The 261,782-nt window shown below is 64.5% G+C and overlaps 23 protein-coding genes across 49 annotated transcripts in view; 13 read left to right on the forward strand and 10 right to left on the reverse strand.

The window, feature by feature from the left end:
• Positions 1–1,477: 1,477 nt before the first annotated feature.
• Positions 1,478–51,706, reverse strand: PPIP5K1 (diphosphoinositol pentakisphosphate kinase 1). 8 transcript variants are annotated; one of them, XM_072869612.1, is made up of 31 exons: positions 51,666–51,706; positions 46,690–46,859; positions 46,218–46,392; positions 45,595–45,790; positions 45,417–45,507; positions 44,323–44,408; positions 43,937–44,091; positions 42,832–42,933; positions 42,384–42,545; positions 41,207–41,328; positions 40,649–40,750; positions 39,278–39,364; positions 38,756–38,831; positions 38,121–38,230; positions 37,037–37,122; positions 36,500–36,625; positions 33,147–33,268; positions 32,183–32,365; positions 31,124–31,265; positions 30,257–30,480; positions 29,109–29,236; positions 28,499–28,613; positions 26,940–27,047; positions 25,510–25,626; positions 25,028–25,192; positions 23,818–23,908; positions 18,846–18,968; positions 14,627–14,689; positions 5,064–5,201; positions 4,515–4,628; positions 1,478–3,253 (listed from the first exon to the last, which is right to left on the reverse strand). In XM_072869612.1, the coding sequence occupies exons 3-31, from the start codon at positions 46,362–46,364 to the stop codon at positions 2,559–2,561; spliced, it is 4,176 nt and encodes a 1,391-aa protein (XP_072725713.1). In that variant the 5' UTR covers positions 46,365–46,392; positions 46,690–46,859; positions 51,666–51,706; the 3' UTR covers positions 1,478–2,558. The 8 variants fall into 8 exon arrangements, with proteins under 8 accessions (XP_072725713.1, XP_072725709.1, XP_072725712.1 ...); XM_072869608.1 differs by having other exon boundaries at positions 36,500–36,628; XM_072869611.1 differs by lacking the exon at positions 51,666–51,706 and adding an exon at positions 51,456–51,654 and having other exon boundaries at positions 36,500–36,628.
• Positions 51,200–62,811, forward strand: LOC140655306 (creatine kinase U-type, mitochondrial). Of its 3 annotated transcripts, none has more exons than XM_072869618.1 (9): positions 51,200–51,276; positions 58,709–58,907; positions 59,341–59,436; positions 59,555–59,776; positions 60,309–60,394; positions 61,463–61,586; positions 61,768–61,902; positions 62,269–62,394; positions 62,617–62,811. In XM_072869618.1, exons 2-9 carry the CDS (start codon positions 58,746–58,748, stop codon positions 62,731–62,733), a joined length of 1,068 nt encoding a protein of 355 aa, XP_072725719.1. In that variant the 5' UTR covers positions 51,200–51,276; positions 58,709–58,745; the 3' UTR covers positions 62,734–62,811. The 3 variants fall into 3 exon arrangements, with proteins under 3 accessions (XP_072725719.1, XP_072725720.1, XP_072725718.1); XM_072869619.1 differs by lacking the exon at positions 51,200–51,276 and adding an exon at positions 52,636–52,878; XM_072869617.1 differs by lacking the exon at positions 51,200–51,276 and adding an exon at positions 54,634–57,280.
• A 421-nt stretch (positions 62,812–63,232) lies between these two features.
• On the reverse strand, positions 63,233–73,858 carry STRC (stereocilin). The gene is made up of 23 exons (XM_072870199.1): positions 73,246–73,858; positions 73,099–73,123; positions 71,437–72,703; positions 71,001–71,063; positions 70,749–70,868; positions 70,215–70,303; positions 69,764–69,950; positions 69,324–69,439; positions 69,029–69,161; positions 68,596–68,778; positions 67,932–68,429; positions 67,450–67,570; positions 67,280–67,371; positions 66,470–66,669; positions 66,312–66,402; positions 65,747–65,915; positions 65,310–65,479; positions 64,805–64,960; positions 64,601–64,743; positions 64,359–64,507; positions 64,161–64,258; positions 63,801–63,948; positions 63,233–63,333 (listed from the first exon to the last, which is right to left on the reverse strand). Exons 1-23 carry the CDS (start codon positions 73,856–73,858, stop codon positions 63,260–63,262), a joined length of 4,905 nt encoding a protein of 1,634 aa, XP_072726300.1. The 3' UTR covers positions 63,233–63,259.
• Positions 73,859–83,030: 9,172 nt separating this feature from the next.
• PDIA3 (protein disulfide isomerase family A member 3) lies at positions 83,031–91,462 on the forward strand. Its single transcript, XM_072870781.1, has 13 exons — positions 83,031–83,273; positions 83,428–83,506; positions 84,370–84,487; positions 84,939–85,046; positions 85,961–86,090; positions 86,570–86,686; positions 86,829–86,954; positions 87,506–87,688; positions 88,231–88,339; positions 89,225–89,353; positions 90,092–90,171; positions 90,715–90,772; positions 91,055–91,462. Exons 1-13 carry the CDS (start codon positions 83,104–83,106, stop codon positions 91,172–91,174), a joined length of 1,527 nt encoding a protein of 508 aa, XP_072726882.1. The 5' UTR covers positions 83,031–83,103; the 3' UTR covers positions 91,175–91,462.
• Positions 91,463–98,044: 6,582 nt separating this feature from the next.
• On the forward strand, positions 98,045–100,110 carry LOC140655746 (peptidyl-prolyl cis-trans isomerase FKBP8-like). Its single transcript, XM_072870588.1, is given in 5 exon segments — positions 98,045–98,280; positions 98,381–98,619; positions 98,622–98,719; positions 98,818–99,361; positions 99,688–100,110. Coding segments are annotated over 5 exon segments (1,236 nt in total). The 5' UTR covers position 98,045; the 3' UTR covers positions 99,808–100,110.
• A 324-nt stretch (positions 100,111–100,434) lies between these two features.
• Positions 100,435–101,169, forward strand: SERF2 (small EDRK-rich factor 2). The gene is made up of 3 exons (XM_072870193.1): positions 100,435–100,516; positions 100,737–100,845; positions 100,954–101,169. Exons 1-3 carry the CDS (start codon positions 100,510–100,512, stop codon positions 101,015–101,017), a joined length of 180 nt encoding a protein of 59 aa, XP_072726294.1. The 5' UTR covers positions 100,435–100,509; the 3' UTR covers positions 101,018–101,169.
• Positions 101,170–106,660: 5,491 nt separating this feature from the next.
• Positions 106,661–113,670, reverse strand: SERINC4 (serine incorporator 4). The gene is made up of 13 exons (XM_072871062.1): positions 113,539–113,670; positions 110,926–111,009; positions 110,662–110,808; positions 110,035–110,213; positions 109,862–109,941; positions 109,671–109,764; positions 109,396–109,607; positions 109,002–109,097; positions 108,801–108,927; positions 108,415–108,487; positions 108,059–108,110; positions 107,792–107,948; positions 106,661–107,323 (listed from the first exon to the last, which is right to left on the reverse strand). The coding sequence occupies exons 2-13, from the start codon at positions 110,974–110,976 to the stop codon at positions 107,107–107,109; spliced, it is 1,485 nt and encodes a 494-aa protein (XP_072727163.1). The 5' UTR covers positions 110,977–111,009; positions 113,539–113,670; the 3' UTR covers positions 106,661–107,106.
• A 125-nt stretch (positions 113,671–113,795) lies between these two features.
• On the forward strand, positions 113,796–115,002 carry HYPK (huntingtin interacting protein K). Its single transcript, XM_072871063.1, has 4 exons — positions 113,796–114,091; positions 114,266–114,321; positions 114,576–114,627; positions 114,814–115,002. The coding sequence occupies exons 1-4, from the start codon at positions 113,906–113,908 to the stop codon at positions 114,907–114,909; spliced, it is 390 nt and encodes a 129-aa protein (XP_072727164.1). The 5' UTR covers positions 113,796–113,905; the 3' UTR covers positions 114,910–115,002.
• Positions 115,003–115,669: 667 nt separating this feature from the next.
• MFAP1 (microfibril associated protein 1) lies at positions 115,670–120,036 on the reverse strand. The gene is made up of 9 exons (XM_072870511.1): positions 119,843–120,036; positions 119,525–119,744; positions 119,083–119,212; positions 118,587–118,774; positions 117,963–118,071; positions 117,726–117,886; positions 117,303–117,462; positions 116,505–116,594; positions 115,670–116,380 (listed from the first exon to the last, which is right to left on the reverse strand). Exons 1-9 carry the CDS (start codon positions 119,919–119,921, stop codon positions 116,198–116,200), a joined length of 1,320 nt encoding a protein of 439 aa, XP_072726612.1. The 5' UTR covers positions 119,922–120,036; the 3' UTR covers positions 115,670–116,197.
• Positions 120,037–131,697: 11,661 nt separating this feature from the next.
• Positions 131,698–149,249, forward strand: FURIN (furin, paired basic amino acid cleaving enzyme). 2 transcript variants are annotated; one of them, XM_072869971.1, is made up of 16 exons: positions 131,698–132,038; positions 134,476–134,860; positions 140,324–140,422; positions 141,177–141,272; positions 141,865–141,993; positions 142,223–142,299; positions 142,643–142,731; positions 142,974–143,146; positions 144,130–144,342; positions 144,678–144,778; positions 144,913–145,016; positions 145,174–145,291; positions 146,269–146,448; positions 146,551–146,675; positions 147,110–147,226; positions 147,311–149,249. In XM_072869971.1, exons 2-16 carry the CDS (start codon positions 134,681–134,683, stop codon positions 147,877–147,879), a joined length of 2,370 nt encoding a protein of 789 aa, XP_072726072.1. In that variant the 5' UTR covers positions 131,698–132,038; positions 134,476–134,680; the 3' UTR covers positions 147,880–149,249. The 2 variants fall into 2 exon arrangements, with proteins under 2 accessions (XP_072726072.1, XP_072726073.1); XM_072869972.1 differs by lacking the exons at positions 131,698–132,038; positions 134,476–134,860 and adding an exon at positions 139,660–139,961.
• A 2,956-nt stretch (positions 149,250–152,205) lies between these two features.
• FES (FES proto-oncogene, tyrosine kinase) lies at positions 152,206–158,926 on the forward strand. 2 transcript variants are annotated; one of them, XM_072870345.1, is made up of 19 exons: positions 152,206–152,328; positions 153,211–153,375; positions 153,478–153,651; positions 153,724–153,820; positions 154,270–154,453; positions 154,771–154,908; positions 155,020–155,139; positions 155,222–155,344; positions 155,414–155,600; positions 155,698–155,775; positions 156,016–156,225; positions 156,578–156,700; positions 156,942–156,995; positions 157,099–157,217; positions 157,427–157,521; positions 157,637–157,760; positions 157,889–158,046; positions 158,260–158,382; positions 158,550–158,926. In XM_072870345.1, exons 1-19 carry the CDS (start codon positions 152,206–152,208, stop codon positions 158,690–158,692), a joined length of 2,538 nt encoding a protein of 845 aa, XP_072726446.1. In that variant the 3' UTR covers positions 158,693–158,926. The 2 variants fall into 2 exon arrangements, with proteins under 2 accessions (XP_072726446.1, XP_072726445.1); XM_072870344.1 differs by having other exon boundaries at positions 152,288–152,332; positions 153,124–153,375.
• Positions 158,927–159,292: 366 nt separating this feature from the next.
• On the forward strand, positions 159,293–168,982 carry MAN2A2 (mannosidase alpha class 2A member 2). 4 transcript variants are annotated; one of them, XM_072870735.1, is made up of 23 exons: positions 159,293–159,411; positions 160,049–160,203; positions 160,393–160,647; positions 160,799–160,943; positions 161,062–161,233; positions 161,972–162,099; positions 162,253–162,426; positions 162,776–162,962; positions 163,044–163,221; positions 163,414–163,616; positions 163,965–164,147; positions 164,330–164,444; positions 164,656–164,723; positions 164,883–165,048; positions 165,364–165,600; positions 165,708–165,830; positions 165,930–166,044; positions 166,140–166,273; positions 166,388–166,529; positions 166,783–166,916; positions 167,684–167,872; positions 167,986–168,096; positions 168,548–168,982. In XM_072870735.1, the coding sequence occupies exons 2-23, from the start codon at positions 160,072–160,074 to the stop codon at positions 168,698–168,700; spliced, it is 3,444 nt and encodes a 1,147-aa protein (XP_072726836.1). In that variant the 5' UTR covers positions 159,293–159,411; positions 160,049–160,071; the 3' UTR covers positions 168,701–168,982. The 4 variants fall into 4 exon arrangements, with proteins under 4 accessions (XP_072726836.1, XP_072726838.1, XP_072726839.1 ...); XM_072870737.1 differs by having other exon boundaries at positions 163,462–163,616; XM_072870738.1 differs by having other exon boundaries at positions 160,600–160,647.
• A 2,255-nt stretch (positions 168,983–171,237) lies between these two features.
• Positions 171,238–172,312, forward strand: LOC140655525 (protein shisa-like-1a). Its single transcript, XM_072870200.1, has 3 exons — positions 171,238–171,253; positions 171,643–171,856; positions 172,054–172,312. The coding sequence occupies exons 1-3, from the start codon at positions 171,238–171,240 to the stop codon at positions 172,310–172,312; spliced, it is 489 nt and encodes a 162-aa protein (XP_072726301.1).
• A 154-nt stretch (positions 172,313–172,466) lies between these two features.
• Positions 172,467–179,876, forward strand: UNC45A (unc-45 myosin chaperone A). Its single transcript, XM_072869159.1, has 20 exons — positions 172,467–172,609; positions 172,924–173,082; positions 173,828–173,864; positions 173,965–174,140; positions 174,249–174,341; positions 174,602–174,769; positions 175,038–175,206; positions 175,475–175,645; positions 175,776–175,947; positions 176,179–176,479; positions 176,655–176,749; positions 176,829–176,970; positions 177,153–177,293; positions 177,478–177,605; positions 177,823–177,889; positions 178,077–178,190; positions 178,701–178,816; positions 178,937–179,054; positions 179,134–179,289; positions 179,491–179,876. Exons 1-20 carry the CDS (start codon positions 172,595–172,597, stop codon positions 179,749–179,751), a joined length of 2,799 nt encoding a protein of 932 aa, XP_072725260.1. The 5' UTR covers positions 172,467–172,594; the 3' UTR covers positions 179,752–179,876.
• A 197-nt stretch (positions 179,877–180,073) lies between these two features.
• Positions 180,074–186,966, forward strand: RCCD1 (RCC1 domain containing 1). Its single transcript, XM_072869162.1, has 7 exons — positions 180,074–180,307; positions 180,959–181,313; positions 185,373–185,494; positions 185,735–185,839; positions 185,991–186,143; positions 186,269–186,298; positions 186,561–186,966. Exons 1-7 carry the CDS (start codon positions 180,151–180,153, stop codon positions 186,701–186,703), a joined length of 1,065 nt encoding a protein of 354 aa, XP_072725263.1. The 5' UTR covers positions 180,074–180,150; the 3' UTR covers positions 186,704–186,966.
• On the reverse strand, positions 186,948–203,476 carry LOC140655127 (vacuolar protein sorting-associated protein 33B-like). Of its 6 annotated transcripts, none has more exons than XM_072869154.1 (36): positions 203,258–203,476; positions 202,898–202,978; positions 202,713–202,771; positions 202,432–202,481; positions 202,016–202,083; positions 201,739–201,784; positions 201,284–201,378; positions 200,742–200,846; positions 200,163–200,259; positions 199,849–199,926; positions 199,474–199,547; positions 198,972–199,058; positions 198,796–198,886; positions 198,474–198,548; positions 198,062–198,126; positions 197,908–197,962; positions 197,776–197,822; positions 197,377–197,509; positions 196,981–197,054; positions 196,306–196,407; positions 196,062–196,137; positions 195,873–195,989; positions 194,915–194,996; positions 194,525–194,657; positions 194,067–194,189; positions 193,470–193,703; positions 193,217–193,387; positions 192,809–192,958; positions 192,387–192,534; positions 192,101–192,237; positions 191,714–191,809; positions 191,405–191,551; positions 190,888–190,998; positions 190,488–190,598; positions 189,860–190,045; positions 186,948–188,410 (listed from the first exon to the last, which is right to left on the reverse strand). In XM_072869154.1, the coding sequence occupies exons 1-36, from the start codon at positions 203,351–203,353 to the stop codon at positions 188,333–188,335; spliced, it is 3,678 nt and encodes a 1,225-aa protein (XP_072725255.1). In that variant the 5' UTR covers positions 203,354–203,476; the 3' UTR covers positions 186,948–188,332. The 6 variants fall into 6 exon arrangements, with proteins under 6 accessions (XP_072725255.1, XP_072725256.1, XP_072725257.1 ...); XM_072869155.1 differs by having other exon boundaries at positions 190,897–190,998; positions 202,713–202,774; XM_072869156.1 differs by having other exon boundaries at positions 189,937–190,045; positions 202,713–202,774.
• A 1-nt stretch (position 203,477) lies between these two features.
• Positions 203,478–205,328, reverse strand: HDDC3 (HD domain containing 3). The gene is made up of 4 exons (XM_072869163.1): positions 205,195–205,328; positions 204,659–204,714; positions 204,335–204,575; positions 203,478–203,712 (listed from the first exon to the last, which is right to left on the reverse strand). The coding sequence occupies exons 1-4, from the start codon at positions 205,304–205,306 to the stop codon at positions 203,561–203,563; spliced, it is 561 nt and encodes a 186-aa protein (XP_072725264.1). The 5' UTR covers positions 205,307–205,328; the 3' UTR covers positions 203,478–203,560.
• A 14-nt stretch (positions 205,329–205,342) lies between these two features.
• LOC140655526 (tubulin polyglutamylase TTLL13-like) lies at positions 205,343–217,054 on the reverse strand. The gene is made up of 15 exons (XM_072870201.1): positions 216,936–217,054; positions 216,260–216,390; positions 214,380–214,536; positions 213,949–214,092; positions 212,745–212,830; positions 212,378–212,603; positions 211,656–211,840; positions 210,485–210,673; positions 209,853–210,040; positions 209,327–209,520; positions 207,246–207,669; positions 206,360–206,557; positions 205,913–206,054; positions 205,738–205,836; positions 205,343–205,648 (listed from the first exon to the last, which is right to left on the reverse strand). The coding sequence occupies exons 1-15, from the start codon at positions 217,026–217,028 to the stop codon at positions 205,357–205,359; spliced, it is 2,748 nt and encodes a 915-aa protein (XP_072726302.1). The 5' UTR covers positions 217,029–217,054; the 3' UTR covers positions 205,343–205,356.
• Positions 217,055–219,217: 2,163 nt separating this feature from the next.
• GDPGP1 (GDP-D-glucose phosphorylase 1) lies at positions 219,218–220,583 on the reverse strand. Its single transcript, XM_072869160.1, has one exon. It carries the CDS (start codon positions 220,507–220,509, stop codon positions 219,406–219,408), a length of 1,104 nt encoding a protein of 367 aa, XP_072725261.1. The 5' UTR covers positions 220,510–220,583; the 3' UTR covers positions 219,218–219,405.
• Positions 220,506–223,952, forward strand: CIB1 (calcium and integrin binding 1). Its single transcript, XM_072869164.1, has 7 exons — positions 220,506–220,715; positions 220,881–220,915; positions 221,488–221,590; positions 221,997–222,150; positions 222,431–222,549; positions 222,631–222,719; positions 222,974–223,952. The coding sequence occupies exons 1-7, from the start codon at positions 220,665–220,667 to the stop codon at positions 222,993–222,995; spliced, it is 573 nt and encodes a 190-aa protein (XP_072725265.1). The 5' UTR covers positions 220,506–220,664; the 3' UTR covers positions 222,996–223,952.
• Positions 223,953–225,513: 1,561 nt separating this feature from the next.
• On the reverse strand, positions 225,514–239,381 carry SEMA4B (semaphorin 4B). Of its 3 annotated transcripts, none has more exons than XM_072871201.1 (15): positions 236,317–236,522; positions 233,624–233,812; positions 230,661–230,812; positions 230,238–230,300; positions 230,029–230,127; positions 229,772–229,883; positions 229,501–229,617; positions 229,228–229,385; positions 228,564–228,745; positions 228,239–228,389; positions 227,887–228,097; positions 227,685–227,800; positions 227,329–227,492; positions 227,149–227,243; positions 225,514–226,981 (listed from the first exon to the last, which is right to left on the reverse strand). In XM_072871201.1, the coding sequence occupies exons 1-15, from the start codon at positions 236,486–236,488 to the stop codon at positions 226,206–226,208; spliced, it is 2,757 nt and encodes a 918-aa protein (XP_072727302.1). In that variant the 5' UTR covers positions 236,489–236,522; the 3' UTR covers positions 225,514–226,205. The 3 variants fall into 3 exon arrangements, with proteins under 3 accessions (XP_072727302.1, XP_072727304.1, XP_072727303.1); XM_072871203.1 differs by lacking the exon at positions 236,317–236,522 and adding an exon at positions 239,281–239,381 and having other exon boundaries at positions 225,515–226,981; XM_072871202.1 differs by lacking the exon at positions 236,317–236,522 and adding an exon at positions 233,976–234,067 and having other exon boundaries at positions 225,515–226,981.
• Positions 239,382–242,582: 3,201 nt separating this feature from the next.
• IDH2 (isocitrate dehydrogenase (NADP(+)) 2) lies at positions 242,583–246,880 on the forward strand. Its single transcript, XM_072869140.1, has 11 exons — positions 242,583–242,744; positions 243,741–243,832; positions 244,177–244,342; positions 244,785–244,945; positions 245,035–245,178; positions 245,305–245,441; positions 245,600–245,751; positions 245,872–245,984; positions 246,076–246,173; positions 246,334–246,426; positions 246,675–246,880. Exons 1-11 carry the CDS (start codon positions 242,654–242,656, stop codon positions 246,760–246,762), a joined length of 1,335 nt encoding a protein of 444 aa, XP_072725241.1. The 5' UTR covers positions 242,583–242,653; the 3' UTR covers positions 246,763–246,880.
• Positions 246,881–247,908: 1,028 nt separating this feature from the next.
• ZNF710 (zinc finger protein 710) overlaps positions 247,909–261,782 on the reverse strand; it is a 34,370-nt gene continuing 20,496 nt past the window's right edge. The window contains exons 1-6 of one of the 6 annotated variants that reach the window (XM_072869136.1): positions 257,293–258,071; positions 255,624–255,904; positions 252,505–253,960; positions 251,191–251,382; positions 250,510–250,684; positions 247,909–249,355 (exon numbers count right to left, since the gene is read on the reverse strand). In XM_072869136.1, the coding sequence (XP_072725237.1) occupies positions 249,183–249,355; positions 250,510–250,684; positions 251,191–251,382; positions 252,505–253,960; positions 255,624–255,679 (2,052 nt within the window). In that variant the 5' untranslated portion in view covers positions 255,680–255,904; positions 257,293–258,071 and the 3' untranslated portion in view covers positions 247,909–249,182. Of the gene's footprint in view, positions 249,356–250,509; positions 250,685–251,190; positions 251,383–252,504; positions 253,961–254,934; positions 254,952–255,623; positions 258,072–261,782 lie in introns of those variants that run through there. The other 5 variants (XM_072869134.1, XM_072869133.1, XM_072869139.1 and 2 more) reach the window with 5 other exon arrangements.

Below are 261,782 nucleotides of genomic sequence, written 5' to 3' on the forward strand. Positions count from 1 at the left end.
CACGGCCCTCCCTTAATCAGCTCCTTCAGTGTTTGCAAACTGGCGAGCCAGAGGAGTGTCCAAGGCAAGAGCAGCAACATTGAGTTTGATCTTGTTTCAAGAATCAGGGCTGCCCGGACCTCGCCACACCAAAGGCCCAAAGCCTGCACATGCCGTACAACCTGACGGTTTCTCCAGCTCCAAGGACTTTGCTCGTATACGCTGCCCGACACTGCCAGTGCCCCGTCACTTTCCACAGCCTGCACAAGACATTGCCGTGCTCCAGCTACTCGCATAGACAGGGGCTGTTTCCTGCCTGTTCTGCCACATGACCCAGACCCATTTCTCTCCACTGCCTTCCCATCGCACACAGTGACAACAATTCAGGAAAAGAGTTTTGCTTAGCTGCCTCTGCCAGGAATTTGACAAGCCTGATCCAAACCATCCCAGCTACTGTAGGCAAAGTTTGTGGCTATACCCAGCCGGAAACAGGACCGTGCAGCAGCCATTTCTGCATATCGCTACTTATGCAGCCCAAAAGCATTTGAAAGCGCAGTTTATGCATCAGCATAGATTTGAAGAGCCAGAACTGGCTTTGGCAGGATTAAGCCAAAAATATTGGCTCCTGCCATTGTGTCCAGAAATTGTGCAGTTTTCCCTTTCTTTTTTCCCTCCTTTGTGACTCACGGCACTTCCTTACACCACCCTTCTCTTTGGAAAGGGCTTTGTCATTAATCACTGCTGCTGCTAAGCCAAGAAAAACATGGTAAAGATACTGCGTAAGAGCAGACGGTCAGTGCTCAGGTTTCAGGATCCAGTGCTGCTCTGCCTCCCGCGTTCCCGCCACCAGCTCTCGGGGCAGGGGCACGCTGCAGGCCCGCAGCCTCGGCCCAACAGACACCAGCCAGGGTATCTGTTCTTCCAGGTCTTTAATGCAGGGTTGCCGATGAAAGCCAGAGGGCTGCCTTACAGCACGAGGCAGGCCCTTCTCCCAGACCCCGGCACACATCCATACGAGAGCAGTGGAAGAGGAGGGCCAGGCTTCCTCCTAGCACAGTGCGGCACTCAAGGCAGCTGTACAACTGCTGCATTTCAAGTGCGAGTAAACATGACCTTTCTTAACTACCCAAATGAGCAGCCAGGGATTATCAGGCACGAGGAAGAGGACACGGTACCGGGGACGTGCTTGGAACTGACGAGAAGGTGTGGACCAAGTGAAAGGAGCCAAACACGCTGCCCCAGCGTCTTCATTCTACCACAAACTGTCCTGGGAAGCCAGGACCTCTTCCCCAGTATGACCAGTTCTTCTATGAAGGAAAAGAGGTGTCTGGCCTTCTTGAGCAAAGCCCCACGCCTGTGCACTCACTTCAGTTGTGACTTCAGCCACAGTTCCTCTTCCAGCATGGCGAACGAGCCGGGCTTGCTGTCCGGGGCACTTGCAAGCTCTGGCACACACACACTGCTGCACGAGTCAGCATCAGAGACAGAGAGACGCCGAACCCACAGCATAGATTTACTGTGAACACACATCATCACAACACAGCGCAGAGATCTTTGGGCACAGCTTCACAAAAACACAGATCCTAGCTACAGACAAATACACAGACTTGTTCATAAATACAGGAGGCGCAGGAGGCACAGCCCTGGCCTGCACTCAGGATGCGGCAGGGACACCCGTGTCAATCTTGCCCTCAGGCTTGTGCTCACAAGTCATTTACATAAATATGTATTAAATACTTTTCATTTTATATATAATAAAGATTTCTCCTTATTGGTTTCTAATAATCCTGATTTGTTCAAATAGCAGTTTCTTTTAATTTCTGTCACCAAGACTTCAGAGCTGTACCCTGCCTGACCCTTGGGGACTAGAAAAAAACCCGTGTGTGTCCTCCTTGCCCACCTCTCTCAGGCTGGACCCCAGGCTCCTGCCTGCCTGCCCCAGCCCAGCAGGAAAACATTCAAGTGCACGCCAAAGAGACGTTTTCTTGCAAGTGGCAGTCTTGAACCTGATCCCCTCACTATTCTCCTTCCCACACTCATTCAGAATGCTTTCTGCTTCTCCTAGTCTTCCTGCCATGGACTCTCTGGATCCGTTTTTGGTGGCCAGTGGTGGGAATTGAGAGAGGAAGAAGGAAGGAACAGAGAGGAGGTTGGTGGTTGTGATGGATCCAACTACTTTGGGCCCAGAATGCCTTTCTCTGAAGGCTACGGGCCAAAAAATCTCAAGGGAGCATCTGTCCCCTTTGGACTTACCACCCCAAAAGCCTTGGCTGTAACCAATCCTCTAACTCTGCTGTCCCAGCAAGCATACAGCCCTTGGGACACCACATCCCTGCTCCATGGAGGTGCCATGCCACTACCAAGACTGCATTTGTTGTTCAAGGCAGAAGGGGCATTGTCTCTTGCCGAATGGCAAAGAGCTGGCTTGTGGAGGAGCAGAGCAGACTCTTCCACACCCCAGAGTCCTGTGGCCTTGGGACATGGCTTGTGCTGTGGACAGCCAGCTGCATGAGGTGCTCTGCAGGAAGCTGGGCTGCCTCCAGTCTAGAAGCGCTCGCAGTGCGCTGTCCAGTGAGACACTAATTCTGCTGATCTCCCCGACACAGCAGTTGCAGCTCCTCCACACTTTTCTCAGGAGGCAGTGGCTGCACCTGGCATGGGTGACCAGACAGAAGCTGGCCTGACAGAGCACTGTCCCCCAGCAGCTCCTTGCCCATATTCTCTGGGTCTAACACCTCTCCCAGCAGCTCCTCTTCACAGGGCACCAAGATCTCCTTGGACAGCCCTGACTGATCCGGGCCAGTCATTCCCCCTGCATACCCCTCACCTGGCTTCACTCTTTCCCCAGCCAGCCTTGTATCAGACGCTGCACCACACTTTGGGTTCCCTGTGTTACTTGGCTCTAACATTTCCCCAGCTGATTCTTCTTCATCCAGCTCCACCATGCTCTTCTCCTCTGGGTTAGAATCCTCCTCTGCCAGCTCCTTCTTGCACAGCTCCAGGACCCTGCCTGGCTCTGGGCCCTTATTCCAGGTCAGGGTCTCTGGGCCACTTGGCTCCGCCACCAACAAGCCAGAGATCCCCACCTCCACGTCAAGCCCTCTGTCTGGAGGCTGTCTTCCTCCTTGCTCAGGGGACTGGCTAGTCAGCTGCTCCTCACTTTTTGGGGGACTGATGGAAAGTTTCTCAGTGAAGCTGAAACGAGCACAGTTGTCCACAGAGGTTGGGGAGGATGGGCCTGCACTGGAGACAGTACTGGAGGGGCCACTGCTGTCTGCAAAGAGGAAGAAAAATCTTAAACATTTCGCTGGTATTTCCCCAGCCCAAAGCCTGGGCAGACCCAACTATCACAGTCCCACAGCTCTACAACCAATGGGTGAGGGTCGTCTACATGCCATGCAACCTGGCAGGGGCTTGCAGCTGCTCTTAGGTGTGTTTCTGGCAGCTCAGCTGACGAAAACCCAAGCACAAACAACACGCTTACATCTTGTCATACAGTGCTATCTTGGCATATAGCCAAGAGTGGATTCTGTTGTCATTATAGAGCAAAATGTGAAATGTGATGCTGGGCTTTGAGCTGAAAAGCAGTTTCTTTCATTCCCTCATTATCATGGAACAGTATCAGCTTCAACTTTGCTCCTCTTGGTTCCCGACACACACAGTCCCTGGGTGTTGAGCTAGAGTCACCACTGGAAGAAGAAATACTGCTTCTCCACTAAATCTTATTCTTGCCTTATATTGTACAATGAGCAAAACTAGAGAACAGATCTAGATTATATCTAATCCACCAAAGGGGGAAAGATTAAACAACCGTTTTCAGTCAGATCAGTTCCCTGACCCTGCTGCCTACACAAACGCACACTACTCCTGGCACAAGGAGCGTACAGCCAGGAGGAGAGAAGGACTGCTCTTGCAGTGGCAACCTTGACTTGTCTTATTAAGGCACTTGCTGTGCAACTGTTGGCTAACCCTTTCCCCTTCAAGTGCCAGTCAGATCTGCAAAGGGGACTAACGAACAGTCACAGTCTTTGCAGAGCTGGTGACAAGTGAGGCCCCGGAGCTGCAGAAAAGCCTGTAAGTGAAGAACTAAATGATCGGCTGTCCTATACGGAGCTCTGGGCGAGGCATGTACGTGGCTGGTTAGGAAAGGAAGGCATTTCCACATGCCAACACTGAGTTGGCCATGTGTCATGGAGAATCACAAAACTTCAGATGAAAATGAAGTGCATTCAGGCCCTCCGTGTCCTCGTGCACAAAGCAGAGGATGTCTGGAGACACAACATCCCTCGAACAGTAGAATGATATACGTGATATACAATACTACAGAGAGTCCCTTTTTGCATCTTTCTTTGGAAGCTTTTTCACAGGGCATATCACTACTTTCCCTTTTACCTATTTCCCCTTTCTGTTATTGTTCCTTCAAGGGCAGAGCATAGAAACCCTGAGCACCGATACCTGGCTTCCGCCGTTTGGCACCCTTTACTTCCCTCCCTCACCGTCACATTCACCCCTGATCAAGAAGGGAGCACACTCACACCAAGGGGGCTTATCCGAACGCTGGCGCAATGGCAAAGAGGATGATGACAGGATTCGCTGGGACATAAAAGGGTCTCCTGGTATCTGGCTGCCAATCATTGAATCGAACAAAGCTTCAAGAAAAAAAAAATAAACAGATCAATAATATTCAGACAGACATAAAGGAATGGCTCATAGCCCAGCAGCCACAAGCAGGCACTTTGGGAAGAGCTCAAGAACAGTGCAAATTCAGAGCCATGCCTGTCCCTCAGCTCCTGGGAATCTGAGGCTGAGACTTCCCAAGCTGGAGTTTGTATCCACATCACCGTACTTATCAGCCACAGACAGACCTGACCGATTACTTGTCTCTCAAGTAAGTGGCCTAGAATGGCTCTGAGCTGGATCCCATAGCTCACTCCTGGGCTAAAACACCCTGGAACAGGTTTCAGAGACTGCGCTTATTGCCAGTCCTGTCAGGCTGATCTGTCCTGATAATGTAAAAGACCAAAAGGTCTCCTTGCCTCGACTCTGTTCTGGCTTACCCAGAGACAAGCCCACCTCACCAGTACCTGCGGTAGACTGGACATGCGATTCGCTGCAACTCCTGCACACAGCCGTCAGGAACTCGTTGACCTGTCGCAAAGAGAGGGAGTTGTGCAGGGTCTCCAGGGGATAAATGGTGGGAACCATGGAACAGCCTTCAAAACCTGGAAAGAAACCCAATCAGAAAATGAATAGAGCAAACAGCAACCTGAATCCATGCAGGACCACTCATGGCTGAAGGAGCTGGGCAGTCTGGGAATCAAACAACAGGCACGCTCAGGCCTAAGGTCACCTCTTCTAGGCCAAGAAAATCACCACTAGGCAATCACATGCAATAACCGACCTGAAAGCAAGCGTCCAGGCACACGCGGAAGGAGGGGGAAGAGGAGAAAATGTATCTAGCAGCAGCCGTGTTTGCTGCAAAGCCTGTGGCCTTTTTGCTAAAATATAAGGTTATGATGGAGAACTTGGCACAGTGCCCCACACTTTGCAGAAGCTAAACAGAATTTGAGTGAAGTCAACAGAATTTCCATGAAAGGACTCCCACCAGTAGCGACACCCGAGCCTGGGACACAGCCCACCCTCTCCCCATCAGTGAGGCAGTGCACACTGCTACGAATGCAGGGAGCGGCAGAACCTCCCTTTCTCACAGCAGACCCTCCGGTGTACGCCTGACAGGCTGTCTCCCAGGGAAGGGCTGGGGAACAGTTTGAATTATTTGTCCCCTTAACAAGACTTCACTGCCAGCAAACCCAGAATTAGTAGAAATAGGTATCTCAACGTTTAACAGAGCTAAGCTGCATCACAACCATTCACAATCAATTCCTTGCTACTCAAGCCAGCGGAGTATTGATCCCTGCAGCTAAGAAGACCTAGAGCACCTGGATTATCTGCTAAGTGTAGTCATTGTTCCAGTCACCTCCAGGACAGTCTCTGCTCCAATCTGCTCACCTAACCCCGTTCTGCAAGAGGCAAGGAGCATGAGCCAGCAGATGGCATTTAGAGTGAATCCACATGCAATATGAGGAGGCCGCAGACCAGATCATCACCAGTTTGCAGTGCTACAGAGACCTCACTGCCATAACAGCTACTGGAGATAAAACCCTCCAGACAGTCCAGAGAGGTTACCTATGCCACAAGGGGCCTACAAACATCAATTCAAGACATGAAGGATAACAAATCCTTGACTAGGACGAAGGAATGTAAGACACCGGAAGAATACCACACTCTCCTGTCCCTTGCTGGAAGTCCTCAGAGTGGAAGCGCTGAATAAGGAAGAGTATCTGTTCGTTTTCTCATAGGCATTCTGGGAGACAGAGCTAAAGGAAAAGGGTGAGGGCAAGACTTAACGAACAGCCACGTGGAGCTGGCTGTGGAGCAGCATAGTGTGAGGTTAATGTCATTTCACTACAGAATCTGGTTTAAGAGGGGCCAAAGTTGGCTCAGCTATTGGGGTCTCCAAAGAAAAAGGGAAGAACTTTCAATATAACATAGGGAAAGGCAACATGGTTACAAGATACACTGGGGGCACTGATGGGGATCTGAGTGCTTGGGCACTCCTCTAATAAAAAGAGGAAATGAAAGGGCCAGCGTTAAAGGAAACATGGAACACTGACAACACTACTGATGTGAATTGATATACCTGTATCCCCAAAGTGTCAAATGCCTGCTTGCACAGCTCTGCTCTGCACTATGTCACTTAACCGGTCCCAAGCAAGTAGAGAAAAAGGCAAAAGTTTCCCTTCACAAGGTGAAACACTACTATTTTCAAGGAATCCCTCTCATTTGTATATGGCAGCTCACTTCTCTGCACACCTGCCTTGACCCGCTTAGCTGCAGTGGGGAGGCCAACAACGGCAGTTTCATGCCAGCACCGCAGAGCCAAAGCAGGAGTTACCACTACAGACCATAATCCTTACGTGTATCGCAGCAGCGGCCAGGGTCCCCAGCAAAGACTCTGACCACTGCCGCACCACACACATTTAGCAAAGAACTGACGTCTTAGGGAAGGGGCAACAAAAATAACACATGAGTGCAAACCACAGGAACCTTTCCAGCCTGACAGTCACCCAGGGCTGACCACTCAGCTGCTGCTGCTGCTTCCTGAAGCTCTCTTCCTGGGGCCTGCGGGGCAGGGGTCTGTGATGCGGACAACAGCACAAGAAATTAGACAGAATTCCATTCATTTTGTACCAAAGTCAAACAGCAGCCCACAGAGGAACAAGTTTCATTTTTCATTTCATTCAGGTCTGACTACACTAGCTGCTTTAGGGGTGCAGAGGGCAATCTGCTTCCTCCACAGGGAGGCCTGCCCTGCAGGGAGAAGCATGCGGCAGGGGTCTGCAGACCAGAGTAGCTAAAAATGAATCACAAAGACAACTGTAATCTTCTCCAGGCAAGGACTACAGCATGGTTACATCTCCAAAATTTTTGTTCAGTAAAACAGAAAACAGAAACCGTCTGTTAAAGAAAACAAGATTTCATTATGGGAAAAACCTTAAGATACACAAGGCAGAGGAGTCTGCTGAGTATGTATTATTTTGGATATCCAAGGAGACTGCCTGTGAGGTGGGGGAGCAGCTATGGGGGAATCTCTGCTCTGAATCAATAATGCAGCAGCATCCTGACGCAGCAGCAGAGGGAATGGTACTGCCTGAAGAGCCGTTCTGCAGGTGAGAGCACCAGAGGGACAATCCAGCTAGAGGATTCCAAGTCCTGTTTTGACTCCCCCAGGCACGCTGATGCCAAAGCTGAAGGCCCACCCACGTTACAGCTGAGTTAACTACGTTCCAGTTTGAGCTCTTCTCCCTGGAGCTTCACATTCTGGGCATGTGCACACTTTAGTGCACACTGTCAGAGAGTCTACTCGGTGTAATCACGGTTTATGAAGAAGTCTTCCAGATGTTCAAGGAGGGAGTGACTCTCCCCTTAGAGTAAGACTCTTTCAGAGCTGCCTAGTACTGACACACACCACTTCATAAGAGTATTAAGAAGGTGATTTGGGTATGAGGACCCTTTTGCACACTATACCATATAGAGCAAATGGAGACCTGCACCTGTCTCACGTCTTCCATCTAAACCAGAGAATCCCAGATTTTGAGGAGACTCCAGCAGGCAGTAGGAACACACAGATACAACTCTTGTGAACAGCTACCTCTTAGCAGACGACCTCAAAGAAAGAGTCAAGAAGTGCCACCTTTCTACCTGGACTACACAATGATGAATTCTGAAATAGCCAACACCTACTTCATGATTACATGGCTTGAACGCCAAGCAAATACACTACGGATCTCTGAGTGAACCCTACATGCTGTGTTACCATACTGCTCTTTCACTGCAGATGTAACGGGTACTTTCATCCATTTAGCTGTATCTCCTTCAGTCACCCTGAGGTCTGAAAGAAAATTCAACCAAAGGTGTTAGCAGCAGAACTAAAATAAGCAGATTTTTATACTGGGAAAAGGGAAGAACAAGGGAGAAAACAAGACCTTGAATTCACTTGCATTTTCTTGATTACTGCAGGAGATGTCCCAGTCTAAACCCTCAAGAGGAAATCAATACCATTCCATTAAGAGGAAGCATCTAATTTGAATCAAGGTAACACAAAGTTTCCTAAATTCTATGTATGTCCAAAAGAGATAAGAGGAAAGCTTACTGTGTAATATGAGTTGGGAAAGCTGAGTTTATACAGATCACATGCACCCCCCAGATTGAAATCAGTGTTGGTGTGATGATGCCTCAGAGCTGGTAATTCAGCAGATCACCTGGGAGCCAGCAGACTTCCTGGCTAGAGGGCACGACAAGGAGCAGTCCTCAAGCAGCCCAAATGGCGTGTTCCTCAACTTTGCTAAGATTGAGCTGAGGTCCCAAATACAGCAAGCTTCTCTGCTAGCAGACTGGGCTCGTGAAAAGAGAGAACGTACTTGCTGCGGCAGCAGGCTGGCAAGTAGAAAGCAGCCAAACTGCTGTCAGCCAACAGGCAAAGACAGAGGCCGAGGAAGGCTCAGGTGAGAAGTCTTTCTGGTCCAAAGCAATCCCTTTTGTGTATAATGTTTTTGCCTGAGCGTTCTGAACATTACTACACACAATCCGATTAGCAGAAGTTGCCAAGTTACTACCCGGCTCTCCAGCTGTGAACTCTACACTGGAGTGGAGAGGATGCCTCTTCCTTTCTAAAGGAAATCCTGAAAGCAACAGGCAGACCAACAGCACCTGGCACATCCCCAAAAGGTCTGCATGCCAAAGGTCTGTATGCCAGCTCTTCTGGAGTGAAGATGCACTTGCCCAGTCTCAGCAGAGATTCTGAAGGGCATGGGAGAAAGCACACTCAGCAAGTTCCTCTCCAGCGTGCTTGGTCAGACCAGCCTTATTTTGTTGGTAGAACTCCAATATGCCACACGTATATTTGTACGTGTTTATACATGCATAGATGATATGTATATGAACCAGGATTTTTGCTAACCAGCCTTTCTAAATTTAAGCCTGTACAGTCAGCCTCAAGGTCTGTCCTTGTTCAGCACCAATCTGCCCACAGTGCCAGAAGCAGCTACGAATGAAGGGGTACGAGACTAGACAGCATGTCTTCCCCCAAGCAGTCCCCCAGACTCCAGTGGCCTGCAGCTCAGAACTGCTCTGAACCTGATGTGTCTCTTCCATATTCTCCAGTCTCCCCTTGAACTCAGTTAAGCTCCTAACACTCCCATGCACTGTGGTGAGGAGTTTCACTCTGCGTGGAAAAAATCCCTCCTGTCTGAAGCTGCCTCTACTCGCTCCATTAGAAACCTCCCAGCTCCTGTACTGGAACAGACACTGAACTGCGGATCCCCACCACCCCTCTCCAGGCCACTCTGACCACTATCACAAACATCTTTCCCAGACTGCAAATTTCTACCTTTTCCACATCGTCCCAAGTGGTGATGGTCAGATCAGAGCCCACCATTTTATATATGAATCTGGGGCTGTTTCCCCTTGTCATTTAAATTTATTTACACTGAACATCACCTGCTGTTTTACTGCCCACTTATTATCACAGGGTCATTCTCTGTTTCTTCACAGCTGACCTTTGGCTTCAGTAGTGCTGTAATTCATTGCCAACATGAACTTACTTCACACTCTTCTTTTTCCCAGCTATGACCACACAGATAAGCACAGGTTCCCAGACAGATTGCTTCAGGACTCCACCGTAGATCTTTCCAAGTATGGATGCCAACTGCATACTTTTAACTCCCTGATTCTATCTTTTAATTCATGTTTTCTTTGTGTGGATAGAAGTATGGTTGAAAGCCAAGAAAGAGAGGATAGGAGTATGTAGTTTTCACAAGGGGGGGAAGTTGGGCAGTCAGTTACAGAGACCGGAGAAACATCTGCTCTGAGAAGAACCCCAGTAGGAATCCCAAACATGCTAATTAACGGTGGGCTTGATGACAGACTGAGAAAACAGCAAGAAAAAACTCACTGAGTGCAGAGATCTGATTTCCACACAGGAGGGCTGCTACACTGAGGTACGTAATTCACACGTTTGGCTGCATTAGGGCAGGCTGCACAACCCAGCACCATGCTGCAATATTTGGCGTATCGCTGCCCAAAGCGCTGAGTTCATTTCCTCTCCCTACCGGAGCTCACAGGAGATGGCTGAGGTCTGCAGCAGGGGAAGCTCAGCTTTGGCTTTGGAGCAGTCTGCTGTGTTCCAGCATCTCTTCCCTTGAAGCAATTTTGCTCCTCTTTAGTATTTGTTGCTAGGAGACCAAGGATTGTCCTAATTATGTATGAAAAGTAACTGCCATCTCCGAATTGCCTACTTGACAGAAAGGGCCATATCAAGAAAAAACAGACTGTGTAAGAAAAATTCTCTTTTACAGGCTCTAAAAACGCTTGATCCTGTTGCTTCACTACATGCAAAGCTACACTGTCTCTGCCCCTTCCACCTATGGGGCTGAATGACAAAGGAGGTCCATGCATCACACCACACAGCTCAGCAAGCCACATGCACCAAGCAGGTTTTATGGTGCGAGGTAAACATTAACAGCCAGCCCCAGCTAGCTGTCCCTCTCAGAGCGGAATCTTTCTACTTGTCTTAGAAGCACTGAGACCTCAATGCATCAGACTTCCCGTCTGTGCCAGAGGCTGACAAATACCAGAGAAACAGTAGCAAGCTTTGATTTATAACATCTAGATTCAATACTGAAATCGCCTACCTCTTCCCACCAGAGACATGACACGCTGCAAAGGTCCTAACAGGCAGAACAGATGCCATGCAATGCAGCCACACAGAAGCTCAGTTTCTACCCTATCTTAACTTGGTCTCTCTAGAAACAACACAATCCCACAAGCACTCACTTCCCCAAAATTTCCACAGCAAGTTCACTCTGCACATGACCAGCTGCAGCGCCTCCTTAATCTTCTTTCTTCCCATACTCTTACTAGGTACTTTGGTTCCTCTGCTAATAACGGGACGCCTCGTGGCACCCCACGGAGACCTGCACAGGGGTATCATGTCAGCAGGGTATCACACCGGTAGGAGCTCAGCTTCGAACCTGAAGGAAGCTTAGGGGCTTACTCTGGCTAAAGGAAGGAGGCAACGAACGATTGCCAAAGATGGAAAGAGCACAGTTACAGCCACACGAAGAGCTCTGGCTCCATGTGGAAAGGCTACTACCTAAGGCTCCAAAACTGCCGGGTGCGACAGCCCACACAGCTTGCTGCTGCAGCAGCCCAGAGATTTAAGGGATGCGGTGAGGGAAACGCTTTCCTTTTTAGAAGCAAAGCATACTTTGCATTCTCAAGCAGACAGTGGTCCCTGCTCAGCTACAAGAGCACGGGACCAAGGCAGCTGCAGCGTGCAGTACCGTAAAGACACTCCAAGTCATCCTGCCCTGAGGTCAGCCAGCTCCTGAAGAGGCGCAGGTGGTAGGAGCACTGCTGGAGGTGATGGGCTAGAGTGGCATCCAGGGAGATGTTCCGGCTCGTGGCATAGTCAGAGGAAAAACGGCGCAGCAACTGGGCAACGTGGTGGTGCTCAAACGCATCTGGAGGAAAGGGGGCCACAGAGAGTGAGAGGAGAGGGGCAGGCGCAGCTGGGGACAGAGAAATTGCGGAGATGTGGGGATGGAGCTGCCAGCACCAGGGCCGCTGGGTGGGAAAGACCCACACCACACACTGAAGCCCAATCCCTCCCGCAGCAAGCAGGTCAGGAATCCCCTCAGATCCACGTACCCCCAGTCACACTGCAGCAGGCCAGCCTCCCACCCGGCCCAGCCTTTGCCAAACACAGCTGCAGCGCACGGGCAGGCCCTGAGCAGCAAGGTTTCATCTTTGTAAGTGAAAGTCTGACAAGCAAATAAATTTTAGGACACGTTCCAAGTCCAATACAGTTCAGGTTTGGCTAGATAAGGAGGTCAGGCCCACACTCGCCCTCCCCCAGCTGAGACAAGAAATCCAGACTGCCAACAGAGCGTTCGAGTCCTGCATCCAAACACAGCCAGCCACCTCAGCGCGTGGAAGAGAGCAAACGACCCGGCATCAAACGACCAGAGGCTGTGAAAGGAACGCTGGGGGACAGCAGGGTTTGACTGAGAGCATAGTGCTTAGAGTGTGGAAGAACAGAGGGGGCAGAGAAGCGCTGACCTCCCCTCTCTAGACTCTCAGAACAGCCTGTGCAATCTTCTGTGATATCCTTGCATGGCAGACAAGATACTACATGCAGGCATGTCTTCTCCTCCACATATACAGCCTCAGGACTTCTCTCATGCTCCCAAGACTCATGACACCAGGGCATAAAGCATCTGGCCTGACGCTGTGCTTGGCCACTGCTCTGGTTCACCCATCCCATTTCACCATGCAGAGGCAGCTCTTCAGAAACAAAATCCAGATTCAGAGCTGTGAATAGCTTTTGCATCCTCAGGCGAGTGGTTCATGTGGCTAAACATCCTTCCTGCTAAAACCAGTGCCAAGCCTAGAGACCAAATATGCCTAACTTCAAGCTCACACCTGCTGGACCTCTGTCTTTGTTTTCTTGATTAAGGAGCACTTTGCCATTAGAAATATTCATTGGGTTCTTGAGAAAAACCCGATGCCCAGTTTCACTTTATTGTATTTGGGGCAGGGGCAGTTGCTTTACAGTGTGGCTTAGGAAAGACTGGTGCTTGGTACAAGTTTTGCTGGCAAGATAGAACAACACATCCCGCTGACACACACCACGTGAGCTCAGATGATATCCAGACATACAAACAAATCGAGCAGGTGGCCACTCTGGGGAAAAAAAAAAAACCAAGCAAACACAGAAAATAGGTTCCCTTCAGATATTTGAAATAATAAAGCCACATTTAGCTGCCCCTTCCCCTTTCATCTTTCCCAAAACTTTGGTCTTCTAACAGTCTTCTGAACTTCTTTCATCTTCCAGATCACGCAGAGAACAATTTCTTCATATTTACTAAGCAACAAGATTGCAGAAGCGGCCTTGATCACATTAAGACAGAAATACTTAACCTGATATCTTTCAGTGATCTGCTTTGGTTCTAACTTGTCTCAACAGCAGGAGCCATGAGGTAGGAGTGGTACTGTGAAACAAACCTTTTCAAAAGTTTCTGTGCAAGACTTGGATAATAAACACTAGTTCAAGGCATCTGCTACCACAGAGCTAATGGTCTTTAACCTCAAAAGACTCACAGTTCAAGTGTTAGGTTAGTAGCAATATGAAGCAGAGACAGTAAGTCAACAGAAGCACTGACAGGCGTCCTTCTTTACCAAGCCTCTTCACAGCTACCAGCACGACAGGAGTGAAGTAGGTTACAGCACCCTGGGTGGCAGGATGCCGGCCCCCTCCTAGCTCAGGAAGGCGGCAGGCCCAAGCCAGTCCACCAACAGCAGATGAGTGAAAGTTCTGGAGAGAGACCATTCCCAGGATAACGTCTGCAGGAAAGGTGAGCCTACTCCCACCAACACCACCGTGCTCGGAGTAACCAAGGGACCGCCCTAACAGACACGTTTGCAAATAGGAAGCCATGAGGTTACCAGTACTCCTAAGATGACTGTGCTGAGGAATACCACGTGCAGAGGGAATGCTGTTAGCACCTCCTTCTCTCCCACCGTAGACTGCGCTCTTCCAGGTGACACACGGGTAGCCTCAGGCTATCCTTATTTTGGTCTTGCAAATCTGCATTGTAGAAACTGAGGACCTAAGCTGCTGATAGTCTTATAGAATATGGAGTGGATATCCACCCCCCCAAATCCAATGGTATTCTCCCCTCGACCCCCACCCCCGGAAAAGGGAGCGTGAAAGAAGGCCTTAATGTCAGCAGGGGAATTAAAGGCTGCTTTAGGAGTCCATTCACAGAGCCACTGCTCTTGCTTTTTCACCTGGGACACAAATGCCTTGGGGGACAGCAGAGGAACCACTGAGCAGTAACAGAGGATGAATGAACAAGTTAGTCACAACGAGACAATGGGAGAAGGTGAAGCATGTTTAGACATCAGCTATACAGACACAAAAAACCCACAAAGAAGGCTGAGAGGAGAATATGTGCAGAGAGAACTGAATGTGAGCATGGGGTTAGAAGTGTGAGGGAACGTCAAATCAAGGAAGCAAACGTACCATTAGTCGGATGCTTTGCAAACGACACAGAAAATCGTTTTACGGCTGGCATAGACAAGAGCTCTGAGGAAATAAAAACAGATCATCTCAGTTAACAGCCTGCTTCTAAGGATCCCCCAACCTTCATATGCTTGCAACTACCCTTTCAGGTTCACCTTCTTGACCCCCGTAACACATGCTCCCGTTGGCACTGCTGTAGCACCCTGGGCACTCTCTGCCTGCGGGTCTGACTGAACCTCGTGGCTTCCTTGCACTCTGCCAGCTCCCCACTTCCCTTGCACTGCCCTGCCAGGGTCTCCCCTGACACTACAAAGACCTCAGCCACACTCTGTCAGTCACAGACAGTATCTCATACCTTCCTACCACACTTCCAGCCATCCTGAGAGCAACCCAGGCTCAGTCCAGTGCAAGATGCAGTTAAGCCATGCTCACAGCCACAGGAGCGCATGGCCAAGCAAGCAGCAGCACCACAGGAGGACAGTTCTCAGGATTCACCTCTGCCCAAGGAAAACGACAACCGTTCTGCAGAGGAACTGAAGAGCCCTGGCATAGGTAAGTGCAGCTCAAAACATCCTCTTAATGCAAGCTAAACAGAACTATTTACGAGTTTAAAGTTAAATCAACTAGCTAACTAGGGAACGAACAGATGACACATGAAGACATGCCTCTACAGTTCTGTTGCTCAAAGCATCTCAGTACAGAAGAGGTTTAGGGATACACCTCTCAGAGTGCTCTTCAGGCTTCTCCTGGCCATGTGGCAGGCCAGGCCAAGCTCTCCCATAGAAATCACACATCAGAAAGACAGTGCAAGGACAGATTCCATGCATCTAATGGGGTGCAAACAGATGAGCTTTAAAAGACATGGATTAGTCTCCATATGCACCAAAAACCAAAAGGCTGAAAACTTCAGTTTATTCCCACTCTGGAAATTCCTCAGCTATCATGGGAAAGAATGGCCTAGATCAGACCATCTGTATGTAGGGTTTGATGTGAGACCCCAGCCAATCATACCTTTTGCTGCTATTTAGGAACTTTTAGGAAACATTAGAAAATATTTTTATTTCTCTTTCATGTTTCATGCATCCATTCTACCTAGTCAATAGGGTCTGTATGCCTATCCCTCTACACCAAGGTTAGGAGATACACTTATCAATTTATGCTCCACACCCCCATCGTGCTTCTCTAGCTACATCCACTGACTTGGCCAAATACTATATTTAAACCAACTCTCGAACTTGCTGCAATTTCCTTCACCAGCATAACAGCCTTAAAAATTGTTTTTCTTTCTTTAAACTCAACAAACAGAGCATGACAATCTTCCCTGCACATGCAATCCCTTAGAAGTGTCCAAGTCCTGGAGTGGCAGCCAGCCAGCTGGTAACCATCTCCATTCCACCCCACATCTCCCCCTAGCCTTTACAGCACATCAACTTAAATGGTACTGCAACATAGCTTACTGGATCCCTGGCTTCAGACAAGCCAACTTCAAACCACAACCATCAGTGGACCTTCCCTCAACCTGAGGTTGGGACACAACTTTCCACTGAAGTGTTCCTTAGCCCTCTTCCAGCCCCAAGCAAAAAAGACTTCAGAAATAAGGGCCATTTTAACTTCACTTGAGCAAGTCTTTGATGAAGTGCTATAAGCCATGCACCACACCTTGAAGCATCACAGCCATGAAAAAATATCAAAGAGTTCATGCAAAGATGTGCTCCAGAATCTGAAGGTTTTTAAACATTATTAGCCTGATGACTGTGAAAAAGGCCTCGATACAAGTGTACTCCAAGAGTCTGCTGTAGCTGCTGTGTCACTGTATTCAGCTCTAGTGATGTTGGTTTAAATGCCATTGTTCAGCATTTCATTGGTGCTCATTTAAGCAGGAATATGCAGATCAAGGGCTTATTTCACATTCTAAACTACCTTCCCCAGAAGCTAAACGCCCTTCTGCCTCCTACTTGTTTTTCCAAGCCCCCTGCTTCCTCCTCACAATTGCTCTTATTGCAGCAAGGTGCTGGTAGCACAGGGTGCCACAGCACACTAAGAAACGTGAAAAAAGTAGTGTAACATCAAGATGAATAATTCTGGGCTGTGTTAGTCACACGCTAGTTAAATAAGTCTGCCTTTAGGTACTCGAGGGTACAACTGCGTCTCAGCACGCAGAGACCTTGTCACTGAATTTAGGCTAATGCAGCAGGACTCTGCTCTGGACCTTGAATGCGAGTGGCCAGTTGCAGGCACACTCCTACTACACAGCCGACAGAGAAAGGCAGCACAGCACCAGGACTGAGCAGAATCTGTTCTGTTCCCAGCTGGGTACAGAGCAAGCAGCCTTTGATGTTTTTCCCTGAGAATTAGTGCTGCCTTGGATTCACGCTGCTTGCAGAGGTATGGAAGAAAAGCAGCCAGGGCCCTTGCTGGCCTTTTCAGTGGCTCTCCTGGTATTCACACCCCCGTCTTGTGCCAAACACCACGAGCTTATTCTGGGAGCTATGAGTAGCCAGCACTTGCTGCCTTGAGCAGCTCAGACTGGTACAGCAGGGTTTAAAATCCTCCCAGTTCATCCTCCCTGTCTTTCTCACTCACAGTCTTTTTGTGTGCTAGGGAGCTCCCTGAAGAGGTGAGAAGCAACACGGTTTTCTCCTACACAGTGAAAAGCAGCGCAGAAAGCCAGTATGCATAATGGTCTCAATACACCAGCGTTCATGAGGTTCCAATAGGTCTGAGAATTGGATAGCATCTTTCCACCCTGATTTGCTAGGCCATTTTCCTTGCCTCAAAACTGGACAAAAATCCAAACGAACCAACCTCCTGTTTTCCCCAAAGGCCCCACATTACTGCCTTAATCATCTCCCCACCTTGTAATCCACCAGTGGTAGTGTTCATTATGATCCCAATAAGAAAGGCACTCAGACTCTGTAAAGTATTGATTAAAATACCATTTGTTAGAACTAACACAAAAAGGAAAAAGAGAGGATAGATAATCTTACATCCACTCAGACGCTGGGAAGCCCGAGTTGTGCAACATTAGGTGGATCTCCAACTAGGGCACCGCACGCTGTGCAGATCCTATCCATGGAGCGGTTTGTTCAATGCTGCTCAACTCAGCACTCCAACAAATGGTATGTTAATCAGTACTTACACTGTCCGAGTGCCCTTCTTACTGGGATCACAACGGACACTTGCACTTGTGCATTACACCCCTCCAGCTCCTCCAGGATACCTCAAGTCTTCCCCTGTGCTCCAATTTCCTTGAAAGTCGCAACACACTCTCTGCTTCTCAATGCATAACGCACTAGTACTACCTGCAGATCAGTCCGCGGCTGGCAACACCCCTTCACCCATGTGCATCGGGCAACATTTATACTAATGACCCAAATACATTTTACCAGATTGTCTTGCTGAACTTTAAGGCAGTTTCTGCAGAACTGCACAATAACTAGATTTCCGGTCCTTTTGCAGTATTTCATCCAAGTATCCCACTTACCTCAAGCATTTCAGGCATACTACACTTGCTTTCGGACAGCTACCTCGGACCCGTCTGTGTGGCCAGCCTTACTCTAGCACCCATCTTATCCACCCCCAAGCATATCATTCTGCCTTTGGGACAGCTCCATCTTCCATAGGGTGAGGATTACTGTCTCCGCAAAAGCTTCGTTTAGCATCAGCAAGACCACCAAGGTAAGCAAGACGATGTGGTGTGCTGGATTTCCATACCAGGACAAACCTATTTAATACCTAGACCAATAAATCCTCCTCCACGACAGCAAGCAGTATTAAAACATCAGACTAAAATCAGACCCCCACAATACCATACACCAGCATAAAACTCCTCGCACAATGTCAGCTCCTGTCTTGTCCTAGCAGAGGTATGGAAGAAAAGCAGCCAGAGCCCTTGCTGGCCTTTTCAGTGGCTCTCCTGGTATTCACACCCCCGTCTTGTGCCAAACACCATGAGCTTATTCTGGGACCTATGAGTAGCCAGCACTTGCTGCCTTGAGCAGCTCAGACTGGTACAGCAGGGTTTAAAATCCTCCCAGTTCACCCTCCCTGTCTAGAAAGGATCACAATTTATTGGGATATGATAAAATGCATTACTGTAGATGCGGCGAATATACACATTCAACTGTCATTCTTCTGAGCAGTCTAAGTCTTTGCCTCAGTAGCATCCTGAGACACCAAAGTCCACATTAACCAGCTGCTGCACAGGGAACACACATACCGTCTTTGTATGTCAGGCTGCTGGCAAACTTTTTGCCATGGCTGCGTGCGTAGTCCTGGAGGTTGGGGGCACTGGAGGAGCCTCCCAGCACAGTGGTGCTAAACAGGCCGGTGCATTGTGACCCTGGAAAGGCATGGAAGGTGTTAGTATTGTATCTCCACTACATGCAACTACAGAAAAGCAGGGTTAGTCAAAGAATGAGGAATGAACTGGCCACTTCGCAGGCAATCTCAGGAAAAAAAATGATGCCAGGGAGCACAGGGAGGCAGTATTCCCCATTCTAAATTCAGCAGTGCCAAATGCACAACAAGTAGCCCAAAACTCAGCACCAGGGAAGCTCCTAACTCCGACCAGGGGTTTATTTCCATTTGGCTTTCTTGCCCTGACCTAGGAGAAACATCTTGACACCCTCCAGCCAGCAAATCTACATACTCATGTCAAAAAAGCCAGGATCCCAAATCACCAATATCCATGTCACAGGGCTTCACTTCTCGCTCTTCTGCCCTTTCTCTTTGGAAAGCTCCTTTTTCTGTAGGACACCAAGAAGAAGAAAGGACTGCCTGATCTGTTGATCAGCAAATGTGGATTAATCACTCTGTCAAGCAGTAAGGAAAGCAATGTGACCAGAGAGCTTTCTTTCACAAGCTGCTGCCCAGATGATATTTCACATCCACTTGGTCATGTCTTGCTACTCCAGAGTAGGTCCAATTGTTCCGTGAACTACCCTTGCAAAGCACCAGATGTGCACACAACATGGAACTTTGCTTACCCTATGGCGAGGAATATGGCATGCAAGACAGTCTCATGCATAGGAGGGCAACCTAATACCGGTGGCTTTGGCAACTGCTGGTGTTTGCTTCTCCAAGGCACAGTGTTCTGTAGAGTGACTTGACTTTATTTGATATTTAGGGAACATCGGGCATTTGAAACAGGATTCTTTCGACTGAGGAAAGAAATTTTGACTGAGACAAAACCTTACTTTATGGATCAGCTTGATAGGGTTTGTCCAGTCAAGTTTTGAATACCTCTGAGAAAGGAGGTTGAACAAACTCTCTGGGCCCCTGTTCCAATATCTGGCACATTCATGGTGAAAAATTTGTTCCTCCTAGCTAACTGGAATTTCCCATGCTGCAACCTGGGTCTGTTTGTTCTCATCCTATCACCACGCGCCTTGGAGGGCAGTCTGTCTCCGCCTTCTCTGTAACCTCCCATTTAGGTGGTTGAACAGCATTAAGGTCTCCTCTCCCCACAGCTTCTGATCTGAGCAAGCCCTGCTCTCTCAGCTTCTCCTCACAGGTCGTGTGCTCCAGCCCCCATCTACCTCCACTGCCCCTTAATGGGCTTACACCCGCTACATCCACACCCTTCTTGCACGAGGGAGCCCAGGACAGGACAGCAGTGCTTCAGACGCAGTCTCACAAGAGGTGAATAGAGGGGAAGAACCAAATCCCTCAGCCTGATGGCTGTACTCCTGCTAATCCACCAAAGCACGCCATTGGCCTTCTTTGGTGTAAGGACACACTGCTGCCTCACGTCCACTCCTTGCCCTTCAGGACCCCAGCTCTTTCTCTGCAAAGCTCCTTTTTATCCAGAGCTTCTTTGGAGAAGACACACAGATCCTGAGTTTTGAGTTATTCACATGTAAGCTCAGTCTAAGCTGACAATATCTGCTCCTGGGAACAGTGGGGGATGACCGAAAGAGTTCTCATATGCACTGAACTTAAGCTACTCCACCACTGTGACACTGCTGGTAGCTTTCCACAGGACAGACTAGCACATACGTGTCCTTGGACAAACAGACAAAGAACTCTTGCCTGCAAGGTGACCGATACACAAGTCTTAGAAAATTTCCTCCTAATGCCTTAAATTGAAGCTCAGTGCTGACTCAGCATGGACTGGAATCTGTCAGAATGCAAACAAAATTTTGTTAAGCAGCAGCCAGGATGATGCTCCTAATCGTCCTTCCATGGCTTAAAAACAAACAAACAAACAAACAACAACAAAAAACCCAACAGACTCATTTACTGGCAGATAAAAATGGAACAGAACATTTTTATGACCTTCTGTCTTGAGCAACCTTGCGCCACTAATCATTAAGCTAAGGATACCCCAGTGTTTCTGCTATCCTACAGCAGACAGAGGCATTTCATTAGCACCCTTAAGCCAGAAGAGAATTTACAAAGATGACTCTATGGATGACAGCAATTGTCTACAGTGAACTCTAGGAGACCACTGTAGCCAAAGTTAACACATACACACACATGCATCCTAAAGAACTTAATGGTACACTAGCCATTTGGATTTAAGATGTAGCAACATTTGCTAGAAATTACTGTATGTGCTGGATCTTTTTTGTGTATTTAATTTTCAGATGTAGATTCAATGTTTCAGATGTTTAAAAAATGGACGTCCCTTACTTCCCTACAGGAGTGTGAGTCTCAGCATAAAGCTTCATGCCCACCAGCAATACACCACCTCTATTGCTCAAACAGCAGGGAGTGATTTTACCCCATTTCGAAGTGTTCTTGCAAGCAAAGAAAGGCACTGAAACTTCCCTAGGCTTCTCAAGCTAGAAGCATGCACACTATTGCAGACAATCTACAATAATGCACTTGCTCCTGCCCAGAAAAACGTGGCATACTCCAAAGCACCACTTCGCACAGACAAAATAAGCTGCAGCCCACCCCTTTTCCAAAGAGACGTTTCAAGGCATTTTTTAAATTAGAGTAAAGACACAATTCTGGCAGGTATAGCAGCAGGGTTATTATAAGAGCTCTGTCCTGCTCCCCATTCTTGCATGCCTAAACATATGAGGTTATACCTGAGCAGACATTCTCCCAGAGAACCCGTTCTCCCAGAGATAACGATAGCCAGCCACCGACAAGGTCAGGCAACAAGGAGATAGGCTCAATTTCAGAAAAGCTCAGAAACAGCAGGTAGTATCTGAATGAACCCCCTCATAGCACAGCTGCTGAGACAAGTATTAAAGCCAAAGTTCAAGCTCCTGTGAGTTCTATATTATTCCTCCCAGAGAGAGCACATTTCATATCCTAAAGTGGGAAGAAATTAGATTTCTACAAAACAAGCAGGAAAGGAATCAGGAAGGTTCCTTGAAGAGCTTGACTTTTACAGGTAGAGAGGCATCATTCTTCTTAACAGTTCTCAGGTTAAGAGAAATTCACAGAAACACAGACATCCTAATAACCAGGGATTGTGCAAGCTAGTGTTTGCACCACAGGTCTCTCCTGCTCAACCCTTCTGTGCCTGCAGCTGCAAGACTCTATAGAGAAGAATGATGGCTGGGCTGAGTATCCAGCTAGAGGTTTACTGTCATAGATCAGGTCTATCAATTCCTACTCAAAGTTTTGTCTCTGCAGAGCTTCACAGTTGGGAGAGTCACAGCAAAGGCTTCCCAGCAAGGCAAGTCAGGCAAGAACCTGAAATTAAACCTGCTGGGATCACGTTTCAAATTTTGTTGTCAAGGAAAAGTAGTACTGTACAAGGGTCCAGTAGAGTAGCAGTCTTCTCTATTGCCAAAACAGACATTCCCAGAAACTTGGAAAAAGCTGTAGTAAATAGGCTGTAATATCTGCTTTCCACAGCACATGCCTTCTGGTACTCTCAGACATCCAAACAGTAAAGACAGTTTGCGTGTAGCATTTGATGTACTCAGTAATTCTCCAAGCAGATGCGCTTCCTTGACTGTGTGCCATCTCAGAAATTCTCCTATTGATTCACATGGATTCACAGAATAATCACAGGTTTCTTCCAGTCTAAGCAAGGTAGTCTATTACAGCTTACTTAATCCTGCAGGTGGTCTGTGAAAGGCAGAAGTAAGTAGATGCACCACATGAAATAGCACATTCAAAATCCACTATGGCCACGGCTATTGTGCCTTCATGAAAAATAATATTCATCAGCCATTCCTTCTTAGATTTTTCCAACTGGCTGGGAGCATAGCTGGCAGACTCCAGGGATACTTCCTAACCACTCTGAAGAAAACTCTTTACTTGGTAAGAATTAGCTTCCAAAGAAGCAGCTCATTCAAAAGTGACAAAGAAATAATCAGGTCTTTCAGAAATCTCTTGGCTGCAGGAAGTCCACATAACAGAGTAAAGAACTGATGAGTCACAACTGCTGCAAGTCTACGGCCATGCCATAATGCAAAAAAGAAAAAGAAAGTGGGCATAACTTGGGCATTTCCACCTCCTGGTGCTTATTAGTCATTTGCAAGATCTAGGTTTCACAGCTATCTTTGAGCCTCGTGACAGCAAAGACAGCTTTTCAGTTTCCAAATAGAACTTGCTTTAGCAAAAATATTTCAGGAAGAATTTCAACTATTAAGACATAGTTTAGGTTAGGATGACAGGGAATGGTACTCTCAAGGACAGGCAGAGAACATCAAGTGCCCCAAAATATTCTCTTCCGCTGGCTACCGTGCAAAGAATGGCTAACCAGGGATTCCAGCTCAATTAGAGAGCTGTCAAACGCCATTGCAGATGACAGATCTGTTCCATACAAGAGATCTTTATGAAGCAAAGGTAGAAATATAATAGTCTTACATGCAGAACAGCTTTGCATGTAAAGTACTGTTTTGCGGAACAGAAAACACGCTAGTTCTCACGTAAAATCATCTCTTCCTACTAAGTTCAGAAATGGTACAACAAATGACAACAACATGGAACCAGAAGGCCAACCTGCAAATACGCAGCTTGCTCTGTTGCTCCAATACTATAAAGGATGAAAAGTGCATCTTCTGTTGCTAGAAGCTGAAGGAGAAGATCATACACAAAAGGAAATACAATAAGATAGTCTCTACAGTGGTCTAAACACTAACACTAAAAGAAGACATAATACACACAGAGAGACATACAAGGAACTTAAGCCAGATGTATATGTTGAGAGACAGACAGATGCCCACAGAAATACAGAGGCACAGGTGAGCAGGCTGGTTACAGGTCAAGTACAGTACCTAAGCCACTTTGCTTCATCTCAGAAGACTGCCTGGAATAAGTGCTGAAGAGGCGATAACCTCCTGATTTGGAAGAAGATTCAGATAGCACCTGCAAAAACAGACAGCATAATCAGTGTCATGCTCTAATTTACCCACTGGTCTCAAAAGCCTCTATACATCAATTGAAGGTAAAGAAAAGTACATCTCTTCCTTAAAATCACAATTTTCAAGAAGCATAAAGGTACTCATATGCTAAGATTGTGACAGTGCACGCTCAATTTTAATTTCAAGTTTGTGTTGGGTTGTGGAACAGTGGAGATTGCAAAAGTATGAAGGGACTGGGGTACTGAGCTCCCCGTCTCCCAAGACTCTTGCCGAGGTCACTAGGACATAGACTTCCTTCTTTAGCAGCAGGAAAGTATATCCCCTTTAAGTTAGTATGTGCCTGTTACAAAGAGCTCCCGAGTGCTGCATTCAAAGATTACATCATGAGCGACACAGAGATGGAAGCCAGCTAACAAATACCTCAAGCCATAACTCTCTGCTTTCACTGGTTCAGAAAACAGATCGCAAAAATGCCTGTGAAACCCCTCCAAAAGGAGGGGCAATTTCTAGAGCACTTTGAAGGTGCCAGCTACCTGCTGACTGTGAAGCTAGCCTTATGACACGTAACGGTCCTGAAGGAGAGAAGTAAGAACAGTAACATCGATCTTTGTTACTTTAGCAGATCAGTGAATGGGACAGTTCTAAACCCTATGACAGTTTAAACACTCTGTAATAAACCCACCGGTTAGCAGGGACCTCCGATTTGCATGAGATCTTAGATGGGAAACAGGAACAAGAAACGTGGAACTGAACTGTGAGAGGCAAAGGCTGGAGTCTAAGGGAAGGCAAAGATGTCACTGTGGCTAGCTGAAGAGGTTGCATGCAATCTCATAGCTGGTTACATTGATGCCTCTACAGAGCACGTAATCCAAATAATTCTTGTGTTTCTCAAGCATTTCCTTACTTGCTCGTCTTCATCAATTCCTCTGACCTGTGTTCCCCCTGTCCTTCCTCAATGAGGAGGAGACTGGGAGGTCTGCCTTCCAAAAAATCCCTCTTTAACTTCTGCAGATCCTTTCCCAGAATCAACTCAAACTCTGGCACGTTAAAAGGAACGCCAGGAAACCAAAACCAAGCAAAAGACCTTCATTAGAACAACCGAGGGCACCCATCACATTGTTACCTCCATGGACCCCGTCTTCCGGTTCCTGATCAGTGGTGACCTTCGCTGAATGCTGACCGGCTCGGAAGGCTGCGGAGACCTTTGCTGTGTGCGATCTGGCTCATCGATGCCCTTCTCCTTGGAGAGGTCCTCCAGGCTGCCCTGGTCTGCTTTCTTGTCCTCATTCTGCAGTAAGGAAACATTGACACCTCCAGGCACGTGGCCTTCGCAAGCACTGCCCAGGCACAGGCTCCAGCCTTGGTCTCCCAGCTCCGCTGAGCTCAGGCGGATACCAGCATTCTCCTGACAAACCCTCGGAGTTAGGCAGGGAACATAACCCGCTAACAGCCCGCAGGCACAAGAGAAAGGTCAGAGAAAAATTTGCTGCTGGAGACTGGGCGGCAGCAGATCCCGGCAGACCAGCAAGGCTGCCGACGGGCCCGGGCCCGCGCTCGCCAATCTCCCCAGCGGGCGGGGCGGCCTGCGTCAGGCAGCGTGCTCACCTCCGCGGAGGCAGGCCGAAAGCCAAAGCCCGTGGGCACGTTTCTGTCTTCCTCACAGCCTTTCACACCAGGGCTGAAATGCAGCTCCACGTGGAAACGCTCTTCTGAAGATGGGTCCTGTGAACGTGAGGCACAGGGAATAAGTAAATAAATAAAAATCAGTCCCACTGCCAGCATAGGCCATGGTCTGGACCTGGGCCACCCTGCCATGCCAGTGCAGCACGCATCCCAAGCGCATCCTTTTGGAAGGAAAGCGGAAGCAACAAGAAACCATGAACGCAACGGCTCTAGGTTTGTCTCATCCAAAAGGACAGCCCTGATTAGCACAAAGCTGAGGTATTCAAACTGTTGTTATTTTGTGACAACAGCCACCAGAGGACCAAAACAGAATCGGGCTATACGTGTGTGTGTATATATATACACAAACCTAAAACATAGCCCCTTCCGATCCGCTCCTGTTGCAAAACCAGCACACCCTGGGGCAGGGAGAGGTTGGCTCCCTCCTGGACCGTTAGTCGGGTTGTTCCAAGATTTAAGTAACTGTCCCTTTTTTTTTTCTTTTTTTTTTTTTCTTAAGGGAAGCCAGAGCTTTTGCAGTATCTGGCACTAATGATGTAAAACCAAAAGTTTCACCATCTCTACTTACTAACAGATTTACACCACTCCTCACAACTCTATTCAGAGTTTTGGGGTTTTTTTGACAAACAGCACTAGGAAATATTTCACTTCTACCATCAAAACCCCACATTGGCTCTGTGAATACAAGACTCTAACTCTACAGTGTATGGAGGAACGGGACTGCTCCCCTCACCCACTACAACCTCCTGCAGTACAGGACCTGAGTCACAGGATCTGGGATGCAGTAGGTGCAGTTCAGTGCCAAACCTACTTATGGTCATCACCATCAGCTTCCACATTCTGGCTTTTTTTAAATTATTCTCTTTACTTCCTGAAGATATCAGTATATACTTCCCTAACTATATCAGTATATACTTCCCTAACTATCTCAGTATATTTTTAAAAGAAAAAAAGTTTACAAATGTGGAATTTCTGGGTATTTGCTAGAAATATTTGGAAAAAACTGCGAAATATAATTTGTTTTTATTTATTTTTTCCTACTGTTCATTTGTAATTGATATTAAGAAAGAGCAAATTATTGTGCTTTAGGAAATGCTTTAAAATAGATAGTATTGATTACTTAAGTTCAGTATTACTGCTCAGGGTGGCATTCTGCTTACATGTAACAAGCATTAATTGGGTTACTGCCTCCCACCTAAAAATAAAAACTAGCAGTTGTGTTAACGATCTGTCCATCTTTATTCACAAGCAGAGAGAGCTCAGGTTACAAACTTCCCGGCCGAACTCATCTCTCGGGGACTGTGCCTTGCATCATGGCAGGAAGGATTTTAACCTACAGCTATATCCCTCACCTTGTTGTTGTCCTCGTAGAGCATGATAACAATCTGGGTCATGTAGTTCAGCTCTGAGATAGCACTCAAATAGTCCATGGCTCTCTTCCACTGCTGGTCTTTGTTTTCCTGATACATACACATAAACAGTCGCATGGAATAAGCAACAGCAGACACCTTGCAGCATTCAGTGAAATGGGTCCGAGAGAGTTCGTCTCTCCACAAGATAACAACATTGTCAGGACAAGAAACACCTTGCTTAACTTGCACGAAGAGAGATGACCTTGCAATGAGGGCGGGGTGCTTACAGTAAGGAGCAACTGCATAGAGGGACACTACAGCTACCCATACAATCCACGTGCAGATCTGAGCACATCCAGCTGCAAGCCCCCTATGCCATGCTGACTGGAGAAAAGCACAACCCGCAGCAGGTTCCCAAACACAGTCATTCTCAAATAGTGGCCTACAGAATGGAGTATTTTAGAGAAACCTCAAAAAAAGCACAAGGGATGAACTTGTGCTAAATAAGGGACCAAGTGAAGCTGCTTTTACACAACGCTGCATGAAAAGTCTACAGAGCCACGCTGGACCCTTGGGCTCCACAAGGCAGGGCAGCCCACTCCTCCTGTTTCCCAACACTGCTAGGGCATGGCCGTACCTGAAGTGCCACTCATGCTGCTGTGGAGCATCTCGCTGCCTTGATGGACATGAAATGAACCCCACCGGTACAAACGAACCCAGATGCAGCCTACTATCCCTGTGCTGGCAACACGGCATCCTCCGACACTCAAGTCAGGCAATAAAGTAGCATCTTATTCAGTGAGCAATTCAGAGGTACTTGCATGATCGCTGCCTACAGATACACTGAGCTTCCACAGACATCAGAAATCACGCCTGCTAAGCAAGCCCAAACTCTCAAGGCATTTCAGAACACCATGCTTAAAAACAGGAGGATAAATCAGAGAGCCTCTCAAGGAGTCTAAAGCAGAGCTTTTCTCAGGGTCTGCATGCCAGTTCCTTCAGGAAGCAGGTTATGAGAGCAAGGGAAGGTTGGATTGCATGAGTTAGCCCCCTACAAATGTGTCATCTATCCCTCTGGTAGAGAGCACCCCCTATGCATTTGCAACCTGAAGTCACTTTGTCTGTAAGCAAACTGATTTTCTTGACTTAGAATTGACAGAAACTCACTAAATAACAGGGCCAAGCTCTTGAAATAAAGAGTTGAAGGAAGCAGGAAGAGAGAAATTCCCTCATCCCCATTGCCTCACGCTGCTATCCTCCTACACATCTACTCATCTGAAACCAGCAGGACAGCTCTTGGAGAAAACATGCCTCTGTACAAGCAAGGCAGGCAGTGTCAGGACTGAGGAAGAACAATCTTCCTACATGCCAGAAAGGCAGGAAGCTGCAGCATGCAAACACAGCAGAGATGGAGTTGGCCAGAGGCCACTGATGCACATCGTTACTGGGGGAGCTACAAACTAGAGGGGCAACCTCCAAACATACACTGGCCATCTTGGAAAGGGCCACTGAAAAAAAAGCAGGGAGGCTTACTCTGTGAGCATTGCTGGGACACTTACATCCAGGAGCCCCCCATAGCGGAAGATACTGAGCAGAGAGTGCACGTGGCTCTCACTGGTGAAGTACAGCCGTGTCCGAACGTGGCGACCTGGTGACAGAACTCCTCTTGAGTACCTAAACCAAAATCAGCCCAGTGTTACTCATAGCCCGCCAATGAATTGCCATCTATCATACAGCAGCATTTCTGCATGGTTAACGGAATAAGATAACCCCACACTGGGAACTGTCGAAGAGCAGCAGGAACAGAACAAAAAGTGAGAACATTGGGCACGGAAGCAAGTTTTATGGTACCCTAGTGGAGACACACGGTGGGGCAGAAGTGGCCTCATCATACTAGCACTTGCCCCTTGCAGAGACAGGGATGAAGGCACCACCATCCAACTACAATGGGTTTAAGCTTCTGTGGCACCGTGCTCCCGCTCAGCAGTCTCAATGTGCCTGTCCATTTCTCTTCTAGTTCTAGGAGCACCAACATGCCTCCCTCTTGGTGCATCCTCCAGTGTATGTTCAGTGCCTCCTTCCACACCAGTACACTCTTCTGGCGTGGTTCCCACACACTGCTCCAAAGCTGCCCTCCCCACCAGCAGCAGCATGCAGCACAGTCCTTACAAGGGATGTAGTTTGTTGACAGACTCATCTTCATGGGTTCTCTGTAGGTCCAACTGGATCTTTTTAATGAGAGGAAGACAAAAGCCAATAGCAATCTCCAGTTTCTCCTCCTTATTAATCCCATATTCCTGCAAGAACAGAAAAAATAGATACCCTTGAGCCCTGATTCTTTGCCACATCCTCACATGAAAAGAGGCTGGACTTCAACAGTCCTGTCCGCAAGCACCACTACAGTTAAGCAAGGACAGAAAGGGAAACATCACTCAGCACCTTTCTCTTTTTTTTCCCCACATATTGCAGAGGGTAACAGAGGACAGAGACTCCTCCAAGAATCCCAATCTGTCTAGACATGACTGTCAGTATTCTTCCAACAGCTGAGAGGCACAAGTACCATCAGAGAACCTCCTCTTATGACACACAAACTTATACCCTGACCTGGCATGAGCATTAGTGCAACAACTGCTGCTTGCAAAGATAAAACTTGAAGTGCTATGCTATGCTGGAAATAGCCAAACTGCATCTCATCAGGAACACCGTGAAAAAGTTTAGAAGACCACTTCTGCTCTGCATGGGCACAAGTGCAATTGGACCTTGCCGGCAGAAGCTCATCCCATAGAAACGAAGCATTTCTGCCAGGAGTGGGACAGACCAATGGTGAACACAGAGATCCGTTGCACGTGGCCCTCCTTTCCCCTCCCATGTTCGTGGGCATAAGCTTAAATGAGAAGCAAGCCAACTTTGCAAACTGAACACGTTCTAGTTTGACAAGAGTAACAAACTTGCCAGAACAAGCCTTCACTTTAGCACAGAAATCTCTCTTGCCCTGTACAATCTTGTATGTGGAGAATGGGATGTTGCTATAACACACACACAGCTCGAAGCTGGGCTATAATGGACTGCAATGAACATGGAAAAGCTGCTGTTCGTTATTCTGACGCTGTCAGAATCCTCATCCAGGAAGCCAGCCCTGCTGCATCTTAAGTCAGAAATGGTTTTGGCCTTATACAAACACTAAGAGATATATCTGAGAAATACCTGTGATATGCTGCCTTGAGAGTTAACGTGCAAGAGAATGGAGAAAAAACAGACAGGGGAAGGGTCAGAAACTGACACCACAGGCATCATCTCACAGGCAGGACAGGCTGTACCTGGGGTATGATCACGTCTGCCAGGGCTTTGGAGAGTTTGAAGAGTTCAGCTGTGCCTTCCAGTTTCAGTGCACAGTTGTGCTGTACATCATACTTGATGCAGTCATAGATATCGGGGATCTTGCTGATGTCGTAACGCCCATTCTTCATGCGGAAATCTCGCTCCAGCTTACTCCAGCGTTGCAGCATCAGTTCTAAAGTCTCACTGTGGTACAGCTGCAGGTCTGAACAGCAGAGAACACCAAACCACATTCACATCATGACTACTTCTGCATAGATTTCAAGTGACAGCTATGACTGACTTCTCCCAGCACAGAAGGGCTCTGATTATTGTGTCACCCACAGGAATCCTAGACTGGAAAAGCCACGGGACCTGTTGCACAGAGTTTTAACCTGCAGCAATAAGCTACTTCTGAAATACCTGAGAAAAGTGAAACTGCTTGCCTGTTGGCTTATATCTGCCGTAAATGGTGTGAAATGTCCCACAGATGCCTTTTTAAAACCTCTGCACTGTTATTAGGAAAGTTCTTAGAGATGAGCAAATTGTGACTGAAAAGTTTGCTCTTTATAGTCTTGAGCTCCCCTCCAAGAAATGCTGGAAAAAATCAGGCATACCTCTCCAGGCTCCACTGCTGCTGCTTACATTCGCTGTAAACCCAAGACGCACATATCATTTCCTTTACATTACAGCTCTCTTTAACAGCAGTTGAAAGTGGAATAGGAGCCTTCTACATCAATAGTACATACAGAATTTCACTTTAGAATTTCTTTGCTACAGACAAACATAAACCATAGCAGCGTTTGGGAGCTCTGAAGATGTAACAACAAATCAATCTGCTCCAGACACTCTCCAGTTCTGATGCTCACCTGCAGATTTTGGGTCTTCCAGACGTTTTTGTATCTGGGAGGTGAGATTCTCAATCAGAGTGAACACCTGGTTACAGACCTCTACTGGGTTCTGGATAAATGTCATGGAGTTGAGCAGAGAAGCACTGCCTGTAGGTGCTAGCTGAGAGAAGATACCAGCAGAGATTAGTTAGTATCTTTACAAACTGGGAACACAAAATGTCTGCCTCTTGCAGCTATACTGCTTTCTGATTAGGTACAAACGTGCTGAGCGTAATAAGCTGGCCTATTCCTAGGGGCAGTTAGGCATGTTTTAAAAACTTTCTCAGGACCAAACTCAGAGGGAGCAAACAACTGCTCCTATCAGATCTGACCTCCCTCTACCTACAATAGCCACTCTTGTCTCACTTTGCTTCTGTGCTTGAGCAGAAGGGCTTCGTAGAAGTTCTTTGAGGTGATAAATATGTTCCTTAATGGTAACGGATTTCAGTCTGGTAATCAGATCTCAGAGTCTGGGAAAAACAGTGTTTTGAGGACTTGTTGGAGAAGCAGCTATAGTGCTTTTATTGGTTGCTGTGCTGGATGTAGCCCATGCTCTCTACTCTGCAGTTATCGGACACTGACAGGACCACAAAAGGGTTTGTATCCAAAAGATCTGTTCACACATGCACAGAGCACAGACCTAGAATCTGGCAAGGCATACGCCCCGTCCACAGCAACTGGGATTGTTCTGGGCAGCATGCAGTAAACCACAAGAACTCTTCTTTTAGGACACCCATGAGAATAAAACTCTGGGACTTCTAAAGGGACTGGGACTTCTAAAGGGAGAGGAAGGTACTATGATGATTCTCGAAGGGGACAGTGGAGCAACACTGAGGATTTTCACTTGGAGAAGCGCAGGGGCTATTAAGCTGCCCTCTCCCTTCCTAAGTTCTGTCCATGTCCCGCAATTTTGACCAGGACTGATCTCAGACTAACCAAACTACTGTTCACATACCAGCAGGCTTCACGTCAAACCACTGGAGCAATGCTATTCTCCTTCCAGATACAGGAAGCAATAAAGCCACACAGGTGCTTTACCTTTTCATAATCCTCTTCACAGAACTCAGCATCCTTCTGCATGATTTCATGCAGTCGTGCCTTCACTCTGTGTTGACAGCTGCTAAGGGAATCACTGTCACTGTCCAGGAGACCGTTCATATTGGCACTTTTCACCATTTGCACCAGGATGGGGGTCAGCTCTCCCTCCAGGGCCAGCAGACCCTAAAGCAACACAGGACAAGATTTCAGCTATGTGCAACCCAAGCAACAAACATTTCTGGTGGTTTCATGGCCAGCCTTCCGTCAACTTGAGTGAAATCTCAGCTGTCCTTAAAGAGCAGTTTTACAGCACCAGCACCTACAGTCATCAGTGACTCTGGCATGCTTCTAGAGCCATCTGAGGCAAGAGGCCAGCTCTGCCTGCAGCAGCCCCGCATTTGTCTAGGCAATTGTTGAGCAGCCGACTCGGTTTGCTGGAAAAAGTTGATACAGCAGAGGCCCTGAAGAACAGCTAAGGTCACCACAGGATTCCCCTTGGCTCAAGCTTTAGCTACAGATGAACCTGTCTTCTCCCCAGCCCCCACCCCACACTGCACCAAAGACATTTCATTCCCCTTTTAAATCCAGCAGTCAAGGAATAACCCCTCTAACTGGGCAGTCATCCAAGAAGCACTCATTTTGTAGGCAGTTAATACTCAGCAACAGGTTTGATGTGCTCTAACATCAAACACCAGCAATACTCCATAAATAACTCCTTCTCCAGTCAGAGTCCTATCCTGGGCAGGATACCAAAGGTAACATACATGTGCAGCTACACTGGATTTCCAGTACCGCCCCATACACTTGCCACTTGCCACTAGCATAGTGTACCACCGTCCTCCCAACAGAGAGGGGGAAGCTCCTAGGACAGCTCCTTCCCCATCACCAGAGGTTTTCCTTTAGAACTGGCATATTTTAAGGCTAAGGTAGCAGAACTAACAGATGCCCAAAAGAGAGGAAGGACCTTTGCAAAAGCTGCTGCTGTCATCTGAACTCGTCCCTCATCTGAGGCGTAGATCTTGAGATCATGACGGTAGGTGCTGTGCAGCCTGAGCAAGCCACATCCAGGGAAACCAGCGTAATCACCTGGAACAGAGAACAAACTCAAAATTAATATTCTGACACCTGCAAAACTGTCAGCTGAATATACTGCTTTAGACAAGAAACTTTATTGTAGTAACAAAGTTATGTAGAGAATTAATCACTTTCATAGCCAGCATTTAGGCTGCTCCAAAATAGACAGTTCTAGCCATACATGATGACTAGAAATCTGATTCAGGCTTTGCTTAACTTGGGAAAGTTCATTTTGAGGAAGAAAGTGAGCATTCACCAGTCAAGTCTGATGCTGCCCAAATTCTGCAGCAACCCTCTCTGAACAGTCCATAACTGTTCTGCTAGCCTGAATACCCCTGTGCAGAATAAAGATGCACAAAAAAAACTTTGCCTCTTTCTACTTGTTCTCTGCACAAGAGCAGGTACGGCTGCCATCAGAACTGCAGGCAGAGCTATTCAGTAGGGAGGCACCTGGCTTCCAAAGCATATCCTGTAGAGCTACGATTATCTTGCAGCACAAAATGCCGGTTTATTTATGATGGCTGAGTCAACCACAGGAGTCAGATCAGTAATGGGAGAAAGCAACTCATGCAGCTCTTGAGTCTGACCCTCCAAAGACACTGCAGTGGTGACTAATTTGCTGCTGCCTGGAATCCCATGATGATTTTGCACAGTACCCAGTCACACTGCCTGAGAAGATGGGAAAACTGCTCCCAGCTCTGAGCTCACAACTCAGAGAAACACCCTGCTAGACAAGGACAGACACCAGCCAGAAGTCAGCTGTACATCTGGACAAAGCTGCCCTGTACCAGCTGCTACCCAGGAACACAGCATCTCACTGCAAAATAAGATCTCTCCCTCTCCATGAATAACCACCTGAAGCAGAAGTCTCCAAAGCTATGGTTCAGAAGGACTGAAGTCACCTTGTACATGCTCAGACCGAGTCCTGCTGTGAGCTCGAGGGCAGCCACTTGGTGCTCACCAGATATGGAACAGTCAGTTCAGAACTGGCATAGACCATACCTTAGGGCTCAGCCCAGATTGCTGGTAACAGCACTTCACTTGACCAGAGCTCGGCAGACAGGTCTCTTCTCTCAGGTTTTGCCTCATTACGCTGCAATCTACTCCCTGTACGTCCACTGGCATTGCCTCTCCTGCACACTGTCTTCTCTGGTCTTCCCAGTCTCTTGTCCAAGTCAGTGGCTGATCCTTTCAGCTCTGGGCTTCAGAGACCCACAACAGCATCAGGAAGCCCCCAGCCTTTCTAACTCACCGTTCCCATCTTCAAGAATGGCACACAGGCCTTGTCATGAAGATCCTCTGTCCACTACTGCTCCTCCTCCTTTAGTCTCTGTGCACTGACAGTCTGCTCTACTTGTTAGCGCCTTGCAATAAGCAGCACCACGTGCATCTAGTTTCCTCATCTTTGGAAAGTTTATCTTCACGTTTGCTAAAAATGTGCTCTTGAGATCACAAGCATCTGACCTCACAGCTCACCTCCCTCAACCTGCTGGCAACACTCCTCCTAATGCAGCCCAGGATACCATTCGCCTTCTTCGTGGCAAGGGCACGTTGTTGGCTCATGTTCAACTTGGTGTCCACCAGGACCACCAGGTCCTTTTCTGCAAAGCTGCTTTCCAGCTGCTTGGCCCCCAGCATATATTGGTGCAGAGGGTTGTTCCTCCCCAGAGGCAGGACTTTGCAGTTCCCCTTGTTGAACATCATGAGGTTCCTGCCAGCCCATTTCTCCAGCCTGTCAAGGTCCCTCTGGATGGCAGCGTATCAGCCTCTCTTCCCAGTTTTCTGTCATCTGCAAACTTGCTGAGGGTACACTCTGCCCCATCATCCAGACCATGAAGGAAGATGTTAAAGAGGATCAGACCCAGTTTTCACCCCTGGGCTACACCACTAGTTCCTGGCTTCCAACCAGACTCTGTGCCACTGATCACCACCCTCTGAGCCCAGCCGTTCAGCTAGCTTTCAATCCACCTCACTCCCTGCTCATCCAGCCCACACTTCATCAGCTATGAGGATGTTACCAGAGACAGTGCCTTACTGAAGTCAAAGTAGGCCATAGCCACTGTTCTCCCCTCATCTAAACAAGCCAGTCACTTCACTGTAGAAAGTCACTGGGTTGGTTAAGCATGACTTCCCTTTGTGAATCCATGCTGACTACTCCCAATCACCTTCCTATCCTTCGTGTGCCCAGAAATCGTTTCCAGGATTAGCTGCTCCATCACCTTCCCAGGGACCGTGGTGAGGCTGAGCAGCCTGCAGTTCCCTGGGTCCTCCTTCTTGTCGTTTTTGAAGCTAGGAGTGACATTTCCTCTCCTCCAGTCCTCAGGCACCTCCCCCAGTCCCCACAATCGTCAAAGATAATCTAGAGTGGCCTCGCAGTGACATCTGCCAGCACCCTCAGCACTCGTGGGTGCATCCCGTGAGGGCCCATGGACTTACGTATGTCCAGTTTGCTTAAGTATTCCCTGACCTGATCATCTTCCACCAAGGGTAACTCTTCTTTATTCCAGAAGGAAATCTTCTCCAATTCAATTTAAATTAGCTTAATTAATTTGAAATTTAATTAATTAAATTGAATTAATTAAACATACAAGTCAAAGATAAGCAGTATCCAATACTGGTCTCATCAGATCAATACAATAGCAGTGTATTACTTCTGACTCTTTACTTGGATGAAAAAGGCAATCTCAGCCTTTTTTTTTTTTTTTTTCCCCCTTTGGGGTCTTGTTGATCTATGTGTGTACTAAATGCTTTTCAGAGTCACAGAATTATGGCGGAGAAAACATGGAGAAATTACCTTCCTCTTCTTCTGTCTCCAGGCAGATTATCTGCGTTCCAAGACAGACTTCCTCTGTTCTCTACATCTGACCTAAATTCCTTGTTAATCATACCTAAAGTTTGAATCGTATTTGCTGCATCAGAATGTATCTTATTAGAATGGCTTCTCTTTTTTGAATACTGGCACATTAGTTGAAAGAATGCTACTGTGCTCCAAGACACACTAAAGTTTAACCACGGCAGCAGACATCTCTAGCCAGCTTAGGGATCTTTGGGTGCAAAACCCACTTGAATTATTTATCCTTACTGGGTCAAGTCAAAAGAACAAAACCAGCAATGACCCGAGTCACACGGGCTGCACGCAGCCCACAGATGTCTGAGCGTTCCTCACGCTGGTGCTTAGTCACCCGGGCTGGGCAGCCCGGCACAGTCACAGGACAGGAGCGGAGATACATGGACAAAGCTTACCTTGGCCACCGGGGTACATACAGCGAAAGGCTCGCCCCAGCTCTTCTGCCTGGACTCTTCCTGCTGGTGTCAGCTCTCCACCCCACTTAAGCACCAGGAGAAGGGATGGGGAAGACTCTCGGCGAGCTTCTAGGAGACAAACAGGTACTCACTACATCAGATCTCAAAGCTGAGCTTGCAGGGGGAGAGGAGGGGAGGAAGAAGAGGTTGTCATCAGCACCTTGCAGAGCGTTCTCAACATGAGCCTGACCCAAAATCCCCAGGAACCAAACCAGAAAGTACGAATTAAGAGTCGCTACTTTTTAAAGGTATAGGCTGACATTCATGAAATTGGAAGCATAAGCCCTGTGACACCATCCAGGGTATATTGGTACAGTACATTATGCATCACTCCAACCCTTCGTATGATGTGAGCAAAAATAAGATATGGGTCACTAATTTTGCTTGCACATCCAGAGGCCTATACAGGTAGGATAGCTGCACACACTCTTGAACACCAGGCTTGAAGATCATGGCAGCAACATCAGGTTTCTTTACCTTCATCTTCACTTGCAGCTTTTGGATGTCCATGAGGCAGATAGGTCAACTGAACCTTACGGTTAATGCCAGAAAAATGTCCATACCTGTCACAAGGAGAGGGGGGGGGAAAATTTAAACAAATCAACTCCACTCACCCTTTGCCCAGAGGTCCCTAGGCAGCACACAGCAAAAATACAGCACAGGCAAGAGACCTTCTGCTGCAGCACCAATTGCCACAGAACATGAACATTTTTGCCATCTACCTGTGACCTGGCATGCACCCCCCAAAAAAGCCAAACAACTCCCCCAAATGAAATTCAAAGTTCTATTTACTTGCCTGCTCTTCAGCTGACAGCACTCTGTGCTCTCATACCCCACCGGGTCTTAAATCAACCTTAGTTAATTTCTGTCGACATCTTTAACAAGTGAATTAATGAGATCACAGAACAAAAAAACCGATCTGCCAGCCGCTCTGAGGATAACCACATCTCTCACGAGCAGAAAGAACAGGGAAAGGAATCATAGCAAAAATTCATCCTCTGTGCTCCACAGACATGGCTTGAACACAGGCACTGCCTGTGTATGGTGTATGCCACAGCAAGCTACAGTTCTGAGAGAAACCCTTCTTTTGTTTCTAAGATGCCAACACTACCATATTGTCTTTTATTTTGGCTGTACAAAACCTAAGACGACACAAACATCTTTTCATGTTTTCCAAGCTCCTTTTTGTTAAACTTTTGGCACCAGGACAACCTTATTTAAAACGAGATTTGTTCCAAATTTATCAAAATGCTTCATATCAGTGTGGTCCCTACAGGACTCCAGTTCCTCTCCCACAGCAAAGGAAGCTCAGTTTTGTCTCAAGTCATTTAGCCAAAAACCAGACACGCTTGGAACAAGAATCAGCAGTGATTTTGATGCTAAGGAGAAAACGTTAAGAGCATGGCACCTTTCATGTACAGCTGCTAACAGGAGATGGAGGAGACTCTGACCTCTGGGGAGCCAGCTGGCCAGGACATCAGCAGCACAGCTTGTTTCTACATTGCACGCTGACCCGCGGCTCTGAGACAAACTCACGGTGCCCCAAGATATGAACCCTTACATCTCCAAGACGCTCTTCAGCTGTTCCAGTTTGGATTTCCTCTCCTCAATCTCACAGTCACTGTGGGTTCCCAGGTCCACCACAAGCTGCCGTGCAATGTCCAGCACTTCCTGTTAGAGAGCAGACAGTCTCAAGCACCCAGCAATTCTGCCTCAGACTCACCACTGTACTCTTGCAAGGCCTCTGGGTGGCTTCACCCAGCATCAGGTCCACACAGACACCCATCAGAGACACGTAATTTCATAAGACACAGCTCAGGCAGGACGAACTTTTACACTGCAGTTTGCTTCATCCCCACCCTGTGCTCCAGCCCCGCTCAGAACGAAGCAGGTGCCTCCAACTGCCCCACTCCCTAGCCCGGACCCATCTTTCACCAGAGGCAACCACAACAGATTCACAACCTGCATCAGGTTGTCCCCATCCTACAGTCTTCGCATCAGCCAGGAACAGTTTCTATTCCGCTGCCATACTATCACCCAGCTGAGTGTGCACAGGGTGGGGAATGAGAATGGCAGCGTTCGTGCGCCAGACTGTCGCCCTTTTGAGGGTTTCCACCCTCTCAAAGAATTGCCTTGCGCTGGGATCCATATTGCCTGCATGTCCCACACAGTAACCCCAGAGAGGACTCCCCTCACCTGTAGCTGCTCTGGTTTCTTCAGCTTCAACTTCCCTGTCTTGTAGCCATCATATTTCTCAAATAATTCAAAGAACCTGGACAGACAACAAAGAACCCTGATCCATTTTCTGCTGTTTCAGTGCTACAAGGACTGTCATCCCTACATATGCATTCATGCTCTGTTCTTCACGGAGAAGCAGCAGGCCCACTGCCTCCTTCCTGTGCTTCACAAATTCTGAAAAAAACATTTCCAGCCGCAGGTAAGAAAAGGAAGCAGCCACTAGCTTCCTATTCTAGTGGGGCACTTCCTTTTGCAGCACCTAGCAGACCTTCACTCTTTCTTCCAGTGTTCACGCGAAAGGTGCCAGGATCCTTATGGGGAAAGCGGGCTCCCTCAGCTGGGCAGAAAGCATTTGCTTGAATGGAGCCAGGAAAAACCACTGCCTCCCATGCACTCAGCCCTTCTGCTCCTCCTCTTGATTCAGAAAACGGACCCTCCTCACTCCCCAGCAGCACAGCATCTTCTTGCCTTGACTCTTACCGGGGATGCTTAACTTCCATCTTCATCTTCTGCTTTGGGGTGCGATCTCCATGCCGGATGACTGCAATAACACAACGAAGCTCCATCCTGGGGAAACACAAGATACACCTGACAAATGTGCCCCTGCACTCCAGAATTGCCACCAGAAAGCAGTTTTCCATTTTTCTTTCACTTCCATCCTTTTGACAGCTTCTTTCCTCATCAGTAGCAGAACTTATCCCAGACTAAACCAGGCACAAGTGCCAAGGCTGTAAAAGTAGTCAAAGTTCTGCAGACCCTACCAGGTCATCTGGTTTCCTATCAGGGAAAAGCACCACAGTACCGTAATACGAAAGGCAGAACCACATCTGCAGCAGAAAGGACCAGGCTGGATGTTACAGTATCTACAGAAACAGCACTTTGAATTGGGCCAAGCCTGTTTTCATGCCCAACTTGTGTAATGCTCATAGGACCACGTAGAAAGACCCAGGAAAAAACAACGTGGTTCAGAAGAATAGTTATACAGCTGGGGTCCTGTCTTCGAGCAACCAGTAAGAGCTGTATGTAGAAAGATCCCATAGCAATAAGCCACCTGCAGGAACCAGTAGTTAGGCTGGCTAATTTCAGAAGGGCTACATGAGCTTGCTTTTTCAGATACAACAATATCCAACTATTTCTTATAGGATCCCAGAGAAACGGGGATCGATTCTACCAGTCTCCTTGTCACAAGGTGTCACTGAAGCCAGCAGCCCTGTGAGCTGTGCAGTGTTTGTGCCTGCCAACTTTTTCCAAATGATCACACCGTAAAGGAAGGATGAATACATACTCTCAATCTACCTTTTCTGTAGCACCTACTTTGTTCACTTCATACAAGTATACAAATGTGCTGAGGATCACAAAGAAACTTTTGCCTTTGGTCTTTTAGCCTTATGTGGTGGAAAACTGGTAAGGCCAACAGTATCAAATAAGGGTCTGCCAAGTGTACACGTAACATGAATCCTTCAGCTAATTGTTTTCCACCCATTTCACTGGCAGCTCAACATGCATTTTCTCCGAGTACCAGCCTACTGAACAGGGAGCCAGCTACAGCGATGCCCTAATCTGTTTCCTGTGCTGATCAAGAATTTGGGCCCTCCGAAAGCCATGTGAGCAGTTTCCATAATTCCTTCAATGACTGCTCATCTGCATTCATCAAACCTACGACTAATTTACCATCTATCACCCCTTTCGTGTGCACGGCTAAGCCTTTCCACAGGCACTTCAGGTTGCAACCAACACAGCAGCTGGAGAATGCCATGCTGCTGGTTGGTGGCTGTCCTTTGGACAGGGTTTGCACTTTGTCCCTCATGTAGCCATCACCAGCATTCTTTTGAGAAGATGGCAGGTACTCACATGGTGCCTGAAGTTGTGGGGACGATAGGAATGTCTTCTGCCTCTGTTGGGATGGACCAGGGAATATGAAACTGGGGAGCCAATTCCCGCATGATTATATTTCTGGAAGAAATTAGAATACAAAACTCACAAGCAATTCCATTCCTTTAGTTCTCCACCTCCTCCTTAGTGGTCCAGCTGAAAGATTTGAAGAAAGCCCAGAATTTCTCCCCACCTTCCTTGCAGAGACACCTATCACACCATGGGCTAGTTAGGGCACCCCAAAGGGACACCAGTTTCCCTCACATCACCAATACTGCAGCTGGGCTTAGCATCCAGTGAAAAGTCCGGTAAGATACATCTGGCTGTAGACAAAGACAGCTAATGCCAATGCAGGCAGGAGCTCCAGGGTCTAAAAATAATTAACCCATTCCTCCCAGAGCCAAGCTTTCACCTGCTGAACAAATGTCCCCATATGAACCACCGGCAGACTTGTCCAACATACTGATGAGGACTCCACATTCATTTTACTTTGCTATGAGTTACCTTACCCGCTATCAAAACTTGAATTTTACATACCCGAGGATTTTGGCACAATCATCATAATACTTCATAGAGTTCTTCACAAAACTGAAGCCGTTCACATCACAAACAAAAGAGTGGCCGTTTGCCCGCAGGAGGTCGAACCCACACACTGTTTGCTGCACGAGGAAGCAGAGGACACAGGACTCAGGCACGCGGTGAGGGACTGCAGCAAGGGGACAGCAGCTGCCCAGCCAAGCGGGGCGCACGCACAGACCCGGCCAGCGTACGCTGCCCAGCTCAGCTCCGCTGGTGCTGCAGCCGTCCTCCGCTCTATGCCTACCTCATGAGCCTTGAAGAGGTGTGAAAATACAGCCACTAGCCAGCAGTAACAGGCCCTTCAGAGGAACCTTTACACCCTCACAGCTGCATCAAAGGCCCAACCCACGAGCCTCCAGATTAGCCATCAGGGCTGCCCCCCTACCTCCCAGAGCTCTAAAGGCTTAAGAGAGAGCAGCTCCTGGCTCTCCTGCTCTTGCCTCTAAATCCAACTGTTTTGACCCAGACTGACAAGTATAGACAATAAGCGGTGCAGGCAAAGACATCCATCACTATGTGGAAAAGGCTACAAGGTAGAACAAGCCCACAGCTGTATCAGCACAACTGCATGGGTTGCAGATTGCAGCAGGGGCAAGCAGGGAAGAAGTAGCCAAGTGCTTCTTCTGCTGACATTGCTGAACATGTCACGTAACCATACCTAGACTCACGCACTCACTCTACCGACCTGTAAAACAGAACACAAATGTGCACCAAAGCCAGATCAAAAACAGAACAACAACAACAAAAAGAAAAAACAGAAGAAAAGAAGACCAAGCTTTCCACACAAACACAACTAGGAAACAGTAAAGGCAGGACAAGCGCAGGTCAGATGGAGAGCAGCATGCTCAGAATCTGATATTAAATGCTCAGGTGTATGCTGGACACGAGCCACCTGCCAGCACAGAGGGCATTTGCTGCAGGCCCTCCTGCCTTCCCAGTCATCTCTGACCAGCAAACTGCCATGGCCAGCAGGACCAGCTGGACCCAGCCAGCAGAGATGGCAACTGGCATCAGGTGTGGAAAACCGCCACACCAGAGACACATCAGGGTAACAGAGCTCAAGCTTTAACACTGACTGAGATTCGAATCAGACATTCGTGGAGTATCCTGCTTGCACAGGAGAGAAAACACAGACCTTAAAGGCTACACAGACTTTCCGGGCAACTAGTTTCTCCATGGCAGTCAGCATGACTGGGTAACGGATTTCTTTCCCTTCGCTGTCCCGTTCAACCTTCCCATCCAAAGCAGGGGATTTGCGAGCCTCTGCATGGGCATAGTCCGGCCCAACAGTGTACACCTGGGAAGAGAAATAGTTACACCTGACATAACCACCTAGACTAACTGCAGCTTCCAGAAGGTATTTCTACTGCAGACACAGAGAGAAGAAGATCAGATGGTCTTGCGCATTCCTCCTGTTATGACCTACAGAACACCCGCTCCCCCCTTGGGGATCCAAGCTGCACAGTCAGCACCTCACAGCTTAAACAAACACTCCAGAAGCTAAGCAGGACTAAGTAGGACTGCCCAACCTTCAGCCATCCCAGGCCCGGAGAAGGAAGGAGCTATTCCAGCCTTTTCCTTACCTTGACATCAGTGCCATCTGTAGGCATGAATTCCTCATAAATGTACGAGCCTGTCTTCCTCACACTGCTCTCTGGGGAGTACACACTACTCCGGCTGCCAATCTGAAAGCACAGAATAAACACCTCAGGGAAGAGCGGGGGGCTCCTTTTCTTAGCTGGAAGAAAAACAAAAAGCGTAAGTTTCATCCCATATGTAGAGAATTAGCGGAATGCCTCTCAGAACCCCCAGCTATTACAGCACACTTATTTATGGAGGGCAAAAGAGGCTCCAAAATGCAGACAGCAAGTATGTCCTTTTCCAGGCTTTAAAGCAGAGAAAAGTTATTATAGACCATTAGGTTGAATCCAATCATTACAAGGATACGGAACAAAAAAACAATGGATAAAGACCTAGAAAGTACGGAGCCTAGCTAATAAGCAAATGAAAATACACGATGACAGATGATAATCAGACCTATTTAACTTCCTTCTAGGACAGTTGACTGATCTTATGGACAAAGGATGAGGTTGTTTTCATTTTTAGTAAGGCTTTGAATACAACCTCAAGTGGCATGCCTGTATGTTAGCTAAGGAAACAATCACTTTAAGATTACTAATGGCAGATGCGTAACTGATTGGAAAAAAGATACATCACAGCTATTAACTGTTCGCTGGCAAAGTGGAGGAAGTGAGTAAGGGCAGACTCCCTGTGGAATCTATGAATAAATACTGCATTCATCACATTTGCAAGCTACACTAAGCTGAGAAGGGCAACAATGATGTTAGAGGACAGGAACATAAAAAAAATCATCTTGACAAACTGAGGAAGTGATCTTGAAAAAACAGCATGCAATTCGATAAGGGATACAGTTCTCCGTGACTGCTAGACAGGACGCAGATCAAACCGAGGATGGGGAAGGTGAAGTCAGCACTACCACTAAAATATGTCCTTCTGCAGTTCCCAAGTAGATGGGGTTGAACTAAAAGTTCTAAGAAGGTCATATTTCCCCAACATAAAACCTTCCTTTCCCCTTCACCTGCCCCAACACTCCCTCCTGAAGCCACATGGGTCTCAGAGCCACAGGTCTGTTGCTTCCAACACCAAAACCGGCGTCCCCCTCCTCACCTTCCGAAAGAGCCGCTGGCTGCCCCCACCTGCTGACGTCGGGTAGTAAATATACACATTATGGTCTTCAGCACTGACTGGCTTCTCTACAAATGGCTTTGGGAAAACAGCTCCATTTACCTCCACGTGGTCCTCTCCTTCCACCAAGTTGCACTCTGAAGACAAAGCACAGCAGCAGCATGCTAGGCAAGGGTGAGACAGCCCCAGAGCCGAAGCCCTTCAGTCCTGGCCAGTCAGCCAGTTTTGCCGTTGGGGCCCTTGTCCGCAAAAACCAACAGACTTGTGAATCAGGCCTCTTCAAGCTGATTCTCAGTACCTGTTCTCTGCAGAATATCTTAAATAGTACAGTGTGTGAAAATGGCTTTCAGTAGAGCCTGGACACTGACCTTCTGGTCTATCAGGGTCTCGGTTGAGCACAGCATAGCGGGGCAAGTCTATTCCCTCTTCTTGAAGGATCCGATACACTTCACGCCTGCAGAGGACAGAAACAGTGTCAGAAGAGCCTAGAAGGTCCTCAGTACATGCCAAGGGAAAGGCTTCACTCCCACTGATGAAGAACAAAGTCAAATGAACACAAAAAAGCCTCAAGACAGAGTGCCAACACTTCTCAGCACATGCTCTCCAGATAAGACCTACAGGCTATGGGGCATGCCTCAGTCCTACTCTGGACAGAGATGTCCCAGAGTAAATCTCTACCTGGCCTAAACATGGATGCTCATTTACCTGCACATGCCCAATCCACAGCAAAACACCCAGCACACGCCACCTACCCAGATCTGCCCTCTCAAAGAGTGCCCTGTCACACCAAGCTGCCCAACGCCCCGGCCAGGCAGATGCAGCAGAGCCTCTTTCCATCCTGTGTCAGCGGGGAAACTGCAATTCTTTCACCAGTTACACCTTGGGGTGCCTGTCGGCACCCACAGGAACACCGCTCACAACCCAAAGACATGGCAGGAGGTTTGAGGTCTGGTATGAGCCCTACCCATACACAGCCAAAGCAGTCTGGCTGCATGCACCGAACTACATGACTGCCGGTGGCCTCTACCAAGAGCTGACTGAGAAGCCTCTTGAAGTGTCTGACCAACATACTCTCCTCAGAATTTGACCTGGCCTTGCTCCCAATTTCTGTCCCAGAACCCCATCCCACTACTTGGCTCTCCTACTTGGAGACTAGTCTTTTTGTCTTAGTCGTGGCAGTCTCGTTCTGTGAGACCTCTTCCACTTCGTACTTCATCTAGCCATTCCTTACAAGACATTTGCAGCAGAAAACGAAACATGCCAAGTCTCAATGGTTTCACCCCCAAATCTATTCCCCTCCATGTTTTGGAGAAACAACCCCTAAAAGCCAGTGGAAAGGTCCCCTTCCTCCCCATCTCACTCATTTGCTTGTGGCCAGGAAGCCAAAGTTTGCACAGCATGCTGAGGAGAGGAATCAGACAAAGGAAGAGGGAAGGGGCTTTAGTGGACCGCAGACACCTACCTGTCCTGGATATAATACTGCATATCAAGGTCATTAATCAGAAATGGCTTGCACAGCTTGGCATAAGCAACCGCCTTATCCAGGGGGAATCCTGAAATACAGGGCGGGGGGGGAAGAATGAGTGGAAGCTCCATTGCCCAGATCTCAAGTAGGCTAAGGCCTGCCACAGACGTTTTACCTTTGGAGTGGAACGATATTAGGCAGTCACAAGAGGGCCAGTTCTCCACCGGTTCATTCAGAATAACATCTTCCCCCATAATCACCACTGTGATATACTCAAACTTGCACAGACGCTCCAGAATCTGTGTCATGGGCTTTGACTTGGACTTTTTGGTCATGGCGCAGATTCCAACCACAATCTGCCGTTCAGGTGGCTAAGGGAAGGCAGAGATCAGTTTAGTACAGGGTCGACAACTTTACTGAATTTAAAATATAACAGTGTGGAAATGCAGCAATGCAGAACAAACAAGTGATTTTCTTCCAACCTTATGCACTCACAGCTCTTGCTAGACTCGAACCCGTACACACTTCCAGCTCCCACGAGAGTCCACTGGGGGACACCATTAAGGAGCAGCCCAAAACAACTGCTTCTTTGCCAGGCAGTATGTACCTCCAATACGACAATGCAATACGTCCTGCCAGAAATAACATTGCTCTTCCCCATGGATGTTCCACGCAGCCTGGTGCCACGTCCCCTGAAGTCCCGACTGCCTGCAGCCTCAGCAGCAACCACGCAAACCCTGGCTGAGACCCAGGAATTCTGCACATACGCTCCAACCCAGAACGCCAGGACCTCCTTACCGACTCCTCCTCTTCATCGTCTTCAAAGAAATCGGTTTCGTCTGTCTTCATGTTTGATCCCAGAAAATCTGTCTCATCATCCCTGGAACCGACAACAAACCTGGGAGTGGAGTTCTCTCCCTCACTGGAGGTCGTCAGGGACGACATTGCAGCTTCGGTGGCCGACCATCCCGCTCTGGAATCACAGCATGCAAAAAGGGACAGAGAAGGTCAGATGCAGGGCGAGCCAGGGGCCCACTGTGCTACTGGAAGCAGGTGATGGTGGGGAGGGCAGGGACTAATCTGGCACGAGCGAGCCCAGGGACGTGCTGGGCAGCACAAAGGGAGGGAGCAGGGAGAGACCCTCGGGGTGGGAGGGGATCCGGGATTCAGGATCATTTTAGATAGGCAGCTCCATTGTGCAAGTAACTCCTTTGCACCGACTGGGAAAGAGACAGCATCACCGCCAGCACTGAAATCATGTAAACCTTACAATGATGCATGCTCCAAGCCGCTGTCTAAATTATGGAAGGGGACAGTGGACACTCTTGCAGGCTCGTACACCCGAAGACATCAACTGGGACTCCAGAAGTTAGGATGAAGCTTAGGACAGCGACAGTGACTTTCCAATCGCCGATTTTCATCCTTTCAGCTCAAGAAGACCTACAGTAACAGAGAGACCAGTTTGAGAGGCACGTGACTTAGCAGGGAGGAGGGAAAAGGAAGAAGTGACAACTCTTTGGCAGGGAAAGAGGACACAGAGGAAGCATCAGCAGCGGTTTGGGTTGCGGGTCAGGGCTTCTGGGTTTGCAAGCTGGCTCTGATTTACTCTGTGACCAGGGAAGCCGATTATCGGGATACAAGCTACGCTTTATAAACGCCAGGAAAGGAGCGTGTCTTGCACTGTCACCTACAATAGCAGCACTGTCTGCCGCAGAAGGGACAGAGTGTGAATAGGCAGTACGCATGACCTGTACCCACCAAGGACACAGCTGTTCACCTCTGACCATAGCTGCACACACATAAATGTCAAGCGGTTGCCCTTACCATGTTTTTCCCAACTATAAAGTGGTGAAAAGCATTCATCCCATGTAAGTAAGTGCAACCTTGAGAAGAGGATGTTGTGAACATCTCATTTATTAGGTACTTCCTAAAAATGGACCTGAGACACTCTCTACTGCTGCCTCCCATGCTCTCACATGATTTCAAGCATTCCCCAGACTGAGTTACTGTACTTTGAGCATGCTTTCCCTTACAGCCAGTACACCGTAGGAGACTATACTGCCACATCCAGCTGTCGGTTCCCAGTCCCCTGGCAGCTCTTCTTCACAGAGCAGAGGCGGCAGATCCAAATGCCATCAGCCTGCTGCCAGCACGGTTTCATGGTAGCTGAGAATCCCCTCACCAGGAACAACGGAGGGAGATTGCCTTAATCCATTCAAAAGGGTCGGAACGGGCCAAAGAAACAAACACACAGAGCAATCCAGCTGCTTGTGAAATCCCCTTGGAAATAAGAGTGAAAAAAAAAGCATGCCTCCATGCAGAAAGGCTGTGCGCGCTCCCAGAAAGGACAGGACACGTAACAGGTAAGCGCTCAGAGAAAGCACTGGAGCAGAAGCGCATTGGACAAGGTCCCAAACCCATGCTACCAGGCACTGCTTCAACAGCAAGCCCGTCGCCTATCACGCCGGATCTACTGGGGGAGCCGACACCAACCCAACAGCAACCAGAGAGGTGACACTGCAAGCCCGGACTTTGCACCTACCGCACCAAGGCCGACCTCCTCCGCCTGATCCCAGCTCGCGCCAGCCTTCTGTGTGTGCACCAAGCCCCGTGCCGCCTGCTCCCACACAAAGCTTGAGGCACAGTGCACACCCGGCACAGAAAAGTGTCCCGATCAGCGAGAGTTAAAGCTGTAATTCACCATCAGTGCTCTCTGCTGGTGGGAGCAACAGCGCTGGCAGATCAGGCTACACAAACATTTTACTGTGTGCTCCATACAGCCCTGCTATTTCCACACGAGGACAAGAGTAGGATTCCCAACATGCTCAGGAACCATTTTCATTCCTGTGCCCTGCTGCCTCAGCACGCCAGTGCAGAACGAGACCTTAGCAAGTACACTACCAGCTTGATGGCTGATGATTTAATGGAGTAAACCATGCAAGAAGAGGAGGAGGGTTGTTTTCTCCAATCCCTTACTCTCCCCTCCCTCCTGGAAAAAACAGATCAAGCAGCAGGAAAACCTTTGCCCTAAGAACTAAGAAGGCAACGAGTTCTCTACATTCCTGCTCCTATCCCAGAAAAAAAGCCTCTGCCCTGCTCTGTAGCCATTTCTAGAGGCCATAACACGCCATACTCGAACCAGGTAAAAACCTAGAGCCCCACTGAAGCCGATGGCCACTGATGCATCGGGCATCCCCTTGGTGCCAACAGGGAAAGCCTCATGATCTCAGGCTGTTTCTGGTGTGGGGAAAGGGAGAGGGTATAACCAAAACCTTTTTCAAGCTTCTCTTTAAAGTAGATCCCCTATCTGACTAGATTTATACCAAGAAAGACCACAGACTCTTGATGAAACAGAACTTTTAGCTACAGGCATAACTAAGGCATCTAAAACTCAGACAGACTGTTGCTCTTAAAGAGAAACAGGCAAGTGGCGCTCGATTCTGGTATCAAAGGCTCATAACATGAGGTCTTGCCACCACGCCTGGACCAGCTCTAGCGCTGGGCTATCAAAGAGTTTGTATGCCAGGAGGGTGGCAACTTCCCCTACAGAAATGGTACCAGAAAGGTTCCTGTTCGGCGCTCAGCCCACACCCCCACTGCACTGTTACTTCTTTTCTTCAAACCTAGAGCTATGAGAGGTGCTGACAGTACGCGATGCCGATGGTTCTGCATCATTCTCATTGCTTCCTGAGCTAACTGCTCCTAGAGGTCATACATTCAGACCAGTTCCCACTTGCTGAGAGTGCTACAGGTCTCACCTTTCACTAATCACAGCAAGAAAATTAAGCGTTGAGTTAATGCTGCTGGCTGTATTGTCCAAGAGAGACAAAAGCATTAACACAGCTCTGGCACACACACAAAAAAGGCAAAGATGGCTCCAGCTTTGAGTACAGAATATTCAGGCTTGCTAGTACCATCACAGATACACGAGGAAGTACACACCGGCCGCCACAGCTAAAGGCATTCTTGCACTCTCTTCCAAGAAGGGTAGCTATGATCTGCTACACAATCATACCAAAGGTTACTGTAATCGCCTAACGGCAATCAGAAGCTGCCGACACACAACCTGAAACTGAGTCGTAGACCTTGCCTCTAAGTGTCCTGGGACTAATTCAGCTCCCTGGACTACCTTGTATTAGCGATAAGAAATGAAATAGTAAGTTGTTTTCTGGCTCCCCAGCAGATCGTTCTGGCGCTGTTCAGATAAGGATGTTCAATTTAAGAGAGAAGAAGGTATGATCAGGTCTCGTACTAACTTTGTACTCAGTGTGGCATTAACCACTAAAAGAGTGGGTTTGGGCGTCGTTTTTTTGTTTCATTTTGTTTTTTAAACAAAGCCTGTTATAGGTGCAGATGCACGATTGGAAAGCGCAGTCCCTGCCGTGGAGGGCTGAAGGACAAGGACTGCAGCAACCAACCAAGGCGGATCACGTCGCTGGCGGCAGCAGCCGCAGGCGGTGGAAGAGGCAGCTCTCGGAGCCGACACCAGGCCTGCGCACCCCAGGGAGCCTGGGGGAAGCACTGGGCGGGAGGTCGGAGGAGCGCAGGGTACCACCGCATGCAGACAGGCTGCAAGGGTGATTTAGCGTATAGACCCACACCTGATTTAAGCCAGGTCAAGTATCTGCCGGATTGTAACCTCTAAGAATACACATAGCTGGCATTTTAAAATACTAATGCTGGCAATGTGCTGTTGAACTACCTGAAACGGCTGTGGGCACTAAAAACAAACAACCCAAACAAAGAAGCCCAACCCTGGAAGTTTAGGCCTTGATCAGCGAGGTACCTTTGCCCAAAGCGTTACTCCCATTGTCACAAGGACTATTTGTATTAAGGTTAATTACATACAAAAGGTGAAAGCTGTACCCTTATCATAGACACTTAATTGCTTCAGAAGAAAAAGAACACCTACTCCAGAGTTAATAATTAAAAGCTATTTGGACTTGGTGTATCAGAGAAAGCTCTCCATGCTCTATTAACATAGAAGTTCAACGTGTTCACAACCAGGAAGCTGAAGTCAAGCTTCTAAACGTACAGTTCTGCCTGCCTGAGCAGCACTTTCGGTAACTCCAAATCTATCAACGCCTTCAAACCCAGCGTGCAGCAACGGTGGAAACACTTCACGTTTCCTGACCAGGAGCTCCTTCTGCTAGACAATGCCGTTTGCAAAGTCAGTGAAAACCTCTTGCCTTATCACTTGTGCATCTGAGCAAGTGATGTGTTGCTCACATGGCAACTGCAGCAGTAAGATCAATTCTCGTCTTAGGAGGTTGGTTTTAATGCGGTTTTTTAATAGGAAGCTTCACAGCATCAGAACTGCTCTGAGACTGTAACTGTTAATGAAGGTTTATTAACGAACGAACCGCTGCCGCTCCACCCCTCCCTCACGCCCAGGCCCCAACCCGGCCGCCTCGGCTGCCCTCGCGAAGGCGGGAGGCCGGGGCAGCGGCGCGGCGGGACGGCAGCCCCGGGGGAGCGGGGCGGCGGCTCCTCCTCCGGGGGCAGCTACCGGGGCCCGGCCCGGGCAGAGCGGCGCGGCCGCAAGCAGCCAAGCACCCGGCGAGCCGCCCCAGCGCCGAGGGAAGCACCGGCGCCGCTAGGCCGGGCGGCACCGACACCGACACGGACGGGCCAACCCGCGGCGGCCCGGCGGGCCGCCCGCTCCCCGCGGGACCCCGCAGCGGCCGGGAGGGGCTGCCGGGCCCGCTCAGCCCTGGCAGGGTCGAGCCACGGCCCCGCCCGCCGCCCCCGCGGCCCTCCCGGGCAGAGCCCGCCGCGGCGCCGCGCACAGCGCCCGGCCCGGCCCGCTGCGCCCTCCGCCGAGCCGCAGCTCCCGCGCCGCGCTCGGTGCCGAGGGGTAGGCCGCGCCGGGGGAGGCCGGGTGCCCCGGGCCCGACAGACCCGGGCGGGTGGCGGGGCGCGGGCGGCGCGGGCGGCCGGGGCAGCCCGCGGGGTGGGGGGGTGGGGGCGGCGGGGCGGCGAGCCCGCGCCGGGGAGGCGGGCGGCGCCTCCCCGGGGGCCGCCGCTGCCACCTACCCGGCGCTCCCCGACGGTCGCCGACGAGCCGGGCCCAGGAGCGGCGCGGCCGGCCGCCCCTCCCCCCCCTTCGCTTCCCTTCCCTGGCCCGGCGCCGCCTGCCCCCCGCCCCGGCCTCGGGCCCGGGCCCGGCGCCCCGGGGACGCCCCGGCACCCCGCCGGCGGCAGCAGGGGGCGCCACGCCGGGCGCCGCCATTTCCCTCCGCTCACCTGCGGCCTCCGAGCGCACCCTGCGCTGCCGGCGCTGCCGCCGGCCAATCACGGCCCGCTGACGGCCGCAGCCAGCCAATCGGCGGGGAGAGGGGCGGGCCGGCCGGGCCCCAGGCGGGCGCGGCGTGGCGGCCCCTGGCGGCGGCGGCGGGGAGCGCTGCGCGGCCGGGCGTGCCGCGCGCACGTGGGGCGCGAGCGCAGCGCCGGGCACCGGCAGCGCCGCCGGGTCCCGCGTTACCACGGCAACCGCGCCGCGCGCGCCGCCCCCGCCCCGCGGGACCCCGGGCAGGAGGCGCGACGGTGCCGGGCGGCCGCTCCCGGTGCGCCGGAGAAGCGGGGCAGCGCGCCCCGGGCGGCGCCCGCCGCCGCTCCCGTCCCGCGGGGTCTGCGGCGGCGGAACGCGGCGCGCTCCCTGCCCCGCCGGTGCCGCGGGCACGGGGTGCGCGGCCCGGCCGCCCTGTCCCGGCGTGCGGGGGCCGCGGGGGCAGCGCCGGGCGGCGGCAGGGAGCGCGGCGGTTGGGCCGGTGACCGCCGCCCGCGCCAGGCCGAGCCGCCGAGAACCGGCCGCCGGCCCCGCGACCCATCCCGGCCCGCATCCCACGCGCGGCTCCGGGCCGTCGGGGAGCCGCGTCCGCCGCTCCCGGGGTCCGCCCCCCGCCGCTCCCGGCTCCAGGTGCGCGGACTTTTTCCCGGCCGCACCCTCGCCGCCGCCGGTTGCGCCGTGCCGTGCCGTGCCCGCCGGGGCCCGGGGCGGGGCGCGGCCCAGCCCGGCCCGGCCCGGCCCGGCCCGGCCCGGGCGCAGCCGCCCCTCCGGCGCTGTCCGGCGCGCGGTGCTGAAGGCGGCGGCTGCGGCCCCAGTGCGGCGGGCGGGGCGGGGCGGGGCGGGGCGGGGCGGGGCGGCCGAGCAGGTGGCGGTGCCGTTGCGGCCCCCCCGTGCCCGGCCGGCTCCCCGCCCCCCGCGCACCCTCCCGCTGCCGCCGTTCCCATTCCCGTTCCCGTTCCCATTCCCATCACGTCTGCCTTCCGGCCCCGCCGCGCTCGCTCTGCCGCGCCGCCGCTCCGCGATGGCCAGCACCTTCGCCCGCGCCCTCTCCGCCCGCCGCTCCGCCGGCCTCCTGGCCATGGTGGGCGCCGGCTCCCTCGCCGCCGGCTTCCTGCTCGCCCGGGACGCGGTCAGCGCGGGCGACCGGCAGCGGCGGCGCTACCCGCCCAGGTACCGGGCGCGGGCGGCGGGGGCGCACGTGCGGGGGGCGGCGGGGCTGCCCCCGAGCTCCGGCCGGGGGCCCCGGAGCGGCTCAGGGGGGCGGCGGGGCGGACGCTGCTCGTCCGCGGGCGGGGGCGACCGGGACGCCCGGGAACCCGGCCCGCGCCGGCCCCGGGGCCCCGGGCGGCGGCGGGGTCTCGGCCGCGTGGGACCGGAGCCGCCCCGCCTCGGGCCGCCGGCCACCGGCGCCGCGGGGCCCGCCGTCCGCGCGCCCAAGGGCACCGGCGCCGCTGCGGCGGGGCCTCCGCGCCCTGCCCGGCCTCCCCGAGGGCCCGGCCGCCGCGCCCGGGCACTGGGCGCGGGCCCGCGGGGGCCGGCGGGGCGCGGGGCCCGGCTCCCCGGGGCCGGGCCGGGCCGTCCCGCGCCGGCCGGGCAGCCACGGGGCCCCGCCGCGGGCCCCGCGCTGAGCCGGGGCCGTGCGGGCTTGCGGGGGCCTCCCCGGGCGCGTCCCCGTGCCCGGCGGCCGGCTCCGGGCGCCCGCGGCCCTCCGGCAGCGGCCCGGGCCGGGAGCCCCGGGACTGCCGGCGGCCCTGGGCGGTCGCGGAGCACCAGGACCGGCCGCTGTGCCGCCAGCCCGGGGCAGGCGGGAGCGGGAGGGGAGAAGTGCTTGCCCGCGGGGCTGCGGCCCGGGGGGACTTTCTGGGGCTGACGGGGGGGGGGGACGGGGCTGGGGGCCGTCGGGAAGATGGGGCAGCATCGCCCGCACAGCCAGCGCGGGTGAGGTCGTACCCAGGCTCGGCCCAGCTGTCGGAGGAGCCAGGGAGCCTTGGCAGTGTCCTAGCGCGGACAGGACGGAGCAAAAGGGTTCGTTTTCTCCTCCTGGCAAAACACCCGGGAGCCCCCTGTGCAAAGCCGGTGCCAGAGCAGAGGCAGCAGCCCCTCGGCAGCCCCCGGGGCCGGCGGCAGCTCCTGGCCCGACCCCATCTGGCTGTACCAGCCTTCCCACGCGCCTGCCTTCGGGACGGGGACTTCGCTATTTAAAAGAAAAGGTTTCCTGGCAGGTCCTCGCCCTTCCATCTCAGGGGCAGTTTTTAAAGGGAGAACCGGAGTGGCCCGCAGGTGCTGAGCAGGCAGCCCCCAGCCTGCAGGCAAATTTTGGATGAAGACGGGTCCTGAGATGTGCAATCAGGACTCCTGGGAGGTGGGCACAGGGCCGAGCCGGGCAGGCGGGCCCGTGCACGGCCGTGGCCTGGCTTAGGGGTGCTTTTGGGGTAATGCTGGCTCTGCAAGAGCCGCTGGCCCTATTTACCCAACCTGTGCCTGATCCCTTAAGCCAGATAAGTGTCACAGCTGCGGAGCGGTGCTAAGGTTCAAGCTCCAGCACAGAAGGTCTCGTGTCACTCCTCCTTCGAGCTGCTCTTTGCCAAGGGCTGCCCCAGGGAGCGCGGCTGGGCCCCAGGAGAGCCCGGGGTGGAGGCGTTACCACTGCTCTGCTCACCGCTGCTTGCCGTAGCAATAAGGAAGCGGGGCCTCGAGGCCGGGAAAGGTAGAGGCAGGTCCTGCCTGCTGCCCACGCTGCCTGGCCCCGAGGAGCGTGGAGGGCCAAGGCACAAGAAGGGGCTGGAGGCAGGAGCTGCCTGTGCCTCACGAGGGCCGGGCGGGGTAGGGACAGGGCTGGGAGGGGAGAGGGACGTGGTGGGCACCGGCCAGTCCTTCCGCCTCGCCCTGGCACCGGCTGCTCGGCCTGGCACAGCTCAGAGGCAGGTCAGGAAAGCGAGGAGCGTGTTTTCCTCCCCATCCTGATGCCGGCAGAGACTGCGCACGGTGAAGGAGCGGAGTGGGGAAGGAGGCAGCGTGTTACCGCTCCAAACACATGCGGCTGCTGTGATCCCTGCACCAAACACCGTGCGGTTAGAGAGCGGCGCTGCGCTGCATTGCAGGCTGAGAGCCCTGCTCGTGCAGAAAGCTGTGTGCTGAGAGCCGGCGCTGGGGGCTCAGACGTTCTGGGTCGGGCCACAGAAACGAGGGGACGGAAATGGAGCAGGTTCGAAGAATGAGGAAGGCTGGATATTATTGTTTATTCACCTCCCAGGGGGGCTGTATTTTCAAGCTTTCTGAACAACTGCAGAGCCACAGACATCAGGTCCTCACCGAGTGAGGATGGTGAGGGAAACATCACCAGGACCTGTGAGACCCGCCGGCTGGCGTGAGAAAGGCAGGCACTCTGCCCGTGTCCTGCTCCTGCGGGCAAGGGCACCGGGGCCTGGGGAGAGCTGGCCTGTCCCTGCTAAGCGTGGACACACAAGTGTCCCCTTGCGCACACAAAACACCGGCTGTGTCCTCGTTGTGGCTAGGGCCAGGGGCCAAGCTGGCCGTGCTGCAAAGGCGTTGCTGTGGCAGGATCGATGGCTGGGGAAAAACAGCAGGTCAGAACGTTGATGCTGAAAACAAGGACGGGGCTTGGGGGAACAGCCGGGCACCGTCTGTGGGGAGGAGGGGGCTGAGGGGAGTCTGGAAGAGGTGAAGAAATCAAGGTAGAGGATGTGGCTGAGCAGCTCTAAAATGAGCTTCCTGGGAGGGTCTGTTCAGCTGGGAATGGCTTTGTGGTGGTGCTGACGCTTGAAAAGAGCCTGGACAGAGTCCCACGGGTGAGCCGCAGCGTCCCGCTCTGCGGGGCCGAGCCAACCGTCCTGGGGATTTTGCTCCTCTAGTCTTTAAGTTAAATAACGAGAGACATCGGCAACAGCCTCGAGGGGTCGGGGCGGCACTCCGTGGCTGCTTGTCAGAGGCGCTGCAGTGCAAATGGCCACGCTGGGGGGGGCATGGGCACCCCCCAGAGGAGACGTGGGCACAGATGTGCCCGCTGCCAGGGGGGTCCCACGCAGGGCACGGCGCCACGTTTGGATGGTCACACTGGGGCTCCCCGCCAAAGCGTCTCCGCACAAAGCCCGAGCCTCCTCCTCCTCTCTGCGTAAACAAGCCGCATGCTCCGCTGCCTGCGGCGGCCTGCCGGCACCGGCTCCTCCCGCCCGCCGCCACCGCACAGGGTCCGCGCCACTCGCCCCACACGCCCACACACCTCCCCAGAGGCCGCGCACGGCGGGGGCTGCCGTCAGCACGGGCACCCACAGAGCCAGCGTCTCCAGGAGGGGTGCTGGAGGCTGCTGGATTAGCAGTGAAGAGCCATGGGGAGATGCAGGGGGCTGCCGCTCCCAGGGAGGCTGCCCAGTCAGTAGACAGACTTAATAATACCTGCTGAGCACTTAGCGGGTCTCCTCCCGGATGCAGCACCTCCTCGCACAAGGGCAGAGAGGGCAGTTGCTGCAGGCGGCGCACCCCGAGGTCGCAGGCAGGACGGCAGCGCTGAGCTGCCTCGCGCGACAGCGCGGGTGGTAGCAAAGCACCCGCACCGAGTTGCGCTCGCGGCAGACGTCCACCTTCCGCTGAAGACACTTCCAGCCTCTGCGGCCAGGGAGCCGGGGGTGAGCCGGAGCGGGGAGCCCACCCTATCGCTCAGCCGCATGGCACTGGGAACAAAAGATGGTGCTGAAAGGGTCATAATTTAAAAACCAGTTTTGGGGACCAAAACCAAGGGGCCAGGGCAGCCCCAGTAAGGCCAAGTGCAGTGTTGCCTTCATGCTCGTGGCAGAGGACAGACACCTGGACAGCCAGGAGGGCGCGGTGGGAGAGCGGTGCCCGCTCCCCGAGCCCTCCCGCGCCAGCCCTGGGCCGCGGCCCGGGCTGCAGGAACAGGCGGTCTCCCCTGCAGCTCTGCGGGGCACCGCCCGCGAGCACAGCACTGAGCCTTCAGCACCTTCGTCCCTGCTTGCCCTGCTGATCCTGGCACCATCCAGCTTAGTTCAGGTTCTCTAGAAAGGCTGAAGAGAGATTCCCCAGAGCTGCTGGCTCTGATGCAGGGCTGTTCTTGGGGCGGGTGCGTTCGGGCCAGGAGCTAATGAGCACTGCAGCAGGCACAGACCCTGCAGGCAGGGGCCGGAGTCTCGGGGTTTTGGACTCTCTGAACACTTCAGTGAAGGCAGGGACTGCCCATAGCAGGCAGCATGCTTAAACCTACAGCAGTCTTCTGCTTACTGGAAGTGAGCTTGCTTCCTTTAGCAACCTTTGATGGCTCTCTGGACGTAGTCCGCTGACACCGGGGTGGAAAGCACAGCAGGCAGGCTGTGGTCCTGGCATGCCAGGCAGCAGTAGCAGTGCTGGGGGCGGGGGAGGAACTTGTCCAAGTGTCCCATTCTGATCAGCAAATGCTCCTTACCGGAGCGTCTCTCCCTGGGGAGACGTGGGTCAGTAGCCAGCTGACGGCAGGGGCAGGAGCAGTGGGGGAGGCTGGGGCAGCCTGCGTTCCACATATGACAAGTCAGCCTCTGAACTGGAGCATCTCAACACGGCACAGGTATGTGTGTGGGCTGGGGAGCCTGGGGGAGCCCCCTCAGCCTGCACGGCCTGGCTCGAGTTCCTGCCTGGAGCAAACGCCTCCTTGCACTGGCCCAGGCTGGAGCCAAGTGCTTCCCTGTGCAGAGCAGACAATGTAAGCCCTACCTCCCTTTCTTTCTGCAAAGCGCAGGAAGCCACGAGCAGTAGCCAAGCCGTAGGCGAAGGGCCAACGCACATTCCTTGGCCTGCAGACGCAGGGGAGGAGGCGGCAGCAACGACAGCACTCTGCATTGCAGCACGGGGGCTGGGCGCTGGCAGCCAGACCCGGCGCCCTGTGCGGACGCTCAGCCCGGGAGCAGGACCTGAGCGCCAGGAGGTTGCCAGGACTCGCTGCTGGTGATGGTGGCCGGCTGTTGCTCCCACCGACCCAGACCTGCACTAGCCCCGGCTCTTCTTCTCCCATGTGGACCCCACACACAAGGCAGCACCCCTCCTGGGAGAGGAGACAGGCGTCCCCAGGGCTGCGGGACCCCCTCCGGCCACCAGCCAGGTTGCCTGGGCTGACAGGGGCCATTCCTGTCCCACTGAGGCAAGCGGAGGCACCACTTCCCAGCAGGAGGGATCTGGCCAAGGAGAGCGCTGTCAGGGTCCTGCCCTGCCAATCCCTCCGTGAGCACAGAACAAGCACAAAGCCTGGCTAAAGTGGGAATGAGGACAGGGGACGGCCTCCCGCTAAGCTGATTAGAGGAAAGCATCCCCCTAATACAATAAACTGCGCCAGAGCAGTGCGGTTCCCACCGGCTGCAGATCGGGGTCAACCGATCTCCTGCCCCGCGGCATCTGGGGAGCGGAGGGACGGGGGCTCGTGGCGCCCGGCTGGGGCCCGGGGGCCAGACACGACAGGGCCTCCGTGGGCTGCGTGCCCTGCCTCTCCCGCCCGCTGCTTGGGCAGAAGGGGCAGCGGGAGCAGCCGCCCTCCATTTGGGCTGGCGTCAGGGCAGCCCCAGGGAGGAGGAGGGGAGCGAGACCCCCGCTCTGTGGCCCAGCCGTCCTGGCAGCTCAGTGCACGGGCTCCCTGCCAGCCGCCCGTGCCCCAGCGTGGGGCCGCAGCTGACGTGGCAGCCGCCGCTCGCCTGGCAAGCTCTCCCAACCCCGGGGCCCTGGTACGCAGCTGATAAGGAGCAGCACCCTGACAACCGGTCCAGATTTGCTTATGGACTCTTGTCCTTGTGGCAATGTCAGCCTTCAGCTCAGGCTGCTCTCTGCCCTTGCTGTGCGACGCCAGTGACTGCCTCCCCGCTCCCGGCTGGCCTTTGCTGGTGTGGACAAGCGGAGCAGCTTGACCTCCCTCCCTGGAGCTCCCCTGCCCTGAGGGTCTCTGTGCAGCAAGGGCACGAGTGCCGGGGTCCCCGGGCCCCAAAGGACTTACCGGTCTCTCCTCCCACAGCGCCGAGTACCCCGACCTGCGGAAGCACAACAACTGCATGGCCAGCAACCTGACGCCAGCCATCTATGCCAGGCTCTGTGACAAAGCAACCCCGAATGGCTGGACCTTGGACCAGTGCATCCAGACGGGTGTCGACAACCCCGGCCACCCCTTCATCAAGACTGTGGGCATGGTAGCTGGCGATGAAGAAACCTACGAGGTGAGTGGCGGCCGGAGCCCTGCCATGCTCCAGGCTCTCCAGGGTGCCTGCAGTAGCCAAAGGAGTCCCAGTACCTGCAGTACATCCAGCAGCCTGGGATGTTACTGCCCACCTCCTCCTGCCCAGCCCGGGCAGCTGGAGAGGCCCCTTGGCCAGCCCCAGCGTGTCCCTGTGGGACACAGGGCTCCTTCAGATCAGCTGTTCCGAGAGCACTGCAACCTCCTCCTCCTCGCCCCTGAGCCCCACTTGCCCGGGCAGCGTCGGCCCCGTGGATTGCCATGGCATTGCAGGATGCGCCATGGCCCCCAGCCGCCCTCTGCGGCCCCCTGCTGCCACGTCCCCCGCGCTGGCAGCGGGACTGCGCCGAGCTTGTGGCAGGGGCTTCGTGGGGTGCTGGCTCTGCGGTGCCGCACATCATCCCGCTTGCTTCCAGGTGTTTGCTGACCTGTTTGACCCCGTGATTCAGGAGCGGCACAACGGATACAACCCCCGCACCATGAAGCACATCACAGACCTGGACGCTACCAAGGTGCATGAGCCGGGCAGCGGTGCTGCGCACAGGGGACCTTCCCCGGGCCTCTGGGGACAGGGCCCCTGCCAGCACCAGCACCGCCCTGTAAGCGCCCCATGGCTCGCGTCTCTTCCAGATAAAGTTTGGCCACTTCGATGAGCGCTACGTGCTCTCATCCCGGGTCCGGACAGGGCGCAGCATCCGCGGGCTGAGCCTGCCGCCAGCCTGCACCCGCGCTGAGCGGCGAGAGGTGGAGAAGGTGGCCGTGGAGGCACTGAATGGCCTCACCGGGGACCTGGCGGGCCGGTACTACCGCCTCGGCGAGATGACGGAGAAGGAGCAACAGCAGCTCATTGATGTGAGTTGGTGCAGCTCCCAGCCAGCCACCCCGGGTGCGCACAGAGCAGGACCCCTTCTCCGGCATTGCCTCTCTGGGAGGCCGAATCCTCCTTTCCCAGCTCCGCTGCCCTGTGGGACCAGGACCCGCTTCCCCAGCGAGGCCACCCCACGGTGCAGAGGGTGCTCACGGGGCTGCTGAGCCCTCCCGAGCCAGGGGAGGATGGAGCTTGCTGAATACAGCCCCAGCAGCTCGCGGCCCCCTCCGGCTCTCGCCCCACATCCCCCTGCCTGTGCCCAGGGGAAGGTGGGCTCGTGGCACACGGCCGGTGCCCTGCCAGCCCCTGGTACAGGGTGGGCTGTGCACCAGCAGCCTTCTGCCTCCCTGGCCGGGAAGGCAGGGACTCCTGCCCACAGGTGGGGACAGCAGGCAAGCTTGCCCTGCCTGGGACAGCCACCGTGCATCGCCTGCATGGCAGGCTGGGACCGGTGAGACGGTGCCCTGGCACCAGCCGTGCAGCCCTGGTGAGCTCTCGCACTCTGCCTCCCTCCAGGACCACTTCCTCTTCGACAAGCCGGTGTCCCCGCTCCTGACGGCAGCAGGAATGGCCCGGGACTGGCCCGACGCCCGAGGGATCTGGTGAGGATCTGCCCCGGCATGGGGCAGTCAGCAGGGCAGAAAGGCGGGGGACACTGCTGCTCTCTCTGGCTGCCCCAGCCCCGCCACCCGCGTTCCCCATGCTCACCAAACCGCAGACCGCAGCACATGTGGCACCAGCACCCCTGGGTCGCGCTCACCCCAGGCTCTGTGGCCATGTGGAGCTGGGCTCTTCCTGCTCACACCTGACCTGGGAGCCCCTTGTGCACTGCAGTCAGCAGCCAGCCGCTCCATACACAAGCCACAGCGTCCTCCTAAGAAGTGGGACTTCAGAGCCAGCCCCCGCTGTCGGTCCTGCCCGCTCTCACCGTCCTGCAGCACCTTGCACTCCAGGCTGCCAAAAACCTGGGAGCCTTCTGCTCCCTAGGCAATCCCCAGCACTCCTCCTGGCTCTCTGCACACTCTACCCGCCCCCAAACTTATCCTGCCACAATTGCATCTTACTGCTCCCTCCCAGCATCTCTGCACGGCCATGCAACGTCCCACGCAGCATCCCACGTGCCCGCAGAGTGACAGCCAGCACACGCGCTCGCCCACACCGCCCTCGCTGCCACAGCGCCTTTATAGCAGCCTCACGGAAAACACCTCCACAGCACACATGGTCCCCAGCTCCAGCCACCCCCTAACCCAGCATCCCAACGTGTCCCCCACGCCTCACAGCCCCCTCCCGCTGCCTGCGCGGTGCAGGAGCCGCAGTCCTGTCCCCAGTCCAGGCAAGGTCGCCACCATGCTGGCACCGTGCTGCTCCTCCCCAGCAGTGCTTGCCTGCGCCCACGGCACCGGAGCCAGGACCCGTTGCCTGCAGCGGTGCGTGTGGATGAACGCTGGCCCGTCTCCAGGAGCACCTCCTGGCTGTCTGCTTTGCTGCCGGGCTGTGCTCTGGCAACGTGCTCCCAGCCGCGGGCATGGGCAGAGCACCGGGAGCATGGGGCAGCACTGGCACCATGGCCGCAGGGGCAGAAGGGGCACGGCTGGGGCTGGCACGGGTGGCTGGGTGGGCACGGGGGCTCTGCCAGCCACCAGCGGAGCCGAACGCTGCCTTTTCGCTAGGCACAACAATGAGAAGACCTTCCTGATCTGGATCAACGAGGAGGACCACACACGCATCATCTCCATGGAGAAGGGTGGCAACATGAAGCGCGTCTTCGAGCGGTTCTGTCGGGGCCTGAAGGAGGTGAGCACCCGCCAGCCCCTGCTGCGCCAACCCTGTGGACAGGCAAATAGGCGGACAGGGGCAAGCAGGGCCACTGAGGGGCTAGCGCCCTGCACTCGGCCAGGGCTGGGCACTGCTGATGTGCCGAGGCCTGGGCACCCCACAGCCCGGGGCTGAACGGCTGCTTGTGCTTCTAACGCAGGTGGAGCGGCTAATCCAGGAGCGAGGCTGGGAGTTCATGTGGAACGAGCGGCTGGGTTACATCCTGACCTGCCCCTCCAACTTGGGCACTGGGCTGCGAGCAGGCGTCCACATCAAGCTGCCGCTGCTCAGCAAGGTATTACCATGGCCAGTTTCGTGGGGAGCCAGGCCAGGGCTGCGGGGAGCCCCGGCTGCCGGGGCGCAGGGAGCCCAGCCACATGGGAGGTGCGGGGCTGCGTGGGACCTGGCCCTGGACCTCGCTCAGGTTCCCCCAGGAAGCGGAGCATGCGGTCCAGTCCACGCCTGCGTCCGCAGCTGGAGGGGCAGGGGACCCCGGTGTCAGCCTGGGTCTGCGCAGGGCAGGGCTCCCTGCGGGGATTACAAGCCCGCTGACGGGGTCCTGTGAGCAGCAGGAGGGCTGTCCCCGGGAGCAGGCAGCTGCAGAGCCCCGACTCCCTTGCTGATGGTCCCACTGAGCACTGACACCTTCTCTGGGCACCAGGACAGCCGCTTCCCTAAGATCCTGGAGAACCTCCGGCTACAGAAGCGTGGGACGGGCGGTGTGGACACTGCGGCTACTGGCAGCGTCTTTGACATCTCCAACCTGGACCGGCTGGGGAAGTCAGAGGTGGGTGCCGGGCAGAGCTGCTTTTGGGGAGGGAGGTTCTGGCGTGTGTGTGCATGACAGGCCCACGGCACCCAAATGGCGCCGGGGCCGTGTGCTGGGGCCAGCATGTGGGGGCTGGGGGTGACAGCGCCTGCCCTTCACGCGGTGGGGCCGGCCGAGTGCTTTTGCTGGCGCGGCTCCCAGGGCAGCCCCCGAGTCAGGACGTGTGTGCTCCTGGTGCAGGTGGAGCTGGTGCAGCTGGTGATAGACGGTGTGAACTACCTGATCGACTGTGAGCGGCGGCTGGAGAAGGGGCAGGACATCCGCATCCCCTCCCCGGTGCCGCAGTTCCGGCACTGAGCTGGACCAAGGCAGCGCCAGCCCCGCGGGACCCAGCTCCCCCCGTAGCTTACGTGATCTCTGTGCCCAGCATGTCGCTGCGTCCTGTTACCTGCAACGCGCCAGGCCAGACCCCATAAACGTGTGCTGCTGTAGCCGTGGCTCTGCCTCCTCCTTACCCCACCACCCGCCACCCCGCCGATCTCCCCAGCACCCTGTGTCCCCGCAGAGAGGCACCCACCCAGGTCTGGGTTTCCCGCACCTGCCCTGCGCAGCCCTCCCCAGGATTTCCCTGAGCCACTGCTGCCCTGGGGAACGGGCCTGGGGGGGGCCACTGGGGCTGGCCTGGCCTGGCGGCCACAAGGGACCGCACGTGGGTAGGGGGCCAGGGCTGGGGGACAGCTTGCCACCGGGTGCCAGGAGCTGCAGGGACAGTCAGGGACGGGCAGGAAAAGGTGCTCTGGGGCCGCGTGTCGCTGCAGGCAGGCAGGCAGGCAGGCAGCAGAGCTCATTGCTTGTGCCCATCACAAGTTTATTACTGGGATGCTCACAGAAAGCGGCGGGGCAGGCAGAGGAGGAGAGCAAAGCTGAAGTCAGACGGGGGCCTGGCTCCGCTCCTGCCTGCAGGAGAGAAAGCACCGTCAGAGCTGAGCGTGCCAGCCCCGCCGCTCTGTGGAGGGGCTCACAGCCCTGCTGCTGCAGGGAGCCCTCAAGGTGCTCGCACGCGTGCACGCAGGCACACGTGCGCACACGCGCACACACGCACAGCTCCAGGCAGGGACGGCACCGTCTGCTGCTGCCCCCAGAGTGGCTGTCGAGGACCTGGGCTTGGGGCCGGGGGCGGCAGCAGGGGGGTCTCGTCTGGGCAGAGGTGGGAGGGGACACGCGCGACAGGGAGCACGAGCTGGGCAGGCACCCTGGGGCACCAGCGGCCGAACCCGCACACCCTGAGCCCTCCCGGCACCCCAGGGTGCCCGTGCTGAGCCCGGAGGTGCAGGGCCGGGACAAGGGGCGAGCGGGCAGGGGAGCCGCCCGTGGCAGGCAGGCTGGGCACTGCGTGGGGACAGGAGCCACCCTGCCACTCTCACCTTGGCCATCCCGGGCCGCCTCTCCCTCGCGCTGGGCGCTGGCCAGGGCCTCGCACTGGGCACTGCCGAGCCACCGACGCTGCCTCAGGGTGACAGCCGCGGCCTGGGCACTGGAGAGGATGCGCAGCTGAGCGGGACCAAACACCACCTGCGGGGAGAGGGCAGCCAGCCACGGCGAGGCCCTGTGCCGGCTCCCCGGCGCAGCCAGGACGCAGCCCACCTCCGTCCCTCAGCGTCCAGCGCGGGGGGGTCCCACCGTGCTGGCCCAGCAGGGGATTCCCACCCCCCCCCCCGTGTGCAGGGGGACGGTGCCACGTGCGCCCCGGCTGAGCATGCCGGTGGGGGTTGCCAGGAACTCACTGCAAACTTGGGTGCCGGGACAGCAGCGATGGCCCGGGGTGTCAGCGCCCAGATCTGCTCGGGGACCAGCGCAGAGAGGACGATGTCGGGGAGCCCGGCTGGCGCACAGAGCGTAGGGTCAGGACGCCATCCCTGGGCACAGGGGCCGGCAGGGCAGGCAGCGGCGACCACAAGGCGTGGCACCATCCGAGCCCTCACCTGCCAGTGTCCCGACCTCTGCGAAGATTTCGGGTCCCCAGGCGGCGGCCGGGCCAAAGGCAGTGCTGGCGGTCAGGTGGGCGGCCAGCACCTCCGCCTGCTGCTCCGTGCAGCGCAGGCTCAGCGAGCCCAGGAAAGGGGCAGCTTTGCTGCAGGGAGCAGGCAGCGTCAGGCGGCCACGCGCCGGGGCGCAGCACCCCTGCCCTGCGCTGGGCCCGCGGTGCCCGTGGGCACGCGCCCACCTGAGCTCCCAGCTGTCCAGGCCCCGCAGCTCGGCCGCCGGCAGCCCGCAGAGCAGGTGCCCCAGTGCCACCAGCTCAGGCAGCCCCAGGTCCCGGACGCTCGCCCCACGCTGCCGCAGGAAGGCAGACGCCACGGCCCGCATCTGGGGGAAAGCCCGTCACGGGGGCCAGCCGCCCCTTACCCCCCGGTCCCCAGGGCCTCACCTGCTCGGGCGACCAGCCGTCCAGCTCCCCCAGGGCGGAGAGGGCCCCCCAGTCGGGGAGCAGCAGCTCCCGCAGCTCCAGTGCGCCCAGCTGGGTGGCCAGCCGGCCCAGGCGCAGGGTCTGGGCTGGCTCCAGCGCCCGGGCACTGCCCCACAGCTGCGGCACCAGCAGCACCACGAGCTGCCGGCAGCCCCCGGCACAGCCCCCCACGGGCAGCCCCCCAAGGCCAGCACAGCTGCCCCCAGACAGACCCCAAGGCCAGCATATCCCCCCAAGGACACCCCCCCCCCCCCCAGGGCCAGCACAGCTCTCCCACAGGCAGCCCCCAAGGCCAGCACCCCCCCGGCAGCCTCCCAAGGCCACCGCAGGCCCCCAGGACTAGCCCCCCACCCCCCCGGGCCAGCACAGCTCCCCACATCCAGCACCTCCCCCAGGGCCAGCCCAGCCCACCCAGCCCAGCAGAGCCCCACCACCCCCACCAGCACGGCCCCCCCCGCCCCCTCACCCGCCGGGCCTGGCCCAGGGCAGCCCGCAGCTGGCTGGGGCGCAGCGCCGGGTCCCGGCTGAGCAGCCCCAGGCAGTCCTCCAGCTGCCGGGGGGCCATGGCGGCCAGCTGGGCAGCGCTCCATGCCGCGGGGAAGGTGGCACGCACGTCCGCACAGCTGGGCACGGGGGCTGCAGAGCCAGCCTGAGCGGGCTGCCCCCAGCCCCAGGTCCCCTGCGGCGCCAGCTGCGGGGCGCACAAGGGGGACACACCAGCCGGGGAGGAGACCGCACGAGGACACCAGGCACAGGGCCAGCCGGGGAGGGGACGGCACGAGGGACGCTGGGCAGCAGGGGCGCGAAGTGCGTGGGCAGGGCATGGGAGGGCACCAGGGACAGGAGGTGCGCGAGCCGGGACAGGGGCCACGCAGGGCTCGGAGGGAGGGTGCACGGTCTCACCTCGGTCCCCCGGCCTGGCAGCCGCCACCAGCGGGGCCACCAGCACTTCTTGCGGGCTGGGGCCCGCACCCGGGGTGCCAGGGGGGTGGCAGAGGCGTCCCAGCTCGCTCTGCTCCCAGTCCCGCTGGCTCTGCAGCAGCTGCTCCACCGTGTCTCTGCTCAGCAAGTCCTGGGGCAGCAGCAGGCGGATGTGGAGAGAGGGGCCAGGACAGACCCCGCCGGCAGAAAGGCCCAGGGGAGCAGCAAGGATGGCATGGCCGCAGGGGCGGGAGTGCCGATGGGGTGGCACAGCCACGAGGACGGGGCACTGACCAGGAGAGCACAGCCACGAGGGTGGGGCACAGGTGGGGGTGGCACAGCCACAAGGACAAGGCACTGGCAGGGACAGTACAGCCTCGAGGACGGGACACCAGTGGGGATGGCATGGCCACGAGGATGGGGCACCGGTGGGGATGGCACAGCCATGGGGATGGGGCACCGGGAGGGCCGGCACAGCTGCAGGACCAGGCGAAGGGGCCGGGGCGCGGCCAGCCGCGGCGGCAGCGGGCCAGGACGCGGTGCTTACCCGGGGAAGGGCGCGCAGGCTCTCGAGGGGCAGCAGGAAGACCAGGCGCCCCAGCTGCTGCAGGGCGGGCAGGCGCCAGCCCGGAGGGGGCCTGCGGGAGCAGGCGTCAAGGCGGCCCCGGCAGGGCCCCGTGCCATGCCCCCCTGCCCGCCACCTACCCCAGCGCCTGCTCCGACAGCAGCAGCCGCCCCAGCTCGGCGGCCACCTCTGCGGCCAGGCAGGTGCCCTGCAGGTCCCCCAGCCGCGGCAGCAGGCTCTCGGGCCGGACGCGGGCCACGCTCTCCCGGCCCAGGAACCCCACCAGTGGGCCCAGCCGGTCCAGGTCCTCCCCAGCCAGCTCCGTCCCTGCCGGGAGCCGCTGCAGGGGGGAGAGCAGAGGCGTGAGGGGGCGACTGTGTCCCCCCGTGCCCCGTGCGGGGCTCCCTCCCCTCACCAGGGAGCGCAGGGCCCCGCGGGCCAGGGCTGCCCGGCGGGCGGCCGGCAGGGCCAGCAGGCCGCGGGGCCGGCGGGTCACGTGGTCCAGCACCAGCCGCATCACGGCGTCAGGCAGCATCTCCACCATCTTGGCCCTGCAGGAGCCAGAGCAGGGCCGGGCACCGCAGGGCCAGGGGCGGCTCCGCCCGGGGATGAACGGGGCGCCGAGCCCCATCCCGCGCAGCCCCTCTCGCTGCAGGGGTGCCCAGGCCCCGGGCAGGGGCTGGCGCCAGGGACAGCCAGGACTGGGGGCTGGGGGTGCCAGGTGGGCAGCGGTGCCTGCTGAGGGCTCCTGCCACCCGTCCCCGCTCCACACTCGCGGGCAGCAGGGCAGGGGCTTGCCGGCCCCTTGGAGACGCGAGGAGGGTGACGAGCCCAAGGAGGGGGCTGTAGGCCAGCGGGCAATGTTCTTCCCCCCGGGGAAAGGGGGCAGCGGGAGCAGAAGGGTTGGCCCATGTCGCTGCATCCCAGGGCCGGCTGCTCCCAACACCTACGGTAACTCCATGAGGAACCGAGGTCCCAGCCGTGCCAGCTCCTCCTCGGAGAGCGCAGGACGCCTGAGCACCTCCTCCTGCACGCAGCGCCTCTGGGGACACCGTGCTGTGAGCGCAGGACAGGGACAGGCTGCCCGCGAGCCATGGGGGTCGTGGAGCCTCCTCCTTACCAGGCTGGCAGGCAGGGAGCGGGGCTGGGCGTAGAGGGTCCGGAGAGTCCCCAGGAAATCCTCCTGTCCCAGCTCCCGCAGCGCGGTGCAGCTCATGCCCACCACCAGCGAGCCCAGGGCACTGCAGGATGACGGCGTTAGGCTCTGTCGGAGCTTCACCGCCCCCAGCCCCACGGAGACCCGCTCAACCCTGCCCAGGGCCCTGCCAATGCTCCCAGGGCACCCACCCACCTCCTGCCCAGGGCACGCAGCCCTCTCCCAGCTCCCTGCCCTCTGTGGGACCCCAGAGGCTGCTCCCAGATGCCCCCGTCCCAGCCCGGGCAGGCTGCTCTCACCCAGCAGTGCGGTGGCTGCGGTTAGTGCCGGCTCCCACCTCCCTCCAGAGGAGCTGGGCCTGTTGGGGGGGCGGCGGCGGGAGGCACGGGGGTGCAGCACCTTCCCCTGCAGCACCTTCCCCTGTAGCCCCGTGCCCGGCCTCTGACCTGCTGCGGCGACCACGGCAGGTTCGGGTCCCGTGGAGCCCCCCGCAGAGCCTGGGCGCCGGGACGCAGGAGCTGGAGGGGCAGCAGGGGCAGCAGGCAGCGGGGCCAGCTGTCCGGGGGCTGCAGAGCCTGCAGCAGGGATGCCGTCTGCGCTGCCGAGAGCAGGGGCAGGGCTGGCCCTAGGCACGCGCAGCCTTGGACCCGGAGAGGGGCCAGGACGGCTGCCAGCGACACGGGTCCCAGGCCTGGCAGAAGGGGACACAGCCTGGCTGCTTCCCCCGCTGTCACCTGCAGAGAAACGCGCTGCCCTCGCTCGGGCACCCTGCCGCAGCAGAGGGGCTGGGGTGGCTGGCAGCCTGGGCAGGCGTTGGGGGGTGCGAGATCTGGGGCTGCGCTCGGGCACCGGGGCACAGCACCCGCAGCCCGTCCTTCTCCTGCAGAGGCACCTCGGGCACTCACGTTGTCCCTCTGGACAGCCCGTGCGAGCAGGAAGGAGGCCTGGGGGGCAGGACGAGGCAGGGGTGGTCAGTGGGGCTCGCACAGCACTGGCAGGGGCAGGGGGCGAGGCCCGGAGGCTGCCCGGCCGCACCGCGCTGGAGTCTCTGACGGTGCCCGGGGCTCGGGGACTCCCTGCCCAGGGCACGTGCAGCCAGGCTGGACTCACCTGGGCACGCGTCAGCTGTGTCGGCCGCAGCTGGGGCAGGAGGGCGTTCAGCTGGGCAGCTGACAGGCGCTCCAGGAAGCCCACTCCCATCTCAGGGAGGACGCCCCTCCACGCTGGCAGCTCCCCGGGGCTCACCATTGCCAGGCTGGTGGAGCGCAGCAAGTCTGCCAGGGCGAGCATGACCTGCTGGCGCGGAGCAGGAGAGGCCGTGAGCCCAGGGCTGGGGAGGAGCCGGCAGGGGAAAAAATGGAGCTGACGTGCTGCCTGACCAGGAGCCGCTGCCCCGGCACTCCTACTTGTGCCGGCACGTTGTGGCCAGGCTCTCCCAGAGAGCAAGGGGATGGGAACTGAGCTCTGCAGGGTGCCCGTCCACGAGGTGCCCCTGGGGGTGGCCTGGCGCAGCCCACGCGCCCCTGCCGGGGGGCTGGCTCACCCGCCCGTGCTGCCGGAGGGTCCCTGCGGCCGCACACGCCAGCAGGCTCTGCTCCGCTGCCCCCCGGGGGTCCTGCAGCCATGCCAGGTCCTGCAGCTCCTCGAGGCTCAGGAAGCAGGCAAGGGCCCCCAGCCTGTACGGAAAAAACCTCTTAGCAGGCAAGGGCAGCCCTGCCAGCACCCATCCCGGCCCCGCTCCGCAGCAAGGCCGTGGCCCTCGCAGCAGGACCAAGGCCCCACACCAGCCCGGCTCGGGGCACGGCCGTGCCGGCACCGGCAGCCCCCGTCACGCTCACCTGTGACCCGGCCCAGGGCCAGCCGCACGGCTCCTGTTCGCCAGGCTGCCTGCTACGTGGCGGCCCTGCACCAGCCCCAGCCGCAGCGGCTGCCAGCCGTCCTCCAGCCCCCAGATCTGGGCAGGCAAAAGGGGAGGCTTGGCTCAGGCCTCCCGACCAGGCGCGGGGCTCCCAGCCAGGGCTGTGGGTTCAGCGTGCAGGGCCAAGGAGGGGCGGGGGGGGGGTCCCAGCCAGGGGGGTGCAGGATCAGGGGTGCAGGGCTGGGCAGGGTGGGATTCCCAGCTCAGGGGACGCAGGGATCCCTGCCTGCCATGGGCAGGGCCGGGGGCGCAGGGGCCCCAGCTCACCGGGTGCAGGGTTGGGATCCCCGCCGGCCGTGGGGCGAGGGCGCGCTGGCTGGGCAGAGCAGCCTGCGCGGGGGCGCGGGGCTCGCGTCCCACCTGCTGGGGCGTGAGCTGCAGGAAGCAGCGCAGCGGCAAGTGGGGCAGCAGCGGCAGGACGGCACGGAGGAAGCTGAGGGGCCACGTGGGCACAGCGCCGAGGAAGGGGGCCTGCAGCAGGCGCCTGGCAAAGGCGGCCTTCTGCCCCTGCGTCAGGCGGGCACTGTGAGTCCGCAGGACAGCGAGGCTGTGGGGACAGACCGCCGGGGCACAGCCGTGGAGAGACCTCCCAGGCCTGCGCCAAGCCTGCACCCACCTCAAAGGGCACCCCAGAGACCATCACCAAGCACGTGCCCCGCAAAGCCCGGGACCCGGGGCACCGAGAGGCCTTCTGCATGGCTATCGCACGGCCTGCCTGGGCTGGGGCTCTGCAGGCGACGGCAGGGCAGGGCACAGGCCGGAGCTGGCCACACCACGCGTGCAGGCAGCCCGGGCACCCAGCGCTGCTTACACGCTCTCGTTGGCCAGGAGGGCCGGCGGGAGCCTCGCAATGTCGGACACGGCCATGAAGGGGATGAACTGCGACAGACTGACAAACAGCTGTGGGGTGAGACGGGGCAACCTGCGAAGCAGCAGCACGGCCAGCGACTGCATCGCCTCCTCCCCGGACACGGGTGACGGCACCTGCAAAGCTGTGTGAGCCCCAGCTCTGGCAGGACACAGCCCCGAGCAACCAGCACAGGCCCAGTGCCGCCCAGCTGTGCCCCGGGAGAGCACCCCTGGCACGGGCTCTGCACCCCTGCACCCGGGCTCTGCACACACACAAGCCCTGTGCACGGGCTCTGCAACCCCTCACACGCGGGAGCTCTGAACTCCGGTGAGCGCGGACTCTGCACCTGCCCCGTGCAGGGTCTGCGCCCCTGTGTGTGGGCCGTACCCCCACATGCTGTGCACCCCCACATGCAGGCTCTTCCCCCCATCACACAGGCTCTGCAGCCACTGCACATGGGCTCTGCACACCCTGCCCCGTCCCAGCCCCTCCAACCACCTCCCCGCGCAGCCGTTGCCAGGAGCGGTGCAGCAGGGCCAGGAAGCGCTGCACAGCCTCGGGCCCCGCCGCGAGCAGCAGCCCCTGGAAGCTCTCCTCTGGCATCTGCAGATACTCCTGCGGGGAGGACATAGCTCAGCACAGCCGGCGGCAGCGACCCAGGCCGCGGGAGCAGAGTGGGCAGGCAGGCCCTGTGCTCCGCAGGATCTTGGCTGAGCCGGGAGCCAACCCGGAGGGGGCAGGCAGTACCTGCACCAGGATCTCCAAGGCGGGAGCACCCTCGCTGTCCTGGAGCAGGTCCCAGAGCACAGCCTGCAGAAGGGAGCAGAACTGCACTCCCAGCCCTGGCCCAGACCTTTCCCCAGAGCTCCTTGCCCAGTGCCCCACAGCGGGTCTGGGGCAGCGCTGCTGCAGGGAAGCTGACCCAGGGGCAAGGGGGGTGGCTTTGCCCCAAGCCGCAGACCTCACACCCCAGTCCAGGACCGGCCGTTCCCGGGGGGAACAGGACCAGCACAGTGCTCTGCTTGGCCACCAGCGGCTGGCACTGGACAGGGACACCGGGACTCGGGCCCACACGGTGGCCAGACCCCACAGCCAGTGGGAGGGATCCCCGGATCTGGCACCCCAACCGCTACCCCACGCCCGGGGAGGCCCTCGCTCGTCGCCCCAGCACTGGCCAACTCACGCTAAAGCAGCTCAGCAGCTCCCTCTTGGCCGAGGCCCTGTGCTCCCACCCCAGGTACCGGCCCACGGCTTGCAGGATGCCTGAGGATGCGTTCGCCCCGAGCAAGCCCCAGAAGGAGGTGTTGTCCAGCAGGCTGGAGAGGAGGATGGCCTCACTCAGCTGCTCCCCGGCCACCTGCCCAGCCTCCTCTCGTCCGGAGAGGGCCAGGCTGCGGTCAAGCAGGCGCAGGAGGTAGTTCACGTGGGGGGCCCAGCCTGGAGCCTCCTCCTGGCATCGCGGGAGCTGCGAGGCCAGCCCCAGCAGGTAGGCGGCTGGGTCCGGGCAGAGCTCTGCAGCGTCCAGCCTGGGGGGCAGGGGCAGGAGCGACAGGAGCTGCTGCAGCAGGCAGCATCCCCCAGGCAGGGTGCCCTGGCAGCACACCCCGACCGTGGGCTGGGGATGCCCCAGCAGCTGCAGGAGGGAGGTGTTGGTGCACACCAGCTCCTGGAAGGAGCTGGGACTTGCAGTCCTGCACAGCTCCAAGAGGCCGGCGTTCCCCCGTGCCCACAGGCTCTGGCCCCCAAAGGAGCAGGGGTCTGCGCCCCCAGGCTCTGAGGCACTGGGCATCTGTGCCTGGGGCTGGGGACCGCTGCACAGCCGGGAGAGCCAGGCCCAGAGGTCGGTGGGCAGCAACTCACGGTTCCTGCTGCCGCAGAGCCGGGCGCCCCAGAGCGTGCGGCTTCCCAGGAAGCAGCTCCAGGCATCCTCCCAGCGTGCGCCCAGCGGGCAGGCGCTGCGGCTGGGGGTCCGGGCCCCCGCCAGGCCCTGGGCTGGGTCGGCACAGAGCTGCTCCAGCAGGACCTGCTGGGGCCCAGGGGTCTCCCTCAAAGAGGTGTTGCTGCAGACGGTGCTGTTGAACTGGGCAGGGTAGCGCTCCCGGCAGGCCTGGGCCCATGCTGAGCCCCCCTCGCCCGCAGAGAGGTACCAGGCCGCGTTGGAGCAGGCAGCCCCCAGGTCCCCCGGGCGCCGGCCGGAGCCCCGGGAGCTGTTGAAGAGGTTGCAGTAGAGGTAGAGCGTGAAGTTGGAGACACCCGGCAGCCCGGGGACGCTGTCATTGCACACAGCCTCCAGAAGCGGGGGCAGGAGCGAGGGCTGGCCCCGGGGCACGGCGGCAGCTGCCGCCCGGGGGACAGGCTGGAGGCAGCCGGGGAGGGGCGGCGGGGCGGGGAGCACCCCGGCCGTGAAGCCCAGGCGCCGGGCATCCCAGCTGAGGTTGTGGTGGAAGCCCCTGGAGGGCAGAGCCCAGATCAGCGGCCGCGCTGCCCGGGGCAGCCCCAGCACCGCTCCCCAACCTACCCGCCCACCGCAGCCCCGCCTGCCCCGGAGGAACGCCTTGCCCGCGGCCCGCCTGCCCGCGCTGCCCGTCCCACCCCACCCCGCGGCCGGGGAGCCCAGCACGGCTCACGGCCCGGCCCGGCCCGGCCCGCCCCCGGGAGCGGCCGCTGCCGCCGCGCTGCCGGGCCAGCCGGGACGCGGGTCCGGAGCCGCCCCGGCACAGCAAGCCCCGCACCCTCGGGCCGTGCCCGGCGGCGAGCTCCTCCAGCCCCGGAGCCTCGGGCGGCCGCAGCGGGGCGGGGGCCGGGCTCCCCGGGAGCGGCGGGGCCGTGCGGCGGCCCGACTCACCAGAGCAGCAGCTGCGGCAGCGTCCCTGCGGGCGAGGGCGGCCGTCAGGCGGCGGCGGGGCACCGGGCACCGGGCACCGGGCACGCGGCACCGGGCACCGGCGAGCGGGGAGCGGGCACCGGCGGCGGGTCCGACGGCGGCGCTCACCTGCGCAGCGCCCGTCGCTGTCGGTGCGCGGGGCCCCCGGCGCCCGCGCCGCCGCCCGCAGCAGGGCGTCCCGCAGCCCCGGCGCGCTGCTCCGGAGGGGCCCGCACGGCCCGGGGCCCGCGCCCCGCTCCTCCGCCCCGGCCCGGCCCGCCGGCAGCTCCCAGCGCGGCCGGGGCGCGGGGCGGCCCGCCGCCGGCGCGGCCCCGCGGCCCGCGGGGGAGGCCGAGCGGCGCGGCCGGGCGCCGGCTGCCCCGCGGCGGGAGCAGCAGCCGGCCCGGGCCGGGCGGGAGGCCGGAGAGCTCGTCCGCGCCCCCCCGGGCGCCCCGCGGGGCCGAGGCAGCCCTGCTCGCCGGCGCGGCCTCCAGCGGGCTCTGCCTGGAGGCTGGCGTCCCCCCGCGCCGCCGGGCTCCGGCTCGTGGGGCGGCCGGGACGGGGCCGCTCGGTCGCGGCCCGGCCCGGGCCTGGAGGACGGGCAGGAGGCGCGGGGGCGCGGCGCCGCTCCCTCCCGAGGCGGCTCCTGCGGGGCAGGGCCCGGCTGGCCGCACGCCGCACGCCGCCGGCCCCGCGGCCGCCCCCCGGCCTGGCCGGCCGCCCCGGCAGCCCTGCGCGGCATCGCGCACCCGCGCCCGGGCCCTGCTCTTCGGGGCCCCTCTCTGCACAGCTCCGCGGCGTGTCACCACCCGAGACCACCACCCACGTTGCCAGAGCTGGCGGGACGCAAGCCCCGCGTGGCTGGACCATCGCAGGGCACCGGCCCGGCCCCCAACGCCCAGGAGCGCCGGGCAGCCCGCACCCCGGGCGTGGGCTCTCTGCCGCAGGAGCCGCGCCCCGCTCCCACGGGGGGCAGGGGCCGAGAGAGTGGGACAGACCCTCGGGCATGGCTCCATCACAGCGGGGTCCGCGGTCCGGGGGTCATGCTCACTCACCGGAGCTGGGGTCCCGCAGCACCAGCAGGAGCAGCATCCCAAAGCTGGGAAGGGAAGCGGCCATTCCTGCGTCCTGCGGCCGGCAGCAGTGAGGGAGAGGGAGAGGTGGACGAGGCCCCGCACGGCCTCGTAGGTGCCCACGCAGCCTGGCTCCAGCCCCCGCCACTTTTGCATCCTTCTGTGGCTCCCAACCCTCCTCCGGCAGAGGCGGCCCCGAAGACCGCCGGTCCCACGGGCCGCCGAGACGGAGCTGGGCCGCAGTCCCCGCTGCCTGCCCAGCCCCTGCCCCTGCCCCTGCCCCTGCCCCTGCCCAGCCCCTGCCCAGCCCCTGCCCCTGCCCAGCCCCTGCCCCTGCCCCTGCCCAGCCCCTGCCTCTGCCCAGCCCCTGCCCCTGCCCAGCCTGCCCCTGCCCCTGCCCCTGCCCCTGCCCCTGCCCAGCCCCTGCCTCTGCCCAGCCCCTGCCCCAGCCCCTGCCCAGCCCCTGCCCAGCCCCTGCCCCTGCCCCGCCCCCGCCCCTGCCCCTGCCCAGCCCCTGCCCCAGCCCCAGCCCCAGCCCCTGCCCGCTCACGCCTCTCCTGCCGCCGGGGCTGGAAGCGCCTGGCGCGGCGGGGCTGACTCCCGCAGGCCTCGGCTCGGGGCTGTAACCCGAGGCCGCCGCAGACGGTGCCGAGCTCTTGCATTATTGATGCCGGGAACCGGCGGGGGCGGCGGCAGCCGGGCCGCGGGGCACTGCCCGGGCCGCGGGCAGCTCGCCTGGCTGGGCCGGCTGCGGGAGCAGCTCCCGCGCCGGGTCTCCGCGGCGCCGAGGCGGCGGCCCTCGCGGCGCTGACCGGAGCGGGACGGCCCGGCCCGTCCCGTCCCGTCCCCCCCCCGGGCGGCGGCGGCGGCGGCGGCGGCGGTCCCGGGGCGGGCGGCGGCGCCCCCTGCCGGCCCCGGGGCGCGTCGGCGCGGAGTAGCGGGACGAGCGGCGAGCAGGGCTCTGGGCCGGCGGTGCCCGTTTAACTGAGGCGGCGGGCCGGGGTCGTACAGCTCTTCCCAGGCGATGGTCCCGGTGCCGGTCCCGAGCCGGTCCTGCAGCCGCGCCGGCGCCAGCTCTGCGGGGAGCGGCGGGGCTGTCAGGGCCGCGCAGGGCGAGCCCCGTTCGGCGGGCAGCCGCCGTTGTGGCCGGCGGCAGCTCCGGGTAGCGGAAGGGGGAGTCCCGGGGCCAGGCCGCCCGCGCCGCCTCCCGGCTCTCGGCCGGGCTCCGCAGGTCCCCGCGGAGGGGCCGCTGCCGGCACCGCCCGCCCGTCGGGCCGGCGGCGGCCGCGCAACCCGCCCCGCAAACGGGCCGCCGCTTCGCCCCGCCGCAGCCTCCCCCCCCGCTCGGGGCGCGGCGCGGGCCCGGCCCGCCCCCCCCGTTACCGAGGCCTGCCCCCGTTACCGAGGCCCGCCCCCCCTGTTACCGAGGCCTGCCCCCCCCGTTACCGAGGCCTGCCCAGGCCGCCCCCGCTCGGGGCGCGGGGCTCTGCGGCTCACGAGAACCGCCGGCCTCGGCCGGGAAGGCACCGCGGGCAGCTTCGGCGGCGGCCGGAGCTCCGAGCTCTTCCCGCAGGGAGCGGAGGCTTCTCTGCCCGGCCGCACCGCTGGGCTCTGCGACCCTCTGCGAGGGAGCCCCGCCGGGCGGCCCCGGCTGAGCTGGAGCCGTGTTCCCCCAGCACCTGGCTGCGGGACCCGGCTCTGAGCGGGGCCACATCCAGCCTAACAGATCCGCTTTGTTTCTGAGGTGAGGAAGGGGGGAGAGCGTCGTCAGGCACGGCTGGCGCAGGGCTGGGCTCCTTCCCCTGCTCGCGGGGCTGTCACACGGGGAGGAACCCTCTGGTTCCCGCTCCTGTCCGGAGCCAGCACGTCCACGCTCACCCGGCGGAGATTCCGCCTGGGCTCTCCGGCTGGTGCGGGACTGCCTGCAGGGCAAAGGCGGGGCGAGAACCTCGCTCACGCTGCAGTTCCCCCGTGCTGTGGGGAGCGTTTCTGGGGAGGAGTTTGCTGGGATCTTCCCATCTCTACCTCTCTCTAGCTTGCATTTTAAATAAATCCATGGGCTTCAGGGCTTTCCTCTGCTGCAATTTTTCAGTCAGGTTACTCCAGATGCTTTGGAAATCGCTCACTGGCAAGCAACACTGTAGAGCGGTGAGTGCTGGGAAGAGGGTCTTGACACCCTGGGGTGAAGAGGACCTGGGGATTTGTGGGCTGCCGCCAGGCTGCTCGGCCTGTGCCCCTTTGGACGGGGCTGCCCTGCAGTGCTGCGTGTGCCCCGGAGAACACGGGAGGCGGGGGTGGCTCCCCAGCTCCAAACACGGGGAGAGCAACCACAGCTGGGCACTGGCCTCCAGGCTCTCATGTGTGAGAGATCCCGCTTCAAAGCGAGCAAGAAATTGGGGCGCAGCCTCTGCTCCCCTTTCAATGCTCTTGCTTTTTGTTCAGCTCATGTCCCGCTGGAACTCGCAGTGCTCGCTGTGGCAGAGGGCAGCAGCCGCCCCCCAGCCCAGAGCCAGGTGCTGCCCCGCCAGGGAGCAGGGACAGGCCTTGCCTTGCTGGTGTTTGGGCAAAAAAGCACCCTGCGAGCTGCCTGGGGGGCTCCGCAGAAGGAGGCCGACGGCTGGCCCTGGCTCAGCGCTCACCCATGATGGCCACAATGATGTTCTTGAAGAGAAGGGACGTGATCAGCAGCCAAACGATGATGTAAGGGAAGCGGCATAGGGCCTCCCAGCAGGGAGCCAGGCCCAGGCGGCACTCTGCCCCACACCTGCCCCACGGGAAGGCGGCAGCCCTGGCCTGCAATCACAGCCCCTGGCCAGGGGACTGAGCACGAAGGGCCTGCGCCAGCAGTCCAGCAGCTGCGCGTCAGACCCAGACCTGCAGGCGTCCACTCCGCAGCCGTCCCTGCTGTCTAGCTTTGCTCCCGGGCAGCCCCGTGGACCAAGCCTTCCGTCTTCTGCACCACGGAAAGGACCTCTCACAGGGTGGTGGCTCTGAAGGGGGGTACTGGGGTGGGCTCAGAGAGGCAGAGGATGGGCAGAAGAGCCCTCAGCCGAGCCGGCGGGAGAGCACAGCGCCAGCCAGCACAGCCCTGCACGTACAGCAGGCTCATCGCTGACCGGAGCAGCCAGAGCCCGGCCGTGGGACTCGCAGGGCGGGGAGGGATCCCCACGCTGTGCCCCCGCTCTGGGGCAGGGACCTGGTGCTAGCTCCATCCCCTCGCAGCACTGCCCTGGGGCTTGTACCACAAAGGTGACAATTAAGTCAAAGACATTCCATGTGTTTTTCCAGTAGCCCCTGAAGCTGACCAGCCAGTTCAGTGCAATATCAATGACAAAAATGCGGGAGATGGCCCAGACGGCTGCCTCCATGACAGTGGTGAACACCTGGTGAACGTTGGTCCTGTTCATCAGCTCTGGGGGGCACAGGGGAAAGTTGCTGAAACTCAGCGGTCAGCAAGAGAGACCAGGTTATAGGGTGAGGGCAGGAGCGTGCTGCTCAAAGGAGAAACGAATGGTGAGACAGAAATGCCAGTACTGAATACTGTCCCCCAGCGTCCAGCTGAGCTGCCAGACTGGCTGTGATGGGAGGCAGCACTCGGAAGCTGAGATTTGAGGCCAAAGGCTAGTTGGGGACACGAGGTCCTGGGGAGGATGGGATGGGACACAGCAGGAGGGAAGGCTGCCGCTACTGTGCTGGCTGTGGCCAGGGAAGGTGGCCATCTGAAATGAACGCTTGACTTGAATTTGGTCACTAGTGCTGGCTCTCGTGGGCATGTCCTGCAAAACTACCACGCAGAGCGTCCCTTGGCAGCAGCCCTGAGCCTGCTGCCGTGGTGCGTCAAGCCCTCCTACACGGGGAGCGCTCAGCCTGGGCAGATCTGGAGCGGCAGCGGAGTCAGGCTGGCTCTGTGCAGCGGGAAGGAGAGGCTGTTCATGCTCACCGCTGTTGATCATCAGGATAAGGGTGTTCAGAATGATCAGGAAGAAGATGGTTTTTATGTACACACTGGCTGAGTTTTGTCATTGAGAAAAAATGCAGGACACTGACTCATTGCCTGTCAAACTCCACGGGCAGATGCACTCGCCAAGGGGACTCAGAGGTGTGCGGTGCACTGTGGACATGCTGCTCCATGGACCTCGGGTTCCAGGACAAGCTTGATGCTTGTCTCAGTACACTGGCAACAGAGTTCTGCCTTTGACGAGTGACACCTAAAGCTCTGGAAAAGCTGCAAAGTGGCCACCATCAAAAGCTGTTGGGGAACAGCCGCCCACCTGAGAAAGAAGTCCCAGGAGAGCTCGGGCCCCAGTGCTTCAGCCCTTCTGCACTAATTCATTCCTACAGCCCCTGCTCATCCCGCCCTGGACAAAGACTGTCCAGGCTGCCGGTACGTGGAGCCTGTGCCCTGGCAGAAAGCCAGTCTGATCCACCCCACTCCCAGAGCTCGGCCTCCCCCGTGCCTGGAGGGAGCCTGTGTCCCACGGCCGGTGCTGTGCTGCTGCTGCGTGGCAGACGCTCCCACAAGCCTGCTGTCATCAGGCTGCCTGTGGAGGATACAGTGCAGGAACCAGGGTATCGACGGGAGGGGGGAAGGCCAGCGGCCCTTGCGGACCTCCATGCAGCTGCACAGGCATTGCTCTGGGGTGACGGGATCTTGCTGCGACTGATGTTGAAACAGACCAGCTGGTGGTGATCAGTGAGCGTCCCCTTCCTCTGCTTCCAGGGATCTGTGTAGAGATCGAGCGACTCGTGAGAGACTCTGCCTTCTCCTCTGCCCAGCAGGGGTGGGAAGCCGTGCAGCTGGAGGGCACTGAGCAGGACCTGGCCAGGCAGCATGCTCCAAACAGAAGCAGATGGGTCACTGCAGCACGAAGAGGGAAAAAGCCAACTTTGCTGGACAGTTTAGGAGGCTGTGCTCCCATTCCCTTAGCAGGGTATTGATGCTGAGCTAGCACAAGCAACAACACCCAGCTAGGATCAGGCTGGGCTGTGAACGTGCCTTAAATCTAGTCCTGTATGGCCTTCAGCAGCTGCCCTAGGATGACACAGCAGAGCTGGTGGCAGGAGCTGGGAGTCCAGGTGCCCTCGTCCCATCCAAGGCACTTCTTTCCCAGCTACCTTGTTCACCCCGCTCTGTGTGCAGGCTCAGCCAAGCCTGCGACTGGCTGCTGAGCTGAGATGTGCAGGAACATCAAGAGGTTCTTTTCTGCAGTGGTACCAGCAGCAAAGGATGCAGAAGCACGGACTGGGAGAGCATTTTGGAAGCGGACATTACTGCATCCTGCATACGCTCCAGCTCCCGTTTGCCAAATTACCAGATGCAGGAGAACAGCCATGCCGCCTCCTCCTGCTGTAGATGAGACCTGAGCAGAGAATGGGCACAGCTGCAAAAAGCCTTCAGGCTGGGCTGACTTACCATCCCGAGCAGCAACCCAAGCAGAGCTGCGGGAGGGGATGGATTTCATTCTGTCCCTTTCACTCCCACCACAGAGAAGACGTAAAGCTGCTCCTGGCCAAGTGCGGGAGCTGAGCATACCTGAAGGGCCCCAAATGGCTAGATTATTGCCCAGAGCCCTGCTTCCTGAGGAGGAAATGGTGCCTGGGGTGAGGGGGGTCATCTCCGCACTCCCGCGAGCTGTTTGCTGACCACCTGCCCTTCTCCTGCTCAGCCGAGCTCTCACACAACCTCTCCCCGTGTCCTTGGGGAGTGATGCAGAGGCAGGCAGTGGGGTGGAAAGTGCTGCCCACTCACTGCCAGCCCAGTAGACAGGCAGCTGGTTACCAAGGAAATCCGTAATGCTGTGTTGGGGCATCGCTTGTCTCAGGTCCCGGAGGCGATCCCTCTGGCAGGAGGTCCAAACCTGGTTGGAGCGAATGGCCTCAGCGAGGGGAAGCAGCTTCCCTGGGGAGCATCCTCTGTCTCTGCCAGCATCCTCTCTGCTCTAAACCAGAGAGGAAAGGTAGCCGGGTGCAGCGTGCCTGTGCCGGACGTGCCTGGTGGAGCCTTACCAGAGGATCCATGGTTGGGGGCCACGCAGAGGTTCCTGGCCCAGCAACCGGATCGGGGTGACCTCACAGTCCGGAACAGAGGGAGCTGGGGGAGCCCTGCTTCTCCCACCTGATCCGGGCTGGCACGGAGGAACCCGGGCAGGCGGCACTGCTGTGGGCACAGTGCCGGCAATGCTGGCGCTCCCTGCTCCCTCTGGCACGCCCAGGCCTGGCCCAGGCACTGGGGAGCAGCGGGGCTGGGCAGGGGCTCAGCTGCGCCCGGGGACTTGATCTGTGGCACTATTCATCCGTGCGGCTGCTTCACGTGAACTGGTCAACGACGGCTGCATCCCGGTGGGCAGCCTCATCTCCCCGGGGGCTTTGCTTTCACGACAGACAGCAGCTCCCCAAAGCTCCCATGCTGTGTCCCCCACGCCCCGGTGCCTGGGTCAGGGTGCCGTGGGTCTAAGTCCCAGTATTCTTGACATTACATTGCTGACTTCAAACTCGGGAATTCCTGATTCCTCTGGCAGTAACTAGGCCATTCTCAAAACACTAACAAACAAAATCACAGAATCACAGAATCGTATAGGTTGGAAAAGACCTTTAAGATCATCGAGTCCAACCATAAACCTAACACTGCCAAGCCCACCACTACACCATGTCCCTGAGCACCTCATCCAAACGGCTTTTAAATCCCTCCAGGGATGGGGACTCCACCACTTCCCTGGGCAGCCTGTTCCAATGCTTGATAACCCTTCCAGTGAAGTAAAATTTCCTAATATCCAGTCTAAACCTCCCCTGGCGCAACTGGAGGCCATTTCCTCTCGTCCTATCGCTTGTTACCTGGGAGAAGAGACCGACCCCACCTCTCCACACCCTCCTGTCAGGGAGCTGTAGAGAGCGATGAGGTCTGGAGAGGCAGAGTCTCTTAGCCTGGGGAAAAGGAAGCTGAGGGGAGACCTCATGGCTCTCTACAGCTGCCTGAAAGGAGGGTGTAGAGAGGTGGGGTCGGTCTCTTCTCCCAGGTAACAAGCGATAGGACGAGTGTGCACAGGCTCTGTGCTGTGGTACTGACAGTGCTGCGAGCCCCGGCTTGTGCACATCTGATGGGCCGCCACCGGGCAGCTGTTCCCTTCCACGCTAGCGGCTCAGCTCCCCCGGCTCCAGCTTTGCAGCCCACTGGACACGGGGTGGGCATCTCCAATGGGAGGTGTCCCGGGGTCCGGGTGTGGGAGCACAATGATGCTCTAGCGAGGCATGAGCAGTTACAAAGGAGCAGTCTTCCCTCCACCGCCTGTGCTGGTTCGTCACCTGCGGGAGCTGCTTGTGCATCTCTTTCCATTTCTGTAACCGGCTGGGTGATGCTACCAGTCCTTTCCCACCCACCGCCGGTGCCCCATCAGCTCCAGTGTCACTGCTGTGCATCCCTGTAGTGCCGTGTACTTGGCACCACTGTCCCCTTGTTTCCTGTCCTTTGTTCCCAGCTCACCCTCTGTGTTTCTCAGGACACCATGAGCTCATCAAATATTTCCCCCTTGGTTCTTCTTGTCTTCACCTTCCTAAACTTCTGCTAGCCTGGTCTGGTTTGGGATCTTTTAGTAGCAATTTCTGCGAGGCAAAACCCCCCCCAGGTGATTACTTTGTCTCTGTAACAGGGAAGATCGGGGGTTTTGGCCCTGCAGTTTGAAGCACTATCTCTAGAGCTTTTTCCCACTCCTGGGGGTGTTTGGGGAGCTGTAATTCCTCCCGTGCTTTTGGAGAAAGGATGCAGCAGCACGGACTTGGAACCGCTGCATGCATCCCCGCAAACGAGACGGTTAACAGCGGGCAGATGCGTGCGGCTCTGCAGCTGCCTTCCTGGTGCGGGAACGGCAGAGGCCCGCGGTGCTACCAGGGCACGGCGGCAGCTGCAGGGCGTGCCCGCGGCCAGGCCGAGCCCCCCGGCAGGTATTCCCAACAGCGAGGGGGGAACTCTGGGCGTGCAGCCGAGCAGCGGCAGCTGCAAACGCAGGCCGCCACGATGAAGCGGGGGAGACCCGACCCCGGGTTGGGCCGGGAGCACGCAAGCGCCGGCAGCCAGGGCCGCGCCGGTCTCCCGCGCGGCGGAGCGGTGCCGGCGGGGGGCGGGCGGAGCTGCCGCAGGGCCGCAGCCCTGGGGGGGGGGACACGGACGGGGCTGGGCGCTGCTCTGCTGGACGCCGGCCCGTGGGGAGCTCCGGGCTGAGAGAAGGCGCTCGGCGTCACGGGCCCGTGTTGCTCACAGGCTGGCGGTGCCTTTGCCCACGCGATGGCCGCGGGCTGGGTGGGCGTCTCACCCGCGCACAGCGATTAAACGACTGAAATCCCCCGGGGACCGGCACCGCGCAGCTCCCGGGGAGGCTGCGCCTCCCGCCGTGGCAGCAGGCCCGGCAGGGGCAGGCCCCGCACCCGGCGCGACAGAGGTACCCGCTGCGGCGGGACTCGGGGCTGGAGGCTGGGACGGGGCCGGGCGGCGGGAGGGAGCCCAGGGCCACGCCGTGGCTTGGGGACGGGGCTGAGCGCGGCGCGGCGCGGCCGGGCCGGGCCGGACCGGACCGCACCGCCCGGGAGCGGTCGGCGCCCGGCTCAGGGCCCGGCGCAGCCCGAGGAGCCCGGCCCCGCCGACCCCGGTCGCTGCCGCTGCCGCTGCCCCCGCCCCGCTGCGGCCCGAGCGCCGGCGGCCGGGGAAGGGAGAGGCGGGCTCGCCGCAGCTGGCCCCGCCCAGCCTTGTCGGCAGCCCATTGGCCGGGGCTGGCGTGACGCGGGGCACGGCGCCCAACGGAGAGCTGCCACACGGCAGATCCGGCTGGGGGGGGCGGGACTTCCGGCCTGCGGCCCCCGGCGCCTCTTCAGCCGCCGCCGCCGCCGAGGAGGGAGCCCCGCGCCGCGCCGCGCCGCCCCGCCCGCCATGTCCGCGCCCCGGCCCCGGCCGCGGCCGCTGCCCGCCGCGCTGCTGCTGCTCCCGCTCTTCGCCCTCGCCGCCCGCGCCTCCGACGTGGTGGAGCTCAGCGATGCCGACTTCGAGAGCGGCCTGGCCGAGCGCCCGGGGCTGGTGCTCGTGGAGTTCTTCGCGCCCTGGTGAGGGGCCGCCTGGGGCGGGCGGGAGCGGCGGAGCGGGGCCCTGCGGGGCGCCTGGCGGGCGGGGGGGCAGGGCCGGGGCGGGGAAGGGGCAGGGGCGGGCCGGGGCGCTCCGGGCCGGCCTAACACCCCACCCCCCCCCCCATCCTCCCAGGTGCGGGCACTGCAAGCGGCTGGCGCCGGAGTACGAGTCGGCGGCGACCAGGCTGAAGGGGATCGTGCCGCTCGTGAAGGTGAGGACTTGCGGCACCGGCTCTTCCCGGGGGCGGTGCCGTCCCGGGGGTGGCTCACGGACAGACTTCGGTCCGGTAACAGCTTCGCTGTGGCAGCCCGCTCACGGCGCCCGCCGGTGCCCGCATCGGGCCTCCACGGGGCTCTGGAGAGCTCTGACGGGCTTCATCTCTTTGAAGATTTAGGCGCCAGGGAACGATCTGGAAGCTGAACCCTGCGAGGGCTGCTGCCGCTCAGGTGGTGTGCAGAGCATCAAATGGGTGTGTACGAGCGGGTACAAGAGGGCTCGCCCGAACCGGGCGGAAGGAGCCTTCTTTGAGCTGTTTAATCTAATCTGAGAACTAGCGTGGTACTGTGCTTCATGGTGTTGTCCCTTGACTTAGGAAATAAGGGTCGCTGGCCAAGAGCTTTCTTTTCCACTGGAAAACTTGTATGGTTTTCTCAAATCAGGGTCTTCCTCTTCCTTTCTGGGAAGTGGCATGGGCTCTTGACAGCGTGGCCTCCTTGTCAGTTGAGGTCAGCCTGTTTTCTTCAGGCGTTGTAGGAACTTCAGGACTGATAAGGTGCTGAGAAGAGTTGATTCCTGTTAAGCCTGTCATTGATTACAAAAATCTACCCTTTCTAGTATTCTTCTCTGTGTAGTTTGGAGAAACTTGCAACTACTTAATCTTTCCAGTATTTCCTCAAATACTTTCCTGGGCCTGTCATTACACCCATGCTACCTCCTTCCCCAGTCTTGACTCTCCAGCTTTTGGTCTTGTAGACACTTTAAAATCCTTACGCTTTTTGTGAAAGGAATCCAGCCGCTTTCTTTCGTGCATACAGGTGGCTAGGTCACTGAGTAGCAATGTTCCTCTTCCTTTAGGTTGACTGTACCGCAAACTCAAACACCTGTAATAAGTATGGAGTCAGTGGATATCCCACCTTAAAGATTTTTCGAGATGGAGAAGAGGCAGGAACCTATGATGGGCCCAGGACAGCAGGTAAGAGCTCATCGGCAAGCGTCTGGCTTGTTGAAATGGTGCTGGAAGGCAGACCCACATATGATAGACTTGTGTCAGGGATGTCACATGTGTTGAGGGATACAAAGAAGGTTCCCACCTACACACACACCCCACCCCCACCCCCCCTTGCCCTTGCCAGAACTCTTTGTGCTGGCAGAGCCCTGGAGGTTTAGTATCCCTTAAAGCTCTCTTTTAAAGGTGAAGGTTTCCACATTATCTTTAAATCCTAGTACCCTTGATGTGCAGTATCTGGAAAACACGAGAAAGTTCCTATGTGAAGTTGGTGATAGTGTTTCTTCAATTCACCTCTCCCATACAATAAATATGATGTGTATGGATCCTGCAGAAACAACACTTGTTTTAGGAAGCTTGAAAAATGTCTTGTGGAACTTTGTATTGATCCCTTTAATCGTTTCACTTTTATTTTAAGATGGGATTGTCAGTCATCTCAAGAAACAGGCGGGACCTGCTTCGGTGGCTCTCAATTCTGTGGCTGATTTTGAGAAATTCATTGGTGATAAAGATGCTTCTGTAGTGGGTGAGTAGATGCAGTGCAGCACTGAAATGAGTGGACGCTTGGCTCTGGGAGATGTCTTGGGGATATACTGTGAAAGGATAAGAGACAGTATCACAAGCTGTGGCAAGAGAAATTCCAGATGGACATGAGCAAAAAACTTTTTCATAACGAGAATGATAAAGCAGTGGAACGTGTGCCCAGAGGGATTTCGAAACATTCAGTCTGGGAGACTTTCAAAACTCAGTTGGACAAAGCTCTGAGCAACCTGATCTGACTTTTAAGCAGGAGGTTGGACTCGGTGACCTCTGGGGATTCCTTCCAACCTTTTTTTTTAATATTTTTTTTTTTTTCCCCCCTGTGATTCTTTGACTTGTCTGTCAGACCTCCTGGCACTATAGTGTATATTTTTTAAAGTTTGTTGCTCTTTTGGCTGTCTGGCAGCAGGCACCTTTGGATTGCTAGAAAGTACCTTCGGGTGCTATCTCCTGACGCTGGCCGTCTGCCAACATCGCATGATTCGATCATGGCTTACAAGTGGTAATAGCAGCTGTCCTTTGTGCGGATCAGGTGCCACGTTACAAGTGTAACTGGATGAGTATTGATCAGCATTCCCAAACTTACTTGTATTAAGTACCATTGGCAGTTATCGTCGCTAGTAGTGTCACATGGTTACACACGGATATCTTAATGCTCAGAGGACAACTGCCTTTTGGCTGAATGACTAAGTTGGGCAGGCTCTTAGTAACTTTCTGCTGGTGGAAAGGAGGGAATGTGGAAAGCTTCCAATAAAAATGGGAGAGAAGCTGTCAAAGATGAAGGCCAGAACATGCATTGGAGGACTTGATCTTTCAGTGCATTGTAGAGATCAATGATGAGGGCTGCAGAGTGACTGCTGCTGAGCCGGTTTGGTGTCACCATCTGTCTTTCTGCTGCAGGCTTCTTTGGAGATGCATCTGGTGATGCGTATTCAGAATTCATGAAAGCCGCCAATAACCTAAGAGATAACTACCGTTTTGCACATACCAGTGAGGACCAATTGGTGCAGAAGTATGAGGAAGATGGAGAGTAAGTTGTTTAACACAAGGATTTCTTGTTATTGAGACATCTGGAACAAATGCATGGATTCCAGTTGTTAACTGGATTCATGTTCTGAACATAGCTTAAGGTCTTGTTTCTTCCCCAGCTGCCAGTGGCAATTTTTAAATCTCTTTGGAATTGAGGTAGAAAGGTGCAAATGGTTGCAGGCTCTGGAGAGTTAGTGTCTGCCTCCGGATAGGAAGTATCTCAACAGAGGTGTTTTGCTTCCGTGTTGCTTGTTATGGTGGGGTTTTTTTGTTTCTCGTTGTGGCCCGTCTGAATAATGGAGAAGGGTCTGACAGGTCGATCTAATACAGCTGTGCCACCAAGAAACCAGACAGTCTTGTTGAAGCTATGAAGAGTGAATGGGGGTAGTCACTGCAGATTGGGTTCTTACCTCATCTAGCTGCCATCCTTGGAAACCCAGGGATACTTTAAACTAATTCACGATACCTGCTTCCCCTCAGGGGTATAGTCTTATTCCGTCCTCCACGCTTGATGAATAAGTTTGAGGACAGCTCTGTCAAGTACACAGAAGACAAAATCACCAGTGGAAAGATCAAGAAATTTATCCAGGAGAACATGTGAGTTACTTAGGTCTTATTGATTACTGGCATTTAACGTTCTTGGGTGGGAAACAAGAGTGTGCTGCATCAAGGCCGTTCCTGGGAGGGGAGGGGTTCTGGGCAGTGAAACTGAAGCTGCTAACATCTGTCTCGTTGATAGCTTTGGCATCTGTCCACACATGACTGAAGACAACAAAGACTTGATCCAGGGGAAGGACTTGTTGGTGGCATACTATGACGTGGACTATGAGAAGAACGCGAAGGGCTCCAACTATTGGCGCAACAGGTATGCAGCGGTGCGGGGTAATTGGCTTCTCTCGCTTGTTCCCCGCATCGGTGCTGTTCCATAGCCCAGGTGACAAAGCTTCTCCTATTGTTCGTACGTGAATTCTTCTCTCCGAGGAAGCTTCCAGCTGAGTCTCTAGTCAGAACTATTGGGGTGGCTGCTACCTGCAGAGCCCAAAGCATGCAGTGTGTATCCTTTGAAACCCCACCTGCTTGCTTTTGGATCCCTAGTCCGCAGACCTTAAGCATGAACTTCCTTACTGGTGTTGTGTGGGATTCTGTCCTTCCCCCAGTGCCTGAGACCCTGGTGGTCACGCTGATGGGTGGAGGATGAATGCACACAACACTTGCACAGGCCTCATTCGCAATAGACACAAGCTTACTCCTCTGCTTCTCAACACCGTTTCTCTAGGACTTGCCTATGCAGAACACATCACGCCATTGAATTCCTTGTCCAGTGTGCACTTCACCTTGAAGGCTGTTATGTCATGTGGAAGATAATTTTCCAAGGAATCATGCTTTGTGTTTTGTGGCTTTTGTTTTTTCCCTCAGAGTTATGATGATTGCAAAGAAGTTCTTAGATGCTGGCCACAAACTGTCTTTCGCTGTCGCTAGTCGGAAAACCTTTGGCCATGAGCTTTCAGAGTTTGGTCTAGACAGCAGCGTGGGTGAGGCTCCAGTTGTTGCCATCAGAACTGCTAAAGGAGATAAATACGTCATGCAGGAAGAATTCTCGTAAGTTTTTGAACTTGGCAGTGTTGCCTCTCACTTGATGGACTTTGGTCTGGGGGTCTTTGACCAGATCATATTTCTTAGCTTGGAGGTAACAGGAAAGCTGGATCTTCCAGCTGGAAGAAATGATTGCTGGGTCAAAATGGCTCCTACTCGTGTGTTTTCCTGCCCTCTAGAGAGCTTGCAGCCCCTCCTGTTATACAAAGGTAGATAATCTCATTCAAGATACTTAAGTGTCTGGTTAGGAACTAAGATGCATTAAAGGGCACAGGAAATAGTTGTACCTTGTTTCTTGAAAAAAGAAACTTAAGAGTGCTGGAAGGCCTAACACTTGGTACAGGGTGTGCATCCAGCCTCCTGTCAAAGCTCTTGAGGGCAACTTTTGCACTTGTTCTGGGGTCTTCTAAGGCAGCTGCAGACTGGTACCCTGGGAGAGGCAGGTGGCATCTGTTCTGTGGGTGGAAGGAGCTTAAATCAGCCTCGAAAGTTTTCCCCTCTCATTCTGTATGTCTGATGATGGCTGTAAAATGTCACTTCACTTTCAGCCGTGATGGAAAGGCTCTGGAGAGATTCCTGCAAGATTACTTCGATGGAAACTTGAAAAAGTATCTGAAATCAGAGCCTGTCCCTGAAAGCAATGATGGCCCTGTGAAGGTGAGTGCCGTATCAAGCGTAGCAGCAGCTACCAGTGGATGAAGAAACACTGTTCAGCAGCGGCTTCTAGTCATATGCCAATGTCCCATGCTACGAGTGCTGCGTTGTGGCATCTTGAGAAGCCTCTGCTGTGACAGATGGAAGAAGAATTCACTCCCTCGTTGTACTGCAGTTTCCTGAGTCAAGGGAGAAATGCAGCTTGCAGTTTTGATTCCGTTTTGTTCTTAGCGTAGTAACTGCTGCTTGAGCACACTGGTGATGTGCTCTACAAGTGCAGCGTCGTCCAAACTTACAGGGATCGTGCGAAGACCTGCTGTCTTGGCTTGTGCTCCCTCATGGCATGGCTTTCAAGTTGGTTGTGACTGCGCTATTTCTAAGGAGTTAGTGTTCATCTCGTCACTGGGGGAGGGGGGTGTCGTATAACTCCTACCTTTCATCCCTCCCAGTAGATCCTGCCCTGATGACAGCGTTCCATGGCCTGGCTTTATGCTGAGGGCCTTATAAGGGAGTGGAAGTCACTGCTTGTTTGTGTGTGGATGGGGATGGCCTCAGCCAGTCTTGCTAAACTGATTCTTCAGCCTGGAACTTTCTGGGATTAAAAATAAATGATTTTGTCCTCCTCCTGTGAGGATACCAGATGCAAACCTCACTTGCAGGTAGTGCTGGTACCTTATGACAGGTTTTTACCTGCAAGTTGAGGATGTTATAACTTGGTGAAGAGTTGTGTGTTTGGTCATTTTGCTGCTTGCTGTGTAGGTGCAGCGTGACTCTTCCTGCTTGCTGTGGGAGGGCCAGGCTTTCTTGGGCAGAGTGTGCAGAGCATGTCATGTTATAGCCTCACTCTCGAGTGAGAAAAAACTAACTTGTATGATCAAACATTACCAGGTGGTGGTTGCTGAGAACTTTGATGAAATTGTTAATGCAGAAGACAAAGATGTCCTGATAGAGTTTTATGCACCCTGGTGTGGCCACTGCAAGAATCTGGAGCCCAAATACAAAGAACTGGGGGAGAAGGTAGGTCTGGGACTCTGTTGCAAACGCAAACTAGAATTTTGCAGCACTAAACAATCCTGCAGGTTCTGTCTGTCTAGCCTTTATGGTAATGGGGAATAATTGTGCCTTCCTGAGGATTATGAGTTTTGGCATCTCCTGTGAATGCAGAAGTACATTAGGAGGAGCTGGAGCGTGGTAGCAGCCGCACTAGTAGGTTTGGCCTGTGCCCTTTGCTGTGGCACACAAATATTCTCTGATTCAATGACTGGCCTCAACTGGCAAAGTTCCTTTTTGGGTCTTTTCCCTCTGCACAATTATAGTCTCCCATCTGGTGAGGGATAACGCTGCCCTGCACACTTTCATGAGTGGAGTAAATAAGTCTGTTCTCCCAGACCTGACCAGCCTTTTGCTATTTGGCCGTCAGGCACCCCTCCTTCCTGAGCACTGCATATCCTCACAGCTCACTTTCTAGGGTTGAAGGTAAGCAGTTGCTCTGGGGTAAGCGTTCTCCAGAAGTTATACCAGACCAATTCAGCAGGTACCACTGGGAGATGTGTGCTGCATACAGCTGACTGGAGAGGGACTTTGTTCCCTGTGCCCCTGTTGAGGCAGAAGAAAATGGCTCAGAAGAAACTTGCTCACCTTTTAGCATACAATGTGCACTGTCCTCTGACATCGCTATCTTGGATGATGATGATGGGTGAGTTCCTGCTGTTAACTACTATGGATTGGTTACTAATAAGCTCTTTCTACCAACAGCTCAGTAAAGACCCCAATATCGTCATTGCCAAAATGGATGCTACAGCCAATGATGTGCCTTCTCCATATGAAGTCAGAGGGTAGGTCTTACTGTTGTTACACCACCATGTGAGTGGATGAGTTCAGGCTTCTGTCCCTGACCAGCAACCACAACAGAAGAGCTGAAAGCGTCTCCTGGGGAGGATGGGCGGGGGAGGCGATTGGCATGCGATTGCTAGGCATTTACTTAGAGTGAAGAAATCAAGAGTGAAAACAAAGGACGTTCATCTGCCTTGCTTCTCTGGGATTCTGGTGTCCTGGCTATGCCTGGAGGCCTGTCTTGCTGAACCCCTTCCTCTGCTTTTGAATCAGCTGCGATTCCGTTCTTGGCAGTGTAAAAACTGCCAGGCTTGCTTTTCTGAAAACAGTTTAGCTAGCAGACTTGGACATAGTTGCGCTCAGCCAACTCTGGGGACATGGCCAGGCTTTTGGAGGCCACACCTGCTGGCTTTAGAGCTGCTGAAGCTGTTACCACATTAAACCAGAGGAATGCGGGGTGCGAGTCCCTTCAGTGAGGGCTAGCCTGCTGGCCTGAAAGAAAACAGAGCACGCTAGGAGCTCAGATGTCTCTTCTCTCTCCCCAGCTTCCCCACCATCTATTTTGCTCCAGCTGGCAAGAAGCAGAGTCCAAAGAAGTATGAGGTGAGTCCTTTGCTGCTTTGTAAAGAAGTGAAGTAGCATCCAGGTGTCCAAATAATGCCGAGCCTCTCCGGGGTTGCGGGTGGCACTCTGTCCCATTAGTTACTCTGGGAACGCACCCGGTGGTACCTGCTGGGAACGTTCTGCCGCATGGTGCAGACCCACGGGGGAGGGCTCTGCTTGCAGTCCCTTTGGTCTCCTGCCTGGCGCTTGAACTCTGCCTCTAGCGAAGGGGAATCCCACAGGGAGCACAGGCACTGCCTTACTGTCTTGTGCTTTCTGCAGGGTGGCAGAGAAGTGAGTGACTTCATTAGCTACTTGAAGCGGGAGGCAACCAACACTCCCGTGCTGCAGGAGGAAGATAAAACCAAGAAATCCAAGAAGAAGGTGAAGGAGGATTTGTAAAGTACCCACTCGCCATCTTGTCAGGATGAGCTCTGTGTGAATTGGGGAAGCACTGGGCAGACTGGGGCCAGTTCTGGGTTGTGGAGAGCCAGTGACCGTGTGGGCGGAGGGGACCCAGCTGCTGTATCAGTTCTGTTTAATTTCCAGCCATCTCTTAGCTGCACTGTTGTGGGGCTCCCCAGACTGGTTTGTTTTGTCGTTTGGGAGGGGGTGGGGGATAGGGTTATTTTCTAATTTTTTTTGTACATTTGGAGAGGTGAAACAATAAAATGACCCCCTTAAGACCAAGTGTCCCTGTCCTATGGAGACCTGTCAAACCTAACACCAGGATCCTGCTCTCTGTAGGCAGCAACTCCCTACTGAGAGCCTAGTTTCCTTCAGCGAGCCTTTAGAAGTCTGTTTCTAGATATTAAGCTCGGCCTTTAGCCTGTTCTCCTTCCTCGGCTAATGAGAATCCTTCTAGAACATAGTAGCAGCAACTGTCCCAATGTGGTGTGCTTCAGGTACTATATTTATGCAGATTTTGGGCTTAGGGACTCCGGTCACAAATGCTTTTGCTGTCTGCATGCTGCCTGATAGGGTAGTAGTGCCGCCTCAGCGAGTTTAGAGGTATGTAGTACTTAATGTGACTGGTGGATCTAGACAAGTGCAGGCATACAGAGCAGTCTAGCATGGGGCTTGCTCAGCAGCACACAAACAGCAGCAACAAATTAGCTTTTAAGCTGGTGCAAAAGTAGTGAAGTGTAGGGGAGGAGGGCTACTAACTACATAGTCTACCCAAACATAGGTCGGGCCAGCGCTGAGGCTGTTTCTCACAGCCAGTAGGCTTGTCTGTGGCTCGTGTGTGGTTAAGACCAGTTAATTGTAAGATCATTACTTCTCTTGGTAGAAAGTAGGCTGGTAGCTGTGGCTTTCTCCTCAGGAGTGAGAGGAATAGGATCCTGTGCTGCAGTCGGATGGTGTGGGCTGTGACTGACCATCTCGGGGTACAGGCAGTCCTGCCTGCCTTTGGCCCAGAATGTGCTGACTAGGAAGGTCAGGAGTGAGATGGTGGGTGAAGAGAGGTGGGCTGTTCCGGGCGCTCTGAGTTTCTCAGGCTGCGTGTGAGTTGAAGTGAGGATCAGCAGACTCGAGGCACTGCTGTGTTGCAGCAGTTACCATGGTAAAAGCCAGTGCTTGCTTTCTCTGTGGATTCCTCCTCCACAGCTCCGACGGCTGTTACTGATCATTTAATGCTGCTGGAATTCTCCAGGTACAGTAGATCATACGACGCTTAGCACATGGTTCTCTGTCTACAGCAGCTATGCAGTACAAGAATTTCTTCCCCAGCTACATCAGTGTCTTAAGCCACATCTGCCTCCTGTGCTCTGCTGCTGGCTATCGGGTGCTCCGTCTCCCAGAACAGACGTCAAGGCACCTTGGGGGCAGGGGGAGTACGTGTGTGACACTGAGTGGTCCTTGCACCTCAAGCTGGCAGGACCCCTGCAGCTGGCTGCAGGCTTCAGACGCTAGTGCAGGGACCGGGGGAGTACAACAGGCCCTACTTCTGACTGCTGACGACTACCTTCTGTAAAACCGAACGGAGCACCGCTTCCCTAATGGACAGGGTACTGCCCTGCGTCAGGCAAGGGAGAGCCAGGGGAAGCTTTTCTGATCCTCGCTTTGCTCCTAGTCGGTGACTTCAGACCTGGTGGCAGCTGGCACTAAGCACGAGGTAAGTTCTTCAGTGGGTTTGGCCCAGAGCCCCTCTCTTGGTAAGCGTCGGTGCCGGTGCCCGGACCAGCAGGGGTGAAGTAAGCACAGGCTTGGTCGAAGCGGTGAAGCTTTCTGGCGAGAGGGACAAAGGATGTGAGAAAGGGCGTCGTGCTGGGGAGTGCTGGTGGCTGCGCAGGTTAAACCCCTTACTGGCTGCTGCAGTTAAACTGAAGCTAACGAGGCTTCAGTCGAGGAGAAACGGACATCTGAGGAAAGATGCACTGATGGCAGTGGGACATTCCTGAACCTCACCTTTCATCTAACGCACCCTCAGTGATCTGCTTCCTCCACCACTTCAGGGACAGGTCCTGCTAAGCAAGAAGAAAAGAACTGCAGCAGCGGTTTGCCTGGGAGCTCCCACTTCCTTCAAACTGTAGAATCGGGCTTTTGATGTGAGACAGCTTCTGGTGGAGGTATTCACAGTGATTCTTCTGCTGGTAGCTAGGATAAGTCTGAAGAGAAAAAAAATAAAATATATACACGTCAGCCCTGGGAGGGAACCCAGTCCCTGCTCTGCAGCCAGCCTCACCCTGAAGTGGCTGTACTCATGCAAAATTGTAGCTTCAAGTGCCTGAAACCAAAAGAAGTGGGTGAGCGGAACCGGAGCATGGCTGTATCGTGCCACCATGTCCCAGGCCTCCCACTTGCCTTGCGTTCCTCCCTTCCTTGTTTCAACATCTTCATTTTGGCTCCCAGTTGAATGAACTCCTGGCTCATGTCACCACTGCGCGCGTGCACACAGCAGCACTCGTGTAGTCTGCACTAAACGCTGCCTCGTAAGCTCTGCGCCGCTCTGCTGAGCAGAGGGTAGGGTGTTTCCTGCCGCAACCGGGAGAAGCTTGTTCTCCCTGGGCCTGTACGGCCTCTGCAGCAGAGCAGAGCCCTTGCTCTTGGTGCGGCGGGGGGCTGGCAGTGCTGCGTCGTCTTGCTGAGGCCCTTGGCACGAGGGGCGGCGAGCATGCAGGGCTGTGCCTGGGCTGTGCCTGGCTTGCAGCCCTTTCTGCTGCCGCCGAGGCAGGTAGCCCCTCTCAGCCCGCCCCATGCTGTGGGGCTGGGCCAAAGTACGCTACGCAACGGGGAGCCCCGTGGCAGCGAGTGCCAAGCTCTCTTACCACGAGTAATCCAGGATCTCTGCTAAGGAGGAGCTGCGAGCCTGGGACCTGGCATCGGGCAAGGAGCAGAAGATCATGAGGGTTAAAGCTCCTCTCCTCCACCTCAGCCAGTATCTGCCCTACCCCTGGGCTCGCTGGAAGGCCCCTTCCCCAAAGCTGAGCTTGCAGTCGCGCGGCTTGGTGGGCATAGAGCCCCTGGCCCACCGGGGAGATCCCAGGGGCCTTTCAGGGAGCCCCGGGGGACAGCGGTGCGCAGGGGGACAGCGTCTGCCCTCCTCGGCCATGCGGCTGCGGCAGCGACGGCCCCGGGCCATGAGGCCGGGCCGTTCACCCAGGCTTGCACCGTCCCCATGTTTGCCTTGGCCTCTGTGCCAGAGCCTCTCTGCTTGCCAGGAGTCCTGTTTCGGGCCACCCGCCTCCTCCCAGGGCACCCCGGGGTCCGGTGCAGCTTCTGCTGCATGAGCTGGCAGGGCCGTGCACCCCAGGGCTGCGTCCCTGGCCCCCCTCCCCAGGCAGCCCCTCACCTCTGGGGGCAGAGGGGTGCTGCTCCGGGCACTCTCCTCCCAGTCATCGCCTGCCGCCTCCTCGCTCTCCAGCTCCCGGCATGGCTGCTGGGGGGCAGAGGCCCAGCTTGCTGCTGGCCCTGTGCTCCCGGGTGCCGTGTGCTGGGCATCTGCAGGCAGCTCCAGTGCCTCTCTCACAAGCCAGGGCCAGATGCTGTGGCCCGGGACCTCTTGCTGGCCCTTGGATCTGAGAAATCCAGCGGTGCCAGGCACTTCTGAAAGACAAACTCACTCTGCTGCGGGCCCGTGCTGGACCGCTGTGCCGGGACCTGGTGCTGCGGGGTCCCCCACCAGCCCAGGGCCGCTGCATCCCTCGATTCGTCAGTGCTCAGGCGCGCCCTGCGCTTTGGGCTGTGCTGGGGGTCACAGCAGGGCCAGCCCCCCCACTGCTGCACTGTGGCCGGGACACAAGGCAGGGACAGAGTCCAGAGCCCCAGAGCAGTTGGGCTGGGGGGCCAGGGGGGCTTTGCTGGGAGGGAGGCACAGAGAGGAAGCAGCCTGATGCCTTTGGGAAGCAGCTGCACAGAACCGGGCTCTGCCCACACCCGCACACAGAGGGGCTTTCTGCTGCCAGAGCCCAGGAGCGCTTACCACCCCAGAAGGTTTCTGCCGGTGGCCTGACGGGAGCCACGCTCCGGAGGCTGCTGCAGAGGCACCAGGAAGGACAGGGCCGAGCGTCTGCAGTCCCGGCTCCTGGGGCACGAGAGACAGCGGAGACCAGAGACCAAGGCTGGGGAAAGTGTCTCCAAACACCGAGTGCCCGGGCAGCAGAGGAGTGGGTCCAGTCTTGCTCGAAGGGTGCAGAGTATACCCGGGAGCCAATGCAGCATGCCCATGGCCGGACCCCAGCAGTGATCCAGCACCCCCGACCCTGCTGCTCCCACTGCTGCTTGCCCCAGGGCCCCTGCCCTACCTGTGCTGCAGCAGGGCAGCCTGCTGCCACTCCTGGGCCACGTTCCCTGGCCAGTCCTCCTGCGCCCGGCCTGCCAGGATCCCCTTCAGGCGGTAGCAGCAGGCAGCGGGATTCAGCTCCGCAACCTGGGGGGAGCGCAGCAAGGTGGGCACGCTGCAGCACGCCCGCACCCGAGCAGGCGCCACAGCCGGCACTCTCACCTCCTCCAGCGCCGTCAGCAGCCGTGCCCTGCCAGGCCTGCCCGCTGGCATCCCCTCCAGCCGCTGCAGGAGCTCGTGCTTGCGATGGGGCCACGGGGCCGGGGGCTGAACCCAGCTTTGAACAGAAGCCCTGGGGCTGGCTGTTGTAGGGACACGGACGTGGCTGGCAGAGCCCTTCCCCAGCAGGCCGGTCATGCCGCCCTTCTCGGGAGCTGTGACGCCTTTGCCTGCAGACACGTCAGGAGAGAAGGGGGTCAGTCCCTGGGGAGAATCACACCAGGTTCTGCTTTCCTCCCCCATCAGTCCCGGCACATAGCCCCCCAAGCCCCTGTGCCCCGCCACGGCCGCCCCCCGCAGCTGACGGGACAGGGACACTGTAGAGCTCTCCCAGTGCCACTGGTGCCTCCTGCTCACTGGCGTGGCCTGAGACCCCCAGACGTGCGGAGCTGCCGCCTGGCCACGGTGACCAGCAGCTGCCCCATCCCAGGGCCAGCTCGTCCCGGAGGAGGCAGCGCTGTTGTCCCAGGGGAACAGCAGGGCCCCCACAGCCATCAACCCCAGCCTGGCAGGGAGCGGAGGCTCAGCGCCCGCTGTCACTCGGGCCAGTGCCACCTGCGGCACCCCACTAACCGTAGCCAAGCACAGCCGAATCAGGCTCAACAGCTGCTCCGCTGCAGGGCTCCTTTGCCGAGGACACACGCTCCCGCAGCGGTGGGCGGGTGCTCTCCCAGGCACAGACTGTGATTTTCTCCGGGATGCTGCCCAGGGCTGTCCAGCCAGCTCCGACCTAGCCTGGGACAAGAGAACACCTCCCGCCAGCCGAGCCCAGCCCGCTCCCCCGGCCCCATGCAACGCCCAGAGAAGGCCCTGCAAGGTGGGGCACCCCGAGGGAGGAGGGAGTCTGTCCCCAGACTGTCTCCAAAGGCCCCGTCTCCAGGGCTGCGGCTGCCCCGGCCCTCGGGGTGCCCCTACGGGCACCGGCGGCTCAGGATGCCGTGAGCTCGGGGAGGGCGTCGGGGACTTTTAGACCCCGACAGCACCGGGCTGCCCAGCCGGGGCCATGGGGACGGCGAGGAGAGCGGGCGCCAACCCGACTGGCGAGAGCCGGCGCCCCGGGGCAGCGCTCCCCCCCCCCGCCCGTGCCCGCGGCCCCGCCGGCGGGAGCAGGGCTGGGGCTGAGCCCGCGGCGGTGCCGCCGGCGCAGCCCCGAGCGCGGAGGGACCGGAGGGCCGGCGACCGGGGCCGCGGGCTCGGGCCGGCTCACCGGGGCACGGCCAGCCGGGCGCACTCGAAGCTGCCCTGCGGCCCGTCCCGGCCGCGGCGGGAGAGGGGGAAGGCGAAGAACCGCGGGGGGGTCCCGGGGCCTCCCGGCACCGCCAGGCACTGCCGGCGGGACGGACCCACAGGGCCGCGGCCGCCCCGAGCCTGCCCGTTCCCCGGCGGGTCCGCCCCGCGGCCCCGCCCGCCCCCCCTGCTCCCACCGGCGCCACCGGCCCGGCCCGCGGGGGCCCGGCCCGGCCCGGCCCTCCGACCTCCCCGGTCCCCCGACGCCGGTCCCCCGACGCCGCGGCCGCCCCGGGTTCCTCGGTCCCCACCCGCTCCCCGGCCGCCCTGAGCTGCCCGGTCCCCCTCGGCCCTCCCGCCTCCTCTGGGTTCCCCGGTGCCCCCCGGTCCCTCCCGGTCCCCCCACTCCCCGGCCGTCCTGGCTTCCCCGGTGTCCTCCCGGTTCCCCGGTCCCCCCACTCACCGCTGGCTGCCCTGGAAGGCGACCACGAGCCCCGCCGCCCCCTGCAACAGCAGCGGGCGCCGATGAGTCCCGCCCGCGCCCGCTTCCCCCGGTTCCCCCAGCCCCGGCCGGTCCCGCCTGCCGCCGCCGCCGCCCGCAGCCGCGCGTGCAGGAGGCTGAGCCGGGGCCCGGCCCGCAGCCCCGGTACCGGAGCCGCCCGCGGCCGCGGCATGGCCCGGAGTGCGGGACCGCGGCGGGCGGGGCGGGGCGGGCGGTCCCGGGCCGGTTCCGGGGAGCAGCGGCGGGGCGGGGCGGGGCGGCGCGGCGGGAGCCCCGCGGCGGGGCTCGGCCTGAGCCGGCTATTTTTGCCGCCGGCCCGGGCTAATCCCCTGAGCGGCTTCCCGGCGTTAGGTAACGGCGCGGCGGGCTGCGCTCGGCGGCGGCCCCGGCCCGGGCGGCCCCGGGCAGTCGCGGCGCGGCGGGGCCGGCGGCGACGCGTCCGGTGCGGGCTGGGCGCCGCGGGCGCCGGCCGCCGAGCCCCGGGGGGCACCGGACCGAGGCCGGCTGGTAGCGGCGGGCGGCGAGGCGGGCCGGGGGCGGGCATGCCGGGACCCTCGCCCGGCGGCTCCCCGGCGAGGGAGGCGGGGGCCGGGGGGCGGCCTCGGGGGCCCGGCCGGGGCAGGCGGGTGCGGTTCCGCCTGCCCCACACCGCCATCGCGCTGCCGTCGGTGCGCGAGGAGGAGCGGCTCTTCTACCGGCGGCTGGAGGCGCTGGCGGCCCCGGGCCCCGGCGGCTTCGCGCCGCTCTTCGCGGCCGACGGCTGGAGCGACCTGACGGGTGAGCGCCCGCGGGCGGCCCCGGGGAGAGGGGAGAGCCGGGCCGGGGTGCCGCGCCGCGGGGGTCCCGGGGCGGCTCTCAGGGCCGCCCCCGCCCGCAGAGGACCGGCTGCTGCGGAAGCGCGTGGTGCGGGACGGGCAGGGCGGGCCGCGGCCGCGGCCGGGCCAGGAGGTGTCGGTGAAGGTGCTGGGCGCCCTGGAGGACGGCGGGCTGGTGGAGCGGGACCCGCGGCTCACCTTCGTGCCGGGCCACGGCGACGTCGTGCAGGTCAAGCCCCGGCCAGGGCGCGGTGCGGGCCGAGCGCCGCCCGGTGCCGCGCCCGGCCAGCCCCGCCGTGCCCGCGTCCGCAGGCTCTGGAGCTGGGCGTCCCCACCATGCAGCCCGGGGAGGTCTCCTTCTTCCTCGCCGCCTTCCCCTACGGCTACGGCCGGCCGGGCAGGTAGGGCGGGCGGGCCGGCCGGGGCAGGGGGACCCGGGCGGCCGGGCGGGGGCCGGGCAGGGCCGGGCGGGCAGGGGCAGCCGCGCTGTGCCCCGCAGGGAGCCCGACGTGCCGCCCGAGGCGCCGCTGCTCTTCGAGGTGACGCTGCTGGAGGTGCGGGACGGCCCCGACCCGCAGCGGCTGCCGCCCGCCGCCCGCCTGCGCCTGGGCGCGCAGCGGAGGGAGCGGGGCAACTTCCACTTCGCGCGGGGCGACTTCGCGGCGGCGCTGCGCTCCTACCGCCTGGCCCTGCGCGCCCTCGACGGCCCCGCCGCCGGTGAGGCCGGGCCGCAGGAGGAAGAGGAGCTGCGGGAGCAGCGCGTCAAGTGCCTCAACAACTGCGCGGCCGCCGAGCTGAAGCTGCAGCGGGCGGGCGAGGCGCTGGCGGCCTGCGAGGCGGCCCTGCGCATCAGCCCGGACGACGGGCGGGCGCTGCTCCGGCGGGGGCAGGTGAGCCCGGCCCCGCGCCGCCCCGCGCCGCCGCCGGCCCGGCCGCCCGCTCCCGCCCGCTCCTCTCCCCCGCAGCTGCTGGCGCAGCAGGGCCGGGACGCGGAGGCCGCGCTCGTCCTGAGGAGAGCCCTGGAGCTGGACCCGGCCAGCAAGGTCCGGCCGGCCGGGGCGGCCGCGGCGCGGGGCTGCTGGGGCGCCGGAGCGGGCGGGAGCCCGCAGGAGCCGGGCACCGGGAGCGCTGGGGCGGGCGGGGGTCCGGCCGGAGCCCGGCTCGGGGGGCACCGGAACCGTCGGGGGTCCCGCCGGAGCCCGGCTCGGGGGGCACCGGGACCCGTCGGGGGTCCCGCCGGAGCCCGGCTCGGGGGGGGGGGGGGCACCGGAACCGTCGGGGGTCCGGCCGGAGCCCGGCTCGGGGGGCACCGGAACCGTCGGGGGTCCCGCCGGAGCCCGGCCCGCCGCAGCCGCTCCGCCGCCCGCAGGTGATCCACGCCGAGCTCTCGCGGCTGGTGAAGCGCCGGAGCCCCCCGGCCCGCGCCGCCTCCCAGGAGCCCCGCCACGGCCCGATGCCGCCGCCGAGCCCCGGGTGCGTAGGCGCGTAGGCGCGCCGGCGGACCGGGTCGCCCGGGGACGGGCCGTCGTGGGGAGGTGCCCGTCCCGGGCCCGTTCGTCCCCGGCGGCGCGGGCGGCGCTCACGGCGGTCCCTCCCCGCAGAGCCCCGGCACCGCCCGCGGCGGAAGGAGCGGCCTGAGCGGCGCCCCGGAGCCCTCCCGCAGGAGCCGGCCGCCGGGGATGGAGGAGAGGCTGCGGGGCCGCCGGTGGCCCGGCCCGGCCCGGGGCTGCAGCGGCTCCGCGCGTCGGGCCGAGGGGAGGGGACAGCGCCCGCCCCGCCCCCGGCACCGCCCCCGCCCCGCCCCCCGCACTGCTCCGCCCCCGCAGCGCATCGCCCCCGCGCTGCCCCCCCCCGCCCCGCCCCGCTCTCCGCACGGCTCCCGCGGCCACGGCCCCCGGCGCGTCATGACGGGGCGTGGTCCCCGCCCTGCCCCGCCCCCTGCGCGTGGGCGCGGCTCTGGCGCCTGCGCCGCAGCTTCCGGCTTTTTCGCCCCCGCCGGCAGAATGGCAGCCGTAGCCCGGGGCCAATCAGGCGGGACATAGCCGGAGCGGCGCGCCAATAGAAGGGCGGCAGGGGCGGGCTCGGCGCGGCGATTGGCCGTGCCGCGCCCTTAAAGAGCGGAGCGGGGCGGGGCGCGGGGGGGGCAGTGCGGGACGTGGCGGCGGAGCGGAGGGCGGGAGGCAGCGGCGCCATGACCCGTGAGTGCGGGCCGCGGCCGGGCCGGGGGGAGCGGTGCCGTGCCGTGCCGTGCCGTGCCGTGACCCGCCCTGCGGGCCGGGGCCGGCCTGGGGGGCGGGGGGGGGCGGCGCCGTGACCCGTGACCGCGGGGCCGGGGCGCGGGCTGGGCCGCGGGGCCGGGGCTGGGCCCCGGGGCCGGGCCCCGGGCCGGGCCGTTCTGAGGCGGCCGCGCCGTCGCAGGCGGGAACCAGCGCGAACTGGCGCGGCAGAAGAACCTGAAGAAGCAGAGCGACTCGGGCAAGGGCAAGCGGCGGGACGACGGGCTCTCGGCCGCCGCCCGCAAGCAGAGGTGAGCAGCGGGCAGGCCCCGCCGACCCCTCTCCCCCGCCCCGATCCCCGGCCCCGGCCCGGTGCTGGCGCGGTACCGCGGCCAGCCCGGCGTCGCGCTCTCCCGCAGGGACTCGGAGATCATGCAGCAGAAGCAGAAGAAGGCCGACGAGAAGAAGGAGGGCGCCAAGTAGCCCGCGGCCGGGCCGCCGCCGCCCCGGGGCCGGGCCGCCCGCCGGCAGGATGCCCAGCGCAGCCCCGGGGCCGGGCCGGGCCGCCCCGCCGGGGACCCCGGCAGCGCCCTGCGCCCGCCTCGGGTCCGTCTCCTATTAAAGTAGCTTGTGGAGCCCTGCAGGCCCCGTCTTCTCCCTCCGTGCGCCCGGGCGGGGGGGCTGGGGAGCGGGGGGGCACCGCCGCCGTGCCCCGGCAGGGAGGGAGCGTCGGTGGCCGTGAGGCGCTGGTGAGGAGGCGGGATGGACCAAGCACGGCTGTTGCGGTGCGGAGCAGCTGCATCTTCATGGTGAGGAACAAAGGTGGGGCCCGGCCTGCGAGATCTCCGTGGGCATCGCCTGGGGGGTCGGAGCAGCCAGTGGGAGCCCAGCGCGGCCGCGGGCACGCAGGGAGCCTCGGAGACGAGGCGAGGGGTACGCGCCTGGGGAGGACGGGACTGCTGGGAGCCCAGAGGAACGACGCCAGGAAAGGATTGGGCTGGCGAGGGATGGGTTGTAGTGAGGATGGGAAGGAGGGCTCGGGGCTGGTCGCAGGGAGGCGATGCGGGTCTGGGGCTGGGGAGGTGGCGGCTGGGCCTGCGCATGGACTGAGCTGCTCCTGCAGCCGGTGGGACAAGCAGGTGCAGGAGCTGAAGCGGGGTGAGCTGCCTGCTCCGCAGCAGCTCTGTGGGCACAGTTGGAGCTGGGGATTGTCCGTGGAGAGGATGCAAAGCCACAGCCAGCCTGCCTCCTGCGCTAGGTCCAGCAGCAGCGCGGAGCTGCCCTCGGAGGGATGCTGAGGTCCAGTCCAGCGCTGTGGCCTTTGCTCTGGCCCACTGTCCTCTTCACTTCCCTGCAGGGCCAGGAGCAGTGGCGTCAGCCGGTCCCACCGCCCTGGCAGGACGGAGCCCGGCGCACCCTGCGCAGCACGGAGCTGGGTGCCGCGGCAGGCAGGGCTCCTCACCGGGCCAGGTGCAGCACAGCCTCCACCACATTGGTGCCGTCCTTGGCGCTGGTCTCGCAGAACAGGGAGCTGTGGGCCTAGGGGGAGCAGTGGGTGTCGGGGGGGTCCCTGCCACCCCTGGGGGCCCTGAGGTGTGCCTGCTCACCATGGCCAGCTGCTGCCCGTGGGCTGTGTGGACCCCTGCTGCCTCTGGCAGGCCAGGCCGCAGGTCCATCTTGTTCCCCACCAGCATGAGCGGCAGCGGCCTCTCGGTGGCCTGCAGGAGGGAAGGGTGGCTCAGGGCTCCCTGGGGCCTGCAGCCTCCAGCTGCAGCAGCTGCTGTGGTCCCTATCTCATCCGGGAACCGCAGCGTTCTGCTGCACGCACCGGCTGCCTCCTGTCACGTCTGTGCCGTGCCCGGGAGTGGAGTGCAGTTCCAGACCCGACACAAACACCAGCAAAAGGGAAAAGCTGGGGGGAAATACTCCTGCTGCTGCCAGGGGCTGGCCCCACGCTTTGCTTAGCAAGCAGCCCAGCTCGCTCCTGTCTCATTCTTGCTCCCCCGGGAGCGTCTGGGGCACGGCACAGCCCAGCCCAGGCCTCCCCGAGGAAGCCCCAGGGCTCCTGCCCCTCTCCCTGGGGGCTGGGTGCCTGTCGGACCCTTCCCCTACCTTGATGTCCTCAATCCACTGGCGGACGCTGAGGAAGCTGCTCGGGGAGCTGATGTCGTAGAGGAGCAGCACGCCGTGGGCTTTGCGAAAGTAGGACTGGGCGATGCTCCGGTACCTGGGCCCGGGGCTGTCACTGCCGCGGGGTCGGGCCAGGCCTGCCGCCCCCCTGCCGGTGCGGTGACTGCCAGCCCACAGGGGCCTGACCTGGCACGGCAGCAGGAGCCCCAGCCCCTGCGCTCTCACCTCTCCTGCCCGGCCGTGTCCCAGATCTGTAACGTGGTTTGCTCTCCATCCACCAGCAGCTGCTTTATCTGGAAGTCCACCCCTGCCGGGAGGGACACTCAGGTGCTGCTGCCGTGCCTCTGCCCCGGCGTGGGTACTGGGGGTGCTCGTGGGGGGGGTACCGAGGGTGCTGGAGATGTCTCCTCTGAACTCGTTTGTGCAGAGGCGCAGCAGGAAGCTGGACTTCCCTGTGCCCCTGTCCCCTGCCAGCACCAGCCGGTACATGGGGCAGGGGGGCGCGGGTTCCTCTCTCCTCTCGCACCCCTGGTGAGACAAAGGGCAGCGTGGCTGTGCCCCGGCTTCCCCCCACCCCAGCCTGGCCCTTCGCACCGGATGGGGAGTTGCCGGTTACCTCCGGCGCGAAGGCAGGAAGCTTCCTCTTGCTGAAGTGCCTGGCAGAGCAGTGGGGTCCCTCTGCCTTGCCTGTCGGGGGGCCGGGGGCCTGCTGGGTGACAGATGCCACGGTGAGGGGCCTGAGCCTGGGAGCTGTGGGCAAGCAGACCTGTGTCCCTCTCCCCAGCCCCAGGCCGGGGGCAGATCCCTCACCTTGGTGCCCTGGCAGGGGCTGGGGGGAGCCCGTCCTCTGAGCTGCAGCTGCCCGCGCTGCTGAGCGAGAAGGCTGCACCCGTGCTGGAGGCCGAGCTCTGCTGCTGCCCGAGGCCAGCACTGCTGTGGCCCAGGTCTCTGTGTGCCCAGGAGGCTGCGGTGGGGAGGGGCGGTGTGGGTAGTTGTCCCCCCGGCTCCTGTGCCGGAGGGCAGTGCTCAGGGAGGGGGGCCTGCAGCCGGTGCTGCCCCTCCGCCCTCCATCGCTCACCTGCTGCGGGTGCCCTCTGGGCCGGCGGCGAGGGGGCTGCGTGGCCAGGCAGGGGGGGATGGCTGCGGGGGAGAAGGCCTTCAGCGTGGAGGCACCCTGGGGGGGGTGAGGGAGTACCCCGGGGCTGGGGGGCTCTGTGGCCTCCAGCTCCAGGGTCTCATGGAGTGCTGGCAGCAGCCCGTGTGCTGCGTCCCCCTGAGCCGGGGGCACAGGCAGGGTGAGTGAGGGCAGCCGAGCCAGCCTGCCCTGGGTGCCGTGGGGGTGGCCAGCACCCAGCATCCCTACCCTCCCCCGCTGGCCAGGTGGGTGCAGGTCCCGGCCCTCCCCTCCTCTCCCCTCCCCTCCCCTCCTGCACGGGTGCCAGCCCCGCGCTCTGCAGCGGCTGCAGGGCTCACCGCTCGCAGGTCCGCGCGCGAGCCGAGCAGCAGGGCTGAGCGCAGGCTGCTGTTGCTCTCGCAGAGGCTCCTGTTCATCGTCCTGGAGGGAGGGAGCAGCCTGAGGCCTGGGGGCAGCAGGGGCCGGCCCAGGGGAGGGCTGTACCCACAGCAAGGGCACCCCACAGCCGTGGCACCCCCCGGGCAGAGCACGTCCCCAGCTGCCCCTGTGGCTGGCTGCCCGGCCAGGCTCGGACATACTGCAGCATCCTGACGTAGCTGGCGAATGCCAGGTTCTCCTCTGCCATCTCCCGCAGGGCCAGCTGCTCCCTGCAAGGACACAGCATCCTCACGGCGGGGCCCCCGTGGGCACCCGCCCCCTCGGCTGGCACAGGGGCTGCGTGCGGCCTTCCAGCCCCAACCCAGCAGGCCCCCGCACCTGGGGAGGCAGAGGTGCCCGTGGAGGCGCTGGGACGGCCGGGGGGCCCCAAGGACACCCGGCGTCACAGGGCTTGCCAACGACAGGCCCGGAGGGACGTGCCAGCAGCTCTGGGCAGGCTTCCCAGCTGCCCGTGCTCATGGCTGGGCCGAGCAGGGCGGCGTTTCCCCGATGGGTGCCTGGCCCTCCCCACGGCAGCAGGGCAGGCAGGGGCGCACAGCGTCTGGCAGAGCCCCCCCCCCCCCCGGCCGGCAGCCGGGCTCAGCGGGGCACCCGCCGGCAGCGCCGCCTGCTCGGCGGCCGGAGCAGCGCACGGGGTCGGCGCCGGGCCGCGCCCAAGCGGGGTCTCCTGCAGAGCTGGGGACAGCCCCGCCATCCCCGTCCCCCGAAGTGCCACCTCTTGCGCTGCTGGGCCCGCTCCGCGAAGTCCCCCCGCAGCCGCGCCAGCTCCGCCCGCAGCTGGGAGATGCCGCGCTCGGCCTCGCGCAGGGCGCGACGCAGCCCGTCGTTCTCCTGGGCGGGTGAGACGGGTCCCTGCTGGGGCACAGCCCGGCGCACCGGGGGGCCCCGGGGGGCCCGGGGCTGCAGGCACCCCTGCCCGGCGCACCGGGGGGCCCCGGGGTGCCCGGGGCTGCAGGCACCCCTGCCCGGCCCCCTCCCAGCCCTACCTGGGCAACGTCCCCGAGCTGGCGCCGCAGCCGCCCGACGCCCGTCCCCGAGCCCCGCGTGGGTCCCTCCATCTCCTGGGGAGGGAGAGGTGCGAGCCGCAGCCCCCGGGGCAGCCCCGCACCGGGCACCGGGCTCTGCGGACCCCCGCCCCTGCCGCTCCCAGCGCAGCCGCTGCCACTCCAGGCGGGGACCCCGCGGTGGCCGCGCCACCGCACCGGCACCGGGACGGGGCCGGGCCCCGCGCCGCCCACCGCGCCCTGCGGCCTCACCTCCTGCGGGGCTGCGTCGTGCCGGCGGGCGCGGGGTCCCGGCCCGCGGGTCCCGGGCCCCTTCCAGCACCGGCCGCCGCCGCCGCCGCCGCCGCGTGGGCCCAGCCGGGCGCAGCCGGTGCCGCGGCCCCACGGTGCTGCGGGGCCCCGGGGAGCCGCCCCGCCGTGTTTGCTCTGCGGGCGGGGCGGGGGCCCGGGGCCGGCCCGCGGTCCTGCAGCAGCGCCGGTCCCGCGCCCTCCCGGGCAGCCGCGATGGCCCCCCCCCCCCCCGCGGTGCCCCGGCCCGCTCCGGTACCGGCACCAGTACCCGCACCAGTACCCACACCAGTACCCGCACCAGTACCACACCTGTACCCACACCAGCACCCACCAGTACCCGCACCAGTACCACACCTGTACCCGCACCAGTACCCGCACCAGTACCCACACCAGTACCCACCAGTACCACACCTGTACCCACACCCAACGCCTCTGGCTCTCCCAGCCTCCCTTCCCGCTGGGCCTGCTGAGGTACTGGGCGCTGGCAGGTGCTGCGGGCTCCGTCCGTCTGCCCACCTGTGTGTCTACCTGTCTGTCCATCCTCCCCAGGGCTTTTCTCAGCCGCAGAGAGCAGAGGGGGTGGAGGGAGGTCTGGGGGTGCTGTGACCACGGTCCCCAGGGAGAAGGGCAGCTGCTGTGGGGGGACGGGAGCAGCTGGAGCTGGGGCTGGGCATGATGCCCATGGGCTCCCACGGCCTGACATCGTCCCTGGCATCCTGGGGCAGGTCCTTGGCCAAGCGGCTTGGGACAGTCCCTGCTGCCCAGGCAGGTGCTCGTCTGGGGCTCGGTGCCCCGATGGCTCACGAGCACCTTTCAGGCTGGTGCACCCAGCACCGCATTGTGCTGGAGCCATCCCTGTGTCCTGAGAGGGGGCTGGTTCCTCCAGGGGCTCAGCTGGGAGTGTGCTGGGGGCACGGGCTGAACGCCCTCCTGGAGCCCTGGACCCGAGGCCAGTGCTCCCTGCTCTGCCACCCCCCCGCTTGTCCCCTCTCCAGCAGAGCCGCCCCAAAAGTGCCCTTGGCCATGACTGCTGCATGGACGGGGCCGGCGCTGGGACGCTGCGGGCACCTCCATGCCCAGCCCCACAGTATCTGCCTGCATGGGGGCGGATGGCACAAGCCCAGCTCAGAGTTTTATGTAAAAATTCGAGGAGCTATTTACAATGAGCACACCGCCAGCGGGTGAGCTGAGACGTGGAGGCGGCCGGGGCAGAGCCCCGCTCCCCCGGCAGGCCCGAGGCCAGGGCAGCCGGGCTGGCAGCTGGCGCGCGGCAGGAGCTGCCGCCCTGCCCAGAAGGAGCCGTGCAGCAGCCCGGGCTGAGAGCCCGCCGCCCGGGCTCGCTCTGGCCGGCCCCTTGGGTGGCCGCGGCTCAGCGCAGGACCGGTGTCCCTGGAAGCCCCCACCTCCTGGGTCCCCCTCAGGCTCTCAGATGCCGCTGCCTCCTGGGACAGGGGGTCAAGGGAGGCCAGCGGGACCCAGCAGGGCCAGGGCACGGGCACAGGCACAGGGCATGGCAGACACCAGCCCCGGCTGCTGCCGTGCACGGGGCTGGGCACAGTCCGTCCCAGCAGGGACTACGTGGAGATGCTGATGCGCTGCGGAGCGCGTCGTCGGCGCAGGATGCGCAGGGCCTGGCTGCTGCGCTGGTGCTGGGGGGAGCCGCGGAGGCAGAGGGGGCTCAGCAGCAACCACAGGTAGAGCAGGACGCAGGCCCAGCAGGAGGACATCTTCACCCAGAAGGTCGACCAGCTGCCATGCGTGAAGGTGGTCTCCAGCACCGCATTCTCGTAGCTGGTGGGAGAGGGCAGGCGTTGGGCGCCTGAGGGACACCGACACGGGGGATCCCAGCGCCAGCTGCAGCCACCAGGTCACCCCATGTCCCGGCAGCTGTGCGTCCCTGGGCACGTCCACCTGCCACGGAGCCCCACAGACCCCAGCCCATCTCGCTGCAGCGCGTGGCTGCCGGCTGCCGTTGGCAGGGGCTGTTGGTTGAAGCAGTGCAGGTCTGCGGGTGCAGAGCTGTGCGCTTCCCCAGCAGGCACCAGCCTGGTGACGCCAGCGCGGCCCGGAGCAGAGGGCCGGTGAGGAGCACAACGCTGCAGCCCGAGCCAGCACGGGGAGTGGGTTGGAGCTTGCAGGGCGATGATACCGGGGGGGGTGACAATGCTGGCAGGGCTGCAGTCCCGGCTGGGCGGGTGCACTAGCAAGAGGGAAGGGGAGCGAGAGCAAGGAGCGCCGGGCAGCAGCGCGGGGCCCTACCTGAACCAGTTGGTGAGGGTCATCATGACGTAGAGCGAGGCGAGGAAGAAGACGAAGTGGAAGGCTGAGTAGCTGTAGACCACCCGGTCTCGTTCGTCCTGGACGATGCACTGTCCCCTGGTGGTCTCCTCCGCTGGCTCACACGTCTGCTCGGTGCCTGGGAGAGCACAGGGCCATGGCAGCTCCTGCACCCCCTCCTCGCCGGCACCCCCGGGCTGGGACACAGGCGCCTGAGGGTGCGTGCTACTGCACCCACCCTGCACCCACCTCTCAGCTCCTCCTCCATCTTCTCGGGGCAGCAGAAGCAACAGGAAGGTTTCTGCAGAGAGAGCAGTGCACTGGCAACCGCGGCTGGGGCAGGGCAGCCCGGTCCCACGGCCACCGCTGCTGGGCTGAGCCCTGCTACAGGATCCGGCCCTGCCCGGCACTGGGGCTGCCTGGCTCTGAGGAGCCGGTGCGGGTGGGGATGGGCTGTGGGAAGCCCCCTGTGCTTGGCTGGATGAACCTGCCTTTGCCCCAGGCCCGGGGCTGGGACGGGGGCTCAGGAGGGCTTGGGGTGGCGGGTCCGGGGTGTCTGTGGCAGGACACGGGGCACAGCTGGTGGGGGCAGCATCCGTACTCACTTTAAACTCGAAGCTGTAGACTTTGATCATCCAGAGGGGCCCAAAGACTTCGGCGAGGTAGGAGGCTTCATTACTGTGCCCGGGAGAGAGGCAGAAAGCATAACACGGGCACCCACCGCCCTGTGCCAGGCCCCCAGCCCATCCCGTGTAGCTGACACGGCCGCAGGAGACCTGCCGTGCCGTGCCCGGGCTCACTGCACTGCCCCTGCCCATCCGCGGATGCCCAGCCTGCTCTGGCCCTGCCATCCCTCGGGACATCCCCCAGCTCCGCTGGCCGTGCCACAGGCTGGGGACGGGGTCCCTGTGCGGTGCCTGCCGGGCTGGCCGTGCCCGGATGGGACGGTGCCGCGGGCACCCAGCCCGCCCCCCGCCGCGGGCACACGCACCATGCGAAGAGGACACAGGCGTACATGATGGTGGCCCCCAAGACAGCGACGGTGGTGTCCTCCGTCTGCAGCTCATCCTGCCGGACGCCTGGGAAGCAGACGGTGAGGTTCTGCCCCTTGTAGAGCACTGCGGGGAGGAGGAGGTGAGATGGGCGCACGCCCCGGCGCGGGGGGCTGCCGGTGGCAGGCAGGAGCACCCACCTCTCTCTGGGGGACGGCTGGACAGCGCAGAGAAGGTGAGGTACATCACGTAGCAGCTGATGATTGAGGACTGCAGCAGCCCCGATCGCGGCTGCTCTGCAAGGATGGGGTCAGAGGCATCGCCGGAGCCCCAGGAGCACCACGAGCTGGCGGATGGGCTCCGCACGGGGCCCAGGCAGCCCCCTCCCGCCGCTCCCCTGCCCAACGCCCTGTGCCGAGGCGCAGGAGGGGCCAGCGGGAGCCCTGGGGAGCTGCGTCCTCCCCAGGTGCCCAAATGCTTGCCCTGAGCTGGGAGCCCACAGTTGCCCCCCCCAGCCCCAGGACGCAGCCAGCCCTGCAACGCGGCGGCCCCTGCCGTGCCACGCCGCGCCACGCCGTGCCGCGCAGCACTCACTGAGCCGCACGCAGGGCGTGATGGAGATGAAGGACATGATGCCGCAGAGGCTGCCGTTGACGGTGAGCAGCGCCTTGTTGAGGCGGCAGGCGGCTGGGTGGGTGTAGTACTTGTAGAGGAAGGAGAAGGCAGCGGAGGCGAGGGTGTAGAAGGTGGCCGTGGCCAGCAGCACGGCCAGGTACCAGCGCTTGTCCTGCGCGGCGCCCGTCAGCCTGCCGGGAGAGCGGGTGAGAGCTGGCAGCACGCAGGCGCCCGCCCGGCACCCCGGCACTCACCAGTTCTTGTTCCAGGTGTGCGCGAAGGCGGTGATCAGCACCAGCTGGATGAGGATGAAGGCGAAGCCCCCGCAGACGCCCGTGTAGTGCCAGGCTGGAGGGAGAGGGCAGAGGTGGGGCTACCCCAGGGGGCACGTGGGGGCCACAGCCAGGGGCCCAGGGGGCCACCTCGGGTGGGGGGAGGGACGCACCTCGGATGAAGCCGTCCTCGGGGATGAAGAAGCTGGCGACACAGAGCCCCACCAGTACCAGCAGCTTCAGGAGCCAGAACCTGCGGGGCAGTGAGCGTCTGGGAGACAGGGCCCCCGGCAGCCCCCCGGCAGCCCCCGGCAGCCCGGCCCAGCCCCACGCCCCGTCCCCATACCCGTTGTGGAGCTGAGCGCGGCAGTCGGCACTGGAGCGCACGTTGAGGAGCAGGGCGGCCTGCGCCAGGTGGAAGCAGGCGGTGCCGAAGCAGACCCGGTACACGGCCGAGGAGCCCACCAGCCGCTCGCAGTCCGTGCCCCCGGGCAGGTGTTCGCACAGCACCGCCGTGAAGGGCACCTGCAGGCACGGCAAGCAACGGGGTGGGACTGCTGGTGTGCCTAGCACCCCTCGGCACCCACGGCACCCAGCACCCTTGGCCTCCTGACCCCCCCCAGCATCCCCAATACCTTCTCCATCCCCAGTACCCCTGGGAGCCCCAGCACCCCTGGCACCCCCAGCGCGCTGGGCAAGCCCTGCAGCTTCGGTACCCCTGGCACCCCTTCCCCCTTGGCCCTCCCAGCAGCCCTGTTACTCTCAGTATCCCCAGCACCCCTGTACTCCTGGCTCCCCTGGCAATTCTGGCACCCCAGTGCTCCTGGGACCCCTAAGTGCCCCTGGCATGTCTGGTACCCCGGCATTCCCAGCACCCCCAGCACTCACGGTACCACTGGGACCCCCGGCACCCCTGGGACCCCTGGTACCCCAGCACTCCCAGCACTCCGGGTGTCCCAGCTCCCGCCGTCACCTTCTCCCTGACAGCCTGGGCCACGGTGCGGGACAGCATGAGGCAGCACACGGCAGAGGCCAGGACATGCAGGAGCGTGTAGAGGATTCGGGTGCCCGTGGACACACGGAGCCCACGGCAGGAGCTGCAGCCACAACCGCAGCACAGCTGGGGGGAGCACGGTCAGCAGGGACCCCACCGGGGCAGAGCTGCCCCTGAGCCTGGCCTGGCACCCCCGCCCCGGTCCAGCCCCCCCCCCAGCCCCGACGGGCCCCTCAGTCCCACCTGGCAGAGCAGCGAGTGCAGGAGGCGGCCGTGTGCCCGTGTGCCCGCCATGGCCCGGCTTGGCTCCGCTCGGCCCCCGCTGCCCTGATGGGATTAGGGGGATTGTCGGCTTGGCCCGCCCCGCCATCTGCTCGCTGCCACCTCCCAGCAGCCACCGTCAGGGCACTCTGCGGGGAGCCTGTCCAGGGTCCACCAGTGACCCCCGGCCACGGGACCCCGGCCCCTCACTGGGCGGGATGAGGCCCTGGCAGCCGGCTTGGGGGGGGCACGTGGGGTCCGCAGGGTGCCGTCACCTGCGTGGCGATGGCTGGTCCCAGAGCGGCGCCATGCTGCTGTGCAGCGTGGCTGGAAGGCGCGGGGGTCCCAAAGGGCTGGAGGATGCAGAAGCACCCACGGGCGCAGAGGCGCCCAAGGGTGCCCCTGGGGGGGGGCAGGGGCTGCGTGGGCAGAAGGACGGCGACAAGCACATCCAGCCGGGGAGGGGGATCTCCCCAGCGTGGGCAGGAGCTGGGGACAAGCTGGAGGGATGCAGAGGGGCCTGCTGCTGCCCCGGGGGGCCCTGCGCTGGGCCTGGCTGGGCTGGCGTCACCCTCCTTCAGCTGCTCCGGCTCTGTGCTGGAGCAGCCTTGGCAAGGCGCTGGGGCTGGGGCTGCTGCTGCGCCGGGCTCGCCCGGCGGCAAGGCTCTGCCTTCCTCCACTCTCCCCCCAGCGAGGAGGCCGGGGTGGGCAGGAGGCTGGGAGGCCAAAGGGCCGGTCCATGACACAGCGTCGTCCTCGGCAGTGAGACCGGAGGCAGAGGAGGAGGAAGGGTTTTGGCTCCCAGCGTGGCTGTTGCTTGGAGACTGGCTGGGCACGCGGCTGCTGGTGGGAGGCGATGAGCGACTGCCTTTACAGTGCTGGGGTTTGTTTTATTTTTCCTCTTTCCTTGACAGGTTACAGTGTCTGTACCTCGACTCATGAGGTTTTTTGCTTTTGCTCTTCCTATTCGCTCCCCGTCCCGCTGCGGGTGGGGAGCGAGCGGCTGTGTGGGTGCTCGGCTGCTGGCCAGGGTCAGCCCACCACAGCCCCCTGGGATCCCGTGGGACATTTTGGGCTGGCTCGTCCCCACGCACACGTCCCTGTGTTAGGAGCGGCGGGAGGCCGGGAGCTGGGGGGGAAAGGGCCCCGGAGGCTGCCACAGAGGCGGGTGCAGCACACGGTGCATCGGGCACAGGAGACGGAGGAGCTGGCACGGGACCGACAGACACAGGTCCAAGTCCGGTACAGGAGGCCGCTCTCGGGGCGGGTTCCTGTTTGACTCCCTGGCAGGTTTGCCGGGCCAGCGTGGCCCGGCCGGACGCAGCCCCAGGTGCATGGGGACAGGGCGGGAGGTGCCGCGGGGCCGGCGCGAGGCCCCGGTGCCGACCCGGAGAGCTGAAAGCGGAGTCGGTCCCCGGCGGCGTGGCCGGCCGATGGCAGAGCCCAGCGGCAATGGTGGCGCAGGGCTCCCGGCTGCCCGGCAAGGCCAACGAGTCAGACACGACCTGTGCTCGCCCGCCCCGCTCCCGGGGACGCTCCCGGGTCAGCCCGGAGGACGTGTGCTGCGGAGCCAGCGCCACGGGCAGAGCCCGGCGCTCGTCCTCCGGGCCAGCGGAGAGGGGCTGGAGCGGGGCCCTGTGCCGCCCTGGTCGGCAGCGCCGGGGTCTTGTAAAGACCCCCCTGGGCTCAGCGCGCTGCGAGGGCGAAGCAGGGCGGGGAACGAGGCCGGAGAGCCGGGGCGGCCGCTCTGCCCAGCAGGGAGACGGGCTGGCTGCAGTCCCACGGGGACGCTGCGGAGCGGGGCGGGGGTGGGGAGCGCTGCGCCTGCGGCACTTGCCCCCGGGGCCTCCCCACTGCTCCAGCCCGGGCACCCGGCCCTGCCGAGCGGGCGGAGCGGGCGCGGAGCCGCCGCCGCGGTTTGGCCCCCCGGTGCCACGGCCCACGGCAGCGTGCAGGCGGCTCCGGGGCCGGATGGCGGCCGAGGCGGCCCTGGCAGCCGCGCGGCCGTGCAGGGGGGAGCGCTCCCGGCTCCGGCAGCCCTGCGTGGCCGCGGGCGGCAGGGCCCCCCGGGCCCGTCTGAGCACCCACCGCCCACAGCCGCCCGCGGCAGGGCCGCATCCCTCTGCCGCGGGCCTGGGCCCGCCCGCGCTTTTGCCTTCAGGCGGGGAGGCCCCGGCCCCGGCCCCGGCCCCGGGAGCCGAGGCAGCGGCTCAGAGCAGCGCGGGGCGTGCGGGAGGGCTCCCTGCCCCACAGCGCGGGGCGCAGCCTGTCCCCGGCGGGACCCGGGCGGCGTGGGAGGGGAGCGGCGGCGGCGGCCCCGCTCTCCCCCGGCCCGTGCCCCACGGCAGCCAGCGCCGCCCCTGCCGGGCTCCCGGGGCCGCGCTGCAGGTACGGCCGCCGCCGGCGCGGCCGCGGGGCACGCCGGCTAACGGGCACGGCCCCGGCCCGGCCACCTCCCGCTCCCGGGCAGCGCCCGGGGAAGCCGGTCCGGCCACCGGGGCGGCGGCGGCGGCGGGCGGCGGCGCGGGGCCGGTCCCGTCCCTCCCCGGCGTGTGACCGCGGCGGGAGCCAAACCGGGATCCCTAACCCTCTTACCCGGCTTAGCGGCCGCTCGGCCGGCGGGCAGGCGGGGGGCGGCGGGCAGGTATTTGAGCCCCCCGTACGGTATTTGAGCCCCCCCGGCGCCCCCGGGGCCGGGGCAGCGCCCGCCGGGGACCCTCCCCAGCCGCTCGGGCTGCCGGGCTCCGCAGCGCCCCCCGGCGGCGGGACGGGGCCGCGGCCCGGAGAGCGGCGGGGGAGGCGCCGCCGGGGCGGGGCGGGGCGGAGGGAGGGGCCGTGCCCGGGCCGGGCCCGCCCCCGCCCCCGCCGCCGCTCTGGCCCGCCGGCGCGCGCCGCTCGCTGGTTCCGGCGGCGGCACGTGCCCGGAAGCGGAGCGGGGAGCGGCGGCGGCGGCGGCGGCGGGATGGCGGCGGAGGGGGACGTGGAGCTGGAGCTGGAGACGGAGCCCAACGGCTCCGGCGGCGGCGGCGATGGGGCGGGCGGGCGCGCGGCCGAGAAGCCGCGGAAGCACGACAGCGGCGCGGCGGACCTGGAGCGCGTCACGGACTACGCGGAGGAGAAGGAGATCCAGAGCTCCAACCTGGAGACGGTGCGGCGGGGCGGGCCGCGGCGGGCGGGGGGGGGGGCCGGGCCGGGCCGGGCCGGGCCCTGAGCGCCGCGCCCGCACGGCAGCCGCGGTGCCCGTCCCGGTGCCCGTCCCGCCGGGCCGCGGCGCTGACCCGCCCGGTGCTGCGCAGCGCGGTGACTGCGCTCGTCCTGGCAGGCCATGTCGGTGATCGGAGACCGGAGGTCCCGGGAGCAGAAAGCAAAGCAGGAGAGGTAACTGCCCGCGCCCGCGCGGGGCTCTGGGCAGCGGCCGGTCCGGCCCCGTCCCGCCCCTCGGAACCCGGGCCGGGCCCCGGCCCGCGGCTTCCCCGTCCGAGTCCCCGTCCCCGTCCCCCCGCCTTCCCCGGGAGCCGGGACGGGCGCCCGGCCTCCTCCCCGAGCACGGCCCGCCCCGCCGAGGGGGCGCCGGGGCAGTGACCGGCGGGGGGGGCTGCCGGTCACCGGGGTCGGCCTGGCTCCTGCCGCAGGGAGAAGGAACTGGCGAAGGTGACCATCAAGAAGGAGGACCTGGAGCTGATCGTGAGTAGGGGCGGGGGCGCGTCCCAAACCTCGGCTGCTGCCGGCGTCCGCTCACCGAAACCGCACCGCGGGACGGGGCTGGGGCCGGGCGGGTGCTGGGGCCGGCGGCCCCCGCTGCCGACCCCCCGCCCGGCCCGCGACACCGTTCTGCCGCCGCTGCCCGGGGCCGCGGCCGTTTCCCTGCAGATGACGGAGATGGAGATCTCGCGGGCAGCCGCGGAGCGCAGCCTGCGGGAGCACATGGGGAACGTGGTGGAGGCGCTCATCACCCTCACCAACTGAGCGCCGGGCCCGCCGGACGAGCGCTCCCTCGCCGCACGCGGGGTTGGCCGGAGACGCAGTGTGTCACCGTACCCAATAAAGGCAGCGGTGGGAGCGGGCTGTCGCTGTGGTCCGTGCGGCGCCAGGTGCCTGCCCCTGCCCGGCGGGTCCCGAAGGGCACGCGGTGCTGATGAGCGGGGCCCGGCCTGCGGGAAGACGTGCGGCATCGTGCTGGCAGCGCCCGGGCATCCTGCGACCGGAGCAGGACGAGGCGACCTGCCCGAGCACTGAGGCGTGCTGTTCTTCCCGCTTTTAACCTCACCCTCCCCCCCCGCCTTGTTCTGGACAGCAGCGGCTCCTGTCACTCCCCTGTCCCTGCTCAGGCGCTGGCCGGTGCACCCAAGGTCTGGCAGGGGAACGCTGCGCCAGCCCTTCCCGCCTGGTGGCTGTGACCACACAGGTGGCTGTGACCAGAGGCCCGGGCAGAGCCCCCCCCCCCACACCCCCGACTACTGCGAGCGCTTGGGCTCTAGAAATGCGAGGAGCTTCGTTAACGGCGGCTGCGGGGCTGTGCCGTGTCCCAGGAGCTGCAGCAGACACCTTGTGTCTCCCCTCCTCGGCCCCAGGGCGAGGGAGCAGCAGCGAGCCGGGCACGGTGACAGCTGCCCTCACACACCCTGCCCGGGCCGGTGCCCCCCGGGCTGTGCCAGCCTGTCCTGGCTCGCAGGAGGGCGCGGAACAGGACGGCCGCGTTCCACGACAACACGGCCCGAACGTGTAAGAAAACGACCGCTTTAATCAAACCGACCCCCCACCCCCCGCGCAGGTAGAAAAGCCAAGCCCTGCGGAACCAGGGTGAGGAGACGGGGTCACCGCTGTGCCACACCAAAAAAGGGCCCAGACTGGTAACGGGGAAAGTACAAGCGGCAGGGAGATGCTGTGGACCAGACAGTATAAAAGTCCGTTAATTCCTCCAAAAGTGGGTGTGCTGGAGCCGGGGGTGTTGCCGCGCTCCTGCGCGGCCCTGCCGGGCGCTGCTGAGGCTCTCAGGGCGGCTGCTGGTGGGACAGCGGCGTGGCCGCAGGCCTGGCCGGCACAGGTGGGCTGTTGTCCTCTGCAGCACCCAGGCAGGGAGCCCGCTGGGTCTCCGCAGCATGGGGAGCGAGACACCGCCTCGGCGGGGCAGGCATGGTACAGGGGCACAGAGGAAGGGCTCGTCACCGCACGTGTCCCGGCACAGCGCTGTGGCCCTTCTGTCCCTGCCCAGGCTCCCGGCAGCTGGCAGAGAAGCGCCCTCCTGCCCGCTCCCTTAAGTGGTTTTTCGCTTCTTGGCTGAGGGTCTCTCAAAGACGTCCCGTACACCCGCTGCTTTCTGCTTAAAGAACTTGGTGTTCTGCGCGCTCTCCTGGCCCCAGGCAGAGTCGAAGGAGGTGGTGTCCTGGTCCACCAAGTGCGTGTACTTCGTCCTCCCCGAGCGCCCGAAGTTCTTGACCTGGGGAGCAGAAAAGCTCGTGAGCAGCCGTCCAGGGAGGACGCAGGGACCTGCGGCTCTTCCCCCCCCAGCACACGAGCTCCTGCCCCCGCCGAGGAACCGTGACTCCAGCCAGCACGCCCACCTGCATGACTTTGGGGAGGATGGTCTTGTTGAAGTGGTCCTCGAGGGTCGGGGCGCTGAAGTCCCTCTTGTACACCTCCTCGTCCTCATCCTGCAGGCGAAGGACACATCTGCTCAGCCTGCAGGTTTCCAGCAAGCGCCAGCAGCCGGCAGAAGTGGGGGAGAGCCACTAGAAGGCCGTATCGCTGCTCTGCCGGAGGCTGCCACAGTGCTTGCAGTCCTATTAACCTACTGCTGAAGGTCGGGGACACGAGCGTTGTCCCCCAGGCCTGGCCCTGGTGGCCACCCTCACGTCCCCTCAGGCCACTTCTCCAGAGCCCAGGCCGTAGCTGGCTCGGTTCTGGCAGGGTCCCTCAGCCCAAACAGCAGCACGGGGACAGCTCTGCCGCTTCGGCTCCGTCTCAACTGGGAACCCTCAACCTAACGTGCTCTGGCAAGGCAGCGCAGGCCGGCTCCAGGAGGAACTGGGCCCGTCCCGCTCAGGCTCCAGAGGGCGGCTGCAGGCCAGCGCCTGGCAGGCTGCCGTGGTGTCACCGCTCCCCCTCTCCCGACCGCATCGGTGTCACCGCTCACCTTCTGCCACAAGAGCTGGCTGAGTTCAGATCACCTTGGTCACTTCAGTCCCCTGCTGCCCCCGAGGGCCGGCTCTTGTCCCAGGACACCCCCAGCCCAGGGCGCCGCGGGGGGAGGCTCCCCACAGGGAGAAGACGTCCCTGTGGTCTCGCACAGCCCCTCCGGTGCGCAGGCCCAGCCCCTGCTGCCAGCGCGGCCGTGCCCAGGCCCTCACAGCACCACTCACCATGAAGAAGGCGCCGCGGTGGTAGTACTTCTGCAGGAACTTGTATTTGCCCTTCACCGCCTTGTTGGTGATGACCTTGCCGTTGGCCCGAAGCTCGGCCCGGCGCTCCTCCTCCGTCAGGTTCCGCATGCGCTCGATCTCCGCCTTCTCCTTCTCCATGCTGGGCAGGAGAGAAACCCCTGAGACCCCGTGTCCCCCCAGCACCCTCCTGGACAGCTGCTGTCACCAGCTGCCGTCCCGTACATTTACTGACTCTAGGGAGCAGAGGCAGCCCGAGGGCGGGCAGAGAGGCTTTGGGCGCTTGGTCTGGCTAAGACCCTGCTGCCAAAGGGAACCCCGAGGAAGAGACGCCTCAACTGCCCACGAGCCTGCGGGGCTGGGGCTGCGAGCTCTCAGCCTCCTGTCTACACAGATGATACTTACGCTTCTCGTTCTTCACGGTCCCGTTTGATACGCTTCAGCTCACGTACTTTCCAGGCCTCGTACTCCTCCTCGTCGTTCTCATCATCTGTATCAAGTGCATCCAGTGCTGCCAGCGAGCGCTTGTTCTCCTCCAGCTCCTTCTTCGCTTCCTCTTCTACGATCTGCAGCAAGGAGCAAGCTAAGCTTGCTGCGGCGACTGCCGCCCCCCCGCGCGACACCCAGCCCGTCCCTCGGCACCTTGAGCGTGTACTTGCGCCTCTCCTCCGCCAGCCTCTTTGCCTCCTGCTCCAGCTCCTTCTGCTTCAAGGCTTCTGCTTCTCGCTCCTGAACGGTGATCCGGTCCTTCCTGCAGGCAGGGACCACAACAGCCTTCAGCCTTTCCGTGAGCCAGCGCAGCCACTCGGCTCCTCGCAGACTTCTCCCCCTCCTGCACCACAGCCGCTTTCAGCCTTCGTGGGCCCATCTCCAAGGATGGGCTGAGTCCCAGGGCTCTCCCTTTCTGGCATTGCCCATGCCGGGGCTACCACACCGTTCCCCTACAGCTGCAGGCGCGCACACGAGCGATGGGAGACCAAGCCACCAGCTGCGGGTCACGGCCTGCCGACGGCTTCTCTTTGCCACCGTACGACAGTTGCCCGAGGGCTCTGGTCAGACTCTGCTGTGACTTCGACCCACCCTGATCCTTCAGTGACCGACGCAGCTGACGAGGGGCTGCCAGTGCAGGGATCGCCCCTCGCTCCCCCCCGGGGAGGCAAACCGCCGCCCCACGGCAAGGAAGAGGAGAGCACGGCAGCCGTGTCTGCTCGGCCCCCAGCTCCCGTGTCCTCGCCCAGGGCTGACCCACGCGGCCGCGTCACCCACTTGCGGATGAAGACAGGTTTGAGACGCGGCTCCATTTCATCCTCGCTGTCCGTGTACTCCTCGTACTCAGACTCTGACTCGGACTCTTCTCCGGATCGACCCTCGTCTTCCAGCTCCATCACTTCCATCTCCTCGGTTTTCCTCTCCTGTGCTCGCTGACGCATCATCCCGCGCCGACGCTCGATCTCCTAACGGAGACAAACGCGGAGGAGTCAGAGGACCGGCCCCGCTACCGCTTCCCTCTCACTCCCCCGTCCAAAACAGGCAATGTCTGGAGTGTTGGTTACAAGACGATACACCCGTCCCTCCGGGCGCAGGGTGGCCTCTCCCGGTGTCCCATCCCGCGCAAGAGGACGGTACCCCACGAGTTAAGTCACGGCCAGCCGTGACTCTTGTCCAGCTCCCGCAGACAGCCCACACGTCCGTGCAAAAGGCAGTTCCAGCCTGTGCCATTCAGGGGCCTCCCTAGCCCCGTTAGTCAGCTCTGCAAGCGCACCTCATCATCAATCTCTTCCTCCTCCTCTTCGCTGGTGTCTTCCCGCTCCAGCCGCCAAGCTTCCCCCTCCACCTCTGAATCACTTTCTCCAACCACTTCAGGCTCCACGATTTTACGGTGTCTTGCCAGCCTGCAACAGACCCCAATTAAATGACGGCACTTCAAAGTAAAGAGCCTGCAAGCAGTTAACTGTTTGTGAATCGTTCCTAATGAGGCCGTGGTAAACGCTGGAACTGCCGAGCACGGCAGGCCCCACGCGTTCTTTCCCAGGAAGCTGTCCGTGCTCTGAGCAGGAAGCCTCCCCGTTACCGGGACCGAAAGCAGCAGCTCCGCGGCAGGAGGCGAACGGCACTCGGTTACTCCCTGCCCGGAGCATACTTCACGAGACACCGTCCCTTCCCACTGCCCTGAGCCTCAGCACGCTGCACTGATCAGCACTCACCGCTCCTCCACATCTTCGGCGATGCGGTTCTGGAGCCGCCGGAGCCGGGGGTCGTTGGCGAGCTCCTCCTCCTGCTCCTCGGGCTCCACCTCCTGCTCCTTCGCCTTCTTGATGAACTGGAACTCCTCGTCCTCCTCCTCCGAGGACTCCATGGGCGCATAGTCGGGCCGCTTCCCCGACACGTACCGCTTCACCTTCACCTTCTCCATGGAGAGCTCCCCTAGGGGCGCCCGGGCCGTCACCAGGGGCCCCGCGCCCGGGCCCGCGTCCCCCCGCCGCCACGGCTGGGCCGGCCCCGGCCGCGGCCCCCCCACTCACCCTTCTCGTTGCGGACGGGCACGGCGCCCGCCGTGGACTGGATCGGCGGCTGCTTCATGAGGGCGCTGGGGACCGACATGGTGGCGGCGGGGCCGGGGCCGGGACAGGCCGGGCCGGGGTCGAGCAGTGGCCGCTGACAACGGCTCCTCGCAGCCGCTCACCCGGAACGGGAACCGCGCCCCCACTTCCGCCGGAAGCGGAACTCGCCGCGAGTGACCGGAAGTGATGCTGGGTGTATGGGGTTACTTCCGGGGCGCCGCACGGCACTCCGGGCGGTGGCGGCTCCGGGCGGGGGCGGGGCCCGGGCCCGGTGCGGGCCGTGCCGTGCCGTGCCGTGCCGTGCCGTGCCGTGCCGTGCCGTGCCCTCGCGCCCTCGGCCGGGCTCGTCCTGCGCGGAGCCGGTGGCGGCCTCGGCCGGGCCCGCGGCGGGAGATGGGAGATGGGAGACGGGAGATGTCCCGCCCCGGCGCGGGGTGGCGGCGGGGAGCTCCCGCCCCGGCGGCGGCAGCGCTCTGCCCCGCGCAGCCCGCGGTTCGGCACCCAGCCCGGGTCACGGCTGCGGGCCCTGAAGCCGCGCCTGAGCCCCGCACTCGGGCCGGTGGCGGCCGGTCGCTCCGGGCCCCCGCCCCGGCCGGGGCAGGTTCCTTTCCCTTACGCAGCGGTGCGGTTTTTCTGCCGTCCACCGGGGCGCTGGGGCGAGGCGCCGGCGGAGCCGTCGCCGGAGGGAAAGGCCGTCGCGCGCCAGTCGCGGTTCCTACCCGGTCGGGCAGGTTCCCGCTGGCCGGCCAGAGGGGCCTGGCCCCGGCCCTGGCCTCCCGCGTGGGGCGCGGCCCGCCAGGGCCTCCCGCTGCGTCTGACCGGTGCCGTGGCGGCCGGCGGCGCTGGCTGTAGAGCCCCGGCCGTCGCCTGTTGTTGCCCTCGTGGGTATGGAGGCGTTTACCCGGGTGCTCGCTCTGCACCACGCACAGCGCGGCATGTTGGGGGGGCACCAAGCCAGCGAGGGTCGTGGTGCCTCCCCGGCTGCCAGCCGGCCCACGGGCAGGGAGGGGATCGTCCCCTGCCGCGACCCCTGTGCCCTCCTCCGGTGCCGAGGCAAGCAGCTCTGGTGCCGGCAGGACCCGCGGCAGAGCGCGCCAGCGCGGTGCGCAGGGGGGTTTCCTGAACCGGGGCAACCTCGGGGGAGCAGAGAGAGCGCCCAGGAGCCTGCAGCTCACGCGACAGCGGCTGAGGAGACCCGGGCAGGGCCAGGAGCAGCCGCAGCCGAGGCCCCCGCACATATAGAAGGAGCGCTCAGGGAGCGCTGCAACCAGGAGCGCCGCCAACGGTGCGGGCAAACGGGGCGTGGCACGTCAGCAAGGGCATGGTGCAGCCGTGGGCGTGGCAGTTTGCATGACAGTTGCGTGGAAGGGTGCACAGGAAGGGCGCTGAAGCTCTGCCAGCTCAACCAGGGAGCAACGGTATCCAGCCGGCAGAGAGCCATGGCCTCTCCGAGCTCTGCACCCCCCACGAGCGATGCAGCTCCCAGACAGAGCTCCGGTGGGAGCACGCTGCCGGCCAGGTGTCGGGGTGCAGTCGGGGTGCAGGGTGTGCCCTGCCCTTACGCCAGGACGGACGGCAGCAGCGAGCGCGCCCGTGGGAGGTGCGCCCAAGTAGAGGAACTGCTCCGCTTAGTGACTGAGCTCCGGGAGGAGGCGAGTAGGCTGAGGAGTGTCAGGGAGTGTGAGGGAGAGATGGACTGCTGGAGTCGCGCCCTGCCTTCCCTGAGACAGGCCCAAAGGCAGACGGGACACATGACACGGAGGATCCCCTGTCCTCGTTCTGCCTGGCTGAACGCAGTGACTGAAGGGATGGGGCAATGGCAACGAGTTCCTGCCCAGCGCAGCAGGCGCGTCTCCTCCGTGACCGCCCCACCGTCCCAGGTGCCCTTGCGTAATAGCTACGAGGCTCTGCAAGTGGAACCAAACAATGACGAGGACGATGGTTCATCTAGCTTGGAGGCGTCACCAAGGTTAAGTCAGTCTACGCCCTGCGTCAAAACCACTTCCATAAAGAAAAAAGATGCGTCATTGTCATAGGAGGCTCCCTTCTGAAGGGAACAGAAGGCCCAATACGCAGATGGACCCACTTAGGAAAGTCAGCTGCCTCCCTGGGGTCTGGGTTAAAGAGGTGAAGAGAAAGCTTCCCGCCCTGGGATGGCCCGCAGATTATTATCCATTATTGATTTTTCAGGGAGGCAGCAATGACATTGCAATAAGTCCGAGGGCAATCAGGAGAGACGTCAGGGCCTTGGGATGACTGGTTAAGGGGTCAGGAGCACAGGTAGTATTCTCCTCTGTCCTTCCAGTTGCAGGGAATGACGAGGGAAGAAACAGGAAGAGCTGGGAGATCAATACCTGGCTCCGAGCCTGGTGTCACCGGCAGAATTTTGGTTTTTTTGATCATGGGCTGGTCTACGCACCACCAGGCCTGCTGGCGACAGACGGGGTGCACCTGTCTCAAAGGGGAAAAGGGTCTTTGCACGGGACTTGGCAGGGCTCGTTGAAAGAGCTTTAAACTGGATTTGAGGGGGGAAAGGGATAAAACCAGGCTCGCTAGAGATAAGCCTGGGGGTGGCACGCCGATGTTTGAGGGACGGTGTGCTAGCAAGGCCCTTCGGTCTGCCGTCTCAGTGGAGGCAGGGGATGGAGATCCATGCGGCAGCAAAGACAAAAGGGTTGTGGGTGTGTTAGAAACCATGGAAGAGCCTGAGAACGGTCACGTAGGAATTGGGGCTTCTCTCCCCAAAAGGTGGCGGGATCAATAGCCCAACTGAAGTGCATCTACACCAACGCAAACAGCATGGGCAGCAAACAGGAGGAGCTGGAAGCCATTGTGCAGCAGGAAAACTGTGATATGGTTGCCATCATGGAAGCATGGTGGGATGACTGGCACAACTGGAGTGCCGCAATGGATGGCTAGAAACTCTTCAGAAGGGAGAGGCAAGGCAGGAGAGGCGGTGGGGTAGCCCTGTACATTAGGGAGTGCTTTGATTGTCCAGAGCTCAATGACGGTGACGATAGGGTTGAGTGTTGATGGGTAAGAATCGAGGGGAAGGCCAGCCAGGCAGGTATCGTGGTGGGAGTCTGTTGTAGACCACCCGACCAGGATGAAGAGGCAGATTAAATATTCTGTAAGCAGCTGGGGGAAGTCTCACGATCACTAGCCCTTGTTCTCCTGGGGGACTTCAACTTACCAGATGTCTGCTGGAGATACAATACAGCAGAGAGGAAACAGTCTAGGAGGTTCCTGGAGTGTGTGGCAGAGACGTTCCTGACACAGCCGATGGGTGAGCCAGCTAGGGACGGCGCCCGCTGGAGCTGTTTGTGAACAGAGAAGGACTTGTGGGTGATGTGACGGTTGGAGGCCGTCTTGGGCACAGCGATCACAAAAGGATAGTTTTTGATTCTTGAAGAAGTAAGGGGGGGGGTCAGCAGAACTGCCAGCTTGGACTTCTGGAGGGCAGACTTTGGCCTGTTTAGGGGTCTGGTTGACAGAGTCCCTTGGGAGGCAGTCCCAAAGGGCAAAGGGGTCCAGGAAGGCTGGACATTCTTCAAGAAGGACATCTTCAAGGCACAGGAGCAGGCTGTCCCCATGTGCCAAAAGATGAGCCGGTGAGGAAGAAGACCGGCCTGGCTGATCAGAGAGCTTTGGCTGGAACTCAGGAAAAACAGGAGAGTTTATGACCTTTGGAAGAAGGGGCGGGGAACTCAGGAGGACTACAAGGATGTCGTGAGGTTATGCAGGGAGAAAATGAGAAGGGCCAAAGCCCAGCTAGAACTTAATCTGGCTACTGCCATAAAAGACAGTAAAAAATGTTTCTATAAATACATTAGCAACAAAAGGAGGGCTAAGGAGAATCTCCATCCTTTATTGGATGTGGGGGGAAACACAGTGACAAAGGATGAGGAAAAGGCTGAGGTACTCAGTGCCTTCTTTGCCTCAGCCTTTAACAGTAAGACCAGTTGTTCTCCGGGTACCCAGCCCCCTGAGCTGGCAGCCAGGGACGGGGAGCAGAATGAAGCCCCCGTAACCCAAGGGGAGATGGTTAGTGACCTGCTACACCACTTAGGCACACACAAGTCTGTGGGTCTGGGTGTACCCACCCAAGGGCACTGAGGGAGCTGGCGGAAGTGCTCACCAAGCCACTTTCAATCCTTTATCAGCAGTCCCGGCTAACTGGGGAGGTCCCAGTTGACTGGAGGTCAGCAAATGTGACGCCCATCGACAGGAGGGGCCAGAAGGAGGATCCGGGGAACTACAGGCCTGTCAGTCTGACCCCGATGCCGGGGAAGGTTATGGAGCAGATCATCCTGAGTGCCATCACACAGCACGTACAGGATAACCAGGGGATCAAGCCCAGCCAGCACGGGTTTAGGAAGGGCAGGTCCTGCTTGACCAACCTGATCTCCTTCTATGACAAGGTGACCCGCCTAGTGGATGAGGGGAAGGCTGTGGATGTTGTCTATCTAGACTTCAGTAAAGCCTTTGACACCATTTCCCACAGCTTTCTCCTGGAGAAACTGGCTGCTCATGGCTTGGACGGGCGTACGCTCCGCTGGGTAAAGAACTGGCTGATGGCTGGGCCCAAAGAGTGGTGGTGGATGGAGTTTACTCCAGTTGGCGGCCGGTCACGAGGGCTGTCCCCCAGGGCTCTGTGCTGGGGCCAGTTCTGTTTAATGTCTTTATCAATGATCTGGACGAGGGGATCGAGTGCACCCTCAGTCAGTTTGCAGATGGCACCAAGTTGTGTGGGAGTGTTGATCTGCTGGAGGGGAGGAAGGCTCTACAGAGGGACCTGGACAGGCTGGATCCATGGGCTGAGGCCAGTTGTATGGGGTTCAACAAGGCCAAGTGCAAGGTCCTGCACTTGGGCCACAGCAACCCCACGCAATGCTGCAGGCTTGGGGAAGAGTGGCTGGAAAGTTGCCTGGTGGAAAAGAACCTGGGTGTGTTGGTTGACAGCCGCCTGAATATGAGCCAGCAGTGTGCCCAGGTGGCCAAGAAAGCCAGTGGCATCCTGGCTTGTATCAGAAATAGTGTGGCCAGCAGGAGTAGGACAGTGATCGTGCCCCTGTACTCAGCACTGGTGAGGCTGCACCTCGAATGCTGTGTTCAGTGTTGGGCCCCTCACTCCAAGAGAGACATGGAGGGGCTGGAGCGTGTCCAGAGAAGGGCAACGGAGCTGGGGAAGGGTCTGGAGCACAAGGCTGATGGGGAGCGGCTGAGGGACCTGGGCTTGTTCAGCCTGGAGAGAAGGAGGCTGAGGGGAGACCTCATCGCTCCCTACAGCTGCCTGACAGGAGGGTGTAGAGAGGTGGGGTCGGTCTCTTCTCCCAGGTAACAAGCGATAGGACGAGAGGAAACGGCCTCAAGTTGCGTCAGGGGAGGTTTAGACTGGATTAGGAAAAAGTTCTTCACTGGAAGGGTTATCAAGCACTGGCACAGGCTGCCCAGGGCAGTGGTGGAGTCCCCATCCCTGGAGGGATTTAAAAGCTGTGTAGATGTGGTGCTTAGAGACACAGTGTAGTGGTGGGCTTGGCAGTGCTGGGTTAACGGTTGGACTTGGTGATCTTAGAGGTCTTTTCCAACCTAAACAATTCTATGATTCCCCCTTCGTGTGGGGCTGGGGTGGAAGTGACAAACCGCGGAGGCTGAGCCGGCCACTGCTGGTACGGCCACCTGGACACCGAGTGCTCAGCGTCTTGGTGGTGCCATCGCCGTCACGCCCGCGGGGCCTTGCCAGGCTGTGGGACGTGTCCTGCGCTTGGCAGGGTTGCCGAATTCCTCCTGACACAGCCTGGGAAAACCACTGCTCCCTTGGTGCACAGTGGGGCCCGGTGGCAGAGCCGCCAGTGGGTCTGCGCTGCACCCACGGCCCACAGCGCTGCCCTCGGGGCAGAGCTGGAGCTGGCTGGTCGTGGCTGCCGCCTCCGCCAGCCAGAGCCGAGCCCCGGCCCTCCTGCTCTGCCCGCTGACAGCCGGCCCTACCAAGCCCCAGCGCTGCCGCCTGTCCCACCGCTGCCGTGTGTCCCACCGCAGCCGGCGGGATGGCCGGTGCCGGGAGGCAGGGCTGCTCCTGGCGCAGCAGGACCTTCCTGCCGTGCTGCGGTGCAGGGCCGGGGGAGCCCCTGGGCTTGCCGGTGGCGCTGGTGAGGTGACGGCGGTGGCATGTGTCGGGAAGGGCCGGGGCCACGGCTGCTTCGTGGCAGGCGCGAGGGGTTTTCCGTAAGCGGCCAGGTGCTGCCGGCGTCAGCACATGTCAACCTCTGAGGAGTGCGAGGTTTCACAGAGGAAAGTTGAGGGCAGAGCTGGGAGCGATTGGCTTGCGCGAGTTGCCCCCGCTCTGGCATCCAGCCACCGAAGATAAGTCATCTCTTGAAGTTGGGCAAAACTGTGTCACAAACCACCGGCAGCCACGTCTGCCATCCTGTGCTGCCTTCTCGAAAGAAAGGAAGAGGTTTTATCTTCCAGGAACTCTGCCTGGGTGAATCGGCCTGTGGCACCCTTCGGCAGGGGGATTTGGGAAGCAGAGGGGCCAGAGCCGTGCTTTAACCCTGTGCTGCCGGGTGCCTGCTCTGCCCTCACCGGAGCAGGTGCCGTCATGGCCGTGCAGTGGAGGCCGTGTGGGGCGAGGCCAGCGCTGGAGGGGGGCAGCCAGGAAACCCCAAAGCGAGTGTGCTTTTCCAGTTGGTGGGGTCAGCGCCGGAGCATGATCCCAAAGGAAGCGCAGGGAATTCTTTTCCTGTCGGTGTCCTTGGTTCTGGGATGGAAGATGTCCTCCTGGGAGGATCTAATTCAGCCAGTCTTGGGGGCAGACCCGATTCTCAGCAGCAGGACTGCCCCTGGTCTGGGTGCAGCTCCGCTGGGTTGGAGGGTCCCAGCGGTGGCTGCGGAGGTCCTGAGGCTGGCGTGAAGGCAGGCTCTCTCCTGGGGACTCTCCTCTCGCCCCGGCACCTCTGCGGGCCGGGGCCGGGCGGATGCAGTCGGGTAACGGCGATCCTGCCGGGCTGCGGGCGGGGGGTGGCTGTCCCAGGCACGGGGGGGCAGGCGGACCCAGCCCCTCGCAGCGCTGCGCCCGGGTGTCCTGGGCTCGGTTCTTGCTGGGGCGCTGGGGGAAGGCTCTCCCTGCAGCACCCTCCAGGAGCTGTCTCGGACAACCCTGTTTCCGCTGCCGAGCCCCAGGCAGAGCTGTGGGCTCTCCCCAGGGCCCCCCTGCTTCAGCGCGTCCTTGCGGCAGCTGGCACAGCCCCGCTAGAGCTGGGCAGGGAGGAGGGACGGGGTGTGCGGTGGGACCCCAGCGCCGCGGGGCGCTCTCAGTGCCCTGTAGCTTGTGGTTTGCCTTCGCAGCTGAGGCATTAGTAGCTTTATAATCCTATAGCAGCTGATGGTCCTCCCCAGCCTTGCCCAGGAATAAGCAAGAGCTCGTTCGGGTGTTTCTGGCCTTTATGCCAGGCGACAATTAGAGCTCCTTCTCTGCGTTCGGTCATCAGATGAGATATTAATCTTGAGGGTTATCACAGTGTGTTCCCACCTAATGAGTCCTGTGCCACCATGGCAAGGAGCGAGCTTCAACATATGACTCGGTGAAACAATTAGACGCACCGGTTTAAGGGAAGCTTGGGAGTTGCACACAAAGCACATAATGTCCCGCTCAGGTGAAGCAAAACTAAAGACTTCGGCAAACAGGGAAATGCTTTCACAGCCTGGCTCAGCTCTGTGACCGCAGGCGTTGGAGGCCGCGGTGAGAAGCGGTCCTCGGCCTGCAACGTGTCTTCACTGCCCCACGTCCCCTTGAGAGGCACAGCCAGGCTGGAGAAACCAAATGCTGGCGTTGCCCGAGCTGGCGGCAGGAGCCGTGGGGGGACCCAGCCCCGAGGTCTCCCCGGGCAGGGCCCCGTGGCGGTGCCCGTCGCGGCGCAGGGCGCACGGGGGTGTCGCGGCTCTGCACCTGCCCTTACCGGAGCCCCTGGGGACGTGGCGGACGGGCTGCCAGGAGCTGGTGTGGCTGAGGGCAGCCCCAGCCCCCTCTCCCAGCACGGCGGCCGCTGATGTGTCAGCCCTGCAGAGGCTTGGCAGCCGGCAGCCGGGCTGTGGCGGGGCGGGGGGCACTTCACGGGGCTAGCCCCCCCGTTCCCGGGGCGGTGCGAGGCCGTGTGAGGCTGGCAGCTGCTGGCGGGAGCGAGCCCAGAGCACGGCCAGCGCCCGGCACGGGCCGATCTGCTCTTCAGTGCTCTGCCAGCTTGCTGCTGGAGACCTGTGCCTGCCAGGCTTGGGGCTAGATTTGTGTGTCCGTGTCTGTAAGCACCCACCTCCCCAGCCCGCCGAGGCCCACGGGCAAACGGGGCTCTCGCTGAAGGGCCATGGGTGGGCTCTCCGCCTGGTGTTCCCTGCACGTGTGTACTTGTGTTCCGGTGCGTGTCACTTGTGTGGAGCCCGCCGAGTGCCGCAGGCACCTTACAGTGCTCGGGCCGGGCAAGGATGTCCCTGCACCTGCACGGCTGCAGTTGTAGGGGGACAGGCGATGGCGGGGTGCGACGCGCCGCAGCCCAGGGCAGGGGCAGTGCTGCGGCAGGCTGCGGGTCGATACCTTGGCAGTGTTATGGCTGCTGATGACAAAGTCAGAGGCAGATAAAGTTACAGAACCACCCTGAGCCGCTGCTGTTTGTGTCTGCAGCTGTACCGCAGGGCAAGGTCAGGGTGTTCGGGCTGGGCCTCGAGTCCCCTGCGTGTGACCACAGCGAGATGTTGTGTCTGGGAGCGTGGCTATGAATAGAGCCTCTCCAGCCAGCAGGACCCTGCGGGGCGCAGCTCCCGGCTGGGCCACGGCAGTCCCAGCTTCGGGGGCACCGGGACCTTCCGAGGAGCCTGGCGGTAGTGTCCAGAGGGGAGGGGAGGGGAGGGAGGGGAGGAGAGGGGCCGGAGAAACTCCAGGGAAAGGGGACTGCAGCCTGAGCTTCGGGAGAGAGCACAGGACGGGGGGCTGGGGAAACATCTGCAGCACAGCAGCGGGACTGGGGGCTTGCCCTGTGCCCGCAGGGGCATGGGGGGCAGAGCGGGTTGCTGTGCTCCAGGTAAACATTTCGTTACTGATTTGGTCCCTCTGGATGTCCTCTGCCTGCTGTTGCTGCCTCTTACTTGGTTTTCTCCGCTGTCTGTGAGGGCCCTCTGCCCTTTCTCTGCTGGTTCCCCACGCTGGTCTGCTTTCGCCCGCAGTGCGGTTGCTGCTGGGGAGCGGCGCTGCCGTGGTCCCGCTGCGTCCCCGAGCTCCCCCCAGGCTGGGGGTGCCTGCGGGCAGGGGTGCGGGCAGGGGTGCAGCCCGGTCGCTGCTCTGCCTCCCAGAAAGCTCGGGCAGATGGGCAGTTGCATCACTGTTGGCGCTTGTGCAATCTCTGCAACCCGAAAGCTGAAAATTGACCTGATTTTTCCATGAAAGTAGGTTTCCATTGATTGTTGTGTGCTGCCGGGCCACGGCACATAGCGTGCTTGGTGCGGAGGAGTGTGGGGGGGTCTCCCCACAGCCCCAGTGAGTAGTTTGGCCCCTGTGCCTACAGCGTGGGCTCCAGGGGACGCCACGGGACATGGCCTGGCAGGGCAGACTTCACGGGGAGCTGCCGGCTGGCTCACGGTAGCGCGCTGCCGGTGTGACGGCGCGCTGGAAGTTGCTGCACGGAGCAGCCCGCTCCTGGCCGTCTCCTGGAGCGCGCCGATGCCTCCAAGCAACGGCCAAGTCAGTTAAATGTCTAAGAGGAGGGTTCGTGGTCCTGGCAGAGGCGGCTGCAGTAGCTGCTTCACCCCCTCGCTGCCCCGTCGGCAGCTGACGAGGAGAGGGATGCCGAGCAGGCCTGCAATGTGTAGGGGGGACGGCAGCCGTTCAGACCCAGCCTGGCGGCCCTGCTCTCTGCTCCGTCTGCCGCCGACCCCGGCCCTGGGGAGCTGCTGGGAAAGCGGATCCCATTGACGTCCGTGGCTTTGTCCCACAGCCAGGTGCTCCCGGTTACAGGCGTTGTCTTTGGCAGGGGTGCGGGGTCAGCGTGCGGGTCTAAAGCCAATAGTTCATGTAAGAGAGAGGAGCTTCCTGCCTGCCTGCCTGCCTGCCCTGCGGCACCGAGATAAGCCGCGCTGACAAGGGCCCTTTGTCAGCTCCTCTCCCCAGCGTGACATGTCACAGGGGCCAGGTGCAACGGCTTGTCACCTGCCCCCGGCACAGCCACCAGCACCTAAACGAGGCATCTGAAGATAAGGTGTGCAGGCGGGGGCCGGGGGAGGCAGCCCGCCTACCGCCCTCTCTCCCACCCACCGGGCCAGAGTCCAGCTCAGGACCTGTCCCCAGCGCATGTATCGCCCGAATATCTCCGTGGGGCACTCCCGGCTCGGCTGCGCATCCAGGGGCTGCGGGGCCGGCCCGGGCTCGCCGGCCGCCAGGGACGACTCCTGACCAGGCCGCGGCGGCGTGGGGGTGAGCGCTGCATGACCCCGGGGTGCCGGGCCCCCCCCCGGGCTGTCCGGCGGGACCGTGGCCCCAGAGGGTGGTCCTGGGCTACCGCAGCCCCCACGGCAGGCAGCCCCCGGCGGCGGCTCTTGGGGCCGGATGCCGGGGTGAGCCCGGCCTGGAGTTGCCGCCCCTGGGTGACGCTGCAGCCAGGCGTCTGCCCTGCAAAACTAACCCAGTTTAACAGAGAAACCTGCCCTGTGCCAGGTTTTCTGGGCTGTTCTCAGCATCTCAGTTACCAAGGTGACTGTTTCCTGTGCGATTGCTAATGCTTCATGATCTTGATCATGATATCCGAGTGACTTCCTTTTCTCTGTAAGGAGCTGTAGGACCCGCTCCTACCCAGGGCTGCCCAGACCCCTTCCGAGGTGTGGAGGATTCAGGTCAGTTTGGGTTCTGCTGCTTCTGCTTTTTGCTCTTGACCCGGCTTTTGCATTGCTCTCGACACGGTCCCGTGCATGCGAGGGACAGGAGTGTATTGTTTTTTACGAATGACCGAAGCCGAGATGAGCCGCAATTCACTTCTCACCTTTTCTCCTTGGTGGAAGCCTCTCTCCTGAAACCTGAAACTGGGCTGATGGATTTTCCTTGTGTTGCTGCTTTCCAGACAGCTCCTCCGCCAGGCTGCTGCGCGCTGGCCCGGGGCTGCAGCCCCCGCGATAGGGACTTTGCGGGAAGGCCGGTGCCGCTCCCGTTGGCCTGGTTGAGGAACCCCCTGCTCCGGTGGCTGCCGGGGCTGGAACGGGCCGGTCTGGGTCGGCTCGCGTCCCGCCAGCCCCACGTCGCGGAGCAACCCCGCCGTCTGCTGCGCTGGGGGCGTGGGGACGCGAGACGAGGCGTCTTCTGGGTCCCCCACTCTGTGGGCGCCCTCGCACCCCTGGTCGGTGCCCGGGGCCCACGGGGGTCTGGGCTCTCACGGGGCAGACCCAGGCCTCCCGCCTGGGCCGGCACGGTCGGTCCCCGGGAGGCATGGGCAGCTCCCGGGGGGCACAGGCAGCTCCCGGGGGGCACGGGCAGTCCCTGGGGGGGCATGGGCAGCTCCCGTGGGCACGGGCAGCCCCGGTGGCCGTGTGCCAGGAAGGGGGGAGGCCGCGCTGAGCCCCGGGCCGTGCCCGGTGGCGGTGGCGGCGGGCGGCTCTCCCCAGGCCGCGGTGAGGGGCAGCGGCCCCGGTTCTAGCGGGGGGGTGCCCGGGACAGCTGGGCGCAGCGCGGGGCAGAGGGGCCGGGGCCGGGCGCTGCGGCGGGGTGCGGAGCGCTCGGCGGCGCCGGTGCGGCGGCGGCGGCGGCGGCGGCGGGGCGGGCGGGGCGGGCGGCGGTGACGGCATCCGGCGGCGCCCGGCGGAGCGGCGGCCGTGCCGGGCCGGGCTGCGCCGGGCCGAGCCGAGCCGAGCCGGGCCGGGCAGAGGCCGTGCCGCGCTGAGCCGAGCGGCGCCGGGCCGAGCCGTGCGGGGCCGGTCGGTCGGTGCGGGGCCGGGCGGCGCGGGGCGGGGCGGCGGGCGGCGCTGACAGCTGCTCGGCGTAAACAAGCGGCCCCGCCGGCCGCCCCGGCCGCCCCTGCCTGGGCCGGGCCCGGCTCCGGGGCGGGCGCTCCGGGCGCCCCGCGGCGTGACGCGGCGCCGCCGACAGACGGGCCCGGCCGACGGCGGGACGGAGCGGGCAGGCCGCGCGGTAAGGGCGCGGGGAGGCGGCCGGGGACGGGCTCGCCCCGCCGGCGCCGGCGGTTTGACAGCTGCGGCGGTCCCGGCCGGGCGGGACCCCGGGCGGCGGCGGCGGCGGCGGGGCCGGGCCGGGCCGGGCGGGGCGGCCGGCGGCGCCGCGGCCGTTGGGCAGCCGCGGGCTCGGGGCGCTGCCGGCGGGGACGTGCGCGGCCCGGCGGCCCCCGGGCGGGCGCTCCCCGGCGCCGCGGGCTGGGCCGCCCCGCGGGGCGAAGCCCGTCTGCCCGGCGGCACCCGGGGCTGCGGGGCTGCGGCCACCCCGGCGCCGGCGGGGGAGCGGGCCGGGCGGGGGAGGGCCGGGGCTGGCGGCGGGGCGGCCGGAGCGGCCGCTGCCGGGAGCAGAGGGCGGGCAGGGAGCCGGGCCTCGCTGCCGTCGCACCTACGGGGCCAGCCCCGGCCCGGCCGCCCTCGCAGCCGCCCTGCGGGTGCGGGGGTGGCCGGCGGCTCGGCCGCGGCCTCGGGGCCGCCGTGTCGCTGCCGTGTGGCAGCTGGGCTCGGCTCGGCTCCTGGGGAAGCGCTGTATCCAGCAGCGCCGGGAAGGATCCTGGCCGGCTGCTGCCCTGTGCGTGCCGGGAGCGATTGGCAGCGTGCCGGGAGCGGGGCTGGGTGCGGAGCAGAGAGCACGGCCCGTGAGCTGGCAGGGACTCGCATCCCCGCTCGCACCCCGCCGTGCCGCTGGCCTGCAGCAGCCGGGGCTGTCCTTGGGCCTCTCCTTCCTCCTCCTGCTCCCCGGGGCACGAGGCCGGAGGTTTGCAGGCAGGACCGGGGCGTGCAGCAGAGGTGCCGGGGTCTAGCAGGGAGGGAGCCAGCCCGTCTGGCTGTGCTGGGGCAGCAGGCGTGGAGGGCCGGGGCTGTGGAGGGCCGGGCTCTGCACGCCGTGGAGGGGGCCCGTTGCAGCGTTGTCCCCACGCGGAGTGGTCACCGCCGGGGAGCGGGGTGGCTGCTGGCTCTGGGACCAGCAAGGTGGAGGAGAGTGCCCGGCTCAGGGGCCTGCGGAGTGGGCGAGGTGCTGGCGTGGAGACTGGCCGTGGCAAACAGTGTCCCCTTGTGCTGTGCTCGCTGCTCTCTCCATTTGCGCGGTAGCTTTTTCCCTTCCCTGGGGGTTCCGGGAGCCTTTCCGACTGGAAACTGTGATTTGGGCCCTGGCACGATCTGGGACCCGGGGCTCCGGTCCAGCCTCCGGCGGGTGCTCGCAGCTCTGGGTGTCTCGGTAGGGCGGCCGAGCCCGCAGCCGGCCGAGGTCTGGTCGCTGAGGGGGAGCCGCAGCGTGCCTGAATCGCAGCACTGTCTGCGCTGCAGCCTGCAGCGGGGTCTCAGGCGGCTGCCAGGAGCTGCTCTCCTCCCCTGGCAGCGCCGCAGGCTCCCTGCTCGCTGGGGCCGCTGCTTGCCGGAGGGGGATGGGGTTCCTCTGGGCACTGCCGGCTCTCACCTTTCCCGCCGTCTCTGAAACGTGACCAGATAGTTCAGCGTCCCTGTGGAGCTCACACCGGCACTGTCGTGTCGTGGGCTCCTTTGCCCTGGGTGGGTCGCTCCCTGCTCTGCTCCCCACCTGCCTTCCCAGCTTCTTGTGTTTGCCCTCCAACATGGTGCGAGCATCCCTGTGTTCCGGTCCCTGGGTGTGTGCTGGAGGTGACGGCGTGTCCCTTTTCCTGGTCCCTGTGCCGGTTTCCTTTCTATTTTGGGGATGAGTCACACCGGTGTCACCATGTTGTGCTCCGGAGGAAGGGCAGAGCTGAGCTGCTGATGGTGACAAGCAGCACAGCGCTCGGCGCTGCTACCAGGCGCTGCCTGGTCGATCGCTGACTGTGGAGGTGCTGAGGTGCTGGGGCCTGGGGCTCTGCTCTCCCTGGCTTTCCTCCGTCTAGTCTCTCATTTAGCTGGGGTCCCTCGCACAGCGTCTGGGGGCATCTCCTTCGGTCTCCCCTTGGGACTGCAGAGGCAGGCTTCCCATCCCAGTTGCTTCCAACTCTGTGCCCAGATAGGCCCATCCCAGTTGGAGAAGGGGCTCCTGTCCGCTGCAGACCATGGCGGCAGGAGGCACGGCTTCCCTTGCCTTGTCTCTCCCCTCCTTTGGTGCCCTTCTCCCCTCCCGGTTCGTCTCCCGTGTTTGTAAGCACAGAGCGTAAGTACACATTGGGCAACAGGCAAGGTAAACAGCGGCCCTGGGCCGGGGCAGGCGTGCCGGGGCGCCCTGCGGAGCCAGGCGCCGCTGCGGCTCCTCGGGCCCACACATCCCGCGTGGCTGTCCGTGAGCTGCGGTGGACGGCGGGTGCCGTGTGCCGAGGCCCCCTTGCCGGTGCCAGAGCTGCGGCTTGCTCCAGCGGAGCCTGCCCTCCCCGGGTTTGAGGAGAGGCACCCCGGGGCCTGACCGCTCTTCCGTCTCTCTGCAGGTCGTGCTGCTGTCCCGGACGGTCTGTTCCTGCTGCCGCCCTCCGGCCCAGCTGTCGCGGGCTCGTCCCCATGCTCTCTTGGGCTGAGCAGGGGCGAGCGGGGCAGAGAGGCCGGTGTGCCTCGGGGCGCTGACACAGGGAGGCCGCTGGACCCGCCGCTCCCGGGACCCTCCTGCTCCCCACTTAGAGGAACCCCGATACTCTGATGGATCTGAGGCCCTGCTCGCTGCTCCTGCTCTGGACTCTGGTGGTTGCCCTCGCTCTCCTGGCCCAGGAGGTGCTGGCCCAGCGTATTTACACGAACACCTGGGCCGTGCTCGTCCCCGCGGGGCCCCAGGAGGCTGACAGGCTGGCCAGGAAGCATGGATTCCTCAACCTGGGCCCGGTAAGTCCCCCGCTTCCCTCTCCCCGCGGAAGTGGTGTCCTCTGACGGCTCTGCCGCAGTCTGGGCGGGTGCTGGGCTTGGCCCCGGCGCCGGCTCGGGGGCTGCTCTTTCTGGCAGCAGGGCCACTGCATTTGTGCCCATTCACTGCAGCCTTCCAGCATCCGCTGCGTTGACTCAGGGGTGGTAATTAGCTGGATGGAGCCAGGGCCTCCCCCCGCCAGCGGGACAGTCTGGTGGCATGGCGTGGCATGGCACGGCACGGCACGCTCTGCCTGCTGGAGGGGCAGGGAGGAAAAGCCCATCCCAGCATGAGAAAATTGGAGTGCTGTTTGTTGGTGGAGGAGGGGAGGGCTCCCAGTTCCCCACCGTGCTCCCCGCAGCAAGCTGCCCCAGCACGGCATGGCCCCAGCTCAGCCGGGACAGCAGCAGCACCTCCTGGGTGTCCCCAGAGCAGGCAGTCTGACAGCAGCCGCGTGTCCTCGGCCCGAAGCTGCCCTTCACGGAAGGTGTGTCAGCAGGTCCCCGTTGCTCTCGGCTTTCTCTGCCCTCAGCCAGTGGAGGGACGGGGCAGCGCGCGCGGCTGTGCTGGGCCGGCGCCTCTGTCACCCCCCCCGGCAGTGGGGCGGGGAGAACAGGGTGACGGCAAAGGATCCAGGGCCCCTTGCGTTCCCCGTGGTCCCAGCTGTTCCCAGCCTCGTCCCCAGTGCGAGGAGCTCCATGGCACTCTCCTCCCGGCAGGCTTGGCAGGGCCCAGCTCCCCTGTGCTCCAGGTCCCAGGCAGCCGGCTCCGCTTCCCCTGGCCGGCTGTGGGCCGTACGCTCGTTGGTAGCAAGGGTGCTCGCAGGTCTGGCTCCCAAGGCGTTGTGAAAGCCAGGCCTTGGCCGAGAGCCACAGGGCCGGGCCAGCCAATGGCCGGGCTCCTGCTTGCCAGCGCGGTGCTGCGGGCAGGACACGTCCCTGTTGGCAGGCTGCTTCTCGCAGGCCAGCGCTTCTCGGTGCCGCCGTTGTAGCGCAATGCCGGCTGCCCCGCGCTCTCGGCACAGGCTGATCCGTGGGGCTTTTCTCAGCCCTGTGCCGCGGGCGGGGTGCCGGCCCCTGGGCCGGTGGCACGTGGGGGCTTTGCCGATGGAGCTGGCGCCAGCACGGCTGCCGTGACCAAGGAGGGGACCAAGGGGATCGCACGGGAGTGGGTGCAGCAGGGCTGGCCCAGAGGGACACCCCCCCGGCCCCTGCGCAGGCACGGGGAGCTGGACTGGCCCTGCTCCGTCGAGGTGAGGCTGGCGCTGGCGGCGCAGGGCCTGCGTGGCTCTGCCAGCCCCCGCTGGGCTGCCCGCCTGCCCGGGGGTCTGTTGCCCCAAGAGCGGGGCACTGCCGCCGGACTGGGCTGGCTCTGCAGGAAGGAAGCGAGGGGCAAAATCCCAGAGGAAATTGCACAACTCGTGGCTGTGGTGTCAGGACCTCGCTGTGAGCAGCTGCCGGGGCAGGCGGGGAAGGTGGCTGCCGCTGGAGCCGGCGGGTGCCTTGTCCTGCTGCCTGAAAAGAGCCCTGCGCGGGGCGGTGGGTGCGCGGGGTTCTGGGGACAGGGAGCCCCACGTCCTCCGGGGCTCGTGCTGGAGGAGGGAGATCTGTGGGGGCCGGGGACAGGCCCCGCTGATGGCGTCTGCACTGTGGGGACAACGGGGCGGCCTCAAGCAGGTGCTGTCTGCGTGGGAGTGTCTTAGAGCCGACTGTCAGGGCAAAGGACGCGTCAGGCCAGGGCTGCTGCTGTGCAGAGGGGACCGGGAGAGCGGCCTAGGACGTGTCCCGCTGGGCTGGGTCTCTGCCAAGACCCCTGGGAGTGGGGGACGGGGCCGAGGTGCCATCAGCCTGCTCCCGGCTGACAGCGGTGTTTCCCGTCACGCTGCAGTGCCGGCTCCCAGGCCCAGCTGCCAGGGCCGAGGGGCACCGGGCTCTGCAGCCGGGTCTCTGCCAGCCCGGGGGTGCCCGTCAGGCCCCAGGCTGCGGTGCAGAGCCACGCAGGGCCCTGTGGCTCGGTGGGGAGCCCAGGCCTGTTTGGGGTCCCTCCCCCTGAGCCACGGAGGTTCTGTGCCAGCTCTGCCCGGCGGTGCCCACCTTCTCCCTGCACCGTTCGCTCTGCAGCCAGAGGCTGGCACGTCCCGGCTCTGCCAGCCCGCTGAGCTGCCGGCAGAGCCCCGTGGGCTGCGGCCGCTTCGGCTGTGGCCGGAGCTGCTGGTCTGGGCAACGTTTTCTCCCGTTCTGGAGCCCGTCCCGGTGTCTGTGCTGCGGGATGAGGCTTGGCTGGGCCTGGGCAGCCCGTTCCCGCAGAGGGGCCGCGTGGCCCGGTGGGAAGAGCAGGGCTGGAAGGAGCCGGGCTTTCCCTCCTGGGAGGTTTCTGGGCTGCTGTTCCTGGGGGTGTGTGCCGCTGGGACAGGATGCGGCCGCCAGCCTGGAAGTGGGGGGGGGACCGGGTGCTTCTGGCAGTGCCCCAGTGAGAGGCCCCCAGGGTCCTTATCTGAGAGGATCCTGGCCTCAGCGTGGGGTCTGGACACTGTCCTCAGAGGCGTGCTGTCCTGGCGTACTCCCTGCTCCACCGCTGCCTGCGGAGCCGGGGCGGGCAGGCAGCCCCTGGGGCCAGCGGTGCCTCCGGCAGAGAGGTGCCAGGACCCGCACCTGGTGCTGGTGGCCTTGAAGGGGACCCAAAGGACAGCGGTGGGGGGGGGGGGGGGTCAGAGGAAAGGGACGGGTGAGGCGGGAGCACGGTGGTTCACGCCGCTGGGGCTGGTGCAGAGGAGGGGGCGCAGGCGCTGCCTGCCCCAGCTGGGGATGGGGAGCACTGGGGAAGGGCCCAGCTGCTGGTGCCGGCCTTGGGCTGCGCTGGCCGGGCAATGGGGGTGAACGGCCCCAGCAGCACCAGCCCAGGGAGGAATGCGCTTACCTCCCACACCGCTGGGCTGCAGGTCCCCGCTAGCCCCTGCTGCCACCCGGCACATCGCCCTGCTCCCCGGGACACGGGCAGGAGCACGGGCAGCCTGCTGGCCCCGGGGCTGGCCAAGGTGGCCACGAGCTGTGGCAGGAGATGGGGGCAGGAGCGGGGAGCTGGCACTGCTCTCCGCGGGATCAGCCCTGCCCGCCCCAGGGATGCCCAGGGCTGGGGGGTGGCTCTGCCCTTGCTGAGGACAGGGATGGGGGGGATTAGGGTGGAAGCGTGTGGGTTGGCCGGCTCCTGGCTGCCACCGCAGTGTCTGTGCAGACCTGATCCAGCTGGGTGACCCGGCAGAGCCACGATCTGCTTGCAGGAACAATCGGAGCTCTGTCCTTACCCCCGGAGGGGGCGAGAGGGTGCTGGGGGAGGGCAGCGAGCCTGCAGCTCGCTTTCCCCTCTGCCAGCCCGGTGCAGAGGCTTTTCACCTCCGCACCTCCCCAAATGCTCTGAGCTGCCGGGCGTCCCAGGCTGTACTGGGGGGACACAGTGTGCTGCGGGGAACAGGCCCGGGTCTGTCCCCAGTGACTCTGGAGGTGCGATGCTGCCCTGACAGGGCTGCAGCTCTGCAGCTGGCTGTGCCCCACAGGGAAGGGGTGCAGAGCTGCAGGCTGAGCCCCGGCCTTTCCTCCGCCGGCCCAGGCAGGAGGAGTGCCCAGCTGCCACCCGCATCACGAGCACCGGGTCTCAGGGAGCCAGCGTGGTCTGCGGCTTCCCTGGATAACACCAGCTGGCGCGGCGTGGGGTTGATTTGCACGCTGCATTGTTCCCTGCTGTGAGCTTGCTCCCCACCGTGGTCCAAGGTCCAGGGGACGCACACAGAGAGGAGCAGGGTCCTGAGCTGGCAGCCGGGGGCTTTGCCTGCCCCTTCCCTGGGGACTGACCCGTGTTAGTGTGTGCCAGCGTGCTGCCAGCACCAGACTCCCCTGGTGATGGAGCCGTGGACACAAGCCCTGACCCCGGCGTTCGGCTCTTGCCATCCTGTGCCACTGGTGCTGGGCTGCCACGAGTCGAGTCCGTTCCCTTTTCTGCCCACGGAGCAGCTGGTGCAGGGAGGGCCGTGCCGCGGGGGGAGCCCTGTGGAGCGGAGCAATTCCCCTTCGTTCGGCAGGCAGGGGCTTGGCCTGCCGGCAGGCGGTTCCCCCGAGCAGGGGTGGTGCAGGCCCGGCTCCAGGTGCCGGGGTGTGTTTCCCTCGCCCCGCAGAGCACGGAGGGGCTTCGGGGTGAAGTGCATGACTTGGAGAGCTGCAGCCCGGATTTGCTGCCCTGGGGCTGAGGGTGCCGGTCAGCCGGGTGCCCCTTTCCTCCCCTGCTCGGCTCCGGCTGTGTGGCTGGCCAGGGTGGCAGCACATCTGCAGAGCTCTGATAAGCTCGGGGGAGTTCGTTAGCCGCAGTCGGGCTGTTTTGTGGCAGCCTGGGCGGCAGAGCACAAGATGACCTCTCCCTCGTGTTCCCGCAGCCCTTTGCAGCCCAGCCCTGCAGGTGATGGCACGGCTTGGGCCTGCCCGTGGCTGCTGCCCAGGCTTCACGGCTTCCAGCGGGGCAGGGGGGGTGCTCGGCCCCCTTCTCCCCAGGGCGGGCAGGCTGCTGGGCTGGGAGGCCCCGAGCAGCAGGGGTGGGGCCAGGCCAGCCTCTGGGACGTGCAGGAGGGGATACGGAAATGACAGCACGGGAGAGGGTTTGGGGTTTAAAAATAACTGGCTGGGCGGCTGCACGGCCTCCTGGCCCAGCTGGGCTGTGCTGGAGCCCCGTCCTGCCCCAGCCCGGGCTGGGCTGGCCCCGCACGCGCGGGAGCGGAGCCACGGCCGGCGCAGCACGGCTCCTCGGCCGGCGGCTGCCCCGCCTGGGGTCGGGCGCCTGCGTGCCCCCTCGCTTTGCTCTGCTGGAGCCGGCTGTGCCCCGAGGTGGGGACCGGCTCCGGGTGGGCGCTGCGGTGGGGCGCCGGCCTGCGCTGCGTGGGGAGAAGGGCTCTGCGAGCGGCCTGTCCAGAGGAGCGGAGGCTGGCTCGGACCCTCCCCGCCCTGGCTGGGGCCGCCTGGGGAGCCGGGTCTGGAGCACCCCCCCCGGTAGCAGGGGGTGCTGGCTGGCTCAGGGAGAGGAGCAGCAGTTTTGTCTCCTGAGGTCGGTGCCTCTTCCAGGCTGGCTCCCAAGGGCCTGTCCTTCTCTGCTGCTCCTTGCCTGGGGCCTCCCTGCCAGGGCAGCAGCTTCGTTGGACAATTACGGACTTACTGCCGTGGGGGGACCTGCGGGAGGGTGAGGTGGGCAGAGGCCACGTCGCCGTGGCCCCAGGGTCTCCCCAGCTGCCTTGTCACCGGCTGCCGCAGCCTCTTGCAGGAGGTCCTGCGCCGGGTACCGGCAGCCGCTCCGGAGTGGGTGGCCCAGCCTGCCCGGGGCAGCCCCAGGGCTTGGGGTTGCAGGTGGGGGGGACAGGGAATCGGGGAGAGCGGGCTCTCATGTCCATCCCGCTCCTTTCTCTGTCGCAGATCTTCGGTGACTATTACCACTTTCGGCACAGCGGCGTGGTGAAGCGTTCCCTCTCGCCCCACCAGCCCTGGCACAGCCGTTTGGCCAGGGAACCGCAGGTACGTGCAGCAGGGGGGCCCTGCCTGCCATCTGCGGGGGCCTGGCTTTGGTCCTGGGCACTTCACACTGGAATGGGAGCCAGGACTGGGCACAAGACGGGGCTGAGCTGCCTAGAACCGTCCCCTGGCATTGAGGCCTGTGGCAGAGCTGGGTGGGAGCCCGGCACGTGGCTGGCAAGGGCAGGGGGTCGGCGGAGCCGGCATCACCGTCCTGTGGGCTGCTGTGGTCCCAGGGCACGGGGCAGCCGCGGCTCCCTGGAGGGCTCTCCGTCCCCACACGCGGGGCAAGGTGTGCAGGGCAGTGCCGGCAGCGCCAGGTGCCAGCGCGGCAGCGTGGCGGGGCTGCCGTGATCTGTGTCCCCTGGCTCCGGCCCAGGGGCCCGGCACGCTGGCGGCGCGGCGGGGCGTGCAGCGTGCTGTGGCGGCTGGCGGGCTCTCGGCAGCCTGCTGCTCGCAGGCCCCCGCGCTCTGACCCGCCCGCTCCGCTGGAGCGGAGCCTGTCACGGGACGCCCGGCGCTGCCGCCCTGGCACGGCCGGGCAGGGAAGGCCAGGAGGGACGGTCTGGGTGCTGCGGTGGCTCTGGCGGGATCAGATGCTCTGCCGGCCCGGGGCTGGCCGCGAGCTCCCCAGGGAGAGCCCCTCTGGGCAGGCTGCCGGCTGGGGGGCAGGGGGCCCACGGGGCTGCTGGCACAGGCGCGAGCTGCCGAGGGGGCAGCGGGGCAGCGGGGAGCCCCATGCCCTCTCTGTCCCCAGGTGCAGTGGCTGGAGCAGCAGGTGGCAAAGCGCAGGACCAAGCGAGACATTTTCATGGAGCCCACGGACCCCAAGTTCCCACAGCAGTGGTACCTGGTGAGTGCCGGGGCGGGCTGCGCGCTGCCGGGCCAGGAGGGGAGCCGTGCAGTCGCGACAGCGAGTTCTGGGGACACGGACGTGGCACCCGAGGGACGGCTGTCGGGCGGCGGCGGCTGCTGCCAGCCAGGCTGGCGGTTGGAGCAAGGCCTGGGGCAGCCGCCCGGTGCTGTGGGTCCGGGGACGCCCCGGGAAAGAGGCCGTGCTCACGGAGCTGCAGCTCCCTGCCGGGGCGCTGGCGGGGCTGGGGAGAGCCCGGGGCTGGACGAGGGGCTTTGCCTGGCCCAGGAAAGGGGTCCGTGCCCGTGCCTGTCTGCGTTGTCAAGCTCAGGCACGAGCCTGACCTCTGCCAAGGGAGCTGTGTTTCTGGGGCCCAAGCACAGTCTGGGGCCGAGTCTCCTTTTGGAGTGGCCCTCCTCGGGCAGCCGGGCCTGGGTCCCCCGGGGCTTCCTCATCCCCACACCACAGCAGAGCTGGGTGAAGGCTGCCTCTTGCCCGCCCTTGCAGCCGGGCCTGGGAGGGGTCCGAGCACACCCCCGCTGCAGTGCCGGCAACTGGGCGCAGATCCTATTGCCAGGGCTTCTCTCGGCAGTACAACACGAACCAGCGGGACCTGAATGTGCGTCAGGCCTGGGAGCAGGGCTACACGGGCAAGGGCATTGTGGTTTCCATCCTGGATGATGGCATCGAGAAGAACCACCCAGACCTGGAGGGCAACTACGTAAGTGCGGGGCAATGCCGCAGGGCGGCGTGCCGCAGGAGCCTGTCCGGACTCTCCACTCTGCGTGGCACGGGGCTCGTGCCTGCCGCGGCAGGACGTGGAGGAAAGCGATGGAGGTGGGACTGGAGCCTGCCCCCCCTGCTCAGCCCAGCCTCAGGGACGTGGAGCACAGGCGGTGGGGCTCGGTGGGCAAGGTAGACGGTCTCTAACTGCCAGATCTGTCTTCCAGGACCCAGGGGCGAGCTTTGATGTCAACGACCAGGACCCAGACCCGCAGCCCCGTTACACGCAGATGAACGACAACAGGTGAGGCAGGGCCCGGGGCGGCAGGGGCTCGGCACAGCGCCAGCCCTCACGGACTGCAGGAGGCTGCAGGGCTGACGGCATGCTTCTGCCCCACGGAGAAACCCCCTGCTTCCCTTTCTGATGCGAGCAGCATCCTTTGGGGCTGCCCGGCGCCAGCGCAGGCTGTTCAGTCCCCCCTGCTCCAGAGCAGGGCAGTCGAGGAGCCCTGCGGGGCCTTTGTTGGCCACCCGCTTCGGGAGGGACGGGAGGCAGCCTGGGCGCTGGTCCCTCCAGCTGCGGCTGGTGCCCGGCCCTGTGCCTCTCACGCCCCATCTGAGCACATTTGGTCCTGTTTTGACCGCAGACACGGCACGCGCTGTGCTGGGGAAGTCGCTGCCGTGGCAAACAACGGGATCTGCGGCGTCGGCGTGGCTTACAACGCCAGGATCGGAGGTGGGTGCCACCCTGCCCTGCGCCGAGAGCAAAGCCTGCGCTGGGCTCCGCGGGCGCCTCGTGGCCGGAGGAGCAGGCTGTGCCGGGGATCTTGGCGCTGCTGGCCAGGGTAGCCCTGTGACGGCCTGTGGCACGGGGCGGCAGCAGCGGACGGAGGGCTCTCGCCAGGGGCACCGCTGCCCTGCGGCGCGCAGCCACCCTGCCCCGTCCGGTCGCCCATGACGTCTGCTCTCTGGCCCTAGGCGTGCGCATGCTGGATGGGGAGGTGACTGATGCTGTGGAGGCCCATTCCCTAGGCCTCAATCCCAACCACATCCACATCTACAGTGCCAGCTGGGGCCCCGAGGACGACGGCAAGACTGTGGACGGCCCGGCCCGGCTGGCAGAGGAGGCTTTCTTCCGAGGGGTCAGCCAGGTGAGCAGGAGGGTTTGCCGGGGGAGCGCCGGCTGAGCTCCTGCCCGTGCCCCCAGGTCTCCCTTGCTCTGCCTGCCCTGGTCGTTGTCCCAGCCCTCCCGTGATGAGCTGTCTTCCAGCCCATCTCCAGGATCAGGCTCTGTTGGTTTTTCCTGTTCTTCCTGCGCAATGGCTCTGAGTCAGGGCTCCTTCCATGCAGGGTGCTTATCTCGCCTTTCTGAGCAGCCCTGTTCTCCCTGCTCGAGGGCTCCTGCGCAGCCCCATGACGGGACGGTCTCTCCCTGCTCTCCGAAGCCCTTTGCTGAACCCTCGTTTCATGCCAGCCGCTCGCCCTTGCTTCCTCCGCCTGTCCGCCCACCGCTGTCCCCATGTGCTGTCAGTGTAGCCCGTGCCTTGGCGTGGCCGTGGTGCAGCCTGTGTGGTTCAGCCGTGCCCCGTGTTCCCCCTGGGATTCCCCGCACAGGGACACGCGTCTGCTGTGCAAGGCGTGCTGGCAAACCTGCCCTGCTGTGCCACGCGAGCTCTGTCACACGTGCTGTGAGTGGAGCTGTGGCTTCTGGGCGCCGAGCAGCCGGTCGGGACCGCTCTGCCGAGCTCCCGCAGCGCTGCCAGGCAGCTGCAAATCCCACGCAGGCAGAGTCAGCCTGGGTGATTTCCGAGTGGAAGAAGACATCGGTTCTTGGAAGCCCTGCTTCGGCAGGGCCTCCTGCCGCCCAGCGCCTTACCTGTTGGGGCAGCCTCTGCGGAGCTGCCCCGGCATCTCTGTAGGCATGGGGATGCCGGGCGCCCAGGCTGGCGGGCTGACCGGTGGCGTCCCGCTGTCCCCCCGTGTCCCACCCGCATCTGCTCAGTCTTTCCCGCTCAGGCTGCAAGAGCCCTGGGGCCAGCACCGTCCCCTCGTGCCCGGCTCCGGCCTGGGGCTTCCCACCCTGCGGCAGCGTGGGTGACACCAGTGCTGGCCCTCACTCTGCCTCTGTTGCTAGGGCCGAGGGGGGCTGGGCTCCATCTTCGTCTGGGCGTCCGGGAACGGGGGCCGCGAGCACGACAGCTGCAACTGTGACGGTTACACCAACAGCATCTACACGCTGTCCATCAGCAGCACCACGCAGTACGGTAACGTGCCCTGGTACAGCGAGGCCTGCTCCTCCACCCTCGCCACCACCTACAGCAGCGGCAACCAGAACGAGAAGCAGATAGTGAGTCGGGGCTGTCGGCGTCTGCGGGCCCGGGGCTCACAGGGGTGGGACGTGCCATGAGCTGCGGCCACCATGGGCATCATTCTGGGAGCTGAGCGGGCCGCGGTGCTGGGAGCAGGGCTGGCCCCGCTCTGTGCCACGCTGCCACCCTCGGGGTCGCTCCCAGGGCTCCGTCTCCTGAGTTAAGGGCTTCTGGAGGGAAGCTCCTGAGCTGCCCCAGGAGCGGTGGCTCTGCCTCACCTCCCGCGGCCCCTGCAGGGACGCAAGCTCCCGAGCCAGCTCATGGACTCGGCCGGTGCCCGCAGCACCTCCTACCCTGGCACTCCTCCTTGCAGGTGACGACTGACCTCAGACAGAAATGCACCGAGTCGCACACGGGGACGTCGGCCTCGGCGCCCCTGGCCGCTGGCATCATCGCCCTCGCCCTGGAAGCCAAGTAAGGGCAAGCACAGAGCGGGACTGGGCTGGGGTGGCCGTGCAAGCCCCGTGAGGCAGCGGCGCCCGGGCATGGACCCGTCTGGGGCCAGGAGGAGCCGGGCGCCGGTGCCTGAGCCCCGTGTCTCCCTGCAGCAAGAACCTGACCTGGCGGGACATGCAGCACCTGGTGGTGCAGACGTCGAAGCCGGCTCACCTCAACGCCAACGACTGGGTCACCAACGGTGTTGGCCGTAAAGGTACCGGGGTGCCGGGGATGGACCAGGGTCTCCCATTCCCGTAAGCGCCGCTAGCCCGGGGGTGCCGGGGCAGAGCACCCTGGCAGCCCTGGGGGGCAGGAGGCCCTGGTGAGCCGGGGACTCCCAGGAGCGGCACTGACCCCCTCTCTGTCCACAGTCAGCCACTCCTATGGCTACGGCCTGCTGGACGCTGGGGCCATGGTGAGCCTGGCCAAGAACTGGACCACGGTGGGACCTCAGAGGAAGTGCGTCATCGATGTCCTCACGGAGCCGAAGTAAGGGCTGGTGAGCCCAGGAGGGCATCGCCCAGCGTCCGCCCCACACCCTGGCTCCAGGGTGGGGAGTGAGGAGGATCTCTGGGGCTGAGCTGCCTCCGAGACCCCGGACCATCCTCCTGCGAGAGCTTGGGGAGAGCCGGGAAAGCCGCCTTCAGCTGTCCAGCGCCGACATCGACCGCTGAGCCTGCCCGCTCCTGCTGGGGCTGGGCCGGGTGCGGCGGGGGCGCGGGCAGGCTGGGGCGCTGCGGTTTGGGAGCAGCCAGCACGAGTCATCCCCAGACAGAGGGGCTTTTCAGGGGTCAGACAGAAGCTCCTTTTACTCCCGCTTGGCCGCTGCCACCGCAGCGCAGCATGTGCCGAGTCTCGTGTGCAGCCAGGGTGCTCCCTGGGGGCTCTCGGCAGGGGTCGGGGGGGCGTCCCTGGGCATGGAGGAAGCCAGGGCTGGGCCCTGCCCCGGTCCCCTGGGACCCAGCCCTACCCGTCCAGAGTCGGCACTCCTTGTGACCAGCGTCCTGCGCTGGCACCAGGGCCGGCGCTGCGGGCGGCTGCGGGGGGGCCAGCCGCACACGAGCAGTGGGATGGGGACGGCTGTGTCCTGTCCCTGGCCGCACCGTGCAGGGTGGAGCCAGCCCTGTGGCGGGCGAAGAAAGGGCCCATTCAGGGCTGGCAGAGAGCGGCGGCTGGGGAAGCGGCACCGGGCAGCGTGTGCTCGGCAGAGCAAACCCCTCCGCACCCGGGAACTGGGGCAGGCGCATGCGGGCAAGGCCGGGTGCTGCCCGGCCGTCTGCTGCCTGCACCCCATCCGGGGATGGAAGAGAAGCACCAGCCGCTGGGGGATTGCCTCGGGCTCCAGCCGCCCCGGGGCACAGCACCCGGTTCCCGGGGCAGCCACAAAGTCCCGCAGCAGGGACCGGGGCGCCCTGCCGCGTGCCCCCCGGGCTGGGACCGGGCTCACTCTTGCCTGTCCTCGGCAGGGACATCGGGAAGCACGTGGAGGTGCGGCGGAAGGTGGACGCCTGCCTGGGGAAGGCCAACTACATCAGCCGGCTGGAGCACGTGCAGGCCAGGCTGACGCTGTCCTACAACCGGCGAGGGGACTTGGCCATCCACCTCGTCAGTCCCATGGGCACCCGCTCCACCCTCCTGGCCGCCAGGTAGGTGCCGGGCTGCGGGGTGCCCTGGGGCAGCCCCAGGCCTGGGCTGGCACGAGTGGGTTTGTGGGCCACTGGCACCCACCTCTCGACCCCCTCGCCCAGGCCCCACGACTTCTCGGCCGACGGCTTCAACGACTGGGCCTTCATGACAACGCACTCGTGGGACGAGGACCCCTCCGGGGAATGGGTGCTGGAGATTGAGAACACCAGCGATGCCAACAACTACGGTAGGGCTGGGCCGGCCTCGCCCCCACCGCTGCCTCCCTCGGAGCCCAGGGCGGGAGCAGCGCAGGCCCCCGGCGTCCCCCAGCACCCCGGAGCAGAGGGGCCAGTGCCACCTCGGACGCTTTGCAGCGACCCGGCTGGGGAGAGGCTGGAGCTGGGTATGCGGGGAGGGGATGCAGCTGCTCCGGGCGGCGGGGGTCTGGGGCAGCGGGTGCCCCCTGCCAGCTGGCCTGGCCCCCCCGCCCTGCGGGCAGCCCTGCGGGCAGCCCTGCGCAGGGGCACGGTCCCACTCGGGCGCTCTTCCGGGTGGCGGGCACAGCCCCGCTGCCCCCTGACAGCCCACGGCGGGGACCAGCGTAAGCCCCCTCCCTGTGCCTGTTCCGAGCGCAGGCGGTGCCGCGGGCGCGTTGGTGGTCCTCACCCCGTGTCGTTGCAGGCACGCTGACCAAGTTCACGCTCGTGCTGTACGGGACGGCCACCGACTCCCCCAGCCTCTCCAACCAGCTGGAGAGCAGCGGCTGCAAGACCCTGACCCCCAGCCAGACCTGCGTGGGTGAGTGCGGGGCCAGCGGGGAGGGGACGGGTGCGCGGGGCGCAGGCGGCCCCCTGGCCCGCGCTGACCCTGCCTTTCCTGCAGTCTGCGAGGAGGGGTACTACCTGCACCAGAAGAGCTGCCTGAAGCGCTGCCCTCCCGGCTTCGCGCCTGGCATCCAGAACACGCACTACACCCTGGAGAACAGCGTGGAGCCCATCGCGCCCCACCTCTGCCTGCCCTGCCACCCCTCCTGCGCCACCTGCACGGGGCCCGGCCCCAACCAGTGCCTGACCTGCCCCGCGCACTCCCACTTCAGCAGCCTGGACTTCTCCTGCTCCCACCAGACGCAGAGCAGCCGCGCGTCCCCTGCCCTGGCGACCAGCGAGGGGCTGGCTGAGGCCCCCCCTCCAGCCAACCTGCCCATCCTCATCGCCAGCCTCAGCTGTGTCCTCATCGTCGTCATCTTCGTCACCATCTTCCTGGTGCTGCAGGCACGCTCAGGCTTCAGCCTGCGGGGCGTGAAGGTCTACGCCCTGGACAGCGGGATCATCTCCTACAAGGGGCTCCCCTCCGACATCTGGCAGGAGGAGGGCCCCTCCGAGTCGGACGGTGAGGAGTACGAGGCCCACAGCGAGAGGACTGCCTTCATCAGAGACCAAAGTGCCCTTTGATGAGCCCTCCCGCCCCTCCCTCCTCCCTGCCCAGCACCGCAGGGCCGGGGCAGGCGAGGCCGAGGGGCCCCGGACTCTGCCCCCATCCCCTCCCTCACCGCAGCAGCCCGGGGCTCCCCCCCCGCCGGCACTGGCCCTCGGACCTGGCCTGGGCGGCCGGGCCCGGCCCTGCCAGCACCGTCCCCAGCTCGGCACCGTCCAAGTCCTGCACCATCTCTCTTGGCCCCGCGTCCATCCTCTACCCCACGCCGGGGTGTCTGATGGCAGCGGGGCCCCTGGCACTCACTGGACCTGCGCTGGCAGCCGTGTCCCCCGTCCCAGGCGCGCGGCTGCTGCTGGGGCTCAGGCGAGTCCCCCAGGGTGGGCAACGTGTGGGGTCCCTGGGTTCTCATTGCTCAGGCCGGGCTGGCCGGGCCAGGGGCGGCTCTGCCCTGAGCCGAGACGCGCTCTGCCCCACCGGGGCCGAGCCCAGCCCCTGGCACGGCGTCCCCCTGCCCCTGCTGCCCTCGGCACCCGCCGGGCCTCTGCCTCTGGCCCTGGCTCGACCCCGCTGCGTCCCGGCTCCCCGCCCCCTCCGAGGGCCTGCCTGCCTCTACCCGCGCCCTTCAACAGCAATAATGGCCAGGCCTCAGCCTGCGCCGCCTGCTTGCCCGCTGCCTGCCCGTCCCACCGCGGCTGCGGCTGCCTGCAGTGCGGACAGGAGCCCCCCCGCACCAGAGAGCGTGGGGCAGGGCAGCGCCTTCCCCTGTGCCCGAGGCTCAGCCCCCCCCCCCCAGCGCGGGCAGGGACCCCTTGCACAGACCCTGCCCTGCGGGCGGCCCCGGCCCCCCCCCCCCCATGTTTTGCCCCCGGGCAGGGCCGTGCGTGCTGCCGGCCGGGGCAGTCGGGCAGCGCCGGTGCCTGCGCTGCCCTGGCTCTGCCTGCACCCTGCCAGGGCCGGGCAGAGCCCGGCGTCCCTGCAGCCCCGGCCCCCAGCGCGCCCCTGCCCCCCGACGTGCCTTGCCCCCACTTGGTGACAATCCGTTCTGCTCCCTGCCGGAGCCCCCTCCCGGCGCCGCTGCCCTCGCCGCCCCTTCCCCGCGGGCTGGGGGCCGGTGCTGCGAGCCCCTTCGCCGTCCGCCGCCGCACACCGGGGCCGTGGCACGGGCTCCCACCCGCCCCGTGCCAGCACCAGCCCCGGCCCGCCGCGGACGGAGCTGCCGGCCAGGGGCCACAGGACTATTTTTCTATAATAACTTTTTGGTGCACAGTAATTTTTTCTTGTAATTTAATCAGCCGGGAGCTGCCTCCTGAGCCTGTTTTTAATTTAATGGATGTGGATATAACGCTAGAGAGACTGAGTTATTAAATGTTCAGAACTATGCAAACCAGCTCCGCTGCCTGTGCTCTGTGTGCCGCGACCGTGGGTGGCCCCGGCCGGCACGGGCAGGCGGTCCCGGGGGGCGGGAGGGCGCGGGGCCCGCGGGGCGCCCGGATCCGCTCCGCAGCCGCAGGAGGGGGCCTGCGGCCCTGCGTGCGGCCGGGGCCGGGGCACCGTGCTGAGGTGTGCCCCCGCCGCGCAGGCAGGGAGCCCCGGCCGCTGTGCTGCCCGCCATAGTGCGGCTGCAGGAGCCTGCAGCCCCTGGGAGGTCAAGAGCCCCCCCGAGCCAGTGGCTGCCCTGCCTGGGCTGCGGGCAGGAGCCGGTGCCGGGCCGGGGCTGCTGTCTGGGGACGCGGTGGGGACTTGGCACCCGGGTAGGGACCAGCCCACTCACCTGAGCGATGGGAAGCAGCTGCTTATTGGGAGCCTGCAGAGAGGGGAGCTAATTCGGGAACCGGCTGCGGTAGGTGGAGGGCGGGGGAGGCAAATGCTTGGGGGGACTTGCACCCCTTTCCCACGGCGCGTGAGCTGAGCCCCTCCACTGCAGCCTGGGGACCAGCTGAGCTTGCACGCTGCAGCCCCTGTGTCCAGCAGCACCCTGCAGCCAGAGCACGGTGCCCACAGGGCAGCCCTGGGGCGGGGATGGCCGGGCCGGACCCGGGACCCGCTCACGCCATGGGCGAGCCCCAGGCAGAGCCTGCCCCAGCCCCACCGAGCCCCCGGGGGTCCTGGGCCCCCGGCAGGGTCTGTTGCACTTGCTTGCAGAGGCAGCTCCTTTCTGCAGAGCCCCTCGGTGCCTGTGGCCCGTGGCCACGGCGGCTTCCTGTGGTCTGCAGCAAGCTCCCCGCAGCATGCAGGCAACTGCAGGTGCTTCTCAGCCGGCTCTTCCTTTTCTCATGAGGCCGGGACGGGGACAGGTCCCCGCTGTCCCTCAGCTGACAGCTGCGTGGGTCTGAGCTGGCAGCTCGCGGGCCAGGAGCAGCCGGGCACCGTGGGCAGGCTGCGGCCATCAGGTGCTGCAGCGACGGCTCCCACCAGGGAGCAAGCAGAGGCCGCAGTCCCACCGGACTCTGCAGGCTGCGGGAGGGCGGATGGAGGATGTGAAACTGGGAGAGCTGTGGTGTGGCCCACAGCAACCTTCCTGTCGCAGGCAGCGATCGGGGCTTCCAGGGAAGGAGGGCTTCTGCACTCGCCGTCACGCCCGGAGCCTCGCAGCACAGCCCTGACCAGCCTGGCACCGCGGGGGGGGGCGGTCCCCCAGCCCCCAGGCGTGGAAGCCTCCCACCAGAGGTGCCTGGTGTCCCTGCTGCAGCCCAGTGCAGGCGGGGAGGGGGCCTGCGCTGCTTGGGAGGTGCCAGGGGATGCTGGAGGGATGCTGGGGGTGGGGAGAAGCAGCCCCTCAGCCTGGCTCGCAAAACACCTGCTAAGCTTGTGACAACGCTGCGAGTGTCTCTGGAGCCAGCGGGGCATGCGAGCGCTGCCGGTGGGACCCGCAGCTCAGGCAGAAAATAAAACTATTCCTGGGCAAGCTCCGGGGCCAGGGCAGAGGGGGCTGAGGCAGGCCGGCATCTGCGGCAGGTCGGGGCAGCTGCAGTGCTGGTGCTAGCGGAGCTGCTCTCGCCCTCAAACGTGCCGTGAAAATTACTCTTTCCAGGGGGGCTGGCACTGGTGGTGCCAGGGGAGCATCAGCAGCACCGAGTGCTCCGGGCAGCTGCCTGGGGCACAGGGAAAGCGGAGCCCCCCCCTGGCAGGCAGGACTCTGTGGGGATGGGCAGGCAGGGACCCCCAGCAGGCAGGACCCCGTGGGGACCAAGGCCAGTTACAGGGTGGGCGACTGGGGACCCTGGCAGCACGTGGCAGCTCTTGAACTGCTCAGCTGGGCAGGCGGCAAATGGGGCATTAACGGGGCTCCTCTCGCCCCGGGGGGGCCACGGTGACTCTGGGTGGGGATTTGCGTCGCTCAGCACAGAAACCTCCGGCACCTGCTGGAGTGCTGCGTGGGGCCTGTGTCCGGGGCACTGTGGCAGCCCCTGGCCACGCTGTGCCGTGCCGTGCCGTGCCGTTGTGCTGCTCCTTGGTGTGACCACCCAGGCATCGCTCAGCCGTGGGAAGGGAAGGCAAGTCAGCAAAACTCCCTGCCGTCTGACACGGTTTTTCCCCCAACTTCCTCTAGAAGTGGACTCAGCTCAGCTGTGTCCTGCAGGTGACTGGGATGGCCCTCTGGGACCAGGGCTCCCTGCCAGGCACAGGAGGGGGGCTCAGCACAAACCACCCAGGAGGCGGCCGGGCCGAGCCGAGCGGAGCCAAGCTGGGCTGTGCCAGCGACGGGGACACGGGCGGTGGTGCTGGCCGGAGGCGGTGGTGGCCGCCCCTGCGATGCGGCTGCCAGGGCTGAGCAGTCCCGCTGTGAAGCACTTCGAGGGGAGGGAGTGCCTGGGGCTGCCGCCGAGAGCGGGGTCCCGGCCGTGTGGGCGCAGGCTGGCACCAAGGGCTGGGGCGCGGCTCCATGGGTGCCCGTGCCGTGGCTGCTCTGTCCTGTGGCCTTTCGCAGTCGCAAGGGCCAGGCTTGGGGCCGGTGACGGGATGGCCCCCCTTCAGCCCTGGAGACCCCCCTTGGGTACCCCCCCCAGTCCCTGCAGCCTCTCGGGGAAGCCGGGGCACGGAGAGGGGCTGGGGGACAGGCAGGACCGGGCACGGCCAAAGGGGCTTTGCTGGGTGAAACCCCTGCGGGGCCAGGGCTGAGTTCAGGCTCCACAGGGGCGGTGGGCCACAGCCAGGGCAAGGAAGAGCCCTGGGCTCCTGCAGGGCCGGATCCTGCCGGTGCCAGGCCCTGGTGCACGGCAGGCGGGAGCGGGGCAGCGGGGCTGGGGGCTGCCCACCTACGGCGGAGCCGTGTGCCGGCAGCGGCCCCGGGTGTGGGGACTAGCAGGGAGGGGAGGAAGCGCAGGAAATCTCGCAATGGCTGTATGGTCAGCACTGGGTTTCCTGTTCCTCCCCAGGAGCCGGAGCTGCACCAGGACCAGACTGCGCCGGCCCCAGCCCCGGGAGGACGCCAGCGCCAGCCCCACGGCGGGGACCTCACGGCACACGCAGGTTGGAGGGGCCGTGCCCCAGCGGGGTGCTGGCAGGGACAGGGGACCCCTTTGTGGGGCGAGGGAGGGGTCTCGGCCCTGGCCCTCTGCGGGGCCAAGGGCTGTGCCAGGGGACGTCCTGCCCTGCGTGGAGACAAGCCCCAGCACCCTCCTGCTCCTGCTGCACCCTTGCTGTAGGGCAGGGCCCCCCAGGGCCACGGCTGGGACCAGTTCGGCTCCCAACGGCCGTGCTGGAGTCCTGGGTACTGGGATGCACCCCGGCTTGGCACCTTCCTCCGGGGCTCGGCGCCCTGTCCCCCTCCTGCTGGCTCCCCACCCGTGCCCTGGCCCCCGGGAGCTCCCCTGTCCCGGCGTGGCCGCCTGCCCCTGCTGTGGGCACAGGGGTGGCCATGTTGACGAGCAGGAGGGGGCTGCCAGACCGTGTGGGGCTGGTGCCCCGGCCAAGGCGGGGGGCACGGCTGCGCTGCCCCGGGGGAGCAGCCCCACGCGCGCAGCAGGGATGACGCTGCTGTTTTTGACCCCACGCTTCCCCCTCCCCGGCACCGTCCCTGCGGGCCCCAGCTGCCGCGGGGCCTGGGGCGTGCTCAGCCCTCCCGCCTGCTTTGAATGCGCTTTGCAAAGCAGATTGTGTGGGGCAGGAAGGACTCTGCCCCCCGCCGCCGCCCGGCCTGGGCACGACGTCTCGATGACGGGGCGATGGGGTGGGAGAGCGCGAGATGCAAAGGGCCCGGCAATGAGCGGTGCGGGGCGCGGGGCAGCAGCCGCAGCTCAGGATCTCCCACTGCTCCGCAGCCTCCTCCCGCCCGGGACGGCGGTGCCATGGGCTTCGGGCCGGAGCTGTGGTGCCCGCAGGGGCACAGCGCGCTGCTGCGGCTGCAGGACAGCGAGCTGCGCCTCCTGGAGCTGATGAAGAAGTGGATGTCGCAGCGCGCCAAGAGCGACCGGGAGTACGCGGGGATGCTCCACCACATGTTCTCCCAGCTGGAGAAGCAGGAGAGCAGCGGGCTGCTCCGCGCCGGCGACCACGGCGGCCAGATCGGGGAGGTAGGGACGCCCCGGTGTGGGAGCGCGCCCCGCAGAGCCCGGTGCGGCGCGGTGCCGGAGGACGGCCATCCCCGTGCCGTCCGTCACACCCCGTCCCTGCAGTCCTGGTGGGTGCTGGCGAACCGGACGGAGGCACTGAGCCAGATCCTGCGGCGGCACGCGGAGGAGCTGGCAGCGGGGCCGCTGGCCAAGCTGAGCCTGCTCATCCGCGACAAGCAGCAGCTCCGCAAGGCCTTCAGCGAGCAGTGGCAGCAGCTCAGCCAGGAGTACACCCGGGTACGCGGGGCCCGGTGGGGCAGGAGGGAGCCCGGCCCGGCCCTGCTCCCCTGACGGCGTCTCCCTCCCCAGACAACGCAGCAGGAGATGGAGAAGCTGAAGGCGCAGTACCGTAGCCTGGCGCGCGACAGTGCCCAGGCCAAGCGCAAGTACCAGGAGGCCAGCAAAGGTGCCTGCCAGCGCGGCCCCCGCCCCGTCCCCATCCCGCTGTGTCCCCTCCCGGCTCACCTCAGCCCCCGGCGGGTCGGGGATGGCCAGAGCACCCCACGACCCGTGGGACCCCCAGCGCAGCCCGGGCCGGGCAGGGGCTCCAGGGGCGGCGGTGTGGGGAGAGCCCAGCCTGGCCCCCGGAGAGCCGGGCGAATGTCCCGCGGGTTACGGGCCCTGGGACGCCGCGCTGCGGGTTGGGACCGACCCTGTGCACGGGCAAGTGTGGTGTGGCTGCCCCAGCCCCAGCCCCCCTGTCTGCCCCGGACGCCCCCTTCCCAGCCCCGTCGCCCCCCCCGGCCCCTGCCCTGGCCCCCCGGGTGCCCCTCACTGGCTGCCTGGGGGACGTGCCGCAGCGCCGGGGCCGGTGGCGTGGCGGCAGTGGGTGTTTTCCACGGCATTTCCCCCCAGACAAGGAGCGAGACAAGGCGAAGGAGAAGTACGTGCGCAGCCTCTGGAAGCTCTATGCCCTGCACAACCAGTACGTGCTGGCCGTGCAGGCGGCCACGCTCCACCACCAACACCACTACCAGCGGGCGCTGCCCAGCCTCCACCAGTCCCTCTACAGCCTGCAGCAGGAGATGGTCCTTGTCCTGTAAGAGCCCTGGCTGCCCCGCGTCCTGCTGCCCGTCCCTGGGCAGCCCCGTGGCCCCTGGGAGCCGGCGGTGCTCCCTCCTCCTGCCGGAGTCCCGCCGGCCACGTGCACCGTCCCTGCCCCGTCGCCTGCAGCGGTCACGGTGATGCCCCGCAGCGCCATGCGAGATGCGGGGACTGAGGGCGCGAGCCAGCGGGACGCGGGGGCTGGCCAGCCTGGGAGGCAGGGCCGGGGCAGGGGTGGTGGCACCTGGCCGCAGGGGCCCTGGGCCGGGGGGCACAGGAGCTCAGCAGCCCCCAGTGCCCGCGTCCCCACAGGAAGGCGATCCTCAGGGAGTACTACAGCATCAGCAGCCTGGTGCAGGAGGATGTGCTGGCCGTGCACCAGGAGATTGCCAGTGCCATCCAGGCCATCGACCCGGCCACCGAATACAGCAGCTTCATCCAGAGCCACAGGTACGGCCCCACGCGGCCGCAGCCCCTCTGCTGGGCACGGCCCTGCCGGTCGCAGGTGCCGGCGGCCGGCCCAGGGCAGGTGGGAGGCAGAGCCGCGCTGGGTGCCTGCAGGTACTGCTCTGAGGTGCCGCCAGCCGTGTCCTTTGACGAGAGCTTGCTGGAGGAGACGGAGAGCCTGGCGCCGGGGCAGCTGCAGCTGAACGAACTGACCGTCGAGAGCGTCCAGCACTCGTGAGTGGGGCTGGGCCGTGGGTGGGGGCTGCCGCCGCCAGCGGCGCAGCTCAGCACCGTCCGGCACCTGCGTCTCTCGCAGCCTGACGTCGGTCGAGGAGGAGCTGGCGGCCACCACGGAGGCCGTGAGCAGCAAGGAGCAGCGGGTGCGGGAGCTGCAGGCGGAGATCCAGGGCGAGGAGCAGGGCCGGAGCCCCGGGGAGCGGTGAGGTGTGGCGGGCGGGGGGCGAGGGGCCGGGGGCGGCGGAGGCTGACCGCCCTGTCCCGTCCCCAGGGTGCACTTGCTGGGCAAGCGGCAGGGGCTGCAGGAGGCGCAGCAGCAGCTCGAGGGCTGCCTCTGCGCCCGGGCCAAGCTGCAGGCGCAGCGGGACCTGCTGGCCGGGAAGCTGGCAGAGCTGGGCACCGGGGAGCCCCTGCCCGCCCTGCCTCTGCAGGAGGACCAGCAGTCGGTCTCCTCCGTGGTGAGTCCTGCCCCGCTGCGCCCCGGGAGCTGCAGGGCCGGGCCACGTCGGGCTTGGATCACCCCCCGCCCAGCACCCAGCTCACGCCTCCCCCCAGGAGCAGGAGCGGAGCGGGGCCACCGCGCTGGAGACCCTCAAGAACCACATCTCGGGCATCTTCAGCCCCAAGTACTTGGTGAGTCCCTGGGCACCCCCAGCCACCCTGCCCTCCCGCTCGGCTTGCGGAGCCTTGCTGAGCCTCCCGGCCCCTCGGCCCCCCTGCCATCTCCTCTCCAGCCCTACAGCCCCCCCCCTCCATGCTCCAGCCCCTCCAGTCTCTGCTCCCCGCCTGCCGCACCCTGCCCCGGGCACAGCTTCCAGGCGCCTCTGGCGCGGCCCTGGGGGCACGGGGGGGCTCACCCCTGTCTCCATCCAGCTGCCGCCCCCCGTGCCCCTGATCCCGGAGGTGCAGAAGCCGCTGTGCCAGCAGGTCTGGTACCACGGGGCCATCCCGCGCTCGGAGGTGCAGGAGCTGCTGAGCTGCAGCGGGGACTTCCTGGTGCGAGAGAGCCAGGGCAAGCAGGAGTACGTGCTCAGCGTGCTGTGGGACGGGCAGCCCCGGCACTTCATCATCCAGGCTGCCGACGTGAGTGACCACAGGCAGGGAGAGACAGCCGGGGTGGCCGTGCGCAGGCAGGCAGGGGTCCCTGCCGGGCCACGGCTCCTGGCTCTGCAGCCACGGGGCCCCTGGCGTGAGTGCACAGGACGCGTGTGTACGGTACGAGCTGTGCGCGCCCGTCCTTGCACAGGCCAAGCGTGGAGCGTGTGGTGTGAGCCCTGCATCGTGCGTGTGAAATCCCACTTATGCGTGCTTGCCGTGCCCAGTGTGCACGCGTGTCCTGCACCGTGCGCATGCATGCACGCTCATGCACGCCAGCCCTCATGAGCACGCCCGTACGTGCGTGCGGGCACAACCCCTCAGCCTCTCCTCCCCGCAGAACATGTACCGGCTGGAGGGGGAAGGCTTCCCCACCATCCCACTGCTCATTGAGCACCTCCTGCAGAGCCAGCAGCCCATCACCCGGAAGAGCGGGATCGTCCTGGCCCGGGCTGTGCCCAAGGTGACAGCGGGCAGTGGGGAGGGGGACGAGTCCTGCCAGGCCCCTTCTCCTGCCCACGGCTGGGCTGGGAGCCCCAAGCCCGCTTCTCTGGCCAGATGTGGTGACGCAGCCCTGGGGGGGGGCTGGGGGCTGGGGACCCCCCTCCGGGGCTGCGTGAGAGGGAGCTGCAGGGGCAGGGGGGGATGTGGGCCTGGGGTGGGCTGGGGGACGGCTCACTGCCTTCAGTGTCCGCTTGCTGCAGGACAAATGGGTGCTCAACCACGAAGATGTGCTGCTGGGAGACCGCATCGGCCGGGTGAGTCGGGGTGCTCTGGTCCCTGCCTGCGTGGGGTCTGCGGGAGGGCAGGGGTTGCCTTGGGCCACGCCGCGGCAAGCTGGGCACCCATGTCTCTTGGCAGGGTAACTTTGGGGAGGTGTTCAGCGGCCGCCTGCGCGCTGACAACACCCCCGTGGCCGTGAAATCCTGCCGAGAAACCCTCCCGCCCGAGCTCAAGGCCAAGTTTCTGCAGGAAGCCAGGTCTGTGCAGCCATCACCCTTGTCCCGGCCCGTCTCTCCGTCCCTGGGACTTGGGGCTGTTCAAACCCCACTGGGACTGCAGCATCCTCGTGCTGAGGGCTGTGCTCCTGGGCTGGCCAGGCAGAGTGTCCTGGGGACAGCACGGAGGTGGCCTGTGCCCGGGGCAGCCGGGCCCCCTGTGCTCACAGTGCCTGTCCTTGTCCCCACAGGATCCTCAAGCAGTACAACCACCCAAACATCGTCCGGCTCATTGGTGTCTGCACCCAGAAGCAGCCCATTTACATCGTCATGGAGCTTGTGCAGGGTGAGCGGCCCCGTCCTGCAGCTCCCGCGCTGCCGGGGCAGCCGGTGCACGCGTGTGCAAGCTTGCCATGGCGTGCCAGGGCAGCCGCCCGCCAGCTCTGCAATCCTGGGTGCAGGGGGGGACTTCCTGAGCTTCCTGCGCAGCGAGGGGCCCCACCTGCGGGTGAAGGAGCTGATCAAGATGACGGAGAATGCTGCTGCCGGCATGGAGTACCTGGAGAGCAAGCACTGCATCCATAGGTGGGCTCCGGCAGCACGGGTGGGTGCCGGGCAGGGGGAACCCCGGAGCCTCACTGCCCCCGTCCCGTGCTGGGCGGAGGTCCCTGGGGACAGCCGGGCGTGCGGCTGACGGCTCTGGGCCATCCCAGGGACCTGGCCGCTCGCAACTGCCTGGTGACAGAGAAGAACATCCTGAAGATCAGTGACTTCGGGATGTCGCGGGAGGAGGAGGATGGTGTCTACGCCTCCACGGGGGGGATGAAGCAGATCCCCGTCAAGTGGACCGCCCCCGAAGCACTCAATTATGGTACGGGATGGAGCTGGGCACGGCCTGGCAGCCCCGCGGCACAGCTGGGAGCTAGGAGTCCGGGGCACGCCGTCCTGCGCCCGCGCGCCTGGTCCCGGGGAGGGAGGCAGAGGGAGCTGGGACACCCCAGCCCTCATGAGTGTGGGCACAGCCAGGGCAGCGGTGCCATGGGTGTCCCCAGCCACCAGCATCTGTCCCACCCCATGTCCCCAGGCCGATACACCTCCGAGAGTGATGTCTGGAGCTTCGGGATCCTGCTGTGGGAAGCCTTCAGCCTGGGCGCCATCCCCTACACCAACCTCAGCAACCAGCAGACGCGAGAGGCGGTGGAGCAGGGTAAGGGACCTGGCCGGGGTCCGGCTCTCGAGGGCCACTGCGGGGTCGTGGGCCCAGCACCGCGGGTGTGCCGCGGAGCCGTGCCCACGGAACAGGCAGGACGGGGCTGTGGGGGGCGAGGGGCCAGTGGCCCGGGCTGCCATGTCCCCATCCCTGCCGCCCCCCAGGCGTGCGGCTGGACCCCCCTGAGCAGTGCCCCGAGGAGGTGTACCGGCTGATGCAGCGGTGCTGGGAGTACGACCCCCGCAAGCGGCCCAGCTTCGGCACCATCCACCAGGACCTCATCGCCATCCGCAAGAGGCACCGGTGACGGGGAGCGCCGGGCCGAGGGCAGGGCCCCGCCGGCCCCACTCAGGACAGCACCGTGTGCCCCGGATCCATCCTGCCGGCAGCACCCATCCCTCGGGCAGGGCCTGCCTGCGAAGCGGGTGCTGCAGGGCGGCCGGACGCGGCTGTGCCCCCTCCCCAGCCCGGGGCAGGGGGCTCCCGCACGCCCCGGGGACGCGGCACCCACAGCTCCTGCCAGGCTTGATCCGGTGTAATAAAGAACCGAGCTCTGCAGCACCGCGTCTGTGGGGGCTGCGGGGGGTGCAGACCCGTGGGAGCCAGCGGGGCCACGCGCACCGGGACGGACCCCGGCCCCCCGGCCCCCCGGCCCCCCGGCCCCCCGGCCCGGGGCTATGGGGTGTGTCCGGGTGCGTCCCCGCGGCGAGGGGGGGATGGCCAAGCCTGTCCCGGGACTATGGGGGTCGCGGCCGGGCCTGGCCCCGGGGCTGATGCGGGATGCCGGGGCCTGGCCCCGGGGCTCCGGGGGTCCCGGCCGGGGCGGTCCCGCCCCAGCGGCCGCCCCGCTGCGCTGGCCGGCAGAGCCACCTCCCGGCGGGGCGGGCGGGCGGGCGGGCGGCGGGGCCGGGGCCGGGCCCGGGCGGGCGGGGCGGCGGGCGGGGCCTGGCCCATCCCGGCCGCGGCAGCCGGCGGGCCCGGGGCGGGCGATGTGAGGAGCCGGGCCGGGCCGCGGAGCCGCCCAGGGTAAGAGCGGAGCGGCCGCGCCCCCGGAGCCGTCCCGCGGTGGGCGGCCCCGGCCCTCCCCGGCCCTGGCCCGGCCCGCTCCCCTCCCCGCGCCGGGCCGCGGCGCAGAGGCCCCGGGCTGCCCGGCTCGGCGGGGCCGCCGCGGCCTGCTCCGGCCGCGGTTGGCCCTGACTGCTGACTGCCCCCGGCCCCCGGCCCAGCCCCGCGGCGGCCGGGCCTGAGGCGCCCCTGGGCCCGAGCCGCCCGCCGGCACCGCTCCAGCCCGGGCTATAAATACCCGGCGCCGGATTAAGCGAATTAGGACGCGGGGGGGCCCAGGAAGAGGAGGAGGAGGAGGAGGAGGGGGGGCGGCGGCCGCGGTGAGGGGCGGCGGTGGGCAGGTAGGCACAGGGTGGGCAGGGCACGGGAGCACCGGGCTGGGCTGCCCGACCCCGGGTCCCCCGGCAGGGCTCAGCCCAGGGCGAGGGCAGGAGGCACCGTCCCCTCCCGTCCCCCGTCCCCCCCCGTCCCCTCTCTCCTGGCGCCCCGTCCGGCCCCTGCGCCCGTCCCGTCCCGTTCTCGGGCCCCGGCCCCGGCCCCGGCCCCGGCCCCGCGGCTGGGCTGGCAGGGACAGCGGTGCCGCTCTGCCCCGGTGCAGGTCTGTCCCCGCCGCCCTCCGGGATGAAGCTGAAGAAGCAGGTGACAGTGTGTGGAGCTGCCATCTTCTGCGTGGCTGTCTTCTCCCTCTACTTGATGCTGGACCGGGTGCAGCACGACCCCACGCGCCACCAGAGCGGGGGCAACTTCCCCAGGGTGAGCGGCAGGGCTGCGGGACGGGAGAGCGGGCAAGTGGGCCGGGGCTCGAGGGCCGGCCAGCACAGCCTGAGGCCGTTCGGTTGCCTGGCCCGGGGCTTGTGCCCCGCTGGTGTCAGTGCACGTGGGGGACGGGACCCGCCTGGCAAAGGGCACCGGAGGCTCTCACCGTGGCATCTGCGTCCCCAGAGTCAGATCTCGGTGCTGCAGAACCGCATTGAGCAGCTGGAGCAGCTGCTGGAGGAGAACCACGAGATCATCAGCCACATCAAGGACTCGGTGCTGGAGCTGACGGCCCACGCGGAGGGGCAGCCGGCGCTGCCCCACCACACGCCCAATGGCTCCTGGGTGCTGCCCCCCGAGAGTCGCCCGAGCTTCCTCTCCGTCTCCCCACAGGACTGCCAGTTCGCCCTGGGGGGCAAGGGCCAGAGCCCAGACCTGCAGGTGAGGGGCCGGCGTCTCAGCCCAGCAGCTCAGGGCCCATCTCTGCTAGTGCAAGGGGGTCCGTACCGGGGCGTCCGTGGGGTCCTGGCCCTACCCTGCCGGGGGTCTCTCAATCCGCTGTCTGCCCTGAGCCCTGTCTCCCACCTGGCAGATGCTGGCCGTGTACTCCCTGCTGCCCTTTGACAACCAGGACGGCGGCGTGTGGAAGCAGGGCTTCGATATCACCTATGAGCCCAACGAGTGGGACACTGAGCCCCTGCAGGTGTTTGTGGTGCCGCACTCCCACAACGACCCGGGTGAGCAGCGGGCGAAGGCGGGCAGGGGAGGGGAAGGGCTAGCCCAGCCGCTGCTGCCCCGCACTGCTGGCGGGGAAGGGCTGGGCCACATGCAGTGACCCCCCACGTGTGCTGGCAGGCTGGATCAAGACCTTCGACAAGTACTACTATGACCAGACGCAGCACATCCTCAACAGCATGGTGCTGAAGATGCAGGAGGACCCGCGCCGGCGCTTCATCTGGTCCGAGATCTCCTTCTTTTCCAAGTGGTGGGACAACATCAGCGCCCAGAAGCGGGCTGCGGTGCGGAGGTAGGGCCACCGGCCTGGCCCCGGTGCCCGGCATGGTCCCTGCCCAGAGGCAGGGCGCTGCGGGGGGCACGCCAGCTGTGAGCACGGGGTGCACGAGGGAAGGGCCCTGGGGAGGTGAAGGCTGCCCTGGCTGCAGTGCAGCATCCGTGGGCTCCGCGCTGCTCACCGTGGGGTGCCCTGGCACTGCCAGCAACCTCTCAGTGCCACGAGATGTCAAAGCTGCGGCAACGTGCGGTGAGAGCCGGGGCGCTGCCAGCACCGGGGCCTCCGTGGCGGGGGCCTGAGGAGCCGGGGGAGGCAGGTCTCACCCTGCGCAGCTCCCTGCGCTCACGGAGCTGGCAAACTCCCTCTCGTCACCGTAACCCCGAGCACTGCCGCAGAGCCCTTGCAAGGCCCAGGGCACCCTTAGGGGGTGGGAGACCTGAAGAGCAGGACTGTGTGGTGGGAGAAGGCCCCCTTGTCAGCCCCCCTGCCCCGGGAGGGCTGGGGGTGGAGGACAGAGGGAGCGTGGGCTGCAGGGCACAGTGGAAGGTGTTGGCCTGTGTGGGGACGGGCTCTGGTTGGGGCCTCGGCCAGCGTGGTGCCACGGAGGGATGTCTGTCTGGGGCTGCGCGTGGTTGCGGAGGCTGCGGGTTGGACCCGGGTGGCTCCAAGATGGGGCGAGGCTCTGCCACGGACACACGGCTCGCCACAGGGCTCTGCCCCGAGCTGATCACGTCTTGTGTGTCCCCCTCGCAGGCTGGTTGGCAACGGGCAGCTGGAGATGGTGACGGGTGGCTGGGTGATGCCCGACGAGGCCAATTCCCACTACTTTGCCATGATCGACCAGCTGATTGAGGGGCACCAGTGGCTGGAGAAGAACATCGGTGGGAACTGGGTGGGACGCGGGGCAGGAGGGGCAGGGTGCTGGCTGGGGGCCTGCTTGGTGCGCCAGCGGGCACCCCCACCCCTGGCAGGAGCCTGCTCGCGGGAGGTGCTGCCGGGCCCAGCGCGGGGCTGACGGGTCTCTGCACCCCTAGGCGTGACGCCCCGGTCGGGCTGGGCCGTCGACCCCTTTGGGCACAGCTCCACCATGCCCTACCTGCTGAAGCGCTCCAACCTGACGGGCATGCTCATCCAGCGCGTGCACTACGCCATCAAGAAGCACTTTGCTGCCACCCAGAACCTGGAGTTCATGTGGAGACAGACGTGGGGTGAGGGGCTGCTAGGGAGGCGACCGCAGAGGGGGCCCTGCCGGGGCGGGTGGCAGCAGGGAACAGCTACCGACCGCTTTCCCGTGCAGACGGCGAGCCGAACGCTGGGAGGCGATGGCTCTGCCCTGCAGCGGTTTTGCCCTGCGGGACAGCCCCAGGGTGACTCCCCTCTGTGCCCGGCGCTCCGGGGGAGGCTGCTGTGCTCTCTGGGCTCCAAGCGGGTGAGCCTGTGTGCCAGGTCTGCTCTGCCCCAGCAGCCGTCCCCACGCCCACGTGCCCGTGGGCGCCCCTGCTTGGGGATAGGCAAGGGAGAGCCGTTGCTGGTGCTTATGTGTCCTTGGTCCCGCAGACCCGGACGCCAGCACCGACATCTTCTGCCACATGATGCCCTTCTACAGCTACGACGTGCCCCACACCTGCGGGCCAGACCCCAAGATCTGCTGCCAGTTCGACTTCAAGCGCCTGCCGGGTGGACGGATCAACTGCCCGTGGAAGGTGCCTCCCCGAGCCATCACCGATGCCAATGTGGCGGAGCGGTGAGTGCTGCAGGGGCAAGCGGCTCTGAGCCCCACGGCCCTGTCCGGGAGCCAGCCTCACGCCCTGGCCCCCCACGGCAGAGCCCAGCTGCTGCTGGACCAGTACCGCAAGAAGTCCAAGCTGTACCGCAGCAAGGTGCTGCTGGTGCCCCTGGGAGACGATTTCCGGTACGACAAGCCACAGGAATGGGACGCCCAGTTCCTCAACTACCAGCGCATCTTCGACTTCCTCAACTCCCGGCCCAACCTCCACGTCCAGGTACGCGCAGGGAGGTCCGGGGCAGCGCGGGGGGCCGGGGGGAGCAGGGTCCCTCACACAGAGGTTGTGGGGAGGCCACGCGCAGAGCCCAGTCGGAGGGTGGGCAGTGCTGGGAGGGGTGGTGGGAGCCCCCGGCCGCGGGAGCCGCCGCGGCTCCCCGTGGCGCTCAGGGCTGCGCGTGCCGTCCTGCAGGCGCAGTTTGGGACGCTCTCCGACTACTTTGACGCTCTGTACAAGAAGGTGGGCATCGTGCCGGGGATGAAGCCGCCTGGGTTCCCGGTGCTGAGTGGGGATTTCTTCTCCTACGCGGACCGGGAGGATCACTACTGGACAGGCTACTACACCTCCCGGCCTTTCTACAAGAGCCTGGACCGGGTGCTGGAGGCCCACCTCCGGTGAGGGGAATCGGGCTGGGCCTGGGGCAGGGCTTGCATGCAGGGGGCACGGGCAAGGGTTGGCCGGGCAGCACCCGGGAGCCCTGGCAGTCCCCCGGTCTGCGCCCGGCCACTGATGTGCTGGGGGGGCCCAGGCTCGGCCCAGGCAGAGCCAAGCCGCAGCATGTGCCCCCCGCCTGCCCTCCCCGAGGCCGGGCCCCTGCGCATGGAGAGCGCACGGGCCGGGCACCGTTGGCGCGAGGGCAGGCTGGGCTGGCTGCTCCCCCTCTGCCCTCCGTCCTGGCACTGCTCGGCCCGGAGCGTTGGGGTGCCAGGGCAGGGACCCTCGGTGACCCTGTCCCTGCGCAGGGGGGCAGAGATCCTGTACAGCCTGGCGCTCGCCCACGCCCGCCGCGCTGGCGCCGACGGCAGGTACCCGCTCTCCGACTACGCCCTGCTGAGCAACGCCCGCCGCAACCTGGGCCTCTTCCAGCACCACGATGCCATCACCGGCACCGCCAAGGAGGCCGTGGCGGTTGACTATGGAGTCCGGTGCGTGCAGGGGGCCAGGGCGCAGCCCTGAGGGGCCCGTGTCAGACGGGGGCTGGTGGGCACGGGGTTGGGAGCACGGCTGCGTGTGGGGGTCCTGTGGGGCCCCTCTCCCGGGGGGAGGTGGAAAGCGTTGGGGGGACGCTGGGACAGCGTCCGGGTGGCTCACTCTGCCTGTGCCTCAGGCTGCTCCACTCTCTCACGAACCTCAAGCACGTCATCATCAATGCTGCGCATTACCTCGTGCTGGGGGACAAGGACGCCTACCGCCACGACCCCGCTGCACCCTTCCTCAGCACGGTGAGCAGCACCCCGCCCCACGGCTCCCCGCGCCCTGGCACGCTGGGCCGTGCTGGGGCAGCTGTCCCCGTGCCCCCAGGGAGCCCAGCACCGCCTGCCCGCTCGGGGCCGGGGGAGGCCTGGGGAAGGGGTCCCAGCCTGTGCCTGTGTCCCTGGGCCCGGCTGGCGGGGGTGGTGGGCGCACCCCGGCTCTGACTGCCCCTCTCCTCAGGATGACACTCGCCCCAGCCAGGACTCCCTTCCGGAGAGAACGGTTGTCAAACTGGACGCCTCACCCCGGTAGGGGCTGCCTGCCTCGCTCTCGGGGCTTGTGGGGCCGTGGGGGGGGTACCTGGGACTCGGCGGGTGGGTGCACGGGACCCGTGGGTGGTGCGGGGCACGGGGCACCCGGGACGCCGTGGGGCTGGGGTGGCCATCCCTGCGTGACCCCGCCTGCAGGTTCCTGGTGGTGTTCAACCCGCTGGAGCAGGAGCGCCTGAGCGTCTTGCCGGTGCTGGTGGACTCCCCGCACGTGCGTGTGCTCTCCGAGGAGGGGCAGCCCCTGCCTGCCCAGCTCAGCGCGCACTGGGGCTCCGCCACTGACACGGTGCCCGACGTCTACCAGGTATGGGGTGCCCTGGTGCCACTGCCTGCCCCCATCCTCAGCCTGCACAGCCCCTGCGGGCCAGCCTCCCGTCCTCGCACGCTGCCGCCGTGGCAGGGACACCCTGTGAGCCCTCCTCTGTGGCAACAAGCGTCCCCGCGTCCCAACACAAGCTCCCACCGCTCGCGAACCCCCGGGCCCCCACGCACGTCCCCCCTCAGCAGAGGCCCTGGAAGCACCGAGCCGGGGGCTTTGCCCTGCCAGCAGCCAGCAGGTCCCCGCGTGCCGGCTGCCCTCCTGCGGAGGGGCTGGCTCAGGTCTCCGTGCTGCCCGCAGGTGTCGGTCCTGGCCCGCCTGCCTGCGCTGGGGCTGCGCGTGCTGCAGCTGCACAAGTCCTTCAACGGCCACGCCACGCTGAAGTCCTCTGTGCGCCTGTACCTGCATAGCCGGGACTTGCCCGTGCGCAAGCAGGAGGCCGTACCTGTGCACATCTTCCCGGCCACCGCCGCCGACTTCTGCCTGGAGAACCAGCACCTGCAGGCCTGCTTCTCAGGACGCTCAGGCCTGCTGCAGGCGAGTGCAGGGGTCTGACGGGTGGCGTGGGGGCGGAGGAGGGGAGGGGGACACAGCACCGCCTCGTGCGAGGTGTGCTCACCGCTGTGCTGGCCCACGCCCCGCAGAGCATCCGCCGAGCTGGGGAGGAGCGGGAGCAGAGGGTGAGCAGTGAGTTCCTCGTCTACGGCACCAGGACCTCCAAGGACAAAAGCGGAGCCTACCTCTTTCTGCCTGACGGCGAGGCCAAGGTACGGGGACTGCCTCCGAGAGCCGGCTGGCAGCCGTGCCCGCGGCCACGTGGCAGTCCTGCAGGCAGCAGCCGCAGCGCAGCCCTCCTTCCCCCACAGCCCTATGCCCCCAAGGACCCCCCAGTGGTGCGGGTGACAGAGGGACCCCTCTTCTCAGAGGTCGCCAGCTACTACCAGCATGTCCAGACCGTGGTGCGGCTTTACAACGTGCCAGGTGAGACAACGTGAGGCTGTGCCGGGGAGGTCGCCGGCCCAGGGGCGCTGGGCGATGCTGCCCGTGGGGCCCAGCCCCTCACTACCTGCCCGCAGGGGTGGAGGGCCTGTCCCTGGACGTGTCTTGCCTGGTGGACATCCGTGACCACATCAACAAGGAGCTGGCCCTGCGCTTCAGCACCGACATCGAGAGCGATGACACCTTCTTCACGGACCTCAATGGTTTCCAGGTATCCGGCAGCCTGGGAAGGGACAGCAGCTGCCCACGAGGGGACAGTGCCCTGCCACCAGGCACCGGGCACTGCGGGAGCCACCTCCAGCCGCTCACCTCTGTCCCTCGGCAGATCCAGCCCCGCAGGTACCAGCGGAAGCTGCCGCTGCAGGCCAACTTCTACCCCATGCCCACCATGGCCTACATCCAGGACACGCAGAGCCGCCTGACGCTGCACACAGCCCAGGCCCTGGGGGTCTCCAGCCTCGGCAGTGGTGAGCCCGCCCCGCCGGGGCCGTGGGGCCGTGCCTGGGGGGGCCTGCCGCAGAGCCGGGGCTGCCCTCGGTGGGGGACACGGGGGAGGAGGGGGCTGCGGGCTGGGCGCGGGGTGCCCTGGTCCCGCTGTCGCTGGGGGCTCCCTGGCTGCCCCCGGTCCTGTGGGAGCGTTTCCCTGCACGGCAGCAGAGGGGCCACGCGGGGCGGCTGGCTCGTGTTAAAGCCCGGGGCGCTGGGACCCGCTCTCTGCAGGCCAGCTGGAGGTGATCCTGGACCGACGCCTCATGCAGGATGACAACCGGGGCCTGGGCCAAGGGCTGAAGGACAACAAGCGGACCTGCAACCGGTTCCGCCTCCTCCTGGAGCGCCGCGCCGCTGCCAACAAGGTGCGTGGGCTGTGAGGCCACGGGACTGGGGTCGGGCACGGTGCCGCTCGCCCAGAGAGCCCGGCCCTGCCCTGGACGGAGCAGGGCGGAGGCGTCCGCAGAGAGCCACGCGTGCGCCCGTGTGCAGGGTCTTCTCCCCTGCTGTCCCGTGGCTCCCCCGGCCATCGCGCCGGCTCTGCACAGGGCCGTGCCGTGCCGTGCCGTGCCTGGAGCAGCGGGGCGTGGGGAGGGTGGGACCACGGACTGGCGTCTGTCCCACAGATGGGGCGCAGAGCCACGCTGCCCTCGTAATCACAGTGTTCTTGTCCCGTCCCCTCACTGCTCTCTGTGCGTGCGCCATGTCACCCATTCAGAGCTCCAGCTTCTTTTCCAAACTGGCCTCCATGTTTAAAGCCTTGGGCTTCCCCGGCGCCGGGAGTGGCAGCCCAGAGGTAACGGCCGGCCTGGCCCCGCTGTCTCTGTCTCGTGCACTAGCTGCTAGCGACTAGCCTAGCCAGGCCCTGTAGCAGGCCCGTAGTCTGACCGTCAGCTAGCCGGGGTCCATGCAGGCTGCCTGGCTGGCAGCCGCCCTCCCTGTTTGGGTGCTGGGGAGGGGTCGTGCCTGGGTGGGCGCAGCTCTGGGTGCCCTGTGCTGGCGGGTGCCTGTTCTCCGGGCGCCGCTGGAGAGGCTGCAAGGAGCGGGAGGCCCCACGGGCCCTGTCCGGGCTCTGCCTGGCCCTGCCGCTCCCCTGGCCTGCGCTGACCCGCGTGCTCTTTGGCCCGTGCAGGATGGCCGCCCGATCAGCTTCCCCTCCCTGCTGAGCCACATCACCTCCATGCACCTGAATGCCGAGGCCCTGGTCATGCCCGTGGCCCAGGAGAAGCCGGCCCCGCCAGCCCTGCGCTCATTCATGCCCCTTTCCACCACGCTCCCCTGCGACTTTCACATCCTTAACCTGCGGATGCTGCAGGCAGAGGTGAGCTGCGCCCCGTGAGCGGGGCGGGCACGGCCCGGGGGCAGCAGGACGCTCGGGGGGGTCTCGCGCCTGCTGTCCCCAGCACTGCTCCTCACACGCTGGCTCCCCGGCAGGATGACTCGCTACCCTCGGCCGAGGCAGCCCTGATCCTGCACCGCAAAGGCTTCGACTGCAGCCTGGAGGCCAAGAACCTGGGGTTTAACTGCACCACCAGCCAGGGCAAGGTAAGACCGGGCTGCCGCTTCCACCCACCGCTGGGTCAGAGCCGGGCCGGGGCCCCCAGCACATCTGACGCCACGCCTGACTCCCGTGCTCGTGCCGAGCCAGGATGGGGGCTGGAGGGGGCCCCCAGGTCCCCCGGCACCAGCGTCCCGGAACCGGTGGCTGGTCAAGAGTGGCGCGCGGCCCCGCTCTGCCCCTTGCCCAGGCAAAGCTGGAGGATGTCGGTTTCTCACGAAGTGGGTCTGGAGCCTTCCGTGAGCCCCGCATCGCCCAGCGAGGAAGGACGGAGCCTGGGCTGGGCTGGGCCAGCGTGGTGCCCTGGGTGCTGTGGGGGGCCTGCGAAGCGGCTGCTGGCACAGCGCGTGCGGGGCTGCCCCGCGCACCGTGCTGCACTGCCAGGCACCGCGTCCCGCTCACCTGGGCCACCCGCCCTTCTCCCTCCTCTCTCCCTAGCTGGCCCTGAGCAGCCTGTTCCAGGGGCTGGAGCTGGGCTCCCTGCAGCCCACCTCGCTGACCTTGATGTACCCACTGGGCACAGCCTCCAACAGCACCAACGTCCGCCTGGACCCCATGGAAATTGCCACTTTCCGCATCCGCCTGGGGTAGTGTCTCCTGGCGCGGGAGAGGAGCAGACTGGCTGGGCAGTGTGGGAGCAGCTGCTGAGCCCAGCAGCACCAGCACGGCCTGGAAGAGGCTGGGCCAGCGGGCCTGTGGCAGGCAGGCGGGCGCTGGGCAGGCGGTGCCGGACTTGCAAAGGCTGCTGCCTTCTAATTTATTAGTCCTGTGTTCTCAGATAGATTTCAGAAGTGAACTGCTGTGGCAGGGCTGTGCAGAGGCTGCCGGATGCCGCCTGGGCATAGAGGCCACGGGCCGGGCACTGCTCTGAGCAGAGCACGGCTGGTGGGGGCAGCGGGCCGGGCTCTGCCGCTGCCGGCAGGATGGGCACAGTTGCCCTGCTGCGTTCGCGCGGCTGCCCGGGAGGGTGCCCACCCCAGCGTCTTGGGGCAGGGGCCCGTACTGGGCTCCCCCCGACCCGCGGGGCAGCACGGGGGCTGCCAGGAGCCTGGCGCGGTTGGGGTAGCTGGCCGGGAGGTGCTGTGGACTGGAGACTGAGCTCGCCTGGAGCTTATAGGAAACATGAGGCTGTTTCAGAGGGCCTCGGTCTGCGTCTGGTTTGTGATTCGCACACTGCTTGCGTGGGGGAGTGGGAACGGCGCTCCGTGGGGAGACGGGGCAGCACGCCGGGGCAGCAGGGAGGCAGACGCGGAGCTGTGGCCAGGGCCAGTCTGGGTGTGCTGGGCGGGCTGCCGGGGCGGTGCCGCTCCCTGCCCCGTGGGGTCCCTGCCCTGCTGGTGCTCCAGGGGCTGGGCCGGGCGTGGGGCCCCGGGCACGTGTGAGAGGCCGGTGGCACGGCCAGGCCCGGCCGTGCTCCGCGTGAGCGTGGCAGCCTGGTCTCCGTTGAGCTCTGGCTGCCGGCGGCCGGGGGCAGGCGCCGACAGTCACTGGGGACCCCCTGCCACCCCAGGAAGGGGGCCCGGCCCAGCAGGGAGGGGACGGGGGGGACACGGTCTGCTGCAGCACCCGCACGTGCTCCCCTGCGCTGCTGGGGCGAGCGCCTGGCGCAGCAGCCTCCTGGCACCGGGGCTGAAACGCCTGCAGCTGCTGGGGGAGCCGGACCCTGCTCCCGTGCACAGGGCCACGGGACACTGCCAGCCGTGCCCGGCTGCCCCGAGCAGGCCGAGACGGAGCCGGTGCGAAGCCCTTGGCCGGCGGCGATGCTCTGGTGCCCGAGGAGCCTGGCCGGCCGGTCTAGGGGGTCCCCAGGGGCTGCAGGAAGCCACGTCACCAGGAGCATCCTCCCGGTTGCTGCGGGGACCGCAGGGGCTGCTGCGCTCCCCTGGCCCCTCGGGGCCAATTACTGCGACGGGTGCCAGCGGAGAGGGCCGCAGGGAGGGCCGGGCGAGGAGCGGGTGCTGCCTGAGCTTTGTCTCAGTTCCCCGCACAGCCTCCGGCACAGCCCGCAGCCCACGGGCTCGGCCGTGGCCCCGCGCACCCGCAGCCCCGAGAGCGAGAGCGGGCAGAGCGCGTGGAGCCAGCACGGCCCAGCCCCGGCAGCTCAGCCCCTCGCGCCGCCCCGGGGACGGCCCGGCACGAGGCAGCGCGGCGGGGCAGGACCCCAGGCCCGGTGCACGGCTGGGGGTGCGAGCGCGCTGCGGGGCCGCGCTGGGGAGCAGGGGACCACAGTCCTGCGCCGGCACAGCGTGCCACCGGCGGCTCTGCCGGAGCCTGGCTAATGGCATGGCTGGCGGGGGGCCAGGCTGCTGGCGCGGGGCCCGTTGCCCGCCGGGGCTGGGCCGCCGAGGGGCTGCGGCACAGCCCGCCTGCCCTCAGCCCCGGGGCCAGGCGCTCGCCCCGCGCCCCAGCCTGGCTTGCGGCCCTCGCCCGCAACGCCGGGATCCCCAGAGGGGCTGAGGTGCCCAAGCGGGGCCCACGGACCCGGCGGCCGGTGCCCCGCTGCGGGGTGGGGAAGGCACCTCCCGTCCCAGACTTGGCCCCCGAGAAGCTCATTAGCGATGCTCCCGCCTCCCGCCCCGGTCCCTGCGGAGCGGGCAGCGAGTGCAGGAGGCTCTAATGGCTCCAAGCGGCTCTTGATGGGCCGTGATGGAGGCGGGAGCAGGAGGGGCTGTGGTTTCTGCCTCCGCTGGAGCCACAGCCGCCTCTGCCCAGGGTCGGCAGGGAAGATGCTGGGTGGGCTCCTGCTCCGGCTGCTCCTCGCCACGGCTCTGTGCCCCAGCCTCCTCGGAACAGGTACGGCCCCGCTCTTCCTCCTCCTGCTCCCCGAACCCCTCCTCCCTGTCCCTGCTGGGGCCTCGTCCCTTGTGGGCTGCTCCCCGATGGCCCCTGATGGAGGCTGGGGGGTCCGTGCCGGGAGGCGGTGGTCTGCGCCGGGGATGGTGGCCCGGGCGTGGTGGTGCCGGGCCGGTCCCACTGCAGCACGTCTGTGAGATGAGAAGCGCTGTCCCTGTGGGGCGGTGGGGAACGGGGAGGGGGTTCAGCACGGGGAGATCGGGGCTGGCCCGGGGGCCTTCCCCTCCCCTCTGCCGCCATCACGCTCCTCGCCCGTGTTTGCCCTTGCCGGGGCGATGGCGAGCGCCGGAGGTCACGGCTCACGTGGGGCCAGGGCCACCAGCAGGCAGTGCCGGGTGGGGCTGCGCCCGGCCAGTGCTGCCCGTCGGGCTGGAGCCCAGACGCGACCTGAGCCCACCCTGAGGGCTGAGCCGGGGCTCCTGTGCCATGGCGGCGAGGCCCCATGGGGCCGGGGCACTCCCGGCCCAGCCCAGCCCGGCCCGGCCCATCCCTGCTGGGGCTGAGGAAGGCTCCTGGCCGGAGCTCACAGCCCGTCCCCCCGGCACCGCGCCGGCTGCCGTCGCGCCGACTCGCCTCGACGCAGGGGCGAAGCCCAGCGCGTGCCCCGTTCGCGGGCTTCGCGGCACCCTGCGGCGGGGGCTGAGCCCCGGCACTCACCGAGCGCCCGCTCCTCGCTGCAGTCTCGGTGCAGAACCTGCACCTCTGCGAGGGCTACGCGAGCCCCGACGGCCGCTACCACCCCGGCTTCTACTGCCCGCGCCTGACCGACCCGCCCGGCCACCGCTACTGCTGCCGCCCCAGCCCACGCGCCCTCAAGTCCTGCTGCTCCCAGCTGGCCCTGCAGGCCCTCACCGGGGTGAACCTCTCCAGCCTGGCCGGCCCGGGCCTCCTCCGGTGAGCGGGGCTGCGGCCTGGCCACGGCGCTCAGGGCCGGGGCTGCGGTGCCGGGGAGGCGGGGGGGGGGCGGCAGGGGCTCCGGGGGCCCGCGTGGCATCACCCCTGGGGCCCGGAGACAGCCCCGGCCGGGCCCTCCCTGGCGCAGGGGCGCGGTGGGGCCGTGGCTGCCCCCTCCTGAGGTGCCCCCCCCGCAGGGACCCGCTGGCCCTGCCCTTCGTGGGGCTCTACGGGCTCCTCGTCCTCCTGCTCATGGCCGTCGACCTCTTCCACTTCTGCCGGACCCGGCGCTGCCGCCTCGGCCGCCTCCTGCCCCGCGCCTGCCGCCCGCCCTGTGGCCCCCCGGGGGGACGCCAGCCCCGCTCCCGGCCGCCCCGCCGAGCCCGCGCCCCCGGGGGGCTCCTGCCGCCGCCCCACGGTGCCCCCGGCCCGAGGCTCCCGGGCCGGGCCTGCTGAGGCGGGGCCGCGGGGCGGGCGGGGGAGGCTGGGGGCGGCACCTGCTGGGCCGGGGGTCCCCGCGCGGGGGTGCGGGGAGGCGCGGGGGGACACGGGGGACGCGCGGGGACGCACCACGAGGCCGCACGTGGCCGGTACCGGCACCGCCGGGCCGCGGGGCGGCGCTGGAGGCTCCCGCCCGCCCCGCCCCTTCCGTCACCGCCCCGTCACGTGACACGGGCGGTGGCGTCCGGTTCCCCGGGCGATCGGCGGTGACGTCACGGGCGCGGCGAGAGGGACGCGATGGAGGAGGAGGCGGTGAGCGAGGGCTCGGCGGGACGGGGCTCCGGTACCGGGCCGGGGAGGGGAGGGGACGGGACGGGACGGGACGGGACGGGACGGGACGGGACGGGACGGCGTCTGCCGCCGCCGCCGCCGGGGGCCGGGGCTGCCGGGGCCGGGCCCAGTGCGATGGGGCCCGGTGCCCAGGGCCCGTCCCGGGGCAGCCGGGGGTGGCGGGGCCCCGTCCCAGGGGCCCTGTCCCGGGCCCGTCCCCGGGGCAGCCGCCCGTGGGGGGTGAGGGCCGTGCCCAGCCCCCCGGCGCGCGTGTCCCAGCCGGTGCCCGTCGGCAGGTGACGGCGGGGCAGCTGCGGGAGCGGGGCAACGCGCTCTTCCAGGCGGGGGACCACGCCGCGGCCCTCGCTGCCTACACGGAGGCGCTGAGCCTCTGCGACGCCGAGCCGGAGCGAGCCGTGCTGCACCGCAACCGGGCCGCCTGCTACCTGAAGCTGGTGAGAGCGGGGCGGGTGCGTCACCGCGGGCCCCGGGAACCTGCCCGGCCGGCCCGGCCTGCTGGGGCTGCGCTGCCGGCAGCTGCCCCGGCCCCTCTGCCTTCGCCAGCCGCCTATCGGTCCCCGGGCAGGCTGCTGTCGGTCCCGTCGGTCCCCGGGCAGGCTGCTGTCGGTCCCCGGGCAGGCTGCTGTCGGTCCCGTCGGTCCCCGGGCAGGCTGCTGTCGGTCCCCGGGCAGGCTGCTGTCTGGTGTTTTCTCTGCTCGCCTTTTCTCCTGGCCCTGCCCGCTGCCCCTCCTCCCGGGTGGGCTGTCAGGGCCAGGGCAGGGCACCCTCGTCCATGCCTGGGGCTGTTCTCCAGGCAGTCACAGCATTTCTGATTTCCCACCGTGAAACTGTCTCTGAGGCAAGGGGGAACACGAGGAACTTCAGGGCCTTGAGTAGACTGGGAGCACTTGAAAAGCCTTAGGGGGCCCTAGGGCTCTGCAGGGAGCCCGTGGGGGTTGTGGTCTGGGAAGGTGTCCTAGGGGTCCTGCTGGGTGTCCTGCTGGGTGTCCTGCTGGGTGTCCTACTGGGCTGGTTCGCTGTCCTCAGTGATGCTGTTCCCATCCTCAGACCCCACAGTCCTTTCCCCGCTTTTCTCTCTAAAGCGGCAGGCGCTGCCTCTGCCCACAGCAGGCTGGGCTGAGTGAGGCCTGCGTGGGCAGCATGTCAGGCGTTTCCCTCTCACCCACTCTCTCTCCGCAGGAGGACTACGCCAAGGCAGAGGCTGATGCATCTAAAGGTCAGTGGTGGCTGGCAGGGGACCGGCCTCTGTGTGCTGCCTGTCTGGGCAGACCGGAGCAGCCCAGGGGCTTTGCGATCGATCCCCCGCTCATCCGCAGCCATTGAAGCCGATGGCCGGGACATGAAGGCACTGTTCCGCCGGAGCCAGGCGCTGCAGAAGCTGGGCCGCCTGGACCAGGCTGTCAGTGACCTGCAGCGGTGCGTGAGCCTGGAGCCCAAGAACAAGGCCTTCCAGGAGGCCCTGCGCGCCCTGGGGAGCAGCATGCACGAGAAGGTGAGCGGGGAGGCAGCGTGGGGGGCGGGGGCCGCTGTGGCCGCCCCGTGGGTGTGGTGGGCTCAGGGAAGCAGTGAGGGCTGAGCTGCTCTTTCTGCTCTGTCGCAGATGAAGACCATGTCCTGCACGGACTCGAAGGTAGAGCAGATGTTCCAGATCTTGCTGGATCCTGAAGAAAAGGATGCGGACAAGAAGCAAAAGGTCTGAGCCTTGGGGAGTGGAGGGCAGCACGGCTTGGCTGGAGGGCCGGGAGGGGAGGAACGGTATTCCCAGGTCCGCATTGCTGGCTGAAGGGTGCTGACCGGGCGAGGCCGGGCTTCCCGCCAGCAGAACGTGCTCCCTGGAAATTGGGGGCGGAAGGCAGGTGCCTGCGGCTGCGCCGGCTGCCCAGCCGGCTCCCGCTGGGGAGGTTCCCTGCATTCTGGTGGGCAGGTGACCCAGACGTGACTCTCCTTTCCCAGGCTGCGCAGAACCTGATTGTGCTGGCGCGAGAGGAGGCCGGAGCAGAGAAAATCTTCCAAAGCGATGGCGTGTGGCTGTTGATGCAGCTGCTCGACACGGCCAAGGCTGACCTGATGCTGGCGGCCCTGCGCACCCTGACGGGGCTGTGCTCTGGACACCGCTCCCGGGTAGGTCCCGCCGTAGCCCAGCTCTCCTGCGTGACAGGGCCTGGCGCAGGGGAAGCGACGTCGGGGAGGCTGCGAAGTGTGTCAGGCAGGGAAGCGTTGCTGCCTGCGGCTGGCTGCAGCCCTGCTGAGCAGAGGAGCTCTGAGCCGTCAGCTGCCGGGCCTGAGTTTGTGAGAGCCTCGTTGTGACAGGGAACCGAGCTGACAAGGTGCTGGGAAGCACTAAGGTTTCCCCGAAGTCTCCAGCAGACGGTTGTGCTTGTACCTGCAGACCATGGCCATCCTGGTGGAGCTGGGGGCCCCTCGTCTCTCAGCGGTGCTGGGTGTGGAGCACGAGCAGGTTTCCCTGGCTGCCTGCAACCTTCTGCACGTGATGTTCGATTCCCTGAAGGAGGGGCTGCAGAAGGACTTCCGTGGCAAGGAGGATGCGGTGGTGCTGGGTGAGTGCCTGCTGCCCCGGCTGGCTGGCGCGGGGTGGGGTGGGGAGAGCACCCTGGGGGGGTGCTGAGCTGCAGCGGGTTCTTCTCCCGCTGCCCGCCTCGTCACCGCTCCCTGCCGCAGGGCCGGGGCTCTGCTCCAGGGTTAATACGAGGTTGAGCTGGGAGGCAGGAGCCCCTGGTCATGGCAGCATCTCCTGCCAGCCTTAGCACGGCGGGGGTGAGATCTCTGCCCAGGGCGCTGACTGCTGGGCACCGTCTCTTCTGGAAGATTCCTCCAAGGACCTGAAGCTGCTGATCAAGCACCTGCTGGAGCTGCTAGTGCTGGAAGGGGCCTCTGCGCACGGCCGTGACAACGCCCTCAACCTGCTCATCAAGGTGGTGCCCAGGAAGTCCCCAAAGGAGACCAACAACAGCATGAGCCTCTGGGTGATCGACCAGGGTGAGCAGAACAGCCTGCAGCGTCCCGCTGGGGCATCGCGCCTCTCTGCCTCGGGGTGCCGTGCGCCTCGGCTCTGCCTGTGCACCCCATTTTGCTCCTCGCTGGGGTGCCTGACCTCGCGTTCTCCTAGGCCTGAAGAAGATCCTGGAGGTGGGAAGTACGGTGTGCGGCACCCCGGGCAGCCTGCCCGTGACGGAGAACAGCCGGATGAGCGCCTCGGTTCTGCTGAGCAAACTTTATGACGACCTGAAATGCGATGCTGAGAGGGAAAACTTCCACCACTTGTGCGAGGACTACGTGAGGTGAGCCTGGGCGTCCCTGGGGGCGGAGGGGGGGGTTCAGTCTCACACAGCCAGCAGCCTTCTGGGGAAGCAGCAGCACCCCTGTCCCCAGACCTTCTTGCTCTTAGTGATAAAAGCAGATTGCAGACCCACCAGGGACCTGCTGCGTTGGGGTTCAGCAGGTGGGGCTGCGTGTGGCTGGAGGCGGTGGGTGGGATCAGCCTTATCCTTCCTGGTGGTCTTCCCCTGCAGGAGCTGGTTCGAGGGGCACGAGCTGGCCGGGAAGCTGCGGGCCATCCAGACGGTGTCGTGCCTGCTGCAGGGCCCCTCGGATGCTGGGAACAGGGTGCTGGAGCTGGAGGGGATCATGGACAGCGTGCTGTCCCTCTGCGCCTCCGTCTGCGAGGCCCACCAGCTGGTAGCGGTGGAGGCACTGATCCACGCTGCCGACAAGGCCAAGCGCGCCTCCTTCATCACCGCCAACGGCGTCAGCCTGCTCAAGGAGATCTACAAGCACAGCGAGAGGGACAGCATCCGCATCCGGGCGCTGGTGGTGAGTGTGGCGGGACGGGAGGAGCGGCGGTGCCGAGCCCTTGGGTGGTGCTGGGTGGGCTGTGGCCGCAGGGCCTGTGGGTCCGCAGCAGTGTCCCCTCCCGGCTGGGGGCTCTCACAGGCGCCTCGGGGTGACCGTGGCCATCCCTGCTCTGACGCTCTGCTCCTGGCTGCAGGGGCTCTGCAAGCTGGGATCCGCCGGAGGCACCGACTTCAGCATGAAGCAGTTTGCCGAGGGCTCCACGATGAAACTGGCCAAGCAGTGCCGCAAGTGAGTGCTGCCGGGTGTGGGGCGGGGGCGTGCCGGGCAGGGGGCCCCGCGGCCTGGGCTCACGGGGCCCGTCTCCCAGGTGGCTCTGCAACGAGACGATCGATGCGGGCACGCGGCGCTGGGCGGTGGAGGGCCTGGCCTACCTCACCTTCGATGCGGACGTCAAGGAGGAGTTTGTGGAGGACAAGGCGGCGATGCAGGCCATGTTCCACCTGGCCAAGGTGCGTGCCCAGCGCTGCGGCGGGGGCCCTGGGTGGTGGGCACCCTGGCACTGGGGAAACGTGCCGGAGGGGATGTGGGGCTCGCGCTGCGGGGCTGGGCTGCGTGCAAGGGCCCAGCGGTGCTCGAGCCCTGGCCTGTCCTCTCCACCGTGGGTGTAATGGGTGTCCCATTACTGCTGCAGTCGGAGGACAGGAGCGTGCTCTACGCGGTCGCCTCCACGCTAGTGAACTGCACCAACAGCTACGACCACGAGGAGCCGGACCCCCAGATGCTGGAGCTGGCCAAGTACGCCAAGCAGCACATTCCGGAGCAGCACCCCAAGGTGAGCGGGGCACGGCCGTTCTCAGGAGCTGCTGGGAGCGCTGGCCCTGGGGGAGAGTGCGTGGGTGGACCTGAGTGGGGACAGGGTGTCCTTGGGGCCTTCAGGGCCAGAGACCTCGCAGGGGATGGCAGCAGGCAGCAGGCTGATGCCACCGAGCCGAGTGGTGACCCTGCCTCTGGGACAGGACAAGCCGGACTTTGTGAAGCGCCGGGTGCGGAAGCTGCTGACGGCTGGTGTGGTGTCAGCTCTGGCCTGCATGGTGAAGAGCGAGAACCCAGCGCTCACCAACTCCTGCCGGGAGCTGATCTCCAGGTACGGGTGTGCAGGGGGGTGGCAGGGAGGGAGCTGGGTTCTGAGGCTGCTGGTGTCCTGCCGGCGAACGTACGTGCCTGTGGTGAACGCAAGCTTCTAGGAGCAGAAAGGGGATGTCCGGGAGTCTGGTACAGCCTGGGCCCACTGCAGGTGTCTGGGTGCTGTTGGGACCCGCTGTGGCAGGTCCCCGACTCCAGCTGCTCCCGTTTGCCCCCAGGGTGTTCCTGGCGCTGGTGGAGGAGGCAGAGGACCGGGGCAGTGTGGTTGCACAAGGAGGAGGCAAGGTGAGGGGACGAGCCTCGCTGTGCTGCTGGCCTGCGCCAAGCGGTGGGGCTCTGGGGAGGGCTGGGGCTCTGGGGGGTGGCTGTGGTTTGGCAGGGGACCACGCCGGCTCCCTCGTACACGAGGCTTGGGGAAGCGGGGGCTGCTGCGCCCTGGCTGCAGGACTGGCTGCTGTGTCTCCGTCTGCAGGCTCTCATCCCGCTGTCCCTGGAGGGCACCGAGGTGGGGCAGACCAAGGCAGCTCAGGCCCTGGCGAAGATCACTATCACCTCCAACCCAGAGATGGCCTTCCCCGGAGAGCGGGTGAGCGTCGCCGCTGCGGGGACGGGTCTGCCAAGCAGGGGCCCTGTGCGGGCGGTTGGGGCCGTGCGGGGGCTTGTGTGGGAGCAGCAGTGGGGACGGGGCTGCAGCAGGGGCTCGCCCCGCCGTGTGCCTGCTCTGGGGAGGCGTGGGGCTGAGCAGCGTGAGGAGGGGCTGCCCCCGTCCCTGTGTGCAGCGGCTGGGATCAGGTGGGCTTCCGCTCCTCCTCGCCCACCGGGAAAGGGCTCAGCAGCCCTGGAGCTGAAGGCCACAGGACTGGTGATCCGAGGCGGGATCTGCACCGCAGGAACTGCCAGCATGGCTTTGCCCTTCCCTGGGGAGCAGGAGGTGGCAAGACCCTTGGTGTTCCCCGCAAAGGCCTGGTGACCTAGGCCTGACCACGGCAGCGCTGCCTTTAGGCTGGGCTCAGAGCTCCCTGCACCCCCTGCTCCACAGGGTGCAGAGTCCCTGCCCCTCGCTCAGGGTTCGAGCCCTGCACCGCTGTCTCCGCAGATCTACGAGGTGGTCCGGCCCTTAGTAAGCCTTCTGCACCTTCAGCGCACAGGCCTGGAGAACTTCGAGGGGCTGATGGCGTTAACCAACCTGGCTGGCATCAGCGAGAGGCTGCGGTAGGGGTGGTGGGGCCAGGGCGGAGCTGGACCGGGTGGGGGGACAGAGGGGACCTGTCCCTGTCTGGCCCGGAGGCGTGCTGCCCTGGGCAGGGAGCGCTCACGCACGCCGCGCCGCAGGCAGAAGATCCTGAAGGAGAAGGCCGTGCCCATGATCGAGGGGTACATGTTTGAGGAGCACGAGCTGATCCGGCTGGCTGCAACGGAGTGCATGTGCAACATGGCCATGAGCAAGGAGGTGAGGGCCGGGCCGGGGCGCGCTGGGCGTCTGCGCTGGGCTCCCAGCCCCCCGCCCCCACTCCCCTGCTCCTCTGCAGGTGCAGGAGCTGTTCCTGGCCGAGGGCAGTGACCGGCTGAAGCTGATGGTCCTGTACAGCGGGGAGGAGGACGAGAAGCTGCGGCGGGCGGCCTCGGGGACGCTGGCCATGCTGACTGCCCTGCACCCTCCCATCTGCAAGCGGATCCCCCAGGTGGTGAGTGCCCAGCGGCAGGGCGGGGGCACCCGGGACCCCCTGGGCCAGCACCCAGCGTCCCCGTTCCCTCCCCTGGTGTCCTGGAGCTGTGTCCTAGCGCTGGCCCCAGGAGACGGAGCTCTTAGACAGGGCTGGGGGTGTCGGGGGCCGGGGGGGGCCATCGGGGCTGCGGGGCTGAGCGCGGCCCCGCTGCCCCCGCAGACGGTGCACTGGCTGGAGATCCTGCAGGCCCTGCTGCTGAGCCCCAGCACGGAGCTGCAGCACCGCGGGGCCGTGGTGGTGATGAACATGATGGCGGCCGAGCGGGAGGTGGCGGAGCAGCTCATCGCCAGCGAGACGCTGGAGATCCTCTCGGTGCTCGCCAAGGACAAGGACAAGCCGCGCGTGGCCCAGGCGGCCAAGGAGAGCCTGGCGCAGGCGGTGGCTTACGGCCTGATCAAGCCCAGCCCCGGCCAGGAGTGAGGGCTTGGCAGGGGCCGGGGCTCACACGCTGCTGGGGGCTGGGGCTCACACGCTGCTCGGGGCTGGGGCTCACATGCTGCTCGGGGCCGGCCCCGGCCCGCGGGGGCTGGCACACCGCCGGGGGGGCTGCTCAGCGGCACCTGCCCGGTGCCCCGGGGCGAGGGGGAGGATGGGGCTCGCCGCTGCCTTCACCGGGAGGCCCGGGCCAGGCCGGGGCCCTGCACGGCTGGGCCCTCTGCGGCGGCGGGCCCGCCCGGTGTCACCGCACTAAAGCTGCTCTTGGACCACGGCCGGGCCTCCGTCCCTGCGCGCGCCGCCCCGCCCCGCCCCACTCGGCGCAGTCTCCGCCCCCAGCCCCGCCCCGTCCGGCGCAGTCTCCGCCCCCAGCCCCGCCCCGCCATGGCGGCTCCGCGCCGCGCCTGGCTCGTCTTCGGCTTCAGCACCGAGGAGGCGGCGGGGGAACCGGGGCCGGGCCCGGGGCCGTGGCGGCTGGAGTCGGGCCCTGGGGGGATCCGCCGCGTGTGGCCCGCCTGGAGCTACGTGGTCGTGGAGACCGGTGAGCGCCCCGCGGAGCCGGCCCGCCCGGTGCTGCCCGCCGGGGCCGGGGCCCCGCGTCCCCCTCCCTCCCGAGGTGCCGGTGCCGCCCTGCGCCCGCCCGGGCTCCGGTTCCCCCCTCCGCTCCCCCGCGCTGCCCCGGGACGGCGGGCCCGCATCCCCCCGCGGTGCCGGTTTCCCGCGGTCTGTCCTGTCCCGCCCCATCCCCGACGCCGGGCCCCGGGGTGAACCAGCCCCCCGCCGGCGCCGGTCTCCCGGAACGTGTGTGTGTGTGTCCGTCCCCGCGGTGCCGGTCCCCCCGGGATGTCCCCGTGACCCCACGAGCGCCGGCTGCCCCCCCGGCAGTGCCGGTCCCCTGGGATGTCCCCATGAACCCCCAGCGCCGGTCCCCCGGGATGCCCCCCCCGTACCCCCCGGTAGTGCCGGTCCCCGGGATGTCCCCATGAACCCCCAGCGCCGGTCCCCCGGGATGCCCCCTCCCCTCCCGGCAGTGCCGGTCCCCCGGGATGCCCCCCCCCCCGGCAGTGCCGGTCCCCGGGATGTCCCCGCCCCGTGGGATGCCGCCCCCCCCGGCAGTGCCGCTCCCCCGGACGCCCCCCCAGCCCCGGCATGTCCCCGCGGCCGGGCGCTGAGGGCCCCGCTGCCGCGGCAGGCGCGGGGCTGGAGGTGCGGAGCGCGGGGCTGCGGCGGCGGCTGCCGGGCTGGGCCGAGGCGCTGCCCTCCGAGACGCACCTGCTGCTGCGGCGGGCGGCGGCGGCCCGGGCCTGGCCGCGGGCGGCGGCGCTGCGGGGCGCGGGGCGGGGCGCGCCCGCCTGGAGCCGGGCCCTGCCGCCGGGGCCCCGCCGCCCCCCGCCGCTGCCGCTGCTGCCCGGCGGCTTCGCCACGCCGCGGCCGCCGTTCTTCGCCGCGCTGCCCGGGGCGGTGCGGGCCCGCCGGCTGGCGCTGGGACACGAGCACGCCCTGGCGCTGGGCGCCGCCGGCGAGACCTACGCCTGGGGCGGCGGCAGGTGGGTGCGGGGGTGCGGGGACGGGGCACCCGCCCCGCGGGGAGGCTGCGGGGGACGCCGCGGGGCACGGGGGGTGCAGGAGGCGGGCGGCAGCGGGGGCGAGGGCTGCGGCCGGCGGGCGCGGGGTTGCGGGCGGGGGCGACGCGGGGCCGGGTGCCGAGGGGAGGCAGAGAGAACGGCGGGGGGTGCGGGGGGCGCGGGAGGGACTGCGGGGGATGCGGATGAGAGGATGTCGGGGTGGGGTCGCCTCAGGGTCTGAGCCCCCCCGTTGGCCTGCAGGCTTAAGGCAAAGCGGTTCAAGTCTCTGTAGCGTTGATTGATTCGTCAGCACGGTGAAATAATCCGATAAAGTGATTACGCCACCAGTAAACTAATTGACTAGCAAACAGACCGCTCATTGCTTCATGATGCTGTTATTCTCGATGGTGTTGCATGTAATTATTGAGCTACGATTAGTTACTCTTAAGTAATCTTGATTACATACAGCTGCTGCTGAGTTACAGCCCTTTCTCCCGCGCTGCCTGGTGTGAGGGCACAAGTCTGCCCCTCGCCTCGCCGCCCTGCTTGGTGCTAGGGACGGGGGTGCGGGGGCTCAGGGAAGGTACGGGGGTGCAGCAGGGACAGAGGTATTGGGGCGCAAGGCCATCCCTCCTTACCCCCCCCATCGCTCGGTGTTAGGGTGCGAGTCCATCCCTCTTGGCTCGGCTCTCCCGCACCACGGCTTCAGGCCAGCGGTGCGATGGCGAGGCCAGCGGGTCGTCCCCGATACTGTTCCCTGTTGGTCCCCGTTGTGCTACTCGTACCCAAATCTGGCATTTCTCACGCCATCGCTAAGCCATCTCAGCCCTGTACGGCATTGCTGATGTTCCTGGTGCACCCTCCCTGAAGGTGTTCCCCTCCGCGATCTGTCGCTCGCCCGAGCCAGGTCCCGCTGAGCGCCAGCACGTCCCCCCAGTGCAGGCAGCCTGGCTCACGGCTTCCCCTGGGGCCCTGCCATGCCCCCCCCCCCCAGCTGCGCTCCCGCTCCCACTGGGTCCCCCCTCGCTGGCCCCGCGGGCCCTTGAGCAGCCCAGTCTCCTCCGTGGGTGCTGGGGCCGCAGCTCCTGCAGGGCTTCTGGCTTGTGGCCCCGTCAGGGCGGCCTCTGAGGACACTCAGGGGACACGCAGACACTCTCTGCGTGACCACTGAGGTCCCTGCGGTCCCTTCGGGCTGAGTCTGCTGCAGTTTTCAGGATACCTGGGCACGTAACCCTCCCGTCTGGTCCTGCAGCGCTGCTCCTGCGGTCCCCGGTACTGTACGTGCAGGGTGGTAAAGGCCGGTTCTCCTCACAGCGCTATTGATGCAACCGCAGGGTGCGGTACCAAGTGTACACGGGCTTTGGGTTTGGGGTTTTGGGGACTGCCCCATAAACCCATCACACCAGTGATGTACAATTGGCAGTTCACCCTCGGTCCCCAGTTAAAAGGTTTTTATTCTCCAACGCACTCGCCAGGCTGTTGGCTTGCCAGCTTCTCTCTGGGTGTGGTGGCGGTGCTGGGACGTTTCACCCCGTCAGGCTGGCCGGGGCCCCGGGTGAGGTTGTTGGTCCATCAGCTCAGCACAAGCCTCTCCTTCCCGGGTCTCTGCCCTGCCTCATCCCTCACCCGGCTGCTTCAAATCAGTGCAAGGTTCAGCTCCCTCTGTTCCTGCTCCGCCGTAACATATCACAAAAACACCAGCCCGCCGTCAAAGATCCGTTTGGTTCTGAGGTGGAGGTCGGTACCCTCCGTCTGTTAACGCGTCAGTACAAGGTCTCTCTGCTACAGCCCCGTAGGAGAGCAGTAAAGCCCTTGGGAAAAGCTCCAACCCCTGACTCCCTGTTTCGCTTGCCAGCGGTTGTACTGGGGTGCAATAAACAGCCAGAGGCATCGTCGGTTTAATCGCTTAAAGGTGTTTTCTGTTAGTTTGGGGGTTGCTTTTGCACGTGCTGCCCCGGCTGCCCCACGTCCAGTAACGTTTTCCCAGAAGACGCCTGAGGGCACGGCTCCAGGCCGTCGCTCCCCTGGCTCGCCTGATTTCTACTGCCTGGCACTTGCCAAGGGATTCCCGCTTCTCCCTTTGCTCCAAGGCCGAGGTGCGGTTACGCGTTTGCCAACACGAGGTGCCGGTTCCTACCCGTGCCGCTGTCTGTGTCGCTTGTACGCAGCACTGCAGCCCCTGTAGCTGCTCCAGGTTCCTGCCCTGTCCAGCGCCATCGGTTCCGGCACAGTGGGCTAAACTCCCCGGGGCCACGGCACGTGGCGATGCCGCCTCTCGGTCCCAGAGCTGCAAAGATGCGCTGGGAGCTGTGGGCCACTAAAGCCCCGTTTGTAGGGTTCGTTTCTGGGCATAGCTGAGGCATCGCTGGGTCTTGTCGCGCTCCGACCCCCACGCTCGGTAAATCCAGCGGGTTGCAGCCGTGCATCCCCAGCGCCACGGACAGACGTGCACGGGCACTGGGTCGGGATACCGGTGCGCGATCAATGCTGACCACAGCAACTAGTAGTTGTTAATATCCGTAGGGTGGACGGGATTATGTGTTCCTCTTTCTTTGCTACTTACGGAAGACAAAAACCAGCACAGGCTGTTGGTCGTAGTCAGCGGAGCTGTGCGACCTGGCCCATCGCCCTCCCTCAGTGTTTCCCATCAGCTCGGGAGCGTTTTGTTCCCCATTTCTGTTCGTTGGTGGCTGGGGTACTTCGTGTACATCAGCAGTTGTTGCATTTGCAGGCACTACGTTATCTTGTCCTTCTTGCCCTTCAGAGGAAAGGTTTCTACACTTGTGAAGGTGTATTTTAGGAGTCAGTTGTTTTTGGAAAAACTAAATACAATGGTTACGCTTTGGTTATTTGACAAGGCCGAGAATCCTGTGACACATCTCTGTGCCACGTCCCGCAGTGTTACAGCTCTTCTGTATAACGGCTAGGCGCTGGCCCCGCTCAAGCCTTCGTAGCCCCTTTCTTACCACAGGCTGTAGTCGCCTTTGCCTGCTCGGGCAGGGAGCGCCCGGAGCCCCTTTCCCCGCTGCTGCAAACCCTTCCCTGCCCGTCGGCTCTCTGAGCCGCTGCTCGGTGCCTGCCGCCGTGCTTGGGGGCCAGCCGGGAACCAGCCCTGCTCTCAGCCCCGCTGGGTGCGTCTCTTCGCCTTGGTCTTCCTCAGATATCCCCACGAAGGAAAGCAAAAAGTCTTTCCAGCGGTGGTGCATTAGCACGGCTTCTGGCGTCCTGTTCCGATACTTTGGCGATCCCCAGGACTCAACGCTACAGTCAGCCGCTATGTGCGGCCGAGCTGTTTATTTTACCATTCCAGCCCTTCCAGCTCTTTCTGCCTTTGCAACAGCTTTGAGAATTAAAGCCACTGGTGCTTTATTTTCCACTTGCTCCCCCCAACCGCCCCCAGTCTGTAACTGGGCTGTCAGGGTCCCGGTCCTGTGCGCAGGGTGCCCTGGGCTGGGCATCCCCTCCCACCGGCACCTGGCTTTGCCCTGTTTCTGGAGTCAGCTCTTCCCCTCCGCTGTGGATATTCCTTCAGCAGCTCACGGCTCTGCCGGCCTAAACGCTGCTGGGATTTGCGTGCACCTCGTCGCCTTCTCCCGGGCCGTGGCTGGCCCTGGGCCGTTGGTGCTCGGCGCTGCTGGCAGCGCCCGTGGAGGCACAGCTCGCTCACGCAGGGAGGATTTTGCACATCTCGGTGTGTGGGTCTGGGTCCTGCCCCGCGTAGCCCGCACGGGCCTGCCCTCCCGTGCGTGCCCGGCATGTGAAACGCTCATGGTGGCTGGTGCCACCCCCCCCCCCAGGACGAGCCCAAACGTGTCCCCGCGGGGGATCCCCTGCTTTCACTGGGGGATCCCCTGCTTTGGGACGTGGCCCCGCGGGGGGTCCCGGGGGCCGGGTGGGCGGCAGCAGCACGGGCGGCGGCAGGCAGGAGGGGCTGGGTCAGGGCTGCAGGCTCATGGCGGGGCAGGGAGGTGCGAGGGCTGGAGGGCCCTGGGGTGCGGGAGGTGTCTGTCAGTCTGTCTGTCCGTGCGCGTCTCCCCGCAGGCACGGGCAGCTCGGCCACGGGAGCCTGGAGTCAGAGGTGCAGCCGCGGCTGGTGGAGGCGTTGGCTGGCGTGCCGATGCAGGCGGTGGCGGCTGGCGGGTGGCATTCGGCCAGCGTTAGCGGTGAGAGGCCATGCCGGGGCTGGGGGGGTCGGGGCGGCCAGCGGCAGTGTAAGGCCCCGGCAGGACCGGTCCCCTGCGGAGCGGTTACCCCGGTCCCTGGCCCTGGGGGATCCCCGTGCACGGCGCTGTGCCGTGCGTGGTCGGCGCTGGTGCCCCGGTCACCCGGCCGCTGCCACCGACGGGGGGTTCGGGGTGAGCTCTGCTCTGGGGCCACTCTGATGCGCCCCCCCTGCCCCACAGAGGCAGGAGACCTCTACGTGTGGGGCTGGAACGAGTCGGGCCAGCTGGCCCTGCCCTCCAAAGCGCTGGCAGAAGAGCGGGCACAGGAGGAGGACAGGGGTGCAGGTGAGGGTGCTGCTGGTCGGGTCGGGGCGGTGGGTGGTGCCGGGTCCCTGCAGAGCCGCGGGCAGCGCCGGTGGCTCGGTGCGGGGCCGGTGCGGTTTGAGCCTGGCGGGGCCCGGTCGCTCCCGGGGGCTGAGGGTCGGCGCTTCCCCAGGGGACGCTGGGCTGACGCCCCGCCAGGAGCCGCCGGCTGCCGAGGACGCCGCGTTCATTTCCATCCAGGCGTTCCCGGCGTTGCTGGATCTGCCCCAGGACCTGGAGGTCGGCGAGGTCAGCTGCGGGTCCCGGCACACGGCCGTCATCACACGTGAGTGCCCGGTTCCCGCCGGCACCCCCGCTTCGTGCTGCCCGGGCGCGGGGCAGGGGCCGGAGACCGGCCACCCCCTGCGCTGCCGTGCGGGCGCTGGCCGATGGGTGCCGTCCCGTTTGCAGGAGGCGGGGAGCTCTACACCTGGGGCTGGGGTAAGTGATGCCTTGGTACAACACCCCCGCGGCCAGCTTTTGTTTTCTACTCCCTTACCGTTGGCTGCCATTACTCGTGTAATGATTTATTTTGTCACTGTGAGGTTTCGGAGCAGAGCACTTCCAGGGGTTCCTGGCTGGAGCCGTTGGTACCGGGGTGCTCTCACATTTCCTCCCTCCCCCCCAAACGCCTGGGGAGCCCTGGCCCTGCAAGGGCAGGAGGCCCCAGGGCCACGCCGTGGCACGGCTGTTGTGTCTGCAGGCAAATACGGGCAGCTGGGACACGGGGACAACACCAGCTCTGACCGGCCACGCCGCGTCGAGTACCTGGTGGCCGAGGGGCTGCGGGCAGCGGAGGTGGTGTGCGGGCCCTGGACCACCTACGTCTGCGTGCTGGAGCCATGAGGGCCCCACCGCCCCCCCGTCACCACAGCTGCCCGCGCTGAGGAAGACCCAGGCACCTCTGCTCCCGCCCGCCTGCTGCCAGGAGCAGCCCCGTCCCCGCTCTGCCCTCGGCGGCGGGGAGGCAGCCCCCCAGGACCAGACCCGGCCGGGTTTCGCCCACGGTGAACTGAACTCACCCCCTGGAGCTGGGCTGGTGCCCGACCCTGCCCGGGCTGCAGCTGCACGAGTGCTAAAGACACCCAAGGGAAGGACTCTATGCATTTATTACATCTGCTTTTCCATAACGGCCGTGGTGGTGCTTCGTGTTACAGACAAGGGACGTTCCCAGCTTCCCCAGGCTCCTCCGGAGCCAGCCCCAGCTTAAAGCCCTGCCTGGCCCTCCTCCCTGCCCCAGCAGCAAGGCCACACCCGGGGAGCCTTCGGTCACCCCCCAGCCATCAAAGAGCAGCGGCTATATACACATATACGTATTATTCCCATGAACAGTATATACAGAGTTACAAAGGAAGGGAACAGAACCTGGAGAATAAATAACAGCAAGTGGGGGACTGTAGTGATAACAAGGTGCAAATTAGTCATGATGAGGGACAGACACATACACACAGAGCTTCGTTAACAAAGGTGCAAACAGGCCCCCCCGAGCCATACCCAGGGCCGTGTCCCCCCCGGGTCCCACCACCAAAGCGCTGGCCTCGCTGTCCTCTGCCAGAGCCAAGGGCAAGGGAGGGCAGCGCTGGACGGTGCGGAGCAGGGCCTGGGGGTAGGACAAGCTGCACCCCTTCCCCATGGCAGGGAAGGCGGCCTTGTCCGCTGTAGCTCGCTTCCTGGCTCGTAACGCATGCTCAGGCACTGCCGGCCGCAGGCTCTGCCCCTCCGCGGCCCGGGGCCGGGGGAGCAGGAGGGTACAAGCTGTACGGCCCTCGGGGGCCCAGGAGGACGCCGGGTCAGGCTTGGCTCCTGTGAAGGGCCCTGCTGCTCCCTCCCGGGGACCCCAGCCTCACGGCCGGCGTGGGAGAGGAGAGACCCTCAGCGCCCAGCCTGCGGCAGGGGCGAGCCCCGCGCCCTGGGGCCCGGCAAAGCCTGCTAAGGGAACCTCGGTTAAAGCAAGCCCCCACTAAAACAAGCCTGCTGTGATGCTGAGAAAGGAAGATGCTGATGGACAATAGCTACAGAAACAGAGGGGAAAAAAAGCCTGTGAGGACAGGCACTGAAGCCAGCTCTCGCAGATAGGTCCTGGCTGTCCCAGAGCACGCTCAGCAAGGCAGAGCCCCTGTGAACGGCACCAACGCTCGCCCCAGCCAGCCGGGCTGTGGCAGGAGCCAGCACCCGCTGCTGCACTACCCTAACGCAACCACGTACTCAAATCTTTAATCACAAACGTTTGCAAGAATTCCCCAAATAAAAGCAAGTTTTTAAAAGTGCCCCTTTCACACCCTACCCTGGCAGGCAGGGCCCCCCGCCCCGCAGAGCACCAGGCTGGCCGGAGCAACGCCTGGGACCCCGGTAAAAGTTACCCGGTAAAAGTTAACCCCAGGGCACGGGCGCTTTGGGCACGGGGGGAGCTGCGTAATGCTTGGCCAGAGCAGCGACTCACTACGGCTACGAGCGGCTGGAGCCTGGCAGGCAGCCTCAGCAGAAGGCAGTGGTGGTGGTGGAGTTCAGGACGCGGGAGGTATTGTCAGACCTGGAAGCCTTTGAAAGTTCGCGCTGTGGAAACAAGAAGCAGGAGAGGGGGATGAGGGGACAGAGCGGGCAGCTGCGCAGAGGGCAGCAGGGACAGGGGTGTTCTTCACGGCTTTGTGGGAAAGCAGGAATGGCTCCGGGCCAGGAAGGAGGGCAGGGCAAGCTGCTCCTGCTTGTTCCTTTGGGCTCCCCACCCCCTCTTGCTTCAGAAGAGGGCAGGACAGCGTTAGCATCAGGTAGCCGAGAAAGAACTCTGAGCCCGTCGGCCTCCCAGAAGCAGGAGTATCTGTTGCCCAAACAGCTCCAGGCTGGGAACCGCATCCTCCCTCCAGCAGCGGGCAGGCTGTCCGTCCTGGGCCAGCAGAAGGCAAACCGGCTGCCCCTCAGCAAAGGGAAGGGAAGCAGGACAGGGACAGCCGTGCCCAGCTGCCGGAGGAAGGGAACAGCGAGCAGGAACCTGCCTCCATCGCAAACCGGCACCCTCCCTGCCCCGCGGCCGCGCACAAGCCTGGATCAGAGCCCGGCTGCAGGGAAATCCTCGGCACAGCCCCAGGGGCACACGCGGCGCTCTGCACACAGGCTTAGCTGCCGCGAGGAAGGGATGCTCGTGGCCGTCTAGTGCCAGATGTTAAATCCTGGGCTCAGCCCGTCCTAATGGAAGGGCAGGGGCCACTGAGGGACCTCCGGCCAGCCAGAGACGGCAAAGCCCCGTCCACCAGCAGGGAGCACCTCCTTCCGCAGCTGGGGCAGCTCCCCCGCCTTTGCTCACCCAGCACACCGCAGAGAGACCAGCGGAACAGTGGGACAGATGCCGGGGTCCTGGCTCAGGGGGGGACAGCGAGCAGAGTCCCACATCAGCATGCGACAGATGAGCCCGTGCAGGCAGCAGGAAAAGGCTTCCTCTGCTGGGGGGGTCAGGAGACCCTCCCTCCCCTCTCCCACGGACAGGGTTAGGACAGCGAGAGCGCTGCTGCTGCCGGCTGCCCAGGCCACCACGCTGCAGCCCCTGCAGAGGCTGGGGAGCGTCACCACCCCCAGGACACACTGCATCAAGTGACTCGGACCTCGGGGGCGAGACTGGAAACAGCCCCACCACCTCGGGAGAGCGGCTGCGTGACTGCAGCGGGGCTGTTCAGGGGGCCGGGGCCACGCAGGGCTTTGCCCCTGTACGGGGCTGGGAGGTGCCCCCCCATCAGCGTTTCTCTTCTGTTTGTGTCTGTTCCCCACTGGGCTGCTCAGGGCCTTTGCGTGGCGTGAGCAGTGCTTGGCCTCAGGCACCGAGCCTCAATTTTAGGTTCTTTATGTAGAGCCAACAGATCTGCTGCCACGGGCACTAGCAGGAACAGCCACTCTGCGCAGGGACGCCAGGAGGGCTGCGCTGAGCTGCAGCCCCATGGGGTGCTCTGGGAGGGGAGGGAGCACGGCCCCTGTGCTGCCCAGCGAGGGGAGGTGGGTTTAGAAGAGGTGAATTACCGCAAACTCAGAATAGGTGCTGGCAACAGAATTAACGCTGTGGTTACGCTGGGCAGGGGCTGTGGGGGTGCACCCACCGCTCAGGGTGGTTCCATTCAGCTGGGACATGTTCTCCTTGTTCCGCTCCCTGTATCCAGGACGGGGGGGCTTCGCAGCCATGCGGCTGGGGGTCCGAGCCTGGCCAAACTATGGGAAGAAGTGACAGTTAGACGGGACACAAGAATCAAGTAGAGCTAGGAGAGTTGCGCTAGCTTCAGGGCCTGTCACTGAGGTACCAGAGCGGTTTCAAGCTCCAGGAGCCCTCCGTGGAGCTCAATTCTGATCCCAGAAACATACAGCACTACAGCCACATTTTGAAGGTCCCTCAAGCTGCAGGCTCGGAACACAGGTACGCTAGAAATTTGGGCTGGAGGAAGACTTCCTAAATGCTGCTGCTACCCTCCTCCTCCCTCAGGTCCCAGAAATATCCTGCCAGGATCGCAGCAGCCCAACGCAGCCGGCTGTGGACAAACAGGGGCTTTCGCACCCCAGGAGCTCGGCTGGGGAGGCAGCGACGCAGCAGCTGGAGCTCAGCCATCGGCTCCCCAGCCCACCCTGCTGCCCAGGGACTCCCTGGAAAGCTCCTTACCTTCCCTCCGGAAGGTGGCAGCCGAGATGTTGGCGAGTGGTAGATGGTTCCCCCAAAAGCTGAACGAACGGTGCTGTTGGGTGTGGCGCTGGAGATGGAAGTGCCGTTGAGCTGAGGGGAAGAGCAGAGCGCACGTCACGCGGGGAGGAAGCCGGCGGCTGCACAGAGCCTCCTGAGCACCACAGAGCAACAGGCTCGCTTGTCCCCAGGGAGAGCGGAGGTGCCCACGGCCTGGGCCCCTTCCCTGCTTCTGTGATGCTGCCGCAGCACCCGACCCCTCCCCGCATCTCTGTGTGGGACCGAAGCCAGCCCCAGACAAGGCAGGGCTCTAGCCTAGCGACAGCGCTCAGCCCCCGGCAGGGGCCCAGCACAGCTACGCTGCTTCGCACAGACAGTTTACCTTCCTTACTTTGCCAGGTGTGTGGGGGCCGAGCACTCGCCGCTTGATGGGCGTCCGTGGGGTGCTTCCGTACATCATCTCCGTCTCAATCTGGCGGCTTTTCTTCAGGTGCTGTGCGAGAGATCTGCGCTTACAAACCTGAGCAGAGGAGCAGCGCAGAGCTGGCTGCAGAGCGCCTGCTTGCCACGCGGTGCCAGGAGAAGGGCTGCCAGCGGGCAGCCAGTCTGTGGCACAGCCAAGCAGCAGGTATTCAGCAGAGATTTACAGGTTTCCAGAGCCAAGCTGCAGTTCTGGGGCCAGGAAAGGGGCTCAACGTGCACAGACACTGATAGCAATGGACACCACTCCCGCCGTCAAAGAAAGGTGACTGCACGCAGAGCCGCTTCCAGGCGGAGAGCGAGAAGACAGAGAACCCCGGGCAGTGGCTGGCGGGGCGGCTGGGGCAGCTCCCCCGACCCGTCCGATGCAGCAGAGGCTCCTCCGGGCCAGGAGGCAGCGCGCTCAGCTTCGCACTCACCCGCTCCTGTTTCTCCTTCTCCTTCTCCAGGCGGTACAGCTGCCACTGCTCCGTCACATACTCCATGAACTGCTGCCCCTTCACCAGGAAGGTCCCCTCGTGCTCCTGCTCCCAGGCCTGGACCCTGCTCTCCAGCTCCTCCTGCAGCTGATGAGGACACAAGGGCAGCGTGGAGAGGCTGCCCTCCTGAACGCAGCCATCTCCACACCCAGAGATAGCCCTTGCCGGCTCCAAGTGCTGCACTTCTCCTCGGTCAGTGCTATGCAGGCCTATCCGGGACCACAGCTTCTTCTCCAGGGCTGAACCTACCTTGGAAAGCGTCTTCTGCAGCTTTGCTCGCTGCTTCTCTTCCTTCAGCAGATTCCCCCCACGGTTGGTGAAGCGACTGGGGTCAGTTGCTTTCCTCTAGGACAGAAGGGAGATCAGGAGAGAACCAAGCCCACCCCCCAGTCTCACAGCCCAACATACACCCCACAGGATATAGACCCTGGAGGAAGCCATCCCTGCTGTGCAGTCCCCTGTCACAAACCTTACCAGTGCTCTCGATACAGCACCCCGTGCCCTCACCGACCCACTGTGGCCTCCTAATGCCTCCCTGGTCTTTCCCAACAGCACTTCGCACATGGGGGCAGAAGCGTGCGCTGCCCGGTGACCTAGCACTGAGCCAGGCAGAGCACGTTCCTGCCCGGACAATACCTCCAGCTCCAGGAACAGCTTCCAGTTCTCCTCCCATTTCTGGACAGCCTCAAACAGATCTTTGTGTGTTTCATAGTAGCTCTTCATCTTCTCCACCTCAGCATCGTGGAGCTCGAGCAGGGTCTCTGTATAGTCCTCTGGAGAGGATACAACAGCACGTTCAGGAGGCAAGTGGCTTCCCCGCGCCCCTGCGAGCTGAGGGCGGCCCTTCTCGGCAGCTGGCCTGCCAGCAGGCAGCCGACAGCTCCCACAAGACAGTCAGTGAGCAGGAAGAGCCAGCACCCACCGTCGTAATAGGGGCTGAAGCCTTCCCTCTGCTCCTGACTGTAGAAGCATTTGTCCCAGTAGTCAGCCAGCTCTGCCCGGATTGCCTGAATCACAGATTTCATGTTCTGGAGCTTCAGCTCCTCCAGACGGTCCACTTCCAACTGCAGCTGCCAACAAGATCAGAGCACAGACTCAGAGAAGGCAGCACGAGACAAAGAGGAACAGAACAGAATTTATCTTCTGCATAAGCCACTTTCTGAGATGAGGCAGTCACCAGCACCAACTCCTAGCTCCTCCACCCACGGGGGCAGGATTTGGCCTGCTCACCTCGCACCTGACTGCTGGCACCGCTCCTCCGCTCTGGCTGAGCAAAGAGGAGCGTGAAACCCAGAGCTGCCACTCCCCAGCCCTCCCCCTCCAAAGGCACAGGACGGTCCTTACAGCTTTCCTGGTTTTGGCTCTGGACCCAATCACATGCACCGCAGAAGACTCTCTCTCCTCCACAGGAACCTGCAGCCTTTCCCAAAGCGCGATGATTCTGGAGCGCAGCTCTGCGCACACAGCTTCGTTCAGGGATCGCCGGGCTTCCAGCTACGGGAGGGAGAGCACAGGGTCAGTGCCAGCACAGCCTGGCCCTGAAGCGCACGCGTAAGCCGTTTGCTCTACCGCACCTAGCGAAGCCACTCGCTCATCTTCCAAGATCTCCTTGCAAAAGCTCCCGAAAGGATGTTCTAACACACAAGCTTACTGAAAACCGAGCAGTCGCTCTTTACATCGCGATGCCAACTGCTGCCAGGACCCATCAACAGCCTCCTCAGCAAGCAACGCTGCCTCAGTGTGCCAGCATACCTGCTGCAGCAGATTCTGGAGGGCAGCAATGTTGTCCATAGACAAACAGAAGGCTTCCTCGTCCTCGCACACCACGTCCCGCTCAAAGCTCGTGTCCGGAGTGTGGTCCAGCTCCTCCATAAGGAGGATGATTTGCCTCTTGCTGCTGACAAACTCTTCTCGCCTTTGCTCCTGGAGGTGACGATCGGCATTAGAAACCAGCGAGCACCTTGCGTGCCACCCTTGGCGAGATCCTCGCCCCCTCTCCGCTTACCTTCTCGGCGGTCAGGGAGGCCAAGTGGCGCCTGTAACGATCCAGGTCCTCCAGGCTGGGCACGGCGTTGCCGTCGATGCAGAACGGGGCTGTGCAGAGGATGTCGCACAAGTCTCGATCTTGTTCTTGCAGGGTTTTCAGCTCCTGCTTCCTGTCCCTTTTCTGCTTTAACAGCACTTCCACACGGGTGCGCAAATTCTTTTCCATCTGCAGAATGGTACTTTCTTCCTCTGCCTAGAAGAGTCCAGAAATCAGAAATCTCTTCTCCGCAACTCTCGCAGAACTGACTCACGTATTTAAGGCTTCTTAAGCGAAGACCTGGGACACAAGCCCTAGTTCTGAGCAAGGCGTTCCCTGGGAAGGTGCAAACACAGCAGCAACACACAAAATGAGATGCTGCAAGGCACCCGGCCTCCTCACTACCATCTCCCAGCGCCTGACCTGCGAGAAGCCCCTAAGCCTTTGGCTCTACCAAGAGTCAGGAAAAGCTGTTTTGAACAGGCCTTGAACTCCAGCCTCACCGAGACACCCAGGCAGAGGCCAGGCAGCAGAAGATTGTTGCCAGCAGGATCCTAGGAGCGGAAACCAATACCTTACCTCAAAGGGGTCCAGCTGGAGCTCCTTGCAGAGGGTGTCAAGCTCCTTCCGACACACGGCAATGCTCTTCAAGAGACGCTCCTTCAGGTTCTCCTCCTCTGCGACCATCATGTCCAGGAGACTCTGCAGCACAGGCGTGGTTAGAGAGGCAGGCCACGGGGATGGAGAGCGAGAAGGGAACACGCAGGGAGATGGGGCAGGCCAGTGGGTCCGCAGCTAGAGAACGATCACTGGAGCCAAGCGAAGACAGGGCCAGAGGAAGGGGCAGGCAGTGCAGGACCGGGCGGTGTGGGGCAAGGGCAGCAATATCCCCGGGTGCTCCCGCTAGACCTGGCTGGGCCCGTACTCGCGGCCTGGCCCGGGGGCCCCGAGAGCGCTTCTGGGCGAGCTCACGCCGAGCTGCCCCGGCCCCGGGCCGGGGGGCCCCACAGCAGGCCCGGGGACCCCCCGCCCCTCACCTTGATGTGCTTCTTGACGACGTCGGTGCGCTCCAGGCGCTGCTCCTCGGGGATGCCGATCTCCTCCCAGATGTCCCGCAACGCCGCCATAGCTCGGTTCAGGCACGACACGGCCTCGGCCGCCAGCACCTCACTGAGGGCACCGGGCCCGACGGCCGCCATCAGCAGCAGCGGCCGCCATCAGCAGCAGCGGCCGCCATCAGCAGCAGCGGCCGCCATCAGCAGCAGCGGCCGCCATCAGCAGCAGCGGCCGCCATCAGCAGCAGCGGCCGCCGGGCGAGGACCCCCGACCCAGACCCAGACCCCGACCCCGACCCCAACCCCGTCCCCGTCCCCGTCCCCAACCCAGACCCCCAGACCCCCTGCCCGGGTCCCCCCGCCGCCCCGCACCTCTTCCTCATGGCGGCCGCTCCGCTCTGCGCCCACCGCTCGCCCCGCCGATTCAAACTCGCCTCCTGGACGCGCTCATTGGCTGCCGCGAGCGACCGCGTCACCACGAGCCCCGCCCACAACCGTCGCTCGGGCCGCGCCCTCTCCGCCAGCCTGCTCTTCCTACCCGCCGCTGTCGCGGCCGGCCCCGCCCCAAGCCGGCCGCCAGCCAATGGCAGCGAAAAGCCTTCGGGTCTTCTAACCAATCGCAAGCGAGACCGGCACCGCCGTGTCGTCACACCTAACGGCGCTCCGCCGCGCGGCGCTGGGCGCGCGCTCGGTATTTTTGACAGCAACCACGTGACCTCGCGCGGGAGCCGGCCCCACCCCACCCCGGCCGGTGCCTCAGCGCCACTGCGCATGCGCCAGGCCGGGGCGCGGGGAGCCACCCCCCCCCCCGGGCCACAGCACCCACGGGCCCACAGCACCCACGGGCCCCACCCACAGGCGCTGCCTCTGCGGGACCCCCGCCCGCCCCCCGCCCCAGGCCGAGCGGAGCCAGATGGGTGCCGCAGAGACGTTTATTGGCGCGGGGGCGCGGAGGGCGGCAGAGACCCCCAGCCCCGGCCGGGGCTCACGCCTTGGCCTCGATCATGGCCTCCATCATCCGGGCGCTGTTGGTGATGGCCGTGGTCAGGAAGATGAACTTGCACCCTGGGGGAGAGGCCCCGCCAGTGCCCCGCCAGCCCCGGCCCGGCCGTGGGGCAGAGCCGGCGCTCCCGGCCGGGTTTCCCGGCCGAGGGCAGGGGCCGTTCCCCGGCAGCGCCGACCGGGAGGGCCCGCGGATCTCAGCGCCCCCTTCCACGCGGGCTTTAGCCGCCGCTGACGCCGAGCACGGCTTTACGCCGCGACCACGGGACTGCCCCGGGCTCCCGCCCGCTCCCTGCCCCCCGGCATCGCAGCCCGCTGCGGCTCCTACCTCTCTCCTTCCCCAGGAACCGAAGAGCTGCGATCTCGGAGAAGGTGCAGCCGCCCAGGAAGACGGCGAGGACGACGCGCTGGGACTCCCAGGCGGGACAGTCCTCCGCGCCGCTGTCTAGAAGGGGCAGAGCGCTGTCGGACCCTGCGGCCCCAGGCCCACCCGCCCCCCGCCCGGCGCTGGCGCTACCTGAGACGGAAAACTCGTTGCCGTTAAGCAGCCGCACGACCTCCTCCAGGCCCAGCCAGCCCCGGCGCTCCAGCACCTGAGGGACGGGCGGGGGTCAGGCTCGGGCCCAGCTCAGCGGAGAGGGGCACCGACCAGCAGACGAACGCTGCCGGCCCCGGGTGGACGGATCCCCGCCAGACCCCCCCGAAGCAGGCCAGGGCTTGGGGGGACGAGCACGGTGGTCCCCAGCAGCAGGCGGGCTCACCTGCTCGATGATCTTGCAGCTCAGGGGGACGTAGGCTCCACTGAAAACGTAAGCCATGTCCCGAGGCATTTTCAGGTCGTACTCTCCGTCCACCCGGGGGATCTGCGGAGACGTGCGATACTCGGGGTACGGGACCAGCCTGCTCGGGGCTGCACCGACCCCCTCAGAGGAGGGACAGACACCCGGAGCAAGCCTCTGCCCCACCTCCTGCCCCGCCACACCGGGGCCAGAACCCGGGCAGGCTGTGCATCCACATGCCAGGGACGGAAATGTCACCTCTCCACCACCCCAGGACCTCTCCGCCACCCCTGGACCGAGGCCACAGAGCTGCCGCCCCAGCACCAGGCAGCTGCATGCAGCCAGTGCTGCCCCTGGAGCGGGGCCGCAGCGTTTGCAGGGGGCAAAGCGAGCCCCGGCCCCCGCACAGCCAGAGCACCGGCCCTCCACCGCGCCAGCGGGGCCCAGAGCGAGGGCAGACCGGGAAGCCCGCAGTGACCCCCTGGCCAGGGGAGAGGCCCCTCCACTGCCTGGAGCGGCAGCAGGAGCTCCGTCCCCGTGCCACGCGTGTCCCTGGGGGTGCCGAGCCTGCGGAGCCGGGCACAGCCCGACCAGAGCTCTTCTGGCAACAGCGGGTGCGTGGGCAGAGCGGCAGGCCGGAGCCCCACAAGGACGTACCAACCCCAGCTTCTTGCTTATGGCTCGAAAATTGCTCTTCCTGGCCAAAGAATTAAACGCATCTGTGATCTTTCCTGGAAAACAAGACGAGGAGGAACAGCTCAGAGCCTCTGGATTAATCACGGCCACAGGCTGGGCAGAGGGATGGGCAGAACTCCTGGCTCTACAAGAGAACCGGCAGCGGTGCCTGCCAGCCCCGCTGCCCCCGCGGGCAGAGCCCACTGCCCCGTTCGTAGCACCGTCTCAGGGGACGCGCTCTGCGCCTGCAGCGTCCGCGTTTGCCACGTGCTTCCAGCCAGCTCCGCGGCAGCAGCTCCCGACGGGGCAGGTCTGTGCCCCAGGGCTCCCCGCAGCCCAGCGCCCGGGGGACTCGTGGGGCAGAGGGCTGGCTCTCACCTGCAGCGCGGTCCGTCACCAGCTTGCTGACTTTGCTCTCCACAGCAGTCAGGGTCTCTCCAGCCGACTGCTCGGTCAGCAGCCCGATGCGTTTGAGGTTGTGGAAGGTCAGCAAGTGCTCAGGCCCGTAGCTCTGCGGAAGGGGGCAGCCGGATCAGTGCAGAGCCCCAGCTGCGGGCACGGGGAGGCGGCAGGGTGCCACGTCCATGGGGAGGCTGCTTAGAGCAAGCCCGCAGGCAGAGCTCAGAGCTCGTGCAGAGCCCGTGGAGGCAGGGGCTGTCCTGCAGAGACAGCCCGAGCATCCCTGGGGCGTGCTGCTGCCCGGCGCCTCATGGCAGGGAGGGGAAAGCCCAGACCGACGCAACGCTTGCTCTGCTGCGAGCCCCCGGACACGCTCACCTGCAGGTACTGGGTTTTCAGGGAGCGGTAGTCTTTGGGGATGAGACCTGTGGGGAGCACCAGGGTGAGCTCTGCGCCAAGGCTGGAGGGCCCCGGTGCCGCCCCCCCGCCCCGCGCAGCCAGACCCCTCACCGCTCTCCGTGATGGACAGGAGGCACATCAGGCGCAGGCTCTCGATGGGGGACACCTGGTGGGAGCGGGCCGTGAGCCACCCGCAGCCCCCGCGTCCCCGCAGCGGGACGGGGCGGCCGGAGCAGCCCATCCCTCCGGCTCGGCGTGGTCTCACCTGCCGGTCGATGTGCTCCTCTATGAAGCTGGTGCTCTCGCGGATGTCGAAGCCCTCCAGCAGAGCTACGGTGGGGGAAGAGGCAGCGTCACTGCGCCCACCCCCAGGGCTCTCACCAGCTACCCGAGCTGGAGTCTGGGCTCAGCCTCCCTCCCTGAGCCCCAGGGAACGGGGCAGGCTTGCGATGCTGGGCCTCCTACCCCACCACGCACCAGCCCTCTGAGGATGCGGCTTGACCCTATTTAGGATCTCGAGGCCCACCCCAATACAAACGGTCTGGAAGGACCGTGGTCACGCAGGGGACGCCCAGGTGTGAGGCTGCCCAGGCCTGGGGCAGCCAGGGTGGGTCAGAGCGGAGGGTGCAGGAGCGATGACTGGGACGGGGGTAGCCGCAGATGGGAGCGGCACTCACAGTGTTCAGCCTTGATCATCTCCTGGAAGTCCTGCTTGGTCTTCTTTTTCATGATGGACTCGCAGGCACCAATATCTGCATAGCCAAGAGGGACGGCCACTTCGGAGGAGTAGCAGGCTCCGCGTACAGCTTATCCCCCCCGCCCCACTATGGACACTCGCACGAACTAACAGCCTCTGCTACCCTGCCCACTGCTCAGATCATCTGCCCCTCCTGGGGACGAGCAGGGCCCTTCAACCCCCCCGCTTTCCCCGGGAGCCCAGGCACCCGCTGCAGCGGCCAAGGGCCTCTCCCTCCCCGCTGTCCCAGCCCTGGCTCCTACGCAGGCTCAGCAGGCGATGCTCTTGCTTTAGTCCCTTCAGTTCCTGGGAGACGAAGTTCTTCATCTGCTTGATGTCCATGCCGCGGCGCCGCTGCGGAAGAAAGAGCATCCGGGGAGGTGACCCGGCTGCGGAGGGACAGCACCGCGGGCGTCCCTCGCGCTGGGGTGATACTCACGTCGTACTGTGCCTGCAGGTTACGCGACTTCTGGCTCAGGAAGCCAAACACGCTGGAGAAATGCTCGTTCCGAATCTGGCTGAAGACCTGCAGAGAGCACCGCAGCAGTCGGCGCCAGGCCCCACGCTCCCCTGTGCCAGCACGGGGAACAGCCAGCCACAGCCCCCAGCACCGCAGCACCCGGAGCTGACGCTGGCCAGCAGCCTCAACAGCAGGGAGACAAGGTGGTATCCCCGCCGGGGAGGTCTGCGCCCCAACATTTCGACTGGCCAGCACGACACCCCTGCACGCAGGGACTCTGCCGACTGTAGGAGCCGAGCTGCGTCTGCAGACCGTGTTTCTCCCGTCTCTGTACCCCGACTGATCCCAACCTGCGCCCTGAGGCCCAGCTGCACCCGGCCACCCCGGGGCTCAGGCTTAGGGGAGGAAATGCCCCGCTCAGCCTCCTCCTGATGTCACCCGGGGGGACCCACTTCCCCGGAGGCACGTGAGTAGGACTCACTTTGTCCTGGGCATTGAGCAGCACCTTAATGCTCTTGTCAGAAGAAGTGACGTCTGGCCCAAAATCCACGCTCCCTGCAGAGAACGACAAAGAGCTGCTTTGCCCCAGCACTAGCGACATCCCGGCACACGTCGGCCCTGCTGCAAAAGGCAGCAGAGGAGGCGATGCCTGCCCAGCCGCTCGAGGGTCACACCAAGGGCTGTCCTCATGGACAGCCTCCAGCAGCACCCCACGGCGGGGACCGTCCCCGCGGGGAACGGCCTCGGCTGCAGCACGCGGGCCCTGGGTCTGACGATGCCAGGCACAAACCCCGGAGACTCTCCCTACGTGGGTGCGGAGCCCCGCGCCGCCCCGTCACCTCCCCCGGTGACCTACCGCACTTGATGCGGAAGGTGTCGTCCACCAGCCCCTCGTACACCACCTGGGAGCACAGCGCCGTCACGTAGTCCGTGTCTGCAACGAGAGCCGGTGCCCAGGCTGCCCTCCCGCTCCTCGTGCCTTCCCTGCCCGCCCTCCCTGCCCAGCCTCGACCGCCGCAGCCAGCCGCCCCGTGCCGCCTCCTGCTCCCTGCAGCCAGCACGGGCTCTCCCTGCCCCGTTTGCCGGGAGATCCTTCTCCGGGTGATCTGCCGGCCCAGACTGCTCCTCCTCGGCCGGGCCTCACCTGCTGCCCTCCTCGCTCCAGCCTACCTCTGTCCATGAGGAAGACGTTGCCAATCTCGGGCTTCCTGCCCTGGCCATCGCCCTCGCTCTCCTCCTCCAGGTCCCGCCACAGCTCGTAGCTCATCTGCGAGGGGCAGAGCGTGCCAGAGCCCGGGGAGCAGCCGCAGGCTCCCACCAAGGGCCGCAGCCTGGCCCAGCACCAGCCCCTCACGTGCCGCCGTGGCGTGCCGGCCAGGACACGGGCCAAGGCGGCCCACGGGGACAACCGGCTGCAGCGGGCCTGGGACTCGCCGACCGAGGCCGGGCACAAGCGCTTCCCCCTCCAGGGCACGGGGTGCTCCGCAACACCCCATGGAGCAACACCCCAACTCCCCCTGCCCAGCCTCGGCACGTGCAGCGCTGGCTGGGAGATGCAGGATGGCAGGGCCCCCCCCAAACCTGCCGAGCCCCCAGAGCCCCCTGGGACGAGGCAGCAGCGTGGTGGCACCTCTACGGCGACGCAATCCCACACGGCTGATAGGGTTTGATTCCCTGCAAGCCGTACCCCTTACGGGGACCAGAGGAGCTTCCCCGCGCGCCGGCGGAGCCCAGCAGCGTGGGCCATACCTTGGCACACCTGCCGATCCCATAGGCCTTGCCGAAAGGTCCGTACAGGGAGTTCAGTAACTGCAGGGCTCGAGCAACAGAGTTGATCCAGCGGTGATCTCCCTCCTGCAGGGATTGCAAGACATTGGGGAGCGAGTCTGGGCAGGCTGGCTGGGAAACGACTGCCACGTCGGGGGACTCGGCTGGAGACGGACTGGGGACGGAGCGGGCCCTGGGCTTGGCGCTTCCCGGGGAACATGCCCAGGAACGTGCCGGGATGCCCCGAAGCTGCTCAGGGGGGAGCAGAGGAGGGGCCAGCACGGGGGGGGCTGCGTGTGGAGGCGGGGAGGCATCACAGCCCTCACAGCCCGTCAGAGCAGCTGCCCCCGGCAAAAGCCACCCCGGGACAGCAGACAAGGGCTGTCGACGAGGGCTGAGGGGACTGAGCAGGACGTCACGCATCAGGTCTCTGAACAAAGCTTTTCTGTCCCGAGCCCGACAGACGAGCGAGGGAAAGGTTGCCACCTCGCAGGGCAGCGTCCCGGCAGCATCGTCCCACTGACCAAGAAGTAGTCGCGAAAGAACTCGGGCAGCTCCATGCTGATGATGTCCTCGTCCAGGGGAAGCAGGTAGAAGGACCATTCATCGCAGGTGACATCTGAGTTTGGGAGAGGGAAAGGTGACAGTTACCCAGCCCTCGGCAGAAACAGCCCCAAGAACCGCGACAGCCCCGCAAACGGGTGTGGGGAGCAGAGAGATGGGGCCTTTCCACAGGGATTCGCGGCAGGACCCTCTCTCCTCCCAGAAAACAGAGGAGAGGCGCCGATGCTGCGGCGAGCACATGCCTGCCTGCAGGCAGGCAGCGAGGCTCGAGGGAACCTGCGGTTCCTGCCCACACTCCCGTCCCCGCCAGCACAGGGACCCCAATACTGGGATTCAACTGGGATTCTGCGGCGTCAGAGCTACCACGAGCCAGCCCTCGGGGAGGGGAAGGGGCAGGCACCACAGCCCCGCTCACCACCAAGGACTCCCTCTTCCTCCAGCACCATCTCACAAGCATAAAACTGCAAGAGAAGGAGAAACCCTCAGGGCCCAGCCAGGCTCCGAGCGTGCAGAAAAGATCTGGCGAGGGAGGGGACCGGCTCATTCCCAGGCATCGCAACGTTCGGTTTTAATTAAACATTTCTGGGTTAGAAACAAAGAGCTTTTGGTGCCTGTAGAAGGGGTGGCAGGCACAAAGGCCGGGCAGACACAGAGCGGCAGGGTAACTGGCAGCAGAGCACGGTCAGACTGACCTTTTGGGGGCTGAAGATAATCTTGTACTTCCTGCTCCTCCCCGACATCTTGTCGGCATTGACAATATCTGCGGACGAAAAGCACGCGGACTCTGCAAAGGCCTGAGCGGGCACAACTCCTCTTATCTGACGAGGTCCAGGGTCCCCCGTCTCACAGGACCCGAAATACCGCAGGCAGAGAGAATAGCCCCGGGCACAGGGCCCGCTGCCGAGGCTGCGGACTCGCCGAAAGCCCTTCTCGAGCACACTCGGCGCCGGCGGCCCAGAGCACCGACCCTCAGCCCACGCAGCATGGGACGCTCCCCACGCCCGTGCGTGCCCAGGAGGCAGCCGCAGCCCGAGCCTCGGCACGGGGCCGAGGCGTCAGCCGTTGACAGCGGGGGACGGACAGCTGCCCCTCGGCCGCTCGCACTCACCAGCGATGTACCTCATCGTCTTGATCCGTGGCCGGACGAGGAAGCAGAACCTGCCATCACAGAGCGATGGAGGGGAATGAGAGGCCCCTCGTGCCCGGCCCCTTTCCCTCAGCAGCTCGGCCCGGGGCCCCGTCCCGTCCGGCGGAGCCGAGTCCCGAGCCGGCGGCTGGAAGAGGCGCCTGCCCCCCCCGTGCCCCCCGCCCCGTCCCCCCGCCCGGGTGCGGGGGCCGCTGCGGGGCCGGCTGCGGGCCAGCCCCGGTGCTGCGGCGGCGGGGACTCACTGGTCGCTGGCGCTGAGGGCCGGCCGGCTCTCCACCTTGTACAGCTTGTCCACCTCGTGCTGCTGCGGGGAGAGGCCGGGGCGTGGGCGGGCAGCGGGGGCAGCGGGGGCAGCGGGCAGGGGGGGCAGGGGGGGCAGCGGGCAGGGGGGGCAGCGGGCAGCCGCCCGCCTCAGCCCCCGCGGTACCTTCAGGATGGAGACGTTGGCGATGCGGTCCAGGGGGCTCATCAGGTCGGCCTCGATGAACATGTCCTTCTTCCCGGGGAGCTGAGGGCAGGCGGGGCGTGGGGCCGCGCCCCCCCGGCTGCCCCTCGGTCCGACCCCGACCGCCCCGGGGGCTGGTCCCGGGGCCGGTCCCCCTCCCCTGCCGGTACCGGGTCCCTCCCGGCCCGACCCCGATCCCGGCCCCTCCCCAACCCCCGCCCCCGGTGCGGGATCCCTCCGGGGCCCGGGCTCCCCGCCCCCCGCCCGCCGCCCTCCCGGGCCGACCCCGGCCCCCGACGCCCCGCCCGAGCGGTCCCCGCCGGAGGCCGCCCCGGCCCGGACCTGCTCCAGCAGGTAGATGAGCTGGTCCCGCGCCAGCCGCTTCAGGATCCCGAAGTCGGGCGGCTCGGGCACGTCGCGGCGGCCGGCGAAGGCCATGGCGGGGCGGCGGGGAGCGGCGCGGCGCCCGGAACGCCCGAACGCGGCCGCGGCCCCGCCGGAACCCCGCGGCGGAACTCCACGGCGGAAGTGCCCGGCGCCATGGCAACGCGGGGAGGCGGGACGCCCAGCTCTGCGCACGTTTATTGGCCGCCGCGCCGCGCCCCGCCCGCCCTTTCCCGGCCCTCCCGGCGGTCGCGGTCGCGGTCAGGGTCCCGGCCCCGGCCCGCCCGGCGCCAGGCCGCGCTCCTCGAAGAGCCGCTGCAGGGCCGCCTCCAGCGGCGGGCTCGTCCCGCGCAGGCCGGCCACCACCTGCGCCGCCCACCGGAAGTACTCCTGCACGCGCTCCGGCGACCACCCTGCGGGGAGAGGCGCGCGCCGCGTCACGTCCGGCCGCGGGGAGGAGGCGCCGCCGCCCCGAGACCCGCCCGGGCCCGCGGCCGCCGTGCGAGCAGGGCCCGGCCAAGGGCCGGCTGTGGCCGCGCCCGGACACCCCCCCCCGCCCCGGGCAGGAGGCGGGCCGTGTCCGGGCGCCTCGGCCGCGGCCCCGCCGGTGCCTCCCCCCCCCCCCCCCCCCCGGTGCCCCCGCCGGCTGGAAGCTGCACCCCGAGCCCCGGCCGGACGCTGCCGAGCGGGGCCGGGCACCCGGCGAGCGCCGGGGTCCCGCTCCCCCGCACCGCACGGGGGGAGGCCCCTCCCCGCCCACCCCGCCCGGAGCGGCCCCCTCTGACGCCGTGACACCCCCCCCGCCGCCGCCGCCCGCAGCCGGGCCAGGCCCGGAGCGACTTCATGGGGACCGGGGGCTCGTCCGTCCCTCGGCGTCGCGCAGGGAGCGGGGACCGGCCCCGCGGTCGCGGGCAGAGCAGCGGCCCCCGCCTGAGCCCCGGGCAGCCCCCGCCGCGCCCGGGGGCGGCTCCTGGGAGCGGAGGGGGCCCCCGCGGCGGTGCCGCTGCCGCTGCCGGTGCCGGGTGCGCGCTCTACCTTCCGGGGCGCGGCGGCTGAGGTCCCGCAGGTTGTGCAGCTTGTCGGCCAGCCTGACCAGCTTGGCCCGGCGGCTGCTGCCCGCGGCGCGCTCGACCTGCAGGCGCTTCCGCTCCATCTTGGGCAGCCTCTTGTCATCCGTCACCTCCTCCACGACGCCCCGCACCTCCTCCCCGAAGCGCTCCGCGATCTCGGCGAAGGTGGCGTCCGTGTCCTCCACTGTGTCGTGCAGGAGGGCGGCCTGGGCGGAGGAGGGGACGGTCGGGGGGCCGGGGCCAGGCCCCTGCCGGAGCGGGGAGCGGGGCGGGGAGGGCAGGCCGGTACCTGCAGCACGACCACGTCCGTCACGCCAGCCTCGTGGGCCAGGATCCTGGCTACGCCTGCCACGCAGAGCGGAGACGTGGGAAGGGGCGCGGGGGCGACGGGCGGGCAGCGGGCGGGGAGGGGTCCCGGGGAGGGGCGGGGGGCCCTGCGGGGTGAAAGCCGTGGGCTGGGGCAGGCGGGAGGGCCCGGGGGCCGGCACCCGCGGGGTGGGCGCTGTCCCCAGGCCGGGCGGGTGGGTGGGGGGCCGGGGGGACAGGGGCCCCTGGGCCGGGCAGGGCGGCGGCTCCCGTGGGCACCGTGCACGGCAGGGCAACAGCGCGGGGGCAGCCCCCGCAGCCGAGCCCGGGGCTGGGGCGGTGCTCCGGGGGCCGTGCCCCGAGTCGGGCGGCAGGGAGCTGCGACGGGAGAGGGGACCTGGCTCCCTCCCGGGGCCGGGGGGAGGGCTCCCGGGGGCGGGCGGCGCTCCGGGGCAGGAGGGGTCCCGGGGGTCCCCCGGGAGCGGGGACGCGGGTGCCGGGGCTCTCCCACGGCGGTACCGATGGGGTGGTTGATGAAGGGGGTGCCCTCGGGGTCCTTCCGCCGCTGCCCCTTGTGCTTCCTGGCCGCGAAGTCGGCCGCCTCCAGCACCATCGCCGCCTCGGAGCCCATGGCCGGCGCGGCGGAAGCAGCGCGGGCGGAGGCGGGTCCCTTCCAGCCGTTTATTGTGCGCCGGGCCCCGGCCCGCCCCGACCCCGCGGCAGCCGGTACGGCAGCCGGTACAGCAGCGTGCCGTCGGGAGCGCGCACCTCGCGGCCGGCGGCCGGAGCCTGTCCCGGTGCCGGTGCCGGTGCCGGTGCGGCGCTCAGCGCCCTCTCGTCCTGCCGCAGGCGGCGGCGCGGCGGGGGGCAGCCCCGGCCCCGCAGCACCCGCCGCACCACGTCGGGGCTGACGCCGAAGCCCTGGGCCAGGCGCTCCGGCGGCCACTCCTCGGGCAGCTCCTGCCGCAGGAACCTGCGGGCACGGGCACGGTCACCGGGGCACGGTCACCGGGGCACGGCCCTTCCCGGCCCCCGCCCGCCCCGCCCGGCCCCGCCGCTCACCGCATCTGCTCCATCGCCTGCCAGGTCAGGGTGCGCTCGGGGGCACCGCGCCCCCCGCCCAGCTCCCGCTGCAGCCGCCGCCGCCGCCGCCGCCGCGCCCTGCGGGGGAGAGACGTGAGCGGCCCGGCCCCGGCCCCCGGCCCCCGGCCCCGGCCCCGGCCCCGCCGCCCCGCACCTCTCGGCCTCCTCCAGCGCCGGGTCCGGCGGGTCCGGGTCCCCGGGCCACGCCGCCGCCGCCCGCCGCGGGGTCCCGGCCAGGAGCGCGGCCGCCCGCAGCCCGCGCCGCAGCAGCGCCGCCATGGCCGGGAACCGGGAACCGGGCGGGGCCGGCGGCGGGGCGGCCCCGGCGGGGGCGGCGCGGGGGGCCCGGAGGGGTCTCGGCCCGGGGGTCCCGAGGGGCCGAGCAGCCCGCGGCCCGGCAGAGGTGAGGCTGCCCGCGGCGGGGCGGCCGTGCCGAGGGGGGGGGCACCGGACCCGCGCGGGGGCCCAGACTCCAGTCAGGGGGTGCAGCAGCCGGCCCCGGGCCTGGCCGGGGCAACGCTCCCCGTCCAGCGGCCGAGGATCTTCGGCGAGCACCCCCGGGGAGGCGAGGCGAGCGTGGGCGTCCCCTCCACCGCCTTACCTGGGCTTTTCACGCTGCGGGCGTGCGAGGCGCCGGCGCGGTGCGAGGCACCCATGTGCTGCACGTGGGCGGCGGAGGCGATGGAGAGCTCCTGGACCGCGGCAGGGCTGGAGACGCCATCGCCTGTGGCCTTGCCCGCGCTGGCTGGGGACCCCGGGTGACAGCTGCTTGCGCGGAAGGACGGCCTGCCAGCTCCCCCTGGAAGAGCCCAGCCAGACGTGGGGCGCGGGCAGACGCCGGCAGCTCTGCGGGTCAGCAGCCCGCTGCTGCCCTCCGGGATGGTGCTCGGCCCTGCGGCGCCCCGGCGGACCCCGCTCTGTGCCCGCTCCTCCCTGCCCCTGCGGCCGCAAACGGGCAGAGCCGATGGTGGGGGAGCCGGGGAGGGCGGGCAGGGCTGGGTGAAGGTGTGGGTGGTGGGAGTGGGTGTAGCTCGGAGGGCAGGGCTGGCAGGAGGGGCCGTGGGCAGCAGGCAGCAGCGTGGCGGGAGCCAGGCCTGGGAAGGGGCTGGGGGCCACGCTGCGTCACCGAGCGTCTCCTCCGTACTTCGCACAGCTAAGGTGCGCCTTTGGCCGCCCCATTCGCTGCGCTTCTGACCCTACTCTCAAGTACTTCTGGGCTTCTCGTGCTCCCCCACCCCAGCACGTCAACCCTTGGTCCTGGAAAACCACCCACTTTCTTCCTTGCCCCTGCAAACAGGACGCTACCAGCCTCGGGCAGAGACTTCCAGCAGTCACCAGTTCCCAGAGTAGAGCGCAGCGTCCCCTCCACAGGGTCCCAGCACCCCAGGGACTCTGAGCTCCATCCAGCCCACCCGCTCCTTCCACCCCAGCAAGCCCAGGAACATCCACAGCTCCCAGCCGTCTGCCCACGGCTCCAGCTCACTGACCTGAGCCTCCACGATGCAGACGCTCAGAGCCAAAGGAAGGTAATCCGTACTCACGGCCTTCAGCCTTGTTTCCAGCACCAGGGAGCTGCTGGCCTCTCACCTGCAGCCCCTCGGGTTCGGTGAGGGGCTGGGGAACCACTGCCATCCCTGCTGCCTGGCCGCGCAGCCAGCCCGCGTCCTGCGCCCGGAGGCCCTGCCGCGTCTTGCGCTGCTCATGGTAAGGGATGCTCTGGCCTCGAACCAAGAGGGTGCCCGCGGTGGCAGGATCGGAGCCCGGGCCGGCTGGCAGCTCAGCATCGGCTCTGGGGTTGCGTACGAACCGCCGTCCCAAAGGCCGGACCAGACCTCCCAGGAGCGGGCGAGGGATGAGCGTCATTAAGCGGTGGGCCTCCTGGCCCCCGAGCGCGTCCCAGAGGAACTGTGGCTGGAAGGAAAGAAAGCAGCCGCAGCTTAGCTCCGGAGGCCTTGGCAGGAGACGGGAAGGAAAAGTCTTCTCTAGCCCTCTACAGGCGCTCGCTAAAGCATCGCCCTGCGCGTTCTCCCCAGGCACTGTCCCAGATTCTGATCATCTAAGGGGTCACGGCAGCTGCCTGCCTGATCTGCCTGCAGCAGTGCCGAGACTCCCGTCCTCTGCCCAGAACACTGGGCTGAGCTGGAGCAGGGTTTGTGGAAAGACATGCCAGAGCGGGCTGGGAAGCCTCCAGCGATGAAGGATCTGACCCACCCCCAGGTAATCCTTCGCTGTTGATAAAATTACCCAGATCTTAGGCGGAGTTTGTGGTTTCAGGTTCTGTTCTGCTTTGTCTGGTAGAGGACAAGGCAGCTACCATCCGTTCTTACAGATCAAATCCCATCTTAGACTTTTGTTAAATTAAATGGACTACTTCCAATTTCTTGTAAGGTACTAGAAGACTCTTTGGCCCTGAATAATTCCTGCAGCTCTGGTGCCCTGAGTTTGCCAGCATCCTTCTGAGGTGCGTCACCCTTCCAGCCAGGAGCAGGAGGCCCTTCTGGAAGCAGATGGTGCCACTGGAGGGCAATGGACCTTGCTCAGGTTTTCATTAATTGCAGGTCCAGAACTAGCCCTTCCCCGACACAGCAGGGGATAGCCACCGTCGGGGCTCCGGAACAGCCCTTGTGGCCGAACGGAGCCCACAGACGACGGACTGCAGGCTTCCTCCGCGTCTGGTTTTAGACCAGCAGCACCGGTAGCCTGGTTTGGGAATCGGCGTGGTAGCCAAGGCTCAGTCTGAGAGAGCCACGCAGATCTCCTTTAACTCTAGGTCCAAACCCGGTTCCCCTGGTGCAATCCTCCGTGAACCTCAGCTTTCTTCAGCTGCGCACCTCGGGACAGTCTGGGACGTGGCAGCAGCATCGCCGAGGGTTTACGCTGTAGCGTGCTCTTGCAGAGCGAGGATGACTCTGAAGGGGGAGCCCCAGAACGAGGGCTGAGCCCTACGGGGTTTTAGGCACATGCAGTAACGGTGTCAGAGCGCGTGTGGTGGACTCATCGCCTTCCCTGGGTGGGGAATGGTGTAACGGAAGGCAAGATGCTTAGGGAGAGGCATTGTTTGCAGTGCAGAATTCACCTAAAGACTTTTTTTGGTGTTTTTTTAGACATCCCTACGCTTCCCATCAGCCCCTCTTTGCTGTGTGCGCTCCTTTACCACGCTCCTAGCACGTTAGTGCTCCTAGCCTACCAAGGAATTAATTTTATTCAGCTAGGAGAATCACACTGCCCTGAAGCAGCAGCTCACGCTAAGCGGCGTGCTGGGGACAGCGGTGTCCAAAAGGCGATATCCTTGTGGTCTGTTCTTTGGAATACCGGGGAGAGGGATCTTCTGGGGAAGGGTGCTCAGGGGCTCTGTGCAGCCGACGGGCACAGCCCCAGCACGCCCGTTTGGAGAGGGACAAAGTCAGTAACTGTATGAAAACCACGGACCCAGACGCTACATTGGATCTCCTTTAACTGAGCCACACCAGGGATGCTCAACGCCCGTGATTCATTCCTCACGATCCTCCCGTGAGGGGCTGTCTCCTCTGCCGGCCTTGCAGGATGGATCTGGGCAATCTTCAGTTACCTGGCCCTTGGAGGTAACGGTGCAGGATCTCTGCGTGTCGGCTGCTCTGTCGGCTGTGGGGAGCAGCTGGGAGAGCTGATCTATGATGCCCAGGCCTCGGATAAGGTTCTCACGCTGCAGAAGAGCATTTACTCTCTTCTTCTCCTCATCTTCCACAATATCCTGGGGTTGCATAGAGTCGTACTGCATGCGCTGTACCTTAGGAAAGAAAGACCTGAGTTACAGCAAAGTTGAAGCTGTAGTAATGTGCAAGAGAGACAAAGCCACAGGCTGCTCCGAGCCCTAAGGAGAATTACAGACTTTGGGGCAGAGCAGGACAAAGATCCCGGTGGGAGCCACACCAGGGAAGGGACAACACTGGTGCTTGCAAGTACCTCCCAGCACAAGCTGTCAGCTCTCCGGACTTCATGAAGAGGAATCAAACCTCATAGTTCTGTTCCCTGGGAGACACCCGCGGCCCAGCACTGTTCCCAGAGCCACGTTATTGCCTTTGAGAGCCCCACGGACAACCACTGGCAAGAGCAAGGTACCTTTCTATCCCACGTCCTGGTGCTTCTATAGGTGAGGCGGGTTGTAGGAGCTGGGGCTTTATTACGGATTTGGGATTTGTCCCCAGCTGACTCTCCATGCAGGTCTTCTTTCCTCTCCGTTTTCTTCTTCCTGGTAACAGCTTCCAAGTTCTCTTTTTTCAGGCGAATTTCCTCCAGTTGCTGCCTGCCATAGAACAGTAGTGTTAGTCACTGGTTCAATAAGAGCCATACTAGCAAAAGGCTATTATGAAGCCTTCAATCTGAGGACATTTTACTGCAGTCAGAAGTTGTGTAGTGAATAGACCGTAACAGAACTGGGCCAGGAGTGCTTTTAAAAGAGCCTCTCCCCGCTGTAAGAAATGCCCTTGGATTAGGCTCTGCCTGCCACGTGCGACACGGTGCCCCCCGGAGTCCAAAAGTCAATGGAATATTGCATTTGCCCCTCCAGGGGACATGCGAAAGGAGTTGCTTTGCTGTGGTGATGTAGCACACGCAGACTCCTGCCCTTCCAGCTCGCACCAGCTTACTTACATCTGTTAAGCAGCAGAGTTGCTCCCAAGAAGGGATCAGAAGCAAGGGCTCTCTGTGCCACCCCTGTGAGGAGGGGGTTTCCGCAGGAGCAGCGTACCTGGCACACTCCTCTCGTGCTTTGGATGACACCGTTTCCTGGAAGAGGGAGCCACTCTGCTTGAAAAATGGCTCATACTTCTCTGTTCCACAGGCCGGATAAATGCGCCGGTAACCGCCCAGGTGCGAGTTCTCGTACTTCTCTGCCTGAGACAGCCAGGCAGCCTGGTTGCTCTCCAACTCCTCACGTCTGCGAACCGGGAGAAAGCAGAGGCCGGGCTCCAGAGCTGTACAGAGCTGCGGCAGGAGGCTCCAGGTGCTGTACTGGCTGAGGGACAAGGGCCTAGCTAGCACCTTCCCCCACCTTTCCCCATTTGGGAGCCTGTTTCACATGGGTGCGCTGCAGAGAACCAGCACAAGCCACAGTTCTTCACCCTCTACCTGTAGAGCGCCTGTAGAGTTTCCAGATCTCTCCCCTGCTGCCCAGGCTCACACCCTGCCCCTCAGCCTTTTCACCCAGCTAACCCAGTTACAAGTTCAGTTCAGTTAAAATGTGCCTGTTCAAGGCATATCTACCACCTGCATGCTGCTGGGAGCCTTCCTCGCTAGCGGGGAGCTCAGAGCAGCCGAGGCTGCGGGGTCAGGCAGAGTACAGAGCTAACACGCTCAGCGTCTCCAGCCCGGAGTTATCTCAGGTCTCCTAATTGAGATGGGAGCTGGAGGGAGTTCCTGCCTCGCCCTGCCTGGCAGGAAAAGCCCGGGCAGCAGGCTCACCTAACGTGGCCTCATGAAAGGACAACGCAGACAGAGAAGGGGGAAAAACCCTCAGCCCTGGGAAAGGAACCCTGCTCTGGGGAAGGGCCCCGTGTCCCCGGGTGCTCTTGGTCCCTGAAGCAGTCCTGCAGTCTGTCCTGCGAGCGTCACAGTGCGCCCAGGGATGCTGGCACTGCCCGTGGGCACTGAAGGACGTGACAAGCAGGCGCAGCTCGATGGGGATGACTCTGTACAGGGCCCAGAGCACCAGGCGTCTCAGACCTCCCAGCACCCAGAGGTGAGCCCCGGCTCTTCCTTGCAGGATGCAGGTGGCTTGGGAGATCTCTTCTCAGAGGCTATATAGTGCCACGGTCTCTGGGAGCTTTAATTTGGAGACAGCCGGCCTTGGTTCTGTCCTGCTCTGCCGCGCCCCACCTTTTCTCACTGGGGACCTGCAGCACTATGGGGAAGAGCAATACCTGGATGCGCGGGGAGTCTGATGGGCCTGGAGGAGCCGTTCCCTTGCCCGCTGCTTGTCTTCCTCCAGCACCTTCCTTTTGTCACAGGCGTGCACGTTTATCAGGTTGATGGTGTCACAGAGAAGAGCATCCTTCACCTCACGGTCTAGGGGAGAGTCCGTGGTGAAGCTGGGAGAGTGATTCACCTGCCAAAACAAGCAGCTAATCTAACCTGGCAACTCCCAGCCCCCAGAACGCGCTGCCAGCAGCCAGCTCGCTGGCCCCAGTCTGCCCCACCGCACGCTTCCATGGATGTTCTTCCCTGGAACAGCGACAGAAAGCAGGAGGCTGCACGCAGCGGCTGGTTCTGTCCTGCTGCAGCGCAACGCCCACCCGCGCCGCAGGTCATTCAGATCCCACACCCGCAGGACTACAGGTGCGGGGCAGCCATCATAAGTTCAGGATGCTGTTACAGGTCAAGGAGTCCTAAGGGTCAGGAAACTCCCTGCTGTTAGAGAGGTGTACGGGGAACAGGCTCTTAGATCCTGCTTAGCCTACAGCAGGTTGCTTGGCTACTTGTCTTCGTGGCCTGTTTAATTCTGTGAATGAGGTGGCCCTTTTTCACCAAACGAGTTCTGTTCATCCCACCGCCCCTTCTTCTGGAGCCTCCCCCAGACAAGCCAGCTCTCGGCCATCTGCTGCTTCCAGAGTTGCTTCAGCACAGCAGGAGACTCCTTCCTCACCTCTAGCAGCCACGGCTTCAACCTTCTGTCTAGCAAAATATCAAACCCCAGTATCTCAAAGCAGGCACAGCCAGTAGTGTGGTTCGGAAAGCAGCTTTGGTAATTGTGCTTCACAACAGGGTGAGCTGAAATAAGAGTCTTTATAATAATGTCTTCAATATCTTCCCAGAGTTTTGTTGTGTTGTAGCTGTTATCCGTCATCCAGGCATTCAGGGTGGACAGTTTCCTGTGTGGAAGACAGGAGATGATAAGAGCTGACCTGTGATACCATGTTTGCCCCAAGAAAGATGGAAGTAGACCAGTGTCCCAAATGCAGCTTTCCTGCAGGACGTGCACAGGGCATTGCGGTACCCGGACAAGACAATACCTCTTACTGCCCATCGCGTCATCCTGGACGAAGTTTTCATTACGTTTGTTGATAGCATAATTGGTCAAATGCATGCAGGTATCATCCTGAGAGAGGAACCGCAAGAGACTTTCACTTACTCTTAACCACAGAGCGTAAATAGAAACAGCCCCATTAGCACTAAGCTAGCCACCGACTTCGCCCACTTCTGTCTCTTTGTGGCGGTGACTTGCAGCAAGGAGTTAATCACGCTGGTGATTCCCTCTCTAGCCAGAAGTGAGAGCTAACAGAGCTCTGCCCTCTCCGCACCTCTGTCCTTATCTCTGGGGGAGAGCGCAGGAGTGGGCTCCACAACTGCCATTCCAGCCGTGGCCTCACCGATAAACAAGGGACTCCTCAGGACAGAAGCTGCAGCAAATTTCTGCAGATTCTTCCTCTTCCTTTGTTCACCCAGAGCAGGAGACCTCTCCAAGACATGCACGTATCAGAGTGGGGGAGGGCATATGCATATGCAGCGCTGGGACAAGCGGGCAGATAGCCAGAAGCCCAGGGTATCCCAGGGCAGCCCGTGACCGTAGCACAGCAATCCAACACTACAGGCCGTCTTCTGTTGGGATTTTACAGGTTACAGACCCCTGCTTGGAGGTGGGCACGGCCATACTCTGCACCTCGCTTTCCCAGTTCCCCTCCTTGTCTCTCCTAGGCTGTTCCAGTACCACCAGATAATCCTCAGGTCCCTCTTTTCCGCCTGAAGCACAGGCAGACAAGGAATGGTGCGGACTTGACGATGCTCGTAAAGGCAAGACGCAGTAGGAGTGTTACCCAGAAACCCCGTGGGGTCTCCATCCTTGCAGGTTTTCAACACCTGACTGGGTGAGACCCCAAGAAACCGGATCTGAATTTATTCTTGACCCAGTTTTGAGCAGAAGGTTGGACTCGAGACCTTCCAAGGTTCCTTCCAAGCAAAACAATTCCCTGATTATGTGATAATGCCAGTAAACAGCCCAAACATGGGGCCTGGGAGTAGATCTACTTCAGACAGTCTTCAAATACCTCCTTTGAGGAGGAGGAGGTACAGAGGGAGGGGAGAACAGGAAAGAAGAAAGCTGGGTCCCATGAAACCCACCAGTCCCTGTCTTTTCAAGGTCTGGAATGCCCCTAGGACAAATTAGGGACTAGCACCTACAGATACTATGCAAGTTTTTTGGAAACTTCCCTTTTTTACCAGGTTTCTGCTGCTGGGATCGATGTACCTCATGGTGGCAAACCGGGCCAGACCCTCCTTGTAGACAAAAATCCTCAGTGGGTCACAAGATGTGACCAGCACATAGATACGCATGTCAAATTTAAAGCCATCAATAAGGAAAGGCTGTGAGAAAAAAGGCAGGAGCAAGCATGAGATAAAGAAACATTGCTAGGCATGCTGCTGACTCCTTGAGGTTGGCTGCTCTATCTGCACTGCTTGTGCCGCTCCTCAGCAGCTCAGCGGCGAGGAGGAAGGCAAGCTTTTGCCGTGCCTCTGCTGCGCCGCAGCCACCCCGGTGCCCCTGGCAGATGCAGGAAGGCGTAGGGCAAAGGACTCAAGGAGGATGCAGGATGCTGGGAGAGCGAGGAGCTTGCAATCCTCCACCTGTATTTCAAGATCGCTCCCATTACCTTTGAGATATACTGCTGACAAATCATATGCTCTCCGTGCTTGATCTCCTCTGGATTACGTGTTATGAAGATACCTCTCCCTTGGCAGCCGCTGTCTGGCTTGCAGATGAATGTTCTGTTTTTCCTCGCGCGTCTGTAGGCCTGGAAATCTCCATAGCTGTGCAAGGAAGGGGTGACTGTTACAAGGTGCAAAAAAACAGTCTCTGAACTCTCTCATAACAGTTAGGTACTCAAACTGTGGTGCTGCGGGCCAGTACAGACCAAACTTCTGCAGCAGAGGAATAGTACACCTATTCCTGATCGACGTGGGTTACAAATTGGTCCCTGTGTGACCTGAGAAAGCTCTCCTGGTTCCACCCTCCGCTTGCACACATCTCCGCCTCTGCCGGGAGGTTCGTAGGAAGTGGTCACCACTGTGCATACAGGAGCCGGTAAGATTTTGGCTCTGCTGCCGCAGAGAGAGCAGGAGAAAATAAACAAGCCCTGGCTACAGAGGAGGAGGAGGAGGTCACAAGTCTTCACATGCCCTTTTACGCCAGCTCATCAGCAAGCAGGCAGGAGGCCACGGCCAGAGCGTTCTAAGCAGGGCACGGAGGCTCGCGAGCTGAGCGCGCCTCTCACGTTACATGGCTGATCTTCAAGAGCAGCTCCAGTCGGAGTACGCTGCTTTGAAGAGTCAAGCCCACATGCCAGTTAGGTATTTTGCTGTAGATGGAGAAGCACCGTCTCTCTAGCGGGCACCACATTTAGGGAAAGAGAGGGGCAAACAGAACAAATCCCCAAAACCAGTGCCGAGAGCAATGTGAGTCCAGGAAATGCAGCCTGGAAGGAAAGACGAGAGAACTAGGTCCGTCTTCTCCAGAAATGGGAAGACTGAGAGGACACGTGGCAATAGCCTTCCTGGACGTGACACACTATTAGCAAAACGCAGCAAACCACCGCTCTCCAAGGCCAGCGCAAACAGGAGAAGTACTAAGTGCTGATATTTCAGAAAAGACGCTTTAGGTCAGGTACTAAGAAAATCATTCTAACCATGAGGAGTGTTCAGCTACAGAACAGGTGACGGGAGCCCTACTTCGAGGTCTTCAGGAAATGGTAAGAATAAAATCTGTCTAAGAATGGCGGTCTTGTCTCCTTACAACCACCCAAACTCCAAGTGCTCTTTGGTCTCTTTCAGCTACGTTTCTGTCATCGCTTGCCTGTATGGGATCAGAGAAGCCAGGCCGCCTGCCCCAAAGCTTGAGTAATTCGGTGATGGTTTACATCTAACTGTATACGTATTAGTGTAGCAGCCTGCACTCTCCCACTATCCTCCACCACCAGCGTGCTCTCCTGCAGCAGATGGCAGAGGTGCAGGGGGCTGTGAAGACAGCCATCGCAGCCGGTGGGGTGGAACCGCCTCATGCCCTGGTCCCGTGCCCTTCCCGGGCGAGCGGTGGGCACCCACCCAGCCGGTGCGGGAAGGGAGCCTGCCACGCCGCTCTGCAGTTGCCTCTCCTGTTCACCCTGAGCTGCAGAGAGACCTTCCACTGAAACACAGATTTACACTTCCCACTCGCCCACTGCCCTTTGGCTTTCTGGGTGGGTCCCCCTCCCCAGATGTAGCCCTTCGGCACGCAGTCTGCCCAGCAGCAAGGCGCACATCGCAGAGGACGCCATTCCACGGGCTAATTCGGTCTATTATTCAGGAATTAAAGACGTGTGAAACTAGAAACGGGTCTCAACACCCCGTTCAGTTCCAGGGAAGGTCACAAAGGCCCAGACCAAGACATGAGAGCTCAGAGAGGCCCCCCCATCCCAGCCCTGGCTGTCAAGCATAGAGGCTCCCACTTCCTGATTTCACACCCCTGTTCTCAGCTGCATTAATGCGTATCACTCACTCAGCTGGCAGGCACCAAGTGCGGGGAAATATATTGTACTCCTTGGGGAAGAGCCTGAGCATGCGGTTAAGGTTGCGAGCCAACAAGTCCTTACGGCAGATCTCTATCATGCCTGGAAAATGGTTGATTTTCTGAAAGAGGTGCAGAGGAAAAACAGAGTCAGCAGAGGAACAGCGGGGATCCTCCTCGAGACCTGAGGAAAGCCCGCGTGCAGAGAAACCGGCACGCAGAACAGGAAGCTGGGCCTGCGGTCGCCTTGAACGTCTGCTGAGGGACAAGATTACACTACAACTGCTTTATCTGAACTTCAGCAGTGTGATTTATCTGCTTGTTCCATCTCAGCCCTGAAGCTCTCCCTCCCTAGCAAATCACAGCTTCAGGAAGGGAGCCGTTTGTCATCGAGAGCCATTTATTTCATGCTACATTGAAGGGGTTGGCGGCTTTCCAATTCACACTACTAACTGCCAAAGTGTTGCTGATGGCACCGTCCCAGAGACACAACAGAAGTAAAGGCTTGTGAACCTGCGCCCTCTGGAACCGATGCCGCGAAGGGGGCACGGGTGCTAGTTTGGACACTTCTGTTTCATTCTGCAACACGTTGCTCCATTAACAGCCCCCGTCTCAGCCTCGCCCCCGAGCTCTTCCTGCTGGGCAGCCTTTACATGGGGGTATTTACCTGAAACCGCTTCATTTCCATGACGCGCTCCAGAGAGACCGAGTAGTCCGTCCAATACACTGTCCACTCCTCATTTTCTCCCGCTTCTTTCATCCCGCAACACCGTGCTGCCCGCCGCACTGTACCAAAGCAAGCAGATGACAAGGGCCAGGCAGAGGATGTAAGTTCCAGGGACTGTTAAATCCCCAGAGTAACCAGGGACGGAGTGTGGGACAAACCTCTCCAGGCTGCAGTTCCACTCTCAGAGCTGCAAGGTATTGGCAGGACCCTTCAGGAGGCGTCAGAAACACACGCTTTACCCGGCTAAACTCAGCCCAGCCCCTGGCTACAGGTGTACTGGGAGCTACCAGCCCCGTAAGTCCACGTGCCTTGGGGTGCCAGGGCACCTCCAGAACTACAGCAGGCTTGAATCCGCTGTGGGTCTGACACCACACGGGCAGATACAAGTCTTCTGAAGGTATGAGTTTCCTCTTTGAAATCAAAAGCTATTTGGCAGCAGAACGCACCAGCTCTGGCGCAGAAGGTCGCTGCTGGGATGGTTCATGTTAGTGCTGGTTCTGGATGTGGCCTCTCACAGGGTTGGGGAGGCGATGAAGGTCAACGCACGCCAGGAACCGTTGCGAAACGGTTCTGGTTCCTGCGGTGCCCGGGCTGCGACACCACCTCCTGCTGCGGGTCCCCGTCCACCTCCCGTCACCAAACTGCCCGAGCGCGGCCCTAGGCAAAACACGCAGCGCCTGTCCCTCTGCGTAAAAACTGTTCTCACGCAGCTGACCAGGATGCGACCTGAGACAACGCAAATGCGGTTGCACTGCTAGAATAGTCGTTAGCAAATTGGCTAATGACATCCATCAAAAGCTGGGGGTCTGTTCTTTTACGACTTAGCTTGTGGGAGCAAAGAAGGGCAAGACAGGAGAAGGAACCAGCTCCCTGGAGCACGTCACTGGAGATGGACGGCAGCGGGAGAGGTTCTGGGTACCGACCCTGCCCGTTCCATCACCGGCTTTATGTTAAACAGTTGAGAGCGCTCACCTCATTTCCTCAAGCACAAGCACCAGTCTTGCATCGTAACTGCCCCTGCCTAGGCCCTTCTCACTGGTTTTGGCGGATGTACGGCAAATGCAGGGGGGGCGGGGGGGGGGCGAGGGCCTGCACTGCTGTGCCCATTTTGTGGTGCACATTTTGTGTCTCTCATTTTGTGTTGCACCTCTTGTGTCTCTTGCACCTCAGCTCGAAGTGTGAAAAACTCTGTACTTTTCACAGGGGCCCAAGTCGCTTGCGACCAATAAATACATAAACCAAAAGCGACTGCGCGGGGGAAATTCGGTACCAGCGCTCCTCCCTGGCTGAGCGGGCACCCCAAGAGCTTGCCGTCGGTGGGCTGATCCAAAGGGCCACCCCGAAGCATGTCGGACTTACCGCTCTCGTACTTGCAGCTGGTCAGATTGATGGAGGGAACACTGGAATTGAAAGAGACAACAGAACAGCCGCTCAGCGAGGAACCGGGGCCCCGTCCCGGGCACGGGCGGGCGGCAGGGAGACACCGCGCTCCTGCCCGCACGCCCAGGACTCGCGCTCCACGGAGCGAACGGGCAGATCTGATCTGGAGCCGACGCGGGCTCAGCAAGCCGTGAGGCAACGTGGCAGGGGGGTCCGGAGCACACGGGTCCCTCCTTGGACGCGTCACGTTGGGATTACTGGGACAACGTAGGGCAAAGAGCATTTATTTTCCGACTCAGGAAGTCCCTGGAAAGCCTCTCCGGGGCTGAGGACCCGAGGGGCCCGGCCGAGCATCGCCCCTCGGTGATGTGCGGGGCTGGGCCCTCGCTCCCGCAGCCCCGGGCTCTGCCGCCGTGCCCCGGGAACGAGCAGGAGCCAGGCGGTGTGTACGGCCGGGGGCGTTTATGGGGCAGGCGCCGCCCGCCGCTAACTACAGGCGGACGGACAGGCGGACGGACCCCCCGGCGGGACACGGGCACAACGCCCCGGGAGCGCGCGGGCACGGCCGGGCCCTGCCGGGCGGCGGCGGCCTCCTCCCGCCCCGCACTCGCCTGCGCTTCCTCCGCCTCCTCCGCGGCTCGGGGCCGGGGGGGCCGCCGGGGGCAGGGGACCGGCCCGGGGGCGCCGCGGCGGCCTCCTCCCCGCCCGGGGGGGGTCCTGGGCCCGGCGCCCCCCCCCCGCCGCCGCCCGCCTCCATCGCGCCGCTGCCGGGGGCCGCCCCGTTCCCATGGCGACGGGCCGCACCCGCCGGGCGGGGCGGGGCCACGCCCCCCCCCCCGGCCATCGAGACCCCGGCGCCGCCAGCCAGAGCGGCCCCAGGCGGTCACGTGGCCGGAGGCCTCGCACCCCTCCGGCGGGCCCGCCGCCGCGCAGCGCCCCCTGGCGGACGGCGCCGGTCGCGGCGCGGAGGCAGGCACGCCGGGCCCGGCGCGGGGGAACGGCCCGGCCCCGGCCCCGGCCCCGGTCCCGGTCAGGCCGCCAGGAGCTGCGCCAGGTCCTCGCCGAGGCGCAGCAGCTCCGGCTCCGGCAGGAGGTGCTCACGGATGGCGCGCAGGGCCTCGGCCTCGGTGATCTCCCGGAAGAGCGGCGCCGCCGGCAGCGGCAGGTACCCGGCCAGCTCGCAGAGCGCCACGTTGAAGGCCGCGCTTGCCTTGGCGCCGAACGTGGGCCTGCGCGCCCACAGCAGCACCCGCAGCCCCCGCCCGCCGCCGGCCCCGGCCCCGGCCCCCCCGGGCGGGTCGCCCCGCGTGGCGAAGACGTTGTAGGCCAGGCCGGCGTCGGCCAGGTGCTCCGCCGCCCGGCAGACGTCCCGGGCCAGCGCCTCCAGGCCGGCGGGGCCGGCGGCGTAGAAGAGGAAGGCGGGCGCCGGGACGCCCGGCAGGAAGCTGAGGCCGCCGGGCGGGCGGAGGGGCCGGGCGGGCGCCGACTCCACCAGCAGCGGGCGGCCCAGGTAGAAGGCGTGCAGGTGGAGGTGGTTGACGGAGGCGCAGCCCCCCAGGCCGTTGAAGCCCACGCGGAAGCCCGGGTGGGCGCTGAGCAGCGCCGCCTCCAGCCCGCCGCGCAGCAGCGGGGCGGTGAGCGCCTGCGGCAGCCCCCGCGCCGGCTCCGGCAGCAGCAGGACGTGGCCGCGCTCCAGCGGGCTGGCGTTGATGGCCACCAGGAGCGGGTCGGGGGGCGCGGGGCCGCCGCCGCCGCCCGCCCTGCGCAGGCGGAGCAGCACCTCGCCGGGGCGGAGCCGGGTGAAGTTGAAGGCCCGGGGGTCGAAGGGCTGCCGGAGGCTGCGGACGGCCTGCGGCGGGCGGCGCTCGGTGCCGCGCTGGACGTTGAGCTGGGCCACCAGGCGCATGGGGCCGGGCAGGACGCGGGTGGGCAGCGGCCCCAGCCGGTACCGGAACAAGCCCCGCTCCATCCTGTCGCTCCAGCCCGCCAGCAGCGCCCGGTCGAAGCGGGAGGGCGCGGAGCCCGGCTCGCCCCCCCAGCCGGCTCCCTGCAGGACGAAGTCCTCCTCCCCGTAGACGAAGTCCTCGGGGCTGGGCTCGCCCGGCCCCTCGCCCGCCGCCGCCGCCGCCGCCATCCCGCCGGGGCGCTCCCCGGCCCCGCTGCCCGCCGGGCGCGTGCCGAGGGCGGGGCGGGCTGCTGGCGCGGTGGGCGGGGCGGGCCCGCCCCGGGGCGGGGCGTTGCCATGGGAGCGGCAGAGTGACGTGCGAGGCGGAAGCGGCGCGGGCCGCCATGGGGGGCTCGGCCAGCCTGCTGCCGCGGGAAGCGCTGGGCGAGTACCAGGTGCGGGGGGACCGGGACGGGACCGGGACCGGGAGCGGGACGGGAGCGGGGGAGTCCCGCGGGTGGTGGTGGGGGGGACGGGCGGTGCCCCGAGGCCAAGGGCCCCCGCAGCTGGGGTGCCCCGGCCGCTGGGGGCCCCGGCGCCGACCTGCGCTCTCCCCGCAGGAGCTGACGTTCCTGAGCAAGCAGGAGATCCTGCTGTAAGTACCGGCGGGGAGCGGGGAGCGGGGGCACCGGGCCCTGCCGGGATGGGGGTGCCGGCCCCGGGCCCCGCGCACCTCTGGGGCCGGCCCGCTCCCCGCGAGGGGTTTGCCCCCGCCCTGGGGCCTGGAGGCCCCGGCCCCGCTGCGGGGCTTCCCTTCTGCTGGGGAGCCGCTCGACGCCGAGTAGGAGACGGGAGGTGCCGATCCAGGCCGGGCCTTCGCCAGCCGGCGGGGCTTCGGGGTGCGAAGGTCTGCGGGTGCTGCCGGTGGCAGGGGCGCGGGCCGGTGACGCCCTGCGGAGCGGGGTGCTGGCCCGGAGGCGGCTCTTTCCCCCTCTGGAGTCCCAGCCGGCCGGCGGGGCAGCAGCGGGGCCGGCTCCTCTCCCCTCGCTGCGGGACCACCCGGGCCGGCACGCTCCCGCCCCGGGCCGCAGCTGGCGGGGAGCTGTGGGAAACGGGCCGTCCGCCTCCGTGCAGCGCTGGGAAGAGCTGCCTGCGCTGCCCGTGCCCAGAGGGCCGCCTCCCGCGCCGCTCACGCCACAGAGCGTCTCTTGTTCTTGCCTCTTCAAGTGCCTACAAGAGGTTCAGCGAACTGCTGCCAAAGGAGGAGAGGGAGAACGCCTGCTCCGCGCGGGTTCCCAAGAGCCGGATCCTGACGCTGCCTGAGCTGCGGGTACGGTGCCTGGCAGGCAGCAGGGCTCGCCGCTGCTCCCTGGGTCTGGGCGTGTTTGGGCAGGGCCCTGTTTACCCGCTGCGGCCCTGACAGTGCCGGTGCTCTGCCCTCGGCGGGCTGCTCCGGCAGTCACCTGGGGAAGCTGTTCACTTACTGCGTCAGCTGCGCCAACAAACAGCTTCCTCGTCCCCGCCGTGCCACAGAGGATCCCGGAGAGCCCTGCTGCGCAGGGCTGCTGTCCCGGGGAGGCACAGGACAGGCACGGTCGCACCACGTGCGACGGACTGGCAGCAGAGCGGGGTACCCGCTCGTGTGTGGGGTTGGCACCAGCCTGCGGCCAGTGTCTGCCGCGAGGGAGCCGGCCCAGCGCAGCCCAGTGCTGCCCTGACCGGTCCTGTCTTGGCAGGCAAACCCCTTCCAGCACCGGATCTGCCGGGTGTTCTCCACCTCGGACGATGGGGACGACAGCATGTCCTTTGAAGACTTCCTCGATATGCTGAGCGTCTTCAGCGACTCCGCTACCTCAGACATCAAATCCCACTACGCCTTCCGCATCTTTGGTAAGGCTGGGGGCGGATGCCGTGTCCTGGGGTCCCCGCACCTCAGGGTGGGGCAGGGGCGAATCCGTGTCCAGGAGGGCTGGCAGTGCCCTCAGAGCACCCACGGGGATAGTGGCTTTAGGAACTCCCCGTGGGAACTGCTGGTTTGGCACGATAACGTGCACAGAGAGGTGCCGCGTGGAGCCTGCCATGTCCTCGGGCTGCTAGGCTTGCCAAGCGCGGGTGCTCGTGACTCGGGTTGCTGCAGCCCTGCCGAAACGTAACTTTCCTCTCCCCAAAGACTTTGATGACGATGGGACTCTGGACAGAAAGGACCTGGAGAAACTGGTGAACTGTCTGACGGGGCAAGGCGAGGAGTCCCGGTTGAGCAACGCGGAGATGGAGCAGCTCATCCAAAACGTGAGGACCGTCAGGCTGGGCACGGGCCGCTGCACGGTCCCAGCCACGCAGAGCTCACCGCTCGCCTTCCCTCCCCTCTAGATCCTGGAGGAGTCTGACATCGACAAGGATGGCACCATCAACCTCTCCGAGTTCCAGCACATCGTCTCCCGCTCCCCGGACTTCGCCAGGTACGGTGGTCTCCAGGGGCACAGCTTGTCCCGGGGGGCGTGTCTGGGGGGTTCGCCCACCCCGACGGCTGCGCTGGCATTGGGGCAGAGCTCTCGGTGGCAGGAAGGCAAGGCTACCCTGTACGAGGTCTCCCGTAACAGCAGAGGGAACTGCATCCCCTGCTAGCTCTGCAGAGAGCCTCTCCCGCACAGGGTAGCACTGGGTTTGCATGTGACCCAGCGAGGAGGCGCAGAACCTGTCGTGTCTCTTGCAGCTCCTTCAAGATTGTCCTGTGAGAGCCCCGTGGCTCTCCAGCAGAACTGCTCCTCCGGCTGTTGCAGCTCTTCGTGGTCTCAGACGTTTCCTCTTTTACTGAGCAGAGGGGCAGAGGCTCCCGCTCCCCAGCAGCCCGGCGGGGCCGCACGGTGCCTTAGGCAGGACGCCCTCCTGCTCTCCTTTCACGCCCTGCAGGCGAGATGGCAGGCGGCTGCAGCCTGCAGAGGTGGGGCCCTGGGAAGCTGCCTTGCCTGCAGCCGCTCTGCTCTCCCAGGATCGGATTTTAATTCCTTATGCAAACCAAGGGCAGCTCTGTGGGTGGGGGGAGGCACACAGAGGTGCTCCTGGCTGGCGGCCACACTGCACCGAGCACAGCCCCTCTCTGCCCCCAGTACCAATTCGTGCCTTCCGCTGGCAGGCAGGGAGCTGCCTCCCCCCGCCAAGCCCTGCCCGGCTCTCCCGTCTGCCCAGGGGCCTCCCTGCTGCAACGTGGATCCGTTTCTGTAAGCAATAACCCAAACGTGGATCCGTTTCTGTAAGCAATAACCCAAACGTGGATCCGTTTCTGTAAGCAATAACCCAAACGTGGATCCGTTTCTGTAAGCAATAACCCAAACGTGGATCCGTTTCTGTAAGCAATAACCCAAACGTGGATCCGTTTCTCTAAGCAATAACCCAAACGTGGATCCACTTCTCTAAGCAATAACCCAAGTGGCACTCTCGATGTGCCATCCCGGCAGCAGAGCTCTCCCGCCACGGCTGCACAGGACACAGAACTCCTTCCTCACCCGACCAGCGAGGCACAGCCGGGCTCGCCCCGTGCTGCCTCGGCACTGACCGCGCTCGGGGCCTGCTCTCCTTTTCCTTTTCTTTTCCTCTGCCCCCTCCTCTGGCTCCAGCTCAGCAGCTGCTCTGCCCGCCCTGGCCTCTTCCTCCCTCTGCTCCTGCGAGGACACAAATAAAGGGCTCTGGTTTCACCCTCCGCTCTGTGCTGCCTTTGTCTGGCCGTGGGGACGGCGGAGGGGGCTGCTCCGGCAGCGCTGCGGGACCGGTGCCATGAGGGGTGCTGGGGACGCAGCCTCCTGCCAGGCCCCTCTGCCTGCGCGCCAGCCGCAGCTCCAGGGGACGGGTCCCACGTCCTGCTCGGTGACAGCCCTTTCTGCGGGCCACCTCCCTCCTCCAAAACCGGGGATTGTTCTCAGCAGCACAAAGAGCTCGGCTCTCGAGCATGAGGCACAAAGGGAAATCCAGGGCAGGCGAGCAGCTACCTTTGCTGCGGGCAGCGCCGCAGCCCTTTGTGCCTGTTCATCCATCAGGCTTTGCCCTGGCCCGCTGCCAGCCGCAGGCATCGGCCCTGCCTGTGCTTCACAGTGAGCCCCCGGCCACCCCCGGCAGCGCTCCCACCGCGCCGGCCAGCCTCCTTGCCGGAGCCGCTCTGCAAGGCGATGTCGGGGCTGCGGTACCACGTGCCGGGCCGGCGCGGTGCCTGGGCCTGGGGTCCGGCTCGCCCCGCGGGAGCACCTGCAGCGGGGTGGAGCGGCCGACGGCTGTCTCAGGGCGCCGACGCGGCCGTTTCTCACGTACTGGCTCCTCGCTCCCGGTGGTGCTGGCCCTTCCAGCTCAGTGCCCTGCAGTGCCGATGGTATCTGCCCGCCCTGGCCTGCACCGCTGCGGCCCCGGGGGCTGCGTCTGCTGGCACAGCACCAGCCAACGCCTCCGGTGGCTTTTTTGATGTCCCAGAACAGGCTGGGCAGGAAGTTTGGTGTGCTGGTCCAGCCGGGAGCGAGGCAGCGCTGGTCCCCGGGGGGAAGCCTGCCCTGACACGCCAGCTCAACGTGGAGCTCACCGCTTCCCCCAGCCCCGTGCTCGCGCTGCCGGCGCTTCCCAGACGCGAGGGGTCCCGAGCAGCGCTGCACCGTGGGTCCCGGTCCCGGCCGTCGGCCGTCACAGAGTTGGGTCCTGCTGGCAAGGAGGCTGGGGTCTGCTGCAGCTGCGCAGGACGGGGACAAGGACCTGCCTGGTCCCTGGGCTGTCAGTGGGGTCCCACATGCAGCACACCACCGTGGTCCTGGGGAAGGGGGCTGCCACAGCCCTTCTGCCGGAGGCTGCCCCACTCCCAGCCCAGGCACCCACTTTTCTTCCTCTTGGTCATCACCATCTCTGCCTTCCTCCGCTTCTCGCAGTGCTGGGACAGCATCACCCCATCGCTCTGCAGCCCCCACTGCAGGGGCCACTCCGCTCTGCCCCCACCAGACTGCCCGCCGCAGCACGCAGCACGCACCGCCCCAAAACAGCCGAGCGCTGCCCGAGCTCGCGGCCGTGGATGCACGGCACCCTGACAGCGGGGCACGGGGACCCGCTGCGTGACCCTCCTGCCCCATCCGTCCGTCTGTCCCCACCTGGGTGAGGAGCAGCCAGACACGGGCAGGTTTTGCCCCCAGCCGCGGCGAGAGCCGGACACGGCTCCTCTCCGCAGGGCTGCCAGGACGGTCCCGGCTGCGGTCGGCCCCGGGAAGGTGTCCAGCCCTGCCACAGCAGCACACTTGCATCTAAAGGAGACACCTGGACTTTATATAAAAACCACAGACGTTTCTGCACACGCACATGGGGACGCGGGGGGGTGAGTCACTGCTCAGCCCAGCGTGGGCTCCCCGCTCCCTTCCTGGGACACGATTCACATTTTCAACGTAGTAAAAACAAACCAAGCACAGACACACAGCACATGCCGCGGGGTCGCTGCCCCGGCACCGCCCGGCCGCACACGTGGCTCCGGGTCCCGCAGTGGGACGTCACAGTGAGTCGGGGCACGAGGGGGCTGCGGCTGCCCCCTCCTGCCCTCTGCATAGAGGGGGCCGGGGCCCCACGGAGCTGGCAGAGCTGGGGCCGCACCAGCAGCCTGAGCCGGGCGCCGTGTCCATCCCTGCGGCGGGGACGCCAGGCTGGGGGAAAAGTCCTGCACGTCCCTGGAAGGCACGCGGCACCCCTCGCCTCCAGCGCCGTCCCGAGGAGCAGGGCCGGAGCAGCCGAGGCGATGCCCAGGGAGCTCCCAGGGAAGCCAAGCCCTGACGGGGCGACACGGGGCCGGCCCCGCCGGCTGGGTGGGTGCCACAGCAGGGCGCGGGCTCCGGGCATGCACACACAGACAACACGGACCCCAGCTGCGGCGCCGCGGTCCGGCGAGGCTCAGCAGAGCAGAGGCAGTCATGGGCGAGGCGAGGCTCTCGTCCCCGTCACACCACCGAGTCCTGGATCTCGGAGCCCAGGCGCACCCGGGGTCTTTGGCAGGCGGGAGACACCTCCACGAAGCTGTCCCGGACGTGGAGGGGCCTCTTCTCTGATTCGGAGAAGGCACGTGGGGGGCCCGGGGGCTCGTGCACGGGGGTGCTGACGATGTAGTTGTCCTGCAGGGCCTGGTAGCCCTTGTGCTCGGGTGCCGCGCTGGGCAGGCTGCTGCCGTTCAGGGGCAGGCTCTCCACCGGTTTGCGGGGCGGCTTCTGGTGCCGGCCAGGGTCACCGGGCTCCAGCAAGGCTTTCATGCCGTCGCGGTGCCGGTGCAGGAGGAAGAGGGCCAGCACAAGGACGGCAGCAGCGAAGAGCACGCACATCACCAGGAACTCGGTCCAGTAGGTCTTGCCGTCCAGCCGTGCCGCGGCGCTGCCCACTGCCGAGGTGCTCCGGGACGTGCTGACGGTCTCCAAGGCATCCCGGCCGGCGGCCACCTTTCTGCCAGGGTCCGGCGGCCCGCGGGCCAGCTCCTGCACGCCCACGCAGTAGCTGGCCATCAGCTTGCGGAAGCCCTCCTCCAGTGACCAGCACTCGTAGGTGCCTGCCCGTTCGGGGCTGCCCACCAGGATGAGGGACCCGTCGGGCAGCACCAGGTAGGAGGCGTTGACGGGCGCCCCGTCGTGCAGCCAGCGCCGCGAGGCCAGGTTGGAGAGCAGCTGGCACGGCAGCGGCCGCACCGCGTTGGGTGGCAGCTGGATCCGCTGGCATGGGGCACCCGAGGCTGCGGGGAGACAACCCACGGGGACGTCGGTGAGGCCGTGGGGACCCCGGCGGTGGGCGCGAGGGTGATGGGGGGTGCTGAGCAGGAGCCTGGGGCACGTGGGAGCCCCCGGGACACCCCGGGCCAGCAGCGGCCCCAGCCCAGGGGCAGAACCCGCAGGAGCTCACCTGGGGGCAGGAGGACACGGGGACGGGGCTGGGAGGCGTTGGCCAGCTGGCAGAGCCGCTCCGTGTCAGCATCCTCGATGTCCTGCGCCCAGAGCCTGGGGACAGAGCAGGGTCAAGGCAGTGGGGTGCTGCAGGGTGCCACGGGGTGCAGGGGGATGGAGAGGGGGGTGCAGCACTTACTGGGGGTGTGCGGGGGGGTGCAGGGTGGCCCTGCGGCAGGCACCCCGGCTCCAGGCGCAGAAGGGGTCCCGTGCCAGCACGCACTCGCCGCAGCTGCGGTACAGGCTGCAGTTGGCGAAGGGCACCTGAGCCACCGCCGTGTAGGTGGCTGCGTAGACCAGGCCCTGCGGGAGGGCGCACAGCGGGCTCAGCGGGCGGCCTCAGCCCCGGAGCCGTGTAGCGGGGTCGGCTCCCGCACACCCCCGCCCTCCCGGGCTCCCTGCGCCCCAGCCCACGAGCAGGACCTGCCCCACGCGGGCTGAGCCCACAGCATCCCCCCCTCATCCCCCCCCGGCGTGCCCGTGCCCGGCTCCTGCCTGGTCCTGGTCCAGCAGCAGCTGGAGAACGGGCTGGCCGGCGGGGAAGAGGCGGATCTCCTCAATGATGTGCACCCTGTGGTTCACGCGCACAGCCTTGTGCAGCCGGCCGTCGTCTGCAAACACAGGGGCCGTGCTGAGAGGGGCTGGGGCACGCGGCACGCCAGCACCCAGCCCACCGGCAGCCCACGGCTGCACCCACCTGTGCCCAGGAAGAGGACGTCGTAGGTGCCGTGGAGGCCCTGCGCGCGGTGGACGCCGATCTGCTGGTAGCGCAGGCGGCTCTGCAGCAGCAGCGGCTGGCTGCGCACGGGGCTGTCCATCAGGAAGTGGTCCTTGATGAAGTTCAGCACCCGGTCCGGCATCTGGAGGGACGAGTTGATCTTCAGGTGCCGCGTGTGGCTGGTGATGCACTGGGGAGAGAGGAGGGGGCTTGGCCGGGGCACGGGGCAGCGGGCAGGCAAGCGGCCGTGCCACAGCAGCCGCCAGGACCGGGAGAGTGCGAGGGGCCGCCCCGCGTCCTGCACCCGGGCAGGCACCGAGGAGGCACGTACCGTGCCCGGCCGGGGCTCCGGCACGGGGCTGGTATCCGTGTACCACTGCTGCGTCTCGCGGTTCACCTCCTTGTACAGCCCGCTGAAGGCTCGCTGCACGCTGCGCATGGGGAAGGCGCACACGGCCGAGCTGCCCAGGCCGCCCTTGTTCCTGGCAGGGGAGAGGCAAAGCCCGTGGCAGAATCCGGCACCCCGGCTCTGCCGAGCACCCCGCGCCACCCCAGGCACCTGCACGTGGCCGGAGCTGATCCGCACCTCCCCGATCGTCCCACGGTGCTGCGGGCAGCGCTCCCGGGTCCCCTGCCAGCCCCTGCCCGCCACTCACCACTGCGAGGTGAAGACCCCGTAGAAGAGCGTCTCTCTCCAGTGCAGCTCCCCCGGGGTGAGCACGAAGACGTCCTGCAGCACGTTGAAGGGGAAGCCGTCCTCGGGGTGCGAGCAGAGCAGCTGCGCCTTCAGGAAGGTCGTCCACCGCCGCTGCAGCACGCGCTCCCCACCCTGGTCCCCCTGTGTGGCACAGCGCGTCAGGGCACGATGCCATGGCCGCCCAGCAGCGGGGAGCCCCACGGGGCTGGGCGAGCAGAGCAGGGGTCTGTCCGTCCGTGCAGCAGTGCCAAGGCCCCAGGGGAGCAGCCCCGGTGTCGGGCAGGCACAAGCGAAGCAGCGTCTGAGGCGCCCATGGGAAGGGAAACACGACCCAGGAGGAGGATGGGGCTTGTGTCTCCTCTGGCGCCGGAGCAGAGGAGATGGGGAAGGGTCGCTGCCACCAACAGGGCCAGCGGGAGCAGCAGGCTCGAGCCGCAGCCCTGGGCTGGGTGCTACGGAGCTGTAACTGCCCCGGAGGGGTCTCCTCTGGGTGCTGGTCCCCTCCTGGCCTGTCCAGGAACCGGGGGACGGAGACGTGCAGGGTGGTCCCACATCCCCCGCCCCACCCCAGCGAAGAGTGACATCCTGGGCAGGCCCCCCCCCCCCCGCTGCCCTGCGCCCACCTTGCACACGCGCGCGATGCGGGAGACGATGGTGTTCTCGAAGTAGTCGAACTCCTTGCCGGTCTCGCTGAAGAAGAAGTAGACCTTGTCGTCGTCGCCCTCGGGGTTGCCGGTGGGCAGGCTCTCCTGCAGGTAGGCTGAGCCCACGAAGACGGGGTCTGGGGACACAGGCACCCTCAGCATCGCCCCGCCGCCAGGGCCGGCCCCATCCCCACGCCTCCCCCGTCACGGAGGATGGAGACCCTGACCCGCCGTGCTGGCCCTGGCTCTCACCCTGCAGCCAGTTGAGAGAGTTCTCCGTCTTGAGGGCGATGCGGCTCTCCTGGCTGCGGTAGATGGTCGGCTCATTGCCCTGGAAGTTGCTGACAGTCCCACCATAGACCTCGCCGTCTGCCAAAGAGACGCTCCCGCTGGGACCCAGCACGCGGCATGCGGCACAGCCCCGCTCCCCCGCCGGGGTCCGTGCTGGCCCAGCTCCGGTTCAGCCCAGCCGAGCAGCCGGGCACTGCAGAGAGGGCGAGGGTCCCGGGGCAGCGTGCCTTACCGACCATGACGGCCGTGGACCGGTACTCGGGGTCGAAGGGGCAGCGTCCCTTCCCGTCCTCCAGCAGCACCTTCCCCGACGTGTCCCGCTCCAGGCTGAAGCGCTGCACGTTCTGCAACAAGACTGGGCTGTGAGCCGGCAGCATCGTCAGCGCCCGCCCCAGTGCCCGGGACCCCCGCTGCAAGGCCCTGACAGCAGAGCGGGAGACCGCACCCGCAGCGGGACCCATGGCCCCCAGCCCCGCTCCCCGTGCTCACGATGTAGGCGCAGGCCGGGCTGAAGGCGCAGGTCCCGCAGGTGTAGAGGTGGGTGCTGTTCAGCCGCAGCAGCATCTTGATGTAGTTGTGACAGTCCCTCTGCAGGGGTGAGAGGACCCGGCTCACCCCTCCTGCCCGCATGCGCCCTGGCACCGGGCACTGCCCGCTCCTGCCACAGCCCCCAGACGCCTGCCGGCAGCGGGGCTCACCTGGGGGTCCTTGCCCTTGAACACGCACTGCCTCTTCTTCTCCTCATCCGCGCTCCACAGCAGCTGCGGAGAGGGGACAGTCACTGGGAGCTCCCGTCACCGGCTGGTCCCCACCGACCGCCCCGCTCGGGCTGGCAGAGCTCGCCCCAGCATCGCCACCCTCCCCACTCAGTTGTGCGGGCAAGGCTGGGGCTGAGCACCCCGCTGCCCGCGATGGCCGGGGCAGCTGCCTCCGCGCCGTCCCGACTGGCTCCCGGATGTGCGGCAGCTTGCACGGACCCCAAACGCTGCCGGGGAAGAGCCAGGGAGGGGACCCCCTGCCCCGGGGCTGGCTCGGTGCCCCCTCCCCTCCCCGAGGGCAGCCCAGCCCAGCCCGGGAGCCCCTCGGTCCCACGTGGGGCTCCCCCCCGTCCGCGGGCTCACCCTGCGGTGGTGTTGGAAGCGGCTGGTGTTGACAGCGATGAGCAGCTCACGCGCCCCCAGGTAGAGGGTGCCGCCATCTGGGCTCAGCAGCAGGGCTGTGTAGTTGGACACGCCAGGCACCTCGAACCGCTGCACGACCCGCTCGGCCGAGTCTGGGGAGGGAGGACAGCGGGCATCAGCCTCACGCAGCCCGCACGGGGCAGCACCCGGCCCCCCGGGGCCCCTGCGCCACGGCTCGCTCCCGGCCCCTCCGCTCGGCACCGCTGCCCCGGCCTCGCACCTCGGCCGCGCCGCCCGCGTGGAGCTGCCAGGGCCAGATCTGGCCCTCCCCGCGTGGTCAGAGGCAGGCGGCAGCGCACCGCGGTGAACCGTTCATGGACGCGAGAGCGCCTGAGGGCAGCGTCCACGCTGCTGCAAGTACCAGCCGCTGCCTTGTCCCGGCCCCGGGGACGGGCCCAGGGCACGCCGCAGCAGCCCTGCCCGGCACCGGGCACCGCAGCCAGGTCTGCGCCCGCCCAGCCGCACGCAGCCCCCGGGGCTCAGCCCTGCGGCGCGGGTGGCCCAGCCCGGCCCGTTCCCGCGGGGACCCCAAGCTTGCGGCAGGGAGAGACGGGTGCCGGGACCGGCTGCCCACCCTGGCCCACGGGGCGGCCCCGGCAGCTGCCCGTGCCGGACACGGGGGCAGAGGCTGCCGGCTGAGTCACGGAGCACCCGCACGCCCGTCCCGCGTGGGTGGCCTGGCCCCGGAAGCCCTTCCTCTCCCGCAGCCGCTCTGAATCAGACGGGCCTGGCTGTGTCAGTGGGACACGTCGAGCTGACTCACGCTGCCAACTCCCTCAACCCTGACACCCTGCGCCCTGGGGATGCCCCGACCTTCCCCAACCCCCTGCCGGGACGGCCTTGGGGGTCCCGCAAGCCTCTGCTCGGTGCAAGCCACTGCGAGGGCTCGAGGTGCTGCGGTGCTGGCAGTGCTGCGGGGCTGGACCCCGCTCCTCTCCCCCTCCCCGTCGCTCCACGAGCCCCGGCTACCACTGGACCAGGCGGCATCTCCTCCCTCCCCGGGGGCTCAGCTGGCCCCTGGCCCAGCACCTACCCCGGCCCTCCTGCGGCAGCGCAGAGGGAGGGACGCCGGCCCCCCCACGGCATCCTCCCGCGAGGGGTCCCATGCCCCAGCACCAGGGAGATGCCACCCGCGGTGAGTATGGCCCGGTGCAGGCGGCAGAGGGGCAGCGGGGGCCCCTGCTCTGTCCCGGCCTGGGGAGCTGCGGGAGCCCGTGCCGGCTGCCAGGGGACCTGTTAGGACAAGACCTGCTTCTTCCAGACAAACCTGCTGGAGGCACATCCAGCACTTCCAGGGGAGCAGCTCCCAGCTCCTCCCTCCCGCCAACCGCAAGCCCCATGCGGCCACGCTCCCCAGCTCCGCGGGAGCCGCTGTCGGGCGCACGCTGCTGCCGTCAGAGCGGCCGGCCCGCACCCCCCTGCCCAGCTCCCCCCGGCAGCGCTGGGGGTCCAGGTCGGGACTCCTGGGTGCTGCCCGTGAGCTGCAGCCCCTGCAGCCACAGCAGCCTCTGCAGGCGGGCAGAGCACGACCAGAACCGGTCTGTGCAGGCAGGGCCGGGCAGTGCGGCTCGACGCGGTGTGGCACGGCATGGCACGATGCCGAGCTGGGCCGTGCTGCTGGCTCCTGGGGCTCCCGTCCAGCTTGGCGGGTCCCAGATCTGCTGGTGCCGCCACAACCGTGGCCGGTGGTCACGGGAGCACATGGCGGGGCCACGTCCACGTCGAAGAACCGCAGCGCGCTGAGCCAGGGAGTGTCCCAGCTGCCCACACCTCACTGCCAGAGCCAGCCCGGCCCAAACCACTGCACCCTCCCAGGCTGTCCAGCCGGCAGCCAGCGCGGGATGGGCTCCGCTGGCCAGCAGCAGCTGGATTTAGCCACCTTCTCCTGGCAGCGCAGCCAGCCCAGACACACGTGGGCGGCCCCCACCATGCCACAGCCCCAGCGCCGGATGACGGAGCTGGGCCCAGCAGCTGCCGGTGCCGAGCCCGAGCTGCCCGTGGAGCGTGCCCTGCCGCTCACCCACCCCACGCCAGCTGCCGGGGGGCTCTCTGCAGGGCGAGAGGGGTCTGCAGGCCGGGCCCCCACTTGCGAGGGGCTCTGCCTGGCTGAGCAGCCTCCCGGCTGTCCTTCCCCAGCCCCTGCCCCAGCGCAGCCCCGAGCCCTGCTGGAGCCACACTGCTGATGGGGGCTGCAGTGGGGTCCCGGAGCAGCCCGGGGCCAGGCACAGCATAGCAAGGGGCTGTGCGGAGCCCCAGGGACACAGCTGAGAGGGGAGGGGGCCCGCAGGCACTCGGCTGCCCAAACGAGGATGAAACCGCACGGCAGAGCGGGCAGAGCCCCCACGGCCGGCTCACCCCATCCCCTGCTCGCACAGGACGTGGCTGCCACGGCTGCCCTGCGTGCGGGGACACGAGCACCCCTGGGTGCCCCAGGCTCGCTCACGCCCTCGGCGTGGCTCCTGATGCAGGGAGGCATGCCTCCTCGCTCCCCGACTGCCATGCGTGCGGCCCTGCAGCAGCAGCCCCGGGGCTCTGCCCCGTCCAAGCAGTGCGACCCCAGCCCCCGCTGCCGCTCCCCGCTGCCCGCGTCACCCCGCTGCCACGCGTCCCCGCGTCCCTGGGGAGCGCGGCCGCCCCAGCCCCAGCCCCAGCCCCACGGCGGGACACGAGCCCCGGCTTGCCGGGCTGGCTGGGAGGGTGTTGTGCAGGCTCAGCACCGCCGGGCTGTCACAAGGCGTTTCCACGCGGGGCCGCCCCGTTCCGTGGCGTGGGGAGCCGGGGGGGGTGGGGGGGCCCGGGGCCTCGACGGGATGCTCAGTCGCCCCGGGGGGGGGGGGGGGACCCGCCGGAGCCCGCGGGGCCCCGCGGGGCAGAGACTCACCGTAGGGCAGGCGGACACTCACCGTAGGGCAGGCTGACCCGCGGGACGGGCTCCTGCGCCGCCGAGAGCAGCACCGCCGCCAGCACCGACTGCGCCAGCACCGGCAGCGCCGGCCGCGCCGCCATCCCGGGCCGGGCAGAGCCGGGCAGAGCCGGGCAGAGCCGGGCCGGGCCTCCGCCGCCTCCCGCGAAGCCGCCCGGGCGCTGCAGACCTGCGGGGAGAGAGGGGCTCAGCGGCGCGGCTCGGCTCGGCTCGGCTCGGCCCGGCCCCGGCGCCGCCCCCGCCCGCCCCGGCCCCGGGGCTGCCCGCCCGCTCGGGCACCGGGGCGGGGCGGGGCGGGGCGGGGAGACGCGCGGAGCCCGGCCCAGCCGTACCGAGCCGAGCCGGCCGCCCGGTACCGATCCGGGCTGGGCCGAGCCGTGCCGGCGCCCCGGGCGGGGCGGGCAGCTCGGAAGAGGAGGCGGCCGGTTCCCGGCCGGGCCCGCCCCCGCCCCGCCCCGCCCCGGCGGGACCCGCTCCCGGGGCAGCGCGGCCCCGTGGGGAGCTCGGTGCTGCGAGCTTCCCCGCAGCGTCCTGCCCCGGGCACCGGCTGTGCCCTGCCCCAGCCCCAGCCCCAGCCCCTGCCCCAGCCCCTGCCCCAGCCCCTGCCCCTGCCCCTGCCCCTGCCCCTGCCCCTGCCCCTGCCCCAGCCCCTGCCCCTGCCCCTGCCCCTGCCCGCCCGGTCCCAGCGAGCGGCAGCCGGTCGCGGTGCGGAGCGGACGGTGCTTTGCCCCACGCGTGACCAGCAGCCGCGGGCCCTGGCAGCCGGGGGTCTCCCCGCACCCACACTCCTCTCCCTGCAGCAGGGAGAACCGCCTGGCCTGGGATCCCGGGGATGTCTGTCCCACGGATGTCTCACCCAGGGATGTCTGTCCCGGGGATGTCTGTCCCGGGGGACAGCTCGGCCCCAAGGCTGCTGCCAGAGCCCGTGGCCGTGCGGGGAGCGCTGCCGCTCCCCCAGCCCCGCAGCTCCAGCTCTGCTCCCCCTCTGCTCCCTGCAGAGGCTTTCCCCGGCCGCCCTGCGGGCAGCGGGCCGGGGGCTCTACTGGGGGCTGTGGCCCCTGCCCCGGCACAGCCCAGCGCTCCCTGCCCTCCCTCGGGGGACGATGGGCTCCCACGGGGCACGGCACAGCCAGGCAGCGGGACGCCCGTGCCAGGCCAACCCCGTGGGGCAAGGCCCGCCGGCACCGGCGTCCGCACAGGGCAGCACCCAGGGGCACGGGACCCGGTCCCTGCCCGCCCCGACGGCCGGTCCCCGCGGATCCGGGAGGAGCGTGGCCCCGGCAGGGCCGGAGCGTGGGCAGCGTGGCGTGGGCCATCCCGCTGCTCGGGCCCATGGTGGGCTCCGCACCCCAGCCAGGGTGCGGGGGCAGCTCGCAGCCCCCCGGCAGAACCACACGCGGACCCCAGAGAACCGCCCGCCCGTCCAGCGGTTGCCGTGGCAACGCGTTATTAATGACAGCTGCTGCTTCTGCCATGGCAACGGGGGGACAGGGTCTCCCCTCGCAGCAGCAGCTCCCCTGGGGCTGGGGCCGCCCCGCCGCGGCCCTCCCCGTGCCGGGCATAGATCACACCGCCCCGCTCGCCGGCCCCGGGCCCGGTGCCCCGGGCCACCGCCGCCCCGCTGGCGGGGCCCCCTGCGAGCCCCCCGCCCGGGAGACGCGGTGCCCACGCCGCCGCGACGGCTGCGCCCCCGCTCCGCCCGCTCGGCACTGCCGGACGGTGCCCGCTCCCCGGGCCGTACCTGGCACCCGGGGGCTGGGGCTGCCGGCGCTGTCCCTGCTCCCCTCCTCGGCTCAGCTCCCTTCCTGCTCCCGCTGCGCCCGGCGGCGGCCGACGTCCCTTCCTGGGCCGGGGACAGCCCCACCGGCCCCACCCCACCTGCTTTATCAGCACCCTTGCCCGGGAAGTGCCACAGACGGGACAGGGCTCTGCGTCACGCAGTCAGGCACGTCACCCCGCGTGGGGTGGGAGCAGACGCTCACCCCCGCAGCCGTGGCCCCACACACACGCCCCCGCCCCCCGGGTGTCCGTGGGGGGCTCTGGGGACCCGGCCATCGCCTGCTCTTGGCCGTGGGAGCACTGCGCCAGCACCCTGGTGTGACGGCATGCAGCGACGGGAACCCCCCCGTGGGGAGGCCAGCTGCTCCCAGGGCAGGCAGGGAGGGCAGGCAGGGAGGGCAGGCAGGGGGGGCAGGCTGCCCTGGCCCAGGCTGGGCAGCGAGCAGGCAGCGGAGTGAGGCCACAGCCTGCGCCTTTAAGCGCGGGCCGTGAAGCGCTCCCCACCGCTGCTGGCAGCCAGGCCTGTTTACGACAAACTCCCATTTATCTCCTCTGCCTGCCCACGCAGCCTGCCAGCGCGGGGCAGCGCCAGGGGCACCCTGCAGCACCCTGCCCTGCTTGCGCACCCGCGCAGGCGCAGCACCCGTCCAGGCCGGCATGTGCGTGCCCTGCGCAGCTCCGCAGGTACCTGCATGCACGAGCGTGGCACCCTGCCGCCGTCCCAGCCCGCCCTCCGCCTGCAACGCCGGTTGGCGAGGGGGAAACTGCTCGGGGTGCCGGGCCCGGGCAGCGCCAAAACCTGTGGCCTGGGGTCACCAGGCAGGCGGGGCGGTGGTTTCTGCACCAAATTCCCACGCCAGCGCCCTCCGCCCTGTTCCCGCGGGCAGCAGGTACCTGGGAAGACGGCTGCGGAGCCGGGCGCTGCTGCCTGCGAGGAGCGGGGCCCGGGCTGCGTGTGCCCTGCTGCTGCCGCTGCTGCCTCTGCTGCCGCTGCCTGTGTGCTCGCGCCTCGCCTCTGCAGCCTGCCCCGGCACAGGCAGCAGCGCAGGCAGCAGCGCAGCCACATCCCCTGCTCAGAGACCTGAACCCGGCTCACGCACAGCCTACGCGCCCGGGCTCTTCCTTCCGACCCACATCTCCTGGGGCTCACACGCACGCCCCCGGCTCGGCTCTCTCCTGGAGGCTGCCAGACAACACCAGGCGGTCGCCCCGAGCCCCCCTCCCACCCGCGGCCTCCTCTCGGCCGCGCACACGCGCAGAGCGCGAGCGCGCTTGCACGCACACCTGCAGCCGCGCAGGCTCCTGGGCCCTGCTGATTCACGCCCAGATGCTCCCAGACCCAGCTGCTCAGCGCCAGCAGCTCGGAGATCGCTGCGCGTCCCGCTGGAGCCCGGCCGCCTCTGACGGCAGAGCCACGGCCGGCACGGCAGCGAGGAGTGCGGCGCAGGCACACCGGCTCTGCTTCGCTGCACCCCAGCAGCCGGCGGCCCCAGGGGAGAGGCCCCGCTCGGGACGAGGGGAAGGAGCAGGGGCTGGGGCAGCCTCCAGCCCGCAGCACAGGAGGGCAAAGCACCGGAGGGCCAAAGCCCCGGGCAAAGCCCAGGGACCCCGGGGCATCCTCCCCATCCCGTGGGCACCAGCCGTGCCACCCTGCCTGAGCCGAGGGCCTCCCACGGGGCCGCAGCTCTGCTCTCTGCCCCTCCAGCAGCCACACAAAGCCTGGCTGCCCCCATGCCCCCCCGTGGCCCCCCGCCAGCTCTGACCCCACCACTGGGACCTCCCCGCTCCCTCGGCCAGGGTGCTGGTGCCTGTCCGACGGCGGCACGCAGCCAGCCCCACGCAGCCAGCCCCACGCTGCCCCACAGCATCCCCTCCACCCCGGGCAGGGCGCACTGCAGGGACCCCTGGACCCAGCCCGCCAGGCACCACACAAAATGCACCCGTCCCATCGCTCCCCTGCCCCACGCTCCTGCGCAACATCGGGCTCTGCTCCGAGGACTACGGGGTATCCCCACGGCCCAGCTCCCCCCCTCGGTGCCAGGGCCTGCCTGCACCCGCACACATGCTGCCTGCACCCGCACACTGCCTGCCCGGGAGGCTGCAGGACACGCGGGGCGCTGCCCTGCGCCCCCGTTGCTTGTCGGGCACCCCTGGCACTGGGCAAAACGGAGACAGCGAGCCCCCCTGGGAGGGCAGGGACGTGGTGGACTCTGAGCTCGGGCACCTCTGCACCCCGGGGTGCAGGAACTGGGGGTCCTGGGTCAGGGATGGGTGACCCCTTCCCAGCCATCCCCGGCCCCACAGAGCCCAAACCAGCGCCGGTCTCCTCGGCCCCGCTCACCCTCAGCACAGTGGCACCCTCGCTGCGGCGCTGCCTGGGAGGGGAGGGGGTGCCAGACCCCAAAAGCAGCCACAGCACCAGCTGCAGCAGAGACCGGGGACGAGCGGGGAGACCCCACAGCCCGCGTGGCCCCAGCCCTCCCTGCGTCCCCAAGCCCAAGGGCTGCTTTGCCACCTAACAGCATCGTCAGGCGCAGCGGCCGCACGGCTGGGACACGCAGCACGTGTGCAGCCTGCAAGTGTCCAGGGCACATCCACACACGTGGGACACGCTGCACACACGCGTGCCCCGTACCTGACAGCGGGTGTGCACGCACGCTTCCTTACGAGCAGCCCGTAACACACACCCAGAGCACCCTGCGTGCACTTCCGCACCCTCAGCCAAGCACGGTGCGTGAGGCACGCCCGGCACACATGTAAACACACGCAGGGAGGCCGACGGGCCGTACACACCCTGCACGGCAAACACACACCTGGGAGCACCCCCGCGGGGGAACAGCCCCACGCCGCGGGTGGGCTGCCCTCCACGCACCCACCCCGAGCGCGCCTGCCCCCTGCACGGGCGCACGCACACACACGCTCACACACACACACACAAGCACGCACACTCACATGCACACTCATGCACACTCACACACACACGGTCACACACATGCACGCTCATGCACACGCACACTATGCACACTCATGCATGCTCACACACACATGCTCAAACACACATGCACTCACGCAAACATGCACACTCACATGCACACTCACACACATATGCATGCTCACACACATGCACGCACACTCACACGCACACACATGCACACTCATACACGCTCACACACACGCACACTACGCACACTCATGCACGCTCACACACACACGCACACTCACATGCACACACACACACATGCACACACACACACATGCACACACACACACACACACGCACACTCACACACGCTCACACAAATGCACGCTCACACACACGCACACTAATGCACACTCACACACACATGCACTCTCATGCACACACACGCACACTCACATACATGCACGCACACACACACACATGTGCATGCTCACACACACATGCACGCACGCACACTCACACACACACACGCTCACACACCCGCACCCCCGGGCCTTCTGCCACCCCCAGCCCCGCTCTCCCCCCGCGCACACGTCCCTCGGGGAGCCCCGTGCACGTGCACACGCAGACCCTTGCACAGCCCCTGTGCATGCACACCCTGCACACCCGCACACCCTGCACACCCGCACACCCTGCACACCCTGCACACCCGCACACCCCGCACACCCGCACACCCGCACACCCTGCACACCCGCACACCCCGCACACCCGCACACCCCGCACGGCTGCACAAGACCCCTCGCAGGAACCGTGCACACGCACACGCCCCCCTCGCACGCAGCCGCCCGTGCACACCCCTTGCACACGCACACCCCACCCCCGTGCCCGGTGCCCCCCCCGCGCCCCCGCCCGGCCCGGCGCGCCCGCCCGCTGCTCACCGGCTCGGCGGCGGGTGCGGCGGGGGCCGCCGGCAGCGGGGGCGGCTCCGGGGTCCCCGCCCGTGGCGGGGCGCGGGGCGGCTCCGGGCGGCTCCGGCTGCTCCGCCCGCCGCTCGCAACAAAGGGCCGCCCCGCCCGGCCGCCGCCGCTCCGGGCTCCGCCACCGGCACCGGCACCGGCACCGCTCCGGGCCCCGCCGGGGGCCGGGGGGCAGGAGCCCGGGAGGGGCGGTTGCTCCTGGCTCGGGGGGGTCAGTCCCAGTCCTGGGGTGCGGGAGCTGGGGGGGGGGGGGGCCCTGGCTCAGCGTCAGGGGAGGGAGGGTCCCGGCGTGGGGCCGGCCGGGCCGTCGCCCCCTCGGGGCCGCCCGGGCTGATGCCGGCCCCGGGCCGGTGCCGCCCCACCCGCGGGAGGACGCCGGTCCCCCCAGGCACGGTGGCTGCCCAGCCGCCCTCGGCGCAGCGGGGGCTCAGCACCGCCGTGGGGCCGGCGGGGAGCGTGGCTTCGGGGGCAGCAGCGTGTGCCCTGCCGGGACCCCTCCCGGGTGGGAGCCCGCAGGGAGGGGGTGCTGCGGGGCAGCGGTGTCCGTGCTGCGGGGACGCCCAGGGGGTGCGCTCGGGGCTCCGGGCATCGTCGCCAGGGCCTCGTGGTGACACCCGGCTCCAGGCGTTTCGGGGCAACTCATGGCTCCAGGCATCTCGCGGTGACGCGCAGCTCCGCGTCTTTTGGGGTAGCCCACGGCTCCGGGCGTCCCCGCGGTGACACGCTCGGAGCCGGAGGCTGCCGGCCGGGTGTCAGCGGTGCGCGGCGCTGCTGGGGTCTGCAGAGAGCCCAGGCGGGCGCATCGCTCTCCTTGGGTGCGGGAAGAACTGGGCACCAGGAGCCGATGGCCTTGGCAGGGACTGGCCTGTGCTCCAGCCCGGGGTGGGCAGGGTGGGAGGCAGCCGTGCCCTGGGCACGAGAGGGGTGAGCGGGGCGGGGGGCCGTGCCACGGAGGTGTGCCGGGGGTGAGCCGGGCAGGACACGCGGCTGTGCTCCGGCACAGGGTGCAGCAGGCAGAGCTCCCCCAGCCCCGGAGCAGAGCTGCCAGCGCAGCTGTGCCAGCAGTGCCAGCCCTCCCCCGGAACCGGTGCTGTGAACGCCGACCTGCCGGCACGGGGCCAGGCGGGGGTCACAGGCAGGGGTCCCACGGCCAGCCAGCCATGGCCCCGCACCCCACTGCCCAGGGCCGTCCATCCAGCCTGGCTGTGCAGCGTCCAGTTTCCATCCTCCTTCTGCCATCTGCCCGCCTGGGCCACCGAGCCCCTCTGCAGCCCAGCTGCTCCGCCTGACGTCGCACCGTGCCCCCAGAGCAGCCATGCCGCCTCACCCCATGCAGCACAGGCCGCGCCTGGCCGTGCCGCTGGCACGTGCAGAGGCTGTGCCGCAGGCAGCTGCCTGCTCTGTGCACCCCTGGGCCCGGGGGGTGTGGGGAGGGGGCGCGGTGCGGGGTTGCTGGTAGGGGCTGTGCCCCTGCCCCACGCTCTGTGTCATCCCTGGCCCACGCCGCTGCCCTGCAGCCCTCGGGGGAGGCAGACTGCTGCCAAAGGGGGGGCGCAGCCCCCGCTCCGCAGCCTGCAGGCCGGCAGCTCAGAGCGGTGCCAGTGAGGGAGGCCCATGTTTGGGGGCAGCACCGCTCGCACAAGGAACCGCGGTGCATTGCCCCGCCGGGCACGCAGCTCCCTTCAGCCTCCTCGGTGCCCCTCTCCCACGGGCAGACACGGGGCTGCCTGCAGGCAGTGGTGCACGCGTGGACAGACCCCCCCTCCAGCTCCTTCCTTTTCCTCTGGCTGGGCTCTCGGTGCCCCCAACCCGCTGGAGTCGGGTCCCTCCCGGGACACGTCGCTCCCCAGAGCTTGGCCCCAGCCCTGCGCAGCCAGCCCTGCCAGCCCCTCCGGACCCTCCCGGGGCCAGCTGTGCTTGGGGGAAGCTGGTTTGGCAGCAGCCCGGGGCGTGTGGACTGGGCTCTGGCCAGGGATGGACTCCTTTGTTTGAAGGCAGCCCTTCCCTGGGACGGTGCCACATGGCTGCTCTCGTCAGCGCCGGTGGAGCCTGCGCTCCGCGGGGGGACGGCCGCCGCGCTGGCGTGACCTCGTCCCTGCAAGAGCCGCGGTCACTGGGCGGCTCTGACCGCGGGGACGGGGCGAGGGCAGCCAGGGGGACAGCGCTGTGGCCAGGCGCAGCTGGGCAGCCCCCCGGGGCCCTGTGCTGGGGGGGCAACACCACCCGCCGCCCCACTGTGGGGCAGCCCCAGCCGTGACACCGGCCGTGGGGCTGCAGGGCTGCGTGTGGGACGGGGTGCCGCGGGGAGAGCAGTGGGACTGGGGACGCCCGAGACCCCAGCACTGCCCCGGCAGGGTGGGTGCTAGCCCCCCCACGGCTGGCAGCCCCGCAGGCTTCTGCTCTGGTTAATGTTAAAGCCAGGCAGACGTCAGCGCGCCCGGCCCTGCCTCCCCCCCAGCCCCTCTGCCTGGGGCCGGCAGCTCCAGCAGGACTGTTATTCCTCCCGGAGCGGGATCTGCCCGTCCCCTGTGGCTAAAAAAAGCCATCGGCTTGGCCCGTGCGGAGGGACAGCAAACCTCCCCGGGGCCCAGCAGCCTCCTGGCCACCCCAGCACCCCTCCTGGCTCCCGCACACGTTCGCGGGGTTTCCCTGGGGTGCGTCGCCCCTCTCCTCCCCACGCCGGGGTCAGGCGAGGCGAAGGTCCCTCGGGGAAATGGCGGCAGCTGCCCGTCCCGCTGGGTCAAGCTGTCCCGAGTCACGCGCTGGCAACGTGCAGGATCGCTCGCTTCTATGTAGGGAAAGCCTGCGCTGGCTCCAGGTCCCGCTGTCCCCAGCCCAGACGTGGGGTCCTTTACTAGGAACGGGGGACCACCGCAAACCCTCCCGCTCTTCGCGCCCCACGCCGACCAAAGCCGTGGGGGTGGGTGGCACGCAGAGGGGGCACGCAGGACACACGCCACCTCGCCCACCCGCCCTTGCCCAAGGACCCCGGTGAAAGCTGATCCCGGGCTCGCCGGTCACCTTGGGCTTTGGCACCGGGACCCAGCAAGCGGCATCACCCCCACGGTGCGTGTGGGGGGGGGGCACCCTCCTGCCTCGCACCGCCCCGGGAGGGCATCATCCCCCGTGGGTGTTTCGCAGATGGGGTGCGCTGCGTGATGGGGGGGGTGAAGCAACGGCCCGGACCCCCGTGGGGCCCCGCGCGGGCCCCTTTGGGGCCCGCGCGGGGCCCCACGGGGGGGCCCGGGCACGCACCGCCCCGGGGCGGAGCGAACCGCGGCCCCGCTCCGCCGCCGCCGCCGCCTCCGTCGTGTCCGCCCCGTCGCGCCCCGCCATGGCCGCCCGCTACCTCCGCGCCGCCCCGGCGCTGAGCCGCCTGGCCCTCTGCCCCCTCCCCGCCGCCTCCGTGGGGCAGCGCCGCCACTGTGAGTGGGGGGGGGAACACACCGGGGCGGGGAGGGGGGGGGGGGGGAAGCCCCCCTCGTGACCTTGGGGACGGAGAGGGCGGCTGCTCCCGCCCCGAGTGGGCTTTGCACCAGTCCCCCCCCCCCGGAGGGGTTTGCACGCTGGGCCGGCCCGGATTTTTTTTTTTGGGGGGTGGTGGGGTGTGTGTGTGCTTTGCAACTGGATGCGTACCCCCGCTTACAGCCGGTTTTGCTACCGGTCGCGGACCCACGCGGGGTTTTGCACCCGGATCCGGTCGCGGAGGGGTTTGCTTCCCGGTTCTGGTTCCACGTGGGGTTTCGCAGCCCGACCGGCAGCCAGGCTCGGCACGCAGAAGGGTTCGTTCCTGGTCCCGGTCCCACGCGGGGTTTTGCACCCCGGCTTGTACCCGGTTTGACCCTGGAGGGGTTTGTTCCTGGTTCCGGTCCCACGTGGGGTTTTGCAGCCCAGCTTGCACCCAGGTCCCACCCCGAGAGGGGTTCGCACCCGGTCCCGGTCCCCCGCGGAGTTTTGCAGCCCGAGAGCAGCCAGGCCTGGTCCCAGAAGGGTTCGCCTCTGGTCCCGGTCCCGGTCCTGGTCCCACACGGGGTTTTGTGGCCCGACCCGCAGCCAGGCTTGGCACCCGGCGGGGTTTACTCCCGGTCCAGGTCCCATGCAGGGATTTGCACCCGGGTCCCGCCCCGAGAGCGGCGTGCACCCGGTCCCAGTCCCGCTCCCACGTGGGGTTTTGCACCCTGACCTGCGCCCAAGCCCAGCCCCAGGCAGGGTTGGTGCCACGAACCGGCCCAGACCCCAGTGGGGTTTGCACCCTGACCCGCGCCCGGCCCCGCGCAGGGGTGGGTGGCACCCGAACCCTGCCGGACAGGGCCTCGCGGTCCCCGCGGGACGACTCCTGGCCCCACGCCGCGGTGCAGAGCCGTGGGGCCGGTGCCAGCGGGACGGGGCGTGCGCCCCTAACACCTCCCGCCGCTCCCCAGATGCCGACAAGCGGATCAAGGTGGCCAACCCGGTGGTGGAGATGGACGGAGACGAGATGACGCGGATCATCTGGGCCTTCATCAAGGAGAAGGTAAGGGGGTCCTGCCTGGGGCGCAGGCGGGTGTCGCACAAGCGGAGCTGGCGGGTGCTGTACAGGGGAACCGGTGGCCGCCGTCCAGGGCACAGGCGGTCCCTGCGCGCTGCCCTCCCGGCCGGCCGCAGGAAGCAGGTGGTGAGATCAGCGCAGCTTCCGGCGGGACCTGGAAGCGAGGAGGTCCTGGGGAGGGGGGACCATCCCGGGCAGAGGGGGGACAGTCCCGGGCAGGCAGCTGGGGCTGGGGTGGGGGCCGGGGCTGGCCGTGCCGCGGTGCACAGTGCTGCTCCCCGGGCACCGCGCACCGTCCCCCGGCTCTGACGCTCTCTCGGGACCCCCAGCTCATCCTGCCCAACGTGGACATCCAGCTGAAGTATTTTGACCTGGGCCTGCCGCACCGGGACAAGACGGACGACCAGGTCACCATTGACTCGGCACTGGCCACCCAGAAGTACAGCGTGGCCGTGAAGTGTGCCACCATCACGCCGGACGAAGCCAGGGTGGAAGGTGGGCAGGGGGCGAGGGGCCGAGCTCCCGCCGCAGTGGGGGTGGTGCTGGCAGCCCCGCGGGGTGCTGAGCCCCCCCGTGTGTGCCCGGACCCTCTGGGTCAGCCAGCGCCTCCCCCCCGCCGGCTCAAGTTTCTGGTGGGTCAGGGGCTGCGCCGCTGCCTGGGCCGGGAGCCCTGGTCTTAGTGCTGGGGGGCTCGGGGGTGCTGCAGGGACCCCGAGGGCATGGGGCTGGGGACAGACCGGCCTCTGCCCAGTGCCAGTCACCAGCCCGCACCGGCTGTCCCTCTCCTTGGCTGGCCCGACAGCGGGGCTCTGGCAGCAGCCCATGGCACGGAGGAGCAGGGGGGGAATGGCAGGGGCCGGGCGCTGGGCTGGGGTGACCGCTGGGGCTGTGCCCGGTGGGGGGGTCCCCTCCAGGGCCTCACCTCTGCGCACCCCAGAGTTCAAGCTGAAGAAGATGTGGAAGAGCCCCAACGGCACCATCCGAAACATCCTGGGGGGGACGGTCTTCCGAGAGCCCATCATCTGCAAGAACATCCCCCGGCTGGTGCCCGGCTGGACCAAGCCCATCACCATCGGCAGGCACGCCCACGGCGACCAGGTGAGCCCCGTCTAGCAGCTGCCCGCGGTGCGGGGGCGTCCGGCAGCTCCCGCCGGACCCTGCCCGATGCTCTGCCCTGCCCCTTGCAGTACAAAGCCACCGACTTCGTGGTGGGCAAGTCTGGGACGTTCAAGATGGTCTTCACGCCGAAGGACGGCAGCGGGGCGAAGGAGTGGGAGGTGTACAACTTCCCCGGCGGCGGCGTGGGCATGGGCATGTACAACACGGACGAGGTAGTGGGGCAGGCGGGGGGGCAGCAGGAGGGGTCCCCGTGGGGCCGCATGCCCTGCCATCCATGGTGGACCCGGCCAGGCTGGCGGGACAGGGGTCCCACGGGGGTCTGCACGCTTCCCTTGCAGTCCATCTCGGGCTTCGCTCACAGCTGCTTCCAGTACGCCATCCAGAAGAAGTGGCCTCTCTACATGAGCACCAAGAACACCATCCTCAAGGCCTACGACGGGCGCTTCAAAGACATCTTCCAGGAGATCTTCGATAAGTACGCGCTTGGAGGAGCTCGGGCTGCTGGGGGGGAGAGCTGCCCGGGGGGGGGCTGGCTGCCCCTCCTGGGGCGGGGGGTGTTGCCCAGGGGTGGCGGTGGGACCCGGCCTGCGGTGGGCACGCCAGGCACGGCTGATGCCCGCCCTGGGCTCCCAGGCATTACAAGACAGAGTTCGACAAGCTGAAGATCTGGTACGAGCACCGGCTTATCGATGACATGGTCGCCCAGGTGCTGAAGTCCTCCGGCGGCTTCGTCTGGGCGTGCAAGAACTACGACGGGGACGTCCAGTCAGACATCCTGGCCCAAGGTGGGGGTGTGGGGGGTGGTGGGGGGTGGTGGTGGGGCAGTTTGGGGTGTCGTGGGGCAGTGTGGGGTGGGCTGCGTGTGGTCGCCCCCCGGGGCCACCCTGACCCCCGTCCCACCGCAGGCTTTGGCTCCCTGGGGCTGATGACCTCTGTCTTGGTGTGTCCGGATGGGAAGACCATTGAGGCTGAGGCGGCCCACGGCACCGTCACCCGCCACTACCGGGAGCACCAGAAGGTGGGTGCGCTCTGCCCGCGGCGAGCTGCCCGCAGCAGGTTGCCCGTGGTGTGCTGCCCGCGCCGGGCGGCTGAGCGCTCTCTCCACGCAGGGGCGACCCACCAGCACGAACCCCATCGCCAGCATCTTCGCCTGGACGCGTGGCCTGGAGCACCGGGGCAAGCTGGACAGTAACCCCGACCTGATCAAGTGAGCGGGGTGGGGTGGGGGCACGCCAGGGTGGGGGATGCGGCCAGCAGCCACCCCCGGCGCCAACCACCCCGGTCCCAGCCGCGGTGGGGTCTGCAGCACAGGGGTGCCGGCGGCGTGCCGGCTTCACTGGAGCCGCGCGCGACGCCGCCGTCCCCAGGTTTGCTCAGACGCTGGAGAAGGTCTGCGTCGCAACAGTGGAGAGCGGGACGATGACGAAGGACCTCGCCGGCTGCATCCACGGCCTCGCCAAGTACGTGTGGCTCACGGGGCGGAGCGGTGTGGGGCAGCCGCCTGCCACGAAGGCAGGCTGGCCCTGTGGGGTGGCCGCTGGCCTCCAGACGGTCCCTGGGGACTCAGGGCGTCTATTTACGGCCCGCAGGGTCGGGCCGTGCTCGCGGCTGGGCAGGGACCCCGTCCCGTGCCCAGGGCTGGGGGGAGGGGGGCGGGCAGGGACCCCCCGGCCGCAGGACCCCTCCAGCCCCTCTCTGTACCCCCCAGTGTGAAGCTGAACGAGCACTTTGTGAACACCACCGACTTCCTGGACGCCATCAAGAACAACCTGGACAAAGCCCTGGGCAAGCAGTAAGGGGGCCGGGGGGCCACCCAGCCCCGGCCCTGCTGTCACCCGGATGGACGGGGACCCAGCGCCGCCTCCAGCTCAGCGACACGGCTCAGGAACAGTTGAATAATTTTTATAAGCAGTTTTCTTACGAGTGTTTTTAAAGCCTTTCTAACAGGGGTGTGTAGGACTGGGGGGGGGGTCCGGGGGTGCCTGTCTGCGCTGATTCATGTACCTCCCACCCCGCGGTGCCAGCAGCCATTAAACACCTCACCGGCCCACGGTGCGTGGTGGTGGCACAGCTCTTGCGGCGTGGGCACGGGGCGGGTGCCAGCCGCAGGAGGCAGCCAGCAGCTAAAGAATACGCTTTTATTGGAATTATTGCTAAACAACTCAAACCGAGGGGATAAAAAAATAACCAAACACAGTAGGGCTTTGCACAAGGGGCGGCTGAACGCTCTGCGTACGCGAGGGGGGGACGCCAGGGAGCCACGCGGCCGCCAGCGCCCGCCGTGCCGCCGGCATGAGACCCCCGGCCTCATCCTGCGGGGCAAAGCCCGGCGCAGCGGCCGCCCTGGGGCTACCTCCCAGCAGCAGCGGAGACCCCCTGGGCTCGGCCTCGCCAGCCCCTCCTCGCCCAGCACGGGGAGACGCGCGTCGCAGCTTTTTGGTAACGGGACTGAGGTAGCGTGTGGGGGGGCTGCGCTGGCTGGGAGCACGGAGGGGCTGGGGGGGGGGGGTCTGGGCTGGCCAGCGCTGCGGCCGTCTCCATCCTACCCCAGGGCTGGAGGAAGTGGGGGGGGGAAATGGCAAGGTTGGGGGCACCCTGCCTCGCAGGGGGCGAGGAGCCTGGAGGGCCGAGTGGTGGCACCCCCCAGAGCCAGCCCGGGGCTTTCGGGGACGGGGCGGATGGCGCCCTGCCCCGGGCAGCGTAGCGGGACCCACGCCTGCTTGGCCGCCTGCAGCCCGTGTGGGGGAGGCCAGCTCGGGGGTCCCAGACCCTGTGCCCCCCTCAGCTGGACGCCAGGTCCTGGACCCGCTGCAGCCTCCTGGGAGGTGCTGGTGCCTGCCGGGACCCTGCCTGGCACCGGGCACGCTGGGGGAGCGGTGCTGCCGGGGCCCCTGCCCCACAGAAGGGAGGGTGGTCCCAGCCCCAGCGCTGCCCCAGCCCCTTTCTCCCCCCTCCACAGCACCTGGGAGCAGAGGAGGCAAATCCCCATCCCAAGGGCTGCGCTGCCCCAGCAAAAGCCTTTTCCTGAGCCCCGGAGGGGCGAGGAGGGGGGGCCAGCAGCACAGAGAGCGGCTGCGGTTCGTTAGCAGGGCCCTGCCGGCGCTCGGCTGCAGGACCCCGCTCCGGTCCTCGGCCCCCCCCGAGCACCATCGCAGCCCCCGCTGCTCCCCACGCACAGACCACACATGTTACACAGGTTTACAAAGCACATTGGTTGAAGGAAACTGAACTCGGTGAAAAGATAAATCCAATCACGCGGCACGTCTGAAAAAAATAAATTACTTTCAAAATACCATCATTTGCTCAAGTTGAACAGGGTTTGCCTTCCTTTAAATACACCGCTCGCTACAGCTGCTCTATACCCAGAGCTGCAGCTTCCTCTGAGCTTTGCCATTAGTTTGTAAGAAAATATTCTGTTTTGTATGTGCCCTGTGGCCTCGCGCAGGTTGCCACGGCTTCGCCCGTGCCAGCTCGCAGCGGGTGCCAGGGCAAGGGGGACAGCTCTCGCCTGCCCGGGAGACGGAGAAGAGCAAGAAATGCAAACCCACCTCCTCCCGCGGGCAGAGGGGCTTCTGCCCCACAGGGTGCTCGGGGGGGAGCAGGGGACTGGCCGGGCTGCACCCCCAGCACGGTTGTGGGGGAGGACCCAGGAGGTAGAATAATTAGTAATGCTCATCATCTTCTGGGACGTGCCTTCCCCTGCCTGCAGCTTCAAGTACGCCGGACGCCGGGGTACGGGCAAGGGTGAAGACAGAGGCAAGGTCCCGGCTTGCCGCCGCGCGGTGGGGCAGGCAGGCAGGAGCAGAGCGAAGGGAGGTCAGCGACGGGCAGGAGAGCTGCAGGCAGCCGGTGCACAGCTCGGCACTCGCTCCCCGGGGGTGGTGGGGAGGGAGGGAAGGACCCCAGCCATGGCGAGAGCTCCACCGAGGCTCTGCAAGGGTCTGGCAGCAGCTTGGAGCCGAGCCTGTGCCGCACCAGCTCGGCGTGCCCGTGGCAGGCAGCGACCGCTGCCCTGTGCCGCCTCCAGCTTCCGCTCCTGCCTTCGCCCCAGCAAAGGTTTTTGGACATCCCTGCGTTCTCCTTCACCAAGCCCAGCTGGAGCCCCCCTCTCCAGGGGCGGCGGTGCAGGTCTGGCTGGGCGCTGCAGCCTGCCGGCAGCAGCTCCTCTTACCACGCAAAGTCCACGCAGGCCCCCGGCAGCCTCCTCCAGCCTCGGCTACAACATGTTGTAGTATGCCATCTCCTTCATGGCCTGCTCAGTCAGGGCGTGCTCATCCGGAGGGTTGCCCACCCCCCTGTAGCTGTAAGAGTTCTCCTCCTCGAAGTCGTCCATCTCCTGCTGCCCATCCAGCTCAGCATGGTCAGCCCCGGCCAGGTCCATCATGGGATCTAGGATTCAGCACAGGGACATGCGATGACGGACCTGGGTGAAGGTCCGGGGCCAACAGCAGCCCTCCTCCCCGGGGAGCTGGGGTTTAGAGCCCAAAGCTCCCCAGGAGCCGCAGCTCTGCTCGAGCCAGGCCGCGTGTGGGGGACTCTGGGCTCAGAGGATCCCCAGCCACGCACCGCAGCAGGGACGGGTTGCCGGCAGAGCGCTGCCGGAGCGAAGGCCGGCATACGTGTGCTCCCCTCGACCAGCGCCGGTGCCACACGAGAGGGCCTGCAGCACCCGTCGCATGGCGGGGGCCGGGGGAGGCGAGGAGCAGGGGGCAGCGCAGGAAAGGCATCCTCCCGGCGCTGCCCCTGCGCTCCCTGCCTGCGCCACCGTGCTGGGCGCCAGCGGGGGCTCGGCCGGGGTGGGAGGTGTCTGAGGTGGGGAGGAAGAGAAGGGGGGATCCTGCTGGGTGCCCCCAGCACACGCTCGAGGTGGGTGTCGAGCCACTGGGGAAACCGAGGGGATGAAACAGCCGGAGCTCGTCTCCGGCTCTGTCCGTACCAAACAGGGGTGCTCCCGCCGAAAGACTGCTGACGGAGCATCTGCGCCGATGCTGCGCAGAAACCCGCGGCAGGAGCATCTCCCGTTCCCCCGGGTGCCTTGGGGCAGGCGCAGAGGGGGCAGCCAGGGCAGGAACAGTGGCATTTACCCCTCCCACCCTGCAAAACCCTTTGTCCGAAATCACAGTGTCACCAGCGGGCACCGTCCTGTCCAGACATGCCAAAGCCTCAATGGCTCCTTGAGGAGCTATTTATTTTAACTTATTTATTATTAAGTTTATTTATTTGTATTTGTACCAAGTTTATTAAGCGTACTCAGCTCCCGCTCCGGCCCTTGTGGGCGGACAGGTGCTCGAGGACGGAGGGGAGGCCGGGGAGACAGCGTGCGTCGCCACGCAGCGCCGGCAGGATGAGCAAGCCGAGGGCAGCCCTCGGGCGACAGGACACGAGCTCACCGAAAGGCGCTCGCCAGAGCCGCCGCGGCACGGCCCAGCTCCCGAAGCAAACAGCCGAGAGCCGGGCGCTGCCAGGAGCGGCCGCAGCAGGGCAGACCGCAGCGCCCAGCCTGCGATAGGCAGCGCCAGGGACCGGCCGCAGCCTGCACCCACCTTGGCTGTCCAGGCTGATGTCCATCACGCCGTGCTTGACCTTCATGTGCCGGCTCAGGTTGCCCTTCAGGTTGAACTTGCTGGAGCAGTAGGGACACTTGAAGGGCTTGCTCCCCGCGTGCAGGTGCATGTGGCCCAGCAGGTTGTACATGCGGTTGAAGGACTTCCCGCAGACCTGCGGGCAGCGTTCCTGGGGTCAGCGAGGGCTCTCCTGCTGCCGCCCCCGGCAAAGGGGGAGGGCAGCAGGCGCGCGCCCGCAACGGCCGGTGCTGCCGCAGGGACGGGCGCTTTTCGGAGCGGACCTCGCTCCTGGGGTCCCCCGGTGCTCCCACCAACTTCTAAGAGTAACGGGGCCGCTGCCCTCCTCCCCTCGCCTCGCCCCCTGCGGTGGGAGGCCTCGGGGACGCTGTGCTGGCGTTGCTGGGGACTCCAGCACATCTGGCGCCGGTCAGAGAGGTACCAATTGTCCTTCTCCGTCAGCGGTGCCCGTGCCCTGCCCGCAGCAGCCGCTCCCCACTGCGCAGCTCTGAGCGGACGCGTCAGGACGAGCTGTTTGCCCGAGCGAACAGAGGGAGGCATCACAAAACTGCTTTCCTGCGACTAAGGACTTAACCCAGCCTGGCCGGCTTTCCCCGAGCGCAGCGCTGGGGCCTGCGCTAACCCCCCGGCCCCCGGCGGTACCTTGCATTTGAATGGCTTCACCGGTGAGTGCACAATCATGTGGGTCTTGAGCGTCTGCTTCTGCACAAACGTCTTGAAGCAGATGTGGCACTGGTAGGGACGGACGCTGGTGTGGATCAGCATGTGCCGCTTCATGTTGGCCTGCAGGGTGAACTCCCGCCCGCACACCTCGCACTTGAACTCCTTCACGCCCTGCAAGGGGGTCGGAGAGCCGTGGGCAGGGGGCAGAGCCAAGCCCCGGGCAGGGCTCTGCCTGCGGGGGACCGGGGACTCTGCAGGGCTCGGGGACCCCGAGCAGACCGCGCAGGAGCGGGGGGGCACGCAGGCGGTGCTGGGCGCGGTGCAGAGCAGGGACCCGCGCTCCCCAAGGGGCACGGGACAGGCTCCTTGTGCTAAGCTGAACTTCAGGGACTGTCAGCGGGCTGGACCGCAGGAACCGGGGGGGAGATCTACCCTCATCAGCTCATCCGCACCTTCCCCAGAGCACCTCCTGCTCCCCTCTCCCTGCCCCTTCTGCCAGCACAGAGCGGGCACTACCGAGAGCCTGGGCCATCCCCGCGCCGCCCCGGGGGTAATTCCCTCTGCCTCGTCCTGCAGCGGGCAGGATCCTGCCTCGCCCCCAGGTACCACTGTCTCACCCGCACTGGAAATGCATCTGCAGCACTTGGAAAACCCAGTATTAGGTCAGTGCCGCCGGCGCGAGAGCAGCTCCGCAAAGTGGCACCCATGGGAAGGGGACGGCTGGGGAGCGCGGCCGCCGTACGGCGGCCGACCAGGCACGGGTACGTCCGAGGGCCCTGCCCGAGCCCGGCAGCGTGCGGGAGGTGGGCTGTGGGGAGCGTGGCTGGATGGGCTCTGTAAGCCCAGCAGCGAGACCCAGCTCTGCTCTCTGGCTCAGGCCAACTGCTCCCCTTTGAAAGGGCCCCTGGAAAAGGGCAAACCCCTTGCTCACAGCCCGCTGGGAGCGGCTGCGGTGGCATGTGGCCAGGGTCCCCCAGGTCACTGTGCCGCAGCACCGCCGTAGGTCTGAACCCCCCTCCCTGAGGATGGAAACCCCAGGAAGAAAGGAGGCTGGGCAGGCCAGGGCCCCGGCCCTTAACGACGCCCTTCTGCTGCTAATCCGTGACTCCTGTGAGCGCCGACCACGGGTGCCTCTGCCCACCTGCACCACCCATCTCCATCTCCCAGGGCTGGACAGGACTCCGGGGCACTGGGACACCCCTCTCCCCCAGCACCCGCATCCGGAGCTGGCACACCTCCTCCGGGCACGGCAAGGTCAGCACCCTCGGGTGCCTGACGCGCCCCAGCCCCTACCTTGTGTGTGAGGGAGTGCTGCTTGAGGTGGTGGATCTGGCTGAACTCCATCCCGCACTCGGTGCAGACGAAGGGCCGGACGTTCTGGTGCTTCAGCATGTGGTTCTGCAGCTGGCTGCGGTAGTGGAAGGACTTGCTGCACTCCAGGCACTGGTACAGCGTGGGGCCCTGGTGCGTGGAGAGGTGCCGCTTCAGCTGGGTCAGCGTGGAGAAGTCCAGCCCGCACTCCACGCAGACGTGGCAGCGGCCGCTCTCGTGCTTCACCTCGTGCGCCTTCAGCTCGCTGGGGTAGGCGAAGCCCCGGCCGCAGAAGCGGCAGCTGTAGGGCTTGATGTCGGTGTGCAGCAGCATGTGCCGCTTCAGGTGGCTGGTCTGGGTGAAGGCCTTGCTGCACACCTCGCACTTGTGGGGCCGCGTGCCCTGGTGGGTCAGCAGGTGGGTCTGTAGGTGGCTGGGCTGCTTGAAGAGCTTGTTGCAGTGCGGGCAGGAGTGGGGCTTGATGCCGTTGTGGCCCAGGATGTGGGTCACCAGGTTGTACTTGGACGTGTAGGACTTCTCGCACATGCGGCACTGCCAGCGCTTCTGGCGGTCCCCCGCCTCCACCAGGTAGGAGTCGTCGATCTGCACGTTGATGTCCAGCCGGTCCAGCTGCGCCTTCTTGTTGTGCTCGCTGGTGGCGCCCGCCGCCTCCGCCTCCAGCTCCCCCGGCTCCTGCCAGGCGAAGCCCTGCTCGCTCTTCACCTGCTCGGGGGATGCCGGCGCGGGGGCCTCTGCCTCGCCAGGGGACAGGGCGCCCGCCTCAAAGGCACACTCGGTCTGCAGGGCCCCCGTGGTGCCGCCTTCCACCGCGCCGGCCGGGTCGGCATCCCCGAGGCGGCGCTCGGTGCCCTCCAGCTCCTGGTGCGCGTGCCGGCGCCGGTGTCGCAGGCGCCGGGGCTTCCTGCCGAAGGTGCCGAGGTCGATCATCTTCATGGCACTGCTCTGCACCGTCTGCTCCTGGCCAGGGTCCTGGCCGGGGGGCGGGCAGCCGCGCTGCCACTCGCCCTCCTCGTCCCCAGGGACGGACACTTCGTACAGCACCTCGTCCTCCGCCTTCTCGCACTTGACCTTGGGCACCAGCCTCACCGGAGGCCGCTTCCTCCTCCGGGCGTGCTTCTCCAGGGAGGACTCTGCCTCCAAGGCGTCCTCCTCCTGCCCATCCCCTGGCGCCTGCCCCTCACCCTCCAGCCGGCACTCGCCCTCCGGCTCCCCAGGCTCCACGGCGGCGGTGTCCGGCAGCTCCCCTCCCAGCCCCGGGAAGAAGCCAGCGGGGCTGATGGTGGCCCCGAGAAGCTCATTCTCGGACACCAAGCCCAGAACCGCAGCCTGCGCCAGGGACAGCACCACCACCGCGTCCGTCTGGGTCCCGCACTCGGTGAAGCGATCCATCTCTCGCGGCCTGCCTACGCTGTCATGGCTGGGGAGGGAGAGAGACGGCTGTTAGCCCTCCTGGTGCCCCTGCCACCACGCAGCTGCCGGGGACGCTGCTCCGCGAGGGGCCCGTTCCGGCTGTCACCCCTTTCCTCACCATCCCCAGCAAACCCCAGACCGACACGGGTGATGCCAGCACGGGTCCCTGGCACCACGCACCCCAGGACACGGGGGTGGCGTGGCCCTGGGGGTCTCAGCTGCAGGTGGGGACCAGGGAGCCAGGCTGCGGAGGGGAAGCTCGGCTCTGTGCCTGCTGTCGGCCCTTCTGGCTGGGCTATCAAACCCCGAGGCTGAGGTCTGGCTCCTTGCGTGCCCCAGAGCTCCCCGGCAGCAGCTCCTGGGGACAGGCGCCCATGCAACTCATTTGGGGACCCATCAAGCAAGCCGAACGTGCCGCTCTGCTGTGCTCCTTGCAGGAGCGTGAAGCGGCAGCGAAGGGCACGGGGAGCCCGAGGAACCAAAGCCCAAACCCTCCTCCCCGGGAACATCTAGACAGTGGTCAAACTGCCAGGCTCATGAGCCCAAGTGAAGTGCACGGCGGAGGCTCCGCTTGGCTCAGTGCCGGTGCCTTCGGCACGCTCACCCGCGGGAGTCCGAGCATCGCTGCGGCGCAGGAGGCAGCTCTGGGTCCGGGCATGCTGGCCCGGAGCAGGCTGCACTGGTGCCCTGCAAGCCCCCCCGCTGCTCCAGCCCCCCCGCCCCACGACAGCCAGGCTCCAGCGGCACCGTTCCTGCCTGGTCCATCCCTCTCGTCTCGCAGTCCCCTCTCATTGCCACGGCAAGCGCCTCCTCTCCCCTGTGCTTTTGCTTCTAGGAACACCTTTCAGCAGCACCGTTTGGTCCCAGCAATAAGCACGCCAGGTCCCAGCAATAATTTCTTCAGGTTTTACAAGTGGTTTGTTTCCATTTTCCCTGCCTCCCCCCTCTCTGCAGCACTACCGACCCGCACGGCCTGCTTACAGAGTCACGAAGTCACTTGTGAGAAGAGGGCTGGAGTTAGTTTCCTAGAGAGGTGGTCGATGCCCCGTGCCTGTCAGTGTTTAAGATTTGGACAATACCCTTAATAACACGCTTTAACTTGTCAGCCCTGAAGCGGTCAGGCAACTGGACTAGACGATGACTGTAGGTCCCTTCCAATGAAATAGTCTGTTCTATTCTATATTCTATTCTAGCTAAAATCCCTGTAAAGCTGTGGTTCTCCAGGGCCCCGGTGCAAACACAGACAAGCAGCAGCCAATGCCCCCCCAGGCTGCGAAGGTTTGAGCCCTCTCCCTCCCCCACTGCCCCCCTCCAAGGTGCCCCCGAGCATTCGTGCCCACATCGGCGCTGGGGCACCGGGCACCGCGTGCCCGAGTTGCACAGGGAAGAGGCACAGGACGTGGACGGGGTCAGAGCAGGACTGTCCCAACACCAATGCCACCCTGGGCACACAGCGAATGACCACCACTGGTTTATCACCGCTCAGACCCTCGGGACCCAGAGACACACCCCCACCGCCCCGGGAGGGGACCCTGCAGGACTCCTGCCTTGACCTTGTGCTATGTAACTATTCCATCCATTTTCAGAAAGAAAGTCAGGTAACTGCTCACGGATGACACACGCAGTGACGCTCACTTGTGCGAGGAGGAGCGTACCGCCGTGGGACTCACCGGCGGGACAGCTCGCCTGGGCTTGCTGGCACCACAAGATCCCCTGAGCAAGTCATCCTGATAGAAACGGAGATGACAAGGAGAGGGACGAGGGCGCAGACGTGGCTGCAGGGTGCAAGGCTGTGCAAGAGGAGCTGCTCCAGCGCTGCCGTTCACTGCGTCCGACACCGGTGATGGCTGAGGGAACGGCGACGGTGGAGCTCACACAGGAGCAGTGCACGGTGCCGGCCAGTTTGGGCAATACGGACGTGAAAGGTCAGGTAGACACCAACCAGCCTTGACTAGAAGGACAAAGGACCTTTGGTGGAGAATCAAGAAGCGGTAAGCAAGCACAGGGGAGCGCACCGGGAGATCACAGCGATGCCATGGTGTCACCACTGGGTATACGCGGGACCACAGCAAACTCGCAGGGCCGCAGTTTTGGCAACACAAGTCAAAAGACAAACGAGCAGAAAACCCCAGGTTCACACCACGCCTACAGGCAGCCAGCCTCACCCGGCAGCTGCCGGGCCACCGGTGCCAGGTCTGCGGCAGCACCAGGCGTGGAGCACCCCGGGGAAGCAGCTCCGCTCCTGAGCCTGGGACAAACCAGGAGCTCCCCGTGCTCTGGTGATCTCCGGGGACCCACCAGCCGGGAGAGCAGAGCACAGGGTGCGTTCCCACCAAAACGGTGCGACCAGTGTGGGAATAGCTGCCGGGAGGGACGAGGCCCTTCTGAAGAGCCGGTGCTCCTCACCAGGCGGACAGAGCCTGCACCCGCCCCACCAGCCCCAGCCCTTTCTGGAGAGCTCAGGGGCAGCTGGCCAGCAATCCGAGGAATTGCTCCCATCAACAACCCGGGAATCCGGGGGAGCAAAGCACGGAGGAGCGGCTGCACCGAGGAGAGCAGGGCAGACACCACCGCGCCTCGGGGATGCTGTTTCACCATCCAGCCCCGGATCCCTCTGGTTGGCGGCCGCAGGTTCCTTGGCGATTCAGGCTGGGAAACAGGGAGGGGAGGCCATCAGACAAAGCAAAACAGAGCGAAATGAGAAGCCGGAGAGATGAAAAGGCGCAGGCAGGTCTGCCGGCGGAGCAGCCTGCCGGTAGGCTGGGGAAAGATGCTTGGGCTGCCAAAACACTCCCTTCAGCTGAAGGGTAGTTTACACGTTCTGTTTTGTGAGGATTAAAACAACACTTTGAGAACGCGCACACGCTCGGCTCGCGCCCAGGGGCCCGACAGCCCCCAGCCCCATACCCACCCCAGAGAGGACGGGGCAGGGTCCTGGAGGGACGCAGAGCCCGGAGCAGCGATGCCCGACTCCCCCGCGCCGAGCCGGCCCGGGACCCCCATCGACAGGGTGCGGCGCAGGGCCCCCAGCAGCCTCCCCCCAGCAGCCCCGGGGCGGCCAGCGAGGACGGGCAGGGAGGCGCTTGGAGAGCCGCCACCAGAGGAAAGCGAGGAGGCTGCCGCTTCCTCCTGCGGTGAAGAACGTTCTCCTAAATATAATTATTTCTGCAGCTACAACAAAGAGAAATCCTATGGGGGAGGTAAAACAGGAATAAACTCTAAGCCAGATTATGTTGCAGTCCCAGGAGCACCTGCACGGCGCGAGAGGCGATCCTGGGCTAAATAACCACTCTCCTCTCTGAGCGGAGAAATCCCGCTTTATCAGGTTATCGTCCTCACCGTGGCACCCACGCGGCCTCCACGCCGTGTCCCACCAGCCAGGCCAGTTACGGGCTGCAGGGACGAGGATCGCTGGCCGGAGCACATCGGCCTCTCCGCTGCAGGCAAAGCCGTGGGCAGCTGCCTGCCCTTGCTGGTTCCCGCACGGCCCTGGCGAGCGCGGCCTGTGCGGCCTCTCACGGCAGCTCTGCGCTCACCGAAACACCGGGCCGCAGCGCACGTATCCCTCTGGGGAAGAGGAAGTGATGGATGGGGAAGGGGAAAAGAACCGGCATGGAAAGAGGAAGAGCCAGAGAAGGGGGACAGGCACCGGCCGCCCAGGGTTGGCTGCCCAGGGGCTCGGCACCCGGGGTACCGGCTCCTTCCTTCGCGTCCCTCCCGGGCGCGCAGCAGGGGCTGCCCAGCCCCCGCAGGGCTGGATCCGGCCACAGGATCGGGCCCCCTCGCCCCGGGCTCCAGTGCCTGCGGGGACGCTGCGGCCCCCGGCTCCGACCGCCTCTGCCCTGGCACGGCAGCCGGGCCCTTTGCCAGGGCCCCCGGCCCCCTCCGGCCCCCGCCCGAGCAGGAGGAAGGGCCCAGCCGAGCACCGCGGCGGCCGGGAGGGAGGCGGGGCTGCGCGGAGCCAGCGGCCCGGGAGCGGGGCGGGGGGCGGCGGGGCGGGGGCGGCTGCGGGCCCTCGCACCTCCAGCCCCCGGCACGGAGCCGGGAGAAACCCTGCGGCCCCGGGCAGAGGGGAGCTGGAGAGGAGGAGGAGGAGGCGGCGGCGGCTGGGGGAGGAGGCGGAGAGGAGGAGGAGGCGGCGGCGCGGGGGGAGTGGGATGGGGAGGAGAGGAGGAGGATGAGGAAGAGGATGGGGGAGGGGGAGGAGGATGGGGAAGAGAGGGGAGGGGAAGTGCGGAGGCAGCGAAACAAAGCGAGGAGCGGGGGAGGGCGGCGGCGGGAGGAGGAGGAGGAGGAGGGGTGGGAGGAAGGATGGGGAGGAAGAAGAGGGAGCGGCCGGCGAGGCGGCTGCCGGCACGCACAGACCGGCCCCAGGGCCGCCCCTCGCCGGCCGGGACCCCCCGGGCCGAGCGACCCCGCGGCCCATCCCCACCGCCCGGGCGGGTTCTCCTCCTCCTCCTCCTCCTCCCGGGAGGTGCCCCCGTGCCCCCCCGCCGGGCTCGGCTCGCTGCTCCCCGGGGAGAGCAGCCCGGCGCAGCGCAGCCCCGCACGACCCCCGCCGGCTCGCAAGGACCGCGCCGTTCCCGCTCCCTCCCCGCCGCTCGGCGCCCACCCCGCCCGGGCAGAGCCGGGGCTCCGGGGCCGAGCGGCAGCTCCCCGGCAGGGGCCGGCCAGCAGCACCGCTGCCGTCGGGGATCGGCTGCTGTCATTCGTGCTGGAATTGAGGGAGCCGAGATCCAAACCCGCTCCCCGGGGTCTCAGCCCAGGCAGGGAAGCTGGGGTCCCTCGGCTCTGCCCTGGCGAGAGGAGCTGGAGGAGGCTGGGAAGCAGGGAAGGCCGCCTGATTCGCTCTTGGATTTTGTTTCCCTCCTTGGTTTGGGGCACAGTTTCTGTTTCCACATCCACTGGATGTCTCTTCCCGTCCAGTTAAGATCTCGCTTTTCCCAGGGATTTCTCCACAGCCGCTTATACAGGACGATAAACCCCCACACGCCTCCTCCCGCAGCCGCGTGTTGTTCCCCAGCTCCCAGCTGGGGACGGGAGGGCACGGCCGGACCCTGCTCCCCAGGGCAGGTGCCAGCAAGCGCCGTGCAAGGGCAATGCAAGGACAACACACGACCAGGACAGCCCTGGAGCCAGCTGGCCGCCTCCAGGATGGGAGAGGGGAGAAGGGACACGAGGCAGCACCCAACTGTTCTCCCCACGTCTCCAGCACTGCTGAGGGGTCAGCTGGACCCCCCCGGCACAGCTCCGGGTCTCTGCCCCTAAGTACGAGCACCACAAGACAAGGAAGCTGAAAGAATGACACACTCACATACGCTCCCGAGACCAGCACCAGTACGTTTTAAGAACAACCACCCTAAAACAGAGGCTTTTAGAAGGAAGTAAATGGTGGATTCCCACTCCGGGGCACTCCGAGAAAGGGGACGCACTCCGCTCCCCTGGGCCCTCAGTACGAACATAAAAGCCTTGTGTTACACAAATCACTTTTTGCACTTTTCTCTATCGAATGCGCAGGCCCTGGTACATGAGAAATGGAGCTTTGCTATTCAAGAGAGCGAGGCCACAACAGCTCGCAGAGCTGCTGCTGCAGCTGCACAAACACCGCAGGGAGAGAAGTGAGGAACGGGACAGATGCTTTTGTTTCACTTCTCACTCTCACTTCCCTGTTCGGCCTTCTCGGGTCTTGCCGAGCGGGCTGGAAACGCCGTTTCCCAACACACTGGCAAGGAAGGTTAGGTCACGTATTGCAACTCCCCCAGGAAACACCCTGACAGCCCTTGGGGTGCAGACGACCGCCAAAACCTCTGCTCTCCACGGAGCTGCTTCCAATCTTGCTTAAAGAAGCCAAAGCAGCGGCCTCAGGTCCAGCAGCGCAACTGAGCACAGACCTGACACAGCCAGTCCCATGTGAAGCCATCGCTCCCGGGTGAAGCGAGGCGATGCAAGCCCAGGGCTGAAGCACGCAGAGCACCCAGACGCTGGGCAGAGGCTCGTGCAGCACCCGCACGCCTGAACCCAAAACCCAGCCAGAGGTCTCGGGCTCCTGAGAAGTCCCAGAGAGATCCCTGTGCCGGAGCCCTCCACAGCCCCGGCACGGCAGCGACCAGGCTGCCGGGGAAGCCGAGGGCTGGGGACCCCTGCCACGTCCCCCCTCCCAGGCACACGGCCAGGGCAGCGCAGCACCCGCACAGCCCCGACCCACCTCAGCTGCACGAGAAGGGGCAGGGGAAGGAAAATAGGCAAAATACGTTGTCCCTCCTGGTGCTGACAAAATACCACCAGCTGAGCTGTTACGAAGGCTCGTCCCTCCCTGCCTGGGGACTCGGGAGCTGCAGCGCCGGGCACACCGGGAAGACCTGCGGGCAGCAGGGCACGGACGGGAGAGGATTCTGCCAGTCCATCCTGGCAAAGCAACAGTCCCAGCACTCCTCCAGTGCCAGAGCACCAGGCTGGGTCTCCAGGAGCTGTAAGGATGCTTTAACAAGTGAACTCCACCTTTCTGTGGAAAAGGAGACTGTTAGGAGCTGTACAAAGGGCCGCACTGCCTTGATAATGCCCCTAACAAATAAGTAAGCTCTGGCCAGCGAGCAGGGCGTGCCCGTTCCTCTGCCCGAGGGGATGCGCAGGCTGAGCGGGGAAGGTGGGCTACAGGCGCGCCCCGAGAGGCAAGCTGGCAGGTTGAGGGCAAGAGGAGGAGCTGGGCAGATCCCACGCTCCCCCATCTTCCACCCCATGAAAAGCAAATGGTGCCAGGCTGAACCTTAAACTGAACTCCCTGAAGGCCCCCCCTTCCCACCCCAGTCCTGCAGCCATCTCCTCTTCTCCTGCCTCATGCCCACCGTGCCACGCGCTCCTTCACCGGCCTCCCCACCTGCACTCGAGTTTCTTGTGCAATCCAAGATCTACCTTTCTTTTCCATACCCACAAATGGAACTTTTCAGTAGCTATCGGCCATCCCACAGTTTGATTTGGCGCAGAGCTCTGCGCCGCGCTGGCTGGCAGCGTCCTGCTCCCGTCGGACGGAGGGAAGACGCTTGTGCAGGAGTTGTGCTGCCGACTTCTCACTGCGACCCCGTTCTCTCTCCCTCCCATCATTCGGCTCCGCGGCAGGCATGAGCTGCTTGCCTTTTAAGCCCTTTCTCATCCCATCTCTCCTTGGCCGCTGACAAACAACTGCACCAGCAATGACAAATTTCATCACCCCATTTTGCAACAAATTCACAACTTTTCAGGGAAAAAATTCTATGCAAAAACCTGCTACTACACCGATTTCTTCAAACCTCTTCTTAGAGCCCACCTGAGCCTTACTGACACCCAGCAGCGATGGAGCAGCTCCAGCAAGGCACTTGCGTCTTTGCACTCTTCTGCTCACCCGCTCGCCCCGTCCTTCCCGCCCTGCCCTTCGACTGTCCGCTCTCTGGGGGCAAAGTCCGTCTCTATTTCGCTGCGTACAATGCCGAGATCCATTTTTGAGGGCGAGTCGCGAGTATTACTGTAAGAAGGTACACGCGCAGTAGTGCTGTGGGCTGGGGTCCCAGCTCTGCTGCGGGTACTGATTTTTTAGATACCCCTGGTTTTGCAGTATCGCACCATTTCTGCGGCTTCCTGGCTCCCGCCCGAGGGGACAGGCCCTTCTGCTTGGGTGCCATGTCACACACTGCTGGGGAGGGGGTCTGCCCTCCCACAGCCACCTGCTCCACCTTTACACCTCTCCGGGCTGGCTTCCCTCAACCCCTTTTCCAACTATTGTTTTGTGTGTTCAGCTCATCCCTCTGACCCACCTCTCAGGTCAGAAAACCAGAAAATATATTAAACATGTCTTAATA

This window comes from Ciconia boyciana, chromosome 8, assembly GCF_034638445.1.
Source record: "Ciconia boyciana chromosome 8, ASM3463844v1, whole genome shotgun sequence".
NCBI lineage: Eukaryota > Metazoa > Chordata > Aves > Ciconiiformes > Ciconiidae > Ciconia > Ciconia boyciana.

Excerpts from the sequence above, each read along its gene's own strand:
- IDH2 (XM_072869140.1), top strand. The coding sequence starts at position 242,654 with ATGGCCGCCCGCTACCTCCGCGCCGCCCCGGCGCTGAGCCGCCTGGCC. Across the intron at positions 243,833-244,176 it reads GGGCCTTCATCAAGGAGAAG|CTCATCCTGCCCAACGTGGA; the intron begins GTAAGGGGGTCC and ends CGGGACCCCCAG. Across the intron at positions 245,752-245,871 it reads GTCAGACATCCTGGCCCAAG|GCTTTGGCTCCCTGGGGCTG; the intron begins GTGGGGGTGTGG and ends GTCCCACCGCAG.
- LOC140655526 (XM_072870201.1), bottom strand. The coding sequence starts at position 217,028 with ATGAAAGAAGCGGGAGAAAATGAGGAGTGGACAGTGTATTGGACGGAC. Across the intron at positions 206,558-207,245 it reads TCTGCATCGTGGAGGCTCAG|GGGGAGCTGGCAGGCCGTCC; the intron begins GTCAGTGAGCTG and ends GGGCTCTTCCAG. Across the intron at positions 205,837-205,912 it reads GCGCTGGAGGAGGCCGAGAG|GGCGCGGCGGCGGCGGCGGC; the intron begins GTGCGGGGCGGC and ends TCTCCCCCGCAG.
- PDIA3 (XM_072870781.1), top strand. The coding sequence starts at position 83,104 with ATGTCCGCGCCCCGGCCCCGGCCGCGGCCGCTGCCCGCCGCGCTGCTG. Across the intron at positions 89,354-90,091 it reads ACAAAGAACTGGGGGAGAAG|CTCAGTAAAGACCCCAATAT; the intron begins GTAGGTCTGGGA and ends TTCTACCAACAG. Across the intron at positions 90,773-91,054 it reads AGAGTCCAAAGAAGTATGAG|GGTGGCAGAGAAGTGAGTGA; the intron begins GTGAGTCCTTTG and ends TGCTTTCTGCAG.
- MAN2A2 (XM_072870735.1), top strand. The coding sequence starts at position 160,072 with ATGAAGCTGAAGAAGCAGGTGACAGTGTGTGGAGCTGCCATCTTCTGC. Across the intron at positions 160,648-160,798 it reads GCCAGAGCCCAGACCTGCAG|ATGCTGGCCGTGTACTCCCT; the intron begins GTGAGGGGCCGG and ends CCCACCTGGCAG. Across the intron at positions 164,445-164,655 it reads CTGCACCCTTCCTCAGCACG|GATGACACTCGCCCCAGCCA; the intron begins GTGAGCAGCACC and ends CCCTCTCCTCAG.
- MFAP1 (XM_072870511.1), bottom strand. The coding sequence starts at position 119,921 with ATGTCGGTCCCCAGCGCCCTCATGAAGCAGCCGCCGATCCAGTCCACG. Across the intron at positions 118,775-119,082 it reads AGGAAGAGATTGATGATGAG|GAGATCGAGCGTCGGCGCGG; the intron begins GTGCGCTTGCAG and ends TGTCTCCGTTAG. Across the intron at positions 116,595-117,302 it reads ACCGCGGCGCCTTCTTCATG|GATGAGGACGAGGAGGTGTA; the intron begins GTGAGTGGTGCT and ends CTTCGCCTGCAG.
- PPIP5K1 (XM_072869608.1), bottom strand. The coding sequence starts at position 46,364 with ATGTCGTCCCTGACGACCTCCAGTGAGGGAGAGAACTCCACTCCCAGG. Across the intron at positions 42,546-42,831 it reads CAGATGGCACTGATGTCAAG|GTGTACACTGTTGGGCCGGA; the intron begins GTAAGGAAAAGG and ends TTCTCTTCCCAG. Across the intron at positions 40,751-41,206 it reads GATTGTGCCAAAATCCTCGG|AAATATAATCATGCGGGAAT; the intron begins GTATGTAAAATT and ends AATTTCTTCCAG.
- RCCD1 (XM_072869162.1), top strand. The coding sequence starts at position 180,151 with ATGGCGGCTCCGCGCCGCGCCTGGCTCGTCTTCGGCTTCAGCACCGAG. Across the intron at positions 180,308-180,958 it reads CTACGTGGTCGTGGAGACCG|GCGCGGGGCTGGAGGTGCGG; the intron begins GTGAGCGCCCCG and ends CTGCCGCGGCAG. Across the intron at positions 185,840-185,990 it reads GGAGGAGGACAGGGGTGCAG|GGGACGCTGGGCTGACGCCC; the intron begins GTGAGGGTGCTG and ends GCGCTTCCCCAG.
- LOC140655525 (XM_072870200.1), top strand. Across the intron at positions 171,857-172,053 it reads GCCGGCCCGGGCCTCCTCCG|GGACCCGCTGGCCCTGCCCT; the intron begins GTGAGCGGGGCT and ends CCCCCCCCGCAG.
- STRC (XM_072870199.1), bottom strand. The coding sequence starts at position 73,858 with ATGCCGCGCAGGGCTGCCGGGGCGGCCGGCCAGGCCGGGGGGCGGCCG. Across the intron at positions 70,869-71,000 it reads CCTTGGAGATCCTGGTGCAG|GAGTATCTGCAGATGCCAGA; the intron begins GTACTGCCTGCC and ends TCCTCCCCGCAG. Across the intron at positions 70,304-70,748 it reads AACGGCTGCGCGGGGAGGTG|CTGTTTGTCAGTCTGTCGCA; the intron begins GTTGGAGGGGCT and ends CTCACCCCACAG.
- LOC140655127 (XM_072869153.1), bottom strand. The coding sequence starts at position 203,353 with ATGGCCTTCGCCGGCCGCCGCGACGTGCCCGAGCCGCCCGACTTCGGG. Across the intron at positions 197,823-197,907 it reads CCTGTCCATCACGGAGAGCG|GTCTCATCCCCAAAGACTAC; the intron begins GTGAGGGGTCTG and ends TGCTCCCCACAG. Across the intron at positions 190,999-191,404 it reads AGAAGGAGAAACAGGAGCGG|CACCTGAAGAAAAGCCGCCA; the intron begins GTGAGTGCGAAG and ends TCTCTCGCACAG.
- HDDC3 (XM_072869163.1), bottom strand. The coding sequence starts at position 205,306 with ATGGGCTCCGAGGCGGCGATGGTGCTGGAGGCGGCCGACTTCGCGGCC. Across the intron at positions 204,715-205,194 it reads CTTCATCAACCACCCCATCG|GCGTAGCCAGGATCCTGGCC; the intron begins GTACCGCCGTGG and ends TCTGCGTGGCAG. Across the intron at positions 204,576-204,658 it reads CGGACGTGGTCGTGCTGCAG|GCCGCCCTCCTGCACGACAC; the intron begins GTACCGGCCTGC and ends TCCTCCGCCCAG.
- SERF2 (XM_072870193.1), top strand. Across the intron at positions 100,846-100,953 it reads GCCGCCGCCCGCAAGCAGAG|GGACTCGGAGATCATGCAGC; the intron begins GTGAGCAGCGGG and ends GCTCTCCCGCAG.
- HYPK (XM_072871063.1), top strand. The coding sequence starts at position 113,906 with ATGGCGGCGGAGGGGGACGTGGAGCTGGAGCTGGAGACGGAGCCCAAC. Across the intron at positions 114,322-114,575 it reads CAGAAAGCAAAGCAGGAGAG|GGAGAAGGAACTGGCGAAGG; the intron begins GTAACTGCCCGC and ends CTCCTGCCGCAG. Across the intron at positions 114,628-114,813 it reads AGGAGGACCTGGAGCTGATC|ATGACGGAGATGGAGATCTC; the intron begins GTGAGTAGGGGC and ends GTTTCCCTGCAG.
- FES (XM_072870345.1), top strand. The coding sequence starts at position 152,206 with ATGGTCAGCACTGGGTTTCCTGTTCCTCCCCAGGAGCCGGAGCTGCAC. Across the intron at positions 155,345-155,413 it reads GGCCGGAGCCCCGGGGAGCG|GGTGCACTTGCTGGGCAAGC; the intron begins GTGAGGTGTGGC and ends TCCCGTCCCCAG. Across the intron at positions 156,996-157,098 it reads TGGGAGACCGCATCGGCCGG|GGTAACTTTGGGGAGGTGTT; the intron begins GTGAGTCGGGGT and ends GTCTCTTGGCAG.
- LOC140655306 (XM_072869619.1), top strand. The coding sequence starts at position 52,730 with ATGGCCAGCACCTTCGCCCGCGCCCTCTCCGCCCGCCGCTCCGCCGGC. Across the intron at positions 59,777-60,308 it reads AGCAACAGCAGCTCATTGAT|GACCACTTCCTCTTCGACAA; the intron begins GTGAGTTGGTGC and ends GCCTCCCTCCAG. Across the intron at positions 60,395-61,462 it reads CCCGACGCCCGAGGGATCTG|GCACAACAATGAGAAGACCT; the intron begins GTGAGGATCTGC and ends CCTTTTCGCTAG.
- GDPGP1 (XM_072869160.1), bottom strand. The coding sequence starts at position 220,509 with ATGGCGGCGGCGGCGGCGGCGGGCGAGGGGCCGGGCGAGCCCAGCCCC.
- CIB1 (XM_072869164.1), top strand. The coding sequence starts at position 220,665 with ATGGGGGGCTCGGCCAGCCTGCTGCCGCGGGAAGCGCTGGGCGAGTAC. Across the intron at positions 222,151-222,430 it reads CTACGCCTTCCGCATCTTTG|ACTTTGATGACGATGGGACT; the intron begins GTAAGGCTGGGG and ends CTCTCCCCAAAG. Across the intron at positions 222,550-222,630 it reads TGGAGCAGCTCATCCAAAAC|ATCCTGGAGGAGTCTGACAT; the intron begins GTGAGGACCGTC and ends CCTCCCCTCTAG.
- UNC45A (XM_072869159.1), top strand. Across the intron at positions 175,948-176,178 it reads TTGTGCGAGGACTACGTGAG|GAGCTGGTTCGAGGGGCACG; the intron begins GTGAGCCTGGGC and ends CTTCCCCTGCAG. Across the intron at positions 179,290-179,490 it reads GCAAGCGGATCCCCCAGGTG|ACGGTGCACTGGCTGGAGAT; the intron begins GTGAGTGCCCAG and ends CTGCCCCCGCAG.
- SEMA4B (XM_072871201.1), bottom strand. The coding sequence starts at position 236,488 with ATGTGGCTGCGCTGCTGCCTGCGCTGCTGCCTGTGCCGGGGCAGGCTG. Across the intron at positions 228,746-229,227 it reads GCATCGCGCGCGTGTGCAAG|GGGGACCAGGGTGGGGAGCG; the intron begins GTGGGCGCAGGG and ends TGTGCCACACAG. Across the intron at positions 228,390-228,563 it reads GGGGTCTTCACCTCGCAGTG|GAACAAGGGCGGCCTGGGCA; the intron begins GTGAGTGGCGGG and ends CTCCCCTGCCAG.
- FURIN (XM_072869971.1), top strand. The coding sequence starts at position 134,681 with ATGGATCTGAGGCCCTGCTCGCTGCTCCTGCTCTGGACTCTGGTGGTT. Across the intron at positions 142,300-142,642 it reads ACGCAGATGAACGACAACAG|ACACGGCACGCGCTGTGCTG; the intron begins GTGAGGCAGGGC and ends TTTTGACCGCAG. Across the intron at positions 144,343-144,677 it reads ACCAGAACGAGAAGCAGATA|GTGACGACTGACCTCAGACA; the intron begins GTGAGTCGGGGC and ends TCCTCCTTGCAG.
- SERINC4 (XM_072871062.1), bottom strand. The coding sequence starts at position 110,976 with ATGGCGGGCACACGGGCACACGGCCGCCTCCTGCACTCGCTGCTCTGC. Across the intron at positions 108,928-109,001 it reads CAGCCGTCCCCCAGAGAGAG|TGCTCTACAAGGGGCAGAAC; the intron begins GTGGGTGCTCCT and ends TCCTCCCCGCAG. Across the intron at positions 107,949-108,058 it reads GATGGAGGAGGAGCTGAGAG|GCACCGAGCAGACGTGTGAG; the intron begins GTGGGTGCAGGG and ends GTGCTCTCCCAG.